This window comes from Denticeps clupeoides, chromosome 13, assembly GCF_900700375.1.
Source record: "Denticeps clupeoides chromosome 13, fDenClu1.1, whole genome shotgun sequence".
Taxonomy (NCBI): domain Eukaryota; kingdom Metazoa; phylum Chordata; class Actinopteri; order Clupeiformes; family Denticipitidae; genus Denticeps; species Denticeps clupeoides.
Genome location: NC_041719.1, coordinates 17108672 through 17397029, shown reverse-complemented (window position 1 = coordinate 17397029; position 288358 = coordinate 17108672). Strand labels below are relative to the sequence as shown.

Below are 288358 nucleotides of genomic sequence, written 5' to 3'. Positions count from 1 at the left end.
TCTCTGGGTAGGGCCTGGGGTTGCCCGACTGATTCTCCCCACCAGGTTCGCGCCACGCCCTCTCTTTGGTGGTGGAGTTTTTGAGAGAGAGGTTTCCAGTAGTCCGTACCAGGCTGACTGTGGCTTCTTTGAATGACCTGGTGAATTTCTCGAGGGTGACTCTTGGGAAACTCCCCTGCAAACTCCCCTTCCCCCCAATGATGTGATCACAAGAATCGTGTGCACTAGGTGTTTGGCACGATGTGTCTCTCTGGGCCACCACATTAGGTTTCTCCAAAGCCCCATTACACTTCGGAGGTCGGACCTTCTCTGACTCCACCTTGGCTTTCCCATTGGACGAGTGCCCGAGGAGTGCAGCGTGAAGTGCCAGAGGTTTCCCTGACTGTTTGACAGGGCCTGCAAGGTTGCTGCTGCTGCTGCCGCCACCACCGCTGCTGCTTTCTCGACGGTAGTTTCCCAAATTGGGCAACAGGCCGTTGGTACGGTCCTCTTTCTGTGCCCGCCTGCCTTGGTGAAGATGAGGTTTGCCTTTGCCCACCCCTCCAGCTTCCCCACTGCCACTGCGGTCGTAAACATTTCCACTGTTATCTGGGCACAGGGGTCCATTGCCTGATTTGGAGATGGCTTTCCCATTGCCCACTTTTGGCATCTTGAGTTTCAGGGTTATCCGGGGAGGTGGGCGGAACAGCATGCTTTCCACAGGGGTGGATACGGGAAGACCTTCACATGAGCAAAACACAGAGTCAGCATATTTGCAGTTCTGAAAAATGCTAATTATATTTGGAAAATGTGTAGTAAGACACTGGCTACATTTCATTATTTTGGTCCGTGAACGCCATAGATCTGGCTGCACTGCAAAGATCTAGGTGGGTTCTTCACATTCACATTAGGCTAAACCATAAACAAGCTTTCATGCATTTTGTACACGTGAGGCTCAGCATCCCAAGTTGTCTCCATGCCATGAAACCATCACCTGCAGATAGTTCCTGATTGATGAGCTTGATGTGAAGGTTGAAGAGCTGCTCCTGGGCTTTGCTCTGGGACAGTTTCAGCTTCTCGCGTCGACTCACCATGTAACACAAATTTCTGACCTGGAGAGTCATAAAACGCAACACGTAATGCAGCTGCATAACAATCGACATGGTAGAGATATTAAAATGTGGTTTATTGGTTCCACCCACCCTCTCCAGGTCCTGCCGGAGGTGCATGAACATGCGCATGCGTGTGTGGATGCTGTCCTCCTGCGGCTCCAGCAGGAGATTTTCTTCGTCCTCTTTCGGAGGCAGCAGAGCCTTGTTGAAGTTGCTTTTCCTCTTAAGCTTCCAGTACTGGTAGATGAAGTCCAACAGGTTCATCGGCATCTCCAGCTCCTGGGCCAACTCTTCCACCTGCACCAGAGAGTAGAACTCCTCCTCCAGCTCCAGGAGCTTCTGCGCCCTGAGGCCGACCTTCTCTGTCTCTGTGGGAGGTTTGGGCCGAGCGGGGCTCATGCCAGCCTCAACGGTTTTGGGCTTGCTGTGCTTCAGGCAGAAGGACTTGAACTTGACTTCGTCACCCTCATCCAAGATGGTCTTCATTTCCAGACTGTGCTCAAAGGCACACGTCACATGAAAGGGGATGGTGCAGTTTTTCACTGAACACTGTCAAAGAGGAAACAAGGCCCTTGAATCAGCCCCTTTGCAAGTAACACAGGATAAAACTATACGTGCTCCCTGAGTGGGTGACCATCAAGGAATTAGGAAAGCAGGTTGTACCAGAACCTGGCCAGAGGTTGCTAATCACCTGGATGCAGGCCCCGGTCTTAAGCTTGCAGAGGCTGCAGATCAGAGCCCATCGGCTTGGAGGGATGTGAGACACTTTGGTGATAGGCTCCATCCTCTCCGGACACGCAATGCTCACCTACAGACAGTGAGGGGTGTGAGTGAATTCGCATTTCAATCTAGTGGCACACGTTGTTCCTCACTGTTATCACAAAACGGAAAAGATATATTGTCAAGTTAAATTTTTCCATGATTTTATCATATAATGCAGTCACTTATAGTCACCAACGACATGGAGAAATGTATAACGTGTTTGGGTCAGAGGCACAATGGTAATGTTTCAAATGGCAGTCTTTGAGTTGTTTTTGCCAACAAAATTTATGATGAAATATCTTCATCAACGAACCTTTCTGACATGATGAAGACAAGATGTAAATTTTGGTCACATGACTAGACCTATAATGTAACGCACTTAAATGACATTCCTGTGTTGACTTACCACCTGAACTCTGTGTGGGAGCACCTTATTCAGATGAGATCTTACCTCTGGGATCCAGAGAGCACAGCTGACATGTGCCCATTTGGTTCCCGCTCTAGTGGCCTTCATGGCACCCCCCTTTTTTGGACAGAGGAGGCACTGTGGGTCGATGCCAAGCACGCAGGTTCTGCACAGCCAATTCCCATCTGGTACCTTCACAATGCCATAACAGGCCTGTGAGAACGATGAGCAGAACCAGTTAGCAGCTCTGAGCAGTATAATGAAGTCAAATTAAGTTTTGGTTTCACAGTTCACTTGTCCTGATTGTCCACTGACCTGGTGAACACAGATGTTGCATTTGTCACAGAAGACCATGTCATTGCCCTCCTCACTGTCAGGGGAACGGCACACGTCACAAATGACATCCTCGTCGTACTCGATGCCCAGCCCCTCCTCCGTCTCAATTGCGTGATTCATGCTGTCATGGCACTGCTTCTCCAGAGCCTCCATGGCACGCTCCATTGTCAGCTCATCCACCGGGCCCTCCCCTGGGACAGACACAAGCACACAGTTGGCAAACAATAGCATAAGGATGGCAGCAGAGAGACACAAACATACACATACCACGCTACATCACAATGAATTAATTTACCAAGAAAAAAACGGCAAACTGTTGCATAAACACTCCTGAAGTTGTTTATGATGTCTAACGGCGTTCAGTTTGTATTGCTCAGTACCCCAAACACCCATTTATTCAAGATAATCCACAAATTTTGAGTAAAAGTTACTCTGAAATGGTTCAGGAAGGGACTATCTAAAAGTGTAAAACACACACATAACAATTGTTAAAAAGTGTATGTGCCAATAAATTTGATTTGAGAAAAACAGTCAAGAACTGGCTTACAGAGACTACTCTGAGAACAAAAGAATAACAGAGCCGTGGATTTTTTTGTTTTCTACACACATATCATTGTAACATTGGAAATGAACGGTTCAGGTAAATACAAATTTGAGATGAAAAGAAAGTGAATTGATTGTCATTGTAAAACAATGCAGCACAGCACATTATAAGCATTTCACTGCATATCATACCGTGTATGACTGTGTGTGTGACAAATAACATTTGAAATGGTGCAGACAATGTAATGAGTCCACTGCATTTAACCAATCACCCGTAGGGAGCAGTGGGCAGCCATGAAAGGTGTTGGGGAGCAGCGCGAGAGACGGTACCTTGATCAGTGGCACCTTGGCATTTTGAAATTTGAACCCACAACCTTCCGATTACGTGTCCGCTTCCTTACCTGCTATGTAATCCCCTACATTTTGATTGATAACTGGTGTTTTTTTTTACCTGGTTTATATTACACAGTAGTGCATTTCAGCCTATATTCTTAAAATTTAAGAAGAAAAATTAATCCCAGTCGAAATTTCTCAAAAAGTGCAGCTCAGCAGCGGACAAGTGGTTCATACCCATTTGGGCCAGTTCAGCATTGAGCTCACGAAGCCAGAACAGGTCCATGTCGTCCAGGTCATAGCGGCACATGGCTTCGGCCAACTCTTTGATGTTGACGTAGCCCATCTCAGCAGAGTCCTGACTCCAGCACTGGATATATTTCCTTTGCCGTGTGTAGAATATCTCCTTACACTTGTCTGCAATGAGCCTGATGTAGATAAGATAGTACACATATAAGAAACATTAATTTCCCTGTGTAGGTTTGGATTTGGATACGTCAATTGTTAAAATTGCCAAAATACAAACGCATTTCAGTGTACATTTTGAACGCATTGATCATGAAGAAATGACAAATATTATTCCCAATGGCATTTTTGCAGGCTAGTATAATTTGAAAATGAACACTGGTCATGAAAACAGGCATGTTAATACTCATCTGACATATCTGTAAACCTGCACAGGTCAAGATGAGAACAAACTCCGACAAGAGGCTTCTATTTCCGGCAGCTCTACTCGTTTCTGAGTTCCTTTCTTATTTTCCTCTTTTTATCTGGAGGGCCAGCTCTATTCTACGATGCCCTCTGGACCCAGTGGAGGTGGTGAGTGACAGGAGAGTTAAGGAAGCGGCCCCGTAATCAGAAGGTTGCCGGTTCGAATCCCGATCCGCCAAGGTGCCACTGAGCAAAGCACCGTCCCCACACACTGCTCCATGGGCGCCTGCACAATTCTTGTTTTTCTTATGTGCAATAAGTGTATATACATCTACTCTGTACCGATGTACACTTACATATATTCTATGTGAAAGTGAAGTGATTGTCATTGTGAAACACTGCAGCACAGCTCACGGTGACACAAAACAAAATGTGTCCCCTGCCCTTAGTGAGCAGCCATGAAAGGTGCCCGGGCAGCAGTGTTTAGGGACAGCGCTTTACTCAGCGGCACCAGTGGAACCGGCAACCTTCTGATTTCGGGGCTGCTTCCTTAACCACTAGGCCACCACTGCCCCACAGTGTATATTGAATATACATTATATATGTAGATTTAACTTCTTATATTATACATTTTTGCAGATTCTCTATACTGTTTATTTATTTTTGCTGCTCTATCTTGTACGGTGCACTTTCCACAGTGACCATGTAAATTTCCCAGTTGTGGGACTAGGATCCTCATAATCGTGCTTTCAGAATGAACTAAACTTATTTACTGATTAATCAGCAGTTAACGCAGTTCTATAACTGATGTTAATACGTGTGTCTCACCTGACTGAAGCCTGAGGGATGGTATCAGGGCTGGCAAGTACCTGCACCCCCTTTTCCCACTCTTGTTTCCATGCATCAGACAGCAGGTAGTAGTCTTCTGGGGAAATGTGGTGGGAGTCCGGAAGCTTCATGGCACTGATCAGGTCTTTTCTAAACACCTTTTAGAATACATTACATAACACTTATCTGGGGGTTAAAAAGTACTTTATAATTAAAAAATACAAAATGAGTAAACAATCAGGAAGTACTGGGACTGGGCAGTACTTTGAAACATTATCCTATCTTGACTGCAATAAACATATCAGCAGCATTAAATTGTAAGGTGATAACCTACAAACCTTCTTTCTTGAATAATGAACCCCTTAATATGACAAATATCTACAAATGTTGTGATTATTAGTGGATATTACCCCACCCTGCTCAAAAAAATATTTTCTGCTAAAATCTTATCTGCCGTTTGTATATTTTATCTATGTGCAATACATATTGCACGTTGGTCAACCAGAGGTTGTTTTCATAGCACTATATAAAATTAATAAATAAACTATTATCAGAAGCACAAACCTCTGCCGGTTTCTTCTGGGCAGATGCAGGGGTTCCAGGCTTGTCTCCATATTTGTTGGAGGAAAACGAAGTTGAGGGACCTATGTACATCAAAAAAACAAAGAGAAAGTAACGGCTGTTTTTAGCCACAACGTCTTCTTTACGATCAGCACTATGGGATGGCGATTGGGCTGCACAATTAAATTAAGATGACCGTCTATGATATTAACTTTTATATTAAATATGATGTGATATTAATATTAGCGGGCTCTTCTGTATGTCAAATCAAGCACTCTCTGAACTAATAGCCAGCAAACCACACACACAACTATAATAACAAGTGAACAAAGAATCAATGCGTTAAATTTTATGAGTAAGACATTTATTTTATCATCTTGTATGTGTTCGACAATAAACATTATTCACCACATAGGAAAGGTGCAGCTTCTGTTCTGACACCTTTATATATTGCAGTTCATTGACTTGACAAATCTATACAAAATGCCTCTGTATATGGAGCTGCCCTGTCTATTATCAGGTAAATGGATCATTTTTCATATTAAATATAAAAAAGTATTTTCATGGCGACCTGACCAGTCTTCCCAGTCAGAAAATTTTGACAGGATGTTTTTTATCTGTAGGCCTGTAGTATGTTCCTGTTGCACTTTATCATTGCACCCTGCAATTACAATTTGTCTTCGGTAAATTTTGTTCTATTTTTATATACATTTTTAGGTTTCATATTAAATTTACTGTTTGTTTAAAATAGAAGAGCAATAAAAATGTGTTGAATAATGAATCATTGTTATTATAATTTTGACCATAAATGTGCAGCCCTCGATGGTGGCACTCACTCTCATTGTCTGAGCTTTCACTGCTACTTGAAGATCTGTGACGTTTCATCCTTTTGTATCCTTAAAGAGAACAGGGACCATTAGACAATAGGTAGTTGAAATATACATAATTCTTCTCATTTCTGTGAATGACTACTCACCATATATTTCAAGGCAACAAACATGCTAATATATTCCTCTTATTGGCCTGGTTTGTCCTCCTCTCATACCTAAAAACAAGCAAAACATGGAAGTGCCAAATTTTGTCAGAATATAAATGCATACAAATGTGTTCTGTTATTAAAATTAAATATACGTAGGGTGGTAGCGGCCTAGTAAGTAACACACTCGCCTATGAGCCAGAAGACCCAGGTTCAAACCCCACGTACTACCATTGTGTCCCTGAGCAAAACACTTAAACCTGAGTGTCTCCAGGGGGACTGTCCCTGTAACCTCTGATTGTAAGGATAAGAGCATCTGATAAAAGTAAACTCCAACTCCCAACAGCTGTTCACACACAGGAAGTGTGACACAAGGGACAAATCAGACAAATAAATTATGATAAAGGACAGGTCCATTTATGAATGCCCGGAAATGGCAAAAGCTAAAAAAAAAATCTCTTGCAATTTTGCATGTGAAAGGTTTGTGACATCATCAGAAATCATGAACCTGAAAATTTTCTTAGGAAATAAACTAAAATTACTTGACTATTGACAGAGAAAAACTGAATATTCCAGGAGCTGAAGGATACGCCACTCCAGGCTGGACCACACAGGAATGTCAGGAATGCCATGGACTGGCCGTGTAACCTGCGGCATGTCACGTGGGAAATGCAAAAGAGCATTTCCAGTGCGGGGACATGAGCATGCACATCATGAGAAACATATCTGAGGTAGGGGTGTGCTCAAAATATCGATTCTTAGATACATACCAATATAATAAAAAAAAGATACAGTATCGATATTCTAGCCCTTAGCATCAATACTCCGCCCAGCCATTAGGGGGCGCAGCGGCGCCGGCGAGTTTAAAAAAAACTCATGGAAAATGTAGAAGATTTTAGAAGCACCGTTGTCCCTAAAGGCAGATGTTTGGACACATTTTGGTTTTAAAGCAAAGGAAGGAAACCAAGGGATCGATAAAACAAATGCAATCTGCAAGCATTGCCAGGCTTCTATACGCTACACCGGTAATACAACTAACCTGCGCGCCCACCTGCAAAGACACCATGCGGACAAGCTAGCTTCGCCGCAGCCCAAAAAAACACGGGACCCCCACGCAAACTACTTTGGACAACGCAACATCCAAGCTTCCATCTAACTCAGTCCGTGCACAGAAGTGGTGCATTATATTTGCAAAGATTTATGTCCCTACAGTCTTGTCGAGAACACAGGCTTTCGCTTTATGATCAACACGTTAGATCCCCGTTACGTGATCCCTACCCGCAGCTACATGACCGACAAAGCAGTACCGAGAATATATGACAAAGTCAAAGACAATGTTAAGTCAGCCCTGAGTTTTGCCCCACGAGTGGCACTGACTTGTGACGTGTGGACATTGCGAGCCACGGAAGCTTTTGTTACAATCACTTGCCATTACGTTGACGAGGAGTGGGAACTGATGTCGCACGTTTTACAAACGCGAGCCATGCACGAGAGCCATACGGGGTCAAACATTGCAGAGTTACTGAAAGCGGCGCTGGAGGAGTGGGACCTCGTATCCAAAGACCCAGCTATTGTGACTGACAACGGTGCAAATATGAGCGTCGCAGCGGAGCTTGCCGGTATGTTGCATTTCAGGTGCTTCGCTCACACTTTAAACCTGGCCTCGCAGCGTGCACTGAAGCTTCCTGCTGTCGCTCGGTTATTGGGACGTGTTAGACGGATATCCACCTTTTTTTAAGCGCAGTACCACAGCCAGCCACGTACTTCGACAGAAGCAGAAGTTGCTCGAGTTGCCTGAACATAAACTGATCACCGATGTCGTGACGCGCTGGAATAGCGCGCATGATATGCTCGAGCGCTTTCTTGAGCGCTTTCTGTCCAACGAGCTTAGGAAAACCAAGAAAGAAGTTTGCACCCTATGTGAGTCGGACATTACATCTGCGGAGGAGATAGTGGATGCAATGAAGCCCATGAAGATTGCTACTCTTGTAATGTCGAAAGAAAGCTCTCCAACACTGTCAGTTGTGGTCCCTCTTCATGCTCAGCTCATCCAGGATTTCCAAGAGAGCAGAGCAGATAGTGAGATAGTGAAAGAAATCAAAGCGGCTATTTGCCAAGATTTGAGCAAGAGGTACATGGATCAGCAGAAATAGACCATGTATGTATGTTCAGCACTCGATCCAAGATTCAAAGCTTTGCCCTTCCTTCCTGATGATGAACAAGAGGAAATATACTTGAGAATCACTGCAGAAGCTCGAAGAATTCAAGAACTATTTCAGGTAAGCCCTTTCACTGTGTCATTAACATTAGCATTACATGGTTAAAAAACATAAAAAACAAACACACACATATATACACTAAGTGTAATAAAAAGAAATATTCAGTTCATAATTTCAAATTCATAATAGTATGTTAGAGCTTAAAAAAACTAAATGGTTTCAAACATATACTTCATGTAAAGCACTATATTAGCAAAACAATATATTGTAAAGGTTTGTCAGTTGATCGCATTAAATAAGAGGCAAACTAACTATTATATGTCTTTGAATATGCTCTTTATAGAATTAACTATGGGTTTATTGATAAAAAAAAATCTGTATTTTGCATAATAGGAAGAGGCTGAAGTGATACCAGGAGAGGAGGACAATCATGTGGAAGACAAGGATGACATTCCTGCCAGCCCACCACCCAAGAAGAAAAAGGACTTGTGCTGTTTGGCTGATCTGCTTGGTTCAACTTACAGTGCAGGTCCTGCGGTGAGACACAGAACCACACAGGCCCAGGCAGAAGAGGAGATGTCAAGGTACAAGGAGGCACCACCCCTGTCTCTTGCTGAGGGAAGTCCACTCAGTTGGTGGAAAGAGCACCAGAATGAATATCCACTAATGTCGTGGTGGTAGCAGCCTAGTGGGTAAGACACTCGCCTGTGAACCAGAAGACCCGGGTTCAAATCCCACTTACTACCATTGTGTCCCTGAGCAAGACACTTAACCTTAAGTTGCTCCAGGGAGACTGTCCCTGTAAATACTGATTGTAAGTCGCTCTGGATAAGGGCGTCTGATAAATACTGTAAATGTCACGCCTTGCCAAAGTGTACCTGTGCATTCCAGGGACTAGTGTCTCCTCGGAGCGCGTTTTCTCTACGGCAGCCGATATCGTAACAGCACTGAGAAGTGTACTAAGCTCAAAGCATGTTGACCAACTTCTTTTTGAACAAAAATCTTAAGTCATAGGATAAAGCTAGCAAGAGTATCCCTCGGGTTATTGTTTTGTTTCTGCACTGATTTTTGTTCAACTTGCCTTTTTGAGGACAAACCTGGTTTGTCCATCCTGTTATGAGGTAGATTTGTTGTTGTGCCAAATGTTAAAGCAAGATATAGCATTTAAGTGATTTCATAGTGAAATATGTCATGGCAGTACATGGTGTCACAAAAAAGAATTTTAAAGAAAAGAAGATTTAATAAGATTTTGTGCTTGTGTGAGGACTGTACCCTTGGAAAGTTAAATGTTGACTTGTGGTAATTACCAGATTAATACAATTTGTGTACAATTAATCAGAGCACTTAAAGTTGCAAATATTTTAAGAAAAATGCACTTTGTTATAATGCACTTTTGTCTTCAATAAATTGAGTTCTGTTTGTTGAGTAAATGTGTTCAGCATTAACTAATTGGCTCTGGCCCATGTATTTTTATTGAATCGTATCGAATCGTGTCACATTGTATCAAATCATATCGAGACAGCTCTGTATCGAGGTACGTATCGTATCGCCAGGTTCTCCAAGGTATACAGCCCTAATCTGAGGTGTGGCGGTTAGGATTAGTACTCTGTTACTAACATCAGGCCACACTTCCTACATTTACGCCATTAATCAGACGCCTTTACAGAGCGTCTTGCAATCAGTAGTTGCTTCCTGTGGCAGAATAACACAGGAAGCAGACACAAAATTGTAATAATGGTAAAATTCCATGTTGAGTATTTGCACAAAACCATTTATAAAGCTCGACAAGGTGTCTAAAATATGCAAAACAAGATGATCCATTTTGTTGTGAAGAGCCTAAACTGATACATTATCTGGTTAGTTGGAGTGTGGCGAGACTAGCAGATCTAGCTCAAGACGAGACACGATAATAGGGGCAGGAGAACCAGATGAGACCAGATTTAACACATTGGGATTGTGTGTAATGTAATAGGGCTAGCGCTGCATACCTAAAGATGTACAAGCATTGATCTTTCTGCTTTTGCACCATTGTGCATGATGTAGGGCTGGGTGAGAGTATGATTGTGGGAAAATTCAAGTCGATTACAATGATGAACATTGTGTTTACTGTCAAATTATTCTTGTGAGATCTCGTCACACCCCTACTAGTTAGATCTGAACATGGTACCTGGATGACGAACATAATGGATAAATATTGTGGTGTGCTATTTAAAAGTACTGTGAATGCAGTTGCTTTGCTGTATTTTGGGAATATGCACAGGTCAGTGACTACTTTATCCATCCTTAATGTTATTTAGCAGCTCTACATCTAAAAATCAAGAACCTCTGACATCAGTAAACACCTTATAAAACACCCACTGATTTCATTTTGGAGCCAGGTTCTGCCAATCTCCTTCAAAAAGGTGAGCATGGCACTGACAAAAAAACAAAGCATTCAATTCCAAATGCATCCCTCCTCTTGTTACAAAATCCTACCAAGATAAAAGTGACACTAACCACACGGTCCGTACTGCCACTAAAAATGCAGGGCAAGCTGCAAGCTTGTGCTGCTGACACATCTTTACAAATACTATAGGGGCAGTGGTGGCCCAGCGGGTAAGGACGTGGACCAGTAATCAGAAGGTTGTCAGCACCCCAAACTGCCAAGGTGCCACTGAGCAAGGTATTGAAGTAGGGTTGTGCAATATGGACAAAATAATCATATTGCGATTTTTTGAACGAATATTGCTATTGCGATTTTGGCAACTGTTTTTGCTTTTCCAAAACAAGCTACATACATTCGAAATGTATTCCGTGCATAACATTCCAATCATAACAATAAATAAAAACTAACATAAATCAAAACCAAAAAACAGATTTCTCTCTTAAAGGTTTTTTGCAAGAAATGAGTGCGAGATGGCAGCTGGTATCTTTTGTCAAGTGTTTGAGTTAGTCTTCGGAAGCCGTCTTTACTGACAATGTGCGCAGGCATCATATCTTTGCATATATGATAGCTGATTGCCGTTTTGAAACCGTTCTCATAAGGCACGGTGCTTGCACATGCTTGAACAATGGATACTTATTCAGACTGCCTTTGTCATGCATTGATCATGCAGTTTCTTATGACGCGGTTTTAAGTGTTGTGACAGATTTGTAGTATTGCTCCATTTTGTTGGAATAATCATTTCACAAGTCTTGCAAGTTACCTTGCTCTGTGACACATCCTCTCTCCTGAATCCAACATACTCCCAAACGACTGACGTTGAATTTCTCTTTGGCACCAAATCATTTTTATTTTGACCTGCATCCATACTTTATGTTCTTTCCTCCCGCTCGCCTATTCGGTTCTGCTGATCAGCTCCATACATAATGATACACAGCACCACACACCATTCTCCTCTAAACAGTTGGTGTAACTGTCAAGACCACTGATTAAGTTGAACTGATGTGATATAGATTCTGATCAACCATTTGTATTGAAACATCTTCATTTTTGTATTAAACGATTTACTTTCCCACTCAGTCTCGGATATTTTCGCTTGAATATCTGATCTCCATGCTGTTAACCTATCCTTGGTGGACTCAGTTTCATGTGACATTAAGGCTCTACAGAACAGATAGAGGTTTCCCCTCCCATTATGATAGAGACGTAGCAGATTTTCTATATAGAATAATAGTAGCAGACATTATATTCTTTTGTTTTGACATTATGAAATGTTTTAATATTTCATAGTGCAAATATAAAAAAGTGCTTTTTGGAATACAGTATGTCTGACATAATTGGTTGAATGCCACCAAAATACAGTCTTTATCAATTTTTCTGTACTCTTTTGGGTGCCCCGATTTTAAGGCCCCATCTGCTATTCCATCCTAAAGCATATACAGGTTAAAAAGAATAAATCTATACTATATGGTGGATGGGGGGTTGGGTAACAAAGAAAAAAAACTTGCATTTCATAGTAAAGCCTTATTACAGAAGAGAAAACTTCAAGCCACTGACTACACAGAAAAAGTGGCCTCGTTTCCTCGCTGCAGTCAGTTTACGAATGCCCTGGGGGCATTAAAATACACGCACTTAAAAATAAACCACTCTGGTAAAAGTCTTCTGGGAAAAAACAAAATATTCAAGGACCATTACATTCAAAGAAAATTCACAGAACTTTTGGTGAACAAAAGTAGTTTTACAGTTATAATAATAACATTAATGCAGTAGCAATACGTATTGGTTATATTTTTAGGGTATGCAACAGAGATGAATGTTTTTAAGAACATTTGTTTGACAGATATTGTGTGTTAAAGATCCCCTGATATGAGAATTCACTTTGTGAGATTATTTAACATGCTCTTGTCATTCTGCTTTACCAATCAGAGGGCAGCAGCGCATACTGTCAGATCTGGAATTTATCATAAGTGGACTTCCTGTTTGCACCAAACTCTGTGGTTGGTGAATGGTGTTGATGATGTCATGTCCACGTTCCAAACTGTAGCATAATCATACATTGAAATATGAACTGTGCTACAAGTTAGTGCCCCTGCTCGTGTTTAAGGGGGGGCGTGGCTTAACTTGAGACACGTCTGATTGGCAATCATGCTCACCAATCACACAGGGACATCAAAGCAACGTGATTAACCTCCTACGGAGCTCCACACCGCACAGTTGCTGCAGCCAGATTGCCCTCTTGTCCCGCCCGCAGGGAGAACAGACTGATTCATGGTACAAATTATTTCTGAACTCACTCTCCCGCATACACCAGAGCGGCGGTGTCCAACCACACTCCACCCATTCGGCTGAGCTGTCGGTGCAGCCGCCTCTCTTCCGCACTGCATCTCCAACGCTCCAGCCAACCCAGCACGTCTTCCCGCAGCAGCCCTGACATTAACCGATGGAGCAGAGTCTAAGGTTGCAAAAATAAGTCACAGCCCCATCCGATCCACCAAGGTGCCACTGAGCATTTACATTTACAGCATTTTTCCAGACGCCCTTATCCAGAGCGACTTACAATCAGTAGTTACAGGGACAGTCTCCCTGGAGCAATTTTAGGGTTAAGTGTCTTGCTCAGGGACACAATGGTAGTAAGTGGGATTCGAACCCAGGTCTTCTGGTTCATAGGCGAGTGTGTTACCCACTAGGCTACTACACCGTCCCCACACTGCTCCCCTGGCACCTGCCACCAAGGGTGATGGTTAAATCACTTCACTTTCACAATTATTCATTTACACACTGCCCTAATTCTTAATCCTCTTAGATGAGACCAAGCTTGTATGCACTTTTTATAGCAGTATACAGACAGATGACAGTAATAATATCGAGCTGCTTCAGGCCACATTCACCACCAACGGATTGCAAGTGTTTCCAGGTCTCCAAAGGTTGAAGAGCTAGAGAAAATCCTGTCTGCCAGAATAAAGAAGAGGGTTTTTTTTTTCCCTGGCAGCTCTGGTACTGTTTGCAGTGATTAGACAAAAGACTCGGCAGGCGTCCACCCCTCCTCCCAGCCTCGGAGTGAATGCACACAATGCCCAGGCCAGGCCGGCCACATCCCCATCACCTACTGGGAGTTCCCTGCCCCAGTCCGGCTGTGGTACGGAAACCCCTCAGAGCCCTCGATCTCGGAGATCTTAAAATGGCTGGCGCTTTTCGCTCAAGCACAGAGGCGGGCTTGTGAGCAGGATTAACCCAATAATGGCACCCTTGGTTACAGTGCTCCCCTCACATTTGACAAGGCTTTTAAGCAGTCGGCCTTGCGAGTTGCTCGCCCAGGCCAGAAGAAGGTGGACCAGTGTGCAGAAACCGACACACACACACACACACACACACACACACACGTGCGGGATTTCAGAGACTACTTCCGGTTCACCAGAGCGCCGTAAAATCTAACGCCGCTGCACGGAGATTGTGAGACGACATGGCAGCGCAACTCGAGCAAACACCCCAGTGAACAACAGAACCAAGCAAGCGGATTTACGAGAGAGAAAAGACAAGCAGCACAGCAGCATTTCTTTTGTGCGGAAATAATGTAACTAAACCAAAATAATGTTCGTGAGACACATACACGATTTAACTATTATTGAAACTTTTTTGGAAAATTAGAATAGCAGAATCGCCCCGGGTGAGTGTAGGTGGGGGGATAAGACATCCATGGTGATTTACGGTCTTCCTTGGCGCCAAACTAAAGCCGCCCTGCATGATGTGCGGTGCAGCCTGAACTAGCCCAAATCAAACAAGGGCGCCACGGTCCCTCCTGACAAAACCAGGCCCGGGCCTGCACTTCCCCGCGCACCGTGGCGCCACGGGCGCGATCCCTGCCGCCATTTCACTGGATTCACAAAATATACAACGAAACGTCCCTGACCGAGAGGGAGCAGGCCTCGCTCCGTGGATAAGCAAACCACCACAAGTCCCGGCGCACTGACACGAGAGCAGCGGCGTTCCCGTAAACGACCTTACCGTACAGACGCAGACCCCGCGCACCGGACGGTCAATGGCATCGGTGAACTCCTGCGCAAACTTCTTTTTTTTTTTTTTTTAGTATTCCCTCTTCCCACCAGCCCACAGTCAGTAATTTCTCAGGGCTGCAATGTCTCTCCACCACCACGGCACAACAGCCCTATTGTACCGCTAAGAGCTCCGGGTCCTAAAGCCCGCCTGTTTACCATCCGGCCTCCTGCAGTAGGAACACTGGGTTATCCTACTAGCTGGGTCCACACAGACACATACTGGAAAAATGTAATTAAGTAAAAGTGTCTTTACTTTGCTTAATTTCTACTCAAGTAAAAGTACCCGTCTAAAAATCTATGTAAAAATAAATAAATCCAATACAGTACTTGTTGTTTTTATCAGTTCAAAAACGAGCTCTGGTGCCTCCTGTTTCACCTGATCATCCTTTTGATGTTTCTGCAGCTTACTTGGAGTCCACCGGTGGAAAAAACAGTTGATTGGACCTGATTTGGACCTTATTTAGGTACACACCTGCCTATATAAGGTACCACAGGAGACAGTTCATGTTAGAGCACAAACCAAGCATGAAGTCAAAGGAATGGTCTACAGACCTCCAAGACAGGATTGTCTCCAGGCACAAATCTGGGGAAGGTTACAGAAAAATTTCCCAATGAGTACAGTGGCTTCCATCATCTGTAAGTGGAAGAAGTTCAAAACCACCAAAAGGTGGTCACCTAAACTGAGTGATCTGGGGAGAAGGACCTTAGGGAGGTGACCATGAACCCAATGGTCAGAGGAGAACAATCTCTGCAGCAATCCACCAATCAGGCCTGTATGGTAGAGTGGCCAGATGGGAATAACTCCTTAAAGATCCCCTATTACGATTTTTTTTCTTTATACATATCTTAGTCCCCTAATACTGTATCTGAAGTCTCTTTCCGAAATTCAGCCACTTTTAGCCTGTCACACAATTGGCTTTCCCAGGATGCTCTGTTTTGGTGTGTGTGTAAAATGTAAATGTAATTCCTTATTTTCCACCTCTGCACACACAAATATAAAATATAGAGAATGCAGATTGTTTAACAAAATTTATATTGTGATAATGTGTTTTTTTGCCAAAAAAAGTATACGCTCACAAATGTCAAGAAATACAAAAAGCCACTTTTTATTCTTTCTACTAATTAATGTTATCTAGATTTAGCAACAGATTCTGCTGTTTGTTAAATGATTGATTTAAAACATACAGTGCATACAGTGCATATTCTCTGCAAAGCCTTAAAAAAGCAGTTGCTTTCCTACATTATTTGTATTAATCCATGATTTCGTGATAAACTTATCATTGTTGCGATCTAAAATTGAATTTGCCTGAATTTGGGCCAACTTTAGTGAAACGTTGTGTTTTTTTCTGGGGAAAGTTCCTGTGAAACAGCTGAAATGAATGACACTACGTCACACCGTTAACCCAAAGTTCTTTCTATGCAAACAGTTTGAGTAAATATCACAATAAAAAAATGTTTTGTTGCATTACTTAAACACTGTGAGTATATGAAGAGTGTTTGAGACAGCCACTGAGTGTACTCACATTTTATAAGTTTAACTAACTTATACTATCAAGTTTTACCTCAGTCCACAGTGCTGTCATGTTGTGATTGGCTGAAATCTCCAGACAAGTCTTTGCTTGTCCGTTGGAGGATACAGAGAAAGTTGTGCCATTTTCTTATCATTACAAAGCTATTTTTAGGTCTGTGCACTTTGCATGCTCCATTTTCTGTCTACATTTTTCTGTTTTTCTCAAGTTTGGACCCTTTTAAAGAAATTTTGCTTGCTGTACTGAGAAAACCATTTTGTGGATGAACAAGGTGAGTTGTTTTTGCTATTCAAATACTACTAATTAGAAACTTCTGGAAAATTTGCACATTGAAATGTGCATTTGAATGTGTGTAAATTATAAGGTCTTCTTAAGTGAACAGTGAACATTTGACACTTGCAGCATTGTGTTTTTCAGAGTAGCTCTCTACATAAAGTTTTGCAAAAATAATGTAGAAATCAAATTATTTCAATGTAGGTTTGAAAAAGTAAATACCTACTTTCAACATATGCCAAATTTATTTGCACTACTAGTTTTGTTTAAAGCCACCTTAAAATGCTTTGGTAGTGCAAGTACTAACTGAAGAGAGAACAGCTTTTTAAACATTACAGGCTAAAACATGGAACTGAGCCCTTTCCTTGCTTGCTTCAGGAATCACATTTGATCTTAGATGAGAGGAGGTTTTAAAAGATGAGCCTGACATCAACCAGATGATCCAACGCTGGTCAGGGCTTTTGAATGTGTCCTTTAATTATTTTTTTCTTACTTGTTTTACATACATCATGTTCAGAGAGGTTTATTTGTGTTATGAACAACTCCGCCTGAATATCAAAACTGAGCATATTTGATATTTTTCATGTTTACCAGGATAACAGGATTGTTGGTAGAAATCTTAAAGAAGAGTTCTTTGGTGTTCTTGATGGGTTGTGTCCAAGTTTGATGGAAATTTTCAAGAGGAAGACAGGTCTAATAGGAAATGGTGGGTTGATATTTCTCTTTTCTTCTTGTAATGGTATTGATCAATAGTTCAATACATAAACTTGTTCTCCCACCTTCCCTTGTGGTATTTCTCTATATGGACAAATAAACTGATATAATATATAATATTTCCTTTGTTCTACATCCCAGTGTGTTTTATACCTCTTTGCAGAGCACAGAGCCAACAGCCATTAGATGCCTTGTCCTGAGAGGACTTCCAATCATTCTTGGAGATGACGCATCTATGTTCTTCAAGAGCAGTTCAGAGAGTAAACCCTTCCTCCATTTGTACCATTCAAATATCAAATTGTGCAATTTACCACCTACTGTCACAACATGAAAGACATCTGTATATAAATGCACACAAAATGTCTCTAATAGCTTGTTTACAGTGCCTAAAAATAAAACAAATCAAACATTATTATGATTTGAAAAAATCATAATAAATAATTCTATACAGCTGATTGTAGACAATTTGCTGTTAATGTATGCAGGGAGCTGGTGGCTGCTGGGAAGGGTGGATGATGTCTGCAGGGGGCTGCTGGCCTGCCTGAGGAATGTCCGGGCAGAGGGTTGATGTGTCTGCGACCAGACGTGGACAGGCAGGTTCTCCACAAGGCAGGACCAGCAAAGCAGTTGCTGGCTGGTGACTTCCCATCACCCTCTTCCATCAGCTTTCCCCCGCACAGCCATCTTCCTCCTCCTCCTCACAGCGTTGTCATGCTGGGGGATGATGCCAGGGCCTGGATTTATCAGCACATGTGCAATGGGGAGCACATATCCTGAGTGGTTTCACAACCACTTGTCCTCATCACTGAGCTTACTGACATCATCAGCAGCGTCATGCCAGTCCAGCAGCCTCTGAGCGTCAAAGATCTATTTTCCATGCCGGCACTGCAGCATCAGTACGCTCTTACAACTGCATCACAACCTGTAATAAAAAAAGTAACTGGCAACAGACATTAGCACAATCTCCCTGACAAGGGTAACACATAACAGAGTTATTCCGTGTTCTTAAATGTTCACTGCTCACGATCACTAAAAATCACATAGCTAGAAAATACATTCAAATTGATTAAAGAAAGCTTTTATCGTGTCTTTGCTAGCTAGCGCCTTTGAAATGCATTTGCAATTATGTTTCACTTTGTTTGCTGAAAATGATAGACAATTCTTCTGATTGTGATATGTTTTATGCGGAGTAAAACAAAGATGTCATAGTACTTCCCAGCCCAAATGACAATCTGGTTGTGAAACAAAACAGGAAGCAGATACTTCATGTCAAGGGTCACATTTTGAACGCTTTTGAATTTGACAAAGCATGGGATAATGGAATTTTTTTTTATTAATACTCCATTTCATAAATAAGTAGTCCATGCTAACAACAGAAATAAATGCACAGCATGGAACTTCTAATGGGATGTGACAATAAACTGATTGTCCCAACACTAACTGATGGGCAGGAGCTGGACGGATAAAAAAAAAAAAAGTCTTTAGACTGAAGGTTTTGTATATCAGACTAATACACCTCCAGCCCACCAGAGAGCACCAGAACACACAGAGAGACGGTGACCCGGAAGTGGAAACGAGAGCGGGCAGCGCAGAGTATAAAAGTCAGGTAACCCCGAGGAGACGCTGCCCGCTATTTGAGTTGAATTTATTCCCAGAGACGCTAGCCTTATTTTCCCACGCCCAGCTGACTAGAATCCATGACCATGGATCCACGGCTACACTCCCGTCCCAACTCACCTCCGGCCTCCCTCTCCCCGACCAAGCGCCTCCGGTCCTCCTCCCCAGTGCGTCCTATGTCTGCTCCCCGTGCGACGACTTGTCCCCTTGCTCCAAGAATGCCTGCAAATGCATCCCCGAACTCCAGCAGTGACACAGACCTATTGAAGTAAGTAACTGTATACATATAACTACATATATTTAGTGTGGAATTTGAATTCAGTGTGTATTTAAAATGTAACCAACCAGAAATACGCTTAGTCCTTAAATTGTCAAAAGATTGTTTTGCACGTCAAGTGTTATTGATTGATAATGCAAATGTTATTAGATGATGCCAAATCAAATCAAGGCTTGTGTAACTGAAATTCGTAATTGTCAAAACATTTTTTCTAAGTTTGAAGATTCTGACTCTGATTGCATGGTGGATGATGAAGATCAAGAAGAAACTGTAAATGAGAGACAAAAATATTCTATAGATGAGGTATTACCAATCAATCAAGAGCCTTCTACCTCGGATAATTTGGTCACAAGCCACAGTGCTGCATCTCCTCCTTCTCCATCTCCTGGGTCATCAAGAAGTGGCCTCGGTTGTAAAACACATAATTCACAGTTATGATTGGAATAACAGAACTGTCAGAGAATTAAATCAAGCCATACAAGCCAGTCTTGAAAATCAATTTTGAGTTGAAATCAGCGTTGGAGTGTGGAGCATTTAATATTATGTGAGATATTAAAACCAGCAAGTTTAACATCAGTTGATATACTGTTCTTGATGGGGCCATTAAAAAGGTCATCTTACAACCCTTGTCAAAGAATTAGTGTGAAGTTTTTGGATGATTCTGGGAATATTGAGGAGGCCATACATTAAGGAGGGGTGGTAGTAGCCTAGTGGGTAACACACTCGCCTATGAACCAGAAGACCCAGGTTCAAATCCCACTTACTTACTTAACCCTAAATTGCTCCAGGGGGGACTGTCCCTAGATAAGGGCGTCTGATAAATGCTGTAAATGTAAATGAGTTTCTCAGACTGCTGATGCAAGCTCTTAAAGAATCATCAGTCTTTGACGATGCGGAAGAGATAAAGAATTTGGCACTTGATTCACAAGGTAAATGGTTTGACTAAAGTCATAGTAACAACTGACAACTTAAATTGTTTTAATGTACATTTCGTCACTGTTATGTATAATGATGTTCATTTATACTTATTTATACATTTTGGTTCTCATAATTTTTTTTCAGCACTAAGAGGGGACAGATATTTCTCCCAATGATGATAACCTTCCAAGTTTTTATATACAGTAGAGAGTTTTATATACAGCCAAGAGTTTGAACACACCTTCTCATTCAATGTGTTTTCTTTATTTTCATGACCATTTACATTGGTAAATTCTCAATAAAGGCATCAAAACTATGAATGAACACATGTGGAGTTATGCCAGAGAAGGGGTGTTGCAATATGTGTGGGTTATTACACGAATATCCTGGATATAGTCAAAGAGATCAACAGTCATACAACGGTACACAGCATTACATTAACTTATGACGATGTCAGAAATACTTTGGGCGGAACCTGATTGGTTAGCTCTTTCTATCTGGTCCGGTTAGAGTGTGATACCTAATGAGCCACGCATATTTCTTCACAAGTAATAACATAACAGTCAGGATTGGCCACCGGTGTTGAGCACAGCTGCAGTCAATCCTGACAATAATGGATAAGCTGGCCTCCAGGCTCTTGATTCTCTGACTGGAATCAGATTCATATTGTCGCTTCACCAGTGTAACCCGTCGTGGGAGTGGTACATTCTACACGACATTTGATGGTCCTTTGAGCCAGATGAAGCAATAAAGGACAATATGGATCACGCAGCGACAGATGCACCAACCAGACCACCAGAGTGAGTCATCTCCTCTTTCACTTAGCAGATTATGAGGTTAGTTACTGTCCCTCAGATGCTCACCCTCCCACGTCTTCTACCTGTTCTAAGGACATACATGGAAGCAACACGAGGAGAACATCTCACAGTGCACGCACCTCTAGTTCACAATCCACAAGGAAGACATCTTGCTCTACTGGGTTCTATCCAGCTCATTCATTGTCCGCTGTACAAGCTGAATTCCTGAATTCCACAATGAATCAGACACCATCATCTCGCCATCCACGTACAGCAACACCAGCAGTAGTTTTTTTCAGGGCCAAGGTGAGGTCACAGCCCTGTCACAGCTCAGCAGCGCAGCACCCTGTAACCATCAGCATGCAGCCATGTGAGGTACCTTACCCCTTTAATCCAGCATTACATGCTGCCACCTGGCAGCCATCACCTAATCATCTAGTGCTACCCATATCAGGCCCTCAGCAGAGGCACAGAAGTAAATGACATCATTGTCCCCAACAGTAGCGGTTCCCCAATCTGTTTTACCACCACAATCCGGAACAGAGCTACTAATTGCCTCAGCATTTGGCATCCCAAGGCCCACACTGCCAGTGTTTGAGAGCGGCCGTGAAAGTGACTTTACCCTTTGCTTAGTCACCTGAAACTTCCCAGTGCTGTTCAACTGGCAAAGGCTTACAAGCCCATTGAGACATACTGTATGTGATTTTGGGCTATATAAGAAATAAACGTTGTTGTTATACTGCTACACTCCAAGCACTGCAAGACAAATATGGCCAACCACGACATCTTGTCCAATCAGAGCTGGGTGCCATCCTGATCACTCGAATGCCTTTGACTCCTTCGCTTTGTCAGTTCAGTCGCTAGTGGGCATGCTGTGGACTCTTGAAGGTCAAAATGGTTATGAGCTCATGTGCAGCTTCCGCGTTGACAGGCTGCTCGGCAAACTGCCACCTTCATACAGAGACAGTTTTGTTGAATACTGTATCAATCCTGCAGTCTGGTACAAACAGAACTTACACAGTTCCTTACCTGGCTGCCTGGCTACAAATGAAGTCACAGGCCAAGCGTATAGCCAGTTGTGCCACAGCACTCTTCCCAGGTGACCCTCCTAAATTCACCAAGAATGAGCGGAAAGGCCCATACCATAAAGAGCGCTCAACACCTGTCTTGTTCACAGTTAAGGAGTCTACTCCAGCTGAGCCTTCTCGTAGCAGGAGCATCCCCAAACCCAAGCCTTACTGTCCCTACTGCGATAACAGAGATCACTACCTCAATCCTGTGAGGATTTCAAGAAACTTGACACAAGACAAGTCATTGCATGGATTAATGACCGTAAATGGTGCCAGAGGTGCAGGCATAGCCATTCAATTGAAAGCAGCAACCTCAAACGGCCCTGAAAGATTTGTAAAGAGGTGCACCTTACTGTGCTGCACTATGCCTTTCATGGCAGTTCCAACGCAGTTCTCACGGTGAGTTCACAAGACTCTAGGGTCTACCTCAACCGCCTTAACCAGTCCCAGAGAGTCCTGCTTAAGGTTGTGAAGGTTCTCATCCACAATGGTAACCGGTCTATGGAGGCTTATGCTATCTTAGATAATGGCTCAGAAATAACTATTGTTCTATCACCTGTCATATAGGACCTCAGGATCGCTGAAACTCCTGAGATGCTCCCTCTCCAGACAGTCCACCAGAAGGTGAAGCAGTAGCGTAGGGTGTTAGTAGCCTAGTGGGTAACACACTTGCCTATGAACCAGAAGACTATGGAGTCGCAGGTTCAAATCCAACTTCCTACCATTGTGTCCCTGATTGTAAGTTGCTCTGGATAAGGGCATCTGATAAATGCTGTAAATGTAATTAAATGTAATGAAGCGTCGTAAGGAGAGTAAAAAAGCATCTGCATCAAGGCTCTCCAGTAGATCTAGGTGCAAGCACCTTGTTGTCATACACTTGTACAGGATCCCCCACCTCTTCTCTTGACCCTGCTGATTGAGGTTGAGGGAATCCTCAATTCAAAGCCTCTTGGGTACGAAGTGCGTACTGCTACCGCTGAAGCACATGGTAAGATCTTCACGCACCCATTCACTCGATTGAGTGGGGCAGTGGTGGCCGAGTGGTTAAGGAAGCGGCCCCGTAATCAGAAGGTTGCTGGTTCGAATCCCGATCTGCCAAGGTACCACTGAGGTGCCACTGAGCAAAGCACCGTCCCCACACACTGCTCCCCGGGCGCCTGTCATGGCTGCCCACTGCTCACTCAGGGTGATGGGTTAAATGCAGAGGACGAATTTCACTGTGTGCACTGTGTGCTGTGTATCACGTGTGACAATCACTTCACTTTCACTTTCCTAAAGGACAATTGTGTCAGAAAGACTTGGTTAGCTGTTTCTATCTGGTCCGGTTAGACTGTGACACCTAATGAGCCACGCATATTTCTTCACATGTAAATGTGTGCGTTCATGACGGAAAAACCACACACACACATACGTACACCTATACAAACACACATACTTAAATTAGTTAATAAATAACATAACGGATAAGCTGGCCTCCAGGCTCTTGATTATCTGACCGGAATCAGATTCATATTGTCGCTTCACTAGTGTATCCTGTTGTGGGAGTGGTACATTCTACACGACAGACGACGTTATTAATAAGGTTTATGTCAATTCATTCGAACCTGTCACCTTTAGGTTTCAAGAACCTTTAGGTTTCAAGAACAGCAAACATTTTGACATAACCATTACAGTGGATTCTTTGGAGCGGTCATATGTAACATACCCCGCAGCCCTCAGGTGGTGGGTGACTATTTTGTATCCCTTCTATGATGTGTACATATAACAGGGAAAAACAAAGAGATTGTCACAATCAAGTATGACAAAGCACACTACGTACGTTTTTCGAAATCACACATCAGCAATATAGCTGTAGAAGTGAAATCAGATCAGAACCACGTCATACCATTTAAATACAGTAAGGTGGTTATAAAACTACTCGTCCAGGCAATGGTCATCTCCAAACTCAAATATTGTAACTGGACTATTGTATGGCGCCTCTGCAGTCACCATAAAACTACTCCAGATGATCCAAAATATGGCAACCCGTCTCATCTTCAATCAGCCAAAATACACCCATGTAACACCTCTTCTTACCTCTCTCCACTGGCTCCCGGTAGCTGCTCGCATTGAGTTCAAATCCTTGATGCTGCCTACAGGGCTGTAAATGGAACTGCGCCCTCCTACATCAATACAATACTACCTAGCTACACTCCTGCACGCTCTCTCAGATCGGCAAATGAAATGAGACTGAAAATTCTCTCTTCACGGGGTCTCTAATTCCAATCAACTCTGTTCTCCGTTGTTGTTCCTGGCTGGTGGAACAACCTGCCCTCCTCCATTCGACTAGCCGAGACTACCACCACCTTTAAGAAGCAGGTGAAAACCCGCTTATTCAAAAAGTATTTCAGACAACACTTACACACGCACATGCATACACATTGCACGAAATAATACAAAAATTACTATCATTTTTTTCCCATCTAGCACTTAACAATCTCTGAGCATGCTCTTTGCTGACAAGTTATGCCTTATCAGGGCTCTTAGTTTTGTAAACTCAAAACTCTATAGAAATCGAACAAGAATTGCTGGTGTCTTCCTCTTGTAAGTCACTTTGGATAAAATAAAGTAAAGTAAAGGTTCTGGTATAAGAGAGTTTTACCAGTTGGCATCAACCGGTAGACATCTTAAAAACAGGGCTTTGTCAAACGACAGAGAAGATTACTTGAACGGATATGCGCTGTATGCGATTAACCTCATAACAGATGAAGAGAGTGTAGCCAACACACATCATTAATTAGGTCGGCGAACATCATGTTGGAAACACGTTTTAGACAACCGCATCAAAACACTACATATTTGAAAGTGTAAGGATGGACATCACAGGAGCATGCCTTTTGTCTTGCATAACAGCTGTCTGCAGGGGGAGGTGTGACATTCCTGTGTCGATGATTGTGCGTGAAGATTCGGCACCTCTGTTTTACATGCCTTTTGTCTGACGGCAACGTGTGAAGTGTCAGCCGTCAGGACCGCCCACTCTCTTTGTCTTCCCCAAATGGGAGGCACCGGGGCGTGACATCAGAAACAACAGGTTCTGATTGGTCAGTGACAACTTCCTGTAGGCCAGTGACATCTTCCTGTAGGCCAGGGGCATAAAGGTCTGCTCACATGTGGAAAGGGGACTGAGCTCTCTTGCTCAGGGGTTTTCCATCGGAAGCCGTAATCAGAAGGTTGCTGGTTCGAATCCCGATCTGCCAAGGTACCACTGAGGTGCCACTGAGCAAAGCACCGTCCCCACACACTGCTCCCCGGGCGCCTGTCATGGCTGCCCACTGCTCACTCAGGGTGATGGGTTAAATGCAGAGGACGAATTTCACTGTGTGCACTGTGTGCTGTGCTGCTGTGTATCACGTGTGACAATCACTTCACTTTCACTTTCCTAAAGGACAATTGTGTCAGAAAGACTTGGTTAGCTGTTTCTATCTGGTCCGGTTAGACTGTGACCCCTAATGAGCCACGCATATTTCTTCACATGTAAATGTGTGCGTTCATGACGGAAAAACCACACACACACATACGTACACCTATACAAACACACATACTTAAATTAGTTAATAAATAACATAACGGATAAGCTGGCCTCCAGGCTCTTGATTATCTGACCGGAATCAGATTCATATTGTCGCTTCACTAGTGTATCCTGTTGTGGGAGTGGTACATTCTACACGACAGACGACGTTATTAATAAGGTTTATGTCAATTCATTCGAACCTGTCACCTTTAGGTTTCAAGAACCTTTAGGTTTCAAGAACAGCAAACATTTTGACATAACCATTACAGTGGATTCTTTGGAGCGGTCATATGTAACATACCCCGCAGCCCTCAGGTGGTGGGTGACTATTTTGTATCCCTTCTATGATGTGTACATATAACAGGGAAAAACAAAGAGATTGTCACAATCAAGTATGACAAAGCACACTACGTACGTTTTTCGAAATCACACATCAGCAATATAGCTGTAGAAGTGAAATCAGATCAGAACCACGTCATACCATTTAAATACAGTAAGGTGGTTATAAAACTACTCGTCCAGGCAATGGTCATCTCCAAACTCAAATATTGTAACTGGACTATTGTATGGCGCCTCTGCAGTCACCATAAAACTACTCCAGATGATCCAAAATATGGCAGCCCGTCTCATCTTCAATCAGCCAAAATACACCCATGTAACACCTCTTCTTACCTCTCTCCACTGGCTCCCGGTAGCTGCTCGCATTGAGTTCAAATCCTTGATGCTGCCTACAGGGCTGTAAATGGAACTGCGCCCTCCTACATCAATACAATACTACCTAGCTACACTCCTGCACGCTCTCTCAGATCGGCAAATGAAATGAGACTGAAAATTCTCTCTTCACGGGGTCTCTAATTCCAATCAACTCTGTTCTCCGTTGTTGTTCCTGGCTGGTGGAACAACCTGCCCTCCTCCATTCGACTAGCCGAGACTACCACCACCTTTAAGAAGCAGGTGAAAACCCGCTTATTCAAAAAGTATTTCAGACAACACTTACACACGCACATGCATACACATTGCACGAAATAATACAAAAATTACTATCATTTTTTTCCCATCTAGCACTTAACAATCTCTGAGCATGCTCTTTGCTGACAAGTTATGCCTTATCAGGGCTCTTAGTTTTGTAAACTCAAAACTCTATAGAAATCGAACAAGAATTGCTGGTGTCTTCCTCTTGTAAGTCACTTTGGATAAAATAAAGTAAAGTAAAGGTTCTGGTATAAGAGAGTTTTACCAGTTGGCATCAACCGGTAGACATCTTAAAAACAGGGCTTTGTCAAACGACAGAGAAGATTACTTGAACGGATATGCGCTGTATGCGATTAACCTCATAACAGATGAAGAGAGTGTAGCCAACACACATCATTAATTAGGTCGGCGAACATCATGTTGGAAACACGTTTTAGACAACCGCATCAAAACACTACATATTTGAAAGTGTAAGGATGGACATCACAGGAGCATGCCTTTTGTCTTGCATAACAGCTGTCTGCAGGGGGAGGTGTGACATTCCTGTGTCGATGATTGTGCGTGAAGATTCGGCACCTCTGTTTTACATGCCTTTTGTCTGACGGCAACGTGTGAAGTGTCAGCCGTCAGGACCGCCCACTCTCTTTGTCTTCCCCAAATGGGAGGCACCGGGGCGTGACATCAGAAACAACAGGTTCTGATTGGTCAGTGACAACTTCCTGTAGGCCAGTGACATCTTCCTGTAGGCCAGGGGCATAAAGGTCTGCTCACATGTGGAAAGGGGACTGAGCTCTCTTGCTCAGGGGTTTTCCATCGGAAGCCGGAAGGCTTCTGAGTCTTTTTCTCTTCTCCCTCTTTACTCGTTCTTCTCATTTTTATTTTCTCTGTAACCTTGGTACCTTTTTACATTCAATATTCACATGTAACTACAATAATTGTTTAATAAATAATAAATTTAATACATTCGAAACTGTTAATTTTTAACCTCTATTGTGCCATGCCTCTTTCTGCCAGGTAACATCAAGTTGGAGTGGTTGAATACAGTGCTTTTGTGTGGAGGGAGAAAGAGTTTTTCTACACACTCTGTTCTCACCCCACACGGTCTTTTTTTACAAAAGTCTGTGCTATATTTGATAGCATTATAAAAGTGTCCAATCGCAGACAGATTCTTGTGGACCACTACTGAGACCATGAACACTGTTCAACTATCAAATATTATTCACAAAATCTCCACAAACATATTTTTTAGGCGTTCTACCATCCAATCACTTACCCAAAAGACCCGTGCTAAGCCTACCAGCATCTTTGATAATCAACACACACAATTTGGACCAACCGGGTGAACACTGGCTAGCAGTATACATAACTGAAGACCGCGTTGGTTGTTTTTTGACAGTTTTGGACAGTTTTTGTGTCCGTCAACCATTTATAATTTTCAAAAAACTATGTGTTACAACGTATGATTTTCAAATAAACACGTTCAGGATTTATCATTGGTTACATGCGGCGAACACTGTGTAGTCTTTCTTTCCCACAAGTCAAAAGGTTCCAGTAATGAAGATATTTATCTAAATATTCCAATGACTTGACTAAAAATTATAAAATAGTCTCGTTATTTGCAAACCAGAATACATGTATCGTTGAGTTTGTTTTATTGTCATTACGTGTTCAAAAACGTTTGAAAACAAGCCTATATACACAATATTGTTTTAAAAATGTAGCCACGCGCTTGTATCTAAACGTGGTGATGAAAACATGGGGGCTTCTGAAACAGCATTGTGTGTTGTAAAACTTCTTATTTTTAAAAGAATTGACTTTTAACACATCTGTAATCGTAGAAAGAGGTATGTTCAACGTGGCTACTATAACACTCAGAAATTCACGCCAACACAGGGGTCTCCTATGAGGATTCATCATTTGAGGGGTGGTGACCCCATTAACCAAATTGAAAATGTGGCATTCTGGAATGACTTCTCCATTGAAAAAAAAGTCACCTGCTTTACTCCACGAAGCTACCCCCTGCAATTTTATCATCTTTTCTAATATATATTGAACATTCCTTTTACTTCTCTTTACATTTTGTTGTGATTGTCTGTACATTTTTGGTGTGGTTTTCCGATGCCTGTGGTAGACTAAGCGTTATTGTTTTAGTCTCGAGATCACCCTCCTTAACCAATGATTTATACCTCTGCAGCAGCAATGTGTATAGTTGAACTTTTTCATAATCCCCCAAATCAGTCCCATCCAAAATGTTTTTTATTGATGCATCCAAATTGTTTTCCATGTGTTGTCTTAGAGGCACGGGTGCTCCCTCGTTTTTTAACCTGTCCAGCTGTCGCTGGGGGACCAAATACTTTTCAGCATACTCCATCAGTCCTGCTGTCATGACGCTATTAGGCTGCATATAACGGTTACGGTGACACTTCATAGAGACAAAAGGAACCTGCCCTCTTGATTAATCACATGTTTCTTCCTTAACAGGCCAATTTTTTTATCAGCTATGAATTCTATAGCTTTTTTCTTCTTTTCAAACTTTTTATATTGTGACTTTGTCAGCGCTGTTGTACCGCTGAGCACGTTCAAAGCATGTTCATTTGTTACAACTCATTTGAAGATTCTTTTAAAATGAGACGTCTCTGCGGCAGCTTAGTTTTAAGTAAGAGTTTTAGAAGGGGCAGGATTCTATAAAGACGATTAGACATGTTAGCGTTTCAACACGTTTTCTGAACATAGATTGCCGGATACTCTGAAAGCAGATCACTTCTGAGACGATTTATAATTGATCATTAGGTAACCGAAGGGTTTTTTTAGTCGCGTTTTTAAAACATTCAAGAAAAAATCTGGTATTACCAGGATATATTTGCCTTGTTAAAACACTGATCTGATTATTGTCTCTAGTTTTTGAGAAGTGTTAGATAATTGGTGTTTAAATTGATTGTCCTGCTGGATTTCACCTGAAAAAACTAATTCTGAACCATATAGATGGCGCTGAGGTTTCGGTGGTGCACATATTGCGTAAACACTTTTTCAATCTACCGCTTGCAACATCCACTAAATCGTCAATAATTAATAGAGATGCTTTGATTGTTGGCAAGAGCTGGTTATCAGCTAAAGTGTCTGGGATCCCTTCTATAAATTTGATACTTCTGATTTTTAACAATTTGTTATAAAGAGTTTGCCTAAATGTTAGACATATTGAAAAACCACACACATGCATATAATAGAAACAAATCATATATAGAGGCATATTGATGAAAAAGAAATGAAGAAAAGGCTTATTTACATACATTACATATTTACCTGTAACATCTCTCAAACTCATTGTGTATTAAAAACTATAGGGGAGCGTCGTAAAGTCTGGAAGCAGGACTCGTTTGGTGTACACAACTTTGAATCTTTTGACGTCAGATTTGTTCTGTAATGTGAGGTGTCTTTTATCCCTAGTGATGTTGACTGTACGTGTTAAAATATGTTGTGCCCTGTCTCTATCAGTTACATAGTTGTTAACCACCAGAGAACCAACCAGAGAGTTAAGAACCAGAGAGCGAAGAGTTACAGCTTTTGAATTCTCAGCATTAAGTGTGATTCCCTTGACCTTCATGCATGTTTTACCACCAGCCGTGATGAAACCGTATGTTTTTGTTCCGCCTAGACAAAATTCTTTAATGTAATCCTGATCACCCAGATACGGACCGAGGGATGGCTCCCATTCACCGTCTTTTGAGACAAAGATTAGACTGTCTGTGTTGCTGTAAAGCAAACAGTTCTCCTAATTTCTCCATCACAGAGGCGAGCTGTTGTGAACGCTCTTAGGAAGATGTGTGAGAGCGAAAAGTTTAAAAACCTGCTGCCCATTCACACCAAACTCAGCAGCCACATGACACCAAAAAGGATCAATTTGAACATTTTCACTTGAGGCTGTACCGCTATTTGTTGCCAGAAGTTTTGACTTTAATACCTGTATGTTTAGTTATTTTGAGGGGATTAAAACAAGCTGTACACTGACTACTTTACATTGTATCAATGTGTCACACCTTCAGCGTTGTCCTTAGGCAATATATAATAAAACATTTACAGAAATGTGAAGGGCGTACTCACTTTTCTTAGATACTGTATAATAGTATAATATAATTAGACGACTTGAAGACTTGAGCGGCTTTGGAAATTTGAAGTAGACCACCTTAAACAAACGCTTTCCTTGCACTAGACTGTGTTTTCTGAGAATTTATATAGATATAATTAATTTAGATCTCTCCCTTCTTCCTCTGTTATGTGAGCAGACACTGGCTTCAATTCTCCTTGAATTCCCTGAATAGCACATAGTAAGTGTCAGGATTGACGGCACCTGGGGACTCGCCTGTGCACAATCAGGCCTGCGGTTTAAAAGGCCCTGTGGCGCAGCCGGCCGGTGCTGGGACATTGTTTGTGAACTGGCATCTTTGTGGTCCGTGCAACTGTTTGGTGCTGTTTTAAGTTCTGGCAATCTCCACACGCCTGCGGGCTAGTTTTTGTTCTCCTCTTTTGTTTCACTGTTTTTGGCCATCAAGCCTGGTTTTATTTCTGTCTTTAATAAATCCTTTTTTATATTATGTCCTGTCTCTGCACTTACTTCCCCCGTCAGCTTTCTAGCTGTGTTGGACTGGAAGAGGCATCTGCTTTAATAATTTTAGATGGCTGGTCACAGCATTTTAGATGTTATTTCAGTTTACACACAGACGTGGCTACTCATTCATTTTAGGGTCGTTCAACTATTCTTTTTCAGATGAGACCTCTGTCTGACTAGGACCAAGAAGTGTCCAGGTGTATTTTGTTTGACTTGTTTTCCCTTTTAATATTATACATTTGTGGTGATATTGTGGATTTGTAAATACATTTTATTTATGAGCTTACATTTTGCTGAACTTTTATGTATTGTAAGAATTAGTTAGTGTCTTATTTTAACATTCGACGCCTTATGGATATCCTGTACACACCATCAGAGGGTATGTCCTGTCTTTGGATGCTGAAAAGGCTTTTGCTTGTGTGGAATGGGAGTATTTATTTTGCGCTTTAGAAAAATTCAATTTCGGCCCAAGTTTTATCACTTGGGTTAAATTATTATATTTAAGCCCCATTGCCTCAGTTCTGACAAATGCTCAGCAGTCTCAACCATTCAGCCTTCAGTGGGGAACCCGTCAGGGCTGTCCTCTTAGCCCATTACTCTTTAATCTGGCCATTGAGCCACTAGCAATTGCATTCCGCAAGTGTAAGGATATATCTGGGATCTGGAGGCAGGGAGAAGAACATAAAGTCTCCCTTTATGCAGATGACCTTCTACTTTTTATATCAAATCCAATCTCCTCCCTACCACCTGTGCTGTCATTGCTCAATGAATTTAGCTATTTCTCAGGATATAAGCTGAATCTGCACAAAAGCGAACTCTTTCTCCTAAATAATATAGCACTAACAACTGATATGCATAATTTTCCTTTTAAAATAGTGAAACATCAGTTTACCTATCTAGGTATTACAATTACAAGGAAGCATAAACACCTTTTTAAAGAAAATTAGGTTGACCATTATTTGGGACAATGGTCATCACTGTCCATGTCCCTGGTGGGACGTATTAATGCCGTTAAAATGAGTACTCTTCCTAAATTTTTATATCTTTTCCAGTCTGTACCTGTTTTCATTCCCAAATCTTACTTTGGTGCTTTAGATTCGATTATATCTTCTTACCTTTGGAAAGGTAAACATCCACGATTGAATAAGTCCTTACTTCAAAGCTCTAAAAGAGACGGCGGCTTGGCTCTGCTAATTTTAGTTTTTACTACTGGGCAGCAAACATTCGATCTGTCATCTTTTGGGCATATTTTCATAATCAACCTAATCGTCCTGCCTGGGTGGAAACGGAGATAAAGTCTGTAAAAAAATCTCTCTGTCTCTGCACTCCTTGGATCTGCACTACCCATCTCCTCAATTAAATCAATCAATAATTCAGTTATTAGGCATACCTTGAGAGTATGGGCTCAGTTCAGAAAGCACAATGGTCTTCTGGACTTCTCTCTGTCCAGCCCTATCGTCTCTAACCATCTCTTCCAACCTTCTCTACATGATTCAGTGTTTCAGGAATGGTACAATAAGGGCATCAAGCTTTGCAAAGATCTGTTTGTTGACCATAGGTTTGCATCATTTGAACAGCTTTCTGAAAGGTTTAACCTACCCAATTCCCATTTTTTCAGATACCTGCAAGTAAGACACTTCATTGGCTCTTTAATACCAAATTTCCCTGAGGCTCCTGCTGTAAACATTCTAGACAATCTCCTCTGTCTGACTCCGCTGCGTAAAGGCCTAATATCCACTATTTACGGTGGATTGATGGGTTCGAGTTACAACCCTTTGTGTAAAATTAAAACTGCTTGGGAGAAAGATTTAAATTTGTCCCTCTCAGATGATACCTGGAATTCAATTCTTAGGCTTGTCAATTCAACTTCCTTATGTGCCCGCCACTCTTTATTACAGTTTAAGGTTGTACACAGGGCTCACTTATCCAAACTTAAACTCTCCCATTTCTACCCAGACATCGATCCTAGTTGTGATAAATGTAAAAGTGGAGAGGCGTCTCTTATTCACATGTATTGGACATGCCCGAATTTGGAAAAATTCTGGAGGGACGTTTTTAAAACCTTGTCGTACTTACTGAAATGCAACCTTGAACCAGACCCTCTGATCGCTCTTTTTGGTATCATTAAAGAGGAAGATAAGCGTCTAACTCCAGCTAAACAGCATTTGTTATCTTTTGCAACACTGCTGGCCAGGCGTTCTCTTTTATTCAAGTGGAAGGATTCCACGTCACCTACTCACGCCCAGTGGCTCAGAGATGTTATGTCCTGTCTGTCCCTGGAGAAGATTCACTACTCAATCCGTTATTCAGACTTGAAATTTCAACAGGTGTGGGGGCCCTTCCTTAATTTTTTTCATATACATTTATAGTTCGATTCCCTTCTTATTTAATTTTTGTCTGTTTGTTTTCTTTTAGTTTTTCTTTTGTTGTTTCTTTTGCATACAGGACCAAAAAAACTTCCAGCTCCATAGTCCTTTTTTTTTTTTTCTTTAAAATGCCTGGCATCTAACCTTGATTGCACATGTGAAGCTGGCTTGGAGTCAGGGAAGGGAGGGGGGTGATATAGGGTTTATAAGGGGGTTATAAAATATATAATTTACAGTATATTGAAACATTACATGTTTACCCTGTTATATCCCTGTTTAAAATCAATAAAAATATTGTTGAAACTAAGAATTAGTTAGTGAATTTGGATAAAATGATTTGATTCCAGTTATTTTATCAGCACTGAGTGGACTGGAGATTCCACTGTTGCTGCCTCCCTGGGTGCCACTCGAAGCCACCCATTTTTCTTAACTGGTTAATATAGTTTGTGCACCACAATCACATATCACTTCAGTTTCAATCAGGTTAGAGATTTGACTGGTTATGTTTATTATTGTGATTGCATATAGTTTTTATGTATTCAGTATAATACAATTTGTAATTGGTTTTAAGTGGGGTTACGTTTGTTTTAAGTGGGGTTAAAACCAACCACCTTTCCTTTAACATGTAGGCTTAAAACCCAGTTTTACTATAACAAAATGATGTGAACATTTCTACTCTTTGGACAAGTCATAAATCAATAAAACTAACATTTTGACAAAGTATATGTAAACACTACTTTTGACCTTTTTTTCTAATTGGATTTTAACTGTTGTCAATGCTACTTGAATTTCAGTTGTATTGTCTACAACTGTGTATTGTATTGTATTGTGTTGTATTGTATTGTATTGTATTGTGTTGTATTGTCTACACAGTGGTGGCCTAGCGGTTAAGGAAGCGGCCCCGTAATCAGGAGGTTGCCGGTTTGAATCCCGATCCGCCAAGGTACCACTGAGGTGCCACTGAGCAAAGCACCGTCCCCACACACTGCTCCCCGGGCGCCGGTCATGGCTGCCCACTGCTCACTCAGGGTGATGGGTTAAATGCAGAGGACAAATTTCACTGTGTGCACCGTGTGCTGTGCTGCTGTGTATCACATGTGACAATCACTTCACTTTTTTTTTTTTTTTAATTCACAAGGGAACTAAAATGTGCATTTCTCTGGCAACTGTATGTGATGACGAGAAGTTTATTGTTACGAATTTGACTTAAGGCTGATTTAGGGATGCCATGAGTAGCTTGCAGAACTTTGTTTGGTCGCATGACTTCATGACTGACGCACTGTGGCTTTTCTTCAGCATGTTGGTGGGGTCCAGCGCCAGCATGCCACGTCCCAAGCTCCCCTGCAGCTCCACGCGCACAGGGCACTGGATGCTGTCGGTCACTGTCCTTTGGTCAATGCATGCAGCCACTGCAAATGAATCATAGGGCACAAAGCCTTGGCCAAAGTGCACATCCCTGTTATTCTCACCAAACGTCTTAGAGAAGGCCCAGCACTTTGAAGTGATTTTTTCAAATTCAGTTAGTTTTAATTAGTTTTTAGAGGCAGATTTACTAGTTTTTATTAGTTTTGATATTTTGAAATTGCTTAGTTTTAGTTTAGTTTTTATTAGTTACAGTGTTAGTTTTAGGTTTTTTTTTGTAAATTAGGATATTTGTCAGGTGCATGAATCAAAATCACCAGAATAGCCTTATCCATCTTAGCTCTGATGAGGTTATTGACTCTTGCAGCTCCGGGTGTTTTGAATTTTGGTTCGTGGTGAAGTGGTGAACTTTTTGAAGGTAATCGAGTCACACAGTCGTGTAGACATTCCAGTCTTAATAAACATATTTACCAATGCTTCTTCTCGTTTGTGGTGTTCCTGCGTATTTACTAGCCAGCAGCTATTGGTCTGGACTTTCAGATTCGTGGGGTTTTTCCCCTTAAGAAGTATTCCACATATTGTATCACCTGCTTCTACAACAAGGCACTTACTTTTATTTTTGACACTGTCATAATCAAAGAAATCCCAAATAGGACTTTCTTCCACTTTCTTCTGACTTTCGCTGCAGGCATCACGCTAGCCGGTGGCGTCACGGACACACTATGGACACGTGACGTCACAGACCACGTGTTGCCATAATGGTCAAAAACCTGGCTTAAAACTGGCAGCGTGAAGTAAATAGATTTATTTAAACCCAAAGACGAAAACGAAGGACGTTTTTGCTATAATATTAGTTCGTTTAAGTTCGTTTTGTATACACACAAAACAGTTTCAGTTAGTATTAGTTTTTTTTTACTCTTGTTATTTTTATTTCAGTTAGCAAAAATGCTTTTTCAATTCTAGTTTTTTCGTTCGTTTTCGTTAACTATAATAACCTTGGTACCAACCTCCGAATGTTCACAGACAGACAGAACTTTAACCACGTTCTGGCAAACATAGTCCACAGTGGTGTTCCCAAAGCAACAGGTTATCCCCACAACCTTCTCAGTGGGTTCTGCCAGGGCCATCATGATTGCTTGGGCATCGTCAATGCCACAATCAGTATCAATAAGCAACAGCTTTTGTGCCATGACACACGCTTATGAAATTCTAAAAGGCGAATGGTTCAGTATGAGAATGAATTTTGGGTGCAAAAAATCATCAGATGAAATGTTGATGAAATGTTCTGAATGTTGTCAGAACTTACCTGCCTTCAGACTGGTTTATCCTTTGAAGCCTTAATATGTTACTGCTGTGAAAGGGGAAAAAATGTCCTCAGTTGTAGATCATTAACTTCAATCTGTTTCTGCTTTCACTTGTGTAAAAGTTTACAGGGTTCAAAGTCCCCAGCAGTGTAACTTTCTGGGAGTCAAGTTGATGTGTGAATGAGCAGTATTTCTACCAGCATGTTTACCTTTAGTTGGAATGTGGTATAGAAATAGAAGAGTGAAAATATCAATACCAATGTGATAGTATCGATCTAATAACTGATACCAACTTGGTATTGATCCATCTCATAAACTTTTTCTTGATTGTATTCATATTTGAGGTTCGATCAGTCAGAGAAGCAAGAGACAGACATTAAAAAAATATTTGCAAGTTTATTTTACATATACACAAATGTACAAAAATGTTGGCCTGGGCATGGCTTGGCTCAACCTGGGCAAGAAATGTGGAAAGGTTGTGTCTCTGCAAGGACTTGGCTTGGTTCCGCTCAGCAGATGCATGGCTTGGCTCTGCATGGGCGGGGCTTGGCTCGGCCTGGACGAGAAACATGAATGGTTGTGTCTTGGCCCAACTTGGTGTTGGTTTGGCAGGATTATGGCTTTGCATGGCCTGGTTCGAGGGGGACGTGGCTTGGCTTGGCCTGATTGTGGCTTGGCTCGGCCTGGGCGTGGTTTGGCTCAATGCGTTTTTGTTTGGCAGGAGCACGGCATGAGTCGAGGGCCGTGGCCAAGGCAAAGCATTGCTATGTTGTGGACGGGGGTCAGGGGTGTCTGTGGGTGTTTGTAGGCGTTCGGCCTGCTTATCCAACAACAGAATGGTGCTGGTGGCCCAATGGATGTGGTTCTGGTGGTGGGACAACAGCCGTGACAATGTCTATTCTTCCGGTCTTGAGCAGCAGCAAAAGATCTGAAAAACACGTTCTGATTCTGTTTAGTTTCTTGTGACTGCGATTAGTATGTTGGCTCTCAAGCGCTTCTGCAGGGCCTGGTTGCTGGTCTTCTACAGGGCCTGGTTGCTGGACATCTACAGGGCCTGGTTGCTGGACATCTACAGGGCCTGGTTCAAGACTCAGCTCTTCCTCGCAGTAAGACAAAACTATCTGCAAAGAAGACACGGACCCCTCAGACTCTTCTGCAGGGCCTGGTTGCTGGTCTTCTACAGGGCCTGGCTGCTGGTCTTCTACAGGGCCTGGCTGCTGGTCTTCTACAGGGCCTGGCTGCTGGTCGTCTGCAGGGCCTGCCTGCTGGTCGTCTGCAGGGCCTGCCTGCTGGTCGTCTGCAGGGCCTGCCTGCTGCTGCTGCTTCCTCTTCTACATCTTGTATTTCTGTAAACAGCCAGGGATTAAGTTAACACACAATACACAAATAGACAATAATAGATGCTGAGTTTAAAATCACTTATTCTGTGTTCAAAGTTCACCAAAATTCTCCTCTGAACACGTAGACTCAGGGTTAAGGACTGGGTAATGGGTGAGATAGAGGGGGGCCAACAGACTTACCTCATAGCCTTTATTTATATTATAAAATACGGGATTGAGGTATATTGGTATATTTAAGGGGAAACATGTCAGTAGAGTTACAATTCTGACTTGTGCTTCCTTACCAAAAGCAGCTCTTCAGCCGAAGGCTGCCTTCGTGGATCTACAGTAAGGACCTGATGGACAAAGTCCTCAAATGTCCTAGACAAGAAAACTGTCTGGATTAATTGCAATTTAGCTGTGTGTATGTGTGTATGTATGCAATGAAGAAAACATTCACCAATTTCCTTCCTCTTTCACTTGTGAGATGAAGGCAGCTTTCCTGAAAACACACAAAAAGAAAGAGACACATAAAAGTGTGAGTGTGTGGGTGGGTTTGTCTGAGTAGGAATAATTTCCCATAAGACCTCCCGGCAGACATAAGCCGTCTCCCCCTTGTATAATGTGCCGAAATCTTTCCAGAAAACAAAGCAATCATGAAATGCCGCCCTGTAAACACAGGAGAAGAAAACTCAGAGTTTTAGAACACAATATTACCAAGTCACTGCACTAATAACTTTCACATCACACACAGATATACAGACCCAAACAAAAAGCTCAGGGCAGAACCACAACACTAAAGTTCTGTTGGGTCATGGTTAAATACAAATTACACTTTCTCTCTCTCTCACACACGCACACACACACACACACACACACACACACACTGTCTCTCTCCCACCTCCATCATCTTAGTGTACAGATTTCAAGGCCACAAGGTCCTTAGATTGATGCTTCTGAGCCTGCAGCACAAAGAGCAAAGAAAAGCATCAGCTGCTGTTCTACATATTCAAGAACAGCACATCCACTGATGTTAAACTTGCTGGTTGCATTGGAATTAATTTGTGCTGCCAAGGTGTTAAGTAGTTGTTGTACTGAGACATCTTGTATGCATCCATTTCCACTCTAAAATGAAATGTACCAGAAGGATTTAAGTAGATTATTCTCAATTTTTGATTCTACAACACATTATCACGTTTAACACAAAGTGGAAACTGTTAGATACATTTCACTAAAAGTACACTATCTACAGAACACAGATTGGTTTACAAATACCAGATCAATCAAATAAATCAGTATGGATTTTAATATCTCACATAATATTAAAATGCTCCACACTCACACTTGATTTTCAAGACTTGCTTGTATGGCTTGATTTAATTCTTCATCGGATTCCTCTGGCAATTCTGTCATTCCAGTCATAACTGTGAGGTATGTGTTATAGTCTGTGTCACCTGAGGGCACTTGATAAGTAACTTCATGATGGCCCAGGGGATGGAGAAGGAGGCGATGCAGCACTGTGGCTTGTGAACAAAGTATCCGCTTTTGAGGTAGAAGGCTCTTGATTGATTGGTAATTCCTTATCTATAGAATATTTGTCTCTCATTTACAGTTTCTTCTTGATCTCCATCATCCACCATGCAATCAGTCAGAATCTTCAAACTTAGAAAAAATGTTTTGACAATTACAAATTTCAATTACACAAGCCTTGATTTGGCATCATCTAATTATATTTGCATTATCAATCAATAACACTTGATGTGCAAAACAATCTTTTGACCATTTAAGGACTAAGCATGTTTCTGGTTGGTTAAAATTTAAATACACACATAATTCAAATGCCACACTAAATATATCTAGTTATATGTATACAGTTACTTACTTCAATAGGTCTGATATACAAAGCCTTCAGTCAGAAGACTTTTTTTTATCATATATCCGTCCAGCTCCTGCCCATCAGTTAGTTTTGGGACAATCAGTTTATTGCCACATACCATTAGAAGTTCCATGCTGTGCATAAAACAGTAGAGATTTTTATTTCTGTTGTTCTGGAAACTTTCCTACAAACATATGTGTCACGATGGCTGGACATGGCGAGGAAGAAGGACACATTATGTCATGAAACAGGGGTTTAATACATGGTAGTCAGGACAAGGGGAAACATCACCAAACAACGACCCGATGGCGAACAGACACGAACACGGCAGCTTTATACAATAATACACAGGGGAACACGATCAGGAAACATTACACAGGACCAACATGAAACTCCGGTCTGAACTCCGGACCCGGGGTAGCCCCTGCCGGACTGGATCATGACAGCATGCCTAATTCTCTCCTTCACCATTCCACTATCCCATGATTTGTCAAATTCAAAAGCACTCAAAATATGACCCTTCGCATGAAGTATCTGCTTCCTGGGTTGTTTCACAACCAGATTGTCATTTGGGCTGGGAAGTAGCAAGACATCTTTATGATATGTTTTATGGGGAGTTTTTTTTTAACCCTAAAACAAACATCAGAAGAAGTGTCTTGTCATTTTCAGCAAACAAAGTGAAACATAAATGCAAATGCATTTCAACGGTGCTAGCTAGCAAAGACACGCTAAAAGCTTTCTTTAATCAATTTGAATAATACATGTATTTTAGTAGCTAGCTATGTGCTATCTTTTTAGTGATCGGGAGATCAGGGAGATTGTGCTAATCTCTGTTGCCCATTACTTCTGTTACTAATTAAACAAAGTTATTAGCATACCAGCTAACAGAATATAAAAGCCTATATATAATCTGTTACTTTACAACTGGGATTAAAATCATTTGCGGGGCGTACCTTTGCCGTGGCTTTGATCCCCACCGGCTAAAATTGAGTCTGACTCGGCAAGTGGGGTCTCTTGCCGAGTTCTAGCTATGACATGAGTCCATTCTTTGGCTGTCACCGCGAAATAGCGATCGAAGCTCACTTTCAGCAGACTGGTTTGTTAATATTTAGGCAGCCACGATGTTATTTATGATGTCGGGGATGATAAAATTGTGGTTAACAAACCGACTGCCCCAGTCATTACGTTGTCCCTGTTAAATTCTGCCATGATAAGAAGTATGCAGGAATCCCGCTGAATATTAAATATGCCTTCATTGAAGTTTTCATTCACACGGACATGTTAAAAGCTTCACTAATGCTATATGGGCATTTATTACACTGTTTAAGTTGAATTTTACATAAGAGTCTATTTCCCCTGTATCTGTGTGTGTTTCATATATATGTGTGTGTGTGTGTGTGAGTTTTCAGTAGCATAAATGCATGCTTGTCAGTTTCATATGTGAATGCGTATGTGTTTCACATGTGTTTGTGTAACAAAAGTCTGAAATATTTCCTTAACAGCCCCTCATTTCTTTTATGTTTGATACTAAAGTTGTATCAAACACATGTAGTGTTGAGAAAAGTGTAAGATTTATTAATTTTAATAATCTTTATTTAAACAGCTGGATACAGTCAGACAGCTTGTCCCCAGGTCATCTCTCCCGACACAAACTCTGAGGTGGTCCTTGCTCCACATACTGTTGGTATGCACTTTATTTGGTCTCCATTTGTCCTCCATTGTAATGTTTTATATATATTTTTGTACTAGTATCTATATGGTGTATGGGATATAAAGATGTAAACTGCACCTTTATTTTTTAATTAATCTTTGATGTAATATTTGAGCAGGTGGGAAAGTGATTGACATTGTGAAACACAGCATAGGCCACCACTGCCCCATGAATTACAACTTCTTGCTTTTGACTCTTTCCTGTTTTTTTGAACCATTTCATCAGAGGGGTTTCTACAAGAGCTTGAGCAGTCACTTAGTGATGCAACATGAGAAGCAAGAGAAGATGTCCAAGCACCAGCTTCGCTTCTGGCTTCGTCAAACCAAATAAAAAACTTTTTTCAGAAACGTGGAGAGCAGGGAGTCTGGTTACCAGTGCAGTAGCAAAAGAAAAGGTGGAAAACAAAATCTGCCAACAGTGTTGGAGCAATCCCGCTTTCATTCGTTGTCGCGATTGTAGACCACGCCTCTTCTTCTGTGCTACATGTGACGTTAGCATGCACACCAGACACCCTCTCCACAACAGAGACGCTAGTACTACAGGATTCTTCCAACCATTGCCCCCAACAACCTTTGTACTAAATGGGACCCTTTGTTCTTGTGGTGAGTTCTGGTTTGAGTACAAAATCTAGTTCCTTGTTGGACTTGTTTTAGATTGGCTTGTACCAGTGGACATTTGTGATTGTCCACCAGAGTCATTGAGGAAAAGCTGTGGCTACGATCATAATGAATGGTGGGATTGTGAATTGTTTTAATTAATAATATTCTAAACCAGTTTATATATATGTGTGTGTGTGTGTGTGTGTGTGTGTGTGTGTGTGTGTTCCTCAAGGACATCATGAGCTCAGTATTTCTGAGTTAACTTGTGAAACCTGCAATTCTGGAGTTGATGATGTACTGCTGTAAAAACACCATGTGGTGGGGTGAGAGAACTGAGTGTAGAAAAACTCTTTCTCCCTCCACACAAAAGCACTGTATTCAAACCACTCCAACTTGATGTTACCTGGCAGAAAGAGGCATGGCACAATAGAGGTTAAAAATGAACAGTTTCTAATTTATTAACACCAGTAAATAATTATTGTAGTTACATGTGAATATTGAATGTAAAAAGGTACCAAGGTTACAGACAAAAAACAAAAATGAGAAGAAAGAGTAAAGGGGGAGAGAGAGAGAGAGAAAGAGGCAGAGCCATGAGAAATAATAAGATGATAGAGCAGGCTCGATAACCAGAAGATCCGGTTTGGATGGATAGACAGCTGGGAGAAAAGAAAAGAAAAAGTCCCTTCCCCACATGTGAGCAGACTTTTATACCCTTGGCCTACAGGAAGCTGTCACAGACCAATCAGAACCTGTTGTTTCTGATGTCACGCCCCCGGTGCCTCCCATCTGGGGAAGACAAAGAGAGTGGGCGGTCCTGACGGCCAACACCTAACACGTTGCCGTCTGACAAAAGGCATGAAAAACAGAGGTGTTGAATCTTCATGCACAATAATTGGCACAGGAAGGTCACATTTCTTGTAGACGGTCGCTATGCAAAACAAAAGCATTGTCCTGCGACGGCCGCTATGCAAAACAAAAGCATGGTCCTGCGACGCCCAATCTTACACTGCAAAGTGACTACTGGCCAGCTGGCCTTCACTTAGCCACCATTTATGCCAAAGATTTTTTCTTCTCATTTGAAGAACTGAAATTAGCTGCCCCTGGTCTGTCCTGTCAGGCCAGCAAACAGCCTGCTTTGGTCGTGTGAGTTGATGTTATTTGGCTTTATTCTACATTTGTTGTTTTTTTTATTGGATAAGCCCATTTAGTCTTTGTTTCATAGACTGGGAAGATCTCTGCTGGCACCTTTTTATGAGTGGGAGGCTGTACAATATGAGGTGCATAAGGAAGATCACTTCATATGTCCAGCATGCATCCCAGATATGCTTGCAGTTTTAAGAATGCATATAAAATATTTATAATATTATTGTGCTTGAATAGATTTCAGAAGTCCCTTAATAGTCCCTTCATCTTTTATTACTGTTGAATTTAGATCTCAGGAACTGGCCAGTAGTTTTAGTACTACATTTTTTGTATAGATGTGACCTGCAAATATTGGCCCTACCTCCAGAGAGTGGCAAGAAGTTGCCCAGAGCTCCAGCCCCTTCTGAACATGAAGCCGTTCCTCTCAGTGTTTCATGCGACGGCTCATGACTTCAAATGTGAAATGAGCTGTTATTACATATAACAAAATCACTTTATGTTGAACGCTCCTTATAAAATGTATTATTTTGACATGGAGGGGTGCATATCAGGAGGGGGCTGGATTAACAGTAGGGGAGGAGGTGGACAAGGGGAATGCCTTTCTCTCTCGTATAGCAGTGACAGGCATGCTTGGAGTGAGGGGACAGGTCGTCGGACTGGGAGAGGACACTGGACGAGCTGGGGAGGAGAACCGGTGGCGCTTGCCCGGTGAGAACGAGGCAGTAGGTGAGTTGGAACGGGAGTGTAGCCATGGAGGTGGGGAGGGAACTCGGGCTCCGTGGGGGGCAGCCTAGTGGGTAACACACTCGCCTATAAACCAGAAGACTCAGGTTTAAATCCCGCTTACTACTATTGTGTCCCTGAGCAAGAGACTTAACTCTCAGTTGCTCCGGGGGGGGGGCTTTCCTTGTAACTACTGATTGTAAGTCGCTCTGGATAAGGGCGTCTGATAAATGCTGTAAATGTAAATGGGCAGCGAGGAATGAGGTGAAGGAAGGAGGCTGGACTGGAGGACGTCTGGGGTGAAAGGAAGGTGGGGTAGCATGGGAGATTGTCTTGGCAAAAGGCGCAAGCAAAGTCAAGGTCAATGGCAATGGCAGGCGAAGGTCATGATTACAAGGCAAAATCCGTCGGGCGATCGTGGTAACAAAGGGCAAAGGGACAGGCAAAGGTCATGGTCATGGATTCTAATCAGTCGGGCATGGGTAAATAAGGCTGGTGTCTCTGGGAATAAATTAATCACTTCTGTTTCTGGCATGCTGTCTCACCAGCTGTTCTGGCACTCTCTGTTGGGCTGGAGGTGTACTGGACGTGACAATTGTTACGTCCTGGTATTTTGAGTGTGTTTCTGTTCTGTATTTTGTGTTGTTTGCAGGTGCCTGGTGATTGTAAATTGAGCCCACCTGTTCCTGCTGTGGGACAGTCAGAATAAAATGAGCCTCAGTCTCCTTTTTCAGGGCTGCGCTTGCCGTGCCATCGACCCTTCCCGCCTTCCTACCATTTCCCTTTGACATCACTTCCGGTGTCCCCAGCGCTTCCCCTAGGAGGCAACGCAACTTGTTGTGACGGCCTGCTTCGGTGTTTGTTTGTTTTTCGCTGTTTTCCTGTTTTGTTTGCCGTTATTTGTTGTTATTCGTTTTGTATGTATTTCTTCTTTATTTATATATTTAGTTGTTAATAAAATACTTGTTTAAAATTCTCCGTTTCGTCTTAGTAGGTTACGTTTTGTGTCCTTTGTTTTGTTATGGGCCGGAGCCCCTAGACCGGCTCGTAACACAGTCAAAAGCAGGTGAGTTGCCATCATTTTTCTCACTAAAGGTCTAAAAAAATAAGTGAAGTCATTACATCCTCTTTCCTGTTGCATTCTGACATTCTGACCCTCATGACTATGCATTGGAATCAGCAAAAGATGAACAATTTGGCTACCTCACTGTGCCTCAGATATCTGAAAGTAATTGCATTTTGCATTAATCATAATTGAAATTGCATTCATCTTTGTGCTTTGAACATTTATTTAATTGTATTTTTTTCCTTTAAAATCCACAAAAGCTCTGGCAAACCAGCTGCAGAATCTGGAGTCCCTGAAGGCAGAGTTGGCAGTGACTGACAGCCAGTTGGAAGAGTGGGTCAGTGAGTGGGCAGAGGGTGAGGCTTCTGAGCAGACTTTTATGTAGATGTTATGAACTGCTGCTAACATTCTGTATTGCCTGGTTTATTCAGAAGCACTGAGGATATATTCTGCTGTCCCTGCATGTCATTTTCAGTCATTTTCTTAATAGGTTCCCACTATTTTGTTATAATGCTAAATCAATGTATAAAGATTAGAACATGCACTCCTGTTACAAAAGGCAACATAAATGTTTCCTCTTCACAGTAACCTCCACCCACACTAATGAAGCTGCTGCCTTGGCTAACAGAATTGAGGTGCTGGTTGCGAGCATCAAGAGACGTTCACAGCAACTTTATAAAGACTCAGACAGCAACAAGTCGAGCCAGAGACCGCTGCAAAATTAGTGACGAGAAAGGAATCCTGACCTCTTTTGTTGAAATATATATAAAAGATTGGTTCAAAGCACAGAGGGTCTGTTCTTGGAAACCATTCTGTATGAACTAACTGTCTGTACTTTTGTCATAAATGCTTTCCAGAATCTGTCAATCTCAGAACAAAGAGAAGATCTGATGTTTTAATGGCATTCACGCCACTTCAACTCCCTTTCAATTGCCTTCAAGAGCTCTCCAGCTCGATTACAACTACAACATTGCAAAGTATGTACTTATAATATTATCTTAGATTCATTTACATGTCATGTTGATGGTGAAGTTACTGACATTGGTTTTATCCCGTTATCCTAAGATTCACTGTGGGGATTGTGAAGATGGTCTAAAACAAGTTTTGACTGGAGTTGTGCACAGTGTTTCAGATGAATATTCTAACAGGGGTGACCTAGAGGGTAAGGAAGTGGACCTGTAATCAGAAGGTTGCCGGTTCAAATCCAGAACTGCTAAGGTGCCACTAAGCAAAGAATCGTCCCCACACACTGCTCCCCAAGGGTGATGGTTAAATGCAGAAATCACATTTCGTTGTCTCACCGTGTGCCAGAATTTTCTGACACATTCTGAAGTCCACACCAGAGTATCTTCAGCGCTTGTCTAACTTGTATTCAACCTTCCATGTTGATGCATTGTTTTATTGTGTGTATGCAGGTTTTTATCTATTTGAAGCTACTTTTACATTTTGGAAGGTCCCACAAAAATGCATTTTTAATTATGTATTGATGGCTGCGTACAGATCCATATACCTTTCCTAGCTTTAGCACACATACCATACAGGGAGTGCAGAATTATTAGGCAAATGAGTATTTTGTCCACATCATCCTCTTCATGCATGTTGTCTTACTCCAAGCTGTATAGGCTCGAAAGCCTACTACCAATTAAGCATATTAGGTGATGTGCATCTCTGTAATGAGAAGGGGTGTGGTCTAATAACATCAACACCCTATATCAGGTGTGCATAATTATTAGGCAACTTCCTTTCCTTTGGCAAAACGGGTCAAAAGAAGGACTTGACAGGCTCAGAAAATAGTGAGATATCTTGCAGGGGGATGCAGCACTCTTAAAATTGCAAAGCTTCTGAAGCGTGATCATCAAACAATCAACAATCAAAACATTGGTGTAAATATACATGCTCAAAAAAAATGTCCGGTTAAATGAAGAATTAAACAAATCAAACTTCCTTCAGATTTTGTGATGCATATGGAAATTTAATTTTTTGATCTGTTGTATGCGGTGTGTACTGCATGTAACCATATCCCTAATGAAACAAGACCCAGCCCACACCCAAGTGGAACAGGATGTAGCGACAGCACAATACACACTAAACATTTTATTTATTGACATGTGTCACGTCCCTATCTAGGGGTCAGGAGACGCGACAACAAACGAGGGGAATGTGTCCAGTGGGAAGACACAGATACCAAACCCAAGTGAAATATTGTGCTTTTATTTACAGTGAGCAGTGAACAACAAACCAAACCTAAAGTGCTATATATAACAACAACTACACAACAATTCACAGGAGGACAACACACCATGAAAGGAGAGACAATACAAATACACAACAAAGCCACAACTAACCACACTAATCACTAACACACAACAACTCTTATCCAACTCTAACACAATCCAAACTCCATCTCCAAAACTCTCCTCTCGCTTCCTCCTCCTCTGGCTCCACAACAATGAGCCCTGAATGGTGGCTGGAAGGGTCCTTAAGTAGTTCTCCGTCCTGTGCGTTGATTGGCTGCCACTTGACGAGGGAATTCGTGGGTGGAGCTGTAAATCCAAATCTCCTCCCCCCAGCAGACAGCCTAAAAGAACACGCACAAAACAGAGCACCCCAAGCCATTCTACGGCCTAAAGGACGTAACACATGACAGACGAAGAATCCAACACATTTTTATTGATAACGATCATGTGTTTATCGTAATACATATCGTTATTCTGAACACTGAACACAGCGGTAATCTTTCTCACGCGGTTCTCTGTAGAGGTGAGTGAATAAACTTTGACTCTGTCTAGGGTTAGTTTGTTTTTAAGAAGTGCTTGTGTTTTTGTTGACGTGACTAGGTGAGCTAAGTTAATGTATTAGCTTTCGCTATCGTTATTGTTGTCAATCGGCGTCAGTTTCACCCGAACTAGGTACACGCCCACTCTTGCGTAGTCGTGAAACGGGTTATAGTCAACTCCACTGTGGCCACTTACAATTTGACCTGTACTTCTGGTACTACTCTCGCGTCAGCCCTTGTGTGAAGACCCACTTGGGTAAAGACCTGCGACTCGTCCTGCGCGACTCAACCGAGCAGTAAAACCAAAATACAGGTAAATTCACTTATGTTCTTCTCCTACTTCTTTTTGCTAATCATGTCCTTCCAGAACATTCCTCTCATTCACTCCAGGCGCCCTCCTCGATTCAATATACACAGAACACGCAACACACACAACCTGCACACACTCTCCCAGGCCTCGTCTTGCCACCCTGAGTACTCGTCCGGGCTGTGGACCTGTCAGTCGGCAGGCAACAAACCCGACTTCATTCCTGCTTTTGCAACAGAATGAAACCTCCAAGTACTCGCACTGACTGAGACCTGGATCCGCCCCACAACTCTGCTACACCTGCAGCCCTTTCCACAGACTTCTACTTCTCTCATACCCCCCGCCCCACTGGCAGGGGAGGGGGCACAGGCTTGCTCATTTCCAAGGACTGGAAATTCACTCCCGTTTCTGATATTCAAACAACCAGTTTTGAGTTCCATGCAGTAACTATTACACACCCAGTAAAAATGTCCATAGTTGCTGTATATCGTCCTCCAGGTCCGCTGGGGAACTTTGTAGAGGAACTAGACACAACTCTCTCCACCTTTATAGATGAGGAACTGCCCCTTGTGCTACTAGGAGACTTCAACCTCGATCTCCTCAAGCCACAAACAACTGACTTCCAACACTTCATCTCTGCTTCCAACTTCACACTTCTCTGCACGCCCACAACGCACAGAGCTGGAAAACAACTAGATCTCGTACTTACACGCAAATGCTCCACAGCCAACACTTCTGTCATTTCTCTACATCTATCCGATCACCCTTTTATTCACCACACCCACCTCACACTTAACACAATTTTGCCGTAATCTCCGCACCCTCTTCCCTACTCGACTGTCTTCTGCTGTTTCCTCTGAGCTCCCCACCCTAGACATCCTCTCTATTCAGGACCCTAACTGTGCTACAGACATCCTCTGATCCACACTAACATCTTGCCTCGAGAGACTCTGCCCACTGACTTCAAAACCAACATGTGCGACTCCACCCTCGCCGTGGATCTCTGACGAGGTTCGTCGCCACAGGACCCATCTTAGAGCAGCTGAAAGGCAGTGGAGGAAATCCAAGTGCCCGCTTCATCTTAATAAGTATCAATCTCTCCTGAAATCCTTCTCTGCTGCTGTCACTACAGCAAAGACCAGGACAAAGTAAGCAACTGCAATGACTCTCGAAAACTTTTCTCTACTTTCAACCGCCTCCTGAATCCTCCACCCCCTCCTCTTCTCTCTCATCTGAAGACTTTGCTACCTTCTTCACAGAGAAGGTGGCTGACATTAGCAAACAATTCTTACCGCCTAACCCCAGACCCCGTCCTGCTGTTACCTCTGAAACCAGGACACTGTCTTCCTGTACTCCCTTCTCTGAATCAGATGTGTCTAAACTTCTCCAGTCTAGTCACCCCACCACCTGCTCCCTGGATCCAATCCCCTCACACCTCCTTCAGTCCATACAGCCCACCATAGTATCTGCTCTGACACACGTCTTAAACTCCTCACTCACAACAGGGACATTTCCCACTGCTTTCAAGCAGGCTGTCATTGCTCCCCTGCTCAAAAAACCCACATTAAACCCGTCTCTATTGGATAGCTACCGCCCAGTCTCCAACCTTCCTTTTTTTTTTTTTAAATTCTTGAAAGAGCAGTCCTGGCTCAACTTTCCTAATTTCTCCACGAGCATGATCTTCTCGAACCTTTTCAGTCTGGTTTCAGGAAAGGGCATTCAACTGAAACCTCCCTCCTGGCAATGATGGATGACCTTCGTGCTGCAAGAGCTGCCCGCAGATCATCTGTCCTTGTCCTACTTGATCTATCTGCTGCCTTCGACACAGTTAACCATGAAATTCTTCTCACCACACTCTCTGATTTAGGAGTTACAGGAACTGTACTAGATTGGTTCACCTCTTATCTTCACGACAGGTCCTTCAAGGTATCATGGGGAGGTGAGACATCTGTCCTCTCTAGGGTAACCACAGGGGTTCCACAAGGCTCTGTCCTTGGCCCCCTTCTATTCTCAATATACACTCGCTCACTTGGTCACATCATCCAATCACATGGCTTCTCCTATCACTCTTATGCTGATGACACCCAGCTCTATCTGTCATTCCCACAAGAAGATGCTACTATAGCAACAAAAATTTTGGCCTGCCTCTCAGACATATCAGCATGGATGTCTGAGCGACACCTCCAACTCAATCTATCAAAAACCAAGATTCTGATCTTTCCGGGCAACAATTCCCCTCAGCAAAACCTTTCAATTCAAATTGGCTCGCTACTGTTAACACCCACGGCATCTGCAAAAAGCCTTGGAGTTTGGATAGATGACAAACTGAGTTTGAACCATCACGTTGCTGCGATCTCCAGATCCTGCAGGTTCACTCTCTACAACATTCGCAAGATCCGGCCTTTTCTCTCGCAACAGGCTACGCAGCTCCTCGTCCAGGCAATGGTCATCTCCAAACTCGACTATTGTAACTCTCTCCTGGCTGGAGCCTCTGCAGTCACCATAAAACCACTCCAGATGATCCAAAATATGGCAGCCCGTCTCATCTTCAATCAGCCAAAATACACCCATGTTACACCTCTTCTTACCTCCCTCCACTGGCTCCTGGTAGCAACTCAAGGATTGAGTTCAAATCCTTGATGCTTGCCTACAGGGCTGTAAATGGAACTGCGCCCTCCTACATCAATACAATACTACCTAGCTACACTCCTGCACACTCTCTCAGATCAGCAAATGAAAGGAGACTAAATTTTCTTCGTCTAGCGCTTAACAATCTCTGAGCATGCTCTTCGCTGACAAGTTTGAGCCTTATCAGGGCTCTTAGTTTGTAAACTCAATATTCTATAGAAATCGAATGAGAATTGCTGGTGTCTTCCTCTTATAAGTCGCTTTGGATAAAAGCGTCTGCTAAATAAAGTAAAGTAAAGTAACACTAGTTATGGGAATAAAGTAACTTGTCCATATGCAGATTGTAAACTAGACAGCAAAGTGTAAGAAACTATAATGATTTGGGACAGGATGAAATAACACAACATAGCTGTGCTGTTACAGGCAATTTTGGGAAGAAGCTGTTTGTGGTCTGCAGGAGGGGAGAAGTTAAAAAATAGTGGGATCAGAGTGGGATTGATTGGTGATTATTTGTCCTCATCAAGTTTTGGAGGGAGGGCAGGAGTGCGACAATGATTGATTTTGTCTGTGGTGCATACAGATCGTTGCAGTCTATTTATGTCCTGCTTGGTGGCTGCACTGTGATGGAGGAGAACAGGCCAGATGACTTTACTGTAAAAACAATCAACAGCTCCTGGATAAGACTGAACTTCTTCAGCTGTGAGCGAAAACACAACAGCTACAAAAAGAAATGGAGTTAAATAATAAATAAAGAAATAAATAAATGTAGTAAGGTTAAATAAAAATATGTAGAATAATAGGAGCAAGAATGTCAAACTTTCTGACTTAACTAGCACAATATCAAAGTCATGGAAGGACTCCAGACAAGGCCTTCTCAACTAGGCCCCAAGCATGTGGGGCAGTGGTGGCCTAGTAGTTAAGGCAGCAGATTTGTGACAACTGAAATCCCCACATCAGCTAGGAGCCACTGAGTTATCGGTGAACAAGGTACCATCCCCACTCACTGCTCGTCCTGCCCACGGCAGCCCATTCTATCCCTTGGTGAAATGCATAGGACAAGTTTCAGTGTGTGCACTGTGTGCTGCACTTGCTGTGTATTCAAAATTACCACAAAAAGCACAAGGCCATACCCACAAGCCTTGTCACATACATAATCATACACGTGATATGCAGTGAAATGCTTTAGCGACTGCTACAGACCACCAAATATTACACTTTTATGTCGTGTGATGGTGTGCAAATGGGTGAAGTCAAAGTATAAAGTATAAAAAAAATTATTCTGCAAGGTAAAAAGAGTTAAAGGATTGTGCAAGGATTTCTGGGGGATTGAGTCCAGAAGTGATTGAAAGTGAAAGTGCTGGAGTGTATTGGAGTTCTGTGAAGTGTTGTGGTTGTTGAGAGCTCGACTAGCCTGCGGGAAGAAGCTCCTCCTTATTCTCTCTGTGTTGGACTTCAGGGAGCGGAAGCGCTTCCCTGATCGCAGCAGAGAGAAGAGTCCATTGCTGCGGTGGCTGAGGTCCTTCACTATCTTCCAGGCAGCACCGTTTGCTGCAGATAGATTGAAGGTCAGGGAGCTTGGTACAGATGATGCGTTCGGCTGATCAAACCACCCTCTGTAGGGCTCGCCTGTCCTGCATGGTGCTGTTCCTGGACCAGGTTGAGATGTTTCCCATCAGGATGCTCTCTATGGTGCACCTTGGAGGGCAGTCTAAAGTCTCTCTCTGAGGTGGTAGAGACGCTGCCGGGCCTTTTTCACCACGGTGTTGATGTGACAGGACCATGAGAGGTGCTGCATGATGTGAACACAGAGGTATCGGAAGCTGTCCACTCTCTCCACTGGGCTCCTGTTGATAACAGGAGTCTGGTAGTTCCAGTAATAGGCTATTTAATTTCTCCATCGTAACAATATATTTAAAATTTATATAGTATTTAGGTAGCAAAAAGAAAGCAATGCCTTAAGAAAAACACATGTAGTGTTCAGCGAGAACAGAATTTTTTTTTTTGACCTGTCAAAAACTTTTCACATTCAATTGTAAAACAATATGATGGCCATCAGCTTGTTCCTAACACACAAAACTGTGTCTGTATTCAAATCCATGTAAGATTCAAGAGATTTATTGCCAGTACAACAGTATACACAGTACACAGTGTATTGAAATGCTGTTTCACACAGAACCCCCCCCCCCCCCCCCCCCCCCCCCCCATAGTGAAATCGTAAAACAATATACAGTATATGTGTGTGTGTACTTAAAAAAACTAAAATATAGAGATTATAAAAATATTGTAAAAACTTTCTTTACACTAAACAAGGACATCGTGTTAGATGCTTGTAAGTGGCTGTGCATTTGTGCAGTGGATGGGATACTTTAAACAAGACACAGACAAGAAGGTTCTAGAAAGTGCTTAAGGTGTATGGTGTTGAGCAAAGAAAGAAAGAAAGAAGATGCATATGAAGTTAAGGACGGTCATATCTTTACTGAGTAGTGAAAGCTTAATGGAAACCATTTAATTAAAGCAACGCTGATGGACTGAACGAACAATCATGTTTATTAGGACTCTGAAAGTGGAGGAATGGGTCAGCTGGCAATCATGCTGTCAACCTCTGAGTGTTGACTTTATGTAGAAAATTGACTTTGTATAGTAATTAAGCTGTGCGTTTATGAGACATTGTGTATGTGTGTATGTACGGTACAGGCAAAAGGTTTGGACACACCTTCTCATTCAATGTGTTTTCAATGTAGATTCTCACTGAAGGCATCAAAACTCCACACATGTGGAGTTATGTACTTAACAAAAAGTTAAGAGACCTGGCCTCCACAGCCACCGGACCTGAACCCAATCAAGATGGTTTGAGGTGAGCTGGACCGCAGAGTGAAGGCAAAGTGCTAAACACCTCTGGGAACTCCTTCAAGACTGTTGGAAAACCATTTCAGGTGACGACCTCTTGAAGCTCATCGAGAGAATGCCAAGAGTGTGTAAAGCAGTAATCAGAGCAAAGAAACTAGAATATAAAACATGTTTTCACTTATTTCACCTTTTTTTGTTAAGTACATAACTCCACATGTGTTCATTCATAGTTTTGATAATTTCAGTGAGAATCTACCAACGTAAATGGTCATGAAAATAAAGAAAACACATTGAATGTGTTTTTTAGCCTGTACTGTGTGTGTGAAAGTGAAAGTGAAGTGATTGTCACATGTGATACACAGCAACAGTGCACACAGTGAAATTTGTCCTCTGCATTTAACCCATCACCCTGAGTGAGCAGTGGGCAGCCATGACAGGCGCCCGGGGAGCAGTGTGTGGGGACGGTGCTTTGGTCAGTGGCACCTCAGTGGCACCTTGGCAGATCGGGATTCGAACCAGCAACCTTCTGATTACGGGGCCGCTTCCTTAACCGCTAGGCCACCACTGCCCCGTGTGTGTGTGTGTGTGTGTGTGTGTGTGTGTGTGTGTGTGTGTGTGTGTGTGTGTGTGTGTGTGTGTGTGTGTGTGTGTGTGTGTGTGTGTGTGTGTGTGTGTGTGTCATAATGCCATTGTTCTGTGCACATAATACACTTTACACTACTGTAGGTTAATATTAACCAATGTGCAAGCTTTTAGATACAGGTAACATTGTCAACTATATTTGCTTACAATCTTATGTACTATTTCTTACTGCTATTAGTGTTTTAGTCAATATACCACTGGATAACTAAAATAAACAGAATGCAGATTGTTAAACAAAAGTTTATATTGTAATCATTCAGTTCTGATTTGTATACGCTTACAAATGTTAAAAAATAAAAAACATACAATTTGTACAAAGATGGATATGTCTATCTAGATTAAGCAACATATTCTGCTGTTGCTAAACGATTATGGTTTAAACCATACAGCCCATAAAGAGAGTTAGAAATCCACATATTATCTGCTGAGCCTTAAAACCCAAATAAAAACACTTTTTTTTTTTTCATACATTCTTTGGATTAAAATTAGAGAAATGAGAAAAGCTGAAAGATACATTCTGTTTCCATAAATCTAACAAAGACAAGTGACAAGTGCTGACAAATGAAATACATTTTCCAGTGTTACATATTCCACAACTGAACGTATTCTTAGTACAAGGTTTGAACCAGTCATTATGCACAACTATGGAAAATAAATCTAAAAACACACGAAAAAAAGACAAAGAAATGTGATATTCATAATCAGCAGGATCACAGTTGCCTCATTTAAATAAATACCTGAATTACACCAAAGGCTAAAAGATACAGAACATCGTATTCACGTCAATGTATATTTGCTCACTAACAGCATATGATTATTATACAGCAAGGTGTGAAGAATAACAGGCGTATGTATATTCCATAAATACACTTATTTGTATGCAAATAAAAGGGTTTACAGTGATCAGTGGCTTCTTTTTTTTTTGTTCCAATTAGACTCTTCTAACTCCAGTCAAATTACTCTACTCATGAGCAGAGGCCAAAACAAAATGCTTTTCATTTTTGGTTGTAAGAACATGATTGTGTAACGTGCTCTTCTCTAGCTGGTAACCATTTTTAAAAAATGTAAAAAAAAAAATCTAATATGCCATGGTGGAGGAGAGAAGTTGTGCCAAAAATGTCTATTTGTACATTTTGTTCATCAATCCAAAGGAAAATTTTCCTTTAAAAACAGGAAAGACATCAATATCACATGGGGTTTGTGCAAACAGATGGCAATCCTCGAGTACGCAGAGTCAGTGCAAGACAATTGATACTCTTAAATTTTATATTAATGGCATTGTGAGGACCCCAAAGTGGTAGCCTGATAATAAAATAAAATGCTCTGAAAATCTCGTAAAACAAATAGCTGAATTCTGAAATATTGTGAGGAAAGAACTGCTGTGCTGCGCTTGACACCATTCTGCTCTCCCTGTTCATGAATACATATTTTTGGTTTTGTCTGGCATCCTACAAACCCATCTGCATGTCTGCAAAATTGAAAAAGTTGTCCACATCCCGTGAGGCTGTATTTTTGTTTTCAGAAACAAAAACCTGTACAGAACAGAGAAGTATGCCTTAGCACGACACTATGCACATATTCCATTCTGATTGGCAAACACTAATTTTCCCACCTTTGTTCCACTGAAGACTTCCTTGGCAATGCTTTGGCAGGCCTCCACAACACCATCTCCATTCAGCTCTAGAGCTACAACTGGGCCTGGGCGTAAAGGAAATATAAAACAAACAAAAGAAGTATGTAGGGGAAAATATAAATAAAATATATATTAAAAAGTTTATATACAGCGACTCACCTTTAGTTATGTACTCTAACAGCCCCTCTGCATCGTTCTGGAACACTCGGTTTACATCCTCAGGACGCATTGACACTTCCTTTGTTTGGATGAGTACAAAACATTTTGCAGTCACCTAGATTTCACGAGAAATAAATGAAAAAATGATTATCTGATTATCTGATCATTCAATTGCGGGGCAGTGTTTGCCTAGCGGTTAAGGAAGCGGCCCCAAAATCAGAAGGTTGCCGGTTCGAATCGCGAGCCACCAAGGTGCCACTGAGCAGAGCACCGTCCCCACACACTGCTCCCCGGGCGCCTGTCATGGCTGCCCACTGCTCACCAAGGGTGATGGTTAAAAGCAGAGGACACATTTCGTTGTGTCACAGTGTGCTGTATTGTGTATCACAATCACTTCACATTATAATTGTACATATAATAATAACAACAATAATGTATGTCCTCATCCTCTCTCTCACACACAAATCCAAACTCTTTCTCACTCTCTCTAAAACAAATCAAATCTGGCTATTGAATCCTAAGTCTGTATTGGTTCTTTATTTATCTGTGGGGTGGAATTGCACAGCCTCGAATAATGTCCATTAGGTGGGGGATGGGGGCAATTAATAGGGTCAGAAGTCCACCAGACTGGTTAAACTTGCTGGGCTGAATAGCACAAGGACGGTGCTCAGAAAACACACAAATCCAAAACCCCAGTTGAGGACGTTTTGGCACTGGCACGCAAGCTGAGACAGAACTAAGCTGTTCTCATTCATCAGTAGCCAAAGCACAAAAATAGCTCTGAGCTTTTAAATATAACTCTGAAAGTTGGGCGAGCTTATAGAAAGCACAAGTTGGGTTGCTGCTTCCTGAGCATCCGGTGACCGATGGTAACAGAAAATCGGTTTATGGTTTAAAGGGGTTCAAACACGTTCATCTCTGCTATTTCCCAATTACTGGTATTTGTACATACTAACAAGTTCTCAGCTGAGTGACAGGACTAGCAACACATGGGCCATTTCCTCGTTGTATAATTAGGTGAAATGCTACAAACCTCAAAGGATGTCATTCATGCTTTTCACAGAACAAAAAAGGTAAAACTGCTGACAAATCATATCAAGTTACAAAATGTAAATTAAACCACACACAAGTGAAGTGAATGTCATTGTGAAGCACAGCACAGGGTGACAATGCACTTAACCAATCACCTTGATGCTCAGTGGCATCTCAGCATTCGAACCGGCACCCTTCCGATTACGGGTCCACTTTCTTACCCGCTAGGACACCACTGGTCGTGTTCAGCCCACAAAAAAAAAAAAAGACTAGCTAGCCATAAAAATGTGAACCTCTAAGACAACTGCTGGTCACATTTATCTTCATGACACAAATATTCTTGTGACTAATACCCGCACGTTTATTTTCCCAGCAAATGTAGAACAATGGTCGTTGTAGATGCAGTTATTACGGAGGCGTTTCTAATTATACTCCTATGCACGGTGAAACAGGAAATACATAAAATGTAGGTCCTTAAAAAAAAAAAGTAGAACAGTCATCAAAGCAGGCAGATTAGTCACTTCCTCTGTACTCTTGATCCATTTGAGCAACAGGTTGAATCACGCTGACCTCATGAGTAAGTGAATTTCACAGTAACTTTACTGCACACCAATACAAACCCGTGAAAACAGTGTCTAAGCCACAAGAAATTGTTAACATGATTTTTTTGGTGTGTTTTATGCTTAGATATTCCCTTCCTGAACCAATTCAGAGTTGCTGTATATACACATAGGTGAGGTGACTCCTTAAAGAATGCAATCATTTGAAATCCCCAAAGCAACCTAGTATAAAAAGAAACATGACGTAAAAACTCACCTCATCAATGAGTTTGCGGGCGTTGGCTGTGGTGTAGTCTCCTGCAAAAAAGACAAAAAGGCAGGACTCCTCGCTCGCCTTGCGCCTTCCTCCTTTAGTAAGGGGAACAATGCTCCGCGACGCATCCGTAGAAACACGAACGGATTTGAAGTCGGACTCTGGGTCCGGCGAAGGGACGTGCTCTGCAACCACGACGTCCTCGGCCAGCAGGCTCCAGTTGGTCTCCCCTGAGACTGGCGTGAAATCGTGGATGTTGCTCCAGTTGTTGTTGAAGATGCTCAGGCCCGCGTCTTTGAAGTGAAAGGCCAGCTCGGGGTAATAGTACTGGAAGCAGCCGAACTTCATGCCGGTGGAGGACTCGATGATGGGCTGGGTGGCACAGCAGAGGAACACCTCCATCTTCTTGCAGTCCCGCGTGCGAAACTGTTGGCAAGCCACCACGCATTTGACGTCTTTGCAATCCCTAAAGAACACGCTCCCTTTCACAGGTCCCAGGACAATTCTGCAGTTCACGCAGTCGTCGATGGTGATCGTTGCGGAGTGGTCGAACACATAAATGTTGCAGTTCTCACATTCCTGGATGACAAACTGCTGTCCGTTCAGCGTTCCAGGCTTTCGGCCCACCGTGGCATCCTTTACACCAGTCAGCATGAAATCTTTGGGATCAACCTTATCACAGCAAAAAAAAAAAAACATGCAAAGTTTGTTAATCAGAACACAGACTATACATATTTATTTACCTGAAGGTCAGAAACACGTTAATCCACCAAGTCTCGCGGGGTTTCGTGAAATCTCGCGGTCTGACGCAGACCCGCCACGACCACCGGTTTCAGGCATGGCACCGTGGCTTTAAGCCGATAATAAGCTCTATCTGTAACGTGGCCATTACCTCGAACCTCCTCGGCAAGGAAGCCGGACGGCGTCAGAATACCGCGGGGACGGCTAGCGTCGCGGTGACAGCGTTACCTTGGGTCGCTTGTCCCAGCTGTACTGCTTCTGCGGCTCCTCGCTCCCGGCGCTGCTGTTCGCGGCCGCGTTGGTGCCCGCGTCCTCCTCTACTCCGGTCAGGGCGGGCTCCTTGTCTGGAGATTTCCTCCGCGATTTTTTGGAGAAGAAGCACCCCATTATTTAACACGCAGCGACCTGTAATACAGGGCAGACGGTCCCGGGCAGGTAAAGTTGGCGCAGTCACCCTCTCTGCCACTCAAATGTTTGTAATCGCAGGAAAAGGACAAAAAGAAAGAGAGAGAGCGAGAGAGGAACGCGGTAGAGCGAACCTCCTTCCTCTCTCGTTTACACTAATCACGCACCCACTGCAGGAGCTTCCCGTTTCCTTACGCTGTCCGCCAGCCAATCAACACGTCGCGATTCGTCACCTAGCAACAAAGAATCACAAAAAAAGGACAAAGCTCCCGGGGGGCGGGGCTACGCAGGAAGAACCGGAGCCAATCACTGCAGCGGCGCGGCCGAGCCCGAATGGCCTTCGATGGCTGCCACGACGTGATTTCAATGACGTCGATTATTGATTATTTTCTATGCCTCTGAGCAACGACTGCATGGCATGCTTGTCTTATTTCTTAATTTATTAATAGCCAAATTAACAGCTAACTATTAATATCTAATTCCGCTGGCTTCATGTAACTGCTTGTATCAGATATAAATGCTGAGGTTTGCCTACAAAGCCAAAGGTAGTTCAGCACCCTCCTACCTCGGATCTCTATCACTCTTCACTCTGCACCTCCATCTCTCCTATCCACCAGCACTGCTTGACTGGTACCACCATCTCCATCCAATCCAGACTCTTCTCTGTCTTGGCTCCTAGGTGGTGGAATGTACTTCAGCTAAGAGGCTAAAGATCTTTAAGTGCAAACTAAAAAAGCACTTAAAGTGCTCTAACATACACTTTCTGTATTGACAATATATAAATATAGCTATTTATATAAACAATATTTAACTCTCCAACGCATAGTCAGAGCAGCTGAGAGAATCATCGGTGTCCCTCTCCCCTCCCTCCAAGACATCTACAGTACACGCCTCACCAAGAAAGCCCTCGGCATAGCAGCTGATCCCACCCACCCAGTGCAAACCTTCTTCAGCCTGCTGCCATCAGGGAGGAGACTGCGGAGTCTCCAGGCCAGGACCAGCAGACTGAAGGACAGCTTCACCCATCAGGCTGTCAGGAAACTCAACTCCCTCCCAGCTCTGCCCCCACTCCCCTCACTCCCCTCTTCAGCTCCACAAACTTTCTGAACTCTAACTCACACAAACTGACCATGCACCAGTCACTCTGTGCAGCTCTGGTCTGCCATCTACCTCACTTTCACTTCGTCACTTTAAACTTAAACTCTGTTGCACTATTGGTTTTTGCACTCTCCTGGTTTTGCACTCTCCACCATGTGCCCTTATTTGTATATGGTGTTTTTAAAATTGTATATTGTGCCTTTCTTTTTAAATTGTATTTATACTCTGTATTCGTTACTGTTACTGTTTTTGTATTTAATGTTACTTGTATGGGTCAGAGAGTAACGTAATTTCAATTCTCTGCATGTCCTGTACATGTGGCAGAATTGACAATAAAGTTGACTTGACTTGACTTAATTTTAATTTTTATACATAAAATATATTTATAAAAAGAAAAGTTGTTATGTGAATGATGTCTACAGATCGGGGCCTACTGAACCAAATGAGGGATTTCAATGATGGCCATTTAAAGCACTTATGTAAGTCACTCTCGATAAGAGCATTTACCAAATGTTGTAAATGTAAACTATGAATTTGTAGAATTTTTCTGTATCTCATAGTGTTCAGATGTTAATTATCTGAAGCTGTTGTAGTGCTTAAGAATTGAACCATGTTCCAATGCACACTGTATGCCACGAAAAAAAAAACAACAAAAAAGGGAATAAGGTGTGAAATTGAAATCATTTTTGTGTGTATGATGGTCCAAAATGTACTAAATGGTCACCATTCTGTCGGCATTTGTGTGAAAACCACACAAACCACGATAGGTGGTGCATATGCTCAAGGACCGACACAAATGCAGGCGAACATGTAAGAACATGTAAAATGTATGTTTGGTCTCAGTAAAATCTATTTTACTGAGCTTATTGTTTGCAAATGCAAACTGGACATGAAGAACCGTGTGGGAACGTGTCAGAAGCAGGGTGAACCAGGCATTCAGCATTTTTCTCTGTATTGTCTCAAGTCACCTAATAAAAATGTGCTAACTTGAGACATTCCTGGCGTGAACTAGGCCACAGTGGTTTTTCTGACTAATCACTAGATGGCACTGCCTCTCACAGAATCTAGTAGAACCGCATCCACTGCTTTACTGAGATGGTGGCTAGTGTCTGGGCTGTTCTAACCACCGGATAGCAGATGTTGAAGCGGTTGCTTGGTCAGAACCGTGACATGGAAAACCATGTCATGATTGAGATATCCGGTCTAAAATATCCCCATGTACAGACTGATTTATTGACTGAGTCATGAGGGAGGATGGATATATAGACATTCACTCAATCGTTCATTAACTGGACTGTGAAGATGTAAGGTGGTGTTGATGTTGTGTAATGTGACGGCAGTGGTCTGAGGGTGATGCTGCAATGCTCTGCAGCAAAGCTAGATTGATTACAGGCTCGCAAAGGTAGGGGGGGGCAGTCATTTGCAGAGGGCTGAGTTTGTGTTTGGGCCCGAGGAAGTCCAGTCATGATGGATAACTGTCTGGCTGCGCTCCGCAGCGATTACAGGAATGTCTCCGAGGCATTGTTCCTTCGCCTGGCACGACGGAGAAATGCGGCAGTCTGAATCGATGCCTTCACTGGTTTAAAAGGGACCCGATCCCCGTCTTCAAGCGACTGATTCCCCTCACACTATAAATATCCCACATGTATAGAGTCAGACTGAGTTAGAAAGTCTTTCATTTCATTTTTGATGAATAAAGAAAGAGATTAATCCAAATACTGTAATACAAAACACAAAGTGGTACTCAAATTTAGGTTTCAAGAAGCCTTGTTTAAGATGGAAAGCTTTGTTTTTATGCTAGAATCTGCCGACTCATCATTTCACCAAGCTGGTCGGAAGCTGATGTCCACACAGTGAGGAGAAAGGAAATTTTATTTTCCTGTTTGCCATTGTGAAAGGAACACTAAACCCTCACCCTCTCTTCTGACACTTTGCTCTTGGTCGGTCAGATTGTCTCCTGTTTGGGAAATGTTTCATTAAATAGTGACCATCAGGAATCCCACTTTGCTCAAAATCGGCCTGAATATAATAGCAATTGTTGCAACTGGACACTTATAGGAGTCCCGTGACTTCCCGAAGAGCAAGCTCACAAGAACCAGGCAAGTTTGACGTAATAAACGCTGCATTGTGCCCTGCCATCCGTGTTCTTTCTGAAACATCCTGTCTAGAGAGCTGTGCTCAGCACACTGACAATTGTACCACGGACTGGATGGATAGATGGGATGGTAAAGATCCAGATTCGTTCGTTCGTTCGTTCGTTCGTTAAGCGGACTCTGACACGGCGTGAGGACCCGGTTCAGTAGATTCAGATTCACTACTTTAGACGGGAACTGTGCGCCGCTCTCTCTCCCCGTCAGGGCGCAGTGCGCCTTTAAAAGGTCGAACCGCCGCCGAGAGGCTGATTGTTCTCCCGCCGCCTCTCGCATCACCAGCGTCGGCCTCCTCAGCCGGGAGCATCCCGCCTGCGCCATGGCCGCCGGAGCGAAGCGGAGGACGCTGTCGCTGCTCGAACGGAGCCTCCGGCTGCCGGTGGCGCTTCTGCTCGCGTCCGGGGCGAACGGCGAGGACAGCGCGATGGAGGAACTCGCCACGGAGAAGGAGGCTGAGGAAAGTCACCGGCAGGACAGCGTGAACCTGCTGACGTTCATTCTGCTGCTGACACTAACCATCCTCACCATCTGGCTCTTCAAGCACCGGAGGGTCCGCTTCCTCCACGAAACCGGCCTGGCCATGATCTACGGTAAGCTCGCCCCCCTCCCCCGCGTCACCCGCCCCGCTCGAATTTTCTGGAAGCGAAAGCGGCGCCTTTTCTCCGCCGTGGGAGGAACCCGCGGCCGCTAGCGCGTAGCGACCCGGAACAGGGCGGCTAGTGGCCCGGCGTGGCCCGCAGCACGCTGCGTGGCGGCCACCTGACCCGCTCCGATGCTGGGGGGGCAGCGTGTCACTTCCTCGGTTCCACGCCGGCGAATAAAGAACCTCGGAAGCGCCACGCGTGTTCGGTTCGAAACCCGTTGGTTGACGTGGAAGTTCGGCGGCCTTCGTTAGGAGCTCACGTCCACATACGGTGGATGTCGCATCGCTTGAAGGCCACGTCGCGGCGAGAACCTCTTCATTCATGGTCCCCGTGTCGTGCTGCATTATTCCAGATGCTGTTTCCTGCCATCAGCCATGTTTTCAAAAATTCTGGCCTGTCACCAGCATCTTCAGCGACGAGAACAGTGGAAGGAGTTTGTGTGTAGGGATGCCATCGTAGAAATCCATCATCGTTTTATAGTGGGTCATAATTGCACTTGGAGTCATTTAAACCATAATTATGTCTAATAATGGTTTTCAGTGAAAAACGGGTAAAAGTCCGCCGCTCGCTCTCTTCCTGTCCATGTAAGGACTCTTCAGGAATGACAGATTGGTAGATTTTCCCCGTCAGAATTTGGAGTGCCGTTTAAAACGATGATTTTTTCTTTCTGTCTCCTTGACAGGCACTAACCTGTATGCTTAAATATAGATACTTTTAAAGAATAATCCTCTTTTATGTGTGTGTGTGTTATATAATTTTTTTGGTCAAGTTTTGAACATATGTGTTATGCTGCCCGAACAAGCTGTTCTCACATATGCATGTTTTTAATGGGCTTGAAATGGACTGTTTCTGTGTAAAAACCAGAGACTAAATTGAGGATTAATTATGTGCTAAATTCTTTATCCGGCATGGCGAAAATATGCTTTTTTTGTAAGTCAATTGTAGCATTGTTTTTGATCAGACAATAAATCGTCCTTTTTGTCCATTGACCATTAAAGCTCATTATCCAATGTACATTATTTTACTATATGCATTTATTGGTCCACAGATTTCCATTTGTTGCAATGATTTAGGAAATACATGAATTCCCATCCCTTTCCCTTCCCACCACCCGTGTGTCCTTTCATTTCAGATCGCTGGCTGATGTCCTCATCGGTTTTTATTTTCAAGGTGTGTGAGAGAGAAATCTACCATGTAGATTTACTGCAATCTAGCACTGGATTACAAAAAAATAATAATCCGCCTTCAGGTAACGACAGCGTGAAAACCCACCTCATCCCTGTTTAGATTTGATCTTTGTTCCATTATCACCCCGATTTATGGGCATGTGAACTTTTGGAGTCTGACCTTACCTGACCAGGCAACGTTTCCGGTAGATTTTGTTTTTAGGTAAGTATTCACGGTCACACTGGGTGTCGAGTATGTGCTCGATCAGGATGTGACTTATTCAGTTCATTTCCCAGGCAGAATTTTTTGGGGCAGGGAACTTTTCCTTTAAAAGTGAAGTGATTGCCATTGTGAAACACTGCAGCACAGCACACGGTGACACAAAGAAATGTGTCCTCTGCTTTTAACCATCACCCTTGGTGAGCAGGGTGTGGGGACGGTGCCTTGATCAGTGGAACCTTATTGGTTCAGGATTCAACCTGGCAGCCTTTCGATTGCAGGTCCGCCACTGCAACAACTGCATCAGCCGTTTGGTAGGTGCAGTCACAGCGTATTAATTTAACCCGATTTTCTTCCTCGGTCTGTGTTCATTGTTCAGTGGTCAAATCCACACATCATCATGACTTCAGCCCTGCTCGTTTTCAGCAGTTTCATTACTGAGCAGGAATCTTTCAAATGAGAGCTTATGGTTTCAAAAGCTGCGTTTTAATGCACCTCAGACGACAAAGGGAGTATTTCACAATGCCATATAAAAACCACTCTACCTTGCTTCACTCGCCTCTTTATAGGACTAGCCTTTTGTGCCTGGTGTAACCAGCGTTCTGAAGGGGTTGTACAGTCACGTGATTTGGGGGATTGAGCCTCGGACAAATCCCACCACGTGAAATTTGCATGTTCATTAACCCCGAACTATGTCGCGGTCTGTGGTCAAATGTTGTTCTACAAATGGCCTGGCCTTTAAGGTCATGCGTTCAGCTTCTGCTGTTGTGGTTCTCAGCGCCATGGTCCACCCTGAATAGAGGGGTGTTTTGTGGACATGGCAAATGCTACTTTCTGGTCCTCATTTGTGCGGAATGCTGCTAGCAGATACACACACACACACACACACACACACACACACACACACACACACAACGTACTCTCCAGAGAGGAGCCGCATTGGCAAGTTGGAACCCACCTGCTGTCCATTAGGATTGCAGCAGGGTGTGCAGGTTCATGGCTGCTGAATGAAGGCCGGTGTGCACGAAGACAGCCAGTTAAATCGGCGCATTGTCTCTTCCTCGGAATTATATGCCGGAAAAGGCCTGTAGCAGTTGCATTGCTTCAAATTGTTTGGTGTATTGGCCATATTAACATGGGGATTCGAAGGCCCTAATATTTTCCCTCGGCTAATTTGCACTTTAAACATTGCTGGCACGCAAATAAGGCACTTTGTCATGGTTTACCAGGCCTGCCAGCGCGTTGAGTCTCTCTCTGTCTCTTTCCGTGCACGCTCTTCCATGGCTCTGTAGTCTTATCTCTTTGAGATGCGTGGCACACATTTACTCCCTCCGAACCCGGTGGCCACAGGGCTGCTGAGGAACTGCTCTGACAAAGATCAAATTCTGTAGCTTCACAGCAGTGAGGATTTTTAACTGTGTCCGTACATTCTTCAGCGCTGATCTGAATTGATACCGTAGATAGGCTGCAAGAGACTTTAAGTGGCCCAGGTCTGAGTAGGTTTCAGAGTAAAAGCTCATGGGGTATTTATTTTATTTTATTTTTTTTTTTAAATAATTCTTTTACAATAAAGTTTTATCTAGATTGGATTTGCAAGAATGATGAGGAATATATATATATATATATATATATATATATATATATATATATATATATATATATATATACACATTTTGCTATTCTGTATCACAAGGAAGCATTTATTAAACTATTACTAGCAATATTGACATTGTATCCCTACCGCACTACCTTCTCCATAATACCATAATATGAAAACAAGCTAGATCTTCACGACTGACTTGACAGAACAAAAATGACGATCACTTTTTCTTTAGTCATATCCTCAATTTGCCTCCCATGTAAAATTGCACAGTAGCACCAGTCAAAAGATTTGGACATGCCTTCTCATTCAATGGATTTCCTATATTTTTTTATATTGTAAATGAATCCTGATTATCTTCATGAATTATGAAGGAACACGCATGGAATTATGTAGAAATGTTTTATTTTATGATTGTTTTAAATTAATTCTCTTGAAAGTAGCTGCCTTTTGCTTTGACTTGCACAATCTGAAAGAAAAGAAGAAAATCAAAGTTATTGTGAAGCATAGCACACGGTGACACAACGAAATGTGTCCTCTGTATTTAACCATCACCCTTGGTGAGCAGTGGGCAACCATGGAGCAGTGTGTGGGGACGGCGCTTTACTCGGCGGCAACTTGGCGTTTCGGGATTTGAACGTGCAACCTTCTGAATACGCTTGGCCACTATAGCTTCATGAGGTAGTCTCCTGGAATGGTTCTCAGTTAGCAGGAGCATGGAGCATGAAGGACGAGGTCTGGCGGTATGGGGGTGCTTTCTTGGTGAAACTGTTGGCGAGTAAAATCCAAGGTCACACTTGACCAGCATGGCAACCACAGCGTTCTGCAGTGGCTTGTCCTCCCATCTGGTTTGCACTCAGTGGGACCATCAGGACAATGACTCCAAACCCCACTGCCATGGTATGAGATGAGTTGTACTGCTACTGTGTACAGTATTGTGCTGAGCACCTCTGGGATCTCCTTCAAGACTGTTGGAAAACCATTCTAGGTGATAATCTCATGAAGGTGACTCGGAGAATTCCAAAGCTGTCATCAAAGCAAAAATGTCAACTTCAATTAGTCTAAAATACAAAACATATTCCGATTTGTTTAACGCTTTTTTTGTTCTTTTACTACATAAATCCATATGTGTTTCTTCATAGTTTTGATGTCTTCCAGGCAAAATGTTGTAATCCAGATGAATGCTTAACTGCACAGTACACAGGGGTGTGTTTGTGTCTTTCTGTTTCTGTTTGTCTTGTCTCTGTTACTTCAGGATTTTGAGCAGCCTGAACAGACTTGCAGGTACTTCCCACTCGTACTAAGCGACCTTGTATGCTTTCAGATAACTTTCATATTTCCTGGTTTGGGCAGAGTGGTAATTATTTATTTATTTATTTTTTTTTTTGGGCCTTCATGGTTTTTGTGAAGGGGATTTGGCTTCTGACATGTTCTTGGTGGGGTGTTATCCAAAATGCTAGATGTGCTCACAGTTACTCTTTGACTTTGTTGTGACCGTGTTTCTGTGGCCAATCCAATTGCATATGGCCTGTGATTGCTTAAATCAGCAATGTTGCTGTAAAGGAGTCAACATGGTGGCGCTATCTGCATTTCCAGCTTGCTTTATCGGTGTCTGTATCAGCCAACTGTGTGTGTGAGAGCGCGAGACCGATACTGGGTGTAGTGCTAGCAGTCCTGCTCAGTCTACCCTATCATGTTGGTTGGTTCAGGTGCTGTCTCACACACACATTTATAGCCTCCATGCTCTGGGGACCTTTATTGTACAGTGCTGCATAATGAAGCTATGTGGTTTGAATGATGAATATAACTGCATTATAATGATGAAATGTGATTTTATAGGGATTATTGACAGTTGTCATGCACCTTACTTATTCGTTCTTTAAGACTTTAAACCCCATTAAGCTCCTGGACAAGGTCTCGTCCCCACCCCTCCTTCTCCATTTCTGTCTGTGTTTGCTTGTCATAGCTCTTGTTCACTTGACAGTGATGTGATGTCCATTTACAATGTCCACTAACAAACCAAACATACAGATAGATTATCATTGCTGTAATTTAAGATCAGCAAGATGATGAATATGACATTAGGGAGCAAGTTCCTTGCTGCATCCTATAGTGTGCTAGAAAATCTTTCCCATAATGGTTAGATTGTGTCATAAAATCACATTTTCATAGTCTACTTTTTTCTTCTTAGGAAAGGGGGTCATGAAGTCTACCATCTTTGGAAAAGGAAGTGGAAAAACTGTAGCTAGTAACTGTAGCTGTCACTGTGTGTGTGTGTGTGTGTGTGTGTGTGTATTACTGTTGTGTTCTTCTGTTAGCCAAACAATGGTCCTAACATGTAAAATACAGGAATTTGGCAACATGCTACAAAGAATTTACCATTCTAACCAACACTGTGGCCATTTTCTTGATGCTTAGTACAAAATAATGCTAGATTCTCTACTAAAACACCTCTTGATGGTAAAAGTTCCATGGTATTTCCAGCTTGCTCAGTAATTCAGTGGGTGAACTACTAATGACATTGGGATCATATGTTACTGGTCAGTTCAAATGTAACCAAGTTTCTCAAATGTCACCTAAAGGCTAGTGTGTGTCCAACTGTAGTAGGATGGACTGAAAGGTGTTATTGGACATGAATGATGTCCCTGTCTTCCATTCAGGGGACATTGATTCCTAAAAACCCTGCATTTCATCACATTGTGTGTGTGTGTGTGTGTGTGTTTTTATTTATATATATATATATGTGTGTGTGTGTGTGTGTTAGAGCTCTTTTAGTCCAAATATTTTCTAAACCGGAAGGTTTTTAGTTTGTGCTTGAAGATCTTTAGCTACTCAGCTGTTTGGACACGGAAGTTCATTCCACCACTTAGGAGCCAAGACCGAGAAGAGTCTGAATGAATGCTGTCCTAGTACCTTGAGAGATGGTGGTGGCAAACACCAGTATTTTGAATCTGATGCGGGGAGCTACAGGAAGCCAGTGGAGGGTATGGGGAGAATTTTGGAAGGCTGAAAACAAGTCATGCTACAGCGTTCTGGGTCAGCAGGAGAGGTCGAGTAGCGCTAAGAGGAAGACCAGCCAGGAGTGAGTTATAGTAGTCCAGTTTGGAGATGACCAGAGATTGGACAAGTATCTGACTAGCCTGAGTTGACTGAAATGGACTAATCCTCCTAATGTTGTAGAGAAGGAATGGAAATGAAGAGACATTCTGGTGCATAATATGTTGCTTTATTCATTTATTGTGCTGTTCTGGAAAGTAAAGTTTGTGTGGGTCAGACACGAAATCTGAAACGTGTGTGTGTTATTCAAACATCCACTAGCTATATCTTTTTCAATTTGTTCTCTATCTCTTTCTGTCTCTTAGGGCTGTTGGTAGGGGTGATCCTTCGTTATGGCATCCCCTCCACCAGTTACCACAATAAGAACCCCCCCAGCTGTGCCCTGAAGGAGGGGCCTGTTAGCACTCTGCTGCTCAACGTCAGTGGCAAGTTCTTTGAGTATACGCTGAAGGGTGAGATTAATTCCCACGAGATCCACAACGTGGAGCAGAACGACATGCTGAGAAAGGTGCAGTACACTTCAAATCCGGCCCCCGCCCACAGGTTCTATTTTAACTGTATTGTACAATATTATAATAGAAAATAACAGCTGACAGCCAGTCCATTCTGTAGTGTGTTGCAGAGATATTTACTGATGTAAACATACCACCATGCATTTAATGAGGAAATATTGAGTAACATATCCCCTTAACACTGCCGAGAGCAATTAAGACTATCAGTGCTCAGTCTGCACATGCACAATCGATCAGTGCAGCAATCACAGATCAGCCACTCACTAATGTGGTTCAACCCACCTCATTGTGCTCCACAATCTCTAGTTCCTCTGCTGTTCGCACCATTATATCTTCCTTCTCTCAGACTAGTTGTGAACTGCTAGTCAGTTTATCAATGATGTAAAGAAAAAATGCCTACCATTTGCAAAACAAGTGTGAGTTGAAAATACACAGAGATGCACACATGCAAACTGAAACTTTTTATTTGACCAATTTTCTTTAAATATCTGTTTACTACATGTATGATGTATATTTACTGTCTGTAGACAGGGAGGATGTGGGGACTTTCTTCTGGTGATTTATGGACCCCACTCTAATGGACTAATGCATATTTTTGCATCTCTCAGTACTTCCATATCATTTATTATTGCCTAATGTACAACAGATAGTCTATTGTTTAAATTACTGGTGAGGCAAGGCAATAATAATTTGTATTGCCTTGAACTAGAGAATGTTTGTTTTAAAATAACAAATACATTTGTTCTATCAATGCCCATTTCAGATACAGTACAGGCCAAAAGTTTGGACACACTTTCTCATTCGATGTGTTTTTCTTTATTTTCATGACCTATTTTTTTACGTTGGTAGATTCTCACTGAAGGCATCAAAACTATGAATGAACACGTGGAGTTATGTACTTAACAAAAAAGGTGAAATAACTGAAAATGTTTTATATTCTAGTTTCTTTGCTCTGATTACTGCTTTGAACACTCTTGGCATTCTCTCGATGAGCTTCAAGAGGTCGTCACCTGAAATGGTTTTCCAACAGTCTTGAAGGAGTTCCCAGATCTGTTTAGCACTTGTTGGTCCAGCTCACCCCAAACCATCTCGATTAGGTTCAGGTCCGGTGACTGTGGAGGCCAGGTCTCCACTTTTTGTTAAGTACATAACTGCACATGTGATCATTCATAGTTTTGATGCCTTCAGTGAGAATCTACCAACGTAAATGGTCATGAAAATAAAGAAAACACATTGAATGAGAATGTCTGTCAACTTTTGGCCTGTACTGTGTTTCCCATAATTTAGTCTTACTACATTTACAGCATTAATCAGTCTTACTGTGAAATTTTTCCCCCTACAGGTGACCTTTGACCCTGAAGTCTTCTTCAACATACTTCTGCCACCTATAATCTTCCATGCTGGGTATAGCCTTAAAAAGGTACGCAGCACCACCTCTCAATGGTGCTCTATGTAAGCTGAAGAGTATTTGGAGTGTGTCGTATTCAGTAGTTAATAAATTCTGGAATTAAAATGTGTATACTCTGGTCTGCACATAGTGTAGTTGTCCAGAGACAGCAGAGATCACGCTTATGATGCATACAGATATTTGAGCAAGTGAAACTGAGGAGGAAGGGAGGAATGGGATTGAGACATCACTACATCGCTGTGTGCGTGATTGATGACATTTAAAATTTTTCAGAAAGAGGAAATATGGTATGTGAGGGCTCCTCCCTTTTTAAAAGTGTGTTTTAATTAAACTTAATTTGCCTTCTGGGTGTTGCACATTAACAGAAGGGCTGGGTGGGTAGTTAGTTTCTCCTCTCTAACATCCAGATAAGTAGTTAGCAGTCCTTTCTTGTCTGTCGTCTATTTAAATCCTGAAGATGCTTGATGTTACACTTTTACCATGAAGTGTGGGATTAAAACATCTTAAAACAGCACCTCCTATTGGACTGTTTCAGATATCTTTCACTTCATTTTTGTTCCATTTAATGTTTTAGCATTTATTTTTCACTTGTTGAGACCTGCACACTGTACAGAATTAATCAGACTGTAATTGAGGGAAAACAATGAACCATAATCAGCCCTAGTGTGGTGTAATGTGAAAAATGTGCCGTGACTGGTGTTGTGGCCTGTGAATCAGATGCTTCTTGTGACCTCCTCTTCAATGGCTTACAGCAGTGGCCAAGCCTCTTTGTTATAATAATAGGGCAGAAGCCTGTTATGTCAGAGTGTAGTCGAAGGTGACTGGGCCGTAGGCTGAGTGGACACTACACATCCTACCATTACTCTGAGCCAAAAAACCAGAAGTCCCCTCTTAATCCGACTGTAGGCAACCAGGCTGTTTCAGGAAGACATTGCCCTTTGTCAGCAGGAGCACAAATCTGCTGAGTTTTATTAGCGAAATATCTAAACTGTTACGAATGCATGCACTGTTTAGTGATCACTGGGCACTCTTTCTCTCTCTCTCTCCCCCCCCAGACAGTGGTGGTGTGTGTGCGCCTGCTTGCGTCTGTGTGGTCTGCAGCTGTTGTATTTTAGTCAGCAGGGTGTCCCTTCTCACAGAGAAAAGAAGACGATAGTTTTTTATCATTCATTGCGCTGTTGCGTGCATGAATAAATATGAGACTTTAAACAGGCTCCAGATGTTTGATCTTGTAGTTTGATTTGGGCACTGCAGATAATATGCTCCCTGTTTGTTTGACATTGAAAATAGGTGTTTTAAAGGGTTTGTATCGGTCACCATGAATAGTACTTCTGTTGTGAAGAATATGGTTAGATCACAAAACAAGGGCACTTTTTGGTGGTGCTGGATCATGTAGCCATTGCAGTTGAAAATCTCAACATTTTTACAATGTAGGGCTGGTAATAGCCTACTGGGTTAGACACTCACCTATGTGAACCAGAAGACCACAAAGTCCCAGGCTCAAACCCCACATACAACCAAGACACTGAACCCTGAGTGTCTCTGGGGGGGGACTGTCCCGGTAACTACTGAATGTAAGGGTAAATCCAGTAAATGTAAAGGTCTACACTGTTAGCAACGTGGCATCACACCTCCATGTAGGTGTGAGTTTTCCTTGGTCTCCAAAAGCATGCACACTAGGTGACAATGGGCAACTCTGAATTGTCCATAGGGGTGTGTGTGTGTGTGTGTGTGTGCGCTATCAGATGCCCTTATCCAGAGCGCCTTACAATCAGTAGTTACAGGGACAATCCCCCTGGAGACAGGGGTGGTCTCTTGAGATTACTTCCTAATCTGAATGTTGTGTCTACCTGGCTAATCTCAAATTAAATGTACTTCTGTTTTCTGTCACTTGGTCTCTTAAATCCAATCTGCTGTTTTAAGTAATTTGTATATTTCCATCCTGGATGACACCCTCTCGTTTTAATCTCGTCAGACCGGTATGAGGTTGTGAATTTTCTTCCCAGTACCATTTGTGTGTGAATTATTATTTTTTTGGGAGGATGGTTGTGCTGAGCATTTTATGTTGTGTGTGTGTGTGTGTGTGTGTGTGTGTGTGTGGGCCTAAAATGTGCTAAAAAGGAGCGAATCGGACTCTCAATTCCTGCAAAGATCCGAGATTAAGGGACCGATGTGTCCAGGACGTGTCCAGCTGATAAGCAGGTAGAGCAACGATTCATCCTCAGTCAGCCGGTTGTTGACGCCATTTCCCCAGTAGATGAGGGGGCAGTGGTGGCCTGTTCTCTCTCAGAGAGCCGAGCTGTGTTTTTTGTGTGTTTGTGGTGTGACTCGGTCTCCTGTGACTGATGACACAGCAGGGTAGCCTCTGAATCGCGCTTAAGAAGGATAACGATTTGTGTTGTCCTGGCAGTGTGCAGGCTAATGGCTGGAAAATGGACTAACGGCACTAAGCATGGCACCGGGGGCACATTTACCAATACGTAGAATTTATTTTTATTTATTTTTTTTATCAGAAACCATCCCAACCAAACTAATTTGATTGTAGCATCTTAGCTAATGTTAACTTGTTCCATCTTTTTTGCAGAAAACATATTTCTTGGTATCATCTCTTTTCTTTGTTGTTGATTGTAACCTCTGTTGCTTTGCAGAGACATTTCTTCAGAAACCTGGGGTCCATAATAACATATGCATTTCTGGGGACTGCTATTTCCTGCTTTGTTATTGGGTGAGTTTATTGCTATCCTGATCGGACGTAGCATAAATGATCTCGTATGCCGTTCTCTGATCGATGCGCTTATCTCTATAGCAACTTGATGTATGGGGTGGTGAAACTGATGCAGGCCATAGGTCAACTGACCGACAAGTTTTACTACACAGACTGCCTGTTCTTTGGAGCAATCATCTCGGCCACAGACCCAGGTACGTACGTGTCCGAACGTGAAATGTCTGTAGCGGACTGTTTAAATGTAGGTGGTGGTGTAAGTGGTGTGAGAACGGGACCGGTGCCTTATTCTTTTCCGACGGCTACATGTTGTGTTTTAACAGTCACCGTGTTGGCCATCTTCAATGAGCTTCATGCAGATGTGGACCTGTACGCTCTGCTCTTTGGTGAGAGTGTGATGAATGATGCTGTGGCCATTGTGCTCTCTTCGTAAGTTTTACTTTCCCTTATTCCGGTCAAACACAAAATGTTAATTATGTCACCACCACCCAACTGAGGGTCTGTGCAGTCTTGCTACACATAGCAGGGAATTCCAAATTCCACACGCTAGTGTGATTATGAAGAGCTTACAGAGGTGACATTTTGGGATTTAGGTGCTCTGGCACCTACTGCTGGTCAACCCTGCTAATACAGTTGAATTTGATCCACATGTTATATGACTTTTTAATATGATTTGTACTGCAGACAATTCCATATAATGTGTTTTTCATTTTAGGTCTATTGTGGCTTACCAACCCTCTGGAGCCAACACACACACTTTTGATGCTGCAGCTTTCTTCAAGTCAGTTGGCATTTTCTTGGGTATCTTCAGTGGTTCTTTTGCTATGGGAGCTGTCACTGGTGTGGTCACTGCCCTCATATCCTTTGTGGTGTCACCATGGTGCTACCAGGCTAAGATTTTAATAAACGTGTGCAGGGTACAATACAAAGCAGAATAATATTATCATTTACAGATGAAGTGCAAATAAAAAGGTAACAGTCACAGCATAGTGATTCTTTAAAAAAATATATTTTTATTATAACAAAAAAAAGTGAAAGGACAAAGACATCCACCCCACCCCATCTGTACGTTCCAGTCATAAATCCATCAGCAGCAATCAGCTGGTGTCCGTTTTGGATTAGTTTGGGAAGGTGTCCATTCCTTTACAAGCACTCTGCAAAGTTGACCCTAGATGATGAACCAATAGCGGGCCCCAGAGCTTGTGGAAAGGCCGTTCATCTCCCCTGTTGACTGAGCATATTCTTTCATGAGGAAAGACATTAAAAGTCATCCTGTACCACTGGATTACGATAGGAGGAGTCTCCCTGATCCATTCATTCAGCACTCCTTTATGTGCCAGAAGTAGGAGTTTGTCCAGCAGCTTGTTTTTTATGGGAGAGAGAGACACAGACTTAGATGGGAGTCCCAGCAAGAAGAACTGTGGGTCCTGGGATTTTTAAACTTTGACTTTGAGATTCCTGCTAATCTCCATGGCTATGCAGGACCAGTAGTGTGAGATGTATTTGCATTCCCAGAACAGGTGGAAATAATTCCCTCGTTCTTCCTTTCATTTAGGACATAATGGAGATATGGAACGATCCATCTTATTGCAAATAATTGGAGCTATGTGCAACCTGTGTAGTATTTTTTTACTGGGTTTCTCTTAATCTATTGCATGACAAAAGTGTCCCAGATGCCTCTCGCCAGGCCTCCTCATTAAACTGGTCTCCCGTGTCCCTGTCCCACATACATTTAACCATGGACATGCTGTCAGAATTAGCAGAATGAGGAAGGGAGTAAAAGGATGAAATGAAATGAGAACAGTTTTCAAGATTGTGGTATGCGCATGAAAGGGGTGGACTCAGTGTCTTAATGACGAATTTTTAAGTAACAAAAAAAAGTCCCGTTTGTAAATTATACTGTTTTTGAAGATCACTGAATGACATATTGAAGCATGTCCCCAACCACTGTAATACCCCCCGCAAACCACGAATAAAACATTGAGGGTCCAACCCCAGATGGAAAATCCTGATCGCCTATAGTGGTTAACAAGAGGAGCCCCCCACAAACCTTGTAATGTCCCGCCATACTTTGACAGTTGTGTATTATGGGGTTGAGTCTAATGTCCCTTGAGATGCAGAGTCTCTGTCCGACTGCAAGGCTAAGCAGGGAGAAAGGAGAACAGGCCCAGGCATCCACAGAGAAGTCAGAGCTGAGATAAGAATGTAGCCATCCCCAGACGAGTAAAACGTTTGGTAAACCCAGACCTCCCATATCTGGTGGCGTCTGTAAAAGCTGTATTCTTTCCCTGGACCCTTTCCCGTGCCACACAAATCTCGTAAGCAACCTTTCAATACTTTTGGCCCTTTTTTTTTTTTTTTTTTGGAGAACCATAACTGCAGCATCTGAGCATAGTGATTCGAAGTCTTACAGATTTAAAGTACCTCAAATGCAGTAACACTCAATGCGATGATGTAGAGTTCGGCAGGGTTACAGGCTTTGGGGAGAAGCACTGCGTTTACAGAGCTGTAAAGATGCACTGTGGTGTAGAGCTGTGCCCTTAACTCTGAGCCACGTCACCAAGTTCACCAAGCTGCACTGCTTCCCCCTGCTGGAGACTGCACTCTTCTTCCTCATGTCCTGGAGCACCTTTCTTCTGGCGGAGGCCTGTGGTTTCACAGGTGTGTGTTTTTAAATACCAGATTATGAACGGGACTTCTTTTAATAACTAAATAAATCATCACACAGGGCATCACAAATGCAGCATATTTTTGTTCGCACATGAAAAAGTTTTACATGCTCTATGAATGTAAGCATCTACAATAAAATATTAAAAAATCCTGTCCATTGTTCATCACAATTAGAATACACAGAGTCTTCAGAGCTGTGCTCATACTGTGCTAGCCATCTGTAACGAACTGAATAAAAAAATATATGGCTTCTGTGTTTTTCTCTCTCTCTCTCTCTCTCAGGTGTGGTAGCAGTGTTATTCTGTGGGATCACCCAAGCTCATTACACCTACAACAACCTGTCAGAAGAGTCAACCAAACGGACCAAACAGGTAGGGTCTCATCAAACCATGCTGGTCACCGCCTCTAATCCTTCATCCGGTTCCCGGCCCGCTCCCCCTCTGTGAGGTCGGCTGTAAAGGGCCTGTGGCAGATGGCCTGGTGATCAGCCTGCTGTGACCCTAATCAGGGCTGAATGATGACCACAGTGTGAAGACAGGGGGCGCAGGGGAGCTGATAATGAGCACTTTGACGAATGGTTCCAGGCCTAAGAAAAGACACCTCCACTCAGTCAACGTGCAGCGATTTGCTCAAGTGAAAATGTGATAATGCAGCAATGCTGTTTATTAATATATAATGACTGCATGCATTATATCATACACTGGGAAGAGAAAAGAATGAACATGAGATCAGAAGACCTCACAGGCAGTTTGATGCTAGAGTCAGTGTTTTATTTTGTATGAAGCATACTCACATTTTAACGTTTAACATTCCTAGGGCCTGTGTAGTTACTGTATTATTAAAATGTCTTTATTGAATAATAAAGAGCCAACTGCAGCTATCATGGTTGCGGAACATCATGTTTTAATTTTACTTTTAATTTAATTTAGCAGTTGTAAGCTGGAACTCAAAAGAACACTGTATAAATAATTATTAAAGTTTTTTTCAACCTGCAGAAACTGTACAAGTACCTCACAGACAGATCTGAATGCTGTTTGCACACTTAGGGCCTTATTTGACTGGCTAAATGCATTCAAAATGCTCTGCATAATCATGCTGTGTTCCTGTTCCTGCAGTTGTTTGAGGTTCTCCACTTCCTGGCTGAGAACTTTATCTTTTCGTACATGGGTCTGGCCCTCTTCACCTTCCAGAACCACATCTTCAGCCCCATCTTTATAATTGGGGCCTTTGTATCTTTTGGTTCTTGTGTAAATTGAAAGGCTATACAAGTTTTCTGTAGATTCCCTTTTCATTAAGGTGGCTCTTCATGTAAGTGTTTGACTGACACCAATGACTGCAATAAAAATAACGTCCATGGCCTACTTCACTGATACTGATACTGCAGTCCTGAAATAGGTACAGATGAGCCCAGTTGGCCTATACAGTCCTCAAGGCAGGCTGGGCTGGATTGGAAGGAATGTAGAATCTTTTTTTTTTTTTTTTTAATTGACTCAAACAGCAAGTTTCCTTCCTGAACTGCATCTTGGCGCACAGATTGCCATCTTCATAGGAAGGGCCTCCAACATCTACCCCCTCTCCTTCCTTCTGAACCTGGGACGCAGGCACAAGATCAGTGGAAATTTCCAGCACATGATGATGTTTGCAGGTAGGTTGATCCTACCAACAGCACAGTCAGGTCTTCTCTTGGGAGTTTTTTTTATTATTTTTTATTTTTTATTTTTTTTGCTGTCAGGTCTGAGAGGAGCCATGGCGTTTGCGCTGGCCATTCGGGACACGGCCACGTATGCCCGGCAGATGATGTTCACCACCACCCTCCTCATCGTCTTCTTCACCGTCTGGGTGTTTGGTGGTGGCACCACTCCAATGTTGTCCTGGCTACACATCAGGTCAGGGGTTCTCTCCATGTTTCTCCTTTGTAATAATGATGCTGTCCTGTAGGTGGCGTATAAGTTGCACCCAACCGTGTCAGCCTGTTTTTGTTGGTTGCCATGGAAATCATAAGTCAATGGATGATTCAGCATGCTGGAGTAGCCTGTGTGTGAATTTGTAACATGCTTTTGTGTTGGTAATTTTATTTAATTTTTTTTGCTAAATTGATTTCATTAACTCTGCATGTGTAAATGCGTTGAAAAGGGAAATGGAATTCTATTATTAGCCAGAGAGTGGGGATTCAGCATTTTTCCTTAGGGGCCTGTGCTGTTGATGGTGTTCTTACAAACCCTCATTTGCAACGCAGGGTGTTTCTTCTCATAAAGAAAACTGAATTCTGCCTTTAGGCAACAGTCACTTCCCCACAATGCAGAGAAGAAACAATTGCAGAAATCTAAGCAAAATCTGCCTGCTTTTCTTTGAGCACAATTTGTACTTCATAGCAGAGGTCAAGCTTCAGCTGTGTGATCTCTAATCTGTTTGACTCAAATGTGTGTATCCAGTTCATAAACTAAAGAAAACACTGAATAGAATTGAAGTATTGCATCGATGACACTTTACTAGGTGCAATTGTGTACAGTTTTACAGAATAGGTACTGTTTAATGATTGTAGTCAAACCCACATTTGCAGATAGTCAAATGGCAGCTGCTATCTGTGTCTTAAGAGCTCAGATTGACACCAGAAAAATGCCATGCAGTAGTCACACAGTCTGGTGCCGGCTGGTTTAACCACACTGGTGGTTATGGGCTTGGTGAATATTTAAATAGTGTGTTTTTTTGTTTTTTTTTTTCCCCGCCATGTCCTAATTGGCAGGCAGTGAAGACTTACCAATCACCACAGTAGCCCGAATGCCCAAAATGCAGTGGGATTTTCAAACTTTTCTTAAAGAGCAAGACTCCTTGGATTGTGTACTAAATTGGGCAGAACTGTTAGAAGTCCAGCCAGGCAAAAATCAAGGCTTTTTTGATTAGACCTTTTGTGACTGTACAGCCATGTCTGTTTCCCAGCAACCACAGTCCAATAAAACCAAATCTAAACAGATATTTAAGCATATATTATTCACATTGAATAAAATCTTTGGCATTATACTGGCATGGTATTGTAACAGCCCTTTTCTGTCTCTGAGCCTGTTTATAGCGCAGTTTACACACACACACACACACACACACACACACACACACAGAAGTACTTGGTTGCAGGCCTGTAAAACACTGCACCGTAGGAAACTTTGTTGTGTGGAGCTGTTGGCCCTGTTTCAGTTTTTGGGCTCCTTGTTTGACAGAAACCGACGTAACAGGCCTGCTGTTCCTCATCACAGGGACCTCGGTGTTCTGATGCCCTGCTGTTGGTCCACAAGCAACGCAAAAGCAATGGACCCACAATCCAGTTCGGCCACATCCGTTTTGATAGTTGATTTAAAATAAATAAATAAATAAAAATGTAAAGGCACAATTCACTTCCTATTATATTTCAAACCACATGCTGTTTTCGGTTTTCATTGAGCCTGCAGTACTTGAAAATAACTCCGCTTCACTCTGGGCGTCTGCTCTTTCTCACCGGGGGGGGGGTTTATAACTGGCAGGTCACTCTCAAACAGCCACTACTAACGTCAGTTCAAGTCTGCAGAGGTACGAAGGTACCAGGGGACATTGTGTGACGTACATTACGCTGTTTCCTGGCTACATGCTATAGGTCATTATCCTGATTCAAAGGGAGGAAGCATGGATCATTTTTTATCTGTGTCATTTAAAGGCAGGATCTGCCAATTGTGATGTGAAATAATTACATTGCTTACATTTAAATTAATGTATAAACACACACAGATTATATATGTATGTATTTGTTTAAAAAACTGGCTTAGAATCCACCTACTTTAGTGCTGCATATAATGGAGTATGAGGGTCATGGAGTTCCTATGGAAGTGCCTGATACGCCAGTACTGCAACCATGTAATCTGATCAATGTCCAATTATAACCATTCAGACCCGTGGCACACTGGAAAAACCATTCGGATCAGACTCGCAATGGGGGAGCCACTGCGGTGGCTTTGTAGTATTTTTTTGTAGCCAGTGGAACATTTGAACACCGTGTGATGGTGCTGCTCCCTGGCTGTACTGCTACCAGCCCAGTCATTTTCCACTGAGCAATGAGATTACTGACATGTTAACTAAATCGATATATACAGGTCACACTTATTAGACAATTACCTCTATGCAAATAAACATCATTAATAGCTTCAGGTGAAAAAATGAATTAAAGCACATACTTCCATACATTAGTTTATTCCTATAATTACTATACTTTGCCCCCATGTGCATAAGAACATTCAGCTGAATGTGTAATTGTGGAGAATTTTGGTTCCAGCTCCAGAAAATAGTCACCTAACCGATTCCAGCCCAAAAGGAGGTCTACAGTGCAGGCTTTCACTGGCTGCTGCCTACTCTAAAATCAATTGAGGACAGTTGGAATGATAAGTGCTGCTACAACCCACCAGCAGTGCAACTCTTCCTATGGATATGTTTATTCCACCATCACCAGACGCTCCACAGTGGCACTGTGTGACGTGGAAAGGAACACAGACAAGCTCAATTTGAGCTTCGTTTCATTGGGGGAAAAAAAGCATTTTTTTTAAAGTGTTCCATTTGTTTGAATTCCAATTCTAATGTAATGAAGTACATGATATATGATTCGTTCAGTGGTTCCCAGACCTACTTATCATCCAGATAATTATAAATAGAATTATTATTTAACAGACACATACTGAATGAATGTTTTACACATACATGGTCTTATACCAGTGTTTTCCAGAACTGTATTTATTTGTAGTGTTCATGCTCTGTTCACAAATTACAATCAGGGATGGGGAATAATAATCTGATCAACATCGGTGAGTGAAAGTGAAGTGAAATACCCGTGGTGGACAGGCGCCTGAGGAGTGGGAAGCAGTGTGTGTACCTTACTCAAGGGGACCTCGAATTTGATTCGAACAGACAACCTTCTAAATTTGGGGTCCGTTTCATAACCCCCTAGGCCACCACCCAAGTATGCATTGTTGCTCTTGATGACAGTAAATTCTGTGATTCTTACAGGATAGGCCTCCAAAATACAGCCGTGAAGTGTGGGCCGTTATGATTATTCTGAAAGTGATTTTGTGCTGTTTAATGCTGGCAGGGTTTATTTTAGCCCGCGGATTAGGTGTGGATCAGAAAGCATATTTCTGAAAGCTGTGAGCTCCATGCTGCTGTCTGCCAGACATGACGTGTGTGTGTGTGTGTGTGTGTGTGTGTGTGTGTGTGTGTGTGTGTGTGTGTGTGTGTGTGTGTGTGTGTGTGTGTCAGACCGAGCGAGATTGCCCTCTCTCTCTCTCTCTCTCTCTCTTTTCTCTCTGTGGAATCTCTGAATCTTCAGACTGCACCCTTTTACGTGTCATGAGTTACTTTGTGTGTTGCCATCCAGGAAGCTGGAGTTATTGTTCGTGTGAATATTGTCTGTCATAACTGCATTATGCTTGTCTTTGATAACTGTAATTTTATACTCTGCAGCACACACACATACACGCAACCTAGAACAAACCTGAGATCAGAAGTGGAACAGGCGTCATTCATTCTTTTGTAAGGCGGAGTTTGCGTTTCACAAAAGAAATGAAATAGGATTACTTAACAAATCTTAACACATTTGAACATGTTTATTTAGAAAACAAGTACGAATCTACAGTGGGTAGATATTCAGACCCCCTTAAATTCTTCACTCTTTGTTATATTGCAGCCATTTGCTTAAATCATTTCAGTTTGTTTTTCCTCATGAATGTACACACAGCACCCCATATTGTCAGAATAACACAGAATTATTTTTTTTTTATTTATTAACAAAGAAAAACTGACATCACATGGTCCTAAGTATTCAGACCCTTTGCCATTTAACTCAGGTCCGTTTCTTCTTATCCTTGAGATGGTTCAGCTGTACTTATTAAACTGATTGGACTTGATTAGAAAGCCACACCCCTCTCTATATAAGACCTTACAGCTCACAATGCAGGTCAGAGCAAATGAGGAGAGAGAAGAGATCAGAGAATTGTGGCAAGTACCCGCTGTATATAAGATGTACACACTACAGAGAAGAACAATTCTAGCCGGGGAAGGGGTCCCGCCTCCCATAGTGTTAATATAAGTCACGGTGGACACAGAGGAAGTGACTGGGACAGTTTCTTGTCTGCTGACCCTGCTGCTCTCTGCTCTGCGCTGCCTGCAGTGTTGGACAGAACGAGGAATCTGAATGGGATGGAACAGACAGACGGTGGGAGTACCACAGGTGACCTGCTGCTGGTGGGAGACGGGCTCCTCTCGGGGGATGGGGACATCACTTTGGCCTCGCTGCTTCTACTGGTTTACTGTCACAGTCGTGGCTGCCTGATCTGTGTGCTCAGTTTACAGTCAATTTACATTCTTAGCCAATTTAACCGCATATAAAACCATAAGTACATGATCACACACGATACTCCACTGAGTAGCTGAGACGTGGAAAAATGAACAAATCTTGATTTATGTGGCCATTAGACACATCAAAACCACATGTTTTTACAGAGACTAAAAGTATTTATTCTGATTGGTAAGCGACCGCAGATCGGACAGCCATACGCAGCTCAGGAACAGAAAATCATGCAAACAGAACCATGTCTCGTTGCCGTGCTTTCACTTCCGCCCCCCCCGAAATGGCCGTGGGAAGTGCCATTATCCGGCCCTTCAGTTCGCGCCCTGATCTGCTTGAAATGAGATGCGGTGTTAATTTATTTGCAGTGATGATTCAGAGCTGCTGTGTGGGTTGGATACTCATCTTGGGCACCTTGTTCCCCCCTTTTTTTTTTTTTTTTTCCTACCAAGCCAAAGAACAACTACAAATAAAATATGGAGAAGTGAGTACCTTTTTTGGCTTATTGGCTACCTCCCTTGGTACTGTGATGGACCTTTTTAAAGATCTACATGGACATCTACATGAGCAACACGACGTGCTGCGGTGGGGATCGGTGTGTAGCCTTAATGTGCCAAAAATCCCTCTTATCTAGAGTAACACAGTCTGTCACTTCCTGTCCATCAGCACCCACATCACCTCTCATGCTGGCGCTCTTAATCTCTCTTTTCCTGGCGCGTCTTCCCCCTCCTGGACTCCTCTTTTGTTTTCCCCAGCACTTCTGGCCTCGTTCTATCCTCTCCTTCTGTCTGAGAAGAATGTCACGTGACGTGTGAACTTGGTAGCAGTTAACAGGCATCCGGAAAAAGCCACCAGCAGAGTGACGGACTCTACACACCCCTCACATTCAAGTGAGAGTGAAGTGATTGTCATTGTGAAACACTACAGCACAGCACACGGTGACACAATGAAATGTGTCCTCTGTATTTAACCATCACCCTTGGTGAGCAGTGGGCAGCCATGACAGGGGCCCGGGGAGCAGTGTGTGGGGACGGTGCTTTGCTCAGTGGCACCTTGGCGGTTCAGGATTCGAACTGGAAACCTTCTGATTATGGGTCCGTTTCCTCACCCACTAGGCCACCACTTCCTTAAGCCATCCTGAAAAAAGTACAGAAGCATTCGGACTCACTGCAAGACAGCTTCATTCCACAGGCCATCAGACACTTCTTTAAACTCACACACACACACACACACACACTCTAGCTCCTCTATTTTTAGAGCATATCATCTGCACTTTTTTTTATATTTGGCACCTTCAGTAGTAATTTCACTTGTTCCCTACATGTTTGCCTTAAATGTTACTCTTGCGTTGCTCTTCATGTGACCTGCTTTGTCCATGTCCGATGTGCACATTATAACAGTACGTAACTCTGTTTAAATGTTGTATGTAGCACCAGGTTTTGGAGAAACGTTGTTTCATTTCACTACAAAAAACATTGCAAACAAAGCTAAGTGTTTCATATTTCAGTCTCTTTAAAACTATGAAGCAAAGTTTCAAAAACTGTGGTAGTAGAGTAGTGGGTAACACTCGCTTATGAACCAGAAGACCCAGGTTCAAATCCCACTTACTACCATTGTGTCCCTGAGCAAGACACTTAACCCCGAGTGTCTCTGGTGGGGACTGTCCCTGTAACTACTGATTGTAAGTCTCTCTGGATAAGGGTGTCTGGTAAATGCTGTAAATGTAAAAAAAAAAAAAATGTCTCTCTGAACCAGATGATTTTGGACAACGAGGATCTTTTCCCTCAAAGAGTTTCTGTGTTGAACTTCTTGGCTGCTTTTCATTCACTCAAGAAGTCGTGTGTAAAGCAGTCACGAAGGTAACGCTGAAGACTACTGAAGAATCAGATTTATGAATCATACATACCTTTTGACTGGTAGTGTATATTTGGTAATGTTATTCCAGAATAAGGAAAAAAAACTACTTGACTATTTACTGAAGAATGAACAACTGCAGCTTTACTGTGACATGACCCTTCATATAGCACAACCTCTGGGCGGTTTACTATGGTTTACATTTCCCGAAAACCAATCTGAAAAAGCCCTGGTCATGTTATAATGTGGGCGTCGGAAGTGCGTGGCAGTGCAGCAAATCTGTGATTTTAAAAAAAAAAAAAAAAAAAAAAAAAAATAATTTTTAGCTCTGCATCACCGCAGACATATTTACATTCTCGGTGAGTGCCGGTTAAAATGTTCTGAAGAGGGTAGTAAGCCATTACTTGTGCCCCCACCCAGGGAGATCCAAGTTGATCCAAGCAGAAAAGCTTGTACATAATGTACCTTTTGGAGGGGGGGGGGTCACATGGCAACAGATATCCAGGTCCAGTGGCTCGTTTCCACTGAACGTTCAGCTCTGGCCCCTGCCGGTAAGTAAAGAGGCTCAGTGGGTGTAGCTCCTCTGGAACATGACTCCCCGACTGGAGTTAATACATTTGCGTCATGTAGGGCGTCGGTCAGCCAAATCTGAGATGGACTGAGTCGGATTCTTGGCTTTGTTTGTTGGTGCGGGACTTCCTACCCCCCCACCCCAATATCTGGCCTTAAGAGAAGGGTGGATGATTATATTACACATTTCTGATTGGTGGCACCGAGAAGCACTATAAACTGCAGTAAAGGACATTGTGTTTATTTTCTGTCTCCTTTATCGTGACCCTTGAAGCTTGGCGCTTTTTTTCCCCTGATTCAGCACTTTCACACGGCTTCTAAATAACTTGTAAAGACTTTTTCCTTTAGGTGTCACTGTTTGTTTCTGCTTATGTGAGTCTGTGGTCTTGAACTGGGGCTGCGGCTGGTGTCACCCACACACACCCACTTGAAGCCTGATTGGTCGATATGAAGCCCCTCATTAGTCCTGTTCTCTGTTTTGGCACAGGGTTGGCGTGGACCCCGACCAGGACATGCAGCAATGTGGAGACAGCTTCCAGGTCCTACAAGGGGTGAGATTACGCTTTACTGTCCCATACAAACTGGATTCCCACCCTACTGGCCTGGATGTACTTGCCTGCATGGGACGTTTTAAAGTGCAGCGCTCTATCTGCAGATCGGATCAGATAAGCCACGTTCATCAAACATGCACTTGCATTCAATTCTGACCACAAGGTCAGGTCTTGTGTGTTTGTTTCCTGTATGTTGCTGTCTATGCAGTCAAAGGTGGAACCGAAACATGCAGCAAAGCTGAACAGCCAAACCATGGACTCAACCTTCTCAGAAATTCAGAGAGAGAAATTACTTTAAATACCAATCAAACTCCTGCATCTTTCCTCTGCTGGGGTCACACAACTCCGTTTGGTTTCCCTTTGACTGAATTGAATAAATACATTTCCTTGCTCTACGGCCACAGCCGTGAAATTGATTTATTGATCGTTGCCAGACGCTATGATAGGTGTCGATTTTTCCCCCTTTCAGCTGGTCAGGATCTGCATTTTCTTTTTCCTGTTCCTGTATTAAGTTACAGACTGGGGCTAACCGGGACCGTATGTGTAGTGGACCACTGTACAGCTCTGTGGGGTGTGTGCAGAGCGCCAAATCTCGCATTTCAAACAAAACTCAAAAAACCGGGCTGAAATCAAGCACTTACGAGCTTGTTACACCTCTCAACTGGTATGTCCAGCCAGGGTCTGATTTAAAACCCCCTCCTCTCAAGCGCGTTAGTCTTATCGTTTATTATATTGTTGTGTTGTGTCTCCCGCGACGCGTCGGAATGTGGGTCACCGCTGGCATGTCTTGGTGGTGTGGTGGTGGCCAGAAGCCAACTGCTCCTGTCCCTTTTCTCGCTTTTTCAGTGGTGCTTTTCACAGGCTGTTAGAAAGCTCGGGTGTGGGGGTGGTTCCCTACAGGAAGTGGCTCAGAAGTATTTATGAGTATTTATGTCATGGAGCTTACAGCATGTGGGTATGACTTTTGAATCGTGGTGCGACTTTGTTTTCTTAAGGAAGTCAGAGGCTGGTTCAAATTGGGCTCACAGATGGTGTGAAAGCGGCTGCTGGGAACGGCAGTTTGCTGAGATGGAACCCAGTAACCAGCCTGCGCTCCACTAAACCACACTTCCTGTCAGCGTTTTGAGGGTCAACCTTGGTTCAAGAGACCGAAGACCCCTCTCATTATATACGTGGTTATATATTCCTATTTCAATCACTTCAAACGCAAGAAACGTTGTTTTAGTAGTTCAGCTTTTTCCATTTTGTTATTTTCCTGACCTTTTTGTTGAAATGCACTTTAACAAATGCATGAACTCCATGGTGAGTGTATTGTAAGCTGGAGCTTCCTCTAAACGCTGACTTCTCAATTCACAGGCAGGCTGATAAGGTCTGTTGGTCCGGGGAGGGCGTGTTCGGGCTAATTAGAGTCCTTTTCTCTTCTCAGGACGGGACTCAGGCAGAGGGCCAGAGTAAGACCAAGCAGGAGAGTGCCTGGCTCTTCAGGCTGTGGTATACCTTTGATCACAAGTATCCTTTAAAAGGCAGAGACCTTGGTCCTAAAAAACATGCTCAGCGCAATAAGATGAAATTACATTTCACTATTACTACTGTATATTGTTATGTCTAAATTACTCTAACAAAGTAATAAATAATTACTATGTCAGGTATAATAAAATAACATTAATTAGTTCAAGTGATTTATGCAAAGTGACATGGTGTTGTGCCATAAATAGAAAGTGTGCTCTGATCAGGGTTCTTAAGGTCATTTAAAAACCTGGAAAACTCATTGAATTTGAAACTAGAATTTTCCAGGCCTTGAAAAGTTGTGGAATACAAAATAAACATATAAAGTTGTGGAAAAGCCACGGAAATCTGATTGACACATGAATATAGAATGAAGTACATAGTTCCCGTAAGACTGCGTGTGGAACACGTTTACAACTACAACCGCGTCACGTGGTGCTGTGTGCTTTGCTTCCATATTCCTTTTAAATGTTGTGTAAATTACAGCTGATTGAGTCCATTTTACTTTGGCTCAGGCTGCGCAAACTTGGAGGAAGAAACACTGTCCTTCAAGCTTTTCAAGGCTCTCATAAATGTATTTTAATATTTTGGTTAAGTTTGGTTAATATTTTGATTATTTAAAAAAAAAAAATATCATAGAAAATGTCTGATGTCAGAGAACATCATGAAAATTGGCCCTAGATTACTTGAAAAGTCAAGTAATCTAGATTGTAAAAATGTGTAAGAACCCTGTCTGATGGCCCATCATTGAGGAATGCATGGGGTGAGAGGGGTTTTTCCGTGAATCTGAGAAGTTTTCATGCTTCAAAGATTTTCCTTGTATTTAAAAAGTAACTAGTTGTTTGTAGGCTAGCATAACATGCCCTTCCAATGAATGCTGCTTTTTATTAGTCTTACTGCAAGACTGCGGATAGAACTCTACTGGAACAAGGACCTAGGTGCTGCTGGGCCGCATTCCTCAGCACTACATCTCCCCTGGTGGGATTTTGTCTTACCCTTGTTACACAGGCAGACGGACTCTTTTTATACATCATTAGGGCCTGTTCTAATCATGCCCCTGCAACACATACAGATATTACAATTTCTCGTTTTCACACACAATGAGATAATGGATGCCGTTAGGAATGATGACCTCTTTGTTTTATGAAAACTTTGGAGCATGATAATCCATGACCACAGCACTAGGAAATGAGTCTTCTGGGAACAGAGAAGTGAAGGGGGACATAGGAAACTCCATTTTAGCAGCTCTATTTATAGGCGCGTGCTTTAATCGCTGCATGAGCAGGCCAATAAACAACAGGCCTTCTCTGCCGAAGCAATTTTAGGCACTGTAGGCTGATACGGTTTTATGTGGCATTCAGGATTACTTGAAGCCTTTATTATATGTTTTTATAGTTTTTTTTTTTCCTTTCCCTGCCCAGACTGTCAGGTTTGAGGAAATTTTTATGGCCTTTATAATTTAAAAAAAAATCTATTAACCTTTTAAAGTGACATGCATTAATGAACACATCCTCCATTGGAGCTAATTGGTTTAATTGTTGCTGATAATTGGCCCTCTCTGCATTCCTTTTTACATTCATTAACTGGCATTTCCAAGTACCAGAGTTTCCAGCTTTCCAGAATCAGTGTCTGGACTGGAGTTTTTATCAATTTAATGGACAAGTAAAATGAAATGATTCTAAATTATTTCAAATAATTCTATAATAATACTGTGATATTAAAGCTTTCCCCTTTTGAGTTTCCTTGACTTTAGTTTAGCTATCTGAAGCCCATCTTGACTCACAGTGGTCCACCTCTCACCACCACCCTGCCGGCCTGCTGTGGACCTCTAGCACGATGTCTTACAAGTCCCCAGGCTTATGAGGTAGGTAACACGTTCACACACACACCCACACCCAAATACCAGTAATGCACAAAGCTGCTCACACAAAGTCTAACAATAGCGCTTTTATTTATATATGTGTACACCTCTGATGTCACTGCTTGCCCACGCACACACAAAGATGACTAATTTACAGAAGTAAACCATGCCTCTCAGTTTGTCATTTTGTCGTCTTACTATGGTGTGTGTGTCTGTGTCTATTGTGTTGTGTTGTATTGTGTTAGCTCTATTGCACAGAATAGGCTGGATTAGTGAATTTGCTCCACCCGCTTTCTGCACATGACTGCACCACCTCATACATTCCCTGAACACACCACCAGTTCGGCCCAAAGTGAAACGGAGGCCGTCATTCTTTATTCACGACCTCAGTGACTAAGGAATTTATCTCAGTGCTGCTTTTATAAATGAAATGTAAGCTGCTCCTGTGGACCATGGATGTGAAAAGGCCCACTGACGTCCAAATTTAAGTAATTAGAGAACACAGCCTTAACCAGGGCTTCAGATTTTAACAACCGCATGGCTGAAATATCATCTTTATTGCCATTAAATTCAGTTCTAGAACCTGCCTAAGTTGTCATATACTACAAGACTAAATGTTATTAGAAATGCAAGAATGATACCTGACCTCAAGTGTTCCCAAACAATATAACAGCTCATGTGGGTTAAAGGATTAGAAGGATTATTCTTGGAAGAAATTATGACCAATAATGTACAGACAGAATCATATTTCAGAAAATGTGCACTTGAATTGTTATTTTGTAAAGCAGTGTTGGAAATGTTTTTGATCAGATAAAAAAAACATGCTAAATATTATGTGTAGGGTTTGACAAACTGCACACAACATTAAAAGATGTATTTCCGATCTACAGAAACGCTTTGGACGTGGCATGATTTTGTAACTAGATATATCATATTCCCATGTTCTATTCTTTTCAATTTTGTGGTTTCCCAGTGGTTTTCATAACTATAGAAAATGTACAAAATCACCACCGCTTTTCAACCTTTCAGCTCTGGACTTTGGGATAATAGAGCCATTCAGAGATCCTTGCCAGGGATCGGTGCTCTGAAAGCCATTCTGTTCCAGCACTCCACCGCGGGAGAACACTTGCATTCACTCACCCGGTCACCCTCAGATTTACTTTGGCAAGATCCCCTATTAATCACCGCACTGATCCTGAGATGGCCGGCTTGATTCCATGAACAACCCACAATCGGCCATTGTCCAGTCTGGTCACAATGCGCTGAATGTCCTGCAAGACAACACTGATCCTGCAGTGGTTACTGCATCGCCTTCTTTTACACAAAGAGCTGCCTCATTACACCTAACGTCTTCACTCCGTCCCATTCTTGTCTGCTCCATTTTTGCAGGGCCTTTCGTGCGTCATGTGACTCACACTTACTCATCATCGTTTTTCTGAAGACCCCAGGATTACCCCTAAATTCAAGAATCTTTTAATACACTGATCTCTACACTGATAATGTTTTATGCTGTTCAATATATACTTTAAATTAACTAAAAATAATTTCAGTCACCTGTTCTGTCCAGTTGTAGCCACCCCCACCTCCAGTTATTATTTATGATTTATAAAAAATGTCCAAACAATAAAGAATTTGCATTAACAAAGGTAACAATATAAGTCCCCTTTCCCAATCCCACCATAAGCAAGAATTCAAAAGAGGGAAACATCAATACAAACAAATACACCAAAATGACAAAAGGAGGACAAAATTTTTTTTTTTTTTGCTCAAGAGCATTTTGAAAGTAGCAGGGCACTTTTTATTCTTTCATTTGGCTGGTGATGTGTTCGGGGTCGGCACTGATGATTGTACTCTGACCCGAGCCCCAGGCATTTGCACTAACACGTGCCCATACTATTTTTTTTCCATTCTAAATGGCTGTGTGTATGTTGAAGTTGGGATCTAAAAGAATCTTTCTCCATTCCATTCTCAGTGAATAACAGACTGCCTGGAGTGGGTAGAGGGCTGAGGTGGCTTAGATGAAGAACCATAAATAAAAATAAAAAAGTGGAATGAAATGGACGAAGTATAAGTACACATATATCTATCAAGATATAATAAACGACTAAATAGTAAAGAAGCCACAATGGGAAAAAAAAAAAAAAAAAAAAAACTATTAATGGACCCCGCTGGATAATGCATAATAGTATGCAAGAGAATAGTGGAACTGTATGTACCACTTTCCTTTTTGCTTCTGTGTGTGTGTGGTATAATTAATCACCAGCAATTTTATAACATAATATACTTATATCTAGCCTAATATTAAAATGCTAGGTGCTTGGCATTAAGACTCATTGGCATTAAAACGTTTTATAATTTAGTTTCCAACCAGCCTCTCTCATCCTCTGGCTTTAAGCTGCAGCTATATGCCCGGCTGCGTTATGTAACAGTGATTACTACGTTTGATCTGTTTCATTAAAGCGTAATCCCCATAGCGTCATTCACTTCCGTCTTGCATGACACACAGATTCTGGTCACAACTGTAAAGAATCTCCTTCTTTTATTGTGGTATGTAATAGTGTGCACATAATGAGAACAATGGCCTTGCCGATGGCTTCTGTTGGTGAATGTGAGTGGCTGTGTGTATGAATCAGAGAGATCTGGAATTCTTCAATTATGTACACTAGAGGTATAAACCTTCACTGGTCTCATGATTCGATTATGATTATCAATGCCTCGATATCAATGAATCACGATGAAGCCCATACATTTTTTACATTTGTCACATGATTTTTTCAAATATAAGAGTTAAGGTCTCGTACATCCGTGTGGATGCTTTGATTAGCTACAATGAGCGGAAAAACAGACTGCATTCAGTCCGCACTCACCTGATGCCACAAACATCAGAAAAATGACCGGTTCACACGTCCGTGGCGTCAGGTGAGCTCGGACAAAAGCTCACTGGAGCTCAGACCGAACCTGGCACGCGCTGCGCTCGCCGCCTGTCTCAGCGAAATAATAAGCATGGTTTTCTAGACTCCCGGTAAGAGAATGTAGTGTTATAGATCTCTGGACACTCAGAGACTGATAAGATCGGCTTCGTGTGCATGTTTGAATGTGGCAGAGAGAACATAGTCATTATGTAATCGATTATGCTCTGCACTGCATCAATGCAGAATTGTCAAAATCTGCACCGCGGTGCATTAATTATAACATTAATTTCAACACTCCTCCTAATGTACACAGTGTCTGTTTTTATGAATGGTTGTGTATATGCTTGTGTATCTGAGAGGACCGCTTTTGTGTGTGTGACTGATTATATATATTACATGAGACAAACCCACACACACACACACACCAAAGCGGTCCTCACAAGGCATCACACACAGACACACTACACTATTATATTTGTCCAGTAAGAATAAATTAGGCGTGCATCTTCCCATGCATCTGTGCAACTTTATATTTAAACACACACACAGTATTGTTACATATTCACAATACCTATGTTAGTACTGTAGGTCTTCGTGTGTGTGTGTGTGTGCGCAAGTTTACATTTATAGCATTCATTTACAATTTACGATCAGTAGTTACAGGGACAGTCCCCCCACCCCCCCACCCCCACCCCGGAGACAGTGTCTTGCTCAGTGACACAATGGTAGTAAGTGGGATTGATCCTGCGACTTTGTGGCATTTTTGGTTCATAGGAGAGTGTCTTACCCACTGCTGTGTGTGACGAGACTGTATGTTTTACTATTTGTGTGCCTGTCAGTCACTGAATTTTAGGCTCAGATTTTTATAGAACAGGGACTGAGTAACTTTTTTTTATTTTTTTTTTTTATGCTTTTTGTCCATAAGTGTCTTTCATAAACCTCTGTGCTATGCTTGTGAAATGTGTATGTCTTGATAACCATGTTTTATGTATGACTGTGTGTGTGTGTGTGTGTGTGTGTGTCTTCCCTGGCTTCCTGCTTCTCTGCCCTCATGTCGGGTTGTGGCTGTGTGTTTTTTGTGTGTGTGTGTGTGTGTGTGTGTCTGCAGAATCACGACCAGATTCGGGACAACGACTCTGACCTCATCCTGAACGACGGCGACCTGACACTCACCTACGGCGACACCGCCATCACTGCTAATGGGGCGGGGTCCGATGGCGGGGCTATGGGCGGCCCTCGTTGGGGCCTGAATGGAAAGCGCAGCACGACAGACGAAGCGCTGGAACGTGACCTGGACTCTCATGAACAGGAGGTGCTCAGTCGAGGAACGCGCCTCGTCTTCCCCATTGAGTAAAACGCCCGAGCCCCTCTCACCCGACCGACCACACAGAAGACCAGCCCCCCCTCTACGTCGCTTCACCCACCCCCCCAACATACATCCTCCCCCACCAGACGTGGTACAGAATGGGGACATGAGAACAAAGGACAGCTCTTGTAAAGGGATGGTGAGGGTGAACTTTTCTTCAGGGGCTCTTTGCCAAGGTGGCTCTGCTGGATGGGAGGTGGTCCTGACCCCTGGGAGAGAAGATCTGGTGATGCGGTATTTCTGACGGGGATTTTTACTGGATGAGGATGTTGAGCGCTGTCTTCATGCATGTGGTTGAGTCCGTGCCTGAAAGGTGGGGGTCTGGGTCCAGTTTTTATTATTTTTCTTCTTTCTCATATTTCATTTGGCCAGAGCCTAACTGTTGCTCAACCCCATGCAATGTGCTGGCATGAGGCCCGAAGGGCTGATTTAACACACTTGCAGCACTCTTCGGCCCCCCATTCCTCCTTCACAGTCCAGCTGTAAAACAGAGCTTTAGTCTCCCAACAACTCTCTGCTGCCCCTTCGCTTCATGCGCTTGTAGTTCACGCAATCCCGTTTCAAAAATGGCTTCCAGTCCGGGTATTCTGTTTTATTGTGCAGCCCTGTCACCCGCTAGAGGTCCCATCCGAAAACTGGAAGTGCAGAGTGCAGGCTTGCCGTTCAGCCTCGGTGTCTGAACGTGAAGTTGTGTTGATCAGCACGCATCGTCATTGCAGCGCTTCTCATAAGGAGCCTGTTCACAACGATTTTTCTTTATCTCAGAGCAGCACACCATGTGTGTCCTCAGTCATCCCCGGGGCTGACCGATGGGCTTTTTTTTTTTTTTTTTCCCCTTTGTCAAGCGAAATGTGATCTGCCTGAAGATCCTGTATCCACTCTGTAGCTCCAGCCCCTAGGCTGTTTCTCGTGTGATCAACAGTTATGGCCGCAAGACATGGTTTCCAGGGAACAAAGTGCTCTTTGACACAGTAACATGTCACTGTTCCTAACTTCGCAAAAAACGACTCGGATGTAGCCGCTCAGCATCTCACAACCATTTTTTTTTCTGTGCTTCTCCCTGGTTTCACCTGAAAAGTTCATTTTAGACTTGATCTCTGTAGACTTTCTAATTGTTGTGTGCTTCAGTCCAGAGACTGAATTAAATAAATAAATAAATGCGTGTTCCTCTTCCCCGTGGAAGGGGGGAAGAGGAACTCATCGGCTTTCCTCCAGCAACCGTAAAATAATTTCTGGGGCCGTGTTGAGAAGTGCTCGGATTGGCTCTCTCTCCGGCAGCAGACCTGAGGGCCAGTAGTGTGTTAATCCCATCTGCTGGTGACACAGCGATAGTCGTGGAACTGGACAAATCCCCTTAGTGTGAACCTGGTGCCCATTGCACCAACCCTTTGTTACCGCTATATATATATATATATATGTGTGTGTGTGTGTGTGTGTGTGTGTGTGTGTGTGTGTGTGTGTGTGTGTGTGTGTGCGCTTTCCTGCTTTGTGATCCTGAAGAAGCTTGCGTCTTGGAACGCTGTGTACATCTTCAGGCTGGAGCCCTGCTAATGAAGGTATGACCTCAGACACGTGCTTCTCCGCGGTAATGGGAACCGGTGGTTTACGTATTCTCGACCCCTGCGAGCCGCGGACTGACTGACTGACTGTGAATGTGAAGCCTCAGCCTGGCGTTTAGAAGCTGGGGTGGTGTGACTGTGCGTCGCTCGCTGTGCTTCACGACTGTGTTACTCCTCCTCCTCGTCTCTGGCTGCACAGCTGGGGGTTTATGACGAATAAGAGGTGGTTTTGGCTGCTAATTATTTCATAATAGACCGTGGTTCTCCGGCAGGACCCGAGCACCGCCCGAAGCTCACCGCGACATGTGAAGCGATAGCTGTGGACCAAACCCTCTGCCCGTGCGGCTTTGCATATTGTGCAGACCGACTCATCCACATCCGTGCTTTGTGTCGCCAAACGCTGCTCGAGTGGAAATGTAAATACTGTCATGGGTTCTGTCCACCTGGCTCCAGTAGCAATCCACTCCTCGCCACCCTGCATGTATCTGATGTATCTGTTGGTTAAATATGTACAGGAGGAATCCATTTAAACAGTAGAGGAAACCTGCACTGTAATGCTTCCCAGTTATAGTCCGTCTGGTAGAGATAATGCATTTAGCCTGAAAACCGGTCTGACGTGTCTGATCTGTGGTATGTGTTTTAAATACAATATATCCTCTCAAGCCAATGCCCAATATTAAGGATTTGCTTTTGTTTTCTATGGCATTCAGTAATAAAAGATTATCAACCAACCGCAGAACGTAGTCTTCCTCTTTGCATTTTATTCACTTCATTTGACTACCAAATAGGGGAAAGTTAAGGGGGGGGTGTGTGTGTGTGTGTGTGTGTGTGTGTGTGTGTGTGTGCATTTAGACCAAGGTTTAAACACACTGATTTCTCACAAAAGTGAAAGGGACACACAGGGAGTGACTTGTACACTACAGCGCTCAAATGTAAAAATGTACATTTTATTACAATTTCATACAGGTTCATCCTTCCATTGCAGCTTTCACAGAAGGCTTAATTGATTTGAGGTTATTCTCTCTGTGATATTATATAAATAAATAGAGGCGGCGTTAAATTTAACACTGTAAACGTGCATGACCTATTGATGCACGGAGAATTGAGAACAAGTGTCCAGGACATCTGAGCGGGTTTTCCGTCCATGTGACATTTTTCAATAGGTTAGTTGGAATTTCTTTCTGGTAAAACCCACATACAAACACTGGGTGCAGTGATGGTGCTTGGCCTCAATGGACCTCATTCATAATGAAATGTATGAACTCACATTCATCTAATAAACTGACAGTAAACATCATTTCAGAATATTTAGGATGTTCTCTCCAAGACGAAAAGGCCTGTTTACACAAATACTAAACATTGGCAGGGAAATAAATTTATCTGTGAATAATTTCACTTGTGATTGGTGTTCTTTTCCCCTCTTTGGTTAGCTGTAAACACATATTTTAGAATGTCAGTTCTACAAGGACACCCGTTTCCATACGTTAGAAAGAAAACTAAAAGTGTTAACATTAAACATCAAGAAATGGTTTTCTTTTTAGATAATATCACGAAACAACAGTTCTCTGTAAATGCGAAAGCACCAGAGTCCCTCGCGCATTGCCGTGGGCGACGAGGAAATTTCACACCAGTGCGAGGGTCCTCATGGGCCAGCCGCTGGCTCGAAGACGCGCTCCTCGCCGCAACGGCCCTCATAAAGCGCGGGGGTCTGGGGCGGCAACACGCAGCGAGGTAGTGCTCGGGTGGGGCGGTGGGCGTGGCCACTCTGGGCAGATTACATGCTGCTGGGGGATTGGAGAGGGATTAGTGTTGATGAAACTGCGTAGACCAGACTGATCTCTCCCGTCTTTGGGTCTGTCCTTTGTCACTCTGCGCGTCTTTGTCTCTTTGTTCCCTCTGTTTAGGCCGAGTTCTTTCTAGGCACGATCTCTCTCTCTTTGTCCTCTGCATATTGTCTCCCCCACGTTTCCTTCTTCTGGGTCTTCTCTCTCACACTGGCCATGAGAATCCAGTCACTCTTCTTCTTCGAGGGTGTGGAGGTCGGGCTGACGGGAGACGGCCAAACCGCGTCGGTCAGCCATTGTTCTCCCACCCCCCAACTCTCCTGTATGTCACGACTCCTAGGAAAATAGAAAGAGGACAGGAGTCAGGGAAAACTGATACGAGTGGCAGGGCCACCTCCCACCCAGCTGTGGCCTGGGGGCAAAACAACAGGCCGCATTCAGCCAGGTCCTGGCAGTCTATCAAGGTCTGGTGTCCTTGTGTGGACACACACTCACAATACCCTCCCCTGTTCCCGTGGAGCCCAGCAGCAGGGGGCGGGGACGCCTGCCAACCCGGTCCGAGACGGGCCTGATGGTGCCAGCGTTCAGACAATGAGTCCCACATCACAGGCACCCACGTCGCTCCCTGGCCAACAGCGCCCCAATATTCGCCCTTGTACGTCGCGCCCTAAAGCCACGAGCTGGTTGAAGAAAACTACAGGACACACACATGTGAAGGCCAGAAATATTGTTAGCATGCGCTCGAGAATCCCAGTTACGAAGGCTTATCTTATCCGTACGATGCGTACGAGGATCCATATTCCCACATGCATGAAACTAGTTTCTGCGCGCAGTACGTTCCGCTGTGCATGCTGGGAAACCCAGGAACTGCTCCAGACAGCGTACCGCTGCTGATTGTTTTAAATCTGGATAAATGCTGTTGCAAGGTTTCTGAAAACTGGTATATATCACACACACACACACTTCAAAAACCACATCGTAACCAGGATACATCTTCAATGGTACAAACAGTACGGATTCACAATGCAGAACAATTCCTCTTTGCTTTGTTTGATGGACTGATTACTTGCAACTCGCAGTGCCATTCGGCCTTGGCTTTAGTACAGAGCTGCCATACGCTGCAGAGCAGCCAATCAGCTCATCTTCTGCATGAAGGTTCGGTGCTGGAAAATTCTGAAGATCCTAAAACTTTCACAACCCTAACAAGCTAAATGAATGAAGACATTTTTGATTGTGTGTGTGTGTGTGTGTGTGAAATATATATTTTACACATGTACACTTCTCCATTTTCTAATATGAATTTCAATGTTAAAATGACTGAATCTGTGTAAAAAAACTCTTCCTTCACTCCTATCATATTCCACATACCTTATGACCATATTAACGTCACAACACTCTACTAATTAGTTAATGGTCTGCTGGGGTTTAAAGGCTTAACTCCAAATGTGAAAATCTGTTTGCTTATGATTTGAACAGAAATAACCACTGGATTGACCAGATCCAACAAGCTTTGCCAAATAAGGTCGTTTATAATGGTGCAACTACGCAGATGAACTCACACACACGGAAAAAGTGTGATGTGAAGTATAAAAGTGAAGATATGTAGAGTTGCGGTGATCATCACAGGGTGGATGCACGCTCTGCGGCGTATTACTATTCACCCTTTGCGTATGTTGACTGCGGGAGGTAATCGGATAGTCCAGAGGAAGCCCACATCGGTGCTGGGAGAAACATGCAAACTCCTCATACATCACTCGACATGGTTCCAACCCGAAGCAGGGACACAAACGTCACAGTGTTTGCAAAGGGTGCAGCTGTCTGGCCCTGTTATAATATTCACTTTGTCAATCATTGTTATTAATAAATCTGAGATTTGCTGGGTTAATGTGCTTAAGGAGATCCAATAAACATCCCACACAAAGGGATTTAAAAGAAAGTCCCATACACACAAATACATTATGGAAAGTCGGACCTGGAGTTTGAATTCATTTTGACAAAATCTGTTTCTGCCACTCACTTAAGTCTACTTATTCCAGTCCTTACTTTAAAATACATCTATTTTTGCCTGATATATTTTTTTTTTTAATTCTTAATTAAAAATGTCTAGACAATATAGGTGCCCATGCGGAGCAGCTGTAAAATATAATATAAATACTGTTGTATTGTCAGTACTCTCGAGCTCATCTACAGTCATCTTTCAACTGTTTGACATAACACACACTGGGGACCAGTTATGTTGGGGAAAGTGTCCAGAAGCCTCACAAGTTTCTGTCTCGGGGCGTTATGCTGAACCTCTTTATGAATATTTGCAGGACTGGATGCTTAACTGTTTAATTTAAAGATATTAAAGCAAGCTTTTTTACGGTTTTCATTGATCAAGTAGCATGCATGTAACGCGCCCTTTGGAATCACTAGTGCTTTGAACCATCACCCTTGGTGAGCAGCGTGGGGGGTGCGACCCACCTGAGGCTGGCAGGGCCCGGCGCCGCCTACGTCCCGTCCGCGTTCCTCCTCTGGTAGCCCAGGTGGCGCATGACCTCGCTGCAGTAGGCCTCCACCTGGCCCACCTGCTCCACGCTCAGCCGCTCCCGCCACGCGAAGATGGCCTCCCGGGCGTCGCGGGAGGAGATGAGGAAGGGCTTGTCGGACGAGTAGCCGTGGCCGCGCGTCATGTTCACCACGAAGCTCTCCAGCGCCGGCGAGCTGGTGAGGTTGGAGAAGCGGTAGAGCCGGCGGAGCTCCTCCACGGGCCGCAGCACCAGGTCCTCGTAGCGCAGGCGCAGGTAGCTCCTCTTCACCCAGGCGGGCGCGTTCAGCACCAGCAGCATGTCGCTCAGCCAGTTGTCGCAGATGAGCTCCATGGCGCTGGACACGTAGCTCTCGGCGCGGTTGACGCGGCCGCTGGGCACCAGGAGCCGCTTGTACTTGTCGCTCTGCTTCTTGCTCCGCAGCACCTGGATGCTCTCCTTCACCAGCGCCAGCTTGGACTTGAGCCGCGAGTTGTGCACCGCCCGCGGGTCGCGGAACAGCTGCACGACCTGCAGGTTGAGGGCCGGGTCGCGCATGAGGGGCACCAGCACGGCCATGTCCAGAACGCGCACGTCCTTGATCACCACCACCGGGTACTTCCTGCACTCCCGCTCCAGCTCCCGGAGGTCCCGGGCCGGGCACTTGGCGCACACCTCGCCCTGGACCAGGCCCACCTCGTGGCGCTTGTACGCGTCGCACACGGGCTCGGAGCAGATCACCTTGTTGGTCTTCCAGCCGAAGATGAAGGACGTGCTGATGTTGGCCGAGCCGGCGTACAGGCGCAGGACGGAGAAGTCGCAGCGGAACAGGGAGTTCATCATGTCCCGCACGGCCCCCTGCAGGCTGCCCGCGTCGCCGGGGTAGAGCGCCTGCCACATGTTCCACATGGGCTCGTACAGGTAGAACACGTCGGGGTGCTGGTTGAACAGCTCGCCGAGGAAGGACGAGCCCGTCCGCCACGTGGCGTGCAGGTAGATGTGCGTCTTGGAGCGGCTCCTGTCGGCGTCCTCCGCCGCGGCCGCCGCCGGGTCGCTGGCGTTCTCCGACCTGGCGCCGTTATTCCACAGCGCCATGGTGCCCTCCAGGTCCGGGCACTTCTGCTGCCGCGCCCCATGCTTCACCGGCGCCGAGCCGCTTCTGTAGTCCAGCACGTACGGGATTAGGAGCAGCAGCACGGAGTAGCCGAGGATCAGGACGACGTACTTCTTCTGCAGCCGTCGCTTCATCGCCCCGGCGCTGCAGACCACACAAAGGGCGGCGGGCTGCGCAGCGAACTTTTCAAGCACTGGCCACGCCCACCGCAGGCCGCCGCGTCAAAATAAAGGCTTTGCCGTAGACAAGGCGACATTGTGCGCTGTGTCAAAATAAGGGTCCGTGTTTTTCCGACATGCGTGTCCCCGCACGACTAAAACGTTTCACTGAGTTGAGAGCGTTTCTTTGAACACGAACAGCAACTCCACTAAAGTCAAGTAAAGCGACGCTTACCTCGTTTTATTCTTATGCTTGTAATTTGTAATTACAAATGTAATTTTCTGCTAAGGTAACGTAGTAAATATACCATTTGGGTAAAAACATATTCATCGCTCGCAGTGTAGCTTCATAGTTGGCCAACATATTTCAGGTAGCCGGAGAAATGGAGGCGTCTTCGCTGGAATCGGGATGCTGCTGCCACCACGATACAGATTATTACAAAACACGTTAACAAGGTCCATTCATAGTCTAATATTTGCTAATATTAATATATATATTTGTGTTTTTCTAAGCGTTTTCTTTGTTATTCCGTTCGGCCGTGCGCTAGTGTCACGTTGTCCGGATATTTCGTCGCAAAATTAATAATTCCTCTGCGTCGTCCTTTCCTCGTGCTCCAGCTGATATTCATGCAAATTATTTGCTTATGAACGCCTGCGTTCTAGTTCTAGTCTAGTTGCGTGATGTCCCATTTGACTAAATTCGAGAAGGACCTGGACAGAGAGGTGAAGAACCTCATAAAACACACGAGCGGAATAGATGACGAAGAGGACCACAACTTCCAGGCGGCTCTGAAATTCGCATGGTCGAATTTTCGGTAAGTGCGTGGCACACTTTGCAGTCTACGGTTGCAAAACCACATTAGTAAAGGCAGTATACTTTACCAAGTGGGTGGTAGTAGCCTAGTGGGTATGAACCAGAAGACCCAGGTTCAAACCCCACTTACTACCATCGTGTCCCTGAGCAAGACACTTAACCCTAATTTGCTCCAGGGGGGGACTGTCCCCGTAACTACTGATTGTAAGTCGCTCTGGATAAGGGCGTCTGGTAAATGCTGTAAATGTTAATATTATACTAAATTGTCTTGGGCCATATCCTAAATCCTATCCATGTCCTAGGCCGTTGGAGATGTTTTGTAGCCTCTTCTTTTGTGTCTAAATCAGTAACTGTGAACTCTGTCCTTGTAGGTTTCACCGCTTCCTTGATGTTGATAGTCACAAAGTTCAGAGGACAATAAATGGGTGAGTTAATGACTTGAGATGCTGACATTGGCAATTACTTTCATTAGACCCGTAGTTGCTTATTACTGAGCCGCGTTGGCTTATTTAGGATCTACGAAAAACTTATGGTGCATTCAGACCTGAGCAAAGCAGAGAGCTGGATGCGACTGTCAGGGGAATTCTTGAACTCGCCGCTGCCCAACACCGAGGGTGTGAAGGTAAGACGTGGCCGTGCGGCCTGCAGCTGTGAGCGTGGTGTCTGCGGGCATCAGTAATCGGCTATTACTTTTGTTATTGTTCGGCAGACGGATGCTCACCATGGCGTTCTGGCGCTCCTCCTCTTCCTGTCAGATTGCCCGTCTAACGCGAGCTTCAGTGAGAGACCCAGACTGAGAGATGCGGGTCGGTATCCCCTGCTGATGGCATCACCAGTTGAGCCGCGCTGCTTTCTTTGCCTTGTAACGTGTCCCCCTTGTGTTCTCGTAGAAAAAGAAGACAGCTTCGACTGGGCCCAGTATTTACTGGAAGGAGAGGACGTTGACCCCGGCCCATTTCCAGACACCCCGGTATGTTCCTTGCTCTTTTCAGCAAATTCCACAGCGGCGGGATGTTATTCACAGATTGCACTCCCCAAGTTTTAGTCAATATTAGTTAGAAAGACCATGTATCAGATGAGTTTGGTACTCTTATTGTGGATGTTAGTTAAATTTGGCTAATGCAGGCTGTTTTTGGCTATGTCTGGTCAGCGTTTGGCCCCAGTTGACCACACGGTGCTGCAGCTTTAACACTGAAGCTTGGAATTTTGCTTAGGAGTGGTCAGAAGAGAGCGAGGAGGAGGACGGCCAGCAGCCTCTCAGCAGAGAGGATTCTGGCATACAGGTGGACAGGACGCCACAGGAAGACCATGAGCACCACAACAAAAGTGTTCCTGTCGCTTGGAAGGGTAAAGACAAGGACACAGTAGGGTCAATGAAAAGTCTGAATGACTTTCAGAGAAATAACAAATGCCTAAATTAATGTGTAATTTTAATACAGCTCAAGTCACAAGTTTGTCAATTAGGATAAGTAATCAGAATCAATATCATTGGCAGACTCATCAGCCTAGACATGCCTTCTTCGTTGCAGACATAGTCATTAAGCTCAAAGTGGTTGTTCTTTCATGGCAGTTGGGGAGCCAGATGCCAGAGTTTGGCTGGAGCAGCATGTAGTGACTCCTTATTGGGTATCGCACGCCCCTCGCTTCCCCCACAGCCTTCACCTGCACTCCAATCTTCTTAACGTCTGGTGAGACCATGATTGTTAATCGGTGCTTTGCGGCATCTCGGCTATTAAGCCTTTTCATGCGTGTATTATTGAGTCTGGAACCAAATGCACTCTGTTAAATGTAACAGGAGAGAATTTCCTGGTTGGAGTCAGACCTCTAAGCATGAACGGTATCGTGCGATTGTGGATGCTGAACCGGATTCCACTCAGGGGACTCAATTCTTTTTCTTCTTTTTTCCCACAGGGATCAGCATTTGTATAACACTGACCCATTGTACCTTCCTGAAGAGAAAGTCTTTGTCACCGAGTCCCAAGTGATACGTGAGACCCTGTGGTGAGTCAGTAGGAGCTAATTAGAGCTCATGGGATAAACGGGCGTAATTGGTTTTCAGTGGGTGCAGCTGGAATTGCCCTTGTGGATCGGCCTGTACTATTACTGACGACCTCTCTGCCACTGTGCTTCTCCCAGGGAACGTTGTCTTTTACGCTCTCAAACTTGAAACATGCCTTTGAGGATGAGATCGAAAGAAAGGAAGAACCTCAGATGCCCCTACCTAATCCTGAACCTTTTCCCCTCTCCCTTTTGTCTCTTTCAAATTAGGCTTCTTTCTGGGGTTAAAAGGCTTTTTATATTCCAGCACCAGGATGGGAAGGTTGTTGTTCGGAATGACGTGGTGGTCACTCACCTCACCAGTGTAAGTTTTGTTGTGTGTATTTTGTTGCAACTCGTCAGTGGGGCTGTGCCACTGCAGTGTCAGTGACATCGCAATGTGATTCTTTTAATACTCTCTAGCGTGCACAACAACAATACGTAACACATGTGAGCGTGAAAGCCACTCATGGGTCTCATGGGTCAGTTCATGAAAACAGGGATGGGACAGGGGAAATATGGGTGTGGGAATCAGAAGCATAGGTCAGTTTATATATAAAATCTAATTCATTTCCAATACTTCACAATACAGCATGTGCACACACATGAAAAGTGCAAAATTGACTGAATGTCATATTGTTCAATATCAATATAATAATGGATTTTCTCTCATGCCTAATAAATCTGTTTCTTAATAAAAATGAACCTCTTTTTTTTTTTTTTTTTTTTTTTTGTTTTTTTGTTTTTGCAAGTCAGTGCTTCCACTGTCCAGAGCTTTGATGAAGTCGACAGTAAATTGATGCACAATGCTCTGTTTAATTGTTCCTTAAAGCCTGAATTATTGTAACCATGAGTTACATTTTCCATTTGAGTTCCTAGTCATTTTAGACATGTTTAGTGTCTGGCCCGGACTTTGCTTGCTTTGTCAAAATTTTGTGTTCTGTCTGTCTGTCTGTTGCTCTCATGAGTTTGTGTGTTCTTTCTGTTTCCTGCAGAACTGCCTTCGTTCGCTGCTGGAGCACATTGCAGCTTATGGGCAGGCTGTCTCCAGGCTGCAGAAATTTGTGGATGAGGTGACTGGGTACAGCCCTGAGACCAGTCCCCCAGGAGGTTCCTCCTCCTCCTCCTCCTCTTCATCATCTAAAAGGGGCTCTGAGCCGCCCTTCAGGACATATCAGGCCTTTGTGTGGGCTCTGTATAAATATTTTATCAGCTTCAAGGAGGAACTCGCAGCCATTGAAAGAGACCTGATAACAAAAGGTTATATTTGTACAAATTTGCATGTTGTACCGTTGCCGTATACATATATATAAAGTCTCATCATATCACTAACATGGCAGTGGGATGTTGGTGTAGGAGTAACACATCAGTCTTTGGATGTGGATGTACCTAAAGCTCCCATCACATTCCTGTTGCTTAGATGAGACGGTGACACTGATGGCTGTGTTGGAAAGCCTCTACCCTCACCTGGCCCAGATTAAGGTGCTTCACAAGGTGTTCTGCACAGGCGTGGCAGATGTCCCCCCGGGTACGCCCAATGTGGTGCGGGCATCGCATTTGCTCAACACACTCTACAAAGCAATCATTGAGTATGACAGTGTTGGGGAAGCATCTGAACAGGCGGTAAGCATTTTTATCTTTGTGTTTGGCTCATGGCAGCATCTTTTGCTTTAATCTGGTTCTTCTTGTTTCTGTTAGCTTGCTCTGCTTTTCTCTCTGTGGGTGGAGACTGTAAGGCCATATCTGGAGATTGTGGATGAGTGGATAATGCATGGTCATCTGTTTGACCCCGCTAGGGAGTTTATCATTCAGAGGTACGAAATATTTAAATTTACTGTATGTGCCAGATGCTCTTATGCATAGTGATTTGCATGAGTGCTTTGAAATGTCAATCATAGAAATTCTTCATTTGGTTCAGAAGGGAAATACTATTAGTTTAATAACACACTCACCATAATATACATACATATACACACTTATAAATTTATAAATATATCTAAGAGGCATTTTAAAGTATTACCTAAAAAGGAAGGTTTTTAAGAGTTTGAAGATCTTCAGAAGATCTTTAGCTGTTCTAGTGGACTAACATCTAGTGGAAGTTCATTCCACCATTTGAGCCAAGACATGCTTTCATAGTACCTTGAGAGATGGTGTTACCAGTTGAGCAGATCCGGAGAATCGGGGAGGAGATATTCTTATACATTTGTTGTCAGTCACCAAGCAAAGGTTATAGAACACAGTTATAGAAAGTAGAATTCAAGTGGACACATATATCGAATATAGAAAATAAGTAAGGTAAAAAAGCACTGGTTAATGAAATATAAGGAAGTATATAAAGTAAAAGAGAAATTGTTGGTACTTTTACAGCTCATTGAAATGATTCATGAAAATACGGTCATGATTAGGGTAAAGAAAGAGTGAATGCAGGTTAATAATTATTCATTCAGTGCAAGATGACACAAAAACTGCAATAGTTTACTTTAAAGACTTAATTGTCTCATATCATTTTTTGATGGTGTGAAAAGAAATTAAATACATAATAAAAATAAATGTGCCAGAAGCAAGAGCAAGATTACTACATAATCTGTTATCCAATATAATTTAATTTTATTTTAACTCTTCATGTCAGAAACAAAGACGTCCCTGTGGACCATCGGGACTTTTGGTACGCCACGTACACCCTGTACAGTGTGTCAGAGGCTGTGGATGGTGAGGAGAAGCTGAGTGACGCGGCCAGCGGCAGCTCAGGTGGCGAACAGGCTGCCAGCAGCCGGCAACTCACCATGGTCTCCTTCCTAAAACCTGTCCTCAAGCAGGTCATCATGGCTGGCAAGTCCATGCAGCTGCTGAAGAACCTGGACTGTAAGGAGGCAGAGCAGCATGAAGGCCCCGCTAGAGGTAAGCATAGACATAATGACACAACACTTAGGTATAGCTATATATTTGTTACATTTTAATTTGAATGCAAATTTGAATATCACTATAGGATTTTCCTTTAAGCATTTTATAATATAGTAAATTGAGAATGGTCTGGTCTGGTTTGTTAAATATTCCTTTATAAAGTGTTTGTGCATATTTGTACAATATCTGCTCTCAAATATGGCAGGTTGATCTTAACAAAATGCTTGCCACTCCTGCAGATGCAGAAAGGACAAGTCTGTACATGCTCTTCCTGGAATCTGTGCAGTCACGACTCCGGCGAGGTGAGGAGTCACCCACGGATACAGTCACCGAGCAACAGGCCACCAAACGGAGCCTCATCAAGATGCAGTCCATCGTGGCTCGCCACCTGGAGCTGGGTGACATCCATGATCCCCTGCTGGCCATCAACTTTGCTAGGTAATTAGCATGGAACTGCAGCACTAGTACAAATAATTACAAAAAGAAGGCCACGATGATTATTTCAATAATCAATTTATTATAGATATGGATTCTGCAGCACAGCTGTTGCCATATACAGTTTATGTTCAGTTTTTTTTCCGGTGATTTAACTGTCACAAAAACCGACAGCTGATGAGTTGTGTAGCTTTAAACTGTGTACTGGGCTACAGACTCATTTAAAGAGCAGATGGAAAATGTAGGTGTGTGACTATTAGGTTCTATTTGATATCTAATGTGACTGGGTACTGATCTTTCTAGTCTAGACCTGACTCTTCTGTCAAATTTTAGGCCTATGTCAAAGCTACCGTTTGTGGTTAAACTACTTGAAAAGATTGTTTAGGCTCAATTGAAGCCTTTTCTGAATGAACACGCCATTTTGAAAGTATTCTAGTCTGGATTTCAACCTCACCACAGCACAAAATATGCTCTGTTAAGAATTTTTAATTTAGCGAACAACTCTGGTGATTCTGTACTACTTTTGGATTTAACAACTGCTTTTGACACCGTCGACATGGGTGGGTGTTACAACTCTCTGGTTTAGGTATTATCTTTCAGATGGATGTTTTTGTGTTTAGGCTGTTCCACAAGGCTCCATACTTGGCCCTCTTTTATTTTCTTTGTACCTGCTGCCTCTTGGAGCTATCGTCCAGAAACATAATATTTCCTTGTTATGCAGATGACTGTCAGGTTTATCTTCCTTTAAAGCACAGTGTCCAGCCTATCCTTAATTATTTATGTCAAGAGATGGATGGCATTAAATTCTAAAATTGGATAGCCGTTCTGAAGTCCTGCTTTTTACAGTTAAGGCAGTTGTCAAAAATATAATGCCTGTTCTGTCAAAACTCAGTCTGGAATCAGTGATACACTCTTTTATAACTACTCTCCTGGACCACTGTAATTCACTTTTCTTCAGAATCAGACAGGCCTCCATGGCCTGCCTACAATTGGTGCAAAATGCCACAGCTTGATTTTCAACTGGTATAAGCAGATAAGTCAAAGTCAAAGTCCGCTTTATTGTCAATTCTGCCACATGTACAGGACATGCAGAGAATTGAAATTACGTTACTCTCAGACCCATACAAGTAACATTAAATACAAAACAGTAACATTGAATACAAAGGTATAAATACAATTTTAAAAAACACAATATACAAATAAGGGCCCATGGTGGAGAGTGCAAACCCATGTAGTGCAACAGAGTTTAAGTTTAAAGTGACAAAGTGACAAGTGAGGTAGTTGGCAGACCAAAGCTGCACAGAGTGACTGGTGCATGGTCAGTTTGTGTGTGTTAGGGTTCAGAAAGTTTGTGGAGCAGAAGAGGGGAGTGAGGGGAGTGGGGGCAGAGCCGGGAGGGAGTTGAGTTTCCTGACAGCCTGATGGGTGAAGCTGTCCTTCAGTCAGCTGGTCCTGGCCTGGAGACTCCGCAGTCTCCTCCCTGATGGCAGCAGGCTGAAGAAGGTTTGCATTGGGTGGGTGGGATCAGCTGCTATGCCGAGGGCTTTCTTGGTGAGGCGTGTGCTGTAGATGTCTTGGAGGGAGGGGAGAGGGACACCGATGATTCTCTCAGCTGCTCTTACTATGCGTTGGAGAGTTTTTTGGCAGGACGCATTGCAGGCTCCAAACCACACAGTGATGCAGCTAGACAGGATGCTCGCGATGGTTCCCCGGTAGAATGTGTACATGATTGGGGCTGGTGCTCTTGCTTTTCTAAGTTTGCGGAGGAAGTATGGATGTGCTGCTGTGCTTTCTTGGCCAGTGCAGTGGTGTTATTTGTCCAGGAGAGATCCTCAGTAATGTGCACACCCAGGAACTTGGAGCATATTACTCTAACATTGGTTCCTCTTCACCGGCTTCAAGTTTGTTTTAGAATCAGTTTTAAAATCCTTTTATTTGTTATCCTAGTCTTTGAATGGCTCTGCCCTAGTCTATTTGTCTGAACACCTGCACCCTCGCATACCGTCCCTTTCTCTCAGGTCTGCAGAATAGAGGCTTTTATCACATTACAAACTCAGAAGAGATAGGGCTTTTGCAAGTTGCAGCTCCTCGACTAAGGAATGACCTGAAAGGCCATGTTAGGCAGGCCCCTATATTCACAGTTCAAATGTTGCCTCTTTTACTCCCTGTTGACCCTTTTACTCCCTGGCCTTCGACGCAGTGTGAGGTAGTGACTTATGTGCTTTTTTACTAGTCTTATTTTCTTTCTATAGATCTTTATTCAATTTTATTACTCTACCACGTTAATGTTTATAATTTTTTATGTCTCCCTGTATTGGTCAGCCTTGTTCTTTTAAGAGTGCTTCATAAATAAAACTGGTATGGTATTATTAATAGCCATTTTCAAAGACACGATTCCTCTTCAGTTAAGGAAACTAAATGAAGTTAACACTTTTGTTCCTCTGTACCCCAGGTTATACTTGGAGCAGAGTGACTTCCATGAAAGGTTTTCAGGTGGTGACATTATCATGGACCGTTCCTCAGAGTCTGTGACTTGCCAGACCTTTGAGCTGACACTGCGTTCCTGTCTGTATCCACATATTCAACTGCGCTACATTGAGTGCTGTGGCAACCTCATGAGGACGCTGAAGAAGGATTACAGGTCGGTGCCATGTTGGTTTGTAGTGTTTCTTTGTGAATTCCTACATGGTGTGGTGGTATTTCTTTAGAAGATACCCAAAAGTATCAGGGCTTGTACAGTCATTAAAAAGCTGTAAAAGTCATGGAATTTAGAAAGAGAATTTGAAAAGTTTTGGAATACGAAATAAATGTATAAAGTTAAGGAAAAGTCATTGAAATTTGATTGACACATTAATGTATGACGAAGCACATAATTCCCATAATACTGCACGAGAAATGTTTTTCTACATTTACAACTACAACGTATAAAACTTCAGAGAACGTATGGTCATTAATTTGCCTTGTCATATCATTTCATGGACATTTCTAAAAATTTGTAAGAACCCTGAAGTATATAGTAATAAGTTTTGAAAACACATGAAATTCTTTTTTTTTTTGTCCTGTTACTGCTTCAGAAATGAACTCCATCTGACATACAGCATCTGGAATTTTGTTAGTTAATCTGTTTCAGGAATCTATTAAAAAACATTTCCATTCCAAACACTTTAAGAGGGTGATTTGGTAACTGATTGGCTGTTTGCACTTTTGACTCAAAAAGATTTCTGATGCTGAGATTACACTGCCACTTATAACATTACTATTGTTCTAGGTTAATTGAATACCTCCAGGCCATGAGAAATTATTTTCTGTTGGAGGCGGGTGACACCATGTACGACTTCTACACTGCCATCTTTGATAAGGTGCTGGAGAAAGAAAGCTGGCAACAGCTGTCTTTTCTCAACGTTCAGCTTCAGGAGGCTGTGGGACAGCGCTGCCCAGAGGACAGCAGCAGGTACTACAGGCCCAATAATACATAATGAGTACAGTCAATAATATTAGTATCAGTAACAGAAAAAATCTGTTAACCCCTTCTCAAAAAGTTATATATGGAACTGAATATGAATGTTAGAAGCTATAATATGCTTTAAGATAATATAAGATCATTTTTATTTTATGTTAATTTAATTAAATGTATACTTGTATTGTTTCTGCTGGCCAAATGCAGGTTGTCTATATTTTTGGAAACCATTGAACCAACCAGAAAAAAACAGCCAATAAACAACCTCGATGGTCTCACTCTAAGCTATAAGGTAGGTCAGCCGACCTGTTATCATACAAAAAAATGAGCTGGTTCTGTTGCTATAGTGCTATAGTGCTTTTTTTTTTTTTTTTTTTTTTTAATAGGTTCCCTGGCCTGTAGACATTGTAATTAGCTCTGAGTGTCAGAAGATCTACAACCAAGTCTTCCTGCTTCTGCTGCAAATTAAATGGGCGAAGTACAGTCTTGACACCCTGCGATTCAGTGGTATATATCAAATATTTATATTTCTGCTTGCAGTTTGAATAATGATGAAATTCTTCTGGTGATGAGCAGCAGAATAGTCATCTGAAGTAGGAATGGGGCAGTATAGCCAACAAAAACTGAAAATATACATGTGCAATATGTTTGAAATATCTATCATCTATGACAGTATCACCAAAATGAACGTGCTGATGAATGTGTAAATGGCACAAGCTAATTATCACAATACCATGTACCTAGATGTTAAATAGAGCACAAATGGTAAAAGGGTATTAACTATTGGAACTGTTAAAGGGGAAGCGATTAGTTCCAGGACAGCGCCCAGTGCACGTAGTAGTGCCCTATGATTTCTGTGAAGCGAAAAACAAAGACGGAATCGCGGAATCCATCAAATAAAACAGAATCCGCTATAAAGTATGGAATTGTGTATAATTTATTTTAGAAAAGGAAAAATGTGTAAGAATTGTTTATAAGCAAAGAGTAAATGCCCAAACACTTGAAAAGTGATTTAATGTGATTTGTTGTATTGGAGGTTATTTTTTCCCCTGCCATTCCATAATCACATAGTTTTTAGGTGAATAAATATGTTTATAATGGAAAACATTCATAAGAATTAAAATGGAAAAAATTGAATTTATGATTCAAAAGGCCCTATTTCTACATTTAACCATCACCCTTAGTGAGCAGCGGGCAGCCATGAAAGGCACCCGGGGAGCAGTGTGTGGGAACGGTGCTTTGCTCAGTGGTACCTTGGCAGTTTGGGAACCTTCTGATTATGGGTTTGTTTCCTTACTCGCTAGGCCACCACTGCCCTTTAACTGTAGGCTTAAATTATTTAGCTACATACAAATCTATGTTTTTATGTTTTTACAGATTTGACTGTAGTGAGTAAGAGATTTGATGGAGGTCATGAAGAAAATCCTCCCAAGGATCCAGTCCACCAGCAGATCCACCGCATGTTCCTGTTGAGGGTCAAACTCATGCATTTTGTGAACAGTTTGCACAACTACATCATGACCAGGGTGAGTGTTTTCTGTGATAGATGCAGATGAATGTGTAATTTATCTGTATCAATTCATACTGTAATTGATTTATAAGTCGAGTTTTTTTTTTTTTTTTTTTTCTTCTCCCACTTTTGGCCTAGCTCTATAAAATGAATATTGAACCAAAAACCCATTTGATTGTTAATGTAATTGTCATGCTTGATTATGGTTGTTGCATAGCAACAGTGCACAATCTTAACCTTGTGGGGCTTCAAGTGAAATGTCTGGTTTATTTCAGATGGCACTGCTAATTTCCCTTCTTATTGAACGTCACTACAGCTAGAACTTCACAAATGCAGTAACATGGACAATTATTGCAGGAAAAAATATTTTTACACATGTATTTATTTACAAAGGACTACTATAATTTGAGCTTTTATAATGAAAAATGAAGCAATATTTTTTGGAAGAAATTGTATTGTATTCTAGTGTGATGTACAATATTTTATTCTTATAGATCCTCCACAGCACAGGGCTCGAGTTTCAGCATCAAGTGCAGGAAGCAAAAGATTTGGACCAGCTCATCAAGATCCATTACAGATATTTGTCCACCATCCATGACCGCTGTCTGCTGAGGGAAAAGGTAGATTTCAGAGTTAGTGAACACCTGTCAGAATACCATTCAGTGCTTATAAACTACACCACCATTCAGTCTGTAGGATCTGATTTGTAGAGGCAGTGTGTTTGTATGATGGATGGATTAATTTTTAGTCATATATTTGTGATCATGTCTTTGTAGGTCAGCTTTGTGAAGGAGGCCATAATGAAAGTCCTCAACCTGGTTCTGATCTTCTCTGATAGATGGCAGGCAGGATTTGGAGCCTGGAAGTAAGCAGATTATGAATAATTTTTTTAGAGATTCTTAAGATCCTATTTCTATCTGTCTTTTAAATTTTGAACCAAGTATAGTAAATTCATCATTCCATCATTACCTTTTCCCTCCACAGGATCGAGTCAATTGAAAAAATGGAGTCGGACTTCAAAAACTGTCACATGTTCTTGGTGACTATATTGAACAAAGCTGTCTGCCGGGGCTCTTTCCCCCATTGTAAGTTTGAGTATTTCTATTCACCAGGACCATATTTAACCATATTGTATATTTGACCAGGTAATGTTACAATATTGGCTGTAATAATCAACATAATGGTATTGATCACAATATATTCAGCAAGGAAACAGCACAATATTAATGTTGTGGCTGATATTGTTCTTTGTAATAAAATGTTTGAATTAATTTTTTTCTTCTCTCTCTTTAGTGGAGTCTCTGGCCCTCTCTCTGATGGCGGGGTTTGAGCAATGCTGAGACGAGTGCTGATCTTATTTTGTTGTATATATTGTTGCTAATTCCCCCCCTTCGACATAGAATTGGGAAAAGTTGTAAATATAGAATCTTGTTACATGTACAATAAAATTTCTTATGTATTAAAAGCTTGAACAGTTAATATGTTGCTTTTGTGACGTCTTGGATTATTTCTTTCACATCATTTCTGACCTTACTGAAGATAAGTAGTTCTGTCATATATTACTTTTCCTCTGCAAAGTAAAAAAAGAAAAGAAATATGCATGCACATGCATTTTAGAAATGTTATTCGATATATTAAAAATGTTATTTATTGGTGTTAAAATAAAAGCTGAACAGAGACGCTTGCTTGCTTGCTTCTCTCCGTTACCCTGCCCGGTTCTGTCCTTCATATTCCCGGACGCCCCCTGGCGGCGGAGCGGAGTTTCCTGTTGCGTTTCCCGGTTACGGTCAGACAGGAACTCCCAGGCCGAACTCGCCGTCGACCGCAGGCAGGGCCGCGCCGCGAGAAACGTTCCCCCGGACAGCGTCTGGAGAGAAACCACGGAGACCCGCTTCCGCGTCCCATGCGGATAAAAAGCGGCGGCGTCGGACGGATTTGTGCGGTTCGTGTTCCTGGGAAGAGTCGAGAAGAGTCGGGTGGGTCCGAGTCCCGTGGACTCCGCTGTAACTTTTTCCCCCCCGGCGCGGGGTGTTTCCTCCTCTCTCGGCTGTCGCGACGCGGCCTCTTCTCCTTCTCTCCACGCCGAGAACGGAGCGGCTTCAGTCCACATTCGCGCTCGGTAAAGTTCCCGGAGGCCCGGCGAGAAGTTCGGGTGTGAGGGCGGCGCCACCCCCGCGTTACCTGCACCCTGCGACTTACTTACTGCTGCTCCCCTTTCTAGCCGCCTTGGTGTTACGTGTCTGAGAATAGCATTATTTATCACGTTTTTCTTGTTATTTTTTATTTTTATTTTTTTTTGAGTAGTTGGTAGTGAATGTATTTTTAGTTTCTAAATCCCAGAGTTTGCAGATGTTTCATACATGAAGTTGCAAATATTAAGAAATCAATGGTTTAACAATATAAAAACCCGTCGACTTTCTGCTGGAGGCTTACATTACATTTACAGTATTTACCAGACGCCCTTATCCAGAGCGACTTACAATCAGTAGTTACAGGGACAGTCCCCCGGAGCAATTTAGGGTTAAGTGTCTTGCTCAGGGACACGATGGTAGTAAGTGGGGTTTGAACCTGGGTCTTCTGGTTCATAGGCGAGTGTCTAACCCACTAGGCTACTACCACCCTTCAACTGCGATCAGGTCAAATCACAGGCAAGGTGGGCAGACGTCCCCCCCTCCGTCTCTCCGGTAGAGAGATGAGCGTCCGGCACCGGCGACCACGGCCGAGTAACAAGCCGTGACTGATCATCTGCAGGGGGGTCTTTTCCTGGAGATGTGGAAACAGGCGGTGCTGTGTGGTACTGACAGCTGCGATCAGGCTTTTGTAGGTGTGTGTGTGTGTGTGTGTGTGTGTGTGTGTGTGTGTGTGTGTGTCAGTCACCACAGGCACACCCTGCAGTAGCCGGGAATTAGCTGTGTTCTCTTACCACCACCCAAACAGATTATGGCCGCTGTAATCGCTCTTCCACCACGCTGTTGATGTCGAAAGAGCAACTTTGATTTCATTATTTGTGCAAAAAATTGTATATTTCATATTGTTCATATTTCATATTTCAGTCGCCTGTGTGCTCGGAGGTTGTGATCAAGGGAGGCAGCTCTTGTTTTGCAGTTGTCGATCAGTCTCACCGTCAGAAGAAGCAAATGTGCAAAAGTAGAAGCAAAGGTGTGACATTTTGCCCTCAATTCAGTGTTTGTGTGAAAAGGGAGGCGCACAAGGGCATTCTAAAAAAAAAATAATAGTCAAGTCGTGAAACGCTGATTGAGACGAGATATGGAGTTTCCTGTTGAGCCCGTGCTAGTGGTCCCAAACATCCACATTCCTGTGGATTAGTTCTGCTGCTGGTCTTCTGGGGTAATCTCGTTAAACGGCCACACACCCCCGGATCTGCCATCAGGTCCGAGCACACGTTCCCAGCGAAGCCAGCAGTGAAGTGCTGTGTGGTGGTTTCTGGGTGATTTTGGGGGAAGTGTGTGGCCTGTGGGTTTGATGAGGCAAGATGCAGACCTCGCGTTCACCTGTGAAGAGTATGAAGATGGTGGCTGAAGAAGCCATACCTTCTGCATCTCTTTAGCGAATTAGACAACTACTACACTGTAATGCATTGATTAATGCATTTAGTTTATCTTCAAACCATCTTGGAACCTGTCGATGGATTGATCTTTGAAAGGGGAATTTTCAGATCAATTATATGGCTGATTGATAGGTTAGATTGTAGAGGCCACACTGTAATTTATTAGTGTACATGAAATTAATGTTTTAATGTAACAAATGCTATAAATATAGTAAGCTTTGTACAAAATAGTTATGTTGGTTACACAAACAGTTCAAATTCAAATTTTATTTGTCACATACATAGTCATACACGGTATGATATGCAGTGAAATGCTTTTTGCGACTACTACAGACCACAGTATTGCAAATGTTCCAAGTATACAATGAACCAATATGCAAATATTGCAAACATAACCAAATATTACACTTTTACGTCTTTAACATAAAATATGTGTAACTGGTAGGTTACACATATTTTATGCTCAGGGGTGGTAGTACCCTAGTGGGTAAGACACTCGCCTATGAACCAGAAGACCCGGGTTCAAACCCCACTTACTACCATTGTGTCACTGAGCAAGACACTTAACCCTGAGTTGCTCCAGGGGGGCTGTCCCTGCAAAATACTGATTGTAAGTCGCTCTGGATAAGGGCGTCTGGTAAATGCTGTAAATGTAAATGTAAATGGTAGGGTGAAGGTGTGCAAATGAGTTAAAGACAACGTTTAAAGAAAAGAGGCATAAAAAAAGAGCAGTAAAGTAAAAAGCGCAGAGTGCAAAGTGATTTTGTGCAAAAGAGTCCGGAGTGATTGGAGGTGAAAGTGAAAGTACTGTTGCTGTTGAGAGCTCGGACAGCCTGCGGGAAGAAGCTCCTCTTTATTCTCTCTGTGTTGGCACCAGTTGTGTGTATACCACAGACTACTATGTCAGATTTGAGATTTTATGTGCCGTAAATGCACCAACTTTCATCCAATGGCATCTCGAGACGCTGATTGATACGAGTGAAGAATGTGTTCAGTATAATGAGGCCATCACAGCAATTGCTCCCCGCTTTTTTTGTTCGGTGCGTAACCCCACGTCTCATTTCAGTCCCGTGTCTTCACTTTGGAAAAATGCTACACCCCATAAATGAGTCGGTGTGTGAATTTTGCCTGGTAGAATAATTAAACAATTCCAGTGACTCTGTAGTGAAAATCTTGTCATGAGTGATTTTGTTATAGGTGGTTTTTCTTTTTCGGTTTTAGCTTCATTCACAATCGTAAGAGATTAGCATTGAAGGTAATTTTCTTGTAGAAAGAAGTGCTAATGGCGTGCAGATCAATAAAACCTCGTGCATAGACTGTGTCCAATGTGAATTCGTCACCCTCGTGTTGTAACAGAGTGGACAAAAAACGGCCTTTATATTTAGTTCCCAAAATATTTTCTGGCACTTTGGGGCCACTCCTGGGGCGTTGGGAATGTTTGCCCCAAACCCCTTGGACCGACTAGGGTGCACTAAAAATCGCAAAACATGACAGACTGATCACATTGTATGTCAGCTCTGATTTTACATTCTCAGTGAATATGTACAATATGTACACAATATATCGTGATATTCCCCGCCTCCTTTCCCATCGTTGTTCTCCCTTTCTCTACATTTACAGCATTTACCAGACGCCCTTATCCAGAGCGACTTACAATCAGTAGTTACAGGGACAGTCCCCCCCGGAGACCCTCAGTGTTAAGTGTCTTGCTCAGGGACATGATGATAGTAAGCGGGGTTTGAACCTGGGTCTTCTGGTTCATAGGCGGGTTTGTTTCCCACTTTAGCAACATGGATGAAGAGTACCTCAAACCCAATCGTCTGCTGTCACACCCGGGCCGGGAATTAACTCTGCGCTGTTCCCTTTTGTTGAAATGGTCACATGCATGTTATTATCACCAGCTGTTATGGTTATTTTGGTTATTCATAAAATGCTGGTGTCATTCTGTGTCAGTCAGCTGTGGTTCACATTTCATTATGTTCATTAAATATGCATGTGAGGCCTTCATCACCTTACCATCCTGTGCTCTGAACAGTGCATTCTTCATCCAGGACTATTTATTATTAGATGGCACACTGGGATAATGAACGCTGGGAATCATGTCCATAGTAGATAAAAATCATTTTGCTGGTGTGGTGTGCATGTAGGCTGCACTATATATAAAAAAGTAATATAGTGGTATAGTATACTACTGTGGTAATAGTAGTAATGGGCCTATCGGGGTGCCTGTAGTGGATATTGAGGAGGGAAACTCAGTGTTGGGAATTTAAGTGTCATTTTAAATATCCAGTGGCGGCAGCTTTTGGAAATTGTTAGACACAAACCTGAAGGGGCTGGTAATTAGTTATTTCTTGTCTCATTTCTGAAAATTATGCCGCATTAGGGAACCTCCCTTTTATTAGCCCTACATTCATCCCTTTATGTCGAGTTCTGGTGTGTTTTGATTGGCCAGAAAATTAAATGTTTAATTTTCATGCTCTTTGACTCCTCCTGTGCGAGCCGAAAGGCTGCTTCGCGAAGGTTGCTTCACCTCTGTGTAGGGTGCAGGAAACATGACCGAACCTGTAAGCCTGAAGGAACAGATGCCTTCCTTCCACACTCTCCCATCATGCATTGCTCACCAGAGGGCAGCTGTGTGAGAGCGGCGTGCCTCCGTCTCTCACACCGACCAAGCTCAGAGCTTCCGACATGATGTCATATGAAAATATTCATTATGACGGGCCGCGTGCCGTAGACTTGCTGGGTGATGTGTGGCTGCACCGTGTTGTTGAAGAGGAACTGAACGGACTTCCTGTTTTTAGATGACTGCTGATGAAGACGCAGTCCTGACCTTTACTGAACGTTCCTTTATATTCACTTATTACTCATTTTTTGTAATCCTGGTGTTTTATGACGGAATGCAGAGTCACCAATCATGCACGTTTCTAGTTTCTTTAAATGATTATTTCTTTGACGATGCACGCCATCACTGTACATTTTTAAATGTTTCCTTCTTTCACTTTTCACAGCCTCTGTCCCATGTTCCTTTTATTCAGAACGTTTGTTAGCACTTTTTGAGCTGTTGCCTCACAAGTCTGTCTGTCTGCGTTTCACAATGCTGTGTAGCGACGGACTGGCAGTCAAAAGGCTGTAAAAAAAACAGCAATGTTAAATGCAATAATAAGATTTAATGGAGATGCGCTGAATTAAAACGTAAAATGTTTTGTTGGACAGCATAGCGTATTTTGCTATCTGAACTTACTCCTAATTAAAAGAATTAGGTTTGTCAGTAAATTACTCTCGCATCTTACTCCAACAGCCAGGAAACAACAGAAGCGAAGGAAGTTTAGACACCCCTCTTCTATCCCACTGCGTCCACGAAAAGGTTGTCTCTGTCCCCAGCCGGTCTACACAGAGCTCTGATGGCCTTTTTGCTCCATTCTTTGTCTCTACAGTGGCCAGTGGGTTGGTGTTTGATCTCTCTCTTTTTTTTTTTTGGCTTGTTTTGATCCAAGCAGTGGCTTTGGAAACCAGTAGTGCCCTTTGTCAGTGTTTGCTGTGAGATGCAGCACAGATAAAAGAAGAATTTAATTTTCTGTTCATGAAATGCCTTCTAAGCGAGATCTGACAGATTTTAAGGATGGTGCCTGAAGCCTCTAAGGAGAATGGTACTCTGGTCATAATGTGCCACACTGTCAGCAGGCGTGTTTGTACTGAAGGCCACCAAGGCCAGTTATCAGGACCAGAAAAGCTATAAAGTAGGGCCCTATGAAATCAGTTTTATTATGGTTGGGAAAAATAACTTGGAATATGATAAATCACTGTTCAACAAAGTCCTCAGGCATTTACTCTTTACTTTTGTAAAGCATTTACATGTAGATAATATGTGCATTTCATGCAAAGAACTATTTCACAACATTGCACATTCTTCTTTTTGTAAAATAAAAGTGCTTTACGCTTGACCTCAACGTAAAAAACATGTCACATAAATGAACATTGGGGAGACCTGGAAAATAAATAAATAAATAAATACATGGTGCTCGCTTGCATACTGATTGGGCAAGTGGTCTGGATTCTGCACTGACAGCCTCTTCGCTATACATAATTCTGAGTTTTATAGGGGATTCGATCCTGTCCGTGTTTTCAGCATCGCAAAAATTATAGGGCCCTAATGAAGGAATAGGAACAAAATATTGAAATGCCACTTTGTTGTTTTGCTTTAGAATTTGTGTTTAATGTGAAAGTAACATGTAAATGTGTAATGTCACATCCCGCGTGATCACTTTATATATATATCTATTATTATGACCCTGCATTATGGGATCTGTAGTTTGTGTTATCAGTGGTTTGTATATTCATTTTCTGTAGTTTGTGATTTTAATTTCGTTTGCTGTACTTTAGGATCATGACGTCTGCAGTGACTTTGGAGGATGCACTCTCCAATGTGGACCTCCTGGAGGAGCTGCCGCTCCCAGACCAGCAACCCTGCATCGAGCCCTTGCCCTCCTCAATCATATACCAGGTAAGACCCGACCCCAGGACCTTATTCTGGCCCTGGTCCTTCTGCCATGTATCTGTCAAGTCAAGTGTAGAGCTTATTCCACATTATTTCATTTTACACGGTTTCGGAATTTATTCTTTGAGATCTGTTATGTTACCAAAATACCATTTTACTGGAAAATCTATTGCATTACATCTTCCTATGATTCATAACCCATATAAAGTATGGGTTCTCTTTTATTGTGAAGCTTATCCTGATCTAGCGATACAGGATTTGGTTATTGCTAATTCATGAGAAATTTACATTGTGTTTAATTTACTTCATTGATGAAACTATGCATGTGTACATGTGAATGTGTTTAGTTCAGATTTAGATTTAGTTCTAATGTTACTTCACTGTAATTTCACTTACATTTAGAAATGAATGACATTTTCATCAACTTGAAATGAATGACTGTGATAATGTTTCCTGCATGTAGCCCAACTTCAACACCAACTTTGAGGACCGCAATGCCTTTGTAACAGGAATCGCTCGGTACATCGAACAAGCCACTGTCCACTCTAACATGGTAAGACCTGCTCCCTCTCTCTCCCTTTTTTTCAAGGACAGTCCATCAAATACTGGGTCTTTTCATTCATTCCCCCTGAAGCCTGAAGTCTATCAAAGCCCGTCCTTGACCTGCGGAAGTGAAGCACAACAGGACCGCAAGCAGCCTGCAGTAGGCCTTTTCAAAGGAAGAATAGCTTCCTGGCTCAGGCGGGCTGTGGGCGGTCTGCCTTGTACCCCATTCAAGCCCAGGGGGTTTTGTGAATGACCATGTGACAAATGGTCTGTTTAGATGGCTACTGTTACGGAATAGAGCTGCTCTGTGCTGTTAGAGCAGGATAATTATCCACCAGGAGCAGCCAGGCTTCCGTCAAATGGGGCCTTTTAATGGCAGACAACACACCTCATCACACTCAGAGAAGATGCCATGTCTGTTTGTGTGTAATGCCATGTTGCATATGTGTGTGAGAAAAAAGTAGTAATATACTATGTGTGTGTTAGAGGTGAGACAAATAATCAATTTTTTTCTTTATGTCTTGATTCTTAATTATCATACAGAATTATTCATTATTTTGTCTGCTCTCCTTGTGGGGGTGTTTACTATTTTTGTGGAATTGCGTTTTGTGCTTGTGGGGAAAAGATGTGAAGAGATGCCGATACGAGTGGGATGCTCCCTCATCTTGTAAATATAAGCTGTGGTCACACTTTTGTATTTAATACTGATGGAACAAAAAAGATGCAATCTGCAATTAATGTCTAATGAAAATATAAATGCATAGCCATTCTGAAACCAGTAAATGTCTTACACACAAATCAGGCATGACATCTGCTGTAAATCCCAGATGGCTGTGAATATTACCAAAATCTATCACTGGGTTCATTGGCAAGCACATTCATCCTCATAACATGGTGGAATTTTAGTTTTTTCCAAATGCTTAAACTGTTTGTGCCAAGGTGTGACATACCCTGTCAAAAACCATGCACATTTCTGAATGTTAAAGTTGTAGATGGATTTCATGTGAACCTTTATATCTTTAATCAGCGTAATTGTCCTTTTCATTTATTTAATTTCAGTAGAGTTACTGCAATAAAATGAATTGGTGGCCCTTTTGTCTATTTTATTTGAATACATTTGTTGGAGTAATATTATTAAGGACACTGAGAGTTTCACTTTAAGATAAATAAAGTTGTGCTCCTTGAATATTAAAACTATATTATTTCTATTTTTCTTCAATTATAGATATATTGTGATCACTTTTTTTCTTATGGTATTTTGAGCATCACAGAGTAGTCAGGAATGTAATTGATCATTATCGTGGGCCATATACTGTGATAGTGTTGAATCGTGGGTGTAGATGGACACTCTACACTCTAGCTTGTAACTGACTTTGTGTGTGTGTGTGTGTGTTTAGAATGAGATGCTGGAGGAGGGCCAGGAGTACGCTGTGATGCTTTACACATGGAGGAGCTGCTCCAGGGCCATCCCACAGGTAAAACTACCTTATACGTCACTTTACGAGGACCAGGGCTAATGTACTATAATTTGATATGTAAATAATTACAGTGTAACAAACTACAATATGACTTTTCTATAAGCTCAATCCTTAGTCTTTTAAATTCCTTGTGCATTTTTTTTGCCTTTATATAGGCCCACTATTACGAAGTCTCTTTCCAAAATTCAGCCTTAGTGCAGAATTACAGCCACTTTTATCCAGTCCCACAATGAGGCTTCCCCATGAGGCACCATTTTTGTGTCTGTAGCTTTAAAAGCTAAAGAGCAGGAGAGAGGTGGGACGGCCTATAGAGGTTGTTGTGGGGAAATTGGAGTGAAAGTGTTGATGGAGCAGAGTGTGGGGACTTTGGCGGTTCTGGATTTGAACCGACAACCTTATGAATACAGGTCAGCCTCCTTACCCACTAAGCCAACCACTGCCTATACTGAAATGACACCATCAACCCCATTCACCAACCACAATGTTTGGCGCAGACAGGAAATCGTGTCAACGTTTTTCCAGAAAAAAAGACAACCTAAAAGGCTAAATTCCAGATCTGGCAAAGCAGAATGACCTAAGCACTATTTACTCCTATCTCCATTTCTAGCCACTGCAGGACCAAAACAGAGTGGAAGAACTCGTATTAATGTTAAATAATCTCACAAAGTGAAAATTTCATGTCTGTTCATATATCACATAGTGGTTTTACTTTTTTGTGAAGATTTTGTGCATTCATTGTCACCCCTGCAATGAAGTTGTTCTTCCTATTCTTACCAGTCCAAAATTTTTTATTATTTCTGACGTAGGTGAAGTGCAATGAACAGCCTAACAGAGTGGAAATCTACGAGAAGACAGTGGAAGTGTTAGAGCCTGAGGTTATCAAGCTGATGAACTTCATGTACTTCCAGGTAGCTCCTGAGAACCTGCTGTCTGTAACAGAAAAGAAAAGCAGTTGTCTGAATGAGATCTCCATTCTTCCCCTCAGCGTACGGCCATTGATCGTTTCTGTGGGGAGGTGAGACGTCTGTGTCATGCTGAGAGGAGGAAGGACTTTGTGTCGGAGGCATACCTGCTGACGCTTGGCAAGTTCATCAACATGTTTGCTGTGCTGGACGAGCTGAAGAACATGAAGTGCAGCGTTAAGAACGACCACTCTGCCTACAAGCGGTACTTTAATCTCACACACATTTCACACACTGATGCAGAAACAGATGTGTTACGTTTAGCGGTTCATTAGGCCGTTTTTTAATTGCGTAATTTCATGAGAATTTAAAAGATTAGTGGTTGTCTGGTTCACATCTGATTTTAACGGTTCCCATTTTTCCATATTACTGTGTGTTTGCTTGTGTCCCACACAATAGCTTTGCTGAACACTAGATGGCATGATCCATCTTCAGCAATAAATGCTTCATATCATCCGTTTTCCGGGGTTTGATACTTTGGATTGTGGGTGTGTTGGAGTGCGGGGATTATTAGTGTGGATTGGATGATTTGGTTGCCACTGCTTTCTGATAGAGAAGAAAGAAAAGAACCACTGTGACATTATAATATTCGACTATGTGGAAAAAGGTGCCATGGGACCACAGTTCTGCCTCTCAACATGAGGGGACATGTACCTGAGGGCTTGTTGACACCTCGGTGCACATTTTTGGGATACCAGTCTGATGTGTGCGCCTTTGCTTTTAATAGTTTTGCTCTGTATGGCCATGGTGATCCAAGTCTGATCAGTCAGATCTGCAGGACTCGATTAGACTGTAATGTAAAATCTTTTAACTACAGATCTCAGTTTTTGTAGTTGAGGGTCATTGCGAAGTATTTTGCCATCTGATGAAAACATTAGTCTGTGGCTGGGAGTCCTGTCCTGGCAGTAGACCAGTCTACCCTCTTGTACATCCTTACATTCTGTCCTCCAAAATTCACAACTGTGTGAACTGAAAGTAAAGAAGGAAATTTCTTCAAATGTTACATGTACAGAGCACAGATGGGATGTGAACTGCCGAGTTTACCACCAAAATGAATTATTTATATCTGGGAGGTTTAGGTTTTTCAAGTTTTCGAGAGTTTAAAACCTTAAAGACTCTCTCATACGTCTCCACGTCTTGTCACATGCTGAATGAGGAACGGAGCTTTGTTCCCTGTCCAAGTCAAAATACTGAAGAATTAACTCTGCAGAATTATCTTGAGTTACAGTTACAGGATTTATCCAGAGTGACTTAGTCATTAGATACAGGGACAGTCCCCCTGGAGACACTCAGGGTCACAGGGGTAGTAAGTGGGGTTTGAACCTGGGTCTTTCTGGACTTCTGGTTCATAGGTGAATGCCTTACTTACTAGGCTGCTACCCCCTGTACCACTCATTTACCACAAAGTCATGAAATCTCCTTTATTATCATGCTGTCCTTCTCGCTTCCATTGCATGTTAGAATTGGTGTATTTGTTTTGTGATCTCTCTTGTTCAGAGCTGCACAGTTCCTGAGGAAAATGTCCGAGCCATCATCAATTCAGGAGTCCCAGAATCTGTCCATGTTCCTGGCCAACCACAACAAAATCACCCAGGTGCAGCCTTCAAAAACAAAAAAAAAAACCACAGTAACATTTCACCCACACTTCATCATGTTTTGTTCATTTCTTCTTCTGTTCCTCAGTCTCTGCAGCAGCAGCTGGAGGTTATTAACGGATATGATGAGCTCCTGGCAGACATTGTGAACCTGTGTGTGGACTATTATGAGAACAAAATGTACCTGACACCCAGTGAGAAGCACATGCTGCTTAAAGTAAGCTGCTCATCATGGCTGTGAAAAGACTATATTTATTTTGCAATTTCGGAAGGATTTTAGGTGGAGTTCTTCATAATTCTTCATAACAATCATAGCAGCAATTTGTGAAGAGCATATATGAGAAATTTATCATATAGATGAAAATATCCTATTTTTAGCATATCAAACCATATGCCCATTTATTTCAGATGTATATGCTAAAAATATGATATTTTCTGTGTATTTGGTATAAAAAACTTTTTTTAAAACTAACTCACTCACTACGTGTAACCACTTAATCTACAACAGGGTTGTGGCACAACATAAAAGAAGTGTATAATAAATGCAATACTTACATACTAAATAACTATGGAGAGTTATTACTGAGAAAGTACCATGTAAAAGAAGAGTCTTAATAGAAATGTATTGCAAATAATGTTTTTTTTATATTCAAAAATCAAACAATTATTATGGATTAACTTGATCTGTATTACAGACCGTATTCATTCAAACCTCGTAAAAATGCTTTATGTCTGTGCATCTCTTATCTAGGTTATGGGCTTTGGCTTGTATCTGATGGATGGGACCAATAGTAACATCTACAAACTTGATGCTAAGAAGAGAATCAACCTTGCGAAGATTGACAAGTTTTTCAAGGTGTGTGTGTGCAAGAGAAGAACAGAACAAAATTGGACAAGAACGGCAAACAGGAATAATACAATTAAAGGAGACAAGACAACATTCTGTGCAAAATATAGCAAAACGCTATATTTTGACCAGTACTGTATTCCAGTAGAAGAGACGTTCAAAGAATGCACAACCCGGCCTGATGTGCAAACATTTAGGACAGCGTAAATATAAATGTGCAGAGAATTTCATGTTATATGTGCAGTATAAAAGGTTTCACTTCATGGTGAAAAGAAACTGTTCCCCCTTCCATTTGCCTCGGACCGCCACTGATATTGATTATGGATATTGTCATTGTAGCTTAAACCTGAATCCCCATGTATGACTGTACCCAATACAGCAACTCCAAGTGGTGCCATTGTTTGGTGACATGCAAATAGAGCTGTCCAGGTACATCAAGACCAGTGCTCACTACGAAGAGAACAAGTCCAGGTTGGTTTTCAAGAAGTCACCAATGTTATTTCACTTCATTTCTTCCGCTCTTGCCTGACATTCGCCCCACCTCTTTCCCCATCTCCCCCCAGGTGGTCTTGCACCTCCACAGGCAGCAGCCCTCAGTACAATATCTGCGAGCAGATGATCCAGATCCGTGACGACCACATGCGCTTCATCTCGGAGCTGGCGCGCTACAGCAACAGTGAGGTACACAGGGGAAAAAAAACGGACTTCGTTTAGTTTATTTAGTCTCATACATTAAACCGTCGAAAGATGTCTTTAGGCTCCTAAGAGTGGCACAATGGAATAAATTGCTAAATGCTGAGCAGTTTGTCTTCAGCTTGATTTCCAAGAAGAAATAGGCTTTCATGAAAGGCTAGAAAGGAAATTTTGAATTGTGCTTAACTACGTGTGTCTGATGGAGGATGCTTGACACTGTGGGCTGTCTCGGGATTTTCGCTTGGCCCTAGTGAAGGGTTATATTTGGATAGAGCATGTGTGTATCTTTATATCTCTGGATGGAGCAAATTTGTAAATCTTTATTAGAATGTCAGGTGTACATACATTTGGCCATGTGGTGTATATACTGGTCTGTGCTGATGACTGTAATTAAGGTGCTTCATTGAAATCATTAATCAATTATGTCAATGAATAATATCATAATTGTGGGGGTCTTCTGATGGTTATTATTTGTAACCCTCACCTGCTTTCCTGGTAGCTACCTCACATCACTCTTTTGTTGAGATGGGATGTGCCTCACTAGCCCGCATCCAAAGGAATTCGGGTTTGCTTTTTTGTTTGCTCTGTGAACACGCTGTCATGTTGGACTGATGGCCAGAATGTCCCTTCTAAATTCATTCCTGATTGGGCACCAAACTGTAGCCTTGCATGTGGAACGGATGCAATTATTGCAATTGTGGGCTTTTTTTTTTTTTTTTTACAAAGCCAAATGTCCCAATTAATTTTTAATGAGAGTCTGACAGACTCTGAGAACGCAACCTCTAATGGAGGTTTCTGCTCTTTGCATTGAGTGTGTGTCACCCTCCATTGACAAGATACTTGTTAGCAGTGGGTGAATATTCAGAGCTGCCTGATGGAATTTTAACATTTGCAAGAACTTGCCAAGGGGCCAAGGTGATTAAGTCAGAATAGGATTTGCCAGAGTTGCAGGGTCTTTCATTATCAGGTTCGAGTGATACACATGGGTCTGAAAATTCTGATTTCGTCAATATGTAAATGTTGAGTAGGAAAACATAGACAGCATTTATATGATAAACTGTTTACGTCAGGGGCTGCTTTTGAGACCCTGATGTTCTGTCAGTAGTGAAGCCGACGTTGGGATCTGCAAATGTGACATGCTGTGGGGATTTGTTGTGCAGCAAGGTAGGTGTGTGTGTGTGTGAGAGAGAGAGAGAGAGAGAGAGACAGACACACAAGAGTGATCAAAGAAAGGACTACCAAGGCTGCCAAGGCCCATTGATGCCAGTGGGCCAATGAAATAGATTTGAATAAGAAAACCTTGCAATTCTACTGCTGGAAAAAAAGTTTCAGTGCTTCAGTTTGTTGTGTGTGGGGCTGTGTAGCTGCAGACCACTCATATTGAGGACTGTTCATAATCACAATACAGAAATGTATGTATCGCTCAGTGTGGCTGAAAGGAATTCGCTTTTCTGGGTATGACATTGGGGGGAAAAAAAAAATTATCCTGCAGGCTTCGCAAAAGTGTTCACCGACTGATGCCATGGAGACAATCAAAATGAACCGAAATCTCACTTTCCCCCGTTCTTTGTGCAGGTGGTCACAGGGTCAGGTCGACAGGATGCCCAGAAGACCGATGCTGAATACAGGAAGCTGTTTGACCTGTCCCAGCAGGGGCTGCAACTCCTGTCTCAGTGGAGCGCTCATGTCATGGAGGTGGTGAGTGTCACTGCCGGGTCACTCTCCATTCGTAAAAAAACTTCTAACATGAAGCTTTAATTAAGTATACGGCACTCTGTGTCTGGGTTAGAGCTGAGAAGTAGAAAAAAACTGACCAATCGCTTTGCTGAATTCGCGTGCGAGGCTGAGATCATTTAGAAAAACACTTTAGTCTGAACACTCACTAAGGCAAGTGAAATTGGAAAATGGCATTAACTTTGTAATTGTTTCATACTTCTGCCACCACGTCGCTACATAAGGAAGGACATTTTGTCATTAATAAAGCACCTAACTTTTTGACCCTAAAAATCTTACATTTGGTTATTTTGAGCACAGTTCCGTGTGCATCATTGTTGCAGAGTGTATGAGGTGTAACATCACTCAACATGAAAGATAAAATGGTACTATCCATTTTTAAAATGAGCATTATTTCCTGGACAGATTCTCTCTTGAAACAAGTGACATGAGTAATTAGTAAGAAAATCCTAATTACTTTTGATGTGATGAGCAAATACTCTTTTTCACTCCTGCTTTCCCCAGAGTGATGAACCTTTCTCAGACCAAATTATATTTGAATAGTTATGTGATCATTTCAGTTCAGCCCTTTTTTATAACAATTGATTGTCGCTGCTTATTAAAATCATTTTGTACAGTATTCCTGGAAACTGGTGCACCCCACGGACAAGTATTCCAATAAAGAGTGTCCTGACAATGCTGAGGAATATGAAAGAGCCACAAGATACAACTACACCAGTGAGGAGAAGTTTGCCCTCGTAGAGGTCAGTATGTGGATGCTGTTTGGCATGACTTTATGAACACTGCACTAGGGGTGGGGCATTTGTCATAAAAATAAAATAATTAAACCATAATGAACAATGTTTAAAGCTAAGCCTAAAATACATTTTATATGTAAAAACAATATTTAAATTATTACAAACATGGTGGTGTAAATAATTAGTTCTTTTAACTGTTCTGTGTTCAATTTTCAGGTAATGGCTATGATCAAGGGTCTACAGGTGTTGATGGGTCGGATGGAGAGTGTGTTCAACCACGCCATCCGACACACCATCTACTCCGCACTGCAGGACTTTGCTCAAGTCACACTGCGGGACCCACTGCGCCAGGCCATCAAGAAAAAGAAGAACGTAATTCAGAGGTATGGCGTGCCATGTAGACCCACATATTACCCCAAGATTTTAGAGTGAGACAGTCCCACGTGACAAATTATGTCTTGACATATAAACAATTAAGTAATTCAATAATAATTTGTTTTCCATGGCATTTCCAGTCTGCTATCTATTGAAGATTTTGCATCCATAGCAACACATTTCTGATGCATCTTGACATTATTATGCATTATGAATTATGAATCTGTGCCTTGTTTAGATTTGAATATGACTCTATAGTTGAAGTGTGAATGGGGAGCATTCAAAGTGTGTGTTTATCCTTTACTTTTAAGTGTACTTCAAGCCATACGAAAAACAATCTGTGATTGGGAGACTGGACGTGAGCCCCACAATGACCCCGCCCTACGTGGGGAGAAGGACCCTAAAGGTGGCTTTGACATCAAAGTACCACGTCGTGCTGTGGGTCCCTCAAGCACTCAGGTACTTGGGCCTCTTAGAGAATCTGAACTCCACTGAATAGTGGCTAGTGTGCTGGTTTCTTTTAAAAAAATTGTGCCACTGTCTTTGCCCTCGCCACTATTATATCTAACAATCAACTGAATAATCAGGTCACTTAATCAACAGCAGAGACAGAGAATGATTACTAATGCGCCTTTAATATACAGTTCACAAATATTTAAAAAATGTATTTTCTATCATATTCAATTTGCTGCATGTTTTTACCAGTGCAATTACTATGTGAACATGTTTTCAGCATTACTGAATCTGAGGTATAATCTCAAATGCTCAGAGTTTCTATCCTCTTACCAGTGGCATGAGAAATTAAATCCTCCTCTGTGCTCACAGTCAGGCTGTTTGGCGTCACATGTTTCAAGGGCATGTTTATAGTCTGTATGTAAACCTGAATGCATCTTCCCCTCAAAGGAAGCGTATCGACTCGGATCTGAAATATTTTCAGATCTGAAAACTGATGTTCCTCCTAAAACAGTCCACTGGTTATGTTGGGTGCTTAATAGATGCTCCTCTCTCCTTCCCTTTGATGTACTCTCATTTGAGTTTTATTATAGCATGAATCACAAAAGCCACTTGTCCACCCCCTAACCCCTCAGATGTGTTGAATTGGTTTTGTGTTGTATCAGTACAAGACAGTATCTTTTTGTACTTATAAAGTTGAATTTTAATGTCAAGGTTCTACTGACTTCATGTTCTCAATTTGCTCCATTACTCAGCATAAAAATAACAAAATAAAAATAACTAATGGTGTTGAAAATATAAACCTTTACCAAAATGCTGTGTATGTGTTTTAATTCATTTAGCCTCTTTCTCTTCTGCTGCCACCATCAGCATTTTTACAGCAATGGGGTTGTGAAATTGAAATGAGACCCTATCCACTGGTGTGTCTGTCTTCTATTCTTTTTTTCATGCCTCTTGTCTGTTCCTGTAGCTGTATATGGTCCGAACTATGCTGGAGTCATTGGTTGCGGACAAGAGTGGCTCAAAGAAGACGCTGCGCAGCGGTCTGGAAGGCCCTACCATAATGGACATTGAGAAGTTTCATCGCGAGTCTTTCTTCTACACCCACCTGCTCAACTTCAGTGGTAAAGACACAAGGATGCACGTCAGCACGACCACACACATTTACAGACGTTTACAGATCCACAGAACAATGATGAATAAATCTCACAACAACTCTGTATTGGTCTCAGGTTCACATGTGTGTACATTGGTTTGTGCTACTTATATTGACACCAGTTGGATATGTGTCCATCCAATAGAAACACTGCAGCAGTGCTGTGACCTCTCCCAGCTCTGGTTCCGGGAGTTTTTTCTGGAACTCACAATGGGCCGACGTATCCAGTTCCCCATAGAGATGTCCATGCCCTGGATCCTCACTGACCACATCCTGGAGACAAAGGAATCTTCCATGATGGAGTGCGTGGTAGTGCTATTCTCACCCAGACACAATAGAGCTGTATATCTTGGCCAAATGTTTCGGGCTCAATTTATATAATTTTAGTCAGGATCGGGTCGAGCTCGCGGGGTAAATGATTGGTCAGCAAACCGATCATGAACTTTCGTTCTATAGTACCTATCCTTTTTGTGTTTTGCATGCTGTTAATTTGTTTTATTAAATGATTTGCAATTCTTGGCCACCGCCGTCAGCTGATGCTTTTTACTTATCGCAAGAGAGATGCGAAAATGGATGCCGACGAGGTGAAACGGAGGCTAGCTTCTGGCTTTTTTAAACACACATTCCGTTTCACTCTTACTCTTGTCTGCCTCGGGCCAGGTTTCAGCTTTAATACACACACAGACTACTGGATTCAGTGCGTTCTAAACATGCTGTCGCTTCACAGGTATGTGCTGTACCCTCTGGACCTTTACAACGACAGCGCACACTATGCCCTGACCAAGTTTAAGAAGCAGTTTTTGTATGATGAGATTGAAGCTGAGGTAATGTTTTTGGAATAAAATTAAGGACCCATCAATATGAGGCAGACAACCCCCACAAAGGTTCACCAGAACCTCATCTGTGGTAATAGATGGTTAGATCTGTGGTTGTTCTGTGCTGGTTTAGTGTTTTTAGAATGGTCCCTGATGTTATTATATATTTTTATATAGAATCATTGAGTTCTTCTCAAGTGTCTCTAGTCTGTCTGGAAACTAACATGATGTTCTTACTTGGACCAGGTCAACCTCTGCTTTGACCAGTTTGTGTACAAGCTCGCTGATCAGATATTTGCCTACTACAAAATCCTAGCTGGAAGGTGTTGTCACTTTTTTTAATTCAACTTTTATTTGTGCAACAATGTGCAGAAGTGGCAGTGGGTCTAAAGTGGTTTTGTGCTTTGTTCCCAGTCTTCTCCTGGACAAGAGGCTCAGAGCAGATTGTAAAAATCAAGGCGCTAACATTCCCTGGCCCACCTCGAACCGTTACGAGACTCTGCTGAAGCAAAGACACGTTCAGGTGAGGGTGGTGCAGGTCATTTCATTATGATGTCATAATCAACAGTGTTCATTGATTTAGATTTTGATCATATTTATGTTCATATTTATTTTCATATGAAATAAGTCAGTACTCACGCTTTAGGGTTTACTGCAGATAACTGGAAAAAGCCATCATGCAGGTTTCTTATGGAAACAGTTGCTTGTAAAGCACAAATAATCTCCTCATAATTATCGATTGGTATGCCAAACTGTTTGAAGTATTAATGAAAAATTGATCTGTCTGACTCTCCACATCAACTCTTCTGGTGTTCTCAAGACTTCATGTCCCTTTTCCCCCTTGTCTGTGCCGGCTGTGTGTTTGTGATTGACAGCTCCTGGGCCGCTCCATTGATCTGAACAGGTTAATCACACAGAGGGTGTCTGCTGCTTTGTACAAGTCCCTGGAGTTGGCCATCAATCGTTTTGAGAGCGAGGACCTCACCTCCATCATGGTGAGTAGAGATACTATAGTGGTGGTGAGAATTGCTGTGCAATTGGGGGGCAGTGGTGGACAGCGCACACTATGCCCTGACCAAGTTTAAGAAGCAGTTTTTGTATGATGAGATTGAAGCTGAGGTAATGTTTTTGGAATAAAATTATTCCAAGGACCTCACCTCCGAGGACCTCACCTCCGAGGACCTCACCTCCATCATGGTGAGTAGAGATACTATAGTGGTGGTGAGAATTGCTGTGCAATTGGGGGGCAGTGGTGGACAGCGCACACTATGCCCTGACCAAGTTTAAGAAGCAGTTTTTGTATGATGAGATTGAAGCTGAGGTAATGTTTTTGGAATAAAATTATTCCAAGGACCTCACCTCCGAGGACCTCACCTCCGAGGACCTCACCTCCATCATGGTGAGTAGAGATACTATAGTGGTGGTGAGAATTGCTGTGCAATTGGGGGGCAGTGGTGGACAGCGCACACTATGCCCTGACCAAGTTTAAGAAGCAGTTTTTGTATGATGAGATTGAAGCTGAGGTAATGTTTTTGGAATAAAATTAAGGACCCATCAATATGAGGCAGACAACCCCCACAAAGGTTCACCTGCTGCAGTGTTTCACAATCACTTCAGTTTCACTTTACTTTCGCTTATGCATTGTTGCATAAGTGGGGCGGGGTTGGGTCACGGTCCAACTTATGTCTTCAAACGCACTGTACATTCACTTTTAAATTATTATTATCTGTGTGGGGTTGACTTGGGTCCACATCCCTGTCTAGTTGATGAAAATTTTATTGAATTTTTGGTATGGTCTGCAGACGTAGAATTTTTTGTAATTTATAAAAGTTTTGATGTGGGGGCATTTGAAGGTGAACTATTTCAATATTCATTCCAGGGTAGATGAAAGAGTCTCATCCTGCATGCGGTCAGTCTGGGTTTGGCTGTGTGCCAGTGTGTGCTTGGCCATAAAATCTCACCTTTAAACAGGATTTGAAATGTGCCTAAGAGCAGAAGTCATTAATGCAGCCTTAGGCCACAGGCCTGTGTGTGTGTGTGTGTGTGTGTGTGTGGTCGTTCACAAATTATCAACTGACTATATGATCCATCCACTCTCTGTAGGAGTTGGAGGGTCTTTTGGAAATTAACCGCATGACACACAAACTCCTGAGCAAATTCCTGACGCTGGACAGCATTGATGCCATGTTCCGCGAGGCCAACCACAACGTCTCGGCTCCCTATGGCAGGATCACCCTGCATGTCTTCTGGGAGCTCAACTACGACTTCCTGCCTAACTACTGCTACAATGGATCCACCAACAGGTACCACGCATTTTTTTTTATTGTCTCAGCCTACACAACAGTTGTTGGAGCTGCAGGCAGAGTGTTGTTGGCTGTGTAGTGGCATCCATAAAACTCTGCCATGATTGATGCTTCTGCAGGGAACAACATACAGTGCATCCGGAAAATATTTACAGTGCTCCAGTAGCTCCCGAGTTTTGTTATGTTTGTTCTCAAGTTCATCCTTGCTGTTGTTGCTGCATCATTATTCACTTTTGCAATGAGGGGAAGAGGAAAGAAGGGCTTTAGATGTGTTTCTGTTTTTGGGACTGAAGTAGATTAGAGTGAATAATGACACATTAAATTCTACAATATTGTATTTCGGAACATAGGCTGACCTATTTCCAAACATCATGCCCCAGATATCAGGAAAGAAAATGAGCAGAGAGAGGCAAACAGATTGCTGTGACTGGATTTGACAGGACTGCACAGCAGGTTATGTGAATGGGAGTTGTATATTTTTTGCAATGATGCAGTGTCTGGGTATTTCAGGGTGTTGCAGGGTCGGCTCATTCGATTCTACAGAACAATGATGAGGGAGAAAAGATTCACTCCTGAAAAACAAAGTGCCATGCCAAATCCATTTGATGAGGTTCTTCCACTGTGGAACTGATTATTGATAGAAATATGAAGGTGATTGGTGGCATTGGAACAGGAACAGGGAATCAGAACCAGACACACATTGTAAATAAAACATAGTGAAGTGTCAAAGACTGGAAAGAAAAACCTGAATAAAACATTTTTATGCTGTGGTTGTTTCTCCTGATTTCTTCAAGGACTGGTACATGAGTGTTGAAAACTATGAAAATATTACGTGATATTAATGATCTCCACTTATTGGAGGTACAAAATTGTTCATATTGTGATGGTATAATGCATTTTTCTTTCATTTTTAAAAAATCCACTAGCACTATTTTTTATGGTGAAACCGCTGTAGTACAAGTAACTGCTGTGCTGTCAGGCAGGAGATCTGAACAAATGGTGCTTTGACCAGCCTAAGTGCTGCTCAGAGCTTTTATGTGTTAGGTATTTTGAGTCCATTAAAAGCTTTCTTTTCACACCTATCTGCCAAGCCTCTCAGCGGCATACTAATTCAACACCCCAGAAAATGGCTTCAGTTGCAGATGTTCTGTCTTTGATGCAGGTTAAGACCCTCTAGGTGCACGGAAATATGTTGAAAAAAGTTGAGTGTAATTGAAATCCCCCCTTTCTCACTTCCTGTGTTTGTAGGTTTGTGCGCACAATTCTGCCCTTCTCACAGGAATTCCAGAGGGACAAACCTCCAAACGCTCAGCCCCAGTATCTCTACGGGTCCAAGGTCAGTTATATACCCACTGGCATCTTGATGTGTTCTCATGCACGCTAAGAAAACAGTCTGGTCCTCCACATTGCTGCTGCCATTGCTAGATATATGATTATAATAGAGAAGATGTATGTTTTATGGTGAGAAATTCTGTTTTTCTTTTCGTAAGGTATGGACGTGTATCTTGTTGCACTCTTAAAACTCATTATGTCATCCGCTGCCTGGTTGATTTGTTTTAATAGAGCCTCTAAGACTCTAAACTTTAAAAGTTTTGCCATTAAAAACATCCTGCATGATGAAAATGCAGCAATGCAGCAATGAAAAGTCCTGCCATTAAAGTGAACCCACTGAGTAGTTACTGGATACCAGCCATTTCGAACTCTACCTTAATGCTTCAGTTTTTGACAAGTGATCATTGTTTGGCATCACGAATCAAATCAAAAGCGAGTGTTGCCCGTCAGTTTTACAGCACCAGGCGACATAGCACAACATGCTGTATCTCTGCTGAATAACGAACAATGACGGATAATGGTTGATGAAATTTTGGAAAATAACTGATGACCATAGAGCTTCTCTTTTCTCTGGAGGATAATTTGACAGGCTGTAAACAGGAAGGAACATCAGGAAGTAGAAAAATCTCACAAACAACATGTGATTAAGCTACAGTTCTGCATGTGTGACCTCTGCCACTATATTGAGTCTGAATGGTTTTGAACACAAGCCTGCAGTGACATCATGTTGTGTGAGCCCATAATCATGGAAGTCAGTTCCAGAGTATGTACACAATATACATTTTCATTATATGCAAAACAAGTGAATTTGCCATTCTTCTGCTTGCTACTGTGCCCTAATTTCTTCCCCCTTTTCAAAAAGATTGCATTTCTAGGGTCCCCTGCTGTCTGCAATTTTCTTTTGTGTTCTTTTGATGAATGTTCTTGATATTCTGCTCATTTCAATTCATTCCTGTCTCTTGGAGGGAACATCCTTTCTGCTGTCGAATTGGAACATCTGTTTAATAATCTGGAATTTGCGGTATTCATTGCCTTCTGAATGATTTAGTACGATCTCACTTTTCTGTCTTTTGAAATGGAAAAAATCCTTCAGTTTTTGAATATATAGTTTGTGATTTGAGAGAGACGTTTCTGCTTTTGGCTCATTTTGCCAGTTTCATTTTGCTCACACACACACACACACACACACACACACACACACACACACACACACACACACACACACACTTTGCCTGATTCACAGACATCACGTATTAGAATCTAGTTTTACATCCAGTTGCACCATAGAAGACCACTTTTTATTATAATTTTATTATTTTTAAAGTGTTAAAATGTTTTTTAGTTACTTGGTAAATTGAATTTAGTTCTAGTTGTAATTTGTACATGTTAAATACTTTTTAAAAAATGTGTTCTTTATAGTTTCTAGTTCTGTGGGATTTGAATGAATTTTGTTGAATGAGGGACAGTTGCGTCATTTCTTCATCCCTCTTCTGATTTGTTGTCTTCCTGCTTTTGTGGTCCCCTCCCCCTCTGAACCTAATTCTGGTCCCATGCAGACTTGATGCCATAGTGTCCAAGCGGCAACTCTGCATAAGACATTAAAAAGCTCAAAATACTCTGCTCATGTGGTTCAGCGATTCCTTCAGACCGCAACATAATTACAGACTAATTGCGTATCTTTCCTGTTGCTCTGTGGATCATATATATTTTAAGCTGTCCTTGCTGTGGAGGGACAAAATTGTCTCGGTAAATCATGAATGTTGCTTTATTTCTGTATTGCACAAAGGACTCAACTTGCCTCATATCATTTCAGTTTGAAAAGTTTGTAAAAGTGACATGATACAGAGGAAGGGTAAACACAGTAGGCGTATTACAGTAATACAAGCAGCCCTGAGGACGTTGCACGATACAGCGTGGCTGAAATACAGGGCTGTTGTCTGTCAGTAGGGGCTGCAGTTGCTCTGTCGGGACAGGGTCCTCAGCTCGTGCCCTCCTCCGAGCTCCCTACGGAAGGGGTTCTCCAGCGCCGCGGCCTGCTGCGAGTCGTCGTCGCTGCAGCTGGGCGTGTACACGCTCCCCCTCCCGCTGTCTGCTCCTTCTCCAGCTCTGCTTGCATGCACCTGGCTGGGGTTCGAGGTGGCGGGGCATCCCCTCGCCACTGGGTGGCTCCACCTGGGGCACAGGGAGTGCAGGCAGCCACAGAGCAACACCACAGCGATGACCAGGAGCAGCAGGCTGCTGGCCAGCCACACCCCCATGGCCAGTTCCCACCGGCCGCTCCCCATCTCCGAGCTCTCGTCCAAGGTGTTGAAGACCTGGCACTGGTCCCTGGAGGGGTTGGCAGACTGGCAGGTGACGCAGATGATGTAGGTGGTCTGGGGGCTGAGGTTGCTTAGCAGGGAGGTGGTCTGGCTGACGGGGACGCGGTCTTCGCGCAGGAAGCTCTTCCGCGTGTAGCCCATCAGGAGGCTGTTCCAGTTGGGGTGGTACATCACACTGTAGAAAGTGTCGATGCAGCCGGGCGACGAGGGCCAGCTGACCACGGCGGAGGTGGCCGTGACGTTCTGCACGATGACGGGCATGACGCCGTTCAGTTGGGAATGTGTAGAGCTCTGAACTGTTAGGGCCTTTTTTTTTGGGTGGTCAGGGATCAAATGTCACATTCAGAGAGCTTGTAGACCTGTAAAAAGACAAGCCTAAAATAAAAACAAAGAAACATATTCTCTCTCTCTCTCTCTCTCTCTCTCTCTCTCTCTCTCTCTCTCTCTCTCTCTCTCTCTCTCTCTCTCTCTCTCTCTCTCTCTCTCTCTCTCTCTCTCTCTCTCTCTCTCTCTCTCTCTCTCTCTCTATATATATATATATATATATATATATATATATATATATATATATATGCGCACGCACGCACACACACCTAAAGTGTATACCATATAACTATATATATATACCTATAAACATATACCTTGCGTTCTGTTTATCAGGCTGTGATGAGAGACTGAATAAATGCCTAGCTTTGATGTCTCCAGGGTTTATGAGTAATAACAATGAGGGTCTTGGTGGAATTGAGGGGAAAAAAAAACCAAATATTTTGACCCTTCTTTTCAGATCTGTGCTTGCTGATGTGTTTCATAACAAGACACAGAGCTATGTCTCACACATGGATAATGGACAGCCATTTTCCAGTTGTTCATTCGCTTATTTGTTTTTCCATTCTCTAATGATTTTATATAATGCAGATTAATGTGCTCTCAAACGAGGCTTTAGATGCTGCGTGGCTCTGAATTCATCTACCCTAATCAGTTATATAGGATCTGCCTCTTTATTTCATGAATGAACGCCTGTCTGTCAGGAGCAGATTCATTCCTGCCCTTGGGAAAGTGACTGAGATGAGTCGTTCGTACTCTGATGTGAGCCACGTGCTGCATGCTGTAAAGTTCCACGCAGGTTCATGCAGCCACGTTTCTGGAGCTTTTGAATCAGGCGTATTAGAATAGATTTGTGGAGTTGAAGAACAGCTGCTTCAGAGATTACCTGCTGGCATCAGATGGGGGCTATCTGCTCCCCCTCCCCTTGCTCAGACCTCTTATCCAAGGATGAGATGCATCAGTCACTGGCCAGGCTCGGACAATCCAGATGTTGCTTTCAGCGGACTATTCAGAAGCAATATCCATGCATATTCTCCGTTTCACGTGTTTCTCTTTTTTTCTAATTTCTTTGTTCTTTGAGGTGCATGACATTTGCATATTCCTTAGTAACAATCACTATTAAACACTTTTACTTTGGCGCAAAATCCCCGTACAAACCCGACATCTTGACATCCAGTATAATTGTAATGCTGTAGCTTGGTAGCACATTTGAGTGGAGAGCCGGCAACTCACCGCCTGGTTCCCTGGTCCATTCAGTCCAGATCTCAGAAGGATCTCGACAGCATGGTCCCTCCCAGAACCGTCCTATCCTCTTTCCTCTCTTGAGCTCCGGTGGGGTTTACGTGCACTGCACGCTCTGAGAGAGCAGAGAGCGAGATGAATGATAAAAAGGGATTAGGGGCTGAGCAAAAGAAGAATCCCCCTCTCTCGGTCTCTCCACCTCTTCTTTGGTCATCCTCCTCCCTCCCCCCGCGCCTCTTGTTCGCCGTTGCACTGCCTCACTCGGTTCCTGCATTCACTCTAACCTCAGTGGCTTCCTTACATAAACCCCGGTTATGGATTGTCTTTTCTCTGTCGGTGCTCTTACAGGACTATATAGATGGTGAGGGAGTCGCTCTTTCCTGTTTGTCCCTGGAAGTTGAGGAATTAGTTCTGTAGGATTTGTGGCTTTGATTTATGCAACAGGATTGATATGCGTGTGTGTCTCGTTCCATTAGTGTTTGTCACGAAGTAGATCAGCCAACATTTGCATTATCATGACAGTTCAAATAGTTTTTAAACTATTTACATAACCATTAAAGCCTGTAAGGTATGGGTTATGACTGTGGGATTTCGGACAGAATCATGAGTTAAAGTGACGTGAATTACACCAATTTTATAAGAGTTTTATAAGAGTTAGTACTCTCGGATCGAACCGTTACATTTTATTACATTTTAGGTTTCCTTCTGATATCTGCTGCGTTGGTGTCTTTGCCACACCCTGACCTGACATGTTATCCTAACCATATCGTATCTGCTTCATTCACTGACCAGTTTCCCAGCAAACACTGCTTTATTTCTGGGGAACAGCAGGAAAACCATAAATGTGCCCACGTTTTCCTGTATGTAATGTTAAAAGCCTCAGTTTGTGTATGTGTCATTACTTTACAAACTAACTAAAAAATATTCTAAAAGTAAAAATGAATGTCCTCATGGTGGTATGGTATTGAGAAGTTGAATTTACTGATATTATTGGTACTTAATGTAATTTTTTACTGTCTGTGATTATATCCTCAGGGCTGATTATGCAACACCCTAATTCTTTCTTTTTTTCCCACCCATGAATACAGTCACTGAATCTGGCCTACAGCAGCGTATTCGGCTCCTACCGGAACTTTCTTGGTCCTCCTCATGTCAAGGCTGTGTGCAGATTGCTGGGATATCAGGGGATCGCCGTGGTGATGGAGGAGCTTCTGAAAGTAGTCAAAAGCCTGGTGAGAGCTGGTGTCCAGTTATCCCTTTAGCATAAACATTGCATAAAACTTTCCGGTCTGGCCCTGCATCCTTCCAACAGACCAAAAGGATAGTCCACTTGGCATTTGTTCTGAATCATCCTTATGAAAATCAAATCTTCATACAATGTAGGAAAAGCATTTTGTAAAGCTTGAAGTTAGCTTAAGTCTATCAATCAGCATAAACAGCAACATTTATAGTGAAGGGCATATAGAGTGCATGTAGTGGGTTCCATTTTTTCTTAGGGATTTCTTTTGGTAGGGATTCATAATGCTTGTGTGCCATGTTGTTTCCTAAGAATTCATAACCCATGAATTTGGTGGCTATTGATTATTGCTGCTATCACAGCTCCAGGGCACCATCTTGCAATATGTGAAGACCCTGATGGAGGTGATGCCCAAGATCTGTCGTCTGCCCCGCCATGAGTATGGATCCCCAGGTAAACTGAAGATAGTTTAATTGGCATGTGTTTGGTAGAAGTGGAAAGTGAAGTGATTGTCATTGCGAAACACTGCAGCACAACACATGGTGAAACAATGAAATGTGCCCTCTGCATTTAACCATCACCTTTGGCCATGAAAAGCTCCAAAACAAGGCAGCAGTGTGTGGGGACGGTACCTTGCTCAGTGGATTTGAACCAGCAACCTTCCGATTACTGGTCCATTTCCTTACCTGCTAGGCCACCACTGCCCCTGTGTGGTTCTTCTTTCCATTATCGGAGTGGATGTGTAAGTTTGGGCTTTTGGGACCAGATTACTCGAGGACCATTCATCAGCCAACGATGCTTAAAAAACTGCATGTTGATTTAGTTAATTATGGCTCTAATTATGGATCATATAATCCTGGTCCTACTGTAGTTCCTTAAAAATGTCAGGGGTCATTAATAGGTTTAGGTTACTTTTTCACATTTCGTTGCGTTAAGAATAAAGCTATAAAAACAGAACAATGGAGGAAAAATAAAACAGATTAAAAGATAGTAGATTAAAAGGATAGTAAAAAAGCTAAAGTGCAAGCAAAAATTAATGTTCAAGGAGAACAACTAGGGTACAATAATGTGTTATAAAGTACAGTAGTCAGCTAAAGTGCATGGTGCAATAACCGGTGTAGCAGGTGATGATGAAATGAACAGGCAACATTGAACATCCAGATGGTCGGGGTGTGAGGTATGAGGTTTGGTGCCATGTTCTAGTTCAGCATGCTGATGGCCTGGGGATAGAAACTCCTCCTGAGTCTCTCAGCCCTGGCCATGATGCTTCTGAGAGTCTTTTGCCTGATTTCAGACGTTGGAACAGGTTGTTGTTGGGGTGTGTTTTGTCCTTAATAACTTTGATGGCCCGGGTCCTGCATCCCTTGTTGTAAATGGCTTGCTCAGACCATGTCAGGTCCGGGAAAACCAGGTATTTGAAGCTTCTCACCCTCTTCCCTGGAGTCCCACTGATGTTGAGGGGCTTGTGGTCTCGTTGCTGTCTCCTGCGGAAGTCCACCAACAGCTTGTTGGTCTTGCTGACATTCAGCTGGAGGTGGTTATCCTGACACCACGTTGTGAGGTTCTTCAACTCATCCATGTGGGCAGTCTCATCTTTGTTTGAGATTAACCATATGAGCCCCCTGAGAGTAAGCCATAAGTACCAACGACAAGAAAAAGTAATTAAAAAAAGACAGGGCTGTACCTCTTTGGGGGGGTCTGAGAACTAACTACTGTGGCGTTACTGAAGGAGGCGGGTGTGTTTATTTAAAATCCCGAATTTATGGAAAAATTGAAAAAGGAAATAAGAGGACTGGAAGGGAGGTTCATAGCGGATTTTTGATTTATTTGGAATAATTGCAGTGTTTTGCTGCCTGTCATTTTTCTGCTCTCTGGGAATAGATTTTAGAACTGAGCAATTGTACAAAATCACACCTGACAGAAATGAAATTTATGAGAAGAGTTTACTCACTAAGGCAAAGCAAATGTATATTTCATACAATTCAAAATATGTTTAAAGAAAAAGATATAAAAATATTACCAAAAACCATTAAAGTCTCTTGTTATATTATAGGCTGCATGGTGATACTTTGTTTGTGAGGGGAGTGGCCCTGATTGTTGGTGTGGCTTTACAGGCATACTGGAGTTCTTCCACCACCAGCTGAAGGACATAGTGGAGTATGCAGAACTGAAGACCGTCTGCTTCCAGAACCTGCGGGAGGTGGGCAATGCCATCCTCTTCTGCCTTCTGAGTGAGCAGAGCCTGGTAGGAGCACCGCACTATACTACCCAACACGACACAGCACCAAGAAAACCAACACAACTAATCACCACATCAAGCTGCTCAACACATCATGCCATAGGACTGCATCAAACAACCCAACACAGTGAAAGTGAAGTGATTGTCATTGTGAAACACTGCAGCACAGCACACAATGCACACAATGAAATGTTTCCTCTGCTTTTAACCATCACCCTTGGTGAGCAGTGGGCAGACATGACAGGTGCCCAGGGAGCAGCGTGTGAGGACTGTACTTAGCTCAGTGGCACCTTGGTGGATCGGGATTCGAACCGGCAATCTTCTGATTATGGGGGGCACTTCCTTACCCACTAGGCCACCACTGCCTCAAAAGAGGACATAAGCAGAGGATGGTTATGAGGTTGTGAGCTTTGTACACAACAAACCAGCATCACATCAAACAGCCTAACATGCACCAAACCACCCATCATGGACCATACTGCAACTAGCGACACCATAACTGCACCAAACCATGTATGGTAGTTGGCATCTGATGAGTGGTGGCCTGGCCTCATTTCTGCATTTCTGTACATAAGACATGAGACAATTTTGTAAGGTCTGTGTTTGGTGAACCCAACTTTTTTTTAATTAAATGTTTCACTGAGTCACTGGTCTATGAACTGTGCATCTGTGAAGGGATTCTAGGTGTCAACCAACCTAACCCAAAAAATGTGTCATTCCAAATGCAGTCTTCATACATGTCCTGTACCACTTTTACGTACTTCTCTGCCACTCCTGACTTCCTCATACAGCCACAGCTCCTCTCGAAGTTCCCTGTCATTATATAATACTTTGCCACATCCATGAAGACACAGTGCAGCTCATTCTGACCTTCACTGTACTCCTCCATCAACACCCTGAGAGCATCTGTAGTGCTCTCTCCCAGCATGAAACCATACTGCTGCTCCCTGATCATCACCTTGCTCCCAACACTCTTTCCTATTACCTCATGCTGTGGCTAATCAACTTCACCCCAATGTAGTTATTTCATTCCTGTGAAACAGTACCAGTAGTTAATGTGCTCTCTTTTTTAAAGGTCCCCTGACATGAAATGTGAGATTATTTACATTAATACGAGTTCCCCTAGTCTGTCTATGGTCCTGCAGTGGCTAGAAATGGCGATAGGTGTAAAGAGTGCGTTGGACATTCTGCTTCGCTGTTCAGAGAGTGGCAGCTCAGACGGCTTGATCTGGAACGTGTCGTCATGACGACATAAGGGGAAAGGTTACTTCCCGTTTCCGCCCGGAGAATTTCCCACCCCTCGCCTAAAACATTATCTCCACCGACCTTCATGGATGCATTGCAGTTGCTTGGTGACAGAATGAGCAGAATTCTTTTTTGTTTTGTTTTTTTCAGTCACATGAGACTCTGAACAAACATTTTATTTTTATTCTGAAAAAAATTACACCAAAATGACACTTCCTTTCTGCACCAAACATTGTGGTTGGTGAATGGTGTTGATGACGTCATTTCTCCTCTCTGGGGCAAAGCTGGCCTAGCGGTTAAGGAAGCAGCCACGTAATCAGAAGGTTGCCGGTTCGAATCACAATCAGCCAAGGGGCCACTGAGCAAAGTACCGTCCCCACACGCTGCCCCCTGAGTGCCTGTCATGGCTGCCCACTGCTCACCAAGGGTGATGGTTAAAAGCAGAGGACACATTTCGTTGTGTCACCGTGTGCTGTGCTGCAGTGTATCACAATGACATTCACTTTCACTCTCCTCCTCATTAGGGTTAGGGTTAAGCTAACGGCATGTCCTGGGGAAATCTCATTGTCAGACTTAAAAGTTTTTAACTCTTTTCTATTTGTCTGTGTACAGCACTTTAGTCAGCCATGCGGCACTTTAGTCAGTTTTAAAGTGCTTTATAAGTAAAGTTGAATTTGAATTTCAAAGTGACTGTAATACTGCACCAAGGCTGAATTTCGGAAAGTGACTTCAGGTAACAGTATTAGGGGACCAACAAGACCGATTAAAATCGGTTGTAAAATGTCCACCTCCAAGCTAGTATAATTTAAATGTGAAACGTGAATGGCATTAGCCTAGTTCCTTTGTCTAGAATTACTTTGAATATCAGGAAAGTTAGATATGTCCATCTTGATAAATGTATAAATATATAATATATTATTATCAGATGGTCATAATGATTAGCAAAAGTTTGAATATGCTGTATTACCTTATAAAACCTTGATGCCCACTCCTGTGCAGTGGTGAAGAGGGAGCTGACATCTCCCAGTATTATTAAAAAATGTGCAGATTATATGATTCTTTGAACACCGGCCTTGAAATAATTTCACACATAGTGAAATTGGTTGTGTGTCATAGAAGCTTTATGGTGGTTGACCTGTGCCAAGCAGCATAAATATTTCTGTAAACCATTTTTCTTCACTTCAGCACTACCTTAGTTGATTTGATTCTTTTGTCTTCTGCATATTCAAACTTTGTGTTGTTTGTGACTCGAGGATCTGCCACTCATTAAAAATACACTGTGTTTTAACAGGGCTATGGGCAAAGACCTGTAGCAAATAGTTGGTGGTTGAGTGTTGACTGGGAAATGGAGACATGTTTAAAAAACCTTAGAATCATATTTTACAAATTCCACTTCATTTGTTAAAAAGGCAATTTGTTGATCATATAAATACAGGTTTTATTGGAATTTCGAAGATGATGAATCATTGACTAATGGCTGTGTGACATGCAGCCCACTGTATCTGATGTAGGCCACTTAAGTTCCTCTCCAGAAAGCATCATTAACTCAAAGTTAGACAGTCTTTACCTTGAACAAATGTGTATTGTGCAACACCGCTTCCTGATTGTGGTGTTTCTATATCGGTTAGTTGAAAGAGGCCTTCAGGAGTCAGTGCAGCAGTCGCTGATGTGACCTGCATCTGGTTCATTTGAGGGGACAGAGCTGAGACTCTGATTACATGGAGGTTTCATTATCCTCCGTGCCCACTCCCACTCATTTAGACCATGACTAATTCTTTGAATGGTTAATGTAGTCATGACACCTTTTGTTTTTCTGCCTCATGGCATGTCAGTGAAAGCCTTTACACAACACAGATCCGATTTTAGACAACTCTGCACTGCCACCTTCTGATCATACTGATGGCTTTACAGATTTAGTTTTTTTGTATAATATATTTCAATTTGTATATTTGATCAGTTGTGACTATAAAATTTACACATTAATACATTTGGGATTCCGTAATCCCAAATAGGAATTTGACAGAATGTGAGAGAATTAGACCCATTAACACTACGGTACTCAGTAGAACACTACAGTACAAGCACATAATTCTCAGTATGTAGAACAATGCAGGTTTTAATAGTTTTAATCAAATATTTATTAACAGTTATAGATCAACATGTATCCAAACCTTATCTCGCTGTCAATTTTTTGTGATAGTGGTGTGAACGTCTTACTGTATGCAGGCCAATTTACTTTAATTTTGATCTACATGTCCATCAAATTGTACATGACCATATTTTTTCTTACAATAGTACATTGTTTCAGTTAAAACGTTAGATTTGTTTTCTGTGTTCTATTACATATTCAATATGGAGCATGATATTTTATGATCATTGGATTGTATATTTTTGTGTGTGTTGGATTTTTTATTATGTGCATTGTCTCATCATTTCTTATCATATCTCTTCAGTCTCAAGAAGAAGTGTGTGATCTCTTGCATGCGGCACCCTTCCAGAACATTCTGCCAAGAGTCCATGTCAAAGGTCTGTCTCAAGTGTGTTTTCGGCCGTGTCATTCCTTGTGTGTTTGTATGAAACCAGTGTGATACATCGCGTTTGTCTTCCCACAGAGGGGGAACGTTTGGATGCTAAGATGAAGCGCCTGGAGACCAAGTACACAGCTCTGCACCTGGTTCCTCTGATCGAACGGCTGGGCACGCCGCAGGTGGGATTATTTCCCTTTACTCCATTAGCAACCTGACAACTCCATTTTATTATAATATGACATTAACCCCAATTAATTGGGTTGTTTCTGTTTTGATCCTCAGCAAATTGCCATTGCCCGTGAAGGAGACCTGTTGACGAAAGAGCGCCTCTGCTGTGGTTTGTCTATGTTTGAGGTCATCCTGTCCCGTGTTCGTAGCTTCCTAGATGACCTCATCTGGCGAGGACCATTGCCCAGCAACGGTGTTATGCATGTGGATGAGTGTGTGGAGTTCCACCGCCTGTGGAGTGCCATGCAGTTTGTGTACTGCATCCCTGTAGGAGCCCATGAGTTTACTGTGGAGTGAGTTCCTTCTCTCATAAATAGTCAGGCATTCTTGATGGAGGATCTACATTTACATTGTTGTTTGTCCTTATCCAGAGCCCCTTACGCTCAGTAGATACAGGGACAGTCCTCCTGGAGACACTCAGGGTTAAGGGTCTTGCTCAGGGACACAATGGTAGTAAGTCGGGTTTGGGGTTTGGTAGTAAGTGGGGTTTGTGACTTTATGGTCTTCAGGTTCCTAGATGAGTGTCTAACCTACTAGGCTACTACCACCTGCTACAATACGCTATTACCATGAACATACCCACATCTACACATTTTTTTGAAGTGAAGAGAAAATCCACCATGGGAATTACTGCATTTGATGTCATGATACCTGAATGCACTATATATTTGTACCCATTGGGGACCTGGTCCTTGTCCCAGTCCCCTTGAGAGTCTTTAAAAAAACTTCAGTAGACCTGGAGCAAATCAGTTCCCATCTGAAAATACTGATCCGGCATGCAGTTATTCTTCAACTGGTACTGGCTGTATATCTAAAAATGTTTTTTTGTGTGTGTGTGTGTGTGTGTGTGTGCAGGCAGTGTTTTGGTGATGGGCTGAACTGGGCTGGGTGCATGATCATCACGCTTTTGGGCCAGCAGAGACGCTTCGACATCCTGGACTTCAGCTACCACCTTCTGAAGGTGCAGAAACATGACGGCAAAGACGAGGTCATCAAGAGTGTGGTGAGCTTTTTTATTTAAGGATCCTGTGCAATCAAATCATTCATGTTAATTAATGATTGACTACGTGGACTGATGCTTTTCTTTGTTCTATATTCTTTTTCAGCCGCTCAAAAAAATGGTTGACCGAATTAGAAAATTCCAGGTTCTGAACGATGAGATTTTTGCAATCCTGAACAAATACCTGAAGTCTGGGGATGGTGAAAACATGCCAGTAGAGCATGTTCGCTGCTTCCAGCCACCCATCCACCAATCTTTGGCCAGCAACTGAAATCCCAACAACAACTACAATCAAGAGTACTCCATCAACCGATTCCACGGTTGCCTCGACCATAAACCGAAATAACATTCTGAAATTGTTGTTAGTGGGCTTAGTTGCTGACTCCTTCTTTCCTTCAGTACTGTAATCGATTTATAATAGTTGTCAAGAATCCAGTACACAGAATCTGTACACACATGTGCCTTATTAAAATTAGTTAACTATCATTATTGTATGGTTTTATATTTTGTACAATGCTACATATACAGTAGGGGCTACAGTAGGATTTTATGATTATTTAAGGCTGCGGTGAAAGGGAACCGATTTGAAGTGGATGGAAGAAGAGTATATTTTCTATATTGTTTTTGAACATTTGCATGCTTTACCTTCAAAGGAAGTTTCAGAAGTAACCAAGTTAACACTTTTGGCAAACCTTTATTCCATTTGCTTTTGTACTGTTGTAACCTTGATTTTAATTCAATAAATATAAATTCCAATCATGGCTATCATTTAAATTGGTCAAGTGAACAGAATGCCACTGCACTTAAGTCAGATCTCATATCCACACATGTTATTTTATTACAAAGATAAAGCAGATTCATAAAGAAATTCAGTGCAGGTAAAGACTTAGCTGTACAGAAAGTATAAGAAAAGCTCTTAAAAACAGACAGGAGAATATTTACAGTGCTACACAGGGAATAAGATGAAGCAAGACCATGTAGATCAGTGGAAGTCCAAAAAGAAAACATAAGGCAAATGGGAAAAGATAAAAATACAATCAGTTGGTCCTTTTTTGCCTAAAGAGTTGATTGTCTTCAGGTTTTTAATCTTCTGTGATGAAATAAAATGGTCCACAGCTAAAGACAAGTCCTCGGGTCACCGGGGACCCTATGAGGTCGATATAGTACCGTTCCTCCTGGAGATGCTGTCAAATGGCAGGCCCAGCTCCTGCTCCTCCAGGTCCTCCGTAGCATTGTGCAGCGAGGTGTAGGGGTATCCGTTGACCGCCGGGCCGCTCCTCTCCTCCTTCCGGATGGACACGGCAAGGGTGGCCAAGCTGACATTGATGTCCTTGAAGGCGTGGAGGAGAAAGATGCCAACAATGATGGTGACAAAGCCACTCAGCGTGCCTATGATGTCGTCGGCGCCCATGTGCTCCCACTCCTTGAAGAGTATGGCGGAGCAGGTGAGCACCGACGTGGTGAAGAAGACGTAGTAGATTGGCGTCACTAGGGAGGTGTTGAAGATGTCCAGGGCCTTGTTCAGGTAGTTGATCTGTGTGCTGACACACAGGACCAGGCCCAGCAGCAGCACCCAGGACAGCGGGTTGCTCACCACGGACTTGCCCGCAATCGCCTCCTTGATTGCAATCCCCAGACCCTTCACACAAGACACTGACAGCGCGCCAATCACAGAACATATTGTTATATAGACCAGGATGTTGGTCTGGCCGTGGCGCGGGGCGACCACGAAAATGAAGATGAGAGCCACAATGACGACGCCGGTGGCAAACACTACAAAGCCTGCAGGAGAAGGACAATAATGAGGAAGCTTGTAACAATGAATACCAATCGAGAAGAAATGAAAGCTCCATTACCTGGGTCTATCAGCTTCTTGGCCATGTCCTTCAGGCTGCTGATCTCCTCTTCCTGAGGGGCATGGATGACCATGACTGTGGAGCCCAGAATGCTGAGCAAGCATCCCAGCTTCCCGTGCAGGTTCAGCCTCTCCATCAGGAAGTAAGAAGAAAGAACAGCGCTACAACAGCAGCAGACATACTTGTCACATGTATATTCTAGAATGACTGAATTTGCAGGGAAGCTGGGCTCACCTGACGAGCACACTGAGGGCTCCTAATGGGGTAACCAAAGTAGCCGGGGCAAAGGCGTATGCGGCAAAGTTCGCGGCTTCACCAGCTCCCACTGTACATACCAAATAATAATCACATATGATCACAGAATCTTTTTGGTCTCCTTGCAGTATGCATTTATTTTCAGTGAGGACAAAGAGCCGACTTGTACAATATGTAACTGTACTTATTTTTACATGCAGTATATATGATACTCTTATGAATGGCAGCAGCTAACAGCGCTCTGGCAAGATTAAATTGCTGTTATTTTTTCTTTTATTGCCGTTGTCTCGTCTTTCTGTATACTGGACTGTATATAGTTAAGATGACCAAGTTTATTAAGATGACTGTGTATTAGACCCCCTACAGAAGTTGTCTGTGCTGGTTTCAACCTGCCACTTCGGAGTAAAGATGAAACCTCTGGAACCTGTGGGTTTTTTTGGTTGCTTCAGGTCTACAGAAGCAATTTGCAAAAAAAAAAAAAAAAAAAACTCCCTAATTGGCTATGAAGGACTAGATTTAAGTCCCCCCACAGCAGGGAGCTTGTCTTCTCTCCGCCACCTTAAATTAAACTACAGGGACGGTTTCAAACAGTCCTGGAGGTTTATGATGAACATTTTCTTATCATTCACTCATATTAATGAGCATCTTATCTAGCTGCCTTTGATGACGATAGTGAATGAAGGTTAAAAAAAAAAGAGGCGGCTCAGATTCAAACAACAAAAAAATATATACTAAATACTCTTCAAAATAGCTCCATCTTAGTCTCCATAAGCGTATATTCAATGTCTACTAATAGATTCCTATTAGAAGAGTCACTTACTTGATAACAGACCAGCCCACCACAGCCATTCTTTCAGGTATGCGTGGCCACCTTGACCTGAACAAATGCAACGGTCAGTTTCACACAGCATTTTCACAGTCGCAATTCAGGCAAGGACATACAGGCCGGAAAAAAATGAGCCTTTGCTGTTTGTTCACAAGTGAAACATTTTTGAATCATTTGAACAATGCTCCATTACAAAGTTGTTTCATTATGAAACAGAGTCTTGTCCCTACGCATCTGTAAAGATTAAAGGTCAAAGAAAAGTGATTGTCATTGTGAAACACTGCAGCACAGCACATGGTGACACGGAAATGTGTCCTCTGCTTCTAATCATCTGCCTTAGTGAGCAGTGGGCGGCCATGGCAGGCGCCCGGGGAGCAGTGTGTGGACATGTTGCTCTGCTCAGAGGTTGGTGGATCGGGATTCGGGACGGCAACCTTCTGATTACGGGGCCGCTTCCTTAACCGCTTGGATACCACAGACCAAATGTACAATGTAGCACTAGTTCAAGGTCTCAAAGGGTTCATAAAGTTGCAAGCTCTACGAACAATTCAGTTCTTCAAACTTTTCATAAGTTTCATAGGAGAAAAAAAAAAAAAAAAAAAAAAAGTCTTCATCAGTCAGACATTTACGGCATTTATCAGACGCCCTTATGCAGAGCGATTTACAGTCAGTAGTGACACTTATGGAGACACTTATGGAATTAAGTGGGGTTTGAACATGTGAGCTTGTGGTCTTCTGCTTCCTGGGCGGGTGTGTTACCCGCTAGGCTCCAACCAGTTGTGCGCGAGTTGTGAAATGTGCTGTGGGTAAATGTTGCACAGCTAACAAACCCCCGTTAAATCCTCGTCTGGTGATATTCATCATCAGTTACATGCTTTTCTGCTCCTCACGCAAGACTGTGGAGACGATCTAAAGCATGTGCCACCACCCCACAACAAAAAAGGCGGCGGCGGAGCCGGCCTGGGAATGCTGCCACCCACACCAGTCCAACAACTCTGACATCATACGCTTGCATTGTTCGTCTGGTCGGTTTTTCCCCGGACCTTGCTACGCAGCGCCGGCGATCCCCCGGTCCGAACACCAAGACCTGGTCACGGGACTTCAAAAATGACACAAACACACACACATATTAACAAAGGAAGTGACCCCGACGATACCTGCTCTCATGGACCCTTTCTTGGCCAACCGGAGCAGCCCTTTCTTCTTCAAGATGAAGCTGCCGCCAATGAATATGCTGGAGCTGATGGCCAACACCAGGCCGATGTAGAAGTCATACTTTCCTCGGTCCTGACCCATAGCGACGCTGGATGTGCCGTTTTCACTTCCTGTTACATTGATGGTCAGACAGCGCAGGGGCCGATCGGTGTAACAATCCTGACCAAACGCTGTACCTTCAACACACACACAAAAAAAAAGACAAAGATCAGACACTGGCGTACCGATGACAACAGATAACCACGGGTGTAGCGTCAAACAAACCTCAATCTAGGGAGACATAATGCCACAAAGCTGTCACACCAAAGCCAACTCACCATTCCTATAAGACACGTTGCATATCATACACGTGTGATATTCCCTAGTCAGGTTCATTTCAGACGTTCTGATCAGCTCACTGATCATCTGAATTCCGTGGCAGCTCACGTCACGTCTGAGCCGCTCAGGAAATGCCTGCTCTGGGTGGAACCGCACAGCACGTGTCACAAGGTGCAAAATATCCCGATCGATAAGCCGATGCGAGTGTGGAAGATCGGCGGTTCCGGGTTCACTTCTTCAAAACTTGATACTTGATCGCCGCATAACGTGCGAAACCAACAGGTTTCAACTAACAGGGCAATTGTGTCTTTCATATTCGTAGAATAATCATCAGTCAATTATCATAATTAAATCAACAATTCAACGCGAACTTAATTATCGGGAGTTTAAAGCTGTGAGGGTTCCAGACCTGAAACAGCCCCTTTACACGCAGCTGGCTGATCTGAACGGAAACATTGTTCAGCGGACCACTCGTCCTCGGGAAGCCGATTTCGCCTGCGGCTGACTCAGCTGCTCCATCAGCCCCCACACACCTGGTAGCTAGAATGCTAACGGGCAGCTAAGCGCTTTGCGGGGTCCACCCGACCCCACAGCCAACTAGGCGACCGATCGGGGCGAAGAACGCGACGCTCGGCAGGAGAAGTAAATACCTGCTGGGCGTCCCCGGTGTCAGTTCATAAAAAGCGGCATGTTAATAACAGTTCTCTTGCTAGCCGTCTTTCTGACGGCAAGGTTGACGGGATCCTCCTACAGCGCCAGTGGGGCGAGTGCGCATGCGCGGAAGTCAGCCCAGGCTCTGATTGGCCGCTGATCGGTGACGTCAGCCTGTAAACATTACGAATGAGAGCACGGCACTTGTCAAACTCCTCCGCTCATAGCACCTTGCCAGCCGCTATGCTCTTTATAAGCGGATTGATAAAGTCCATTCAATGTTACTCCTGTGCTGCCCGTGTCCCCTGTTTGCACTTTGTAAAAGTCCGAAACGCTGTTTTATTTCACCGTGTACCGTCTAACATGCATGTAGCTGAAATGACAGTAAAGCTCAACTTAAAATCGAAATGATCATTTTCTTCAGTTCACCGCATGATTTAAGAGGACAGACTGCACTGGAGCCATGTCAGTGAGCTTTTCATTTGCTCTCGGCTTATTAGGTAGGTTTTTGTTTCTGGTAAAGGAACTTTAAAAATGGTTGTTGGGGATAAATCACTTTTCCATGAACCTACAGAGATTCGTCAGTCATGACCGTTAAATAACACATTTTTTATTGTCAGTAAAACACAGCAGACATTAAAATGCTAGCATACTGTATGACTCAACAAACCTCTTGACTTCCAGATCGAAAGAATACGTCTCAGGGAATCTTTTTCATGTCACTTGCTCCAGAATAATATTGTAGAATCTGAATGTCAATTGTGTCCGTGTCATAATATAAGCTGTTTCAAATAGACATTTAATGCAGAAAACTAACATGTAAAACCTCTAAATAATACATTTTCTCCCACCTTGTTCACCCAGTGTGAACTAAGTGTGTTAAAAATGATTCTCAGTCAGATTTAGCTTTATTCCAAGTCAGCAAGGCCTCCTGGGAAATACGCAGCAACACTACACCTACAGCCACTGTGGTTAAACCACAGAGCATTCCCAGACAGTCCACAGCACTCACTTCTGTCCACTCCCGGAAAAGAATGGCACATGCCACGATGACTGAAGCAGTAAAGGACACATAGTACACCGCCTCAAACATATTAGAACTAAAGCTCTCCAGGGCCCTGTTGATGAAAGTGAACTGGATGAGGATACTGACAATAAGAGTCGCCAGGAGAGCCAGGAAAAGATAGAGGGGCCTGCCACCGGTCCCATCGTCCCCACCGAACGCATCTTGGGCAGCCAGGCCAAGCCCTTTGCTGCTGGGGACTGTGAAACTCCCCAGGAGAGAGCAGATGCCAACATACACCATCATGTTGGATCCACCATAGGCTGGGGCCAGCCACCCAATCAGCAATACCAGCAGAAAAACCACCAATGTGATGTACACTAAGAAAACTGCCCATTGGAGACAAAAACATAACCAAATATTATTCTTAATAGTACTGTTTATGCATGATTGTTCAAAGAGTCTATCTACATTGTGATAACAAGGCTCCATCCTTGCCTACCTGGATCCATCAGCCTTTCTTCTAGTTCTGCAGCAGAGGTCACATTTTCGGACTTCGGAGAATGAATGATGAGTGCTACAGATCCACAGCAGCACAGCATGCAGCCAAGTTTGCCCAGAATATTTAGATGTTCCTGAAGAAGGAAAGAAGCCAGAATAGCCCTGTACCACAAAACAAGCAACAGGACTGAGAAACATGCAAAACGTGAAGGGACTGGCCTTCATTTGCAAGGCATGCAAAGCTCAATAAGCAAAGCAACTCACCCAAAAAGCACCCCAAGAGCTCCAAGGGGTGTAACAAGTATGGCCGGGGCGGTGTTATAGGCCACGAAATTCCCTATCTGTCCAACAATCACTGGAAAAAATGCAAATAGAAATCAACGTCAGTGCACCGATTTCATTGCTGGAAACTTCAAAAAAATGACCTTGTACGTTCTGAGAGTTTCACTTGGTGAACTTAGATATCTTTGCTCTTTAATTCACAACCGCAACACATGTCTGTCTTGTTCCTTCTAGGGCACAAACTTCTAAAATGATCCCGAATGTCACATTTTGACATGTAATTTAAAATGATTTTAATGATCGTCCACACTTGGGTTTCATTTGCATTTTATTGTTTGTACAGCATGAGTATTTAATTAATGAAGAATCCAGCGCGGGCCAGATGGGGAAGGCTCGATAAATCAGTGAATCCACAATAATACAAAAACGGTTCCTCTCACATGCAAGTGTCCCGCTCCACCACACAATATCTGCTAAGTAGGATCCTCCTGGGGAAGAAAAACAAGTCACATTACAATGAAATGATTTATTGAGTTCTTTGTTGATTGATTGATTGAACTGACAGTAGTTTTAGTCGTGTGACTGTTATAAAAGCACCTCTCTCCCTGGCTCGCACAATTCCCTTTTTCTGCAGCACAAATGTGGAGCCATTGATGAAACTGGACAACACGGCTACACCAACGCCGACAACCGAGGATTCCGAGCTCATTGGCGTGACGCAGCAATTCAACGTCGGCGTTCAAAACCAGACGCACGAAATGTCGGCGTCTGAAAAGCAGGAAAAAGCAGGAAAAAGCTGGAAAAGGCGGAAACCGGGCTGTCGGGCAGGAAGAGGGCACGAACACGCCCAAGTTTGCGCTGCGCTCCGGCGGCGTTCGGGAATACAACATTTACGCAAATCTTCGCAAATGGCTAGAGAACACATTCTAAAATACAAAATTTCACAAAATAAAGTTGACCTCGACCCTGACCGAATTCTTTGTTGGGACTTTTCTGAAACATGGTTTTTGACTGCAGGCACAGCCTGGTATTCCCTAAGGTGCTCTGGAGTCTGCCATGTCAGAGATTTTCATGGACATTAATTACATGTATGTTTTGCGCACATTTTGTGCCATTTTCATGAAACTTTTTTTTATTAGACATTTTCCAGAACTTGAATTTGTCCTTGGATTTACAATGATTTGGACATTTTTGTAGCACATGCAGAGAACAATTCAGTCTATAGAGGGAGCTAGTGTACCGTAAACTGAATACTAGTTAATAGTTCTGATTAATATAATACATTGCATTTTAACCTTTTTATTATAATACCTTAGATGGTCAGCATAAATGGCCGAAAACACTGCTGTACCTAGCCACATTATGGAATTATACCCGGTTTAAGGACGACTTATATTGTATTTTGATTCGTTATGGCTCACATTCTGACCACTTGCCTCTCTAAACAGATGAGAACAAGGTTAAAAGTCTGATATGTGGCATAAACATTTATCCGAGAATGACATATGAGGTCTAGTTCGCCCTCTAGTCTCCAGGTCTGTTTCCATTAAATGCCTGCCTGTTATCCCGCCCATGCAACAGCGCCTACATGACGTCACCTGTTTCCATGCCCGTCATTGGCTAGCTGAAGCGTCAATCATTATCCAATATGGCCGAACTCAAAATGCTGCGGATCTTGTGAAAGAAGCCGAAGGGGCGAAAGGAATTACAGGATAAGGTAAAATTATATATCATTATTATTACTCCAGCGTATGACTTCCAGGTCTAGTCCGATAGCACAACCAAGCCGCTTTATTGATATCTACTGCTGACCATTGGTCAATAATATCCATGACATATAGCTAGCTGTCCCCGGTATGGGATCAACAAACTAGCAGCCCCGTTATCGTTATACATCCGTCCGTCCGCGTTCAGCACGAAACATCCACTGACATTCTGCCGACATTAGATTGTCAGTACGGTTGCGAATGGCTCGCTGTTTAATGGAATGCTGATGTGAAAGGTAGACTGGTCAGTGTCTACCCCCCAACCCCGTTTAAACACGTCAGTCGCCATTAAAACCAGTCTGACAGTGTTGGCATCCCAGCTTCGTTTCAGAACTAGAAGAAGAGCTGCTTCTAACGTCACATCAAGCTGCCATTATACTGCTGTGGTGAAGCCCCATTAAATCTCTCTCTCTCTCTCTTCTAGATCAGGCTGCATTTGCAGCCAGGAGAGAAACTGGAAGGATGCCACTTCCACCGTTTTCCCTGGATGCTCAGCTACGCTTCCATGACAAATGGCTGAAGATCGACTTGCAGGTGAGGTGACGCAGAGGTTTGGTGCTCCCTGGCACAATGGCTGTCACCCTGTCAACGTCTCTGTGGGCTGTATTTGGTTCTTTTCGTTGTCTCCCCGTGGGTTTTTCCCATTTTGTACACCTTTTCATCAGTGCTATGGGGTGGTGGCAGTCTGGCTGATGGCCCTTCCATCAGTCACTAATAAAAATCTACATTTATTCATTAATACATTTTTGTTGATTACAGTATTTAAGATCAAACATGGAAACTTTCAGCTCATTCAGCAAAAAAACATAAAAACAATCATTAAAAAAGTGGGGTATTTCAGTTGGAAAAGAAAACTTTAATGTAAGATGTAATTTTGTCTTTAATTCAAGACGACATCTGAAATCTACAGGAAAAGAAATTGTGTGCAGTCACTACTCAAATGTACACGCATTATTAGTCAAGCGTGTTTTTATTCAGCTGCATCAATTCAGTGTTTTTGTCACTGTAATACTTCCATATGATTTTCTGTCTAGTTTAAAGTTATCTGTCATTAATTAATTTAAGTATCAGAACAAATGTTATTTTGACCTTGTTTTTTTTTTTACCTCTAATGGCGTCACAGATTTCCCGATTTCCTCCTCCTGCCAGGCAACCAGACATGCGTCCTCTGCCTTTCAGGACTGTCTGAAATATCACATGTCTGTGTTTTGCTAGCAGTCATTTGACCTACTATTGCTCAAGGGTTAAATGTAGTACTTGTTTCCATAATTAGAAAGGCCTTAATTCTGTTTAGAGAAAGCTTGCATTGCTGTGGCGGTCCACAGCTCAACATGCGTGTCATGTGACCTTTGCTATTTCTTCTGTTTCTGCAAAATGTATGTGTAACTTTCTAATACAGTACATGCAGGTTATTTTATGTGTCACTGTAGATTAAGCCAGAAATATAATCGCTGTGAGCTACGTATAACTGGCCGTACACAGTTGTGTTAAAGTTTGTACTGATATACTTGCATTCGTACAGTGCATCGTAATCTGTAGTGTGTACTCCTTACCTCCAGGGGTCGGTGTCGAGTCCGCAAACCAAATAAATTAATGAATACCTGTATCTTAAAATAGTCATCTGTTGTACAGATCTCGTAACACTTCCCTTAATGAAGTTATTAAATGAACTTATTAAGTTATTGCATCTGTATGCGTTCTGTTAATTTTTGAGTGTGCACAAAAACCGATGCAAAGAACTCAAGATATTTACATTTTACATTTGCATTTAAGGAATTTATCAGACACCCTTATCCAGAGCGACTTATGATCAGTAGTGACAGGGACAGTCCCCCCCTGGAGACACTCAGGGTTAAGTGTATTGCTCAGGGACACAGTGGTAGTAAGTTGGATTTGAACCTGGGTCTTCTGGTTCATAGTCGAGTGTGTTACACACTAGGCTACTACCACCCTACGACACCCTGAGATACGGGCCGCGGCTGTACGTAGGTATATACATTCATAGTTAACAGCAAGTATATTTCTGCTTGGTGCTCATGTGCATGCACATCAGTACTTTTTTAGTTACAATAGTTTACAGCTTGAGGGGTGTTTCGCAGGTGAAAAAATGGTGTGAAGGACACTGGCAAAGCAAGTGATGTGACTCATTACCATATTTACTCTCTCTCTCTCTCTCTCTCTCTCTCTCTCTCTCTCTCTCTGTGAACATAAATATCGTTGTAGCAGTTGAGGGTTAGAATGAATTGATTCTAGATGAGCCGTGACCAGGCCATATGGTTCGTTTCTGCTAACAAGATGATCATTTATCTCAGTTGCTTGTATAAGATGTAATTGACGTATGGATGAAAAGCACCAAGGGTTAAACTCCAAGAAAGCTTTATTTAGTCTCAGTAGAACAGTTCATGTCCCATCCCACTGCCTCTCTGTTTTATTTATATATGCATTTACTTATTTATTCATGTTCTTCTTTCTTCCTTTCCTCCATTTTGTTTTTCATCTTTCTAATCGTAATTCATATCTCATTCCCTGTGTTATTAAATATCCATATTAACAATGTGCTGTATTTTTTTTTTTACGTCCGTATTTCCCAGGCCTAAAGCAAACCTTTCGATCTGTAGTTCCAATGTGTGCGTTTCTGTGTGTGTTGCAGCGGGCCTTCTCTCCAGAAGGCCTGAGTGAGATGTGGAATGAGATGGTGAAAGATGAGGAGATCGTCTTTGATAGAGAAGAGTCTGCTCATCCAGGTAACAATTGTGTGCTGCTATACTGTACACAGCGCTCATTTTTCTGACTTTGTCAAAATGCACAATTGTTAATATAAATATGCCCATGTCTCAATTCCATCCCTCCTCAGAGGACAGCACTGATTATCTTGGAGGTCAGAAGAAGGACGAGTCCAATGACAAAGACAAAAAGGAGGAGGAGGAAACGTCCTCATCTGTCCATCATTCTATCATCAAGATGTGGGACTGGGGTGAGCAGCCAGGTGAGCAGACCTTATTTCCCTGCTTTGTGCCTAAATGCAGATGGGGGTGTGCCTCACGGTCCATGCTGACCTCTGACTCTGTGTACAAATCATTGTCTAATCAGGGTGCAGAGAAGATTATTGAATTATAGGAAAGTACCCAGTTTAGACTTTGGTAAAGCAAACTGCAATTGCCTGAAATGAAAGGCATGTTTTGCACTAGCAGGGTCTCTATGGTCATTAAAAAGCGGGAAATGTCATGGAATTTGAAAACAGAATTTTCAAGCTCTTGAAAAGTTTTGGAATACAAAATAAACATATAAAGTGTTCCAAAAGTCATTGAAATCTGATTAACACGTGAATGTACAATATGAAGTTCCTGTAAGACTGTGCAAGAAAAGTTTTAACACTAGCACAGGTCTTTAGTATCTTTGATGGCTTTATGTAGTGAACCACGTCACTACAGTTGTCATAAGTTTAGTTTAACAATTGTCTGGTAAATTAAACTTTTTAAAAGATATTTTTTTTCTCTTCACATTTCTGTAGAAATTTCAGAGGGCATTTTGCTTTAGAGTAATTTAAGTCATGGAAATTATTTTGTAAAAATGTGTAAGAACCGTTGATTAGGAATGGTAAATCATATTCAGTGTGGTTATTAATATTATTACTATAAACTATTTGTTATTAATAAATAATTACAGTTTGGATCTTGGGTCATGTGGATTTCTACAATATTATTTGGCTGGATGCAGATTTCAAGATTTCAATTTTAATCACTTAGACCAATACATTTACAGCATTTACCAGACGCCCTTATCCAGAGCGACTTACAATCAGTAGTTACATTCCTCCCCTGGAGCAACTTAGGGTTAAGTGTCTTGCTCAGGGATACAATGGTAGTAAGTGGGGTTTGAATCTGGGTCTTCTGGTTCATAGGCGAGTGTGTTACCCACTAGGCTACTACCACCCTGTTGTTACCAATAGAATGAAAGTGAAAGTGGTGCAGAAAGCAGTTTTGAATGGAAATGATCCTCAGTAAAAAGATACTGGTTGACTGGCTATTTACTCTTGATCAGTGACTTGTGTCTGATAAGCACCTAACCCCAGGCCTCCTAATGTTGGAGCTGCTGCGAACATTTCACCACCCTGGCTTCCAATGTTTTCATCTGTTCCACCTCCCCACCCGTCTCCAGGCTCCTGCACACTCTCTCTCTCTCTCTCATTGGTCGTTCAGGAGCAGGAGGCCAAGTCCTGTCAATCCTGTCACCACTCATCCCTGGTCAGAGCCTCGGACTGTTCACACCAGCGCCTTCTCTGGCACGTGTGGTGTTATTGGGGCAGGTGGGGCAGGGTCTGTCCTATAGGGATGTGCTTTCAGGCGAGCGGTGGGTCAGTTATTTTTACCCCTGCTTTCTGAGGATGTGTTTACGCGCAATGCAAGGCGGGGCCCATGACTGGCTACGTGAGATAAACTCATGTAGGCCGTCGGCCCCCCGCTGAGCTGATTGCACCCGTTTTACCCCATGGTCCACCAGACAGGACACTGGACTGTTCATGATTTCATGAGCTCTCGGTTGTCAATGACAGTAACTTTGCATTTGTTTCTTTATTTTTCCGCTGGGTTCTGTGTTTTACATGCATATTGTATAAAATAAAGCACATTCCTCCACAGGAGATGCTGGTAACACATGAAATATTTGCATTGGTTTGATCACATAGTACAAATTTGCTGTTACAGTTTTGTGACAGGCATTTCTTGCTAGTTGGCAGACTAAAGAGACTAAAATGACTTTTTATTGTGTATTAATAGTCGATTTCATCTGATAGGAAGTTAATAATAGCTTTATAATGAGATGCTAAATTTAGAAGAAATCAAACTATCATGTTAAAATGTGACGGAAGACAATGTTTCCCAATGGAACATGGGCGGCAGGTAAATGCAATAGAGGCAGTCATTTTTCCATGGCTCTGGTCTGTTCTGAAAAGTCTCCTAAAAACATGAATATGTTAACTACAACAATTGAATGTTGTCACAACTGACAGTGACAGATGCAGCCTTCAGAAACACAAATAGGGGCTTTATAGACAACTAAGCTAGTCCCAACTCATGATAGGAACATTACCAGTTGTGTTTAAAATGGTCATTCACAATCATTTCCAGCATTTCCAAGTAAATTAGTGAATATAGACTATTAAATTTGTATAGGTTATTCTTGTTCTGTTGACCATTAAGTCACAGCTCTGAAAGGTCTTTCAAGAACACCATGTACAAACAGGTATGTACAAGTTGAGAAATTTTAATAGCAGGTTTTGTAAGGCAGGGTCGCTCATCTAACTCACCTATTAGGTCTGAATTCTATTTTTTTAGGGCTTGTTTAAAAAATAACTACATTTTGTTGTGCAACCAAACTTCTCTTATCAGGCTGAGATGACCCTCATCATGTGACTGAGACTCCGTACATGTGGCACTTTCTCTCTGGCTTGTGTACTGTCATCTACTCCTCTGCTGGAAGAGGTCAACCCATCTAGCTTACATAAAGCTTAAGTGGATTTTAGCGCTGCTATTTTGGCCTGTCCAGTTCATCTCATGGAGCTGTCATTTAAGGCCACTGTTGAGTATTTCAGTCATCTGAAATGCATCTTTGTGTGCTATTTTGCACTTGCCATGATTGAAATAATGCATCTGGGGCCTCGGGCCTGTCAGTATGACAGACCATTTATTCTTGTGTTGCAAACATGGCCCCCCTGCGGGTAGCCGTTGAAGCTGGCCGGGAGTTGAGGCAGGACAAAAAGGCCTCGCCAAGACTCGCGATCTGACATATCAGACGTGGTGGTGGCTCAGTGGGGTCTATGGGTAGCATGCAATTCCCAAAAAAGATTTCAAAAAGCGATTATTATTCTTTTTCATAAGCCACATGGTTAGTTCATACAAAGATGAAATTGTTGACTCGTAGAACATACAATGACCGACGTTTTGTCATATGGCTTTCCTCGACCCGACTTGCGGATCATGCACAATGTTGAAAAAAGAAATAAAATTGTCAATGGGGGGGGGGGGGGGGGGGGGACCTTGTTTGTTTGTTTGCTTATTCATGTGTTTCTTTAATTATCGTCCCTTTTTCGGGAACTTAATGCAGGTTTTACCGGCAAACTATATATCAAAAATTTGTATTGTGTGAGGTGTGCTATTACTTTTATAAGTGATCAGAGTGGGCATGGCCAAGCTATTAATGCTCAAACAGGGTAATGCATGAAACCGTAATTTTGGTAGCATTTTTAAAACACCCCTTGCTTGCACACACTTTAACCGAAATGCGCAAACATTTGGATCTCCTCACCATGAGACTCCCTTGACGTGCTCATTTTCGCTCTCATTATGGTCTTGTGTCCTGTTTGCACATGGTTTTTGCAAATTTTGCTGGCGGGTTCTGGCATTCGGGGTTTGCAATTGCATTTCAACTTGAATGATCCCCAGCAACAACCTACATAATCATTACCAACAGTGTCCTACAACACAATCACAAAGCAGCTGCTTTGGTAGGCCCGCCCGCTCCTTCGGCCGCTTTGTTAGGCCTGCCCGCCCGCTCCTTCGACTGAAAATGGAAAATTTAAAACTGTGATACTGATTTGGTAGCATGCGTTATTTTAATCCGCATTTATTTATACATTTTTGATAAATGTATTCATTTATTTTTATTGATATTTATCATTTTTAGTTTTAAATATCAGTACAGTAGTTGAAATGCTTAAAGGCTATAGCCTATACAGTGGATGTTATTATTCTTTCAATCTTTTTTTCATACTGAAGGTGGGAGATTTAATTATTTATTGTGGTGTCATTTTATTTTCATGGCATTTTAACAGGAGTGTGTACACTTTGTGTGTGTAACTGGATTCTGTCCAGGACAGTGGTGTGGATGACCAGCAATAGAAAGCATTGCGCTCTACTGCTTTACTGATTCAATGTAAATGATTTCCGTTGCTTCATGTACAGAGGAGACCGAGCTGAAGGAATGTCTTAAGGCTCTGGTGGACGACCAGCAGAAGATGTCCGCGCTGACGGCCAAGAGCACGCTGTCTGCTGTTCGTCTGAGCCAGAGACTGGTGATTCTGGAGCGCTACCTCATCTCGCTCACGCACAGCATGATGGAGGAAAAGTATAAGATCCGTTGGAAGAGTCCCCCGACCCCGCCACAGCCTGCTGTCGACAACAAGAGGTACGTTTTAGTCACGTTGTTCTTATATATTGTCTTTTGGTGACTGTATTCTTATTTTCCTGTCCTTTGTTTCATTTACCATTTTGAACATTTAATGCTTTGTGGGCAATTTCTCAGGGATTTAGAATCCATTCAAATCAAGTTTTTAGGTATGTCCCATGCTGGCTGGCATGCTTAGCAGTCGTGAGAGTCTTTGTAGACAAATTTTGTAGCTGATCAGCAAACAGCGAGAAACCAAGTATTCTGGTGTCTGGGCACGGGGCTTTTACCCTGACCTATAGACTAATTCAACCAGTCAGAATGTATTTATACAGCAGCGCTTTGTGCAATGTCACAAAGCGCCAAACAAATAGAACCATGCTCAAGGCCAATAGTGAATTGTCCAGCAATATTTCTGAACTCAGGGATCGAGAGTGTAGGCCTCTGATTGAAGCGAGGGTTGGGGGGAGGCTTATACTGGCTTATACTCATCCCCCACACAGCCTTACGGCTGGTGTAATGGCATAGACGCTTCTGAGGTTTCCATGCTTGTCCCATAGTGAGACTCCAAAAATGAGAACTTGCAAATTAACGTAGTTTAACATTACATAACACTAATTTAAATTGATCCTGATAGTAAAGGATTGACGTTATTGACATTTATCAGTATGACCTTTACTACCTTTAGACTGGTTCATACATAGTTAGGTCTGTAATGCTCAGCACTAAAATATTATTCAGCAATGACATCACCATCAAAAAAGCATTTTGTAACAGTTTTGTTCCCCTCCACAGCGCTCGCCCTGTTAGTAAAGGAGTGGAGGGTTTAGCTCGGGTGGGATCCAGGGCTGCTCTCTCTTTCGCATTCGCCTTCCTGCGCAGGGCATGGCGGTCAGGTAAGCGGCATCCTGCCCTAATCACTGAAATTGTCCCGCAAATGCTTACTATTTATACGCCTATTATACGCCTCACACAGGATCTCCCTGCATTCCTGGTCCTGGCCCCAGGCCTCAGTTTCACTCAGGAATTTAGATGTGCTCAGTGTAGGGTTTAGTGAGGATATGGCTGTCTTTGTGAGTCCGAGTAACCTAATATTCAACAGAAATTCTTTCTGGAGTGTGAGGGTGTATTCCGTCACCATTTCATAAAACCCTGCTTCATTCTTTGTGTGTTTATGCGTGTTTTGTGTTACTTTTTGTATTTTTGTATTTGGCTTTACAGCAAAAATAATTAAACAGTTAAATTTTTTTTGATCACAGAATGTTAAAATATGATCCAAATAGCTCGGCTTTGGTTGTGGCATGCTGTTTGAGTTGTGTTGTGTTTAGGGCGCTGCAGAGTAGCTGGTGGAGATGTAGTAGATATTGGAGGAAGGATGCATGTGGGATCAGATTCTCAGCACACCCAGCTATTGATGAGCGACACTGTTTTAACCCAGAGACACATCCCTGTAGCTGACAGAGCAATTGAAGTGTATAAAACATCTCTTTTGCATTCATGTATTTTTATTCATAAATCTTCCCGTTTTCGGATATTAATTCCTGATTCAGGTGACGATGCAGATCTATGCAGTGAACTTCTACAGGAATCGCTCGATGCTCTTCGAGCTCTCCCAGAAGCCTCTCTGTTTGATGAGGGAACGTTGTCTTCTGTGTGGCTGGAGGTTGTGGAGAGGGCCACCAAGTTCCTCAGGTGGGAGGGGCTAGGCTTTTTTCACTCTGTTTCTTAGAATGCATTAGACCTCAGTTAATTCGTTTTTTTTTTCCCCCAAATTAATTTTGCAGTTAGTTACTGATTTTATTTGTTCAAATGCCCTTGAAAAAGACATGAAGTAACCTGATCTCTTTGCAAATTAACTTATTTCTTTTTCCTCCCTGTGGTTTAGTGATGTGCATGGAACAGGAACCAAAACGCCATGCAACATTCCCCTGCAGGACCAGCATCTGGCCCTGGCCATTCTGCTTGAGCTGGCAGTACAGAGGGGGACACTGAGGTTAGGGCAGCACTGTAGACGTCTCCGAACACATAGAACTGGGCGGAAACTCAGGGTGGGGTCAAATAATCACAATTTCGGGCTGAAACTCATGAAACTGTAATTTCAATATTGAGGGAGATTTCAGTCATAGTTTAATGAAACTGTGACTTTGCTGTACTTACCTTAATGTTAGCTGCACAGAAATTGTCCTTTATTTTGTGTGTGTCCAATATGAAAGGCAGAATAGTGTTTCCCCCTGCCATTATTTTAATTACATTTAAGTTGCATTTATTAAATATGGGTGTTAAAGATGAAAGCACTAAATCTCGTGCTGCGAATAGTACATCCATCTCTTCTTTTCTGTCCCATAGCCAACTTCTGTCAGCCGTCTTGCTGCTGTTGCGACTCTGGGACAACGGCATGCGGGAAATGGACAACGAGCGCTCCACCCAGGGCACCAGCGCCCCCCTCCTGCCCCTGCTTCAGCGCTTTCAGAGCATCCACAGCAGCAAGGAGGAGCCTGTGCCCGAGGAGGAGGTTGAGGTTGGCTGCTTTCTGCTGCGAGGAGCTAGCCCTCTCTGAAACCCTTTTTTTATTATTAAAAAGAGAATTTATTTTTTGTGCTTTCCTCTGTGTTTATTAAATTGCAAATTCTTTTTTTTTTCTTCTCCCATGTGAATCATACGGTGTTTCTGTTTGAGCCTGGCCTGGAAACTTCACCATGATCACTTGTCTCCACAGATCCTATCTACTCCGCTCAGCCCAAATGAAAGCTTTCTGCGCTACCTGACCCTGCCTCTGGATAATGGCCTGGCCATTGACCTGCGACAAACTGCCGTGGTCATCATGGCCCATTTGGACCGCCTGGCTGCCCCATGCAGTCCTCCACTGTGTAACTCCCCATCGTCAAATAAGGTATCTGTTGTTCAGTGGAGCCCTATGATGTCGTCGTCTTTCAGATTGCGTTGCCCTGCAGATGGTTTTATGTTGTAGTTAGAAGGATCACAATGCCTTTCCTATACCATGGCCTGTTCTTACTGGTGTCTTACTAACAATTAACATGTTCTCAATAATGCTGGAAAACTGTGAGAAGGAGAATAAATTAAAAGCAACCAGTAGACTCTTTTTGAAATAACAGAATGATCCAAGATTGAAGCCCAATTCAATCTTGCCTTCAGGCTTTGCCTGATTGGGCAGGGGGAGGCCCCGCCTTCTCTAAATAAAGCCCCCCCGCTCCCATCTGGTTCCTCATTTCAGAAACCAGCTCTTCCTCGCAGAATGTAAGCCGGGCATGCTGGTGAGATGTTTCACTCATCTCCCTCAGAGAATCGAGGTTCCAACCGTAACCATTCGTTCTCATCCGGTCGATTTGCCCGACATCTCACCATGGGATACAGAAAGTGCCCTGATTGCTAGGCCAGTAACCGATAGGGCCGAAGGCATGTTCACATAATGCAGGCTTCAAGAAGACACGCCCAGGACTGCATGTGCCAGAGTAGGAGCAGTGACATCTAGGCGGTAGAACCTAGTTAAAGTGTCAGCCATAGACACGCCCCTAAACAATGGCCAGTATTGCGTCATCTCTCAAGAGTGCGCTTGTACAGGTGAAGGGGACTGCAGCCCCCGACCCATATAAGCCACAGAAATAACCTGCATTAGCCAGTGGGACAACCTGTGCCTGGACAAAGCCTTACCCCGTGGGGGGTTAGCGAAGCAAACAACGAGCTGCTTGCTTCTCCTATCGATATCAGTATCGATATTTTCTAACACCCCTACTGTCCAGGGTGGGCAGGATCAGACTCAGTGGAGGAAAAGCATACAGCAGCATCTGCGGCCACAGAGGTGACCGAGCATCCACTCAGACCACTGCACGCATCATCCAAATTCTTGCCACCACCCTGGGATGGAATCTCCAAATGTGAACCAATGTAACAGGCTTTTTTGTGTTAACATTCTGAATGTGTAACGCCGGAGGTACACATTCAGGGTTCTTAGATCCAAAATGGGACTAATACCACCGCCCTATTTTGGAACCAAAAAGTACCCACTGAAAAAGCCCTCTGGACAGAGGTAAAGAATGGGTCTTTACTACAAGAAGACTTCTGTGAAATCAAACTTATTGGCAATCAATTTCATGCTGTTGTGCAAATGGAACAGACAACGGGTCGAGATTATAGGCAGTTAGCAAGACATTCCTAATAAAGGCGCGGTCCTGTAGGTGGTGACCACAGACCACTTCTCACTTCCTATGCTTTCTGGCTAATGTTTTGGTGGCATTTGCCAGAGAACACCAAGATCAGCAAATTGAGCACATCTGGCACATCATGTCTCGCTCCGTCCACTAACAGGCAGTCCAGGGTTCACGTGGTCCGCACCTCAGACTGTCCAGAAGTTGGCGCATGCGTTAGTCCAGGTCTGGGAGGAGATCCCACAGGAGACCATCCTCATCAGGGGCATGCCCATGCGTTGTAGGGAGGTCATACAGGCACGTACGTGGAGCCTCATTTTGACTTGTTTTGAGGACATTACATCAAAGTTGGATCAGTCTGTAGTGTGTTTTTCTCACTTTACTTTTGAGTGTGACTCCAAATCCAGACCTCCATGGGTTGATAAATAAGATTTCTGTTGATTAATTTTTGTGTGGTTTTGTTGTCAGCACCTTTAACTGTGTAAAGAACAAACTATTTAATAAGAATATTTCATTCATTCAGATCTAGAATTTCTTATTTTGGTGTTCTCTTTATTTTTTGAGCAGTGAATAAAAAGCAGGTTGTTGCATAAACCTTTATCCTCCCCTGACCTGAAAGCTTTGATATTTCTGGTCTCGGGGGAAAAGAAGCATATAATGAACTCATTCATCCATATCAGTTGACGGCTGCAGAAAGAGCCAGAGTTGCTATAGAAATAGGCCAAGTTGTTAAATGCTCAGTAAGCCTGGGGCCTGCATCTCAAATTTGTAGTTTGAATTTAGTTATGAAAAGTCCCTTGTGTCTTTAGTTGAAAGTTGATGCTGAAGTTTGGCTCACTTAGTGCAATGATCACAGCAATTAAAAGTTGTGTGATGACTGGAACGTTCATGTGACCCATGATATCTCTGGTTTTACATACTTACTATTCTTGTGAATTTATTTCAGGGAACCCTTCAAGAGGTTATAGGCTGGGGACTGCTGGGCTGGAAGCCTTATGCCAATGTCAATGGACCAATCCAGTGTAAGGCCCTGGCCAACCTGGGGGTCAGCCAGATTGTGTGCTCTGAGAAGGGCTTCCTCATCCTGGCCATCACTGGGGCCGTCTATACCCAGAACTACAAGAGCACAACTCTGGTATGGCTGCAATTTTTATTTCATCTTGTACAGTGCCTTTAAGTGAAGATGTGCTTATTTTTGACTCTCGTTTAAAGGCTCCCATGCTGGTTCACGCCCTGTCCAACAGGAAGGTAGTGAAGCTGGCTGCTCACCCAGATGGGCAGCACTACTTGGCTCTGTCAGCCAGTGGAGAAGTCTTTTCTTGGGGCTGTGGGGACGGTGGCCGCCTGGGTCATGCAGACACCATGTACGTATCTTATTATTCTCATAATCTGGTTGAATAATTATTTTGTATTGCACGATTAACGATTTTCCATCTCACAATACTACCGCCTGGAACTGAATATAAACATAGATCCATAATTCATAGAGACATCACAGAAGCAGCATTACAAGTGCATCTGAAAGGCAATACTGAAGCGTTACAGCAATTTATTTCTTTGTTTTGAAATATATGCTGAAACTCTGTGTTCTGACAGGTTATCTCGTTCCTCTAGAATAATTGAAGTGATGCTCTTCTTTTCAGGTCTGTGGAAGAACCCACTGTTATAGCGGCATTTGTGGGGCGGCCGAATGGAAAGCATGTTACACACATTGCCTGCGGGAGCACCTACAGTGCGGCCATCACTGGCGATGGAGAACTCTACACATGGGGGCGGGGCAACTATGGCCGCTTGGGTCATGGTAACCACACATTCATATTTATCACTTGCTTATAATTCCTGTATTCTTCTGAAAAGCATGGGCTAACTGAGGTCGTCGTCCATAACCTATTCTTATAGGCTCCAGTGAGGACCATACCTCACCCACACTGGTGACTGCACTGAAGGGACTGAAGGTGGTCGATGTGGCGTGTGGCAGTGGAGATGCCCAAACTCTTGCTGTGACTGAAAATGGTATGAGGGAGACCTCCATAATCAAATCACTTCCCTGTGCAGTTTACATTTGATCTGTTATCTATCCTGCTATAGGTCTGTACATCAGTCCTCTTAATTGCATCTGTCTATTTCAGGCCAGGTTTGGTCTTGGGGGGATGGGGATTATGGGAAATTGGGACGAGGGGGCAGTGATGGCTGTAAGACGCCCAAGTTGGTGGAAAAGCTCCAGGATTTGGACATTGTGAAGGTGTGTTGTGGCAGCCAGTTCTCTGTGGCTCTGACCAAGGATGGCCAGGTTTACACGTGGGGAAAGGGGGACAACCAGCGTCTTGGCCATGGCACTGACGAGCATGTCCGCTACCCCAAACTGCTGGACAGTCTGCAAGGTAAGTACCATACTTTACGGAGCTCATTGAGCCATTGTACATACCATTACATCGTGAACCGTATGTAATAAAAATTGTATATAAATTGGTATTGGTGAAAAAAAAAGAATTAAAAAAATCATATTCACCAATACCAATTTATATATGTAATTTTTATTACATACGTTTTTTTTTTTACATAATAGCCATGTCAACAAGTCTAGGTCTTTCACCACTCAGGTAAGAAGGTAGTGGACATCGCCGTGGGCTCCACTCACTGCCTTGCCCTCACGGATGAGGGAGAGGTGCATAGCTGGGGCAGCAATGACAAACTGCAGCACTTTGATACACTCTTCTCTAATAAGAAGCAGCCCAAGGCTCTGCCTGGCCTCAACTCCAAACACATAGTGGGCATCGCCTGTGGTCCAGGACAGGTAGAGTAAACCTTCAACCTATAATGAACACGATCTATGATGGACACAGTGTGCTGATGTCTCCTCTTCCTGTCTCGCAGAGTTTCTCCTGGTCGTCGTGCTCTGAATGGTCTGTGGGGTTGCGTGTGCCCTTTGTGGTGGAGGTGTGTCCTATGACCTTTGAGCAGCTGGACCTGCTCCTACGCCAGGTGAGCGACGGAATGGACGGCAGCTCTGATTGGCCCCCCTCTCAGGAAAAAGAGTGCGTGGTAGTGGCAACTCTCAATCTACTTCGGCTGCAGGTGAGCTTTTATGTTGGCCCTTTTTTTTTTTTTTTTAGTTTAGTCTCCACTTGCCAGATGCAAATGTGTGGTGGTAGTGACCAGTGGGTAAGACCCTCATCTATGAACCAGACAACCCAGGTTCAAATCCAACTTACTACCACTGTGTCCCTGAGCAAGACACTTAAATCCTAAGTTGCTCCAGGGGGGGACTGTCCCTGTAACTACTGATTGTAAATCGCTCTGGACATCTGATAAATGCTGTGAATGTAAATGTAATGTAAATGCAAATGTAGCCAACCATCATATATTTTACTGCACACAGAACAGCCTGATAAAAATCTATGTGATTAGACTAATATTTTTTAATAGATGGCTCCCAAATTTTAATGATTATTCCATGCATGACTAACCTGCTGCTGAAAGTAATGGATGTCCAGTTCATGTGCAATGACTGTCTTGTCTCTATCCTTCCCCAGCTACATGCTGCAATCAGCAACCAGGTTGATCCTGAAGAGCTGGGCTTAGGTTTGGGGAGCGTACTGCTCAACAACCTCAAGCAGACGGTGGTGACGCTTGCCAGCAATGCCGGGGTGCTGATCACAGTGCAGTCGGCAGCACAGGCGGTGCTCCAGAGCGGCTGGTCGGTGCTGCTGCCCACTGCGGAGGAGAGAGCCCGAGCCCTGTCCTCACTCTTGCCCAATGCAGGTCTGTATGTGGGGAGCACCATTCTCACCATACTGCTTAAAATGGCATTGCGTTGATAAAAGTTCTAAACAGCCGTTTAGAACTGATTACACAGCATTGCACCCTTAGTGAGCAGTGGGCAGCCATGAAAGCAGTGTGTGGCGATGGTACCTTGATCGAGGGGTCCTCAGTGGCACCTTGCTGATTTGGGATTTGAACCCGCAACCTTTCAGTTTCGAGTCCACTTCCTTACCCGCTAGGTCACCACTGTCCTTTAATAGCTAACCAATAGTCAGAGATAAAAATGATTATTATTTTAATAAAGGCACATTTGCACCCCTCTGAAGGCTGAATGCAGGCTACAACAATAACATGAAACCCAAAGCCTCGTTTTGATGTCTTTGTTCGATGAATGTGAATTCAACCTGGATGTCTGTATGCTTTCATGTGTCCAGCATCTGGAAATGAGATGAGTGTGAGTCCTGGACGACGCTTTATGATTGACCTGTTGGTCAGCAGCCTCATGGCAGATGGGGGTCTGGAGTCTGCCTTGAACACAGCCATCACTGCAGAGATCCAGGTCAGGCTGAATCAGTCATGAGCATCCTTTATTCATCCTCATCCTCCCTTCTGTCTGCTCTACTCCAAATGCCTGGCACACCTGAATGACTTTAAAAGATCCTCTCTTTTTTGTCTCTTTAGTCTCTTCTTTTTGTTAGCGTGACCAACAAAAGGTGCCTGTTGAATGTCAGGATGTGCATGCGACTTACAATCAGTAGTTACAGGGACAGTCCCCCCTGGAGACACTCTGGGTTCAGTGTCTTGCTCAGGGACACAATGGTAGTAAGAGGGGTTTGAACCTGTGATTTTGTGGTTGACTGGTTCATAGGCGAGTGTGTTACCCCAATAGGCTACTACCACCCTATATTGTTGTTAAGCACATTAAAATGCAGTATGACTATGTTTATCATCATCATGTACGTCACCCTAAATGTGCACTGATGCTGAAGACAGATGTACAGTCCCTGACAAAAGTCTTGTGTTGCATTTTATTCCCAACAGCTTTTGTAATAATGTTTCAGTCCAAAACGAATCTGTCAAAAAGGATTCTAATGTTCAAAGCTTGGTAAAGCCCATTGAGTCCATATTTGCAAAGACATAAGTGTTGTCGCCTTGTCATATGAGCTTCATCTGTGACTAATAATGGATCAATTAGGTCTCAGGTGTGTATAAAAAGACCCCCAGTACACTAGACCTCCACATCAACTGTAACTAGACCTCTGCAAACATGCCTAACTATCACCCTGAGACTAAAGTGTTGATTATCAAGAGGCTGAAGACCAGATCCACTGCTGATGTGGCAGACACCTTCAATGTGTCTGAGCGTCAAGTACAGAGGATAAAAAATAGATTTTTGACAAGCCCAGGTCAGGCAGACCTGGAAATAGTTTGGTGGCGAAAAACATTGTCTGGGGGTGCGAGAGATCTGCAGGGTGGATGGCAACATCAATAGTATGAAATACAAAGAAATCTTAGGTAACTTTTTATATTCCCAACCATAAAAGAGACCAAATTCTGCAGCAGAATGGTGCTCCGTCACATACTTCCATCTCTACATCAAAGATCCTCAAGGCGAAGAAGATCAAGATGCTCCAGGATTGGCCAGCACAGTCACCATTGAGAAAGAGGAAGCACGGAAGACGAAACCAAAGAATATTGATGAACTCTGGGAGACTGCTTTCTTTGCTATCCCTGATGACTTCATCAATATATTGTTTTTCATTTCATTTCAATGCATTAAACATCATTTGGTAGGGTTTTAGCTTTTTATATGAGCTATTTCTAACACTAATTGATTAGCTAAAAGGTTTATTTGCAGGTGTTTCTACAAAATAGATAAGCGACAAGACTTTTGTCAGGGACTGTACATTTAAATGCTTAGGTCAGGTCTGGAAAAGTCTATACTATACGATGCAGTATGACACTTAATACACATAACAAATGCAGAAAGGTTGGGGGAGAATGTGATAAAGTGAATAGTCAGTATTCGATTAACCAAAAAATAAGGGTAAACATATGTATAGAAATATATGCAGAATGGAGCAGCAGAATATACATTAATTGCACAATTTTAACGCACACTTTCTTGTACTATAATGAAAAAATGTGTCAAAACTGTTTCCCTTCAGGATATTGAAGCAAAAAAAGAGGCTCAGAAGGAGAAAGAGATTGACGAGCAGGAGGCCAACGCCTCCACCCTGCACCGCTGCCGCACCACCCTGGACAAAGACCTGATCAACACTGGCATTTACGAGTCAGCAAGTAAACAGAGCCTCCCTCTGGTCCAGCTTGTCCAGCAGTTGCTCAGGTTGCCGAAAAATCCCACTGTTCACCTTGATTGTCATGTACCTTAATCATAATGGTGGTAGGTGACTCATAGCCGATATTGCACCGTCCTCACAGGAACATCGCGTCCCAGACCATTGTGCGCCTGAAGGATGTGGCTCGCCGGATCTCCAATTGCCAAGATGCGGAGCACGTGAGCAAGGAGCGATCGGCCTCGCTGGACCTGCTGCTGCGTTTCCAGAGGCTGCTGGTCTGTAAGCTGTATGTGGGCGTCAGTAGCAGCACTGGCATGGGAGGATACAGTGAGTGGAGAATGGCCTTTCTGACATTCCTGTGTTGTCGTTTGAGTATGTCGTGTATACAGAGAGTGGGTTTAAAGTAACAGGGCACATGTTTCATACTGTAAAAGTGTCACTTGCTGTATGTAATTCCTGTTTCTGTTTGACTCTCTTCAGCTCTCACAGATGCTGAGGTCCTTGGCGTTGGCTCCTTACTGAAGAAGTATATTGCGCTCCTCTGCACCCACATTGGGGATATCCTTCCCGTGGCCTCCAGCATTGCTTTCAGCAGTCATCGCCACTTTGCAGAAGTGTCCCGAGTCATAGAAGGAGACCTAACAGGTGATATATAGCAGCAGGAGCAGGAATATAGGCGTTACTGTGGTTTCTGGATGGCACCGTGCTCTGTCACTATATGTTTATTGGTCTTATATGTGGTGTAGGTGTTCTGCTGCCAGAGCTGGTGGTATCCATTGTGCTGCTGCTGACCCGGGATGCGGGGCTCATGCAGGAGACCGGCTCCATCCCCCTCCTGGCTTGGCTGCTTGAACATCTGGACCGCTTCAATCATCTGGCCCCTGGCCAAGAGAGAGATGACAATGAGGACCTGGCCTGGCCTGGGCTCATGGGTACGAATTCATTAGTGCACGGTGATCTGACTTTTAATGTAAAAGCAAAAATGGAAAGCCATCCATAATTATCATAATTTTATATTAAGTAAATTACCAGCTATTTGTATCCAGATTTGTACTTGTATTTTAATGTACTGTTCTGCTGTGATAGGCTGCTTCTTCCATGGACAAAGTTCAAAAAACAATGAGGAGGTTTCGCTGATTCGCAAGGCTGACCTGGAGAACCACAACAAGGATGGCGGCTTCTGGACTGTCATTGAAGGCAAAGTCTATGACATCAAGGACTTCCAGGCTCAGTCCTCAACAGGGAACAGCATCCTTGGTGAGTTTGACTCTACGCACTGAAGGAACGTTCTTCACTGCGCATGCGCGATGTGTTCTGTCATCTATGGCGGCAAATGTAAAGGACATACCAATACAAACCACTAGTTTATATCGAGCATCACACAAAAAGGTGGTATGCCAGGGTGCACAAAAAAAACAACACCGAAATTGACCAATATTTTACTTTTATATCCCATAACTGTTTTGGCAAGAAACTCAGACAAATGACTATTTTACCTTGAGTACATGGTTACTTTACTCGTTTTATTACCATCTTACTTGAGGTCAGGACCATCCTTCCCCAAAACTTACGATCAGATTTTCTACTCATGACACTTGTACACATTTACTTTATTGAAAGTTGAGTTGATCAAGTCATCATCTGTACTTCATATGCAGCTGCTCAAACATTGCAGTCAATTTGAAACCGTAGTCAAAAAGTCATTACTTTGGAGAAAGCCTTTTTCTGCTGGGAAGAACAAGTGTTCTGCATATTTAAGGGTGGTAGTAGCCTAGTGGGTAACACACTTGCCTATGAACCAGAAGACCAAAAAGTCACAGGTTCGAACCCCACTTACTACCACTGATTAAGACACTTAACTGAGTGTCTCTGCCACTGAATATGTAAGTAATGTAAGTCTCTCTGGATAAGGGTGTCCGCTTAATGCCGTAACGTAAACAAATGAGATTAATTCAGGATTCCTTGCCTGAAAGATTTTTAAAAGGCAACTCTTTAATATTCTAAATATATATAAACTAGTAAACATATCATGCTTCCATGATCAATGGCTATAGAGGCATTTAATTTAGTGTAATTATTTACACAACTGAACAGTGTAAATATGAGTGAAATATTATTTTTCTTTTATTAATTTTCTTTACTTGTGCGTGCCATAGTGAATCACAACTGCACTGAAATGACCAGTTTGCACTTTGTCTTCATTTAAATGTACGCTCTGCCCTTTTGAGCCCCACTTTTGTGTGTTGTGCCAAGACCAAATTATTAATATGCCTAGCATAGTGAAAAATGTGCCTTTCTCTGGGCCCAGCGGCCCCCTCTGAGTGTGCATTTGTGTTTAAGGTGATTTTTGTACATTGTTATAAGTGTGTGACCTTCCCCCAACAGCTCAGTTTGCAGGAGAAGACCCGGTGGTTGCGCTTGAGGCAGCGCTCCAGTTTGAGGATACGAGGGAATCCATGCAGGCATTCTGTGTTGGCCAGTATATGGAGGTGTGTATGCTAATCTGGTTTTATCATTTCAGCCACTCGTCGTTTTATTTTTAAATAAATTTTTTACAAAAGTCCAAAAACTAATTTGAAATTCACATAGAGAAATGAATAAAAATGTCTGTGTGTAAATTCCATCTTAAAATATATAACCTAACCAAAAACAACACAAAGAAGGAAAAGAAAAGGGGAAAAAAAGGAAACTAAACTTGACCCCTGTCAATAATAATCACTGCCAGTAATCTGTGTATAAAAACCAGACAAACTATCAAGCACGTTTTAAGTCTGTGCCGTAGTGGAGCTGTACTGTCAAGGATTTTGAAATTATATTCATGTTTCATGAATATAATTCATGAAATTATATTTTGAAATTATATTCATATTTCATACAGGACGCTACGTCTGCGAACCAATGAGTATGAATGGATGGGGCATCATACCTCCATTTAATAAAAAATTGTGCATCAAGCAAGAAGGGAAGCGCTGGTCAAGTCTCATCGCTTACCAGCATTTAACTTAGTGATGATGAGATGGAGCCTCATGAGGCAACAAAAAAGGGTTAATTTCTTAAAGCTTCATGTGCACCAGGTTTATAATAAAAAAAATGCACAATCAAATAATTGTACTACAGAAATGATCTCACGTGGACAATAAAATATTGTTTGAGTGGATTATGTGTGAAAAGTAGTGTACGCTTGTGTAGCTTGGACAACTATGAACTAGTGCTGCACGATTAATCTAATTGCAATCGTAACTGCGATGTCAGTCTGTGCGATTACATGAACGCAAAAAGTTGCGATTTAAATGTGACGTGTTTGGTCACATGACTTTCGATTCGGTTCAATGGAGACCTTAGATTCGTGACTCACATAGGCATATGGGTACACGTACGTCAACGTTGCCGCCATATTGCGATAGGCTGTGCTGTGGAGTGAAGCATTTACATGTCTATGGAGAGAAGTGCATAAAAATGCCTCACTCTTGTGCTGCTTGGGGCTGTACAAACCGCTGTACGCTCCAAACCAGATCCTGGGGGATAAGATTTCATAGGTAAGGCTGGACAATTGTTTTGAATATATTTGGCCATTATAAAATCCCGTCTTAACCTTAGCTAAGATAGGCTAAGCTAGCGAAGCTATGCATTCCTGTGTCAGCTAAGCAGCGAGGTTTTGGACCTCATTGTTTTTGGCTCCTCCCCTAAATGAAGCAAGTCTGGATGCATGCTTTGCAGAAATGCTGCTTTATTATTCGACACACGCTTGTAACATCACTTCATGGAGGCTTCATGGATTTTGCACTTGTAAGGGCTAAAACTTCAGGCTACATGAGGGGTAATTGGCTTTAGAGACACAAGCCCTACACGTCACTTTGAACCAAATCAAACAATGACTGCACATCTATCATCCACCCTGGTCCTCCTGCCATCATGTCTTTAGCCTGTTCATGGGCGAAGGCTTCAAACCTAACAGCAAGCCATAAAGAACTGACATGAGCCTTTTACACAATCGGTTTAACGACAAAACCGTGTCCCTAGCTGACTGGAGGACTGGGAAAGGACGCTATGCTTTCCTTTTAGATTATTATTATTTTTGGTTTGTTTGAGGATGTCTACATTTGCCAAATAAGCAGAAAGAACATCTTAAGTCTCTGTCTGTTCTTACACTCCTAATTCTGCTTATGAACTCAAAAGTTCATATGAACTCAAAAGTTCCCTCTACACCCACCACCCCGTAATGACAATGTGAAAATCTACTGCAAAGTTTTGGCAAATTTATTACAAATGAGAAACTGAGAAATCCCATGTACAGAAGTATTCACAGACTTTGCTCAATACTTTGTCGATGCACCTTTAGAGGCAATTACAGTCTCAAGTATTTTTGAATATGATGCCACAGGCTTTGCACACCTATCCTTCTGCCATTCCTCTTTGCAGCACCACTCAAGCCCCGTCATGGTTGGAAGGGAAGCATCGGCACACAGCAATTTTGAGATCTGTACCGCAGAGATGTTCAATGACACAGAGTTGTCCTGAAGCCAGTCCTTTGATATCTTGGCTCTGTGTGTAGGGTCGTTGTCCTGATTAGGTGACTGTACGGTCCTGGTGGTTTTGAATTTCTCTCACTTACGCTTGACTGAGGCCACTGTGCTTATTGGGACCTTCAAAGCAGCAGAAATTTGACTTTCTGTGACCTTCCCCAGATTTGTGCCTCGAGACTATCTTGTCTCAGCGGTCTACAAACAATTCCTTTGACTTTATGCTTGGTTTGTGCTCTGACATGAACTGCCAACTGGTGGACATTATATAGGCAGGCGTGTGCCTCTCCAAATCAGGTCCAATCAACTGTTCTTTCCACTGGTGGACTCCAATTACGCTGCAGAAACATCTCATGGATGATTTCTTTCTTGTGTCCAGCCAAACCAAGAGACTGTGACTACGCCAGATCTGAGCAGCCTCTCCTCACCACTGATTGATACCGAGAGGAACCTCGGCCTTCTGCTGGGCCTTCATGCCTCCTACCTGGCCCTGAGCACACCCCTATCTCCAATGGAGAGAGAATGTGCCAGTGAGTGGTTTTTGAATTCAGTCTGTATGCTTTGAATGATTCTTTTATTTACAATAACTCAGTCACTAAATATCACTTGCGTTTATACTTTAGCTATACAACTGGTTATGGTTTAATTTAAATTATGTGTCATTTCTGCTTTGAACATTGTTCTGCTTTTCTGTTCCCGCTTAGTCCTTTATTATTTTTTAAAAGGCAAAATGTCACAGTTGTAGTTTGCTAATGTTGTTTCCTGATTGGCTGTCCAGAATGGCTCCAGTCAGCAATCTTCTCAGGTGGTCTGCAGACCAGTCAGATCCACTACAACTACAATGAGGAGAAAGATGAAGACCACTGCAGCTCCCCAGGGACCACTACTCCAGATAAGACTAAACTGTACAGCCGTCGCCTCACGCTCAGCGACCACGCTCAGCCCTTCCTCCAGGCCATAGCTGACAATGCCACACAGGACCACACTGTGAAGGTACAGAAGAGCTGGTCTGGCCATGCAATAAAATAAGTATAGAAATTCTGGTCATATAGTACAAGGCAAGCAAATGCTACATCATTGTTACAATTTGAGAATTGTGGTCCTCATAATACTATCTTGCATTACTGTCATAAAACATTTTCATGTGCAGGCAGCTGGACAATCTTTTGCAAATTTAGTCACTTTTACACTTTTAATGGTTATACAGTTAATATATATACACACACACACACACACACACACACACACACACATATATATATTTGAATGGAATCCTGGTTGTTTTTGTTGCAGGACTTCTTATGCCAAATTGAGCGCTGTTGTAAGCAGTACCACCTGATCACCCCGATCACATTTCCACCAGAGCATCCTGTTGAGGAGGTGGGCCGCCTGCTGCTCTGCTGCCTGCTCAAGCATCAGGACCTCGGTAACCATCAACAAACACATCACAGACTGAAACTCGAGTCCTAAAATCATTAAGGCTACTGATTACTTTCACTGGCTTTATGATTCGATTCAATTACGAATATCAATGCATTGATTCTCGATGCATCACAATGCATCCCAGCAATTTTCCTGCATTGCTTTACGTTGTTTTCAAAAAAGTCAGTGAAAAGAAAGTGAAGGCCTCATTCGCAGGAACGTTTTTCTGCCGTTCAGATGTCGTCAAATATCCGCTGCATGCTACGTTTTCTTGGTGTCAATTTCTAGCGAAATTCCGACAAACGTTAAACAGCAATATGTGTTTAACAAGAGAATGCCAATTGAACACAGCTACAAAGCACAGCAAAATGTTATATTTTGCTCAGAGGACGTTCATAAAATCTCCAAGCAACGTTATTATGATATAATCGATTGTGTTCTGCCTTTATGAGATTAATTTCAAAACCCCTCCGTATTACCTGTAAAGGAGGATGCTGTCTTTGACATGTCTTTGAATTCCTTCAGGTCATGTGGCTCTTTCCTTGGTGAATCAGTGTGCCTTGGGGGTGGATCAGGGGAAGCAGCGGTGCCTTCCCAAATCTGTGAGCGATGTGTGTCGTATGGTGTATCAGGCAAAGTGCTCGTTGATCAAGGTAAATCCCGCATACCTGATTAGTGATTAGTTTCCGGTTTAATATCTATTGTTGTTAGAGGTATCTTGTTCTGTGTGGTCTCTTATGTCACCTCCTGTACTGCCATCCTCAGACCCATCAGGAGCAGGGACGTTCCTATAAGGAGGTGTGTGCCCCAGTGATTGAGCGGCTGCGATTTCTGTTCAACGAGTTGCGACCGGCAGCCAGCAATGACCTCTCCATCGTCTCCAAACTTAAGATGCTCAGTTCTCAGCCTCGATGGAAAAGGATTGCCCAAAAGCTTATCAGGGACAGACGCAAAAAGAGAGGTGGGTTTACTAGATGTGATGTGCATGACAATCAAAATAATATGAACCCTTTCATGGTTTTCTGCATTAATTTGTCATTAAAATGTGATCAGATTTTCTATAGATGTGTTTATTGAGAACAACATTAAACCCAACTCATATTGCTAGCGGGAAAAAGTATGTGAACCGTTGGAATGAATAACAGCTTAAACCCCCTTGGCAACAATATGTGGGAATCCATCTTTCCCTTAACAATTGCACAATTCAAAGACCTTGCTTGAATCATCATATTTCCTCCACCAAGCTTCACGGTTGGGATGATGTTTTCATGATGATGATATACATAAGATGGTTCCAAAGATTTCAGACTTAGGTCTCAAGACATTTTGCATATACCACTGTGGAGTGTCAGTGTGTCCTCTCGGTGTCCTGCCATAGACACCCTGATTATTCAATGTTTTGCTAACACAGATGTTAGTCAGTTCCAAAGAAGCCTTCCTTGACTGTCACTCTGGGTTGTTTCTTGACCTCATTGATTAGTCTTATTGTTAAAACTGAACCAAATTTCGATGATTGAGGTGTTGATTTTGTCCATAGCCTTAGTGCCTAAGAAGTGTGAGTGTGCTGATGTGGAGGAGGGGAAACTGGAAAATAAGGGGACCAACGAGGAGGATCTGTCTGTGCCAATCAGCCCTCCTCAGGCTCTGGAGAGGAAACACAGCACTGTCAAATCGCCAAAGGTAAGGTTACTTCTTATTTTACACTATATATTCTTATGCCAAGCCCCAAAAGGTTCTATGATTCATAATAATACAGGTTGCAGCATTTAGAGATGCTCACAATTTTAACTGTGGAAAACTTTATACTACTAATAGTGTGATATTACTACTACTACTGGTAATAGTAATAATAAAATGCATTATTATTATTAATAATAATAACAGGGGCATAGTTAGAGGATAAGGAAATGGGCCTGTAATTGGAAGGTTGCCGGTTCGAATCCTGTCTCCCACTGAGGTGCTACTGAGTGAAGCACCATCCCCACATGCTGCTGTCAGGGCGCCTGTCATGGCTGCCCACTGCTCACCAAGGGTGATGGTTAAAAGCAGAGGACACATTTCGTTGTGTCACCGTGTGCTGTGCTGCTGTGTATCACAATGTAAATCACTTCACTTTCCCTTATAGCTTACAGCTTGGTTAAGGTATACCTTTGTTCATGTGTTTCATGCAGGACAAGTGGCAGCCCTTGCTGAGCAGTGTGACCAGTGTTCAGAAGTATCGGTGGCTGAAACATAGTGTTCAAGGAACGTTCTCCCAGTCCAGCCTGATGAGCACCATTGTGGATTTCTCTCTGAAGGAGGAGCCACTGGATGTGGAGAAGATGAGAAAGTGCCTCCTGAAACAGGTAAGAAGGGCCGCTTACAGTCTGCATGTTACCAGTAGACGATACTGTTAGAGGAACAGATTTTATCAGCAGAATTGATTTTTAAATACAGAAGTTCAGAATGATTTGATGTTGGTGTGTCCCTGTAGCTTGAACGAGCGGAAGTAAGGCTGGAGGGCATTGACACCATGCTTAAGCTGGCATCCAAAAACTTCTTGCTGCCCTCAATACAGTATGCCATACTGTGTGGGTGGCAAAGGGTAATCCCTGAAGGGACCAATATTGGGTATGTCTCACTTTGTTTAGACAGTCTTTTATTGTATTATTTTTCTTGGTTGATCTGTTGGGCTCTGAAGAATATTTTTCTCCTGGTCGGCAGGGAACCTCTCTCAGACTGTCTGAAGGACGTGGACCTTATTCCGCCCTTTAACCGCATGCTACTAGAAGTCACCTTTGGCAAACTGTACACATGGGCAATTCACAACATGCGCAGCATCCTGCTGGATGCAAGCGTCAGGTTTAAAGAGCTAGGTAAGCATGCTGTGTGCATCCATAAGAAGCCTGCTGCAATTCCAGAGGCCTGCTTTAAACCTGCGCCCATTCTTCTTCCCTCAGGTGTGCAGCCAGTGCCTCTGCAGACCATCACCAACGAGAACCCTGCTGGACCAAGCCTCGGCACCATTCCACAGGCCCGCTTTCTCCTGGCCATGCTGCACATGATCACTCTGAAGCATGGCGCCAATAGCCTCAGTTTGCTGCTCAACTCGGGGACGCTGGCACTCACTCAGAGTGTCCTGCATCTCATTGGTGAGACAGCTTGTTGTAGTTGCTTGGCAGCATACTAAAGCAGAAACGATTCTGTTGATTTTCAGAGTTTTGCAGTATAATTGTTCAGCATAGTTGGATCTTTACCTGGTATCCTCCTCTTGAAGGCCCCAGTTCAGACAGCAGCGAGGAGGAGCTGAGCTCTGGCCCTCACGGAGGTTCGGCCACTGTGCTTGAGGAGTCCCGGAAAGAGACAAGCCCCACACCCCTCCCTGCTTCTGGACCTGAACTGGCTGCGATGATGAAAATTGGTACCAGGGTCATGAGAGGCCAGGACTGGAAATGGGGAGATCAGGTAAACAACTGCACTCAGCTGATGCTTATAAATGCTGTGCACCATTACTAAGGAAACTATGTTATACAATTTTTGTAAATTAGTAATATCATATAAAAAAATGTTATTTACTTTGATTTATGATTTCAGATTTAATTTCAAGTTCTATAAACTACATAATTTATTTGCATCTATGCTGGTTTGCAGGGTAGGTGGATGCCCTGAGATTGTTTGTTTTATTTCGATATATAAATTATCTGAATGGGTTTCTGATGTATCTTAGGATGGACCTGCACCCGGTCTTGGTCGTGTGATTGGAGAATTAGGAGAAGATGGCTGGATTCGAGTGCAGTGGGATACAAGCAGCACCAATTCCTACAGGATGGGAAAGGAAGGCAAATATGACCTGAAGCTGGCTGAGCCTCCCCCTGTTGCCCAGCCAACCACCGAGGACTCCGACACAGAGGATGACACCGGTCAGTATACCCTGTAGAGGTGTGAACCTTCACGATTCGTATAGATTTCCTACATTGTCACATGATAATACTGTCGGCGTTCTGTCCACACTCACCATGTAACACTCGTATATACTGGTAGTATATACTTTAAATGCACACGTAATTAGGCTGTGGGCAGAGTTAGTCGGTCCAGATGCAGAGAGGGTGATGGAAACCCCAGCATGAAGCTCCTACCCAGAGCGGCACTGTACTCAGATCAGGCAGCCACAGTCACTACCAGCACTACTTTTTAATGACATTTTTTATGCCGCTGCCAAAAACAAAATCACAAAGCAATGTCATTATGATATAATTGATTATGTTGTGCACTAAATTGATGCAGAATCATCCACGTGTGCATCACGATGCATAGATTATACGATTAATTTCAACACCTCACAAATCTCTCAATGCTGCTGATGTTGCTCATGTTCTCGTGACACTTTAGCATCGAGTGAAATGTAATTTAGTTCTCTCCATAAAAGGTTAAAATGTTGATTTCTCTCATGCGTCATATAATCATACAGATTTAAGGAACAGGATGACTGGCAACTGATTATTAAATTCCACACTCAACCATCTCAGATTGAATTTTGCCCTTGGCCCAGTATGAAAAATCCAGAATATCTTTAGTAGATAAACTGTCTTGAAATTAATTTTTTTTTTTCGGTGCAAAGGAAAAATGCTTGGTCTGGCATTTTTAGGTGTCTGGATCTTTGCAATGGAACCTTTTAGAAATATCCAGATATGTATTTCTTAAAAGTCTTTGTGGACAAGTTGAGTCTCTGAATTAGCCTACTTATTAAAGTTCTAACATCTGTGAAGTCCTGAATAATCTTAAATCAGTTCTTTTATCTTCCCATTTGGGTCAGAAGGTGAGCCAATGGAGAAGAGTTCCCACCCCACAGCGATGATGCTGACGAGCACAGTCAACCTGCTGAAGACGCTGTCCCTGTCGGCTGGGATCCATGCAGATGTGATGCAGACGGAGGCCCGGCGCACGCTCTGTGGCCTGCTGAGGATACTGGTGGAGAGTGGAGTCAATGACAAGACTGGTACAGACCTGCCAGTTCTTCTAGCAGCCGTTCAAATGGGATCTACTCTAGACTGTCTGAGTGTGTAGCTTAAAAACAACACAAACACCTAGAACTATACAAAGCATATCCAGCCATTAATGAATACATCAACTCCCAGTTAAATGGGATTGTGATGTCATGGCAGACCGACACACGGAAACGGCATGAGCCTGTATCACTTCGTCCCTTCATTTTCTTTTTACCAGGTTTTTCTAAATCATGAAATAGTTTATAGGGTCATAATTTGTAATTATTACTTTTGTTCTTTTACAGGGTGTCCATCTGAGCGGCTGGTGTCACGGGAGCAGCACAGGAGCTGGTGCACACTGGGCTTCATCCGCAGCATCGCCCTCATGCCGCTCATGTGCTCCACCCTCAGCAGCACTGCCTGGATCAATCTGCTCACCAGGATTGTGGAGGGACACCAGTCCTTCACTGCGGTCACACTACAGAGACAGGTACAGGGGTGTGTTTGATGTGGTTGATGTTAAATCATCTAATTGTTAGTTTATTACCTTAAAACCCTAATTTTGAAGTAGAATCTGATTCAATTGGGGTGTGCTGAAATTAATTCATTAATTTGATTCAAGTGTTAATTTGTAGGAAATAATGAAACCAAAGCCTGTGTTTGAAAATGAAACCATTTGATTGAAGTAATATCAGCAGTCTTAATGCAGATTCATAATGCAGATACGGATTATTAATGTTTAAAAATGCCATTTAATTATTTATGATAGTTTTCCTATTTGAAAGTGACATGAGTATTTGGGATGTCTTAGACATTTTATATAGATATTTGTATAGAGTTTCCATGTAATGTGTAAGTGGTAGTTTCCCGGTAGTTGCTTCGTTGTGGCGATGACTGAATCTTGATGTTTGTGGTAGATCCTGGCTCTGAGGCTGTTGCAGTCAGTGCTACCCTCCTGGGATAAGACCGAATGCTCTCAGGACATGAAGTTCCTGGTGGAGAAACTGTTTGGTTTCCTGGGCTGTCTGCTCACCACCTGCTCCTCAGACCTGCCTCTGCTCAGAGGTAATGTATCGCTCGCTGTGTGTTTGTGTGTGTGTGCGTGCTGAATTAACCCTGATGGGCAAAACATGGATATTATGATAACATGGAGAAACTGATATGTTTCTCCAGAGGGATCACTGCGTCGAAGGAAGTCCCGCCCTCAAGCCTCTCTGACAGCCACTCACAGCAGTACACTGGCTGAGGAGATTGTGGCAGTGCTACGAACCCTGCACTCTCTCAGCCAATGGAATGGCCTCATTAACGAATACATCAACTCCCAGTTAAATGGGATCGGTGATGTCTTGGCAGGCCGACACACTGAAACGGTATGAGCCTATAGTTATATTTATAGGGTTATAATTTAAAATTTAATGCTTATGTGCCTTTGCTATTTCTTCCCCTCTCAGGCTTTGCTGGAGGAATATTTTCCTGATTCTGAGGGCCCAGTGGTAGGTAGTCTTATGGCTGTATTGGCGGTCATTGGGGGTATAGATGGGCGACTTCGTCTGGGCGGACAGGTGGTGCACGAGGAGTACGGGGAAGGCACTGTCACACGCATCACCCCCAAAGGCCGCATTACTGTCCAATTCCATGAGATGAGGACCTGCCGAGTGTGCCTGCTCAGCCAACTCAAACCAGTGAGTATATAAACTAGGACTGGACAGTAAAACAGGGGACAGTGTTGAAACAGATACAAATGATGTAGAAGTTAGCTAAATTGTGAAATGTCATAATGGAAACATGCAAGTACTTAAATCCACTAACAACAGATGCTTAAAGATAGATTTAAATACATTAAAGCTCAAATGCATTAATTGGTTATTTTCTTTTATAAAATCCAATGGCGTGGATCTCTTCAAAACACACAACACATAAACTTGGTACCCTCTGAAATAGTATATATGCGTTCTTCTGTTTTGTCTCTTTTTTCTACAGCTGCCAGTGGTTGCTTTCAGTGTGCAGAACCTGCCCTTCACTGAGCCCATGCTGGCAGTCTGGGCTCAGCTGGTCAACCTGGCTGGAAGCAAGGTGGAGAAACAGCGCATGAAGAAATCCCTCAGTCGAGGCCTTACAGGTAAAACATAGAGCTCTATGTGATTATCGGAGATGATAGATCTTTTTTTTTTTTTTTTTTTTTTGGCTCTCTTAAATTTTTTTGTAATCTGATTCAGTCATGTGTGCGTCAGTTTAAACTGATTTTTACTGGTTTTACTGGTACTGAAGAATCAGTTCATATGTTCATGGCTTGCATAAGAGGACGATAATTAGATTTTGAAAAAGTGATAGACCACCATTTTTCCTCTGTGTTGTTGTTGGACTTAATGTATTTTGGCACAACTGTGGAACAGTAACTGATAATTCCCTTCCTGTCCGGCTTGTGGGCGCCTGCCATCTCATTTGTCTGTGTGTCTGTCACCAGCGGACCAGGTGGACGTGCACCTGCTGCGATGTCAGCAGCTGAGGCTGTACATCCTGAAAGCAGCACGGGCTCTTCTCTCCCATCAAGACAAGCTCAGGCAGATCCTGTCTCAACCGGCCGTGCTTGAACCTGCACCAAATCCCACTGGTGAGTCTCCTGCCAGCTCACCAACTTTTTTTTCCCCCTCTTCTCACCCTTACAGTTAATGTTGCTTGTTTTTTTGAGTGGAGTTTAGCCACTTTGTCTAATCAGTGTCCACACTGCTTTATATTCATGATTCAGGAATATTCACTAAAATCTTTCCGGTTTCTGGCCATTGATGCCCGACACTGCTCTCTGGTGGCATTTTATTGTAATTAACAGAAATCGTACAGATTCAAGTGTTTCACAAAATAAACAAATTGTTGTTTAATATATGCAAATATATTAAATATATCTGTCTATATGCAAATGTATTAAATATATCTGTCTATCAGCATGTTGCTTCTGTTGGAATGGACTTATTCTGTTCTATGTATTGGAGTGCTTTTACTCTTGTGTGGAGAATGTGCATAAAGGAGAAGTACACTCTGAAATTGAAGTAGCGTGGATTTTTAGTCTGAAGCTTTGTTCCCCTGTGTGCGGTGGCTTCATACTTCGGGCAGTTTTAGAACCTACTTTTGTTTTCTTCTGCTTTACAGAGGACCCAGTTGCGTCATCTCCTGATGTTGCTGACCTGTCACCCGAGGGCCCACTGCCACCCCTAATCCTGCTGCAGCAGCTGCTCTCTGCTGCCACCCAGCCCTCCCCCATTAAAGCCATCTTCGATCGGCAGGAGCTGGAGGTGAAATTTCAGCCCTTCCTTTTGTATGCGACACTTGGATGATATAGGCTGTGACTGTGTTTTCTAAGGCAGCTCCATCACTTGCCAACTAGCTCTAAGCTTCAAGTGACCTGACTGTTCTAGATATGACCATTCCATATCATGAGTAAAATTTGGACCTCACATTTTGGACTGGGGTTAATTCTGAATCACAAAGTGATCACAGGTATTATCACTCCACCAGTGCCACCAGTTGTCTGGGATTTGGTTTAGTAGGATTCCCCCTCATTTGTTTGTGGTCTGATCTGGTCTCCACAGCGACGATCCTGCTCACACACATGTTGATTTAAAGTCTTCTTTGATGTCATCTAGCTTGAACTTTTTGTGTGCAGGCAGCTGCTCTGGCTGTTTGTCAGTTCCTGGCAGTGGAGTCAACCCACCCCTCTTCCCTGCTGTTTGAGGATAGCAGTTCCAGTGAGGCCACCACCCCAGTCACTGTGCTGCAGCACATCCGACCTCCCAAGCAGAAAAAGCGCAAGACCTCACCGGTGCCACCCCTGCCAATTGTTCTGCAGCTCATGGAGATGGGCTTTCAAAGGAAGAACATAGAGTTTGCACTCAAGTCCCTGTCTGGGACCACGGGTAGTGCCTCTGGGGTACCAGGTACTGCATTCAATAGGAAATACCTGTTAAGTTCATTCATGGCATTAATTACAGTTATAAAATAATGTCAGAAAAACACTTAAAGTTACCTCTCTTGTCTCCTTAAGGTAGTTTCATCACAGGGAGTGGGGATTTTTACAGTATTCCAAAAACGTTTAGTGAAGTCTTAACGTAAAGGTGAAGATTGTTAGACACGTTGGGACGTTTGTGATTTTGCAGGCAGTTTCCTGGTGTGTTTGTTGGAAATCATCTGTCGATCACCCTTTTACTTTTTGTGACTCCTCCTCCCAGGTGTAGAGGCACTGGTAGGGTGGCTGCTGGACCACCCAGACGTCCACATCGCTGAGGTGTCTGATGCAGACACTGTGTCTGATGAATATTCTGATGAGGAGGTGCTGGAGGAGCTGGAGGATCCGGAGCCTGCCTTTCCTGTGGTGGGTTCCACATCCCCCAAAAGAGGGCTGCTTATTTCGGACCTTTTTGTCTGTTCCTAGCTCATTGTAATTCATTCTGTTTTTTATCTAGAAATGTTTAAAAAAAAAAAAAATTTTTTGCATGCATACATGAACAATGGTGGATAGTAATAAAGAAAATGTCATTGGTTACTGTACTTAAGTAGTTTTTTGTGTATCTGTACTAAAGTATATGCATTTGTGGAGACTTTTTTACTTTAAATTCGGTACATTTTAATGTAAAAAATCTTACTTTTACTCCATTGCACCACTCAAAATGCAGTTGTTTAAAAATCTAACTTTTGACTATTCCTGCACTGTAACAGCACTTCATGGCTTGCATGCATGGCTTGATATATGGCTAGGGTTGGTCTGGGTTGATCTGGGATGGATCTTGCAACAAGGAAAAACTCAATGTTGCTGTCTTTATTATTTATTATAGTATGTTTTTCAGAACTTGATTTGGGTTGTACCGAAAAAACAACACTTATTTTATCTTTTCCACCACTAACCGCATTCCCAATATTGTAGCGGTGTGTGGTTTATGTCCTTAACCCTCTATATTTACATTTTTGGCATTTGGCAAAAATAGCATAGAATGATGCCTTTATCCATAGTGAATAACAACGTGCTTTCATGTTACCTTCAATGAAGTAATCAGTTCAGGTTCACTCGGATTCAAAACCATGAACACAATCATTTCATTCACTGAGAGCCAGTGGAGGGAGTGTAGCAGTGGGGTGGTGTGAGAGAATTTGGGAAAGTTGGAAGTCAGTCATGCTGCTTCATTCTGTATTAGTTGTAGAGACCATATGGCATTCAGAGGTAGGCCTGAACCAAGAAACAATAAACATAAAGTTGTATTTTTATCTTTTAGTCTTTATTAGGCCCTTTAACCAAATGTAAAAAATAAATAAATAATTTGTAAGTATGTTTTTTGTTTTTCTATTGGCATTACAAGTATGTATTTTTTAATTAGCCTTTGCATAGATATTTATGAATATTATGAATATTTAAAAATCACACTTGAATTTGTAAATTGTAGAATTGATTGTCCACAATACAATGTTTTGAGTAATGGAAGACAAATGTATATCACATCCAGAAAAAGACTGTTGAGATATTTACCACTAAATCGCCCTTTATACTGACTGTATGTGAGAATTGTTGCAAAAGGTAGAAGACAAGCATCAGATAGCATACAAAAGTCTTTTATGCAAAGTTTATATCTCATGGTAATCTCAGAAATCCATATCTCAAATATGATACTCGCTGCATTAAAGTGCTAAATAGTATTTTTTTGTGAGAGCTTTCTGTGTGTTTCAGCCTACAGGAGTTGTTGTGACCGAGAGTCAGACCTTCAAGAAGCGGTCTGACTTCCAGAGTAATGATGATTATGCAGTGTATGTCAGAGAGAACATTCAGGTGATAGTCTTATGTTCTTGTTTTCTTATGTGATTGTGGTAATGTTGATGTTCTGTCTTAACCTCTGACCTGCTGCTGTTGCAGGTGGGGATGATGGTGAAGTGTTGTAGGACATATGAAGAAGTGTATGAGGGAGATGTTGGGAAGGTGATTAAGCTGGACAGAGATGGGCTACATGATCTAAATGTGCAGTGTGACTGGCAGCAAAAGGGTGGCACCTACTGGGTGCGCTACATCCACACTGAACTCCTAGGTGAGTTTTATTATTATTCATTGATTTTTATATGTCTGAATTTAACACCTACCAAATACAATTATTTGGTCAAATCTTATTTTAATGCTTGATCTTATTCTGATTTACATATTAAAACATAGGTTGTTTTACCTGTTGCCATAATAAAAGTGAAATGATTTTGTTCCCCTCTCCCCACTGGCAGGTTTTCCTCCTCAAATCTCACCATCTCATATAAAGATTGGAGATAAAGTGCGAGTGAAGCCCTCAGTCACAACTCCTAAGTACAAGTGGGGGTCTGTGACTCACAGGAGTGTAGGAGTGGTTAAAGGTACAGAATTACCTGACTTCTGATTTTTTATGAAAACGTTTAAATGCACCAGTTACACCAATTTGTCTAGTTTCTTTTTATTGAATTTCAAGTAATTTGAAGGTCTTGCTGTACTCTGAAATGAAACCATTGAGCAAATGAACAACTGAAGTTACAAAAAAAATCATGGAATTCATTAATAACCTAAATGTATTAATATATAATCTATATTTAACAGATCTACACAACAAGTACACGTATGGTACTTTTTCCACAATGGAGCGTACTGCATGGTGTGCTGCACAATGCCATTGTGGCAGTTTTGGTTTTAGGATGTTTCACACTCTGTATAAGTCACCAAACCTCCTTAGAAGCTGGTCTTCTGGACATTTCTTGTCAGTGTCCCTGTTCCTGAGTTCCTTATGTTCTTCTATGGTTGGGTTTGTAAAAAGTAATAAGTAAGAAAATATGGGACTTCTATAGGAATTTGTAGTATCGACTTTTAAGGCTTGATCAACCCCCATTGTTGCTGAACAGCTTTAAATCATTTTCCTATTCCCTGAAAAAGGTCTCTAGCAGTCTATCACTTATATTTGTACCATTTCAAGCTATTTTTTGGACTTGAGTTACTACTTTAATATTATTTAAAAAATTGATTGGTAGTGTAGCTCTGGCTGAGGTGTGGGCCACATTGGGCCACATCTGATGATCTTTTTAATCTGGCCCACTGAATATTAGTATAGAATTGCCCTTATCAAATCATAATTATGACATAATTATGACTTATCAATCATATCATTTGACCTGTGAAGCCTGATGTCCCACCAGGTAGCGCATTAGTTGCAGATAGAGGTGAAGATCTTTTCCTGAGACCGATAGCTTTTTAAACTGACCTGCATGGTAAATGAGCGATCATCAACACTGGTACCAGTAAAATTCAATGAAAATATTAACACTGTAATATTTAACAAAATTTTAAGTCTGTTACATTTTAGCCCTGTCCATGCTCTTGCTGCATCTGCAATGTTTAGATTGACTTACTTGAGTGAGTGTGTATGTTGCTCATCACACAGCATTCAGTGCCAACGGAAAAGATGTTATAGTGGATTTTCCCCAGCAGTCCCACTGGACAGGTCTACTGTCTGAAATGGAGCTGGTGCCCAGTGTCCACCCAGGAGTGCGGTATGGGTCACATAACCAACACTACATTTCTCAGCATTGCATCAAATGTGAAGAGCATCTGTTTATCAGCATCAGGGGTACATGCACCACTCATGCTTCCTTGAATGTGTTTGTAGGTGTGATGGCTGTCAGATGTTCCCCATCAATGGGCCGAGGTTTAAGTGTAGAAACTGTGATGACTTCGACTTTTGTGAAAATTGCTTCAAAACTCGTAAACACAACACCAGACATTCCTTTGGCCGAATCAACGAGCCAGGTAAGTCTGTAGGTAATTATGCTGAGTAACCTGGTGCTATTAAAAGGAGAATTTAATGGTTGCTTTTATCAAACTAATGATCATGACCTGGCCAGAATGATCTCATCTCAGGCAAACGTAATGTTAATATATAATGAAGTTTCCTTTTCTAGGATTACGGCTGGTCCGAGACTAATGTTAATGAAGTTCTGTTCAGAAATGTTATTAGTCTGGGACTAGGCTAAATTCACAAATGGGAAACCCCTAATGGCAAACACAAATCTCTTCATCTTTGAAATTAGGTTATTGATGATTCTTACTGTTACTAACCTGCCTTTTAGGACCTTTAGCCAGTGTTCTGTGGATATTAAACTGACTGGCTTTACTGGCGATGAAACTTTTCTACCCTCTCTGCACTCCAGGTCAGCCTCCAGCTTTTAGTGGCCGCTCCGGAAAGCAGCTAAAGAAGCACCAGAGCAGCCAGCGTGGGATGCTGATAGATGAGTGGTCCCGAGCTGTCAAGAGCCTCAATGTCTCCTCCTCGGTCAATCAGGCCTCACGCCTTATTGATGCCAGTGAACAGAGCTGGCAGTCTTCTGGCTCACAGGGGAAGGTAGGTACCATATCTGGGAACATTTAGATAAACCATTTAATGCTACATTTTAGAATACCTGCTTTATTCTATGCTTTATTCTTTGATATTATGTTAAAAGGGCAGTCAGTGCATCACCCTCTGTGGTGGTAGTAGTGCGGCAGTCAGTCAGCCTGTAAATTCCTTCATTTCAGACCCTCGGTCACATCATGACGCCCGCATGTCTGTGTACTAGTTTTAATGTAATAGTAGTGGAAGTGGTAAGCTCCTTCTAAACCTTAAACTGACCTTTAAAATGAAAGTACTCTGTTATTTATGTTTCCCTGATATTCCCGCAGCCATATTTACATTAACACTTGTTTTTGCATTTATCAGACACACTTATCTAGAGCACCTTACATTCAGAAGTGACAGGGACAGGACAGGGAAACTCAGGGTTAAGTGTGACACAATGGTAGTGGGGTTTGAACCTTTGACTTTGTGGTCTTCTGGTTTATAGGAGAGTGTCTTACCCACTATGCTAGTACCACCCCGTATGTTACTTCACCTTTCTCCAGCGATACGGTGGGTTCGGAAAGTATTCAGACCCCCTTAAATTTTTCACTCTTTGTTATATTGTAGTCATTTGATAAACTGTTAATTTTCCTCATTAATGTACAATCTGCAAGAAGGAATGGCAGAGGATACCCAAATCCCCAAAAGTGTTGAATCTTTCCCAAAAAGACTCATAACTGTATTAGATCAAAAGGAACTTCTACTAAATACTGAGCAAAGGGTCTGAATACTTAGGACAATGTAATATTTCAGTTTTTCTTTCTTAATAAGGAAAAATACGAACTTAAACGATTTTAGCAAATGGCTGCAATATAACAAGGAGTGAAAATTTTAAGGGGGTCTGAATACTTCCCCATCTCACTGTAAATAAAGAAAGTGTTTGCTTCTCATGTTTGTGACTTATGAGACATTAATATTTTAAATAGAAAAAAGTAAATAAAACATTTGTCTGACAATGAAGTATTCTACGGAGGTGCCATTTAAAACTAAATAGTTTCATTACTACATTCTGAATTAACCCTTTTTAGTGAACATTTCACAAATTTCATAAAATTAAAGATGAGTCTTGTGTTCATGACATTTTCACATAAACATGTTAGTTATTGAACAGGGTTTCAGACATGTTCTCTCTCAGGATTTAGTGCTCTGTTACTGAGGCATTTAGAGATTTTTAAGTTCTAGCAGTGCTAACAGTGCATTTTTTCATTGTAGCACTGGATCAGACTGGAGCTCTTCCCTGATGTGCTGGTCCACAGATTGAAGATGGTTGTGGATCCTGCAGACAGCAGCTACATGCCCTCACTTGTGGTAGTTTCTGGTAGGTGATCATATTCAAACTCTGCTCGAAAGAAAGAGCCAGTGGGTTTTTTAGTAAGTTCCTCTGCTTAACCTGAATGTTTTTTCTAGGTGGCAACTCCTTAAACAACCTCATAGAGTTGAGGAGCATCAACATCAACCCTACAGACACAACAGTTTCACTTCTGAATGACTGTACAGAGGTACTGGCCTAATAAGAACCATCACTATAGTAGTATTTTTAGTAGTAAAATAAGTTACTGTAATGATCATGTGTCCTCTTTTTAAACCGAAGTGTGCTGTCTTCTGTGTTCAGTACCACAGATATGTTGAGATTGCCATAAAGCAGTGCCGTAGCTCTGGCATCGACTGCAAGATCCACGGCCTAAGCATCGTGGGTCGCGTTCGTGCTGAGGATGAAGACCTGGCCACCGTCCCCTTTTTGGCATCTGATAATGAAGAGGAGGAGGACGACAAGGCAGCTACTGGGAGGTGTGTGTATGTGTGTGTAGTGTATTCATTCCTGTTTCCCACCAGTTTGTTGCTTGTGTGCCTGGACTGCTGCATGTCCTCCCTTCCAAAACTCATCTCCTTTTTTCCCCTCAGTCTGTCCCGGAAGAGGTCCTCAGGACTGGAATCTGCTGCTACTATCAGGACCAAAGTGTTTGTCTGGGGCCTCAATGACAAGGACCAGTTGGGAGGGTTGAAGGGGTCAAAGGTCAGTTGTACTGTTTGAGCTTCTTTATGGTTGCTGTGTGTAGATTTCATTTCAACCTGTTAAGGTTGTGTTGAGAACTCTCATTTTATTTCTGATTTCATTTCCAGATCAAAGTGCCATCATTCTCTGAGACGCTGTCTGCGTTAAATGTGGTGCAGGTTGCTGGTGGCTCCAAGAGTCTGTTTGCTGGTAAGTTGAATGTCCCCCAGCTTTTTTTGTTATTTTGGGCATAATAATGTGCGTTTGCTTATAACTGAGTATGTTTAAACTTTGTGTCCTGTAGTCACTGTGGAAGGGAAGGTGTATGCGTGTGGTGAAGCCACTAATGGTAGACTTGGGCTTGGTTTGTCCAGTGGCACTATCCCCATTCCCCGACAGATTACTGCCCTTAGCAACTATGTGGTAAAGAAAGTGGCTGTGCACTCAGGTCTGTGTCATTAATATTCTGAATGCATCAGATACTGTCTATCTAGTATAATTTGTAATTTAGATTAGACTCTTAGACATTTTGATTGTGACTGTAAAGACTTCCTATATATTTTGGTATACAGGTGGACGCCATGCCATGGCTCTCACTGTAGATGGGAAGGTGTTCTCCTGGGGCGAAGGGGATGATGGAAAACTTGGTCACTTTAGTAGAATGTAAGCTCTCCATATGAATTTACTCTGCAGCCCAATTCCCATCGTTCTCTATATTTACAATAGCTGATCTTCCTACCTGCCTTCTCCCTCACCAGGAACTGTGATAAGCCCCGTTTGATCGAGGCCTTGAAGACCAAGCGGATCCGGGACATTGCCTGTGGCAGCTCCCACAGCGCTGCAATCACCTCTAGTGGGGAGCTGTACAGCTGGGGCCTGGGAGAGTATGGCAGGCTGGGACACGGGGACAACACCACACAACTCCGGCCTAAACTGGTAAGACCTCACCTCTTATATTGAAATGAATCTGTAGCTTAATTGAGTGAACTTTGAAAAGAACAGGTGATTAAAACCATCAATCTGATTTACTACAAGTGCTCAATGCACTTCATATTTCATCAGGGTGGCTAGATATCCTCTTTTCCCCAGTTGCATCGTCCGGGTTTTTAGAATTGTCCTGGCTTTTGAGCTGCTTAAAAAGTCTGAGCGAAACATTGTTCTGCTTTTATGGACAATTATTGTACTTATTGTATTCTCTTTTTAAGTTAGTTTTAACTTTAGTGATTTGTCTTTTTGGTTTTATGTTTCTACGCTAGAAAATTGCACCTATCTCATTGTTCAATATCTCATTACTACAGTGACAATAGAAATAGAATTTTGAATGTATTACTGAATGTTGCACACAACAATATGATTAATCACATGAGTGTCTGTTGCAATTAATCAGGATTTAAAATATGTACATCACTAGCACTGATAAATATGTTTTTTTTTTTATCACAGCATACAGATTTATATGTTGAGCACATTAATTGAATTCAAATTGGCAGACATTTAAAGGTTTTAGCCCCAGCAGACCAGGTAACTTATTTTTGTGCTACAGGTCAAAGTCCTTCTGGGCCACCGTGTTGTGCAGGTGGCCTGTGGAAGTCGAGATGCACAGACGCTTGCCCTCACAGATGAAGGTGTGAATGGCACACTTAGCATTGTCAAAAGCGTCGGAAGCATACACCCGTTGGTACTGATTCTATGTCGTCTGTGCTCCTCAGGGCTGGTGTTCTCTTGGGGAGACGGTGATTTTGGGAAGCTGGGCCGTGGGGGCAGTGAAGGCTGCAACATCCCTCAGAACATTGAGAGGCTCAATGGGCAGGGCGTGTGCCAGATTGAGTGTGGGGCTCAGTTCTCACTTGCTCTAACCAAATCTGGAGTTGTGTGGACCTGGTATGGACCAGCATTAAATTTTCTTTCTAGATTTGATGAAACCTGACCTAGATTTTTTTTTGTCAATTAAATATTTCAATTATTGAATGCATGCTTCAAGTTACAGCAATTTGGACAATATGAAGATAATCAGTACTAACTTTGGTGAATCAGGGGTAAAGGTGACTACTTCCGCCTGGGCCATGGTACAGATGTTCATGTACGTAAGCCCCAGATGGTGGAGGGTCTGAGAGGAAAGAAGATTGTACACGTGGCTGTCGGAGCACTACACTGCCTTGCGGTCACAGACACAGGACAGGTGAATGCCCTGCACCTTCAGCAGTTTTTGATGAGATGTTTAATCCTCTCTCCTACCCTTATATGCTAGATTTTAAACCTTAAGTAGAACTGTGGAACTATCTGAAGTTTGATTTGGGGTTTTCCTGTGTAGGTCTACGCATGGGGAGATAATGACCACGGTCAGCAGGGGAATGGCACCACTACCGTGAACCGGAAACCCACCCTAGTCCAGGGTCTGGAGGGACAGAAAATAACACGAGTAGCTTGTGGCTCCTCCCACAGTGTAGCTTGGACCACTGTGGATGTCACCACCCCCTCTGTCCATGAGCCTGTTCTTTTCCAGACTGCAAGAGACTCACTGGGTGCCTCCTACCTGGGTACAGCATTTAGAAATATAAGATAATAATAAAAATATAATATACACTCACAGACACACTGCAGAAGTGTTTACTCTTATGTGGTTTCAGACTCATCTGTGACTGGCTTATTCATTTGATTGGCCCTTTTGCCATTGAGTGAGTGTGTTGGTTTTTTGCAGGTGTGCAGTCAGACAGCGACCCATCCTCTGTGAGTACTAAGATAAATGGCCAGAGCAGCATTAAGCCCAACCGTCCGTCTCTAGCCAAGATCCTGCTCTCACTGGATGGGAACCTGGCCAAGCAGCAGGCCCTGTCCCACGTCCTGTCGGCGCTGCAGATCATGTATGCCAGGTAGGCGCAGGCATTTTAGCCAAAGCACAACACAATTGTACAATTCTCCTCACACACACAGTACATATTTATTTCGTAAACAGGCTATTTATGCAGTGATAACCTGCGTGTGGTGAACATTTTGCCCTGGGGAATTGTTTACGGTTAGGGATGCCGTGGTTGGTGCTCTGATGCCTGCTTCCATGATGCCAGTGGAGTGCCCATCTAGTTCCCCAGTGCCCCCCTCGGACACTTCATCAGTGTCCAGCCCTTCTGAGGCTGAGGGACCTCCCATACCCCTTGATGCTGAAGATCGTCTCAGCCCAAACCCCTGGCAGGACAAGCGGGGAGAGGTAAGAGGCCAGAACCTTCACTGTTTTCTGTACTGTTCTTTCACACTCAATTTCCTAAAAGATACCATTTTACACCAGATATACTGTCAGCAGAAATTTACATTTCCTGATAATACCGAACCAAATAAATTATTGTTTTTTTCTTTAAAAATATATATCTTATCTTGCAAAATGAAAATTCTATGTGCCTGTGTTCAACATGCTTCTGTTTACAGGGCAGTTTTTCCACTGGGATGCCACTGTGATTTTTCCACTTTTCTTTACTGTGGGCAACATTTCAGCTTTGTGCCTGCTTAAAAAAAAATTGTTTTCCTCCTGTATGCATGGGAATTCCTATGCAGATTAATGTGTGATGCTATTTGTGTCTCCTGGGTTTTGACCAAGGCAATTTTTGAACTGACCATAAAAAAGCTTTAAATGTGTGTTCAGTCATGTGAAAATCATAATGTCTTAGTATATCGTGAATTTTGGCACGCTACTCTTTTTCACATGCATTGAGATCCGTGGCTTTTACGTCGATGTGCCTACTTTATGGATTTTTATAGGCTAACTAGCTTTCTGCCACCAACACATTTGAACTCGTTATTTCAGTCCAATCAAAATTACGAAATAGGTCACAGTGGACCAATGAAACTGTTTTGGCAAACTCACTCACACTTAATTCTTAATATTTCGCTTTGTGCACATACCTTCATCAAAAGTTCATCAGTAGTTGCGGCCTATATATAGTTGCACTCTATAGTCCGGAATTTACGGTAACTTGTTGTCCAAGTGAAACTTTAAGAGAAAACTGTTTTTAGTATGTACCTGCAAGAGATGTCTCAGAACACTGGCCGTTAAGGGTCTTTGTTTGAATAGGTGACCTCATCAGAGGATGCTGTGACCCCTTCATCTGCTGTGACCCCATCGGCAGCCGCCGCCTCTTCTCGACCGTTCATCCCTGTGACTGATGACCCCGGAGCAGCCAGCATCATTGCTGAAACGATGACAAAGACCAAAGAGGTGAGCTTAAAATAAAATGGCCAATAATATTCAAATGACTTCTTCACTGGGAGTCTATAGTAGCATCTGAAAATGATGGTGCTACAGCCAATACATTTTTAAATGTTAACTAACTGTTCCATGCAAGTTGAATTCTTTACACAATTATGTTTAAGCTTTTTTTTTTTTTTTTTTGGTCTCATTCTCTCTGTATCGCATCAGGACTCTGAAAGCCAGAGTAAAGTGGTAGGTCCGGAGCCACAGTACCTGGATGAGTTCACCAGCCTCTTGGTGCCTGATGACACGCGCGTGCTGGTGGACCTCCTGAAACTGGCTGTGTCTGTACGTGCCGGAGAGAAGGGCAGGGAGGTGCTGTCCGCTGTGCTCTCCGGCATGGGAACGGCCTATCCGCAGGTGAAGCGTGAGCTTAGTCATTTTTTGTCCTGTTTTATCAGTCGTTCTTTGATTAAGTTTGGCCTCTGTTAAATCTGGGATGTAGATGTAACCCAGCTCATAGATTTTGTGTCTGTATGGACATGCGTTGAAACAGGTCGCAGACATGCTGTTGGAGTTGTGCGTAACTGAGCTGGAGGACGTTGCCACAGACTCCCAGAGCGGTCGTCTGTCCTCCCAACCGGTGGTGGTGGAGAGCAGTCACCCCTACACTGATGACACCTCCACTAGTGGCACCGTCAAGATACCAGGTCATGAAACCATACAACATAATAGACTAATTTTCTGTAAGAAAGATTAGATTTCAACCTTAAATCACATTTACACCATAGAATTATTAATTCAGAGAGACGTTTTTTTTCCCCGTCCCAAAATGGTTTTAAGGGTACAAGCTGTTCTGTTTTGGTTTGTAGGTGCTGAAGGACTGAGAGTTGAGTTCGATCGACAGTGTTCCACAGAGAGACGTCATGACCCACTCACTGTAATGGATGGAGCCAATAGGATTGTGTCCGTACGTTCAGGTTGGTGCTACCATTGGAGTTTTGTCCTCTACATACTCTAATCAGCCATAACATTATAACACTGTAACACCTAATATTGAGCTGGTGTGTGTGTGTGTGTGTTTGTAATATATATACTTGCTGAGCTAAATGTTGACTCACTGCCTAATATTGAGCCACTGCCATGTGCATTTGTAAGGAGTTAATCAATCAGTGTTACTCACTGTAATAATGTTGTGTAGTGTACGTGTAGAACATGTGGGCATTGGTCTGGCTGGTGCTTCTTTAGGTCGTGAGTGGTCTGACTGGTCTAGTGAACTGAGGATCCCTGGTGATGAGCTCAAGTGGAAGTTCACCAGCGATGGCTCAGTCAATGGCTGGGGCTGGCGCTTCACTGTCTATCCCATCATGCCTGCAGCAGGTAGGTTCATCTTGCACCTCCACATTATTCAAGACGTAAAATGGGATGAGGCACTGGATATGAAAATATATAACTTAAATCGACAATTCTTTGGTCTTATTCAGCTCATGAATCACATTTTATGAACCATGAATAAACTTTTTATGAAGAAATGTGGTTTGATTTTGGCGGCATAAATAACACAAGAAAATGAACTGTGCTCTGGATTCATTCGATGGGCCACTTTAATAACACAATCATTCTTTAATTATGTAATTCAAGGAATGTGTCATTCTACCATAGTTTCTGCAATTTTACAGTACCATCTCCACAGGATCCTGTAAAGATCATCTCTACTCCTGCAGGTTACACTGTGGTCTAATGCTGCAGTTCAATGTTCTCTGTTCAAAGCTGAAACTCTTGTTCTGCATGTTCATCAGTCTTCACACATTCACTGAGTTGCTCTGTATTAACCGTGATCTCCATACTATGACTGTTTGATATGAATACATGTAATAGGCTTGTTTATAGTACTGTACTCTGTACCCTACAGGTCCTAAAGACCTCTTGTCTGACCGCTGCATCCTGTCCTGCCCATCTATGGACCTGGTGACCTGCCTGCTGGACTTCCGGCTCAACTTTGCCTCCAACAGGAGCATTGTGCCCCGGCTGGCCGCCTCTCTAGCTGCCTGTGCTCAGCTCAGCGCACTGGGTATCAGGACCTTTTATCACCTTTCCTGCTTTCATTATCAGTGATTTTTATTTTAAGAAAATGCAGATATTGGTAGAATTTATTAGAGTGAGGGGGATGCTGACTGTCTCCCATGCTGATTAATTTACCTTGAGGTTTCATGCCAGACAGATTTTTTAGCCTATTTATCATTCTGCCTCAACAAATTTTATTTTATTTATTTATTTATTTAACTTCTTGGGTTTTTATTTTGATTTATTTAATTTTTCACCACATGCATGGATATAGTAGGTCAATCTGATTCTGATGCACGAAGAATAGAATGCTGCAGCGGCACTATGGAGTGGTCCTTTGTGAACCACAGTTAAATGGATGTTTCCTCCTCTGTTCTCTCCAGCTGCTGGTCACCGCATGTGGGCTCTACAGAGGCTTCGTAAGCTCCTGACCACAGAGTACGGCCAGTCTATCAACATCAACCGCCTGCTGGGGGACACTGAGGGTGATGCTCGCTCAATGGTGCGCCCAGATCTTGGCTATTTTACTTTCGTTCTTTTGGTTCGCTGTCAGGTGGTTATTTAACAGCTTTAAAAATGATGATGTGTGTGTGTGTTAGAGTTTTACAGGCAGTGCATTGGCTGCACTGGTGAAGGGTCTCCCCGAGGCTCTTCAGCGTCAGTATGAGTACGAGGACCCCATTGTCAGAGGAGGGAAACAACTTCTCCACAGTCCATTCTTTAAGGTGACACCTCACTGTGTGTGACTGTGTCTGTGTAGGGTTGGTCTTGGAGTTCTATGTATTGAAAATGTGTGTGTGTGTGTGTGTTTGCGCGCATTTATGGTCAGGTATTGGTGGCTCTGGCCTGTGATTTGGAGTTGGACACCTTACCCTGCTGTGCTGAGACCCATAAGTGGGCGTGGTTTCGCCGATACTGCACTGCCTCCAGAGTGGCCATTGCTTTGGACAAAAGAACCCCTTTGCCACGACCTTTTCTGGATGAGGTATCTATCAGAACACTCTCTTTTATTTAATTGCCAGCTGCATATCGTTACCGAACTTTCTATTTCACCAAAATACATAAAGCTACTTTCTCATGTGTCTTCTTTAGGTGGCCAAGAAAATCCGTGAACTTATGGCTGATCATGAGAATATGAACAGTCTGCATGAGAGTCATGAGGTCTTCAAGAGGGAACATGATGAGCAGCTGGTTCAGTGGATGAATAGGTAGGATCTCCCGTCGTGTGATCTAATGGGGTTGCTTATCCTCAGATACCCCTCTCTGGCCTTCACTGGGAGTGTAAAATGAAGTTAATGTTAATGTGTGTGTCTGGGGAAAAACTAATCTTTAGTTAAATGATACTTCATCCATGTAGTCTGTTTGGAGGAAAGGAAATATAACTGAATCAAAAAATACAATTTTTCCCACTGGCCGCATTATAAATACCATATTTGATGTCCTTCCTTTCAGGCGACCTGATGACTGGACTCTCTCAGCTGGAGGCAGTGGGACAATCTACGGATGGGGCCACAATCACCGGGGGCAGCTTGGGGGCATAGAGGGGGCAAAGGTGAAGGTGCCCACCCCTACTGAAGCCCTGGCCACCCTGCGGCCTGTGCAGCTGATTGGTGGGGAACAGACCCTGTTCGCAGTCACTGCTGATGGCAAGGTGGGCGTTTCCCCAGAGAGGAGGCATATGAGGAACTCTCTCAGTAATAATTATCTGAGCATTTTGTCCTATCTAGAACTTGTTAAAGATTGATATAGCAATAGCTGGTTTGAAGTTGATGTAGACCTCTGTGCAATTACCTTCTTTTTCTCCAAGACTAGTTAAAACACTAGAAACCTATTTAGTAGAAAACACATTTTTATTGCAGTAAGCCAGGGACCATACTAGATGCTGGTGACATTGCATTTTTATTTCCCTCACAGCTGTATGCTACAGGCTACGGAGCAGGGGGTCGACTTGGCATCGGGGGCACAGAGTCTGTGTCCACCCCCACCCTCCTCGAGTCCATCCAGCACGTGTTCATCAAAAAAGTGGCAGTGAACTCTGGGGGCAAGCACTGCCTGGCACTGTCCTCTGAGGGGGAGGTGTACTCCTGGGGTGAAGCTGAGGATGGCAAACTGGGACATGGGAACAGGAGGTCAGTGCTACATTTTTCACCCCGTTCAAAAGGGTGTACACGACAGGAAAAATTCGACATCCTGACACAATACTTCACCAATGGAGTTGTATTAAATCATTCGCTGCAAACCCCACTTATTACCATTGTGTCTCTGTAACTACTGATGTAAGTAACTCTAGATAAGGGCATATGCTAAATACCCTAAACAAAAACAGGAATGTTATTTAGTTCGTCAGAAAGCAAGATCCAAAGTACCAGTGTTTTTGCTCTTCCCTGTATATCACTGATCTCCAGAAGCTGCAGTATTCTTTCCAGCCAATAGGTGTCAGTCTGAGACACAGATTTTTCTTCTATTCTTTGCTGAATCCAGTCCCTGTGACCGTCCTCGTGTCATCGAGTCTCTGAGGGGGGTGGAAGTGGTGGATGTCGCAGCTGGAGGGGCCCACAGTGCCTGTGTCACGGCCAGTGGAGAGCTCTACACCTGGGGCAAGGGCCGCTATGGACGACTGGGCCATGGAGATAGTGAGGACCAGCTGAAACCCAAACTGGTGTGTCTATCACTCACTCTCACTCTCAGTATGCACTCATCACACATCTTATGTGCTACTCATCTTTATTAAGAGAGAAACAGAGAGGTATGTGTGTGTGAGAGCATCATTGAGAGAGTTCTCCGAAACTCTTCATGACCCAGGGCTTCTCAGTATTCTAGCTACACTGGGGAAGACTTGTGTGGCATTTGCTTCTCTGCCTCTGGCCTTTCACAAAGACTGCATCAGGGGCATGAATAAGTGCTTACACACAGTCACACACAGTCACACTCAAATCATATGAGGTGGTATGGTGCCTCTTTTGAAATTTAGCGTACCTAGAACATGCTAGAATGTTAGTGGGGTTGTCCAGCAATGAGGACAGTGAAGTGAAAGGCTCATACCTGAACATGCTTTGTAAAAGTGTGTAATGTAATGCATAAATGTTTTGACTATGGTATAGTCATAAATTAGATGTTCATTTTGTAATATTTTTGCCTATTTTTGTGGCATATTCACTATATCTGGGGACAGTGGTGGCCTAGCGGGTCCCATAATCAGGATTGTGGGTTCAAATCCGGAACCACTTTGGTGCCACTGAGCAAAGCACTGTCCCCACACACTGCTCCCTGGGTGCCTGTCATGGCTGCCCACTGCTCACCAAGGGTGATGGTTGAAAACAGAGAACACATTTTGTTGTCACCATGTGCTGTGCTGTGCTACACAATGACAATCATTTAACTTTCAACTTTTTCTGTAACCACTTTTTTTTTTTTAGGTGGATGCACTACAGGGTCATCGTGTGATAGATGTGGCCTGTGGCAGTGGTGATGCCCAGACTCTCTGTCTGACAGATGATGACATGGTGTGGTCCTGGGGGGATGGAGATTATGGGAAACTGGGCCGTGGGGGCAGTGACGGCTGCAAAGTTCCCATGAAGGTAAGAAATCTGTCTGTGGTTGCTTTCAAGGAACATTTTTATGAAGCCATTTGCCTGTATAATGACGATGTTCCAGTACATATAATCTATAAATATTTTAGGAAAATAGTGCGTAGGGCTTAATTCTCCTCTGTGAGGATTTGTCACATGAAGACTGACTCACCAGATGGCTGAATTATCTCTTGGTGGGTACAGGCAATATGGCAGGATTTCTAAATTAACCCAAACTTATTTTATTAAGTGAAATTGTCACAAACTTCTCCCTGGATGCTTGTAATGGCTGCCCACTGCTCACTAAGGGTGATTGGTTAAAAGCAGAGGACATGTTTTGTTGTGTCCCCGTGTGCTGTGCTGTGCTCTGCTGTGTATCACAATGGCAAAAAAAAAAACAACTATTACTTTCAGCTGTTGCACATAGTTAGAAAAACAGAAGGTTCTCTCTTTTTCTAGTGCTTTCTAACAGGCCTAAAGCCGGTAGATAGTATGTACTCTGCATTTACATTTTTCTTTTTTCTGTCAGATCGACTCCCTAACTGGACTGGGTGTGGTGAAGGTCGAGTGTGGTTCTCAGTTCTCTGTGGCTCTCACCAAATCTGGAGCCGTCTACACATGGTGAGCAGAACTGCTCTGCTCTGGCATTACTGTCTGGTTTAAAGACTTCAGCTGATTTTACTCTGTGATTCTTGTATCTGTAGGGGAAAGGGTGACTATCATAGGCTAGGTCATGGCTCAGATGACCACGTCCGCAGACCCCGGCAGGTCCAGGGTCTACAGGGCAAGAAGGTCATTGCCATTGCAACAGGCTCTCTTCACTGTGTGTGTTGCACTGAGGATGGTAAGATCTCTCCTGCATCAGACCTTTAAAATTAGATTTCATTGGTAGCCAGAAGTGATAGTATGCAAGAAAATTAGCAAATCGCCATCTGACATCCAGGAAAATCTGGATTGTTCCACCAGTTTATCTGCATTTTTTGCTAAAACCTCTAAAGAAGTTTAATGATTCGTTTTTTGGATTGAAATTTGCAGAGGTGGGTTGAAACGAGTTACATTTATTTGAGTAACATTTTGAAAAAAATTTACTTTTAAAAGTATGTTTACTATTCCATACTTTACTTTTTCTTGGGTACATTTGGGAATTAGAAACTACATTGGCCAACACACGACTCGATACTTTTAAACCATTTATTCCATACATTAGATATGCTTTATTTTTCAGACGCAACAACAATAATCACACGACACCGTTTCACCAGTGAGAAACCATGAAACCACATGACCACATGCATAGCAGCGGCACAAACTCATCACACATCACAGACACGGAATGTTGCCCGTATCAAAGACCGCCACTGCACATAATTAACCTATGGTCAAGCCAGATAAAGAAATAAAGAAAAGAAACGCAGGACCACTACATTACTTACTGGGTAATGCTGGAAGTCGGGTTTTTAGCCTGAAGTCTTGAAAGGTAATTGAGGAAGCGCTCCCACATCCCACAGCGCTCCCACATTTTTTGCTGGTGCCACTAATTGAGTAACGAACCTTTTCAAGACTCAAGCAGCACATAAGGTCCCTCAACCATTGAGCATGGGTGGTTAGGGTACATCGAACTTTAATAAGTTATTAATATTATTATTATTAGGAAATACCAGAATTGGAACATTTGTATTTTTCTGTCTGAGATATTACAGTTAGTCAGAACTTGAGTAGTTTTACTCTTACTTTTGTACTCTTACTTGAGTCATTTTTGTATGACTGTTTTGCTTGTACTTGAGTATTATTATTTTTTGTAACGCTGCTCATACTTGAGTAAAAAACTTTGGTTTGTTTAGGTGAGGTGTACACGTGGGGGGATAATGATGAAGGCCAGCTAGGAGACGGCACCACCAACGCCATACAGAGGCCGCGACTAGTTGCAGCGCTGCAGGGCAAGAAGATCAACAGGGTGGCCTGTGGCTCAGCTCACACACAGGCCTGGTCCACCAGCAAACCCACCAATGCTGGCAAGTTGCCGTCTCAGGTAATCCCAGCCGCCAAATCGGTCTTGGTAACAGACCACTGACGTATAAAAACAGAGGTTGATTGAAAGTGTGTGATTGTGCATGTGTGTCTGCAGGTTCCCATGGAGTATAACCACCTTCAGGAGATATCTATAATGGCCCTTAGGAACCGACTGCTCCTGCTGCATCACATTTCTGAACTCTTCTGCCCCTGCATTCCCATGTTTGACCTTGAGGGCCGACTGGGACAGACGGGTCAAGGGCCGTCAGTGGGCTTCGACACACTGAGGGGCATTCTGATCTCACAGGGCAAGGTCAGTGCTCAATCTACAAATGCACAATATTAAATTCACCCTTGAAATGTTTGCAATTTGCTCTATGAATTATGCTCCAAAGAAACTGATGTGAAAGTTAAAAAAATCCTTCAATATTTTCCAATGAATTCCTGTTGTCCTTTAGGAAGCTGCTTTCCGTAAGGTTGTCCAGGCCACCATGGTGAGGGACAGACAGCATGGGCCAGTGGTGGAGCTCAACAGAATACAGGTATGTGTACAATTTTATGTGTAAGTGTAATGGTTCATCTGTGCTCCAGTGCAGTTGTGCCAGGGATCAGCCCTCATACATTTTCAAAGTAAAATTTAGTGGCGCCTGTTCCCAGTCCAGCATTCTGCACTAGGTCCCTGGTTTGTAACGTTCTTCCTTTCTCTCTTCCTAATGCTGGCTTCCCCCATATTTCCTCTGCTGTCTGTCAGGTGAAGCGCTCTCGCAGTAAAGGTGGTCTGGCGGGCCCAGACGGCACCAAGTCTGTGTTTGGGCAGATGTGTGCCAAGATGAGCTCCTTCAGTCCTGACAGCCTATTGCTGCCACATCGAGTCTGGAAGGTCAAGTTTGTGGGTAGGTTTATAATGGGTGATGCACACAATTTATTTATCCAGCTTTTTGTTTAGTCAGATTCCTCCATAAATTTATCTAAGAATTTTTGCTTTTATTGAATGCATATGATTAAATCTAATATTCAATATATTTTGAATAATAATTCCATGCTAATGCAGCTCTTCAACCTTTATGATTGCCTAGTACAATGATGGTCTGTTTATATGGAGTTTAATGAGTGCACTGAATGTAGCCCTGTCAATCAGTGCTATAAATCACTTTGAAGGTTAATATTTCTCTGAATTTAAATATTGGCTCTTGACAGTAGAATCTGGCAGAGGATGTGGAGTGCTGGTAACCTTGTAGTCTAATTCAATGTGCTAGCATACACATTTAAACACTTTATTACCTAGTGTATCATGGGAAAGTGTAACATTATTCATTTCAACAGATATGTTGACTATTATGCCTGAGAATAAGTCATAAAGTCCGTGTTTAAATTTGTCTTTGGCAGGCGAGTCAGTAGACGACTGTGGAGGAGGCTATAGTGAGTCCATAGCGGAAATGTGTGAGGAACTGCAGAACGGGCTCACCCCTCTGCTCATCGTCACTCCCAACGGCCGCGATGAGTCGGGGGCCAACCGTGACTGCTTCCTGCTCAACCCTGCTGCCAAATCGCCTCTGCACATCAACATGTTCCGCTTTTTGGGTATCCAAACAGCACCATGTTTTTGCATTACAATGAATGGAATTACAGTACCATTATCAGAGCTGTGTCTGTGTGTGTGTGTGATGGGTAACATGATCCCGAGAGAGAGTGTGCACATGAAATTCCTTCCACTCTTCAGCAGACCCTCTGAAACTGGTGCTGTGTGATGCACCTTCCTAAAAAAAAGAACACACTCTTTGCTGGTTTAAATATTATCGCATTCGCATTCTATAGTTTATACATACTGAGTCATTACACACTGAGAAAGGTCTACTGTGACGGAGAATAACAGAACTCATACAGCTTTAAACCAAATAAAAACTGGTTTCCATGACCTGAGATAAGCGATGTGAGTGTGTGTGTAATTAACGCTGTATATATCTGCCGTGCTGCAGGTGTATTGCTGGGAATAGCCATCCGCACAGGCAGTCCTCTCAGCCTCTACCTGGCAGAGCCCGTGTGGAAGCAGCTGGCCGGCATGAATCTGACCATTGCTGACCTCAGTGAGGTAGGGACCTGTGAGCCTGATTAAAGCTGAGCATCTGCTGAACATTTTACGCAAATTAGCCTCATGAGATGTGGGCCAGTCTCGTGGGCGGGAGGGGAAAAGGGCAGGCTGGTATCTCTCCCCACGTCATCTTAAGTGTGCAGGCATTTTTTTTTTTAAATATCTACATGTACATATTCATATACATTTGTCTATGTATACATATCCGGTTCATGTAATAACCTTAATTTACCTTTTTCAAGGTTATGTAAATCTCTGAAATAAGTAAAGTGACCAAATAGTTAAGCTGCTTGTTCTGTAAAGAAGCAGACTGTACCACGAGGTACAGTTATCGTCTTCATTATAGAAGCCCCTCTGTGAAGTTTACTCATTTGGAATTAACCTGACATAGTCCCCTTTTTACACAGATTTTTGTAAATAGGGTTCGGGTCAAACCCTACGCAGAATTCTCAGATTGTCGCTACAATAATCAGAACACGATTCCATGCTGTCATTACTCAAGCCTGTTGTTGACCAAGCTCAAAAAGCTCAGATGTGCCGGCGTCTCCAAGGGAACAGCCATGCTTTGAGATTGTGTGGCATCCATAGTGCACATGAATAAAACTGCACAATCTGACAGATTGTCAGATTTTTACTTTGTTTATTGGAATTAGAGCATGAGCCATAACAATATTCTCAAGAATTTACAATAGAAAACAGCTCAAACAGTCCCCAATCTAGACCCCAATAAAAAAAATAAAAAAAAGTAAAAGAAAAACGTATACACATATATACACATACATATTCATACACACACACACACACACACACACACACACACACACACACACACACACACATATTTTTAGCTTACATTTTTTACACATAAAAAAGACATGAACTCTATCACCCAGGAACAGAAGGGAAATTCTTACTCATAACCAGATGAGTAAGGACCCCAAATCTTTTTAAATGTCTTAAGGGAACCCGTAAGTGAAAGTCTTATCCTTACAAGTTTAACGAAATAAAGAATATCCTGTATCCAGGATGTCCCTTTGATGGGCTGATAATTTTGGCAGAGGACTGCTGACATCGGTCAAACATTGGATGGTCACCCTCATAGATTCATAGATTTGTGAAAACCGCACCTTAGTGTAAAATGAACGGTGTAAGATCTTAAACTGTATGAGGCCAAGTCTTGTGCAAATAGATGATCCATGAACTTGCAGCAGAACCTCCTCACAAATCTCACCAGGAATTTCCTGTCCCAAATCCTACAGATCGCTTTTAATGTACGTTAAATTTATTTCATGAGCATTTTGATGACAATCTTTGTGAAATGCTTTTTCGGTGTGTGTGTGTGAGACGTTTTCGATTCAGTCAGCTCAGTGCTGTAAAATGTGCACACGCAGGGTACAAACATAAACCAAGACGTCCGAGTGCAGAAATAAGTCACTTTATAGAAATGCTGCCATTTGGTGACCCAGAATAGTTGCTTTAGTCTCAATTTCACAAGACCTCAAATGAAGTGAATGCTTTTAAGATATGTAACCCTGCCTAGGTGTACGTGATTTCTGGAGGGGAGGTAGATCAGGAATGTCTGTCTGTGTGAGTGTGTGTGCAGGCGTGCACTCATGCGTCTGAGTACAGTCCTCCCCTGTCCTCACGCTTCGATCATGAGTTCCTCAGCCGTGTTCAGTCAGCCAGTTTTACACTGCAGGATGCCCTTTGCTCACAGAGCGTCTGTTGTTCTTTAGCTTTCGCCTTAAGACATTAGGAAAGGTTAGAGAGGAACAGTAGCAGATAACACTTTCACTGGTCAGTCCACACGTCCCATCCACGAGCAGTCCGCTGAGCGAATCGTACAAGCCAACATCTGAAAGCGTTAGTCACCTTGACTCTGCCCTGCCATCCAGAATTGCGAAACCACCAGTTGTCCACCTCAGATGTTTTACTGTTCGGTGTTTGTTCTGTGCACAGGTTGATAAGGACTTCATCCCAGGGCTGATGTACATAAGGGACAACGAAGCCTCGGCTGAGGAATTTGAGGCCATGCCTCTCCCGTTCACTGTGCCCAATGCCTGCGGACAGGAGGTGCAGCTGAGCTCCAAACACTCCCACATTAACCTGGAAAACCGGGCCGAGTATGTCCGGCTTGCCATCAACTACAGGTGAGACATGTCCACACACCCCTTAGAGTGTCAAGTATCAAGGATGGTAGTAGCCTAGTGGGTAACACACTCGCCTATGAACCAGAAGACCCAGGTTCAAACCCCACTTACTACCATTGTGTCCCTGAGCAAGACACTTAACCCTGAGTGTCTCCAGGGGGGGACTGTCCCTGTAACTACTGATTGTAAATCGCTCTGGATAAGGGAGTCTGATAAATGCTGTAAATGTAAATGTAAATGTCATCAGAAAGAAGGGCGACCATTAAACGGTTAAATCAGTTTTGCTTTTTTTGTACGATTTTCACCTAGTGAGTTTTAGTTTTTTTGAAAGCAACACTGTGTGAGTGTGTGTGTGTGTGTGTGTGTGTGTGTGTGTGTGAGTGTGTGGGGTGATGTGTGTGTTTCTGAATGCTCCTATAATAAATGCTGCATTGTTGTCTCTGCAGGCTGCATGAGTTTGATGAGCAGGTGTCTGCCGTGCGGGAGGGCATGGCACGTGTGGTGCCAGTGCCCCTGCTGTCCCTCTTTACCGGCTATGAGCTGGAGACCATGGTGAGAATACATGCGGGCGCACACACACACACACACACACACACACACACACAAATCAATCCTAGATTTGCAGATCAAATGATCCAAATTAGCCGTCTCTCCTAAATTAGTGGGGTCTCGGTGCTGATTGGCGCTGCTCCCATCTCTCTGCAGGTGTGTGGAAGCCCAGACATCCCTCTCCATCTCCTCAAGTCTGTGGCCACATATAAGGGGGTAGAGCCCACTGCCCCACTCATCCAGTGGTTCTGGGAGGTGATGGAGTCGTTTTCCAATACAGAGCGCTCGCTCTTCCTCCGCTTCGTCTGGGGACGGACACGCCTGCCCCGGACCATCGCAGACTTCCGCGGCCGGGACTTTGTTGTCCAGGTGCGTTGAACTATTTAACTACACTGGTCCTGCTTCAAGGTGTCGTTATGAGTTCAGATCAGGTTGAAGGCTGACCACCGTTCTCGTAAACATGGTTGTCGTTCTCAGGTGCTGGATAAGTACAATCCTCCAGACCACTTCCTGCCCGAGTCCTACACCTGCTTCTTCCTGCTGAAGCTGCCCAGGTACTCATGTAAGCAGGTGCTGGAGGAGAAGCTGAAGTACGCCATCCACTTCTGCAAATCCATCGATACGGACGACTACGCCCGCATCGCCCTCACCGGCGAACCAGCTGCCGATGACAGCAGCGAAGACTCGGACAATGAGGACACGGACTCCTTCGCCTCGGACTCCACCCAGGACTACCTGACAGGTCACTGAACTTTGAACCATTACCTGTGAATTGCTGTTTGACCCTCTTATTTTACCCGGGTCATACGAAGAAGCTGCCATTTGGGGGGAATAAGGACTAGAAACTGAACCTTTTTTTTATTATTATCTGTTATTAAATGTATACATACAGTAGGCACTACATTTAAAAGTGAAGAAAGACTTATATCATTATGTGGATTTAGCTTTGTCAGCACCATAAGCTGGAGCAGGCGTGACATAATTTCCTTTAAATGCTGTGAGGGATGGAAGGGGCAAAGGCACCGAGAAAAAAAAAAAAAAAAAGAAGTCACTGTCACACAGATGAGTGTTTTTTTTTATTTTCAGTCTGTTGTTGTATATCAGTAAAATTGGTAAATAGCCGTATACTTAACAGCATTTTTAATTTTGAAAGTGTTGCCGTTTCTCAGGCGACATTTTTAGATTAGGTCTCTCTCCCCCTCACACGAGTGTATGCACTGTCATTTATTTGGAATGTATATATTATGATTGTGCCATGTCGTCATGAGATGTTTAATTCCAATGTAATAATAAATGTCAATAAATTTCTGTTAATAAACTTAAACCAGAGGATGTTGATTGTATGGTTTTGTATTTGTGTTGGTTTTTGTACGTCTTTCCCGTACTCACACTATTGCAAAAATCCCCAAAGCCATGTACAGCCTTCAAAAAACCTGCTGAAAACCCACTGACAGGTTGTCAGCTACACAGCCCCATACCCAACAAACTCAATCCATTTTTATTCATGCAGCGCTTTTCACAGTGTGCATCATCACAAAGCACCCAAGAATACAGTCCCTGTCAAAAGTACAAATTGACCAAGTGCCGCTGAAATATTTTTCTAATCCAAATTTTTTTTACAAGAGATGGCTCGTTTTATTCCCTTTACTTTACTTTATAAAGTGAAGTGATTGTCACATGTGATAGACAGCAGCACAGCACACGGTGCACACAGTGAAATTTGTCCTCTGCATTTAACCCATCACCCTGAGTGAGCAGTGGGCAGCCATGACAGGCGCCCGGGGAGCAGTGTGTGGGGACGGTGCTTTGCTCAGTGGCACCTTGGCGGATCGGGATTCGAACCGGCAACCTTCTGATTATGGGGTCACTTCCTTAACCGCTAGGCCACCACTAGCAGACGCTTTTATCCAAAGCGACTTACAAGAGGAAGACACCAGCAATTCTCATTCGGTTTGTATAGATTTTGAGTTTACAAAACTAAGAGCCCTACTTTGTGCAGTGTGTGTGTGCATGTGTGTGTGTTAGACTCATCTGAAATACTCCCAACAGCTTTTGTAATAATGTTTTAGTCCAAAATGAAACTGTCTAAAAGTATTCTAATATTCAAAGCTTGCTAAAGCCCATTGAGTCCAAGTGTTGTCTCCTTGTCATATGAGCTTCACCTCTGACTGATAATGGATCAATTAGGTGTCAAGTGTGTATAAAAAGATCCCCAGTACACTAGTACACTACATTTGGGTCTCACAGCACCACAATGTAATTTGCTGACATATTTTGGTATTTGCAGTAAATTTGTTCAATTTCTTTATAGGCGACAAACTTTAGTCTTGCCAAAATTTAACCTTTCTGTCTTGATTAAATGATACATTTTTTTTTATCATTTTTTCTATTTCTAACACCAATTAATTAATTAAAAGTCAGATATATAGCAGGTGTTTCTACAAGACTTTTGTCAGGGACTGTAAAACAGTTCTGAAACTGATCCCTTTCTACCAAAACTTGCAATAGTCTTCTGCTGGTGAGGTCGTCATTTGTCGGTCATCGATGAGCCCCATGCCCGCACATGTCCTTATCGCCATGTCACTCGTTTCCCTTCCTTAACCATGCTGATAGATCCTCACCACTTTATACTGCAGTTTTGAGATATATAGATGTGTGTGTGTGTGTGTGTGTGATCCACGCACATTTTAAACTTCTTTCTAGCTTATTCTTAACTTTGACCTCACACCTGCAGTCAGGTGTTTAAAGAAGCCTGACTCCAAAAGCTCTAGACTAATTTCACGTACAGAGCTGGTAGCCTCTGTTTTTCTACCATGGCTTTAAAATTGGCTTAGAAGTGGTGCACATTCTTCAGCGCATTAGCTGTTTCTGTGTGAAACGGCAGTACAGTGGGCTGGACCTGGTCAGGTGCTTCTGGCATGCAGCGCTTGGCCCGGCGAGCTCTCTGCGTTTTATGTGACTGTGTGCGGCTGCCAGTCCAGTTGGCCTCATGTTGCTCAAGTGGGTTGGACTCCGCCTTGTGAACTCTTACAACCATGAATACCTTGGACCGTTTCGCTCTTTCCAAAACCTCCGCCTGATCTCTGCATAGTGCTTTTTTTATGGAGCGTCATCCAAAAATGGAAGCTAAGTATGGCACTTCAGGGCCTGCATGTAACCAAACTTCAAACTACCAAATGTTAAAAACACTAATAAATATAATTAACAAAACAGAATATAATTCCACTAAAACAGAAATAATGAAGAATCTGTTGATCCACAAACCAGAAGAATGATTGGTCGGATGATGTCACGTGTCTATCAAGCGAGGAGCTGCGCAGGAATTACCCAGAAATCCGCAGTTAAAATGATCCCAATGGCAGTGAAACGACCGTTCGTGATTATTTTATCCAAGAATGGCTGAAGATGACTGCTTATCACATCAATGTTCAAACAAGGTGATGTGAATTGTGAATGGCTGTATCAAGTCTTCGAAATTAATGAACTACAGTGGGTGCGAAATGTATTCAGACCACCTTTAAATATTACATTTGCTAAAATCATTTCATGATGCTAAATCAAGTTAATTTTTCCTCAATGTACACACAGCATCCCATATTGAGGAATTGTTGACATTTTTTGCAGATTTATTAAAAAATAAAATAAATAAATAAATATCACATGATCCTAAGTATTCAGACCCTCTGCTCAGTATATAGTAGAAGCTCTGTTTTCTTTTGGGAAACGTTAGTGGACAGTCAGTCATTTTCAGGTCTCTCCTGAGATGCCATGCTGTATTGGACAGGATATGAGCGGTGCCTGGTTTTCTCCACACATACCACATAGAATTGGGTTTAAGTCAGGGCTCTAGCTGGGCCATTCAAGATCAGTCACAGAGTTGTTGTGAAGCCGCTCCTTCATTATTTTAGCTGTGTGCTTAGGGTCATTGTCTTGTTGGAAGGTAAACCTTCGGCCAGGTCTGATGTCCACTTAGAATTAAGGCCAAAAAGTTCCATCTTGGTCACATCAGACCAGAGAATCATATTTCTCACCATATGACTGAAGAGAGGCTTCTGTCGGGCCAGTCTGCTGTAAAGCCCAGACTGGTGGAGGGCTGCAGTGATGGTTGACTTTCTACAACTTTCTCCCATCTCCCAATTGCATCTCTGGAGCTCACAGTGATCTTTGAGTTCTTTTTTACCTCTCTCACCAAGGTTCTTCTCCCCAGATAGGAAGGGTTCTGGTCGTCCCAAACGTCTTCCATTTAAGGATTATGGAGGCCGCTGTGCTCTGGGGAACCTTAAGTGCAGACATTTTTGGAACCATGGCCAGGTCTGCGCCTTGCCACAATTCTGTCTCTGATCTCTTCAGGCACTTCCTTTGACCTCATGATCCTCATTTGCTCTGACCTGCATTGTGAGCTGTAAGGTCTTATTTAGAGAGGGGTGTGGCTTTCTAATCAAGTCCAATCAGTATAATCAAACACAACTGGATTAAAATGAAGGTGTAGAACATCTCAAGGACGATCAGAAGATATGGACAGAACCAGAGTTAAATATATTAGAGTCACAGCAAAGGGTCTGAATACTGAATAATTATTTTTTTTGTTAATAAATCTGCAAAAATGTCAACAATTCTTTGTTTCTCTGTCAATATGGGGTGCTGTGTGTACATTAATGAGGAAAGAAAATAACTTGATTTTAATAATGATCTTAGCAAATGGCTGCTATATAACAAATAGTGAAAAATGTAAGGGGGGTCTGAATACTTTCCATACCCACTGAGTCAAATGCACAATTTCTTTATATTATATGGGATCACAATTCAACAGTTTAAGACTGAAAGACTGCAAATTCAGTGACCCAGCCCCAGTGAAAGTAAAAGCATTTACACACACACACACACACACACACACACACACACTCAGATGGGAGTGTTGCATACATTTTAGAATAAATTATAGTATATTTCATCATAGCCAATCAATGACAAATGCATGTTAAAATTTAAATTAAAGGCATTTCAAATATTACAATGTTGGACTTTTTTTTACTTTATTTGACTTTACTTATTTCGGTAGTTTCAAATCATGATCAGCATCAAGTGAAAACCTTGGTGCTGCCTTTTTGAACCGTGCTGAGTGCTTGAATAGTGTGTGTGTGTGTGTGTGGGTGTGTGTAGACATCGTTGTAGGAAATTTATTTATGTAATGGCTGATTTAGAGATGGGATATGAAGCGAAGTAAAAAATGTCAATCTGATCCGGAACTGTCTGAGGTACTGCTAGTCATGTGCCCTGGAGAACAGTAATCCCAGCTTGGCCCAACTGTGCCTACCAACCCCCACCCTGCCCCCTGACCACAAGACACTCCTGCTTCTCAGAACAAGTTCTCATACACTTCTGTGGATTCTACAATCTAGATTCAGCCCCATAATTTTTTTTTAATTGCCACATAATTTCAACATTTGTTGAATACTTTGAACACATACAGGCTGTGTAATAAATTCATATCAACTCATTTCAAACCCCAAATAAGTCCATGATAGCTCAATATACTGACAGTATGATGAAGAGAGAACCTTCTGAACTTCTCACAACTTTTACACAAGATTCATCATCAAAGAGGTTGATTTGGTAGGTCCAGGGTTTTAGTAGTGGGCTTGAAGGTGTGCGTGTGATGGGCCAGAGGCAGATGCATTATTCTGCTGTGGAACCCACATGCTGCGTCCCACTGCTAATCTGTCGTAGATGGTCACCTTTCTTGCCCTAGGCGCCCTGTCTCAGACATGTGACGGCTGCTCTGTGTCAGCCGCTGCTGAGTCGAGCCCAAGGCTCCCTTCAGCTCATACCAGCTTGTGGTTCTGATGTCAGAGGCAAGGCTGGTTGTAGGGCAGGTGACTGCAGCTCAAAAGGACTCATTGTCTCTCAGCCCCACTCATTCATACTAAGTACTTTTTAGCTTCATCTACATCTTCCATTGTGAAAACTGGAGCCCAAAGAATTGCAACAATTTTTACAATTTGGCACATTTGCAAACAAAATTGCCTATTTAAGGTCCTGACATTTTTGGTTTCAGTACACAGCATTTAGAATTTAATCCCTCCTTAGTATTAGTCTGGGTCATCTGAACAAAGGTCAAGGCCACGTTAATTCTGGTTGACTCTTTTTAAGACCAAAAAATGTATAAATTATAACAATTCTACACCAAAGACACTGCCTTATCAGTGTTTTTAGGTGTGAACTTCAAGCTGGCAAGTACCAAAGAAACCAGTGGGTCAGCGAGGCAGGGAATAACGTCTCCTCACTCTAATTTAAAAGTCTGAGATCTGAGAGCCCAGCCTTTTCTCTGCCGCCCACCGTCCAACCATTCATAGACACAGTCACAGATCATGCTAATTAGGAGAGTGGAGGAGGGATCAGACTGTGGAGTGGGAGTTTGTAAGAGGTTTGAGTGGTGGGGGTTTGTTGGGACGCTGGTGTATCCATCAGCCGCCACACCGGCAATCCAAAACTCGGGCCCTCCCACAACTGTCAGCCGGCCACCAGCGCTCCGGCTCCTTCACACAACAACAGGGAAAACGCTGCACTCCACATCCTGCGCCCCCTTTTACAACCCAGCCAGCACTGCAGATGCCACGCTGCAGCCTGGACTCCCTGGAACTGTCTGCAGCAGAGAACACGGCTCCATTGGAACATCTCCACGGAGCCTGAAATCTTCCGAAGTTCATTGGTCACAAAGCTTAATTCACTACCATCATCCTCATCAGATTTACTGCCACACCCGTGTGGCCATTATCAGCAACATCCTCAACTTCTAGAGGTAATTTTACTTCTTAATTGATTCTTTTTTTTTTTTGCTAAATTTATTAACAATGATTTTAAATTGTTCTAGTCTAAATCCAAGGTGTGATATTTGCACATTTAAATAGCATTAATTGTAATGTCATTTAGAAATAAAGCATTATAATGATGATATATTTTTAGTGCTATGTGGCATGTAACTTTGGATTGTATCACATTCAGAAGCTTGTAACTGGATTATTCTTTATCACAAGAGGATTTACAGTAGAGAATGCAGGCTGTATTTGTGGCTTGATGGGGCTTTTGGGTTTTAGCCTCGGTTTGTTTTATGCCTGACTGTTAAGTCATCCCATGTGTTCAGATTTGTTGTGGCTCAAGTGGGAGCCTTAGAATTAAAAGTTCCAAATTGTAGTCAAAACTTCATGAGTTTTTTTTTTAATGGGAAATGGAAGAAAAATTTTGTCATGCCTGGTTTTAATGTTGGTATTATTATGAACATTTGATCCAATGATGAACACGCTGACACTGAAATCATTATCTTGACCTGTAATTCGCCTGTTTTGCTGCAGCTGAGCTCTTATTGACCTTTAACCTGTTAAACCTTGCCTGTGGAACAAAGCAGGGACAAGGTGGAGAAAGTTTTCTTGATTTCGTTCCCCGTGTCACAGGAACCTCCACTGTTTATAGAGGGCATCTTCAAACTACTGTATGGATAACAGAGTAGTCCCCCCCAGATATATAGCGCCCGGACTGGGCGAGGCCTGTTTCCAGGGGAACAATGAAAAAGTTCAACTTGATCATTGCTAGAAGAGGCTGAAAGATGAAATACATTTAAATGTATTTAAACATTTACATTAAACAGGGTCCCTGCATCAGAATTTCGACACAACTTGTAAAATATTTGGCAGAACCTCTAACAACATTTTTAACTGACTGGTCTCAAAAATGGAAGGACATTTAAATCTGCATGGGCGGCATGTGATTGTTCAGTGTAGGAATCGGACCAATCCAAACAAGGCGAGACGTCATTCCTTCAGATGGCGTGACAGATTCACAAAACAATTCGACATAAATAATGACAGCCCACAATTATATTGATAGTAACACCATGACCCATGAACCACCATGACCCCTTAATCTGCACATCTGAAACTTCATGGGATTTCCACTAATTGAAATGAAAGGTCTTCTATTTCACAGCTTTGTAAACTGTAATTTAGTGGTCATGCCCATTGTTTGGGAGAAGAAATTAGTTCATGTAAAATTATAATGTCAATTTCTTTTTGAGGTTTTAATAAAATCCCATTACAGTCAGGTTGTGGACCACACTGTATACTGTGTGTGTGTATATGGCTTCAGTAGGAGATGATATTCTGAATCACGTTCTGTAGTGGATTTTAGCACATGTCTGTCTGTTCAAGCCTGTAAAGCAAATTTAATCCATGGAATTATATTACATGTACATGTGTCTATGTGATTTTACCAGTGGTGTTTGTTGCACTGTCACCTGTATAAAACACACAGATCTGTATTAAATACTGCCTGAAATGACAAGCTATGCATGTTACAGTATAGGCAGATTTTGAAGTGAGTGTGGAGGTTTTTTTTATTCAGATAATTTGTGAATTTTAGTAGACGTAATGTGTTGTGGATATTCAACAGCAGACACAACCTTCTGTTAGCCCAACCGCACACTCAGACTTGGGGGTGTAGGGTGGTCATCAGAGATTGACTGACTGGATCTGACTCCATTTGTTGGAGAAAAGATGATGTGGTTTTGTTGACGTCGCCTGCCATTTTGTAAATTATTATTTCAACGTTTCTTACTCTCGGTTCGGCAAAAAAACACCACACTATTCAAATGTGTGCACACACACACCTCTTTAATCTTATGTCATGAATGAGTCCTTTATACATGCTTTTTTGAGCCGAGGCAACCAAACCAGAATTGCCGGTGGGTGGCCTCCATTCCACCTCCTCAGCATCAGAACCCGCAAAGACCTTCAGCTCTAATATATTTGAACTCTTCTGATGTTACATAGACATACATGAATCCATTATATGAATGGATTTTCTTCTAATTTATTGAAACAGCTAAATGAAAGTATTGTATGTAAAATGGTACCTATGTCACAGAAAGACCAGAATGAGAGAGAAGGAGAGAGAGAGCAGGAGCTGAAAGGGGGATGAAACAGGAATGCAGGAATGCAGCAGTCATCCACCTTCACATGACCCACATGACTCTCACCTCTTGGCACTTTAGGCCATTTTTCGGCACTCTGGTCATTTGGAGTCCTTATACCAGAGGGGGAGGCCACATGGTTAAGATAACTTGGGGCAGTGATGGTCTCCTTAATCAGAAGGTTGCTGGTTCGAATCCCGACCTGCCAAGGTGCCACTGAGGTGCTACTGAGGAAAGCACCCTCCCTACACACTGCTCCCCAGGTGCCTGTCATGGCTGCCCACTGCTCACTCAGGGTGATGGGTTAAATGCAGAGCACAAATTTCACTGTGTGCACCGTGTGCTCTGCTGCTGTGTATCAAATGTGACAATCACTTTACTTTATTATTACATTTACTGCATAATAAGTTATGGGCCCTTACAGTTATGCGTCATACAGTAACAACATTTTGCAAAAACTGGTCTTCATGTATATGTTACTTTTACTCAAAAAAGATAACACACTCAAAATGTATTTTAAGATGGTTTGAGGAATGTGACAAATTCAAGAAAAACAAATCTGATTCATAAAGGCCCCAACATACCTAAAGGATAAAGGATCCACTGCTACTGTGTTGGAACCTCAACACACTTTTTAAATTGGTTGATATTTCAGAGCTCCTTTAATGGCACGAAGTGGGGTATCTTAGGTGGTTTTATTGTTGTGGCTCATTCAGGCAGTAGTTTTTGTTATGACCATTCATAGGATAATAAGGTATAATGAGTGCACTGTTGGGAATATTATTTTGGAAATGTAATTTATTATAAAAGTTACCCTAATTGAAATTGAATAGTAGTGTAACTATTTCAATTACAATATGAATGTAATGTAATTAATTACCGTTATAATCCATTCGGAAATTATGAATGAATATTCTGAACTGTAACCTGGCAGCAGTACTAAACACTGACTACTGACAAACTCCTTTCAATACATGAATTAACATTATTAGATTTGATCAGTTGAATAAATTCTATATAACAAAAGCCACCGCAAGGGCAGTCTTCAGACCTCATTTAACTCATTTTACTAATTTTACAGGTAAATCAAATATTTAATATTCAAGAGCATTAAATAATGTGTGGAACATTTTGGTTGGTTAGGGTTCTTCACCTCCATCCTGGTAAACCAGCATCTGTACTCCGTCAAAACACACCTGGCGAGTCTGTAGCCAACCGCCTTCATCGCTGTCTTATATTAAATTACTATGATCAGTTTATAATCCCTGATATAATCAACCTCTCAAAGTTCAAAGTTCAACAAAACACAGTATAGACAGAAGATCTATATGCCAATGATTCTATATTTATATTTATTTGCAGTGTGTTTCCTCCTTTTTCTGACTTCTCTTTACTTTATAATGGTGGACGCTGGCGGACTGGAGGTCTTTCACCCTTTTAATGCATGTTACAGCGGAGCTTCAGCTCCAACATCCGAACAGACATTCGTAGTGTCAGGACTGGCGACTCGTCGCATTCAACTAACAACGTCCGCTTCAAAGGGATTTACTAGTGATGTTGTGGCCTTGCCGGTTCGAATCCCGAGGTGCCACGGAGCAAAGCACACTGCTTACACATGTGAACCATGTGCTGTGTTTCACAATGGCAATCACTTCACTTTGAGGCAGTGGTGGCCCAGCGGTTAAGGAAGCGGCCCCATAATCAGAAGGTTGCCGGTTCGAATCCCGATCTGCCAAGTTGCCACTGAGCAAAGCACCGTCCCCACACACTGCACCCTGGGCGTCTGCAATGGCTGCCCACCCCTGATGGTTAAATACAGAGGAAATATTTTGTTGTGTCACCATGTGCTGTGCTGCACTTTCACCATAATGTAAATGTAAGTGCTGAGCTGATTGGCTGACACAAATGCCATGATTCCCCAATACACCACTATTATTAAACATGTAAATATGTAAATTGTAATCATTAATCTTTGAATAAACTGTGAATAAACTGTGATGGATTACAATTAAATATATATCAAAATATTTGTAACTTGTTACTCACCAACAGTAAATGAAGGATGCAGCAATATTGTGAGAGATGATTTAGAACTCTACACTCCCTGCTTTTAGCCACATCAGATGTGGAACATTTGCACATTTGTATGGATTCTGTGAGCCCTCTCTGAGAAGGAACGGTACAGTGTAGAATTCAAATAGAGCAATCTGACTGATTAAACTTTTAAATTAGTTCACAAAAACATCCGCAGAGGACAGGCACATCTAAAAATGTTTGACCCTGGACTTGTGAAATACAACTTTTCTTTCTCCGATTTCTGTTTGAAAGAGGTGATCACCCACAGAGCCTTTTTTAAGACTTAATTGGCATGGGACAGGGACTCAGATGCTCCACCGCCACATGCTGACTCTGTGGGTAGAAGTTACTGTGCTCATCGGCTCAGGCAGCCCGATCATGTGGTTCTTTCTGGAAAAAAAGCTTTCCTAACTTAGAGTTAGCGTTTGTTCATTAATCTTTGTTCCTATATTGCACACATTTTTATATGAAGTAGTTTGTTGTTAAGTAGTGGCAACTGATAATCAGCCATGTCCATTCTACCTAAAATACTTATTATATAATATATTATAATATATTTTGTGATATATTTGTGATATATTTATGAATTTTTATATGTGTATGAGTTCAGTGACCAGCTGCTGCAACAAAAATATTGGTTGCTTTGGATGTTGAGCAGATGATCTGCTTTTGTTTGTCAATGTGAAGATGTCCCTGTTGCCCAGAATCAGAGGCTTAAATGCTCTTATCCTTTGAATGGGGTGTGGGGAATGCATTTTTCTGCTGTTAAATAAGTACAGTCAATGGAAAATGTGGAAAATAGTTTAATTTATAGGACAGTGTATCAAGTAATATACCACTAATATGGTACATTTTTCTGTTATTTATTTGGATTAATCCACATGTTTAAAGGGCTTTTTTTCTTGATCTTGTTCACTTTCTGTGTTTAATAGAATTTGCTTGCATGAAATTTATGTACAATTTTGCAACTTAGAACAATTTAATATTTTTGTATGTGGAACAGTACATTTGGTGCCAAGCAATCTCTAGTTAATCTATATCTGGTCTTTAATGTCACTTCGACATGACTGACATCATTGTTCAATCTGCGTTTTATATAAATTATATGTTTATTGGTAGTGTATGCATACCAAAAAAAATGTGTTTAAAATGGATGGTGAGACTAAGATCAGAATGAAAACCTCCAGAGGAATGTCTGAGGAGCAAAAACTGTGTAGTTCAGACTTGGATAAAAATGAGCCCTGAACTGAGTTCAGCACCCCACCCATCACCCATCATCTCTTTTCCTCTCCTCAGGCTCACTATGTACCTGGAAAATAAGGCCAGCCTGGAGATTGAGATGTCCCAGGCCACCGCGCATGGACACCAGAGCAGGGGTGGCCAACGGAAGTCGGATGCCGTGGCTGGGAACTTTGATGAACTGCGACTGCTGGAGGGTTTCTCAGATCAGAGGGAAACTCAGAAGCTTCTGCAGGCGACTGCAATGCCGCCGGGCCACTGCGTCATCTACACAGATGTCCATCAGGAAGAGGGGTATGTCAGCATTCACAAAAAACTTTTTATGTGCCAATTCCATCATATATAATCTGATTCAATGAAATATTTATGGAAGTAGTACAGTTCATTGTTACGTCCAGGTCCATTGACCAAATTTGTGTGTATTATAGTTAGTTTAAAAATAAAATTTCCTTAATATATTCCTTAAAAAACATCCTTGTGATGTACGTCTACCACCTGTCTGCTTATCTTCTTTTGATGGTCCAATTTTTTCCACCCTGCTTGTCTTGGCCCGATTACAGTAATTGTGGTGTTGGGCACATCACTCCAATCATGCTTTCCACTGATCAGGCTGCGTTTTGTGGTTGAACGCTCTCACCCACATATGTATTCAGAAACCAGAAAGGACTGAGACTCTACAGCCCATGTGTTAAAGCTCCTCTTATAGTTGCCACACTGATCAGGCCCCCATTCCATACATCAAAATCCCACCAACCCTCCACCACTGAAGAATACTTGATAAGGGGGAGAATGGGCTGATATGAGAGCACAACCTGTAAACTGTAGTAGGGCCAGAGACACACACACACACTGGTGGTGGGCGAGAAGGAAAGGAATATCCTCACATTATTCAACAGGCTAGTGTGTGAGGACCCTTTGGTCTTTGTAATGAGGATTAGAGGCTGGAATGAGAGGCGGAGGCACGTGACGAACTTAGTCATGAATGAATGGCATGATCCATGTATCTCTTCCCTCCTTCTGCCTCGCTCTCCTGGGAGCTCAGCTCTCCTAATCCAGCCCTTGGCAGTGTCTCAGAGAAATCCATCTTGTGATCAGATCACATCCCTCGAGGCAGAACCATGAGGTTTTGCCACCCAGTCTTCACCTGTGGATGAGGTATAAACACAACAGGCAGATTACAGCATTCATTCATTGTTTAAGAATATTTTCTTTTTACATTTACATTTACGGCATTTACAAGACACCCTTATCCAGAGCGACTTACAATCAGTAGTGACAGGGACAGTCCTCCCCTGGAGACACTCAGGGTTAAGTGCCTTGCTCGGGGACACAATGGTAAGCGGGGTTTGAACCTGGGTCTTCTGGTTCATAGGCGTGTCCCTGTCACTATTGACTGTAAGTCGCTCTGCAAAATGACACAAATGACAGGGTGAGTGAGTGAGTAAATATGGTTTTGTATATACACTACCAGTTAAAGGTTTGGATGCACCTACTCATTTATGGGTCTTGCTTTTTACATTATCCAAAAGTTACATCATCCAAAAGTCCTGAAGGTTTACGCTGAACCTTTTCTGATCAATCACTCGTGTTAATGAGCATCTCATTGAGTGGCTTTTGATGATGACAATAGTGAACAAAGCAGCCATGAAGGTAAAAAAAAAGGCGACTCTGAAAAAAATGATTAATCAACAGATTCCTGAAACAAACAAAAAATGTTTCTTGCACCAGGTTCTTCAAAATGGCTCCATTTTATTCTCCATAACATAAGAGTAGGTGTCCAACACTTTTGAATGGTGCATTGGTTGATTGTTTTTGGCCTCTTCGTCTTTTAGTAGGCCTTGCGTGCCCTTCCACAAACAATCCTTTGGTGACAATCCTAAATTGATTCTGTTGAGTTTTCACAGGACCAGAAACCTACAGGTTTCTTCTGCCTGTTGCATGAAGAGGCACTTACATGGATAATCAGACTTAGAACAGGAATGGATGGATTCCATTTCACATGTTTGAAATATAAATATCATAAATAGAATACAGTACAGAATTAAACTTTACTGTATGCTACAGTTCAGTTTTTATTAATCTATATTAATTATACACTGCAGCATAACAATAACTTAAATTTGATTTCAGATACACTGTAGATCTATAGAGACCTGCTAGAATAGCCGAGGGCTGGGCCGTCACAAAAAAAACCACAACACTGACTTGCAGCAAAATGAAAAAACTGTTGAGACATTGACATTAAATAGAGCTATAAACTCTAAATCACCATTTCATTAGCAGTATTGACTGTTTGTATTAATAGTTTTTTTGGTATTCCAACTAAATTGCTTGAGCTAGAGAGGCATTGTTGTCACAAATCTGGAACAGAGTTTCATGTTTGCCTTGGCTTGTGCTCCCTGATTACATGGTAGTTTTAGTCTGGAATCCTTGTTGTATTCCATCCATCGTATGTCTTTTACTTTTTCATGCTTCATGTGAGTGCCATATTTAATATTTATTGAATTTCCCAGTTTGTGCATTTGTGTCTTTCATTACCTTCCACCACATGTCCCTGACATCTCCATATTGCTCTGTAATTGCTGTCTACATTATTAGCATCAAACATTATTGTGAAAGGGTACTAGTATTGTGTCAATAGAGGGGACCATCTTGTGCAGCACACTGCTTTCTTCAACAGCCCAAAAGAACCTTGTGAACAAGTAGCTTTAGTGGAGGTTTTGTGGGAAGCTGGACACCATGAATACATTTCCAAAAGAAAGAGATCATCGCGTTGACATGGCAGCATTCCCCCAGCCCCCCATCTGAAACGAGTCCATCGTGTTCTCTCCAGCTGCATCAGCTGTTGTTTCAGCTGTTCACCAGGATCCCGTCATCTCAGGGTCAGGTTCTCACTTCATCAACCTTGCCCAGAAATAATAAAAAGGCACTCAACGGCTGGTCTTGACAGGGCCGACGCTCCATCCCATCTTCTGAGGACGCTTTGCGAGTGCTCCTGCCGGGAGCGTCTTTTTTCCCAGCTGCTCGTCTGTCTGAGTGTCTGAAGCTGCAGGCTGGATGGGTTGAATTTTTGGAAACAGAGGGTGCAGGACGCCAGTGTTCAGCTCAAGGTTATTGAACTTTTCACTGAAGGTTCTGTTTTTAGTGGTTGGATGTTTCTGGGTGAAGAACTTGAGGACAGTTGCTCCACTTGGCCACAGTGGGCCTGTGATTTAAGGAAGTAAGAAATTTGTAAACTCTTATTTCAAAGATAATCTACCTATACTTTTCATGTTCATTGATTTTTTTTTTTTTTATCTTATAGAACCTTGGTTCTAATACATGCATCTAGATTATTTACCATTTTTACAGATTCTGGTTGCTTAAGGTCCCATGACATGATTTTTTTTATATCATCTTAGTGGTCTCCTATTACCTAAGTCTCTTTCTGAAATTCAGCCGTGGTGCAGAATTACAGCCACTTTGATGTCCCCAGAAAGTGCCGTTTCGGTGTCTGTAACACAGTGAGCTAACAGGTACAATAAACAGCAGACGCAGGACAGCTAATAAAAAAAAATCAAAACAGCCTAAAGGAAGGGATGGGATAACAGGGATCTCAAGATGCGCACAAGTCAAGTCACTGAGCAAAGCACCGTCCCTCTGAGCAAAGCACCGTCCCCACACACTGCTCCCCGGGGGCGCCTGTCATGGCTGCCCACTGCTCACTCAGGGTGATGGGTTAAATGTAGAGGACAAATTTCACTGTGTGCACCATGTGCTGTGCTGCTGTGTGTCACATGTGACAATCACTTCACTTTAAATCAACAAAAAGGGCACATAACAGGCTAACAACAAAGGGATCTATCACGCAAAGCAACAAGACACATGAGATCCCCAACGGAGCTCCATGCAGATCTCCGTGGACCCTGGGGACCTCCCGAAAGCATAAGGGTCTAGCAGACCCTGGGGACCTCCCGAACACCATCTGAAGTCTCTTTATATAAGTGGAGGTGACCAATGGCAGATGGTAGGTGGAGTTGGAAGGCTTCAACTCCTCCCATGTGAACCTAAAAGAGACAGGACGCAAAAACACAACCAGACACACAGAACACGTGGGAGCATACGTCCAGGGACGTAACACCCCCACCACCAAATATCAACCCTTCAGTTGATCCAAGAGTGCTCAAGATAAAGCATTGCCCCTCAAATACAATATCTGCACTATTCAACGAATCTCACATCAAAATTTTTCGAAGGTCCAAAAACAAGCAGTGGACAACAAATTTGTATACTCAAAAGCAAAAATGGGGGTGGTTGTATAATAGGGCAAACTTAAGCAAACTAAGGTCCAATGAAATATTTCCCCCACTTCCACAGAAATACAAAATGTCAGTGATGGGAAAAATAATAGGGCGAACTGGGCACTCCACACTGCTCTGGGGACTAATACCCTGAGAGACAGTAGGCCCACAAACAGACGCCATACTTAACCCGAACGGGAGCTTTACACAAAAGCACTCAGTGCTTACACTGGTACTTAGTCACGTTCCATTCCAACCTCCTGCTCCAACTTTCTGAGCTCAAGCTCACGCTGACACTCCAGTTGGCAAAAGCTGAAGCTCCTGCACCATCTTGCAAGCCCGTAGTTACGGTATTTGCATTCTGGACAAACTCCTGCTGAATCAAGCCAATGAGCACTCACGGATTTCTACATCCGCATCAGGGTCACTCGCCGGATCGGCAGAAATGCTTGACGAGAGCACATCAGTAGGCAGGACTGGGAAAAACGTTCCTATTGACCAACACGCTCCACAACTGAAACCTCACTACTGAGAGTGAGCGAACACCACACGGCAATTCAAACAGCGTGTCTTTCAAACACTGTGCCAAACAAATGCAGAAGGAGCACTAACGAATGTCCACAAATGATACACACACAGCCACCACCCACAAAATGAATCTTGTGCTAACTTTAGACCCCCACCTGTGTACACAAACAGATCAACTGCCCCACACAAACTTGTACACTAAAAAACAAAAAGCTGAACAGCCACCCAAGCCTACACAATCTCCTCTCCACCGAACGTATACCTGAGGCCACAAACTCAACAGCAAAATTGTAAATCCGGTCCTAAACCTGCCTAACTCAAGCTACCTTAACCTACCTGCTTTTCGGAGGGTACCGACTGGGGGCAACTTTGAACACCGAACGTCAGGCTAACAACAAAGGGATCTATCACACAAAGCAACAAGACACACGAATGAGATCCCCAACGAAGCTCCATGCAGATCTCCATGCAGATCTCCGTGGACCCTGGGGACCTCCTGAACACCATCTGAAGTCTCTTTATATAGGTGGAAGTGACCAATGGCAGATGGTAGGTGGAGCGCAATAACACAGCCAGACACACAGAACACATGGGAGCATTCGTCCAGGGACGTAACAAGCTTTAAATGAGGAGGAGAGAGGCAGGACGAGGAGGAGAGCGGCCTATGGAAGTTGAGGGTAATTTGCGGAAATGACGGCATCAACACCATTCACCAACCACACTGTTTGGTGCAAACAGGAAGTTGTGTCAAATACATCACTTTATGTCAATATAAGGGGACAAATTCCAGATCCGGCCATTTGAGCTGCAGCTGTCTGAAAAGCGAAGCAGAATGAGTAAAGTGCTCTTTACACATATCGCCATTTCTAGGCCCTATAGACATATAGACAGGCTAGGGGAACTAATTAATGTTAAATAAAAATATTCATGTCAGAGTACTTTTCAAATTCATTGTTTGTACAATTTTAATATCCTCAACATCATAGAGTTAATACTCCATGTGCTGTGTGTTTGCATAATTACAACAGATGATAATCAATAATAAAAAATAATCATCAATGGTCAACAATTATGGTCAGCAATTGTTCGACATTTATAAAGTACATATGCTGGGACAAACAACTTTGGCAACTTTGAATAATGCAGATATGTGTGCATGGATTTATAGAAATAAATAGATTTAACAAGAAAGGATAACAAAAGATAATTTTATATTTTTTCTTATTTGCATGCATGATACATAAAACAAATGACATCATAGTTCAGTCATTCGGCACATTTTAACATGTAATATTTATAAAATATGTGCATGCAACAAAGGTTACAACACACAAACTAACAGAAGGTGTGGTCCAGATTGACATGCGAAGTGTAGGTGATGTCACAGCTGGGTGCAGCTGGGGCCACAGCTGGCACCAGTCAGCTTGACAGCAGGGCTCCAGCCATGGACGGGCGTGACTGAATAGGCGTACATGGCTAGAGCCCTGTTATAATGACCTATTGGGCAGCAGACCAACGCTGGCACATTAAAGTGGACTCTGTTTCTTACCTTCTGTATGTTTTCAGTTCCTGGCAATCGCCACAAGGCTGCAGGTCCGTTTCTGTTTGTTCCTTGGTTGTTTGCCCGGTTTTGGCCCTCGTTTTCCTTTGTGTGTAATAAATCCCATTTGCCCAGATGTCCAGTTTCAGCGCTTCCTTCCCCCATCAACCCGTGGACGAGACAGGTGTACATGGCAGTCTGTGTTCTTTATAGATTCAAGAGAGGTTTTTCAATACAGCACTATAAACAGTATACAGTGTATTGAAATGCTGTTTCTCACTGAACCCCCATAGTACGATTACAAAAGAAATTAAATAAAAAAGTTTTCATATAGTATCAGTTTAAGAAAAAATGCACTGAAATTAAAATAGTTTGGAGAACAGCATTAAAAAGGTTTCTCTAACATGTTCTTCCCCAGGCACAGCATCAACATGGTCAACCTTCTGGGGAAGTCCAGCCAAGCCGCACTCACAGAGCACTCCCCCCTGCTGCAGTATACCCCGGATGACTGGTAGGTCTTTCTTTTTACAGCATCTATCAGAGTGCCTTACACTCAGTAGTTACAGGGACAGTCCCCCCCCGGAGACACTCAGGGTTAAGTGTCCTGCTCAGGGACACAAGGGTAGTAAGTGGGGTTTGAACCTGGGTCTTCTGGTTAATAGGCGAACCACACTCCTTTCTAATCTTTCTAAGTTGAGTTGTGATTCATTGTCAGTGATGAAATGTTCTTCAGTTCATCTATGAAAATATGCAGAAGAAAAAAAAATACTACATTAAGAGGTTTTACTGGGTTTCATAAATAAATTACTGTTGAGGTCTTCACTGTCCACTTCAACCCCATTTCCCTGCTCTGTCTTCTCATTCTTACCTCAAAAAAACACTCTTATCTGAACAACATGCCCTTGAGCAAACAACTTTGGACAAAGGATCAGAGGATAGCATTCATTTGCACATGTTACCATTCGGAAATGGAAATAAGTGACCCAATGACCTCCTCTCCTGAGTGGTGTTTACCAAAGCCTCAGATGACACATTTAAATTTGAATAAAAATCTTCACTCCACACAATTCCTGGTTTCAAGTAGAGCCAAAGTCTGCCTGACCTTTAATTAAACCTGTTTTTTTTCTAAATTCCTGTCATTTACCTGTCAGGAATTCTTGATTCAAATATATAATTTTTATTTGCCAAACCACCAATCCCCTGGAGATGCAGTATTAATATCTGTTATTAAAGTCCTATTTTCTTGGTTCTGTCTCAGCGGATCAGTGTATGCCTGCGCAAAGCCCATCACTTTTATTTAACGGCGTTGGAATAGTTTCTGATAGAAGAAGGGATTTGTGTGCATGTATTCAGTGATGTCCACCTTCTCTGATGGGATACGGCACAGTCGTCGCTGGATTCACAAGCAGCAGGAGAGCAGCGCTTTTGTAATTCCGTTCTCTGCCATGTTGAAATGAATTTAATACTCTGGAGTACTTTTTATTAATGCTCTCTGAAAGGCTCACCTACATGTCTAAAGGGTTGCTTATCAATCATTTTATTTTACAAGTGATATTCATGGAGTCATGGACAGATTTATATGATGGACAGAAATGCCATTAATCTTGAAAGAAACTGTACCTTTAAGTCTTCACATGCACTATAATGCTTAGTGGTAGTAGCATAGCAGGGTAACCAGAAGACACAGGTTCAAATGTGTCCCTGAGCAAGACACTTAAGCCTGAGTGTTAACCCTTTCCAGGGGTCCCTGTAAATACTGATTGTAAGGCGCTCTGTATAAGGGCAAATGTAAATGATAGAAAAGAAATATGTTGATGCAGATATCTGAATCCGGTTCTCTCGTCTTTAGCTTAACCTACATGAGCCTACATGACCCCAGCTTCACAGGTGGAGAGGAGTCCTGGGACAGCAGCTCCACAGAGGTGGAGAGGAGGTGTCGGCTGGCCAGCGAAGTGGGAGGACTTTCCCGCTCCATCTCCTCAGAGAAATATGAACCTCTGGACAACATCAACCTCAGCTTCAGACTCTCCAGGACTCTCAGGTGCCAGACTAATTCATTCAGTCACTTACAGTTGCTATCACAAGGACCTGTGGGACCACATTATCTCTTAATAATAGTCTTGTAAACCCAATGGACATCCTATGAGGCCAAATGAGCAGCATCTGTCCTTAGTGCTCTTACCATGACTTCTGGGTCATTTTACTCAGTAAGGAACCTTTCTAAATAAAAGGTCTGGAGCCTGGATGACCAAAGACAGCAACGTGACAAAATTACAATAGTATAGCTCTAAATCCACTATATCTACCTTTACTTTGTTTCTCAGAATCTTTTGAAATGCCATTATACTGGGAGTATAAGATAAGAAGAAAAGTACATTTTGTTATTATAAGATGAAAATGTTCTATAATTATATAATATATAATTATAATATAATAATATATGTATATAATTCTATTATATATATAATAATTATAATTATAATATATATATATAATTCTATAATATAGAATTATATATATGGTGGCAGTGGTGGCCTAGTGGTTAAGGAAGTGGCCTTGTAATCAGAAGGTTGCCGGTTCGAATCCCGATATGCCAAGTTACCACTGAGGTGCCACTGAGCAAAGCACCGTCCCCACGCACTGCTCCCCGGGCACCTGTCATGGCTGCCCACTGCTCACTCAGGGTGATGGGTTAAATGCAGAGGACAAATTTCACTGTGTGCACTGTGTGCTGTGCTGCTGTGTATCATGTGTGACAATCACTTCACTTTCAATAGTGTGTTCATTCTTAAAATTTAAGACTAACACAAAAGTATGACAAAAAAAAGTGTTCAGTGTTGCCCCCCGTCTGCATCCATTCTCTTCTACATTACTTAACACGCTGCCAGTAATGTCATTCACTGGGTCGTCATGGGCATGTAAGAGTGTATGTGAGGAATTCAAGATGACAAACAGACACCTAATTCATTTTCCATGTTTGGGAAAGAGGTCTAAGGTGGAACGTGGGTCACGTTGGACTTCTGAAGCTAGAGATTATTGCTTTCTAAGCCTTAAATTGATTTTTTGTTATTTTATAAAATGAAAATATCATGCCATCTTTTCCAGATATTGCTTGAGGATGACCAAAATCATCACAATGTTCATCATTGTTGTTCTCTGTTCGGTAAATCAGACTTTCACATAACATTTCACTCATTAATGTGACAATGGCCATGTGTTTAGCATTTTATAAATTCTGTGTGACTGGTCACTCTGTGCAGCTTTTCTTCAGTATGTATCCCGATAGAGAAGTTCCCTGGACAATGATGGCAGTTTCATCTGCAGAGAGCTTCTGTATCCTTTTCCAGTCCCTGTATCTGTGCATCTGAGAAGTGTCATGTAAGATCCAGGAAGATTAAATCACACCAGAGGCATCATTTAAATAAATATAAAGTGTAATGGTATTCATTCATGTATTATAATGAATTATAATATTTTATTATATATCACATATTTCAATATAATATAAATATTATATTATATTTCATGGGATTTAGCAGTTGCCCAGAGAATCTTACAATCTGTACTTACAGGGACGGTCCTCCTGGAGATCACTCAGGTTTGAACCTGAACAGTCACTACCACCAAAAAGTTTTCTTCATGGGAAACTCCAGAACCTGAACCCCGTCATTTTGTAGTTGTTTTCCTTGAGTGTCCTCGTCCATAAGCTATGAACCTGACCAATTTCCGTGACAACGCCCTGCTGAAGCTGCAAGTGGGTGGGCCGTTCGTGGGTGGGATGGAAGATATCCCTGCCCAGGAGTACATCCTCATCCAGGTGGAGCAGGTTGAGGATGCGGGACCTCGCCGTCGGCGTCCCCAGCAGGTGAGTCCATGAAGAAATAATGGAATAAAGCACATCTGCACATCTTCACTGAATTCACACCAAGTGCTCTGATAATGCAAAGGAGGTTGCTTATCTCTGCTAGGCCTTGTGATGTATGGGACTGGGAGCTCTGAGTTATGTTCACTTTGTTTCTCTTGTTGCTCGTTTGTTTTTGTATGTCGTCCTGCAGCCATATGAATCTGAACCAAACAAAAAAAACCACTGACAATGATAAATGGGAACTTCTGCTGAACATGTCCCAGTGATATTGGATTGCTGGATAGGTTTCCTGCAGACATAAATTATACATGTTCTTTAATCCTCTGTTGTATTTGCCTTATTCATTTCTCTCTGACAGGTCATCTATAATTGGACCATACCTTTACATTCCCGGCGGAGTGATCAGATCCTCACAACCAGAACATTTGAGATGCTCAGCAGGTATGTTGTGCTTGATAATGCCTCTGATAGAAATTTATTTAAAGTTGTTCTCTATCTCCACACTCATAAACCTAATGAGTGATGAAGGAGGGTTTTAATGGTCTTATCTGGATCCCCTGAAATCATCTTGACCATTCATTTTAACATTGTGTGCTTTTAAATGAACTTGAGCTGAAATGTTCCTTATGAGATGTGCATTAGGACTGGTGAGCCTCAACTAATCCCCATCCTGTGGGCCATTCTGTCATGCCAGGTTAAACATGGCAACCAATCACATGTTAGTAACCGATGCTACAATGAATGAAACTGAGATTCATGGACAACCATACTGGACACACAAGGGAATTCTGTCTAAACTGCATTTCTTTGTGTCTGAAAGATCTGTGCATGTATTTTCTTATCCCCTGTCTCTCTCACACAGTGAGCCCATCATCATCACTGTGCAGGCGTTCCTCTTAGACAGTCAGGTGGTCCCCCTCTCCATGACTCACCAGTCGCTCTATGTCACCGTGGAAACGCAGGTTCTCATGGCTGGGCTCATTCTGGCTGGAGTTTATGTGCTCATCATCTTTGAGGTACAGACCCCCCCCCCCCCCATGCCTCCAGATCTACGTTTTTCGGGTCATCTGTGTTTGCTTGTCTGGGCGCGGCTGCCCCTGCCTCTGTTTGCTGTGTGTTATTTGCACATGAGGGAAGCCTACTGCCGTGTCCAGACAGGGGGTTAGTTCCTCACATCCTCTCACATGCTCACATCTGCAGCACTGATATGTGTAGGCGTGAGTGTTGAAGACGGAGGTGCACAGGGTCCGTCTCTTTGCATCAGATGAGGCGGGTGCAGCCGGTTATGCTAATGTTGGCCAATTAACTGCAGTGTTGATCTGTCTGAGACCAAAATACAGCAATGGGACTGAGTAAAGACAAAAAAGGATTTTTTTAGGATTTGTCATGGTTTTCTCCACCACTAGAGGACACTTTGAGTCATGCAATAAGTCTACTCGATGGCTTTCCCTGTCAAATAAACTCCTTCACTCCTGTTAATGCATTAATTCAGAGCCGAAAATGGGGCAGAGGACTCTTGGAGGGAGAAGTTACATTGCTGCCAATGGTTTTGCTTTTATTTTATTCTATCTCACATACTTCATACCTGCCACTGGTGGTGGCCTAGTGGTTAAGGAAGCGGCCTCGTAATCAGAAGGTTGATGGATCTGCCAAGGTACCACTGAGGTGCCACTGAGCAAAGCACCGTCCCCACACACTGCTCCCCGGGCGCCTGTCATGGCTGCCCACTGCTCACTCAGGGTGATGGGTTAAATGCAGAGGACAAATTTCACTGTGTGCACTGTGTGCTGTGCTGCTGTGTATCATGTGTGACAATCACTTCACTTTCACTTTCACTTCACTACTCCAGGGAATACATGTGTGTCATTGTGCTAACCTTCCATATGAGTTTAATATATTTATATTACTACAACTGTGGCTCATCACTACTACATCTCCTGTGGGATCTTTTGTTTTAAAATGTTCATTCAAGCTTTGCTTTAATGGCAGAGCTCATGGCAGAGTCTCTGTGTTACTTTTCTGAAGGTTACTCTTGCTGTGAGGCAACATCTAATGGTTGGAGGACAGAGGATATAGAGAATTCCTTCTCTTTTTAATCATTTACTATTTTCTCAACATGGAAACTCATGGTGTGCTTTCTGTTTAAACCTCGTGAAATAATTAGGCGTTATATTTACATTTCAGCACTTTTGATCTATGGCACTGACTCTAACTGAGTGTTCACCCTCACTGTAGGCCATTTTTGTTCATATAAATGCAACCCGCAGGAATCTCCAGTGGTCTTGTGGCACTGTGGTCAGAGAGTGTCACTCTGTCTCTGCATTTCTTGAACAAATTCAAACTGTTTTTCAGGGTGACAGTGGAAAACACATTTACATTTACAGCATTTATCAGACGCCCTTATCCAGAGCGACTTACAATCAGTTGTTACAGGGACAGTCCCCCCTGGAGCAACTTAGGGTTAAGTGTATTGCTCAGGGACACAATGGTAGTAAGCGGGATTTGAACCTGGATTCACTTAACTGCCCCGAATGCCCCAAACGCCACACCATCAGACCACTGCCGGAAAATGCCCCCACTCACAAGAGCCCTACTGGTGAGCCCTACATGCTCCTTCAGCTGTCTGTGTGCTTAACATGAGTCCTCCCACAGACCAGTGCTCCACCTACCTGTCATTTGCTGTACCCCTCCATGGGTCGTCATGGGGCAAGACACCTGCCCCATGGGGTCCAGGCACATTAATTTCCAAACTGCCCCCTGCTCCTCTCCATTGGGGATGAACATGAAGAAACAATACAGTTCCATATCATTGCTACCCCTCATGACCTGCTTGTGCTAGGTTTCCCCTGGCTCGTAGACCATGAGCTGCAGATCCAGTGGACCATCCCATTCTGCGCTGGGCTGAGCACTGTATCGACCAGGGGGCTGCCCCTCTACTGTCGTTCTAGGTCCTACAGACAACCACTCCTTCCAAGCGTGTGTCACACCAACTCCCATGCCATGCTCCCTACCCAACCAAACCCCTACAACACCAGGCCTGGACCTGCCCTCAGTCCTTGCCTGCTATCAAGAACTGGTGGCGGTCGATAACAACAGGGCTGCTGTCTTACTGCCTGTATGATCTCACCATCGACCTCCTGCCTGGCACTGCACCTCCACAGTGTCGGCTGTACTTCCCGCTTCCCCTCCTGAGCAAAGCATTCGAGGCCTTTGTGGACCTCTGAAATGCCTACCACCTGGTCCGGAAGGAGATGAGTGGAAGACTGGGTTCACCACGCCGACCGGGAACTATGAGTGCAAGGTCATGCCATTTGGACTTTCCAACAGCCCGGCAGCCTTCCAAGTGCTAGTGAATGATGTTCTGCATGACACGCTTAATCACTACAGGTTTATATATCTCAATGACATCCACATCTTCTCTCCGGATCTTCCGCTTCAGCACCAAGGGGGTGGCCATGGACCCCGCAAAGGTCATCATTGTGATGTCCAGCTGACCCCCAGAACCGTCAAACATCTCCAGCATTTCCTTGGCTTTGCCAATTTTTATCCCTGGTTTGTGCGGAATTACAGTCAGGTGACCCTCCCCATGACGTCATTACTAAAAGGGAAACCCACACACTTACATGGTGTCGAGTGTGGTGTTGCAAAATCACGTTATTTTTACGCAGTTGAAATGGCAGTGACAACGATTACTGGCACCCTCTGGGTTGTGAGCAAGTTGTTGGTGTCACCATCGTTATCACAGACTCGCTCTCACACACCCTCGAGAATGGGGGAGGTTTGTCAGCCCAGCATTTTTTTGATTGCTCTTTGATTTTGGAAAGGTGGGTGATGACGGACTAGAGAAGCTTGCTGTAGTGCTATAAAGGGAGAGGTTTCGCTAATGTGAATTATAGTCAGCACCTTTTGTGCCTTTGTTTGCACCCAGGTTCAAGCCCAGTGCCATATTTCCCGTAATCATTTTATGCCTAGGTCTTATCAGGGCTCTTAGTTTTGTAACTCAAAATCTATAGAAACCGAATGAGAATTGCTGGTGTCTTCCTCTTGTAAGTCGCTTTGGATAAAAGCGTCTGCAAAGTAAAGTAAAGTAGGTAGCATACATTTCCTCTTTCAAAATCAACTTTTTTGAAAGCAGTTAAGTACCACTTGAAAGGCCTTGTAGCTTCATATCTGCTCTAGAGTAAATCCTAAATGGCCAAGAGCTTCATCAGCAATATATTTTGTGTTTGCCTTAGAGGAGCTCATAAGCACAGAAGTTGAGAGAAATGGGCTGGGAGAATACAAATTATCTTAAGGCAAGTGCAACAAAAGTAACATGACAGAAAATACTTAATTATTTTGGTTTAATTTTTTTTGTTAGATGGCTTGAATGATGTAATATGATGCTGTAGGTCAAGATAGCACTGACTTGGTCCTGATTTTTGTGGTGCCATGACATATGTGGGCTGCACAGGAGTTAGCAACATTGTGAGTTCCAATCGTGACTTGGACGTTGTGTGTGTTGAGTGTGTGGCATGTTCTCCCCATGTTGACGTGGGTTTCCTCCAGGTTTGCCGGTTTTCTTCTGCCCTCCAATGGCACGCACATTTCATTTTGTGTGTATTTTTTCTCATTAAGACAATGAACTTGAGTCATGTTTTTATAAAATAGTAGTTCTATAACAGAGCTGATGCCTGTTGCCAGAACTATATACTCAAACAGCAATATAATGGTAAATTTTTATTGATTTTATAGTTTTTGCCTTAACTACATACAATTTGCCCTGGGAATGAACCAACTGTTAGTTTTGTAATTGGACAGGCCGGATAGGAACAAGCTAACATTGTTTGTTAATGGAAAAGGACTGTGGGAAATTTTAAATAATTCCCGGGAGCAGGGGTAGGGGCGGGCCTAAGGGTTTACCAGGTGGGGTAGGGGAGGTTTAATGGTAAAATGATTTAATGTGATACTTTGTATTTGAAATGTTTTGAAATGCATAGTAATTTATTATTTGGTGAATGTGCAATTCGATTATTATGAACTTTTAAAAATCTTTAAAAAAACATACAATTTATTGTCTGAATAAATGATTTGGTTCAGGCATGCCGAAGTTTTCATTCAGACCTTTCATTTCAGACATTTACAGCATTTATCAGACGCCCTTATCCAGAGTGACTTACAATCAGTAGTTACAGGGACAGTCTCCCTGGAGCAACTTAGGGTTAAGTGTCTTGCTCAGGGACACAATGGTAGTAAGTGGGATTTTAACCTGGTTCATAGGCGAGTGCGTTACCCACTAGGCTACTACCACTGAATGAGAAAGGTTGTACTAAAGGTTTATTATTTGTATTTTTTAAATTGTATTTTGTTTTTGTTTGAAGAATATTTGATAATTGGCCTCCAATCGGCATCTACACCTTGTGTGACTTAAATTATGCACAATCACTTTCTTATGCAACTTATATATATTCACCCTTCTGTGACTTAATATTTTTTTGCTGCTGCACTTTGTCTTCTATGTCTTCTATGTATCATGTTCTATGTTCTGTCTACGTGGGAGAGGTTTTCAAGTAAGAATTTCATTGTGCTCTGTACGCTGTACTTTGTACATATGACAATAAACTTCAACCTCAACCTCAACCTCAACCTCCTCATCCCTGCCACCATCACCACTTAGCAGTCCTGCACAGGGGGATCTTCAGGCCCCACTTAAAAGCTCATAGTGATGACTGACAGCTATCACATGTCCCATTCTGGATGCTTCATACAACCTCCTGTCAGTGCATCAGCCATGCGAAAGTAGCACGGGGTCCCATCCAGTCATTCAGTTAAATGTTTGAAATGTCCTCTCTAAGATGCAAACACAAACTCTCAATACCCAAAGGCAAAATCCATCTGTGCAGTATGTGCATTGAACAGTAGTAAATTAACTGTCTTCTTTGTTTTGTCCACAGATTGTCCACAGGACCCTGGCTGCCATGCTGGGCTCCCTGGCTGCCCTGGCGGCACTGGCCTTCATTGGAGATGTAAGGGTTTGACCCCCGACTTAATTAGCCTCCTTCACATCAGCAAAGCCGAATGTGTTTACTCAACACAAGCAGTGGAGCAGTACAGTACTGAGCAGATGACCCTTGAGATAACATCTCCTGAGCTCTAATTCACTTCTGCTCCCTTTTCACGCTGATATTGATATCTCTTAAGACTCTTTAGTCTTTAGTGATGGCTTTTGGGGTCTTTTAAATCAGCCTCAAGTGCAGAGACAGTTTAGGTTTTGGTGGATAAAAAAAATGCATTTGCATTTCATTAGGAGTTTCGGGTGCATCGCAGCTCACATTAAATGGCCAGACAGTGCAGTAAGTGCAGCATTTCATTTTATCAGTGCTGTTAAAATAAAACATAACAAAAAAAGGTTCTCAGATCATCCATTTTAAATAATAAAAATTATTTGAATACAATTTGTGTAAGAAATGTGTAAGTCAACCAATTTTTCAACCTATTTCTGCCCCTGAGCGAATGACCCTGTCATGACCCCGTGAGTAGAAGTCTGTAGAACGTCATTCTGTCAAATGAAAATCATCTCAATGCAAATGTGAAAAGTGAATTTGATATGATATTTGAAACGTTTTGCATTTGAGGGTATTAAGAACTATAGGTACCGCAGTAAAATGGTTTTGATGTGCAGGTTTCATTGAACGCAGACTCCTGCTGCTGAACAGAATTGATTCAGGAGAGGAAATAATTTGCATAAATTTCTCTTTTTGTCACAGAGACCCAGCCTGATGACGGTGGTGGACTGGATTGACTATGAGACTCTGGCCTTGCTGTTTGGGATGGTGAGTGTGTTGTCATCACATGGCACATCCACAAATTCAAAAATAGATTCCAACATCCTTCCACAACATCTGTCATATTGTTCATTCACACATTATACATGTGGAAAAAATACAACATGAATTGCTTATCATGCAGCCTATCCTCTCTTTTCAAGGTCCTGATCAAAGCACTTCCCATCACTTCAGATGCAAAATTGCTCTGACTACATGTTAAAATTAGTTATGGGAGAGAAATGAAAGAAAGGAACGGAAATGAAAATTATGAATTTTCTTTTGATTGACTCTGATGTGGTGACTTGCAACAGGAGAGGATTCCTTCTCAATGCTTCAGCACACATTTCTGGGATCTCTTCTCCAATGGAGGCACATTTTTCTTTTCCAATAAGAATGTCTTCAATGGCACCCCTTCCCTTCAAAAGAGCACCCAAACTTTAAACTATGGGAAGGTCACCTCATTGGTCCACACTCGATACACTGTGGGGGCAGTTGCTCCCTCTCCCTTCAAGTGGTGAGCTATATACACACAAGTATTTATTAAAACAACGTATTATTATTGTCTTCCAGATGATTTTGGTGGCGATATTTTCTGAGACTGGATTCTTTGATTACTGTGCTGTAAAGGTAAGATGGCTGTTCTTATGTGTACAGTAGATATTTAGTGACTGCATCTGTCTATATGACTCATGCTGATCTTCAGCAGCTGGGTCTAAGCATCCTCAGTGTCAAAGATTGTGTGTGTGTTCAAATTGTAAATATTCAAATCCATCCAGGTGTCTTTTGGCAAAGCCTCTCTGGTTGCAATAATTGCATTTCCTGTTAGACGTGGCTGTCGGCCAGTCAGCCACTTCTTAGTCTTCACTTAAATATTATTACAAGAGAATAATTACCTCATGAGAAAGAGCGCAGCACAGGCTCCAGTTAACCGCTCATATTTATCAGTGTTGCATTACAAAACCAGTCCCATGAATGTTTTGTTGTTGCTGCTTAGCAACCGCCTTCACTTAGCGGATATGTAACATTTTACATTTTAACCAAGGAAATGAACGAACCACATTACAAGGTGTCAATAATTTGTAGTGAACTGAGAGTTGGTTTTTGTTAATAGTCAAGTCTAAATACATACATAATAAATGTATACATGCTTTGAGTTCAGAGTTGGATTATTAAAATAAATCTGAAATACATTTTGAACACGAAGAGATGGGTGTCATGGATACCTACCAGATCTGCTACATAATTAAAATGGCCAAAGATTCTGTCATAGTGTGATTAAAAAAAAATCTATCAAAATGAAAAGAAAGAGGATGAAAGAACACAAGATGAAGGGGGAAAAAATCCATGCTGTCTTTTCGGCCAGTGCTGATGCAGCACAATCCCACCAAAGAAAACAGTCTGCTCTGTCCTTCAGCTAACATAATGTGTCTCTCTGAACTGGACACCCTGGAGGACTGGAGGGGACACAGGGCAGACTTATGAATATAAAGAGTCTCTTTTCAACAAGGGCAGCCAGTTGAGCGTTAACATATCATCTCGCAGATGACCCTCCTGTTCTGACATCCATGCCCTGAAACCTCCCTCACTTGCCACCTCTAAGGCAGCATTTGCTGTTTTTTTTTTTTCTAGAAATTGTTCCCCAAACTCTTCAATGACTCCCAACTAACCTCAATGTCGAATTGTTCACCGGCTAATTTGCAAATAACCTTCTTATTTTCATTAACGTCTTACTTTCATTTGTGAATACCGTTCAGCATATGACTCATGGGAGCTGACCTGAGGTGATGAATGGGTATAAAATCCAGCATATACAGTATTTACATCTATATTAATGGCATTCATTAGACGCCCTAATTTAGAGCGAATCAGGAGTTACAGGGACAGTAGTTACAATCAGTAGTTACAGGGACAGTCCCCCCTGGAGACACTTAAGTGTCTTGTTCAGGGACACAATGGTAGTAAGTGGGGATTGAACCTGGGTCTTCTGGTTCAAAGGCTACTGAGTTGTCCTCTAGGCTACTACCACTTATTTAAAGCACCAGTGAACTCAAGGACAATGCAGCAGTTTTCAGTTTTAGATTTTACGTTTAATGCTAATCAGTCTTGAAAATTGGTCAATCAAAAGTTAATTTAAGATGGAGCGCCTGATTATTATATATATCTCTTACTTGCTTTTCCGAACAGGCCTACCAGTTGTCCAGAGGAAGAGTGTGGCCAATGATCATCATCCTGTGCCTCATTGCTGCCATCCTCTCTGCCTTTCTGGACAATGTCACCACCATGATGCTCTTCACTCCTGTCACCATCAGGTATGGCACTTTAATCAGATTCAGAAGAAAAGCAGAGTTCAGCATTATAAGCCCTCCTTGAGCCTAAGATGCTGTTCTACCATCTTTCTTTCTTTCTTTCTTCTTCTGAATCACAGTGCTTGGAGCATGAAATACTCTTTGGGCATAATTTGAGGTTCTGGTTATAAATACTTGCCTCTCGGGAGAGACTAAAGAGCCCTTGGGGGTGATGCGCTCTACTTGGATGGGAAAAGCTCCACAGAGTCTCCAGTTGTCTTTGTGTCTTATGCACGGAAGTTCACTAACACTCATCTTTATCATTCATGCCCCATTTTTCCCACTCCATTTCCTTTCTGCTCCTACCATTTATGTTCAAAACAGCCATCCACAACCTGAGTGGAAGTGAGTCGGTGGGAAGAGAGAGGTCAGGATTTTACTGATGCTATTCACAGCATTTTCATCAACCTCATATATCAAGCACATCTTCTTGCTACTTTACTCTAGTTGGAAGAGGGACGAAACTAAAAGGTTGAACAAATTAGCCAGCACTTTTAATGCTCACTTACAGCCATTTCCTGTAATACAGATGATGTGCAGTGTGCACATCCAACACTGACACTTTGTGTCTCTCTCATATTCATCATTAAGAAAAAAAAATATTTGAAACTACTGGCCATGTCAGTATTAGTGGGTTACACACAGGTGCACATTTTTAAACGCACCTACTCATTTATGGGTCTGGCATTTTTTACATTTTAGAATAAATCTGAAGCCACAGGACTGACACAACAGTTATGTGACCTAAACAGTAACAAACAAGGCAAAAAGTTGAAGATTTGCATCTCTCCAAAGCAGGAAGCTTTTGCTGTGATGGCAGCATTTCACACCAGTGACTTCTCTCCATCACCCTAATTCAGACACCGGGGATGGTTTCCAACAGTCCTGAAGGTTTATCATTCATTGTGGTGCACAAAGCAGTCATGAAGAGGTGACTGTGAAAAACAGACTCATCAAACATACTTCACTTCCTCCTGTTACAAAAATACTAAATATAAGATCTGTATTGCACTGCTTGCATATAATAACAAAGGGTGGTAATGTATGATCTTTATGAACCTTGTCTTTCAGATCAGGTCCTGCCTTGCCTGTATTAAAGTTACGAGCCTGTATTAAATAATTACAATTATTAAGTTAGTTTAAGTTTATGTGTATGAGTGTGAATGAGCAGATACCATTTATTTCATTAAATGTTTCTCTGTGTAATGAAAATCCATAAAAAGTACCTTTTTCATAGAACACCATCAACTAGTGATACTGACTGCAGCTGCATTCCTTAAATCTTCCTTAAATTCCTTAAAATCCCAAAGCTTTAAGCACATACAGTGCAATGAAGAATTAGTTATTTGTGACAAGTTTTCCACTCTTTTGAAGCTTTTCTTTGCTTTAGTGGAGGTTTTTATTTAGAGGAATTGCTACGACTCACATCATTCTCATTTCCCTTTTTGCACTGCAGGAGGTTTACTGATGCTGGAATTAAATGATGTAGTTGCTGTGATTGAAATAGATCCCCGAGACTGAGGAACATAGCCTGATGGGCACAGGATTGGGCTGGAAAGTCCTTTATTTGTGTATATGAGTCTGTGTGGGGTTGATGTGTGATGTCACACCCAGGTGATGGAAACGTCTCATCAGAACGGCTGAAACTATAGATGCCTCAGTGTTTCCACTTCAAACTATGATGATAGCAGCAGGGAACCTGTGCTGACAATCTGCTCTCATTCTGTGACTTCCTTTCTCTTTTCTGCTCTTGTTCTCTGTCTTTTTTTTATTGCCATCTCTTTCGTCCCTCACCTACCCTCTAGCTCCACCGGAACAGCTCACAAATTATGTTATGTTTTTATCTCTGTTCCCCCCTCCTACCCTCCCAGCAGCAATCTAATCAGGGCTAAGGGGCTTTTGTGTCTCTCTGCTGCTTTGGCAGGCTGTGTGAGGTGCTTAATCTGGACCCCAGACATGTCCTGATTGCAGAGGTAATCTTCACCAACATCGGAGGGGCCGCCACAGCTGTCGGAGACCCGCCCAACGTCATCATTGTTTCAAACCAGGACCTGCGTAAGAAAGTAGGCTGCTGCATTTCTGTGTGTGTTTCAATCATAAGTTAATGTAATGTAATAGGGCTGTAGACATACATACAATGGTGTGAAAAGGCGAGAGCCCCGTCTCTGATTTCTTATTTTTTTCCATGCTAGCATTGAAATGTTTCAGATCATCATCATCATCAAAAAAAAAAGACAATACAAGTAAACACCAAATGTGTTTTTAAGTGAACCTTTTTGTTATTAAGCGGGCCATATATCAAGAAAAGCTTGCACATACACTACCTTTCCTCACGCATCTAGGTTTGTATGTAGAGGTAAGGTAGTGTATGTGCAAGCTTTTCTTAATACATGGAGGCGCCTCACAGAGGTCAATAGCTCTAGCCACACCCAGGCCTGATTACTGTTCTTAATCAAGAAATCACTTAAATTAGACCCGCCTGATAATGAGGTAGACCAGAACATCCTTAAAAGACCCCACAACAACAACCAAAGAACTTGCTTGTTACATGGTTATTAACAGAGATATAAAAATAAATGTTGGTGTTTATCATCCGTTCTATCTGGTTCCACCTGTGGGAAATGGGAGTGTGTGTGTGTGTGTGTGTGTTTCTGCATGCGAGTATTGGAACAGATGTCACGAGAGAAGCTGTGCAGAACTGTGACAAACGCATGTGTCATCAGATTTGTGTGAGTGAAAGAGAGACAGAACATTAGTGAAGGACAGATGCTCTGAGAGTGTGTGGCAGAGACACACACAGCCCTGCCCAGATGCCTTGAGAACGGTGTATGTCTGCATCTGTATATAGGTATGTGTGTGTCATTGGTGAGGGACAGGGGTTCTGGGGGTGAGTGTCTTTGTGTGGGCATGGACGTGGTAGAAATTTACACAGACCCATTCCCATGACAGTAGTGATGGTATGAGGGCAGAAACTGTTTAAAATCACCTCTAACCTGAAGACTGTGTGAAATTTTCCAAATTCTCTGGCCCAACATCATAGAGCACTGATTTGTACTTAAGACTTATTAAAATGAGGATCCGGAGGGTCCAGAGAGACAGAGAGAGAGGGGGAAGGCTAGAGAGAAGCTTTTTCAATCATTGGGCCCATTTCCCTCTTTTGTCATTATTGCCCTCATGATGTGTCGAAGCTTTCTATGCTGGCCACTTTTATCCTGATTCATTTCTCCAGACCAATGAGTACTTTCATTGGTCAAGACACAATGTGGACTCACCACCTCTACTAATTAATTCAGTTTTGGAGGACCACTCCCATTTACTGCTTATATAACCATTAGTGAAGAATTTCTGTACATTATGACATATATTGTAGGAGACTACAATACATGTCTATATACCATTACTTATAACAAAACAGTGAGGACCATTTTAAACTTTGGTGTTTTTTCAGTCCTGCGCCATGGGGTTTAGTCTGGAGTAAATCATCAACCCTCCTTTCACATACTTGACAGTGTAATGATGAACCAAAGATTGTTTACCGTAACCAATACTAAGCTGTGTCTGAAGCTGAGGTCTGAGCTGTAGACTCTGTTAATGACTTTAATTAACCTCTCTCAGTTACTGTATTAATGAAGTGATGTGCTGTGATTCACATGCATGGAGACACAACGAAATGTTTTTAACCAGCACCTTTGGTGAGCAGTGGGCAGCCATGAAAGGCAGTGTGTGGAGACGGTGCTTTGCTCAGTGGCAACCTTGAGATTGCGGGTCCGTTTCCTCACCCACTAGGCCACCACTGCCCCTAATGTGTTGTTATAGTTATTATATTTCACAATATGCTGATTATGGGTGGATCTGGAGGTCTTAAATGTTTGTCTTCCCTTCCTGTTTGTCGCTTATACTAAAGCTGAAAAGCAGGTCTTGGAGTTGTTTGACATGTTTTAATACTCATATTTAATGATCCCCTTCATCATCAAATGTTTTATTAAAGAGATCCGTGTGTTGAAAAATCATTATAGGCACCCTGGGTTGTGCAGTGCTGTGTAGTGTGCATTGCACTTTATGTACGTCTGCATATGTCTGCCCTCCTTCTCTATTTGGAAATGGAGGGGGGATAGTCTGCGGGTGTAATTTGTCCACGAGGGTGCTGAAGCTGCCCATCACGCCGGGCGATTCCGGGATTCCTTCCCTGGCCATTGTCCCTGTGAGCGGCCCAGTGGGATGGAATACTACGTGTGGAGGAGAAAGACAGACCCTTGCTGCTCTGATGCAACTGAGAGGGAGTTTGTGAAACGTGAAGTGAGCGTGAGGTGAAATAGCTTTGATCTCACAATGGTGACTTCAGCTGTCAGATCAGGGTGTGTTTGTGTGTGTGTGTAACACTCATGATATGCTTCGAATGTATATCTGTCAAGTTCGTCATTTTAATTGCTGCTTTTATTTCAACGGGAATTCCTTACACCTATGTGTCAAAAGGTGTTTCTTAGTTGATGGTAGGCCAGATCGCATTGCACCGCGGGACAGAGCCAGTCTGGCCCTGCTAATGATGCATCACCTAGCGTTTCCCTCCCCCTGGACAATATTCCCTGCCTGGAGTCGCGCTGCTGTGTATTAAAGACGGTGAAGTGACAACTAAGCGCTTTCAGGGATCTCAGGGGCTTCTATTAAAGTTCGCTGTAGTGTGACAAGACCCACTGCAAGCACCTCTGTTGGTTTTTTTGCCCCCAGGCCATGCCCTATGCGACTTTGCCCATCCCAACCATTGCAGTGGTTCCACAGATGTTCCTTTCATTTGTATGTTGGTTTGGTTTTCTTTTTGGCTGTTTGTGCAGTTCGAGTGGTGACCGGTTGAGAGAGTGACCGAACTTGCCTCAGGGGTGCAGGTCAGGGGTGCCAAGTTATCGGCTGCTGTCCGCTGTGCTGTTGGTCAAACCCGCAGGACTCCTGCCTACAAAGCAGCTTGTCCCTAGCACTGTGCCCGCTGGGTATAAACACCGCCCCACGGCATAAAAACCCGCCCAGCTCCCTTCCCTGCCACCTTCTGTCTGCCCATGCCGCCCGACAGCGCTGACTGCTCTCTCATCAGCCAGTTCATACTCTGCGCCTCTTCTCCGGAATTTTCCTACTCAGTTCGCGTTGGCGCCATCCTCAACAACTTCGCTGCTGCAACAAAAATGCCTCACTTTCGGATTCCGGACATTACCACTCCAGGGCTGTCATTTTTTAAACCGTTTTCTTAAAGCCTCACTGTTATTTTATTGATGAATGAGAAACCCATGATGTCGGTCAGACACTGTCTATTGTCTCAATGTGTACATCTGCACTGAAGCACCACAATACATTTTACATTTACATTTATGACATTTATCAGACGCTCTTATCCAGAGTGACTTACAATCAGTAGGTACAGGGACAGTCCCCCCTCGGAGCAATTGTTTATTGGGTTAAGTTTCTTGCTCAGGGACACAATGGTAGTAAGTTGGATTAACATCTGAACATCTTAACTGAAGCCTTGCTTTCCTCCATCCAGTCTTAACCCAGCACTGAGTTCAGGCCCACATGCCCTGCAGAGGTCACTATGCACCAATTGTGACACACACACACACACACACACACACACACACACTTCCAACTCCATGTTGCGTTTAGTGGAGGGTATTTATTAGTGTAACACAAACACATTTCTCCAGACCCAGGGATGCAATAACCACCACCCATCAAAACATTTCCCTTAACCACTTATCAGTATATTTCACAAACCCCTCTTTGTCATTAATAATAATTTCAGCCAGAGCTGTTCTGGGACAAACCTGGGAGAGAGTGGCTTTGTGCTGTGAACTCATGTCGGACGCCCATCTTGCTGATGTGACATCAGAGATGAAGTTTTTGGCATCGCTGCGCACCTAATCCAGCCTGTTGCTCTGAGAGTGAGAGGATTTACATGTTTAGTAGGGCAAGAAGCACCTTCCATGCATAAATGGAACTTGCATTGAAGTGAAAACATCATTTTGCAGTAAATATTTGTAGCGTTCTGTCCAGGATTTTTTTTGCATTTTTAAAGCAAGCTATGGTAACTTTCACCATTCATATTATCAGTGTTTGCACTTACAGTGGGGCAAAAAGTATTTGGCAGCCACCGATTTCACATGTTGCTCCACTTTAAAGGTCTGTCATTTTCACCATAGGTATGTCGCTGAAGAAAAATTCTGTTTTGGACTGAGGTCTCGAGTCTGGCTTGGCCACTTATTGCCTTTGTGGTGTGGATCATTGTGATGCTGGAAGAACCAGCCGCGTTTCATCTTCAGTACTCTCACTGATGGAAGGAGATTTTTTTCCACAAAAAAATGACATATGGCCCCATTCCTTAAAACGGATCGGTCGTCCTGTCCCCTCTGCAGAAAAACTGCCCCAAAGCGTAATGTTCCGACCCCCATGCTCCACACACAGTGGGAATGGTGGGCATGGAGCCTCAGGCCGAGGGAGATTGTCAGTGATTCCATTTTCTAATAATTGCTGTACAATCTTGTCCCTGGTGTCCTTAGACAGCTCTCTGGTCTTGGCCATGGTGGAGGTTGGAGTCTGGCTGTTTGTAGGTGTGGACATGTGTCTTTTAGACAGATAGCGAGTTCCAACAGGCGCCATTAATACAGGTAAGGAGTGAAAGATAGAATAGCTTCTTAAAGAAGAAGTAACAGGTCTGTGAGGGCCAGACTTCATGCTTGTTTGTAGGTGATAAATACTCATTTTCTGCGCCATTGTACAAATAAATTCCTGGATTTTCTTTCACAGTTGAAGTACCTGAATGATGAAAATGACAGACCTCTCTCATATTTTTAAGTGGGGCAACTTGCACAATCAGTGGCCGCCAAATACTTTTTTGCGCCACTGTATAACAATCCATGTTATTATGGCACTGGTTACCAAATGTACAGCTACTGCTGACAATCTGAGAATCACTGTGCATTCATATAATATTTGTAGGGCACAATGCAGTCAGAATTCTTGCAGGCATGTTGTGAGAATATTATTATGTACACACCTTATCAGTGGCTAGATGAGTGCAGCCCTATTTTACTCACACTTCTCCATACACTTACGCTGTCTATCTGCTGAAATATTGCTTTCTTATCTGAATACTGCACCGTTTTTATAACTTTTATAAGTGTATAACTGTGAAATGTCACCTCTCTGTGTGTGTGTGTATACGCATGCATGCTTAAGATGACGTTTTGTATATTTCCTTCAGGGGATGGATTTTGCTGGATTCACAGGCTACATGTTCCTGGGTATATGCTTGGTGCTCCTGACCTCCTTCCCATTTCTCAGGATGCTCTACTGGAACAAGAAGCTCTACAACAAAGAGTCCATTGAGATCGTGGGTGAGTCCCTGTGTTGCCAAGCCTTTAAAAAACTTGATTTGATTGTTTAAGAAGTTTGAGAGTCATAGGGCGGAAACTGGAGAACCTGAAAAAAAAACTGTGCCAACACGGGGGGAGAATGCAAAGGTCTGAGGGAGGATGCAAGTGGTGTGAAGCCATGTTACTAATCGCCGTGCTACCATGTGGCCCATCCTACAACATTATAAGTTTATTTGTGACACTTAATTTCTCATACATATGTTGTAGATCTACAAAACCCCCAAGGATACACATGGTTGACACAGCACAGCTATTTTATTTCAACCCTAATAAAATTGAAGATACTGATTTTTAATAAAGCCTAAATCAGAAAAGTTCTCATGACCTTTTAAAGCAGAGTCTATAATTCAGTTTTACAGTCCACTTTGCATGAGGCTAAGAGGGTTCGATGGTGTCGGCTACAAAACCTCTTCTCATGATGGCTGGACATGCCGTGGAAGAAGGACACATACGCATGTCATCATGAAACAGGGGTTTAATACACGGTGGACAGGACAAGGGAAACATCAAAAAACAATGACCCAATGGCGAACAGACACGAACAGGGCAGCTTTATACAATCATACACAGGTGAACACAATCAGGAAACATGAAACTCCGGTCCCTGCCCCTGCTGGACCGGATCATGACACCTCAAATTTATTTAGGCTCCTCTGTCCTCACGTGATCGTAGGAGGCCATTCAGGACAGACCCGCCCATTCAGTAGCGGCCTCCACATCACACCCGGCTCACTTGTCATCTGCATTATGTATTTGACAATCACTTTTCTGCCCACCCTTCATTCAGCTATTCCTGTCCATTAGCCTTATCAGATGGCCCTGTTGCCGTGGCTGTATGTTTGTTATATTAGGTCCATAAATCCTGCGGTAGGTGAGCTGTTAGAGGTGCTTTTGAGGACAGGGCCCAGGTACTAAATGTAGAATAAAAGACAGGTTCAGATGCAAGATTTGATGAATTTGTGCAGATTGCCAAAATACTGCTAATACCTAATCAAGCCCTGTTTAACTTTTTATTAGTCAAATAATGAAATAATGAAAATAATTTTTTATATGCTTGAGCGTGTGAGAATAAATGCCTCATTGGGTCAGAAATTGTCAGGACACCAAGGAAAGGGAGAACCCAGGCGCAGGTGCTTTAACAGACAACCATTTTATTTTTAGCACAGAACAAACAAACACATAAAGCTCTCCTTGGGAAATGGAGGGAGGAACCGTGAATGGAAAGGCTCACTCACACGGGATACTCTCATACACACGCACACATGCACAGCGCAAAATCGTGCACACACACCCTACCTACACATAACAGACACCTGACAAGACCTGTGCCAGCCTACTGACCAACAACAACAACAACATTTATTTCTTATATAGCCCAAAATCACATACAGTATGTCTCAATGGGCTTTGACAGGCCCTACAGTTGACACCCCCCACACTTGACCCTTCTGCACACAAGGAAAAACTCCACACAAAAAAAACTCTAGGAGAGAGAAAAAAAGAAAGGAAGAAACCTTGGGAAGGAGTGATACAGGGAGGGACCCCCTTCCAGGGTAGAGTGCGCGTGACCAGGGCAGGCCACGCCAGCCCAGCGACCATGCAACTACGCATGGTGCTCACACGCGCACACACACACACACACACACACACCCTACCTACATGTAACAGACACCTGACAAGACCACGCCAGCCCAGCGACCATGCAACTACGCATGGTGCTCACACGTGCACACACACACACACACACACACACACCCTACCTACACGTAACAGACACCTGACAAGACCTGTGCCAGCCTACTGACCAGGGCAGGCCACGCCAGCCCAGCGACCATGCAACTACGCATGGTGCTCACACGCGCACACACACACACACACACACACACACACACACACACCCTACCTACACGTAACAGACACCTGACAAGACCTGTGCCAGCCTACTGACCAACAACAACAACATTAATTTCTTATATAGCCCAAAATCACATACAGTATGTCTCAATGGGCTTTGACAGGCCCTACAGTTGACACCCCCCACACTTGACCCTTCTGCACACAAGGAAAAACTCCACACAAAAAAAACTCTAGGAGAGAGAAAAAAAGAAAGGAAGAAACCTTGGGAAGGAGTGATACAGGGAGGGACCCCCTTCCAGGGTAGAGTGCGCGTGACCAGGGCAGGCCACGCCAGCCCAGCGACCATGCAACTACGCATGGTGCTCACACGCGCACACACACACACACACACACACACACCCTACCTACATGTAACAGACACCTGACAAGACCACGCCAGCCCAGCGACCATGCAACTACGCATGGTGCTCACACGTGCACACACACACACACACACACACACCCTACCTACACGTAACAGACACCTGACAAGACCTGTGCCAGCCTACTGACCAGGGCAGGCCACGCCAGCCCAGCGACCATGCAACTACGCATGGTGCTCACACGCGCACACACACACACACACACCCTACCTACACGTAACAGACACCTGACAAGACCACGCCAGCCCAGCGACCATGCAACAACGCGTGGTGCTCACACGCGCACACGCACACACACACACACACACCCTACCTACACGTAACAGACACCTGACAAGACCACGCCAGCCCAGCGACCATGCAACAACGCGTGGTGCTCACACGCGCACACGCACACACACACACACACACACACACACACCCTACCTACACGTAACAGACACCTGACAAGACCTGTGCCAGCCTACTGACCAGGGCAGGCCATGCCAGCCCAGCGACCATGCAACTACGCATGGTGCTCACACGCGCACACACACACACACACACACACACACACACCCCCTACCTACACGTAACAGACACCTGACAAGACCACGCCAGCCCAGCGACCATGCAACAACGCGTGGTGCTCACACACGCACACACACACACACACACACACACACACACACCCTACCTACACGTAACAGACACCTGACAAGACCACGACAGCCCAGCGACCATTCAACTACGTGTGGTGCTCACACGCATATACACACACACACACACACACACCCTACCTACACGTAACAGACTCCTGACAAGACCACACCAGCCCAGCGACCATGCAACTATGCGTGGTGCTCACACGCGTACACACACACACTCACACACACACACACCCTACCTACACGTAACAGACACCTGACAAGACTTGTGCCAGCCTACTGACCAGGGCAGGCCACACCAAAATAGTGACCATGTAACGTACTCCATCACATACTCACACTCACTCAGACCACACGTGCTGCACACACACACACACACACACACACACACACACAGGGAATCAGAAAGGGGTGGGGTCTGAAATCACACCCATCAGACGCCGTGGAGGATCAAATAATGATTTATACCACTAACAACACCAGAACAGCTTTTTAGTGCCTTTTCTGCTGTGCTTAAACTGACTTCTGTTTGAGCACCATCACACTGGTGCCCTGTGTCTCTCCAGACATCGAGAATATCAGAGAATATCAGCCTGGTTCATTATATGCATCCCAATGTCTGACCGGAGTGGTCACACACCCAAGAACATCGTATTTAGTCATCCTCTTACCATCAAGTGCTGACAAGTCTTTAGAATTCAAATTCTGTGGTCTGAAAAATTCTGTAGAATTGTGAAGATTTCTGTGCCACCAGCCATCTCTCCTGCTGCTTGGTGCTCAATGGCAGTCCAATAGTGAATCCATAAAACCTTCCATCCCTCCTGCCCAATGTCTTTTTTTTTGTCAGTGTTCAGGCAGCTCGATTCTTAATCAGGTTCTGCAGTTCTGGCCACTTCCTTTCCCAGGATAATGTCTAGTCAGTCAAAACAACAGTAAAAAAATCACATGCACTAAACACATGGATTGTTATCTTAAGTGAAAAGCCCAGATGTGAAAAGCCTTGTGGGTCCCTGTAGATGTTTGCAGCTCATTATGGGGCAGTGGTGGCCTAGCGGTTAAGGAAGCGGCCCCGTAATCAGAAGTTTGCCGGTTTGAATCCTGACCCGCCAAGGTGCCACTAAGTACCGTCCGCACACACTGCTCCCCGGGCGCCTGTCATGGCTGCCCACTGCTCACCAAGGGCGATGGTTAAAAGCAGAGGACACATTTCGTTGTGTCACCGTGTGCTGTGCTGTAGTGTATGACAATCACTTCACTTTCACTTTTCATTATCACACTGCAGCTTATTTTTGTAGGAAGAGATAGACACATTACCTGTGCTTTCCTTCGTTCTGCTTGTCCTCCAGTCCAGCTACGCTTCAGCAGGCAATCGGCACCACCCACAGTGCGCAAGTCCCACCCTGCCAAACGCAGGAGGAAACACGATCAATTCCTGTTGGTGCTGACCAGCAGAAGCTTTTGTGTGGAGGTGGCCGACTTGGCCACCATTGAACGTGGGCACTGCTTGGCCTGCTGCTTGGTGCTCAATGCCAGTCCAATAGTGAATCCATAAATCCTTCCATAAGAGAGAATAGCCTTTCCCATAATGCCCAGCGCTGCTCACCATGACGGCTACAACAGCTGCGCTAATATTGGTTCCACTGGACGCCAGGCGGCAGTCGGTAATTGGGACCATTTGACAACGCTGTGTTCTTCCGCTGCCAATTGTGTCCCCATTAAAGTGTCTTGCAGACCATTGACAAATGACGGCAGGGGGCAGCATGCACTTCGTTACCAACAGCCCATCATGCCTTACCCTAAATCATGGGGTTCATAGAACCATCATAGATCATAGAACATCTAAATCTTCCACCTGTTCATCTTTAAAACACTCACAACAGCAGAGCTTTTTCTGCCATTCGCATTTAGAACCACTGATTGGACACCATCACTCTTGTCTCTAATTTTCCAGAGAGCACCATTCAGTCAGTTTTACAGGAAACACCCTGCGGCCACCAGGGACATTTGTCAAAACAGCAAAGGTTTTGTTGAAAGAAAATAACAAACTTTTCATAACTACGCACAGAGGTTTTCTGCCTGGTTCCTATTATACAAATCAGCCTTGACCATCAGCTATGTAAAACTGTGGAGAATTGTACGAACACTCTCTCTACAAACAAAAGCACTGTATTAAAACCACTCCAACGTGATGTCACCTGGCTGACAGAGGCATGGCACAATAGAGGTTAAAAGGATGGGCAGTTTCTTATTTATTAACACCAGTAGATTACTATTGCAGTTACGTGTAAATATTGTATGTAAAAAAGGTACCAGCGTTACAGAGAAAACCAAAAATAAGAGAAAGGAGAAAAGAAAGAGAAAAAGCCAGGAGAAACAGATATAGAAGGAAAAGGCTCAGGAGCTGGAAGGCCCAGTTCCCGATGGAAAAGAAGACGGAAGCCCAGAGACCACAAGAGAAATTCCTTTTATACATTAACTGACACCCAGGAAGTTACTACAGACCAATCAGAATTTGATGTTTCTGTCTTGTCACGGCCCCAGTATCTCCCGTCTGAGGCAGACAAAGATAGCAGGCGATCCTGAAGCAAATGGCTGATGCTTCACACCTTTTGGTCGGGGGAAGGTTGCTAAATGCTGTAATGCCGTTTGACAAAGATATGGAGAACAAAGAGGTGATGGCCTCTCCTACAAGACAAAAGGCTGCAGATGTATCGTGGTCCTGCAGATCATTGACAGGGGACGTCACTTGATTATATTTTTCCGCCGGTCTCTGAGAGAGAGGTAGGGATGCACACGGCTCAAAAAATAAAGGGAACACTTAAACAACCCAATGCATCTTCAAGTCAAACCCACTTTTGTGAAATCAAACTGCTCGCTTAGGAAGCAACACTGATTGGCAATCAATTTCTCAGGCTGTTGTGCAGCGTGTTTGGCATTTGCCAGAGAACACCAAGATTAGCAAATTCGCCACTGGCGCCCTGTGCTCTTCACAGATGGCAGCAGGTTCACACTGAACATATGTGACGGAGGTGACAGAGTCTGGAGACACAGTGGACAATGTTCTGCTGCCTAAAACGTCCTACAGCATGAGTGGTTTGGCAGTGGCTCAGTAATGGTGTGGGGTGGCATTTCTTTAGGGGGTCGCATGTGCTCGCCAGAGGTGGTCTGACTGCCATTAGGTACAGAGATGAGATCCTCAGACCCCTTGTGAGACACAAATGCTGGTGCGGTTGGCCCTGGGTTCCTCCTAATGCAAAACAATTCTAGACCTCATGTGGCTGCAGTTCCTGCAAGACGAAGGCATTGCTGCTATGGACTGGCCCGTCCATTCTCCCAACCTGAATCCAACTTAGCACATGATGTAATCATGTCTTCATCCACCAATGCCACGTTGTACCACAGACTGTCCAAGAGTTGTCAGGATGCTTTAGTCCAGGTCTGAGAGGAGCTCCCTCAGGAGACCAACCGACACCTCACCAGGGGCATGTAGGGAGGTCATACAGGCACGTGGAGGTCACACTACTGAACCTCGTTTTGACTTGTTTTAAGGACATTGAATCAACCTGCAGTCTTTTTTTATACTTTAATTTTGAGCGTGACTCAAAACCCACACACCCATGGGTTAATGAATTTGATTTCCATCAATAATTTTTATATAATTTTATTGTCAGTGCATTCAACTATTTAAAGAACAAAGTATTTAATTACAATATTTCATTCTTTCAGATCTATGCTGTTTTTGTGTTCCCTTTATTTTTTTGAGCAGTGTATTTAGGCAGAATGTGGTAGCGCAATGATTTTCTTTAACTTCATTTACTTCACCTACTTTATTAACCTCATTTTATTTACCTGCACTGGCCATGAACACCCCACATGGAAACAGTTTCCCCGAAAATGGCTAAAGTGTGGTTTGAGGAAAACAAAAATTCTGATGACTTGTGTTTGTTGACGCATGTGTTGACTTGGCCTTCAAAATGTCCAGATCTCAGTCAAGCAACATACATACAGTCTAGTGGGGTCCATGCCTTGATGGATTGGGGCAGCTTTGGTGGCCAAAGTGCAACATAATCAGTATTAGGAGGGTGCTCGTAATGTAATGGCTGTTCCAAAACCTCCATGCCTTTACTTGACCCCTGTGCTGAGGGCGTTTTGTACATCATGAGTGGCGACTGCCTTGTGAAAATAGTACAACACTCATGCCACACTTACAGATTGTTACCGTAGTCACACTTGTTATGACGCCTCAGCAAATGTCACTTGTCTGTGCATGTTAAAATCGCTCCCAGCTAAATTTAGGGCGTGACATTAACTATCACTTCCTATGAGTTACAGCTTCAATTAGTGCAGTGTGGCAGTAAGTTTAAAAAGAACTTTGCAACTTGATCTTATATAGACACACACAACCAGTCAAAAGTTTGCACCTAAAAGCACCTACACATTTTTGGGGCTTTTTTTTTTTTTACATTATAGAACAAAAGTGAACACATGACTATGGAATAACAAACGCGCGGTTATGTATTAAACAAACTAATCTAACATTTGTGTCTCTCCAAAGCAGGGAGCTTTTTCTGTGATGGCAACATTTCACACTCACACCTTAAATTGGACAATGGGGATGGTTACCAACAGAGCATTAACATGAGAGAATGATGAGAAAAGTGTTCAGCATAAACCTTCAGCACTGTTGGAAACCAACTTAAGGAGATGGAGAGAAGACAATAGTGTGAATTCTACCATAGCAGTAAAAGCTCCTGATTTGGAGAGACGCAAACTTGACATTTGTTTGCTTGTGTCCTCACGTGTTGAAGGTTTATGATTCATTAGTTTTTTTTTACATATATATATATATACACACACACACACACACACACACAGTACAGGTCAAAAGTTTGGACACACCTTCTCATTCAATGTGTTTTTGTCATGTTGGCGTGCTGACGGGGGAAGGAAGCGCAGAGGTTGGACATAATGCAAACAACGATGTATTAAAATAAATAAACATGGCGTGATGGCCGAAAATGGGAAAAAAAGGGGATCAACATAAACTAACCCACGGGCGTGTGGCGATCGCCAGAACTCAAAACATTACGTAACACAAACAGTTGCGAGGTCCAAAAACAGTTGTCGGAGTTGCCGAAGGACAGAACCTCCTGTCTGGATTGGCCACAGGTGATGTCTTCCAGCTGACGCCAATCCTGACAGTTTTCTTTATTTTCATGACCATTTACGTTGGTAGATTCTCACTAAAGGCATCAAAACTATGAACGAACACATGGTACTTTTTGGTACTATATATATATATATATATATATATACACACACACACACACACACACACACACACTAAATAATGATAATGAACTAATGGTACAGTAATTCAGGAAGAAGTTTCTTTTTCTTTATGTCTATTGATAAGATAAGAGATAAGATAAGATAAACCTTTATTAGTCCCACAAGTGGGAAGTGCAATTTCCCACTTGTGGGACTAACAAAGGTTTATCTTATCTTATCTCTTATCTTATTGGAGTGTTACCTCAGGGATAGATGCTTAACTAGATTGTGCCTCCTGCAGAGCTGAAGCATGAGATCTTGGTGTGGCGGCAGACAGCCCAGCGCATCAACCCCGCCAGCCGCGAGGAGACGGCAGTCAAATGCCTGCTTATGCAAAAGGTGCTTAACCTGGAAAGTCTTCTCCGTAAGAAGCTGAGAACCTTCCAAAGGTATTTAACAGGCCTTCACTCACGTGCATACACACCAATGCACAGAGCACAGACGGGGACTCCCAGATGAACCCCTCCGACCGGAAAGCAAATGAGAATCACATGGATGCGTCTAGCTAAGCTGAATTCCATCAGTTCTTTGATGAAGACTGTCATTACAATCACACAGGGAGGTAATTTCCTTCACTCTAGCTGTTTTATGATTCAGATTTTCAGTATAATGTATGGTAACTTCAGCACAGTGTTTTAAAGTGCGTTAGAGGATGCAATTGTTTAGAAAAATGGAAAAAATAGACATAGCAAAAAAAAAATCTGTGATTCTAAAGGGTCTTTTCAGAGTTTAAATGTACTCTTACTTTTATTCAGGTTCCTCTGTAATGGCGAGTGGAAGGATTTATGTGTGTAATTTTTCTTATAGACAAATTTCGCAAGAGGACAAAAACTGGGAGAACAACATCCAGGAGCTTCAGAAAAAGGTAAGTACATTTTTTTGTCTTTTATGATAAAATTATCATTTATTTTCTACAAATAATGAATTTTAATTAATTCAATGTCATGCAAATAGGCACACACACAGCACTACACTTCACACCATCTTTAAATAACCTTTCGACCCTGGCAGTCTATAGCTGATGATATCTCCGTAATGAAGTCAGCATTTGAATTCCTCTCATTTCCATGCGGTTCATTTTTGGGAAGAATAATTGGTGTCGCTGTCCTTTCCCCTGCAGCACAGAATAACAGACAAAATCCTGCTGGTCAAGTGCACATCCGTCCTGGCCATTGTAATCTTCACGTTCTTCCTCAATTCCTTTGTTCCAGGCATTCATTTGGATCTTGGTAAGCAGTTTGTGCTCTTTTGTAATTATGAAGGGGTATTGGGTGTGCTAATGATCAGAAGCATTGTGTGTGTGGGTTATGGCGCACTTCCCCTCTTCATGTCTGAATAAAGGGCCCACAAAGACCCACAGACCCACCAGCATTGTTCTGCTTTTATTTTTACCTTGGGAGATAAATATTTCAGATGAAAATTGGATAATTAAAAAAAAATTACTCCACAGTTTACTTTGCATCAAAACAGGACGATTGCAGTGACAAGTTCAACCGCAGGCTACAGAAGAGGTGTAATTTACATAACCACTGATTCCTGTTTGCACTCTAATTCTCCATGAAGATTAGAAAAAATGTGGACCATGATCATTTGGCTGTTAAACACACAATGGACCTTCTGGAGCTAAATGCCATTTGTTCTCGGGAATTCAAAAGATGCTCAAAACAAGCCAAGCCAAGCCAGGCTGTGTCGAGCTTATTTGCATTTTTATTACAAATAGTACGGCACACGGCTGTGTCATGTTGTGCTCATTTTGAACTCTCGAAAGAGATTGGCCCTGTCTCGACACCAAGGAAAGGGAGGACCCTGGTGCAGGTCCTAAACATTGTGATGTGGGACAAACAAACGTAAAGGAACCTACTTTGAGAGAGAGGAAGTGAAGTGGCGATGGAAGTGGATGGCTCTTACTGACACGGGGACACTCCATACACTGAGGAAGAAAACACCAAGACAACATCATGCCACCAAGACCCTGAGTTACACCAACTCAGATTATGACCCTTAGAACTGCAGGCGCAGACCAATATACAGGGGCATTGGTAATCAAATGGTTGCTTGTTTGAATCCCAAGGTGCCACTGAGCAAAGCAACGTCCCCACACACTGCTCCCCGGGCGCCTGTCATGGCTGCCCACTGCTCACCAAGGCCGATGGTTAAATACAGAGGACACATTTCGTTGTGTCACCGTGTGCTGTGCTGTAGTGTTTCACAATGACTATCACGTTACACTTGAAGGTATTGGATAAGAGCACCAATCTGGGGTTTGTGCTTTGTTTTAGGTGTCAGGCGCTTCCGGAATTAACATTAGGTGGAGAAAGCATTGGTGATGTTGCAGAAGTGAGATTTTCGTATGAACTTTTTTGTTCATTTGCCATTTTGTAAACACTAACAAATAAGTGGTAGTAGCCTAGTGGTTAACAAACTCACCGACGACCCTGAAGTCCCAGGTTCAAACCCCACTTACTTCCCTTGTGTCCCTGAGCAATAAACCCTGGGGGGGACTGGCTGATAAATGCTGTAAATTGATACATGGCCATATTGTGTGTGTGACAAACGTAGCATAAAAATTGCAAATCCAATCCAATATTTCTGTCATGATATAAAATATTTTGATTTTATGTTTGACAAATCCATTATAACTTATGATTCAAACCAATTAAAAGCAGCTATGGGACAAATCAAAGCTCTTATAAGATTAAGGACTCTATTTTTGACCTGGTACTAAAGGTCATGTAATGAGACACAAACAGTTTCACATGATCCAATATTCTGGACTTGACTAGAGACTCTTAATTATTATAGTGCATCCAAAATGTCAAATTAAATAGAAGCTTTACCTGCAGTGTTTGAATGGTAAAATATAGAAGAAATGTTGATAGTATGATGTCAATACGGCCATGTAAGCAACTAATAAACATGTTTGAAAAAGAGAGCGATGAGAGAGCAGTGGTGGTATATTTCATCCTGTCTGGAAGCTGTTGGGTGCTGGGAAACAACACGTGGGACACTTTCAGACACTCTGCATCATAGAACTCTGCTTGAACTTAGATTGTAAATGAGCCAATCACAAGAGCCGTCTAATTGTACATTCGTTTGGATTGTTTTGACTGTCTGCTTTTCTCTGGGGTGTGTACGTGTGATTGTCATTGTGAAACACTGCACATGGTGTACACAACAAAATGTGTCCTCTGTTTTTAACCATCACACTTGGTGAGCAGTGGGCAGCCATGACAGGCACCCGGGGAGCAGTGTGTGGGGACGGTGCTTTACTCAGTGGCACCTTCACGGTACAGGATTCGAACCGGCAACCTTCTGATTACGGGGCCACTTCCTCACCTGCCACTGGCCACCACTGTCAAATCTATCCTCAGGATTTGAATAAATATATTAGAACTTCCATACGATTGTGAAGTATTTACAGGTGCATGTTTAAATTATCCAAATTGTGGAAGTAGTGTGTATTAGAGGTGTCAGTCATTGGCTCTGACAGAAATGTTTACACATCAACATCCATTTTGATAAATCCTGAGGTTGCGTTTGAGGATGCGTACTGTATCAATCAAATCAAGACGTTTCTGTCCAGCTATCTCCTCTGATCCATCTCCCCCCTTTTTCATCCCTCCCCAACCTCCATCATTTGTGAAATGATTTCCAAATTCTGCCTGAGGTGGAGAACCAGTTCTGCTCCATAGGTGGAGGGTCATTTGGAGGATTGACCATAAGTGCCATAATCTGCGGATGGATGCGTGTTTAAATCGTGATTTTTGCGTAATACCTGTTTGATTAAACTGACCACGTCTGAGCAGTCGCTCTCTTCTCCTGAAATAGTGTAGTTGGGCCAAGGGCTCCTTGGAATCAGTCCTTCTGGCTGAGTTGTAGCAGGGCTTAGTCTGATGGTTGTGCTTTTCTGAGTTACTTTAGAGAAATCTTTCAGTTGGCATTAAGGGGCCGGGCCCAAAACACTAAATATTGAGGAAGAAAATTGGAAGAAGTACTTAGAAATTATACTTACTGAAGTTTAACCTCTAAAAATGGGCAAAAACTCAGTCCAGAAGTATTTGGAATATCTTTTTTCTTTATTAAACACTGGAAAAGTACCAACTAATTTGAATTACATGGGGGTAATATTCAGTGAAATCCTTGTAAACATGTTTCCACTTCCATTTGAGTAGAACATTGTGTAGAAATGTAATAAAATACTAAAAACACTTGAAAACTAGATAAAATAAATACATTAAAGCTGCACCTGAAATTAATTTACTTTAATTTAATAATAAAAATAATTGATTTACAAAAACATTGTAACTTATTACAGTTACTTGTCATGCACAAAGAGCGTTCAGTGTACACAGTTTCTTTTTAATAATAAAAAAGGTGAATTTCATGCCAGTGGGGGCCTGCATTTGTGCTCTTCCTTGAAGGGCAGTGGTGGCCAAGCGGCTAAAAAAGTGAACTCATAACTGAAAGGTTGTGGGTTTGAATCCTGAAGTGCCACTGAGGTTCCCTTGATCAGACCACCCCACCCACTCCCTGGGCAACTGTCATGGCTGCCCACTGCTTACCAAGGGTGACGGTTAAAAGCAGAGAACACATTTTATTGTGTCACCGTGTGCTGTGCTGCAGTGTTTCACAATGACAAATCCTACTCACTCAAAAGAGGACATTCGCTGCTAAGAGGGCCATATGACCTTGGAGAGACATTGATTAGGCTTTTGACCCTGAATGATATTTGCAGATAAAATGTTCCTATGGGGGGTGTTTTGGTTGAATAAAGAAGCCAGAAGACATTGACATGCATAGCTTGCATCTCACCGTAACTGTTCAAACATAATACCTTGTAAAACAGCACAACATGTCCAACTTTATTCACAAAAGTCACTTCCCCTCATATTCAGCAGCTGTATGCCAAGATGTGCCAATTTCCTCTAGTTCCAACACTTAAATATATCTGCACAAAAGTGAGACGACAACCTTCACTGACAGCCTGCACTCGTCAGCAAACCCTTTTATACTGCGAGTACAAGCCTGACTGCTGGCTGTCATATTCCATTTTTTTTCCTATGGAAAATATCCAAAGCCAATGCCTGTCAGTCATCTGTCATCGTGCTTTTTACATCACAATATTTGAGTCATAAATTTTCTACAATTGTCTACAGTTGACATTTTATTTTCCTAAGACTGAGTGTGTGGACCAGTATCCACTGGCGATTGAGCATCACAACTGGAACAGGTCTTGAGGAATCAGAGCACCTCAAGGAGAGCTAACCCAATTTTAGTCCGATTATTCATCTAGCATTAGCATGTACTCAAATCCGAACGTTTGTTATTGATTGGAGAAAGGTTTGTTACTGGTAGGCGGAATAATTGCACTTCAGTCCAGGCCAAACAGTTACTGTTCACATCAGCTGTGATTTATATTGTGTTTAAAATCGATATGGCTGTCGTAGCTGTTCTAATGGTGCTGAAATGATGTTCTGGGATGGCTGATATCGTGGCCGTTGAAGCTGAAAATGGGGCTTAGAAAGTACATTCATGTGAGAAGTTATCCCGCACGCAATCGAGCTGTGGCTCTTCATGAAACGAGCAGTAGTGTGGAGCGATCCCACTTAAGCAAAGTTAACATGATAGCTGGGAGGTAGAGCGGCTGCAGTGCTGTTTAACCAGGAACAGATGGGCCTACGCTGTCTCCCTCTGAATTCATTAAAAGGCTTTAGTATCCGAGGGAGAATGTGGCCACCAGGGAAAGTTGCGCTTCCCACAGGGTGCAGTCTGTATACACTACCGTGCAAAGGTTTGGGGTAATTTCAAAATTTCCATGAAAAAAGACAACATGAAATGGGTTTGAATAGAATAATAAAAAAGAATAATAAATAGTCATTGACAAAGATGTGTTGCTTCCAGTTTTCAAATCCAGTTTTCTAGTTATGAATGGAGCTTTTAAAGTGACAGCAAGTAGGACGTTCCGCTGGAACTGATTCACTGGAACTGATTTCACCCCATTCATCAACAGCCATTTCCGGGAGTAATTTGCCATTTGATCCACCAACTACCCTTTCTCTGCCTCATGACCAACACCAAGACTTTGGGTAAAGGTCTGAAGATTCTGCACTAGACAAATAGCCTGGCCTAACAACCCCCTGCAAGGTACTCACGCTGTCCTGCTCCAGAGTAAATAGTAAAATTAAAACTTTAGTCCTGTCCTAGTCTGGACAATAGCTTGTCTAGACCTGACTAGAGACTCTTAATTATTATACTACATCCAAAATGACAAAATGTCAAATTAAATAGAAGCTGTACATGCAAAGTGTTTGAATGGTAAAATATAGAAGAAATATTGATGGTATGATGTCAATACGGCCATGTAAGCAACTGATAAATCTAAGTCTGTTTTTTGGCTGCATGCCTGCAACATATCTAGGTTAGTGAGGATCCAGACAAACCTATATTTGATGCCCATTGTTCTGAAGGCATGTCCAAATGACAGACTGTGTGCTGTCAGATGCTCCCATGTTTGTTTCGGATGAGCCGCTAATGGAGATTCGTTGCTTCTCCAGCAGGAGTGTGGGCAGATTAGGTAATTTTGTGTCTGTGTTGGTGAGGTAGGGGCTGATTGTGGACCCGTGAATGCAATGTCTGATTAAGTGCCACCGAGTCGCCTGAATGAAGTGATTATCATGATTATGTGTGTGAGTGAGAGAGAGAAATTAAACTGGTAAATTGGCCTAATGCTATTGATTCCTAATGACATTTTATTGCGCAACATGACTGAAAGCAGTTTGTGCTTAGAATGATGTAAGTGGAAATTTGACTGATTGGGACTGTGTGTATTTATTTTTCATTTGTAGTCTCAGGGTCTGACCTGTGGTTTCCTTGTGCAGGCTGGATTGCCATCCTTGGTGCACTATGGCTGCTGATTCTTGCAGACATTCAGGACTTTGAGATCATCCTCCACCGTGTGGAGTGGGCCACCCTGCTGTTCTTTGCTGCACTGTTCGTTCTGATGGAGGTATGATATGCATGATAGGGATGAGACATGATGTATCATAATATGTATACATTTTTATTACACTAAATACCATGACTGTTCACATATATCACAGGATTAAACATAAAACACAATTCTCACCACTTTCATTCCCCCCTTATTCCTTATTCATGCTATTGATGACATTTGCTCATTAGAGTGCCCTGGAGCCTAGGCGTCTCTGCGTATGAACCCACAATCTGATATCTGTGCATTCACACAAAAGTTGTGTTGTGTCCAGTGTAAGCTGAAAATTTGAAGTATAAAAGTTTAATTTATAAAGTCTAATGAGAAATCAGATAGGCCAAACCCATATTTGCATTTACATTAAAGTATTTATCAGATGCCCTTATCCAGGGCAACTTACAATACGTACTTACAGAGACCGTCTCCCTGGAGACACTCAGGGTTAAGTGTCTTGCTCATGGACACAATGGAAGTAAGTGGGGTTCGAACCTGTGTGACCCACTAGGCTACTACCACACCGCAGCTCCATGTTCAGCATGTGGGAGAAACTGACACACGGTGCTACTTTGGATGGAACAAATGGCTTTAAAAGAGAAAAGAGGCTCAACAGAAGCCTTGAAAATAGTGTTGTGTGTCAGACAGTAAGCTGCGTGCTGAAAGCGAGCATGTCAGCGAAAGAAGAGCTTTTGTTGGCTGTTTGCTCTGTATTTTTTAATCCTTTGTTAAGTGTGAAATGCACTGAACACACAAACACAAACACCAGCCTGGAGACCACAGGGGAACTGTGGTGCACAGCGAAGATAAGCCGCTTGCTCAGTGGTGAAGCCTGAGTGCACAGAGGTGCCCGGGGCGACTTCGAAGTCCTCAGAAGGTGGAAAACAAGGGTCCCGTACGTCCAGAATGCAGCGTCAGTGTGGAGGCAGAGGAAATCGGGGGCCCCTGAAGTGCCTGTGGCTTGTGTTCTCGGTGCTGGTTTTGCCCCCCTTCTGTGGCATTCGTATGGATTTTTATTCTTTCCCATTTCTTTGCAGGCTTTGGCCCAGCTTCAGCTCATCGACTACATAGGGGAGCAGACGGCGCTTCTTATAAAAGTACGTTTTTCTCCTCAATAAAGTAGCCTTCATGTGCTTTATTTGCTCAGCCACTGCATTGAGACCACTCTACCTGCTCACAGAAAATGGTCATTTAATGTGCAGCCATCCTTTAACGTTACGACTGATATGCACACATATGGCAGGTACATTCGATTTTTTAAAAAAATTGAAATAACCTCCTCCATGATGGTTACATGATTAGCTGCATAATGTAATCTCTGGGTGTTTGGTGATGGTCTGGGAATCTCGGGCTGATAAACATGTCAGCTCCTGTTTGGCCTCAGGGCCTTTCGCTTATGGGGTAATTACATATGACCGGGGGGCCACTGTGACATGCCTGCATCCGCCCACCTCACCCCCCCTGTCCCCAAAACAGCAGGGGACGAGCAGTATTTACACATTCAGACAGGTAGGTTTGCTCACAGTGAGGTCTGTGAGTGTCTGCCATGTCACCCTCTATCCCCTCACGCCACCCTCGGTCCCGGGCAGCTGTATGTGTGGGACGCTGGCGCGACGTGTGCCGTCCTCTGATCTGCTGCGTGGCTCTGGACTGCCATGGCGGCTCCTCCAGTGACGGCTTTTTATGGTTATCGTCCCTCCCAGGCTGTACCAGAAGAGGAGCGCTTGGCCGTTGCTGTCATCCTCGTCATGTGGGTCTCCGCTCTGGCCTCCTCGCTCATCGACAACATTCCGTTCACAGCCACCATGGTAAAGAGGAGCTTACTGCCTCACACACACACACACACAGAAACACACAGAAACACAGGAACGCCAACACTGACACATGCAGGCCCAGCTTGATCAATTTTCATTTGATCAGACATTCATTTCATATAACATATTACACGATGTTAAAAAATATAGAGTTGAGAGTTATGACGTGGATAATTGAACTTGTGAAACTTAAAGCAGAAGAATTATGATCATATTTATAGACAGTCGCCAATAAAACATTTGAACAACGCCTTATTATAACCACTCGTTTTAAGCTCTAACTTGTCTTTCAACCCATACAAACCCATCTGCTTCTTTCCTCCATATGGCTGCGTCCTTCACATTCCTACATGTAGATATGACCTAAATGGCCTCCAATGTTTTCTACCCAGTGGATACAAAAATATGTGTGATGTTTACTATGTAGCCACAGTTCAGTGACACAGCTGATGTCTAAAAATATGAATGCATGTCTTGTGTCTGTGACTGCTTCTGTGTATGCGTTTTGGCCATGTGTGAGAGTGTAAACATTAACTTATTCCATAAGAGTGAAAGGTACACAACATAGAACTGATTCAAATGCTCAGACAATCTCACGTGTGTGTTGGTACCCGGTCCACACCGTGTGGCTGATCTGCTGCGTTCTTGCACACTGGATCTGGATCCGCCAATGTGGCAGTGTGGGAATGGAACATCCTGGACAGCTAAATGCCACTCAGGCTCATCATTTGTAGAATTGTTTGTTCAGTTCATCGTTCGCAAAAAAAGATAAAAAAAAAAAACATTGCATCAGTGTTATATGGTAACACATATGGCACACTACAGCAACATAAAATCCACATTCCCCACTTTCATGAATTTTTTATTCAATATGTATTTCTATTATTATTCAAATCCATTATGCATTTTTCTGTCGACAATGACTATTTCTCCAACTTACAGCTAAGGGTATTTTTGTCCTTGAATCCCTTCGAGGGAGATTTTTTGGTCTTTATTTCATTTAATCTTTAATGATATGTGTAATATGGTAACAAAAGCACTGCTCTCTGTATTACTTATTCAGGGTCATATTTTCCTGATTTGTACAGGTTGAGATATTTTTTATTACCTGCAACACTGCTCCCTATTACCAGCTTCTCAGACCTTTGTCTTAAATTGATAATTTCATGTTCCCTGTGTTGCGGCATCAAGCTTGCGGATGAGCGATGAACTCTTATCTGAATCCGGGCTTTAGAGATGAGCATCAGTCATAATGAATTATCAGCCGGCTTGCACAGGGAGCCCAAATGACGAGAACAGACACAGAAAAATGCTGCCAATAACACAAACCAGCTGGAGGGGGGAGAGGGACGGAGAAACAAACAGAGCAAGAGTGAGCAAACAGCAGATGAAGAGTAGCCACTCCAGAAATCACTTAGCACCATCCCCTCTGTCTGAGATAAATGCGAGAGCAGATGTAGTTTGGTATTCAGGAACTGCCCCCAGCCATAATGGATCACATTGATTTTGGAAGATCCATCGCACTCCCTGGAGCAGACAGTACACCTGCTTTTTCTTTCTCAGGACGTGACCATGTGACATGCTGATATATTCCCTCAGAACACCGCATGCTCCGAAATCTCCCGTGGGTTTCTGACTGCACAGCGGGAAATACATGCAAACACATGTAAGGGCTGCACTCATGCCCGTCACACTTTACATGAAGTAGCATCCTAGATCTAATCTGTCAGCATAATTCATCTTGATATGATGGTTGTTAAAGGATTCATCTGAAACAGCGCAACAGATCAACAGAAACGTCCATTTCAAGATATGAAAATATTTTTGTGTCTCTGTGTCACAGTCTCTGGTCACAGTCTCTGTGTACAGTGGTGATGTATTCAATGAGCTGAAAAAAATCTGGACTGTTGTCACGAAGGCGAGCTGACGGAGGAAGGAAGTGCATAGTCGGGACATTCTGAAACAAGGATTTTATTAATAACTGAAACGAAACCAGCGCGATGGCTGAAAACAGGGGAATAAAGGGCAGAACATAAACTAGCCCACAGGCGTCTGGCGGTTGCCAGAACTCAAAAGGTTGCCAGGTACAAATTCACACACAACTTCACCAAAGTTCACGAAAATGCCATCGCTGCAGAGGGGCAGAGTCAGATTCAGATAGGACTTAATTTTGCTCACATAGGATTTTAAAAAATAAATAGATTCACATGAATTCCAAAACCTCTTGTGTCTTGTCGTCTCAGTGGTGAGGTTCCTCAGGCTGCTGCTCATTCCTCTGATTTCTTTGTTCCTCAGCTGTATCTGCTGGATGGCAAAAGTGGCATAAAATGTAATCACAGATGTACTGTGTAATTTATTCCGACCCTTTCCAACTGGGACAGCCGAGCAGACTGCTTCCAACACAGAGAGGCTAAGCAGCATTCAGACAGAGGCAGCAATTTATAATTCCAACACAGCGCCATATGTATATATAAATGCCCCCCCCCCCCCCCCCCCCTCCTCTCAGACACAATTCTGTTACGGTGACTCCAAGACTCCATACTGCTGGGGTACAATGCTGTGCCATTATCCGCAAAACAGACTAAACCCGTTTACTGTGCGCTCATTTATTGATTGAGCAAATCCATTAACTGTGAAAAGTCATTAAATGACCTTGAGTGATGTTTAGGTAGAACTTGGGGAGGCCGGGGTGGATATTTGCCTCATTTGGCTCTTAATACCAAGTAGTTGTCCCATACACTGCATAATAATGAGGTGTTGGCGACCCACTGCTGTCTGAACACATCTTGATCTAAATGTAAATTTACGCAAATTAATTTACCGCACTTGTTTACGCACCATCAGTAATTGCAGCTTGGCCCGCATCAGGTGGATTTGCCTAGTATTAGGAGTAGTGTAGATCTAGTAGCATGCACTCTGCTCATCAAGGGTGATGGTTAAAAGCAGAGGACACATTTCATTGTGTCAATGTGTGCTGTGCTGCAGTGTTTCACAATGACAATCACTTCACTTTCACTTTCACACTGTAAACAAATGACCACAAACATGACAGTTTTAGTGTAATGACTATTATATGATCATTAAAATATATGTGTGTTTGACAGTTAAAACACACTATGCATTATGGGATTGCTGCTGCCACAATGCCACTGTGTTGTGATCTTCCCACCTGCATAAACAGTTATGTGGCGTATTCTCTTATCATTCTGGGCATGCTCAGACTAATCTTCGTGGTCATCAAATATGCACTGCTGTTTATGTATTATTTAATTCTCTATGTTTCATTAAAAGCCTTAAAATATTCAGAATTAATACCACACTGATAAATTAAAGCAGAAAGTCTGTTACAAATAGTATTTTTGTAGTATTTAAAGTATAGATATTTTTTACAATGGTCATAATTTTGTGATTCATTTTCAAGCAAAAGGCAACTAATAACAAAATTATTTTGTGTGAAATTATGTGACTGAGAGCTGAATCAACATGGCTTTAGAATACGTTTGCTATATTTTATGTTCGGTTATAGGGTGAAGGTGAGCTGAGAACTGAATGTGAAGTGATATTTGTAGCATACATCAGCAGCTGCAACATTTTCCAGTCATACTTAATTCATGGAATGTACAGCTATATACAGTGATAAATAAATAAATAAACCCAGTGTCATTCTGTATTGATTTTTTGAGTGCTGCGCGATGTACCTTGTCCCTTAACCGCTACAAAACCCAAGAGTGTCTGCCGCAAATTATGAAATTTGGATCATAACAGGATCCATTTTCTAATGAATGAATGTTTGATAATAAAATTGTATAGCCAATATGCTTCATCATGTAATTGATGCATTACTTGCTTCTCCATGCATCATGACTGGACACCCACGCTCCATCGATATTATATTTCTCATTTTTGTTCTTGTTCTGCAGAAAGTGTCGATACACCAACATGATTTGCCCATATGTAAAGCTGAGTGTTCGTGGTACTCAGTGTTGTGCATTAGCAGGTTCAATAAATGTCATTTATTGAACACCATTATGAATTTCATAAAGCTGAACTGATGAAAGGAACAAGTGTTTGTTAGTATGTGCATATTTAAAAAAACTAGTTCACATTCATTTGTGTGAACTGAACTTTAAACTAGTCACAACTGGCACAACTCTGGCAGTTCTGTGCTGGTCGTGGCATCCGGAGATAGGACGTGTTCTGTCTGGATTTAGTGAGTGAGTTGGTTTTGATGGAGACGCACTGTCTGTGTTTGTGCCCTTTTTGTGAACAGATTCCTGTTCTCATTAACCTCAGCCAAGATGAGGACGTCAACCTGCCCATCAAACCCCTCATCTTCGCTCTGGCCATGGGGGCCTGTCTGGGAGGTCAGTTTACGTTTTTATATTCTGAGAAAATTAATCTGTCATTATACAAAACCCTTCATCATGCAACTATTGCAATTTTCCATGGTGCAGTAAAACCAATAATGATTTTTACAATACTGTTTAAAAAAAAACTGCTTGTTATTTTGTTCAGACAAATATTTAAATGCATCAAAGCTAGCCAATGTAGGTAAGCGCCATTACAAGCTATTAACTTGCAGTCGGCAATAAATTGGAAGAACTCAGGACAGAAGGTGACGCTTCATGTATGAGAACAGATCCAAGGAAGCACTGTGACAGACGAAGGATCTAATTGGCCAAGATGTGACGGGCCCATCTCAATCGATAGCAGCCTGTCACAGGTCCCGCATTAAGAGGGAAAATGTGGGAGAAAGATAAAGCAATACAATCTTGATTAACATGTAGCAGTTGGGAAAGGACAAGTAGGTGAGGTGAAAAGGGGGAGGCTGGACTGGAGCTCCCCACTACACATTACGTGTTATCCTTTAGCTTCATGCTGCGAAGTGTTGTCTGATGTTGAAGCATTCACACCTACAGCTCCACCCGAAAGTAATCAAGTCAGCGGTATGAGGGTGGTCAGGAAGGCGATTGCTTTTTGAATCCACCAGTCTGAAGAAGTAGAGGATGAGGCAGAATTAATCATTAAAGTCCTCTTCAATTAGAGGTGGAGGGTCATTTCCACCGAAGGCTGATTGCACTTTAGAGCACTTTACATTGCAATCAGCATAGTAAAAACTTCTCTAAATCAATGTTAATATACATTTTTAGCAAGGCTCGTGAAGTGTTTTCATGGCGAAGAACAAGTCATATGTAATCAGCGATTTTAGGGATGTGCATAAAAGCCCAATATGATGAGTTAAGCAACATGATTGACATAAGTTGGCTCCTCATGGATTACTTTTCTCCTTCTGATTTGAAAAGGCAATGGGACGTTGATTGGCGCTTCTGCTAATGTGGTGTGTGCTGGTATCGCCGAACAGCATGGCTACGGCTTCTCGTTCATGGAGTTCTTCAGGTACGTTGCTTTATTCATTTACATTTTCAATTTGTTTGAGTGACATGCATTCACTAATTACTCGGTCAGGCCTACAGAGCTGCAGAGGGACAATATCGATCTCTAAACCCATTCATTCATGAATGCATCAAAAGTATCCTCAACTTTCCACTGCCTCCATTCCCATACATTTCCTGAGCCATACACTTTTATCTGGGGTCCCTATCAAAATTTCTGGAGCCTGTTTTGTTAAATTGGTGAAATATTTGAAAGACAATTTACTGACTCCATTTATTGAAAATGTGCATCCAGCTCATTATAGAAATCTCTGTCTTCTAGCAGAACAGTAAGTAGGGTTTTCTAGTGGGACACTCATGACTGCTTGATTCAAGAACCCTTTGCTATTTTGGAAGAAATCTATTTGAATGATTTAGAAAGCTAAGAAGGGATAAAGAAAAAATGGTATTATTTCTCAAGCATGTTGTTGCGAGACCTGTGCAGAGCTCTTCCATTTCTCCTGATTTGGCACAGTCCTCACACAGCCACCTGCCACCTAATAATGCTTGATGGCAGAGTTCCAGTTGGAGTGGCGTGAGTGGTCAATGGTGGGTAGCGGAGTCTGAATATGTGTCTGATTAGGCAATGAGTGCTCACGGCGGGAAGCATGGGCCTTTTCTTTCTCTCTGCGGCGTGTCTAAATAGAGCAGGCAGTCGCGCCAAACACTGGGGTATACCAGAAACACATTGCTCCAGTGTGATGCCTGCAGAAAGTCTGCATAAAAACAGCTTAACAAATAATAACATAATATGCATTTATATTTAGTACTCTAGTTTCACCAAATTTGCTGTAGAGGACATTTGACAGATATTTATCTGTCCACTGAAAGAGTTTGGTTTGCTTCCGGATATGTTTGATGTAGGTGCTTATAATATAACTCACATATTATAAAAGAAATCATGTATTTTATTAAAAAATAAAAAATATTGTGTGATACTATGTTGAAAGAACTAGGCACAGGCGCACGACATGGTGCAAAAGGGGAGGGTTTAATAGTGAACAAAAACAAAAAGGCCCGGAACATAGACGTCACCTGGCACTCAAACTCAAGTCAATTAATTGATGAATGATCATGGGATTGAGGGAGGGGACACCTATATACACATTTACATAATGTGGAACACGTGTGCATCACAGATAATTAAATCCTTTTTATATGGAAATGTAATAATGATGTGTAATTTTATAGCATTATTGTACGTCCTTAAATAAAAACGAATGATTTGCTGATGAAAAGCGCTGCAAAAATGCAGTTATCTGGCCCATTAAATGGCAGCTTCATTTAAAAACAATCAGATATCATGACTGGAGTGAAGCTGTGATCAATATAAAATAATCCTGAGACACAATCCAATTCATCGCAGCTTTGCCTGGCTTTGCTTCGAAGTTTTGCCATATTGGCTCTGCTAAGGAACAAGCCAGACATGCTTGCTCCAGGGACTAGTTTAGTTTTTTGTACTTAAATGCTGAGTTCATTAAACAGAACTGACTGAGAAAGCTGCTTACACTTTATGAATGATGTGGTTGGATTATTAGACAGCAACATCAAGAAGCGTTGACCATGTCCACAGTTGTTGAGATCACGAACACAGTGTATTCCTTTACATTTTTTGGAATCACTTTACGAAGTCCAGTGTAAATCAGTCTTGCTGGAGTACTTAGTAGTGATGGAGTAAGATTTTTTTTTAGCAATGCTGAGAAAATACACAGGGATGCAGTACATATTTGGGTAATTAACCTCCTTCTCTTCTGTGGAGAGGTTTGGAGACATGGCTGTCTCCTATCCAATAACAAATAGCCACAGAAAGGCCATGTCTCCACTTTGTGGCTGTTTGCTAACCACTGCGCCAGCTTCGCTTTCTTCATTTGACTTCACAGCAGGTATGATGAATTACTTGCATGCTGGCATATGCTCTATAATTGGATGATTGCTGCTTATGCAGCTTCTCTGGGGACAGAGTGTGGCTCCCCAGAGGTCCACGCATGCAGACGTTCCCACTGGCCATTTTATTTAGGTACTAAGTTAGTGTTTTAGTGTTTCTCTTCTTGCAAAACTCACACCACACACTAGTCATTCTGTGATTTGATTTGATGACACCTGTGGCTGGATTAGAATCATGTGCATGCATTTCGGTGGCAGGAAGAAGCCAGACAACCTCTGTTTCAGGTGTGTTGGAATTGTGAGAGGGCACATGAAGAAAGAGAAAAAACAAAAAATTAAGCTGCGCGCAAATCCTCTCAGACAATAATCACCGCTGTGCAGAAAATAAACCGCAATTATGCTTTCCATGAAACATAATTACTGCAATCCCATATTGTGCCTGATTGTCTGCCTGATCGCTGCTTCTGGAGCTCACCAGGGCAGTGCCCTTTCCTGTGCTAATGTGAGAGTAAAGATTCGGTCTGTACCCTGGGTCAGGTTTTACTAATTGTTAGTCCTCATTTTCATGCATGTCATTCTTCTTTTGCTTACTCTCCCACACTTATTCCCACAGGGACAGATAAAAAGCGTTTAATGGCTTTTTGTAACGTCCACGGTGGCCTGATTGCTCCTCATTGACCAGTGTTGTGATCTGTTGGTATCTGCAATCTCAAAGCCATTGCTCTACACTGGCAGGTGTATCAGACACAGTAAAATCTGTGGTATTGACTCATGTGTTTACTGCCATCTATCTTCATTCCGCACACGTTCTGGGCGCTTGAAGTGATTGGTGAACTTAATGAAGAAGCCCAGAGAGCCACATTATGACTCACAGTAAAAACTTTAATGGTTGACCCCATGTAATCCTGCACTATGAGTTAGTCACACAGAGTTAGTCAATCTTTCTGACACATTTATGTAGGCAGGGGATAAGGTTGTTGGAGCTTTTAAGCAAAGTGCCAGAAACTCATTTCTACCGTAAATAGCTACAATACTAGCAGAATGTCACAATTCTCCTGAAATGGAAATTCATGAAGTTTCCTTTTTTATTTGTATGTGTACAATGTTGAATTACTAAGACTATAAAATGTGTTGTTTTACACAAAAGGATTCAAGGACATAGTCATTACAAATGAATGTCATTGTAATAATTATTCTTTTAATATGATAAAAAACGTTGATTACTGTTAATAAATGTTCATGAAGACTATCATTTTTGGTAAACATAAGACCAGGAGCAGGTTATCCATAGGACGCAGGTTGGTGTCATTGCCATGTCCTGGTAATGAGTCTATAGTTTTTAAAGGGACAACTGAGCAATGGCAAGAAATTTACAAATGACCAAAAAATGCAAGCTTTATGGGTCTAAACTCAGTGGGATTTGATGGCATTTGCCACTCTACAGTTGCCCTGTGAAGATAAGATAAAATGTGCATAGAGGAAATAACAAAATAAGAAGCACTGCTGCCCTAACGGAATGCCTGTTTGGATTTGCATTTGTACTCTGGGGTTTATATGGTTTTTGCCTAATTGTTTAGACATTAAGGGCAAAAAAATACAATGTCAACCAAGAATGCATTATTTCTCAGCTCTGAGCCGGAGCGCTGTCTCTTGTGGATTTCATGCACCATGTGACATAATTAGAATTTCCATTCATGGCTCAGTCCTTTGGCTCAGTTGTGGCGAGACAATGGCCAGCCTTGTTCAGAGACTGCAGGTGCACACTTTGGCACATAATCCAACCCAAATCCTTACAATGGCACTACAATATGCCGGCCACCCCGATAAAATTGCGCTTTGGACCCGGTAGCTGACTACAGGGCATCACAAAAGCAGAAGGAGTGGCACAACCAATTGTTTTGACTGTTAAGGTCTGTACCTCTTCAAGCAGCCATGAATTTGAATCAATTGACTCTCCAAGCCCTCCTTTTGAATCTGATCTGTTGGCTTGCCCACTCACTTTAACAGGCTTTTGAGAGAACATTATGGCTTGAGCTCACTTGTTCAGATTGATAACATCAGGGGCCACAATGGTGTACAATTAATTTGTAGCATGAATAGAAGTGCTGGGCAGAGGGAGAATTCCTGCCAAGGTGAACACATTGTTCCCCTTTCTTAACAGTGCTTTTGTTGATCCAGTTACCATATGATTATGTGACTTTGTGTGTATGGGGGTTTGTCCGCATGTCACATAAAATTCGACTGCTTTTGCTTCGTTTCAGAATCTATTCAAGAGCTCTTCCATCAATCATACAGTGCATCAAATCACAGGTTCTCATGAAGGGCCCCTGTGAGGGTTCATGAAAATTGCATGGGGAATGCTAACTCCTCGTTAGCATTCAGCCTACATTCCAATTAGCAGGCTGTCTGCTAAGCATAATGGGAAGAGTCCTCCTCACTGTGATGAGGCAGCTGCGTCCCAGTTGGTCGCCAACAGTCTCAGGCGGGGCCGCGGGGGTCATATTTTTCTCTCTGAGACCAGCTGTATTGTCTGGCTTCTGGGTCTCTATGTCTTAATTAGGCATTAAGAATTGGTCAGATATGACCTCTGAACCCAGAGTTATCACAGAGAGGAAATCCGATCTGGGTATTTTTCCAGTGTTCATCTTGATTATTTCCATTATTAAATAAAGTTTAATTTAGGACATACAAAGATTTGTGTAAAAAAACGGATATCAATATATTTATAGTAATAAATATTTTTAACATCTAGTTTTTCATCTAGCAGACATGTGACCTGGGTGAAGTCCATTTGGGGTGCGTGCTCTTAGAAGCAGAGGATGTTTACTGTACATATCAGGCTTTTAATACATTACACCATAAAAGCTCTGAAATGTATATGCTTATATATAGAGGCTATATCTCAAGGTGTTTAGTGTCATTTGTGTGTATGCATAAGCAAGATGAATAAGTGAGGGTTTCAGCCCCCGATCACATGGACCAATATTTTGCCCTGGCTGTGCCTTTGCCTCAGCCAAGCCTCTTTGTCCCTAAACCCCTCCATGTGGTGCCTGACAGTGCCATATGAGACAATGGGGCTTGTCTGGAGATTCCCATTAGAAGCCTCTAATTCTTCATTTGTAATCTAAATCTAGGAAACACAGTGTGCTACGCCGGCCCAGCTGCATGCTGGGTGTAATTACCTCTCTGATGCTGCTCTTTGGGGAGCAGAGATAACAGAGATAGCGGAGAGAGGCTTTATCCTGCCGGACGTATGGATCACATGGTTTCTGGCCTCTTTCCCCTTTGTGGGGACGCTTCAAAATTGCTGTCCAGCTGACTGTATCGGCCAATCACAAGGCCTCTAGCCAGTGGTAGGACCTCTCGCAATTATTAATCCAGAGCATCCATTTATTCGGGTGTCTTGTGGAAATTTGGTTTGGTTTTAAGATGAAGCATGTGCTTCTGTAAGTGCCTTGTTGCTTGAGGGGGTGGCTTCTGTTTGGCACCAGTGACATCCTCATTAAATCACACTGGTGCCCCCTCATTTGCACGGTGAAAGAAATAGTGTGACAATCCCATTTCCTTCTCCTTCTGCTGCTTTGTAAAAAGAGAGGGAGTGAACAAAAAGAACTGACTTCATATCTAGTCTCCCGTGACCAATAATCTGTGTACATTTATTCAGTCCAATGCCAAGCAGACACTGTGCCGTTCTATATATCAAGTTCAATGGCAATGGTCTTTGTCCAATTGATCTAAATGGAAGTGATGTTCACAGCGTGTGATTCCCTTAATGCTGTAATAGTTTTAGAATGGTAAATGGTGTAATAATGCTGTTATTAAGACTTCTGAGCTTCAGTTTTGGGTTGTTTGGACAGGGGCCGCACAGGGACATGGTGGTCTGCTTTTTGTTCTCCAATTTCATACCTGCATGTTCCTCCTTCACACCAACCAGCTACACCACATCCATAAACCTCCTACTAGGCCTTCCTCTTGTCCTCTTGCATTGGACGTTACATTTGTTACATTCCATTCCATTCCATATTACACTGTAAGATGGGAGATTCCAGGTCCAGGCTGTTGTATCTTTGTCAAGCTGCAGCCTCCCCCATGCAAGCAAGAGATGTCACCAGGGTGCCAAAAGGCCAGCAAATGGCCTGAGGTGCCATGACTGGAAAGTCTTGTTCGGGGTGAATGACCACTAAATGTTCTGCTTGGACAAGGCAGAAACATCAAAGGACAATCTGAATGGTCTGTGGCATCCTTTTTAGAAGTCAAATTCAGAGTATAAAAGAGGTTCTCTTGGAATGCTGCACACTCTACTTTTCCTTCTCCTTCAGGGACTCTGGGTTCTCTCTTCTCCACCCGTTTCTAGAGGCCCAAGCTGCCTCTCTGAAGGTTGGCTTCCGACTTTCTCTCTTTTCTTTTAATTTGGGATTTTCTGTAACATTGGTACCACTTTTAAATAAAATATTTACATGTAACTGCAATAAAAATCTATCTGTGCTCATTCTTGTAACTTCTATTGAGCCATGCATCTTTATGTCCAGGGAACATCAAATGAGTTTAAATACATTGCTAATAGTTAATGGAGTCAGAAAATCGAGGCCAACGCAATTATTTGATGTCTTCCCCTTCTTCGCCGAATTAAACTTTATGCTTTTCAGTGATTTTTACAACACTACAAAACCAGGCAGCTACATTTGTTCTGTAGAGAATATTTTTTTTGTATCTGAGGATGGCCTGTGGTTTTGTCCAGCTAGCTAATTGCACAATCATGCATCAAATGCCAGGCTGTCACACATTTGTGCACCATGCAATTTACATTTAAGTGCTTTTTTGATGAGTTGTGGTGAGTTAAGTACCCAGTTCTCTCTGAATTCTTCCTGAGTTCAGGGATCTCCTGTGTGACAGCCCAGTACACTCCAGAAGCTAGCTCTTACATAAACCATATAACTCGCCATTAGCTGACTGTGCACCTCTCTCCACACAGCTGGACAATACACCGCTTCACCCCCCCATATGAACAGCGAGACCAGCCAAGTGGCCAGCCGTGCCCCGTTCATTACCTGAATTCTGGCATGCACGGCCTCACCCACCTGCTGGGTGGATGCTGGCCACCTGGCGCCAGCAGTTTCAGCCACCGAGTGCTGGAATCTTTTTTTTTGGCTTAAACACCAAAGACCAAAAAATCTTTTGACACAACGCTCTGTTTGAATGGGCATTTTTCAGCTGGTTGTCACTAGTGTGTGTGAGCGGGGAGTGCTGCTACAACTGAGTGACAAAAGACGAAGCAAAAGTGTTTCAGTAAAGTGCAACACAAACAGCTTCATTGTCTCCAGTCTCTGGCATGCTAATGGAGGGATGATCATCACTGCATTCATGTTTGGCCATGGTGATGGAATCATTTCTCACATCATATATGTATATTAATATATTCACATGCTCTATATTATCCCTGTGTTTGCCATCCATCTATATTTCCCATTGAGCACGTTGTTAGATGTGATCAGTCCTCCATCCATCGCCTTGTTCAGGTTTCTTCAGTCTTGCATGAACTGGGATGGAAGGGTTTACGCTCGGCTGATAATTCTTCTTCCACACTGGTGGTTCTTGCCCTTTTCACCCTGCTCTTCCTCCAAAGCAAAGAACGTTGTTTTGATTGAGCCAAATAGACAGAGTTGTTCTTGCCTTGTCATGTTTGTCATGTTTTACTGTCCTACTGTAGGGGAAAATTAAGCCCAAATGCCCGGTTATGAATTAATTACGCAAATTAATTAATAAGCATGCTATTTAAGTAATTTATTAATAATTACACATGTTTGACGCCTCGTCCGTCGAGAGAGTCTTGTGTATCTTAGTAATGTTTGAATTATTCCCCAGAATTATTCACAATTACAACTTTTATGGGTTTTATTAAACAGACAAAACAAACCACATGAAACATAGAAGAAACATAGAAGAATAAAAACATTTTCATGGCCATTTACGTTGGTAAATTCTCACTGAAGGCATCAAAACTATGAATGAACACATGTGGAGTTATGTACTTAACAAAAAGTGGAGACCTGGCCTCCACAGTCACCGGAAGTCACCTTGAAGCTCATCGAGAGAATGCCAAGAGTGTGCAAAGCAGTAATCAGAGCAAAGAAACTAGAATATAAAAGGGTGGTAGTAGCCTAGTGGGTAACACACTCGCCTATGAACCAGAAGACCCGGGTTCAAACCCCACTTACTACCATTGTGTCCCTGAGCAAGACACTCAACCCTAAGTTGCTCCAGGGGGACTGTCCCTGTAACTACTGATTGGAAGTCGCTCTGGATAAGGGCGTCTGATAAATGCTGTAAATGTAAATGTAAAATGTGTTTTCAGTTATTTCACCTTTTTTTGTTAAGTACATAACTCCACATGTGTTCATTTATAGTTTTGATGCCTTCAGAGATAATCTACCAACATAAATGAAATTACACTGAAATTCCTGAGAACATATGGTCAAGAAAATTTTCCTTAGAATAATTGAGTCATGGACATTCTTTTGTAAAAAGGTGTACAGTTAACCATGTTAATGAAATAAAAAAACATAGAAACTATGTACTGAGATAATACATACAGGCAATTAATGAAGCCCCTCCGTTCACGCCAGTCATGCTATCAACCTTTCCTTCTGCACAATAATCAGCATGCAAAACTGCCTGCTATGGAACTCGCTGGTGCCTTATGGGAGCTCTTCAGCAAAAGCAAAGCTGAATAACAGCCATATGGCCATATTACTTATTACAATACTTCTCATATGACCTCATTTCTGTCTGCAGGATTTATTTTAACCCATATGTTGTTAGCCTGTGGGCAATTTTTACTCAGTTCATGATCTCAGTGCATTTCTCTCTTACAGCCTGGGATTTCCCATGATGCTCATGACCTGCACGATAGCCATGTGTTACCTGCTTGCCACTCACGTTGGACTGGGCTGGAACATCTGAGAAGACAAGGGGGAATTAAAGGCATGTGTGCATGAGAGAGAGAGTGTGTGTGTGTGTGTGTGTTCTTGTTACTGTCTAAGAGTGCTCATGGGCTGAGAACTGCTCTGGAGAGAGACCGGCTCAACTTGGATTTGCAGACATACGTAGCTCGGCATCCTGCTCCTGGCCAACAGAGACTGGCTTGTTTACCAGCTGCCTGACTGGGTGACAGCAGGGGACAAACGTCAACTGAAGGGGAGGAACTGCCTGCTACAGAACTCATGGTGCTAGTGCTCCCTCAGTGGAAGTGGACAATTGTGCCGATAGGTGAGGACTTTGCTCCCTTGGGAATCATCCTCTGACAATCAACTAACATGAAGATTCTCTTTTCAAAAAAAAAAAAAAAAAAAAAAGCTGCAGATACTTGATTTGTGTATTTGACTTGATATCATGATATCTAAATGGAAAGGGATCTGTACTTGCAAAAAAAATCTTTATTTTTCCCTCATAATTGCCTGATATTCCCTGCCAGTAACCAGGATACATAACAAAGTATAAAGGATTAATGAATGAATCACTGCAAATATTATGTAAATCTATGGTATCATCTAGTTTTCAGAGATTGTAATTTAACTGTACTAAACATGAACAATGGTAGTTCATTTGACTGTTAGATATGTGTATATATGTAATAATACAGTGAATATTCCAAAGAAAATGTTAATAATAAGTGTGTTTGGTATGTTATTCTGTAAACAACAATCTCACCCTTCATCAATCACAAATATAAATGGCATTATGGTTAAAGTAAAAATTGACAGAAAATATGAAATTTACCAAACCGTCCCACTTTCCCAAAATTCATATTACATTTACAGCATTTATCAGACGCCCTTATCCAGAGCGATTTACAATCAGTAGTTACAGGGACAGTCCCCCCCCCGGAGCAATTTAGGATTAAGTGTCTTGCTCAGGGACACAATGGTAATAAGTGGGATTTGAACCTGGGTCTTCTGGTTCATAGGCGAGTGTGTTAATCACTAGGCTACTGACACCCATCATTGCAATGGCCTCCACATTTCCTCATTAGTCCTTAAATCAGGAACATGAACACATGTGTTCATGCTCAGCTGCCATTGCTGTAACCTTAAAGCAGAGGTGAGCAATAAAAGGTTCACTAAGCACTACCTGGGTAATGCTTTATTTCATACATTTATTATCTTTCTTCCACGCAGAAGTCCTTCAACTGAAAGATCGTCTATTTGCACTTTTTTTGGCAACTGAAAGACAGCTTCAGACACTCTTTATATGATTCAAAGATCGTAGAACGTAGACGATCGTAGATCGTAGCCCGGCCCATGAAGCAGAAAGCCATCCCCAAACAAACACTTAACACTTGCATCATTTTTATTTCCTGAATAAAGCTATATTTATATTTTCTGGTACTTGGGTATTGCTTTTAGGATCCAATCTCCTCATGAGCTAAATGTGTTGGGTGCAGACAGTCCTGAGTGTATTAGCTGTGGAGATATTTATTTAAAATAGTTAAAATAAAATAGTTTATATAGGCCACATTTATCACAGTATATACTCTTTGTCCGACTCTTTGTGTCATTTGTTGAAGTAAATGATCTCCTTTAAATGTCACACATTTAGATGTGCTCTGTATATTTCTGTCAGTAAAAAATGGGACATTCCAGGTTATAATTGCTAGTGACAAGAGTGTAAATATATGCCAGTTTATTAAATGCAAGGGGCAGTAATGTGATAACCACTGTTGGTGTGAAGAACCTGCAGTGTGCTCCGATGGAGACCCAGGCCTCAGTCAGGTGAATGATGGAGCTGATGCTCCCGCTGAGGGTAATGAGTTGTGACTGAGGCTTCGCTGTCTGGCTGCAGGGCTTGGGTGAGTGGGACGTCTAAGTACAGAGCTCGACTCTCACAAAATGTCAGCAGTAATTCAGGAGAGTAGAGCCTGGGAGAAAAAAATTATATGCCACCAAAAATGTGCCTGAAATTAAAATATTTCCAAAAGAACTGGGCTGAACTTTCAGTTGACCTAATGTTTTTTTTATGTTTTTTCTTTAGAAGAATGCCACAGCTGCAGGTTTGGTATTCATTAGCACTTTATCTTAATTGGAGAAACATTTTAAACTTGTTTCTGAGTTCTTCCCTTATTTAAAAATTACATTCAGGTACATTTTAAGGACTTTGCATGATTTGAAAACTTAATTTGACTACAAAAACTCACCAGCATCAGGAATGTTGGCCTCTGTGCCATAATGAAGAACAGGACTCACAATTCCAGTAAGTGCAAGTGTGGGGGAAAAACGTTGGATGCAGAGGGGATGCAGGACAAAGGGGGCAAACAATAACAAGTAACTAACAAGAAGAAATCATCCATCTTGCACTTCGCACTGACAGAGGTTCCCTACGGTCCGACAGTGTCCTGGGGAGCCGTGCATACACCGGCCAGCTTGTTCCCAGTATGGGAAACATGAGGAACACCTCCGGATTTGCGATGGAGAACAGCTCTGTAGACTCCAGATCACAAGAGGCTTTTGTAGGGGAACGAATTGGACAGAACGCTCGTTAAGATGGCATGGACATGACACATTCACACATTCACAAACTGGTAATTATTATTAAAGACAATGACAATGTAGACAAAGTAGAGTCTGAATGAACTATGAGTGCAAGCGTACCTGGCAAAATATTTTAAATACAACAAAATCAAAATGTCACAAAGGTCTGACCTCAGCCTGACATTTTAGAGTAGAGCTTTAATGTCATTGTAAGCATACACATTAAGCACGTACTGATATAGTGTCCTGCAGGACCAAGGTGACACACAAAACACAACAGACAACACTTGGGACATGTCATAATAGGATATTAGGAAGGGGATAGATGATATCTATACAAATACAATAATTCATTTATTTAGATTAAATTGAGGTCCTTAAATTAAAATAAATAATCAATTTCACAGAAGAACCAAAAAAAGCCACTTAAGTTCCTCTGGTTCTCAAGAATCAAACCCCCAAAATTGTGAGTGAGACGTTACTGCTTAACTTAGATCTCAATATATTATTAATTTAATGATTAATCTACAAAATACATCTTAGAAACACTTGCATCCCATCACTGGTATAGCTACTCTTGGACAATCTACCATAGTTGTATTTCAGCAGTTGGCAAGGACAAAGATACAAATTGGTGTAAAAGGCATAAAGCTAATTTAGTGAGAAGCATGTTATATTTGTGTCTTGCAGCTCCATGCAACATCTTTTTTTTTTAGAAGCACTGGCAACCATCCAACTAATTCCATTCAATGAGACAAACAATAGAGCTTTGTCCACAAATCTCTTGGACTGTGAAGACAAGTCTCAAATAAAGAGATATGTCTCATGTAAAGGTCACTGCTGATGCCTGCGCTGCCTGTTTGAAGGCTTTTAAGGAACTGGCTGTCAAAGCTTTTCAAGGCTGTTTAGAAGACAAAGACATCAACAGTACCGTATAAGTCAGCAATGTCTGTTCCAGTCAAGAAAAGACAAATTCCAGTCGGGAAAACCTCAGCTTGTAGACAATTTAACTTAATCATCTTCAATATTGTATTGAAGATAATTAATTAAGCATTAAACAATAATAAAAAAAACAAAACACAATATTGGAACATTTGTGGCAACTAAGGTGGAGCAACCTGCACTAGGTCTCCATCAGGAGCATTACCAGTTCTGCTGTGGTGTCTGACAAGAACTTTAGATTGAGTCTTGTGTCTCAATGCATAAGTTTGACTTCTACAGGGCCCCAATGTAGTAGAGGCCACAGAGCCCCAAACATGCAAAGAACCTGACTGTTGCCTTTAAATATTTTTAAATATTAACAATTCTGACTGCTGCAATTTTTCTGCACCAGTTCCAATGTTTGTCATGTGATGTCCATGAGGGAAAGCAGGAAGACGTTGACAGGTGGTTCCCAGATTACTTAATCAGTGGCAACCTGTTATGTCCCTGGTCTAGGGTCAGGGACATAGCAAATGGGACAAAGGAGCAGAAACTCCAAAATGATGCGATAGCACTTATGGCTAACCGTTTATTACAAACAAAGCAACAAAGCAACATAGAAGCACCCTCTCCCGCTTCACCACCAACACCGTCTCCCGCTTCACCACCAACACCGTCTCCCGCTTCACCACCAACACCGTCTCCCGCTTCACCACCAACACCGTCTCCCGCTTCACCACCAACACCGTCTCCCGCTTCACCACCAACACCGTCTCCCGCTTCACCACCAACACCGTCTCCCGCTTCACCACCACCAACACCCTCTCCCGCTTCACCACCAACACCGTCTCCCGCTTCACCACCAACACCGTCTCCCGCTTCACCACCACCAACACCCTCTCCCGCTTCACCACCAACACCGTCTCCCGCTTCACCACCAACACCGTCTCCCGCTTCACCACCAACACCGTCTCCCGCTTCACCACCAACACCGTCTCCCGCTTCACCACCACCGTCTCCCGCTCACCACCAACACCTCTCCCGACTTCACCACCACCAACACCCCCTCTCCCGCTTCACCACCACCCACCCTCTCCCGCTTCACCACCAACACCCTCTCCCGCTTCACCACCCAACACCCTCTCCCGCTTCACCACCAACCCCGTCTCCGCTTCACCACCAACACCGTCTCCCGCTTCACCACCAACACCGTCTCCGCTTCACCACCAACACCCTCTCCCGCTTCACCACCAACACCCTCTCCCGCTTCACCACCACCAACACCCTCTCCCGCTCACCACCACCAACACCCTCTCCCGCTTCACCACCAACACCGTCTCCCGCTTCTACCCACCAACACCGTCCTCCCGCTTCACCACCAACACCCTCTCCCGCTTCACCACCAACACCCTCTCCCCGCTTCACACCAACACCCTCTCCCGCTTCACCACCAACACCGTCTCCCGCTTCACCACCAACACCCTTCTCCCGCTTCACCACCAACACCGTATTCCCCGCTTCACCACCAACACCGTCTCCCGCTTCACCACCAACACCGTCTCCCGCTTCACCACCAACACCCTCTCCCGCTTCACCACCAACACCCTCTCCGCTTCACCACCACCAACACCCCTCTCCGCTTCACCACCACCAACACCCTCTCCCGCTTCACCACCACCAACACCCTCTCCGCTTCACCACCACCAACACCCTCTCCGCTTCACCACCAACACCCTCTCCCTCACCACCAACACCCTCTCCGCCTTCACCACCAACACCCTCTCCGCTTCACCACCAACACCCTCTCCGCTTCACCACCAACACCGTCTCCCGCTTCACCACCAACACCGTCTCCCGCTTCACCACCAACACCGTCTCCCGCTTCACCACCAACACCGTCTCCCGCTTCACCACCAACACCCTCTCCCGCTTCACCACCACCAACACCCTCTCCCCGCTTCACCACCACCAACACCCTCTCCCGCTTCACCACCACCAACACCCTCTCCCGCTTCACCACCAACACCGTCTCCCGCTTCACCACCAACACCGTCTCCCGCTTCACCACCAACACCCTCTCCCGCTTCACCACCAACACCCTCTCCCGCTTCACCACCAACACCCTCTCCCGCTTCACCACCAACACCGTCTCCCGCTTCACCACCAACACCCTCTCCCGCTTCACCACCAACACCGTCTCCCGCTTCACCACCAACACCGTCTCCCGCTTCACCACCAACACCCTCTCCCGCTTCACCACCACCAACACCCTCTCCCGCTTCACCACCAACACCCTCTCCCGCTTCACCACCAACACCGTCTCCCGCTTCACCACCAACACCCTCTCCCGCTTCACCACCAACACCGTCTCCCGCTTCACCACCAACACCGTCTCCCGCTTCACCACCAACACCCTCTCCCGCTTCACCACCACCAACACCGTCTCCCGCTTCACCACCAACACCGTCTCCCGCTTCACCACCAACACCCTCTCCCGCTTCACCACCAACACCCTCTCCGCTTCACCACCACCAATACCCTCTCCGCTTCACCACCACCAACACCCTCTCCCGCTTCACCACCACCAACACCCTCTCCCGCTTCACCACCACCAACACCCTCTCCGCTTCACCACCACCAACACCCTCTCCGCTTCACCACCAACACCCTCTCCCACTTCACCACCAACACCCTCTCCGCTTCACCACCAACACCCTCTCCACTTCACCACCAACACCCTCTCCGCTTCACCACCAACACCGTCTCCCACTTCACCACCAACACCCTTCACCCTTTGTTGTTGGTGAAGCGGGAGAGGGTGTTGGTTGTGAAGCGGGAGAGGCTGTCATCAACACCCTCTCCCGCTTCACCACCAGGTTCATGTCAAAGGCTGTAAACTGCTCAAAAATGAACACAGAATGCAACTCAGAATGCAACTCAAGCCAATGAAATTTTTGTGAAATCAAACTGTCCACTTAGGACAGTTTACTGATTGACAATGAATTTCACATGCTGTTCTGCAAATGGAAGAGACAACAGGTGGTCATTATAGGCATCCCCAATAAAGCCGTGGTTCTGCAGGTGATGACCACAGACCACTTCTCAGTTCCTATGCTGATGTTTTGGTGACTTTTAAATGCTGGTGGTGCTTTCACTCTAGTGGTAGCAAGAGATGTCTACAACCCACACAAGTGGCTCAGGTAGTGCAGCTCATCCAGGACCAATGCGAGCTGTGGCAAGAGGGTTTTGCTGTATCTGTCAGCCTAGTGTTCAGAGCATGAAGGTGCTACCAGGAGACCGGCCAGTACATTAGGAGACATGGAGGAAGGTGATACTACCAAGTAACTACTGACTGTAAGTTGCTCTGGATAAGGGTGTCTGATAAATGCTGTAAATGTAAAATATAGGAGGGAAACAACACAGCAGCACCTCCACCTTTGTGAAATGAGGAACAAGCAGCACTGCCAGAGGCCTGCCAAATGACAACTTGGTGCAGCATGTTTGGCATTTGCCAGAGAACAGCTAGATTGGAAAAGTCACCACTGGCATCCTGCTCTTCACAGATGAAAACAGGTTCACACTGAGCACATGTGACAGACATGACG

General features: G+C 42.9%; 11 protein-coding genes and 1 long non-coding RNA gene across 29 annotated transcripts in view; 6 read left to right on the top strand and 6 right to left on the bottom strand.

Moving 5' to 3' along the window:
- Nucleotides 1-15262, bottom strand: part of jade3 (jade family PHD finger 3) — a 17281-nt gene extending 2019 nt beyond the window's left edge. The window contains exons 1-12 of one of the 2 annotated variants that reach the window (XM_029000732.1): nt 15131-15262; nt 6488-6556; nt 6348-6407; nt 5515-5594; nt 4951-5108; nt 3709-3899; nt 2575-2786; nt 2305-2472; nt 1783-1899; nt 1182-1640; nt 974-1091; nt 1-720 (exon numbers count right to left, since the gene is read on the bottom strand). The exon at nt 1-720 is cut by the window's left edge and continues 2019 nt beyond it. In XM_029000732.1, the coding sequence (XP_028856565.1) occupies nt 1-720; nt 974-1091; nt 1182-1640; nt 1783-1899; nt 2305-2472; nt 2575-2786; nt 3709-3899; nt 4951-5108; nt 5515-5594; nt 6348-6396 (2272 nt within the window). In that variant the 5' untranslated portion in view covers nt 6397-6407; nt 6488-6556; nt 15131-15262. Of the gene's footprint in view, nt 721-973; nt 1092-1181; nt 1641-1782; nt 1900-2304; nt 2473-2574; nt 2787-3708; nt 3900-4950; nt 5109-5514; nt 5595-6347; nt 6408-6487; nt 6557-15130 lie in introns of those variants that run through there. The other variant, XM_029000733.1, reaches the window with a different exon arrangement.
- Nucleotides 8086-9387, top strand: LOC114802235 (zinc finger BED domain-containing protein 1-like). The gene is made up of 2 exons (XM_029000947.1): nt 8086-8766; nt 9100-9387. The coding sequence occupies exons 1-2, from the start codon at nt 8644-8646 to the stop codon at nt 9385-9387; spliced, it is 411 nt and encodes a 136-aa protein (XP_028856780.1). The 5' UTR covers nt 8086-8643.
- A 4252-nt stretch (nt 15263-19514) lies between the features above and the next one.
- On the bottom strand, nt 19515-36556 carry LOC114802574 (uncharacterized). 3 transcript variants are annotated; one of them, XR_003751736.1, is made up of 3 exons: nt 36535-36556; nt 19901-19995; nt 19515-19573 (listed from the first exon to the last, which is right to left on the bottom strand). It is a non-coding gene; the product is annotated as an uncharacterized LOC114802574 (long non-coding RNA). The 3 variants fall into 3 exon arrangements; XR_003751737.1 differs by lacking the exon at nt 36535-36556 and adding an exon at nt 35147-35294 and having other exon boundaries at nt 19923-19995; XR_003751738.1 differs by having other exon boundaries at nt 19519-19573; nt 19923-19995.
- A 17839-nt stretch (nt 36557-54395) lies between these two features.
- On the bottom strand, nt 54396-59186 carry rp2 (RP2 activator of ARL3 GTPase). The gene is made up of 6 exons (XM_029000148.1): nt 59120-59186; nt 58776-58952; nt 57810-58478; nt 55962-56076; nt 55782-55867; nt 54396-55701 (listed from the first exon to the last, which is right to left on the bottom strand). The coding sequence occupies exons 2-6, from the start codon at nt 58932-58934 to the stop codon at nt 55618-55620; spliced, it is 1113 nt and encodes a 370-aa protein (XP_028855981.1). The 5' UTR covers nt 58935-58952; nt 59120-59186; the 3' UTR covers nt 54396-55617.
- Nucleotides 59187-62265: 3079 nt separating this feature from the next.
- slc9a7 (solute carrier family 9 member 7) lies at nt 62266-95469 on the top strand. Of its 3 annotated transcripts, none has more exons than XM_029000138.1 (17): nt 62266-62790; nt 69193-69395; nt 70742-70819; nt 73456-73532; nt 73614-73726; nt 73853-73958; nt 74245-74386; nt 76085-76190; nt 76482-76570; nt 77315-77428; nt 77733-77844; nt 77932-78085; nt 82378-82437; nt 85466-85529; nt 86956-87038; nt 88794-88899; nt 89142-91081. In XM_029000138.1, exons 1-17 carry the CDS (start codon nt 62520-62522, stop codon nt 89157-89159), a joined length of 1896 nt encoding a protein of 631 aa, XP_028855971.1. In that variant the 5' UTR covers nt 62266-62519; the 3' UTR covers nt 89160-91081. The 3 variants fall into 3 exon arrangements, with proteins under 3 accessions (XP_028855971.1, XP_028855969.1, XP_028855970.1); XM_029000136.1 differs by lacking the exon at nt 89142-91081 and adding an exon at nt 92917-95469 and having other exon boundaries at nt 62272-62790; XM_029000137.1 differs by lacking the exons at nt 82378-82437; nt 89142-91081 and adding an exon at nt 92917-95469 and having other exon boundaries at nt 62275-62790.
- Nucleotides 95470-95659: 190 nt separating this feature from the next.
- Nucleotides 95660-100340, bottom strand: chst7 (carbohydrate (N-acetylglucosamine 6-O) sulfotransferase 7). The gene is made up of 2 exons (XM_029000147.1): nt 98981-100340; nt 95660-96853 (listed from the first exon to the last, which is right to left on the bottom strand). The coding sequence occupies exon 1, from the start codon at nt 100270-100272 to the stop codon at nt 99007-99009; it is 1266 nt and encodes a 421-aa protein (XP_028855980.1). The 5' UTR covers nt 100273-100340; the 3' UTR covers nt 95660-96853; nt 98981-99006.
- Nucleotides 100341-100595: 255 nt separating this feature from the next.
- tubgcp5 (tubulin gamma complex component 5) lies at nt 100596-112929 on the top strand. Of its 3 annotated transcripts, none has more exons than XM_029000134.1 (23): nt 100596-100752; nt 100960-101111; nt 101482-101535; nt 101624-101732; nt 101820-101916; nt 102001-102080; nt 102325-102457; nt 102681-102798; nt 103022-103111; nt 103379-103472; nt 104143-104407; nt 104568-104770; nt 104846-104961; nt 105777-106045; nt 106288-106486; nt 108936-109124; nt 109752-109934; nt 110148-110232; nt 110327-110447; nt 111318-111466; nt 111945-112070; nt 112227-112315; nt 112435-112929. In XM_029000134.1, the coding sequence occupies exons 2-23, from the start codon at nt 100978-100980 to the stop codon at nt 112589-112591; spliced, it is 3060 nt and encodes a 1019-aa protein (XP_028855967.1). In that variant the 5' UTR covers nt 100596-100752; nt 100960-100977; the 3' UTR covers nt 112592-112929. The 3 variants fall into 3 exon arrangements, with proteins under 3 accessions (XP_028855967.1, XP_028855966.1, XP_028855968.1); XM_029000135.1 differs by having other exon boundaries at nt 100598-101111; nt 112435-112535; nt 112744-112929; XM_029000133.1 differs by having other exon boundaries at nt 100597-101111.
- A 287-nt stretch (nt 112930-113216) lies between these two features.
- cyfip1 (cytoplasmic FMR1 interacting protein 1) lies at nt 113217-147662 on the top strand. The gene is made up of 31 exons (XM_029000132.1): nt 113217-113426; nt 119399-119519; nt 119977-120066; nt 121457-121534; nt 122344-122445; nt 122523-122704; nt 123997-124093; nt 124183-124311; nt 124846-124950; nt 125321-125412; nt 125505-125622; nt 127210-127332; nt 127986-128111; nt 128322-128488; nt 128792-128939; nt 129904-130057; nt 130235-130391; nt 130817-130913; nt 131151-131227; nt 131319-131427; nt 131780-131899; nt 133008-133207; nt 134456-134543; nt 139515-139658; nt 140026-140116; nt 141778-141908; nt 145601-145673; nt 145760-145854; nt 145958-146196; nt 146759-146906; nt 147010-147662. Exons 2-31 carry the CDS (start codon nt 119403-119405, stop codon nt 147172-147174), a joined length of 3762 nt encoding a protein of 1253 aa, XP_028855965.1. The 5' UTR covers nt 113217-113426; nt 119399-119402; the 3' UTR covers nt 147175-147662.
- On the bottom strand, nt 136233-138771 carry fndc9 (fibronectin type III domain containing 9). Its single transcript, XM_029000149.1, has 2 exons — nt 138418-138771; nt 136233-137219 (listed from the first exon to the last, which is right to left on the bottom strand). Exon 2 carries the CDS (start codon nt 137119-137121, stop codon nt 136480-136482), a length of 642 nt encoding a protein of 213 aa, XP_028855982.1. The 5' UTR covers nt 137122-137219; nt 138418-138771; the 3' UTR covers nt 136233-136479.
- A 49-nt stretch (nt 147663-147711) lies between the features above and the next one.
- LOC114801798 (magnesium transporter NIPA2) lies at nt 147712-154616 on the bottom strand. 7 transcript variants are annotated; one of them, XM_029000140.1, is made up of 9 exons: nt 154408-154616; nt 154251-154298; nt 153793-153883; nt 153530-153690; nt 150998-151231; nt 149835-149891; nt 148994-149084; nt 148760-148920; nt 147712-148685 (listed from the first exon to the last, which is right to left on the bottom strand). In XM_029000140.1, exons 1-9 carry the CDS (start codon nt 154517-154519, stop codon nt 148051-148053), a joined length of 1590 nt encoding a protein of 529 aa, XP_028855973.1. In that variant the 5' UTR covers nt 154520-154616; the 3' UTR covers nt 147712-148050. The 7 variants fall into 7 exon arrangements, with proteins under 7 accessions (XP_028855973.1, XP_028855974.1, XP_028855975.1 ...); XM_029000141.1 differs by having other exon boundaries at nt 154374-154529; XM_029000142.1 differs by having other exon boundaries at nt 153530-153662; nt 154374-154529.
- An 839-nt stretch (nt 154617-155455) lies between these two features.
- Nucleotides 155456-212213, top strand: herc2 (HECT and RLD domain containing E3 ubiquitin protein ligase 2). Of its 3 annotated transcripts, none has more exons than XM_029000037.1 (93): nt 155456-155527; nt 156001-156110; nt 158227-158320; nt 158431-158562; nt 162536-162758; nt 163533-163633; nt 164288-164429; nt 164623-164730; nt 165084-165255; nt 165454-165627; nt 167847-168035; nt 168113-168264; nt 168544-168701; nt 168800-168913; nt 169030-169281; nt 169501-169694; nt 169775-169975; nt 170434-170662; nt 171097-171221; nt 172831-173009; nt 173105-173289; nt 173443-173607; nt 173709-173894; nt 174049-174219; nt 175348-175451; nt 177862-178012; nt 178261-178475; nt 178776-178908; nt 179430-179557; nt 179670-179865; nt 180442-180584; nt 181076-181249; nt 181378-181514; nt 181608-181759; nt 181844-182035; nt 182161-182348; nt 182611-182803; nt 183700-183879; nt 184174-184358; nt 184786-184933; nt 185042-185238; nt 185320-185550; nt 185849-185987; nt 186333-186479; nt 187013-187155; nt 187527-187797; nt 188089-188231; nt 189576-189674; nt 189759-189927; nt 190112-190237; nt 191290-191398; nt 191515-191654; nt 192056-192246; nt 193492-193597; nt 193687-193778; nt 193892-194067; nt 194182-194293; nt 194401-194482; nt 194577-194720; nt 194845-194935; nt 195031-195208; nt 195816-195897; nt 195982-196153; nt 196307-196451; nt 196584-196809; nt 196971-197142; nt 197291-197474; nt 198333-198476; nt 198678-198869; nt 199006-199159; nt 199322-199429; nt 199698-199829; nt 200362-200520; nt 200897-201015; nt 201113-201238; nt 201343-201498; nt 201606-201721; nt 201966-202164; nt 202428-202642; nt 202995-203172; nt 203930-204091; nt 204612-204703; nt 204787-204926; nt 205924-206111; nt 206208-206405; nt 206551-206634; nt 206844-206985; nt 207479-207673; nt 208069-208181; nt 210141-210331; nt 210778-210883; nt 211037-211249; nt 211358-212213. In XM_029000037.1, exons 2-93 carry the CDS (start codon nt 156039-156041, stop codon nt 211628-211630), a joined length of 14499 nt encoding a protein of 4832 aa, XP_028855870.1. In that variant the 5' UTR covers nt 155456-155527; nt 156001-156038; the 3' UTR covers nt 211631-212213. The 3 variants fall into 3 exon arrangements, with proteins under 3 accessions (XP_028855870.1, XP_028855869.1, XP_028855871.1); XM_029000036.1 differs by having other exon boundaries at nt 183697-183879; XM_029000038.1 differs by lacking the exon at nt 199698-199829 and having other exon boundaries at nt 183697-183879.
- Nucleotides 212214-217306: 5093 nt separating this feature from the next.
- oca2 (oculocutaneous albinism II) lies at nt 217307-281691 on the top strand. 3 transcript variants are annotated; one of them, XM_029000460.1, is made up of 24 exons: nt 217307-217679; nt 223215-223451; nt 229924-230016; nt 231385-231546; nt 232611-232668; nt 232766-232838; nt 233213-233370; nt 233729-233811; nt 234233-234386; nt 239304-239375; nt 240117-240182; nt 240747-240803; nt 242361-242485; nt 244446-244584; nt 249765-249897; nt 258435-258582; nt 259001-259058; nt 259314-259422; nt 265072-265199; nt 266216-266275; nt 266882-266986; nt 271263-271356; nt 272296-272389; nt 281181-281691. In XM_029000460.1, the coding sequence occupies exons 2-24, from the start codon at nt 223222-223224 to the stop codon at nt 281266-281268; spliced, it is 2487 nt and encodes an 828-aa protein (XP_028856293.1). In that variant the 5' UTR covers nt 217307-217679; nt 223215-223221; the 3' UTR covers nt 281269-281691. The 3 variants fall into 3 exon arrangements, with proteins under 3 accessions (XP_028856293.1, XP_028856292.1, XP_028856294.1); XM_029000459.1 differs by having other exon boundaries at nt 231355-231546; XM_029000461.1 differs by lacking the exons at nt 217307-217679; nt 223215-223451 and adding an exon at nt 224211-224312 and having other exon boundaries at nt 231355-231546.
- The last annotated feature ends 6667 nt before the right edge of the window (nt 281692-288358 follow it).

Coding starts and splice junctions, on each gene's coding strand:
- LOC114802235 (XM_029000947.1), top strand. CDS start 8,644: ATGTATGTATGTTCAGCACTCGATCCAAGATTCAAAGCTTTGCCCTTC. Junction 8,767..9,099: donor GAATTCAAGAACTATTTCAG/GTAAGCCCTTTC, acceptor TTTGCATAATAG/GAAGAGGCTGAAGTGATACC.
- rp2 (XM_029000148.1), bottom strand. CDS start 58,934: ATGGGGTGCTTCTTCTCCAAAAAATCGCGGAGGAAATCTCCAGACAAG. Junction 55,868..55,961: donor GTTAGAGTACATAACTAAAG/GTGAGTCGCTGT, acceptor CTTTACGCCCAG/GCCCAGTTGTAGCTCTAGAG. Junction 55,702..55,781: donor AAGTCTTCAGTGGAACAAAG/GTGGGAAAATTA, acceptor TGTTCTGTACAG/GTTTTTGTTTCTGAAAACAA.
- slc9a7 (XM_029000136.1), top strand. CDS start 62,520: ATGGCCGCCGGAGCGAAGCGGAGGACGCTGTCGCTGCTCGAACGGAGC. Junction 73,959..74,244: donor GTGGCCATTGTGCTCTCTTC/GTAAGTTTTACT, acceptor TTTTCATTTTAG/GTCTATTGTGGCTTACCAAC. Junction 78,086..82,377: donor TTGTCCTGGCTACACATCAG/GTCAGGGGTTCT, acceptor CGCTGCCTGCAG/TGTTGGACAGAACGAGGAAT.
- chst7 (XM_029000147.1), bottom strand. CDS start 100,272: ATGAAGCGACGGCTGCAGAAGAAGTACGTCGTCCTGATCCTCGGCTAC.
- tubgcp5 (XM_029000134.1), top strand. CDS start 100,978: ATGTCCCATTTGACTAAATTCGAGAAGGACCTGGACAGAGAGGTGAAG. Junction 101,733..101,819: donor CCAACACCGAGGGTGTGAAG/GTAAGACGTGGC, acceptor ATTGTTCGGCAG/ACGGATGCTCACCATGGCGT. Junction 104,771..104,845: donor GGGAAGCATCTGAACAGGCG/GTAAGCATTTTT, acceptor TGTTTCTGTTAG/CTTGCTCTGCTTTTCTCTCT.
- cyfip1 (XM_029000132.1), top strand. CDS start 119,403: ATGACGTCTGCAGTGACTTTGGAGGATGCACTCTCCAATGTGGACCTC. Junction 122,705..123,996: donor GACCACTCTGCCTACAAGCG/GTACTTTAATCT, acceptor TCTCTTGTTCAG/AGCTGCACAGTTCCTGAGGA. Junction 128,940..129,903: donor TGGGTCCCTCAAGCACTCAG/GTACTTGGGCCT, acceptor CTGTTCCTGTAG/CTGTATATGGTCCGAACTAT.
- fndc9 (XM_029000149.1), bottom strand. CDS start 137,121: ATGCCCGTCATCGTGCAGAACGTCACGGCCACCTCCGCCGTGGTCAGC.
- LOC114801798 (XM_029000140.1), bottom strand. CDS start 154,519: ATGAGCTCGGAATCCTCGGTTGTCGGCGTTGGTGTAGCCGTGTTGTCC. Junction 151,232..153,529: donor AGAAAGGCTGATGGATCCAG/GTAGGCAAGGAT, acceptor TGTGTGTTGAAG/GTACAGCGTTTGGTCAGGAT. Junction 149,085..149,834: donor GTGGGCTGGTCTGTTATCAA/GTAAGTGACTCT, acceptor TGGTATGTACAG/TGGGAGCTGGTGAAGCCGCG.
- herc2 (XM_029000036.1), top strand. CDS start 156,039: ATGCCACTTCCACCGTTTTCCCTGGATGCTCAGCTACGCTTCCATGAC. Junction 169,282..169,500: donor ACTGCTGGACAGTCTGCAAG/GTAAGTACCATA, acceptor TTCACCACTCAG/GTAAGAAGGTAGTGGACATC. Junction 207,674..208,068: donor CAACATGTTCCGCTTTTTGG/GTATCCAAACAG, acceptor GCCGTGCTGCAG/GTGTATTGCTGGGAATAGCC.
- oca2 (XM_029000459.1), top strand. CDS start 223,222: ATGTACCTGGAAAATAAGGCCAGCCTGGAGATTGAGATGTCCCAGGCC. Junction 232,839..233,212: donor TTCATCTGCAGAGAGCTTCT/GTATCCTTTTCC, acceptor CTCGTCCATAAG/CTATGAACCTGACCAATTTC. Junction 272,390..281,180: donor TCGTTCATGGAGTTCTTCAG/GTACGTTGCTTT, acceptor TCTCTCTTACAG/CCTGGGATTTCCCATGATGC.